The sequence below is a fragment of the Hyperolius riggenbachi genome, chromosome 6 (genome assembly GCF_040937935.1).
Source record: "Hyperolius riggenbachi isolate aHypRig1 chromosome 6, aHypRig1.pri, whole genome shotgun sequence".
Taxonomy (NCBI): Eukaryota; Metazoa; Chordata; class Amphibia; order Anura; family Hyperoliidae; genus Hyperolius; species Hyperolius riggenbachi.
In genome coordinates this window covers 1373894-1661340 of record NC_090651.1, presented here as the reverse complement: position 1 = coordinate 1661340, position 287447 = coordinate 1373894, and the positions used below count along the sequence as shown (strand labels likewise).

The 287447-nt window shown below is 51.3% G+C and overlaps 2 protein-coding genes across 6 annotated transcripts; both read left to right on the top strand.

The window, feature by feature from the left end:
• The first annotated feature begins 19024 nt into the window (after positions 1–19024).
• On the top strand, positions 19025–47178 carry AGTRAP (angiotensin II receptor associated protein). The gene is made up of 5 exons (XM_068238756.1): positions 19025–19128; positions 21239–21273; positions 24673–24784; positions 40962–41178; positions 44659–47178. Exons 1-5 carry the CDS (start codon positions 19102–19104, stop codon positions 44754–44756), a joined length of 489 nt encoding a protein of 162 aa, XP_068094857.1. The 5' UTR covers positions 19025–19101; the 3' UTR covers positions 44757–47178.
• A 48799-nt stretch (positions 47179–95977) lies between these two features.
• On the top strand, positions 95978–281806 carry C6H1orf167 (chromosome 6 C1orf167 homolog). Of its 5 annotated transcripts, none has more exons than XM_068238751.1 (14): positions 95978–96054; positions 100536–101806; positions 107622–107659; positions 117640–117847; positions 182466–182602; positions 200270–200478; positions 211621–211765; positions 222659–223081; positions 225080–225317; positions 242075–242183; positions 267645–267807; positions 272290–272422; positions 277060–277170; positions 280998–281806. In XM_068238751.1, exons 1-14 carry the CDS (start codon positions 96021–96023, stop codon positions 281061–281063), a joined length of 3285 nt encoding a protein of 1094 aa, XP_068094852.1. In that variant the 5' UTR covers positions 95978–96020; the 3' UTR covers positions 281064–281806. The 5 variants fall into 5 exon arrangements, with proteins under 5 accessions (XP_068094852.1, XP_068094854.1, XP_068094855.1 ...); XM_068238752.1 differs by having other exon boundaries at positions 96009–96054; positions 100593–101806; XM_068238753.1 differs by lacking the exon at positions 277060–277170.
• Positions 281807–287447: the final 5641 nt, after the last annotated feature.

The following is a 287447-nucleotide window of genomic DNA, read 5'->3' as shown; positions in this document are numbered from 1 at the left end:
ATACTCAAGCACGTCCTCACAATTTTGGGAAGTGATGGCACGTGCCTTCTTCTGAGCACTGTACTTTGGTCCAGGTCCGCACGAAATCACAGCAACACCACCTAGCACAGACCTGCCAGTGCCAGGTGGCCTTCCTCTGGGTCTACCTCTACCTCTTCCTCTATCTGGTTTGTCCATTTTGTCCATCTCGGGGGGAAGCTAGGTATATGCAGTAGGGTGAGTTCACTCAACAGAAAAGGTAGATATGCAGTGAGGTGAGTTCACTGAATGCAAAAGGTAGCTTTATGCAGTGAGGTGAGTTCACTGAACACAACAGGTAGTTAGATGCAGTGAGGTGAGTTCACTCAACACAAAAGGTAGCTATGTGCAGTGAGGTGAGTTCACTCAACCCAAAGGTAGTTATATATGCAGTGAGGTGAGTTCACTCAACACAAAAGGTAGCTATGTGCAGTGAGGTGAGTTCACTCAACCCAAAGGTAGTTATATATGCAGTGAGGTGAGTTCACTGAACACAACAGGTAGTTAGATGCAGTCAGCTGAGTTCACTCAACACAAACGTAGTTATATTGTAAGGTTTGTGGAACTTTCTCCGTGAGCAGCGCACAACGCGTGCGCTGATACGGCGGAAATCCTCCACAAGCGTATAGTTGCAGGCACCCAGCAAAAGGTGCTACGCACCCTTAGAGGGAAATTCCTGTCAGCAGATGGCGCTGGGGAGTGCAGAGGAACCAATCCTCTGTACCTCCACAAATGCCAGACAGGAATTGTACGAAGCGCAGAACGCAATCGCAAGAGAAGCGAATGAGAATGAGCAAAGGGACAGGTTGTATGTGTGTGCGCCAATCTAGTCGCCACCCCGCGACCGCGCACACACAACAGCAGATACGAAACAGAAACGCAACCGCAAGAAAAGCAATTGCCAGAAGTGACACAAGGCAGATCAGAACAGAATACGAGGATAGCAAATGAGGAGATGCGGAAAATAACAAACGCTAGCTAACCGCGAACACCGCACTCATTCGCAACAGTGCACGTGGTTATGCGCGGTCTCCACGTGATGAGCACAATAGAGACAAGCACGCCTAACTAACCATCGACAGACAAACATGAAACAGAGGACGCGAGCGCTTGCTCAACGGTTACCTCACCGAGCCTCCAGCAAGCGCTCGTAGCAGACAAGACAGACACACGAAAACAGGAACAGGCGGGAGATAGGATCCGCAGCACTAGCGAAAGTGACTAGTGCAATCCAGAGAGGCAGAACAGAAGGATCCACAGCACTAGCGCGAAGCGAGTGCAATCCAGGGACAGAGTAACAGAACAGAAGGATCCACAGCACTAGCGCAGGATGCTAGTGCGATCCAGAGAGGCAGAACAGAAGAGATAGCTGGTAGCAACTGCTGCACCAGCTATGCTCCAAGAACAGAGATCAGAACCATCTCCTATCGACCACCATTGGGACAGGACAATCGCAATAGACAAACAAAACAGATAAACAATCCTAACTGCACTAGGGAATCTGCCTAGCACAGTTTCCAGGAATTACTCTAAGCTGATCTTCAAACAAAGAGCATGGCTGACACTCTCCAGAGTGTTTCACAGGAAGACTCCTTATGACCAGCCAAGCATTGTGGGAAACACATAGTACTTATAGTACACGCCTCCAATGAATGTGGCCAGGCAATTTGCATGACAACGTATGCAAATTCCTCAGCAAGCACAAGCTGCAAAACTGACAGAAGCTCTTCTTTCCAGAGTCCTGCAGCATGCAAACCTAAACAATGGTCAAAAAGCTGCCTGCCTGCACAGGCAGCTGAGCAAATCATCACAGTACCCCCCCCCCTCCAGGGTCGAATTCCAGACGACCCTCAAAACTGCTATTAGCAAAAGACTCCAACCGAAGACTCATGAAGGTCGGGACAGCCCGACAAGGTCCAATTCCAGAGTCAGTCCACCCGAAACCGACCTCATCTAAAACAGAAGCCACCGAAACATGCCCATCAGCACTACAAGTCTCAGCGTAACACCCATCAGGACTGTGGATACCAGAGAAAAAGCCATCGACACCCTCCAGACAATACCCACCACCTTCCAAGGAGCGTCCGAAAATACCAAACCTGCCACAATACCTGTTCGAAGTGTCCCTTACAACACAAAAGCCACCGTTGATCTTATCCAGGGTACCAAGCAAAAACTCTCCCGGAATCTCCCAAAACCCTTTGGAGCTCTGCAGAGATCCCAAGAGGCCAGAACGCTCACCAGGCTCACATGGAGAACCGCCAAGAACCCCTATGGAACCAATGACAATTCCAGACTCAGAATTACGAGGACACCCATCCAGATCAAGACTTTCAGGGACCACTTCTGGGCATGCAAGCAGGCAGGCTAAATCAGAACATGTCTCCACCGAGGAAGCATCTGAGTACGCTGGTAACCCGAGGCACACTTGGGCTTTCTGGGTCACAGAGCACACTGGGGTACACCAGCACAGGAGAAACCTCAGGACATGTCGGGGAACTGCCAACCTCAGAGTCCGACACGAGGAAACCAAAACCAGGACCGGGCAGAGAATCATCACGAGCAGAGGTCACAGGTACTGGTATTTCAAAAGAAGACTCGGACTCAAATTCAGATATTTCTGTGACTGCAATATCATCATTGACTACATATGAATGAAGCTCCACCAGAGCTGCAAAGGTAGTCAGCACAACAGCAATGCCTACTGAAGTGGGCAACACCTCAGAAGGGCTTGGGGGGCAGGAGACATCTCCTACGAGTTCTGCTCCCTTTGGGAGAAACTCGGAGACCTCCAGAACATCAGACAAAACTTCAGGAACATCATTTTTCAAGTTTTCTGAGAAGGATTCTGAACTATCCAAGTTACAGGGCAAAACTGGAACTTTATTTTGTGGACAGGGCAAATGTCCCAGGGAAGGTTCCACCATAAACTGAGACTGAGTTTCATAATCATGAGGGGAATGTACAGGCATATTCACTGGACCACACACTGACTCCCTAACTTTAATCTCGCTGCACCCAGAATTCTGCGTAGCAGTCAAACTAGCTTGCAACTCCAAAACTGCAGAAAAACAGGTGAGTATAGTGGCAATACCTAGACAAGCCTCTAGGGACACTGCAGGAGACTCTAAACAAGGCCATCTTAACTCATCCAGAGTACAGGGTGCAGAATCAGCACTTTCCTCAGAACAAGAAAGGGACTCACAAATGTCAGTGTGATTGGACATCATATTGTTATTCATGGTACAGGGCAGGTTCAGATAAAGCGTCTCTGAACAAGGCAAAGAAGGTTCAGCATCAGATTCGCAAAACCGAAGCGCTGTCTCACTCTTAGATTCGGCTAACAATGTCGAATCCGAGGAATCAGAACGCAAAACCTGCGAATCAAAAATCACTTTAGGTTGTGAAACTGACGCTTCCATAGCGCAAACCTCCGCGATCTGCGGAGCAGACTGTAAGGTGTTCAGGACAGAAACACTGGAGCAAGTGTCACCAGGCAACGGACCCTTACAGGTGTGAACAGGGTGAGACAGAGACTCATTTGCAGAAGAAATAGCGACATCAACAGGATAAACTTTATTAGGCATAATAATTTTACTTTGATGCTGCATAGTCAAGAAATTTTCCCCATAGCAGGGTCACAGACGGAAGATCTCAAAGATCTGTTTCTAAATGAAAAAGGATCCCACACATCCTTGAGGAAACCGGCAGACTCATGCCGATCACAATCTGCAGGAACATCCGAGAAACAGGCATCAGATCGCACAGATTCAAACTGCACACTGTCAGGAGAGAATCCTTCAGGATTCGCACAGGAATCAACCACAGCGGCACACTCATTCATTTCAGATTGCACAAAGTCAAGACTCTCATGCTTTACCCCAGAAAGGCAGGAACAATCATCCGACAAAGATGTCTCTTTATTGGAATCAATTGGTTGGTGTGTGTGCAACTCATCCAAAATCGTCTGCCACACATAAATCACCAGATCCACATCATCCTTGTCACATTCATCGGAATCAATCAGAAGGTACATAGAATCGAGACAAGCATTCAAGACATCTTAGCTTTTTGCGATGTAAAAATCGCAAAAGGCTTTCCAATCAAAATCGAATTCCTCCAATAAGGCCCCGACATCCCATGAGGCAAATGGAGGTTCAAACAAGCCAGTATCTAGATAATCTCCATATGGGTGGAGTTCAGGAACAAGAACAGATTTTTTAACTGCTTTAATATAGTGTGCGATCCTACCTATAGCAGGATCCACATAAGCTTTGGATTGAGGCAAAAAACCTGGAGATTGAGCAACATCATCATACACATCATTAGGAAGTGTTTTATTCAGATGCTTGCGCTTTTTAGTTTTTCCCTTTTTTGCAACTTTGCATGTCTGCTGTTTAAAACCTGAAGTGGCAACAGACACATTGAACTGATTGTCATACTGAAAGGTTTTGCATGGAAGGGAAAGATCAGCTGACCTATCAGCAGCTACACACTCAATCAGAGCAGGTGGTAAGCCAGGCAGTTTAAACCAGTGAGAGAATATCACTGCAAGAAACTGATACAGATTATCATTCCAGGAATTGATTTTTAACAGATCATACGCCCAGGTGAACAAATCGTCTTTTAAGAGCACATAGGCAAACAGAAGAGCCGACGTGGACGGATCAGAAATCTGAAAGGTGGGATTCAGACAAAACCTCACACATTCAGAAAGAAATTCCGCCTTGGTCTCTGAATTTAGCCTTTTAAAGCTCTTAAAGACACAGGACCCAAACTCGACAAAATCGTACAAATCAGAAATTCCGTCTACACTGGAGTTTTGGGTTGGGCTGGTCATACTGTAACGATTGTGGAACTTTCTCCGTGAGCAGCGCACAACGCGTGCGCTGATACGGCGGAAATCCTCCACAAGCGTATAATTGCAGGCACCCAGCAAAAGGTGCTACGCACCCGTAGAGGGAAATTCCTGTCGGCAGATGGCACTGGGGAGTGTAGAGGAACCAATCCTCTGTACCTCCACAAATGCCAGACAGGAATTGTACGAAGCGCAGAACGCAATCGCAAGAGAAGCGATTGCGAATGAGAACGAGCAAAGGGACAGGTTGTATGTGTGTGCGCCAATCTAGTCGCCACCCCGCGACCACGCACACACAACAGCAGATACGAAACAGAAACGCAACCGCAAGAAAGGCGATTGCCAGAAGTGACACAAGGCAGATCAGAACAGAATACGAGGATAGCAAAGGCACAGCAAATCAAACAATGAGGAGATGCGGAAAATAACAAACGCTAGCTAACTGCGAACACCGCACTCATTCGCAACAGTGCACGCGGTTATGCGCGGTCTCCACGTGATAAGCACAATAGAGACAAGCACGCCTAACTAACCATCGACAGACAAACATGAAACAGAGGACGCGAGCGCTTGCTCAACGGTTACCTCACCGAGCCTCCAGCAAGCGCTCGTAGCAGACAAGACAGACACACGAAAACAGGAACAGGTGGGAGATAGGATCCACAGCACTAGCGAAAGTGACTAGCGCGATCCAGAGAGGCAGAACAGAAGGATCCACAGCACTAGCGCAAAGCGAGTGCGATCCAGGGACAGAGTAACAGAACAGAAGGATCCACAGCACTAGCGCAAGATGCTAGTGCGATCCAGAGAGGCAGAACAGAAGAGATAGCTGGTAGCAACTGCTGCACCAGCTATGCTCCAAGAACAGAGATCAGAACGATTTCCTGTCGACCACCGCTGGGACAGGACAATCGCAACAGACAAACAAAACAGATAAACAATCCTAACTGCACTAGGGAATCTGCCTAGCACAGTTTCCAGGAATTACTCTAAGCTGATCTTCAAACAAAGAGCATGGCTGACACTCTCCAGAGTGTTTCACAGGAAGACTCCTTATGAACAGCAAAGCATTGTGGGACACACATAGTACTTATAGTACACGCCTCCAATGAATGTGGCCAGGCAATTTGCATGACAACGTATGCAAATTCCTCAGCAAGCACAAGCTGCAAAACTGACAGAAGCTCTTCTTTCCAGAGTCCTGCAGCATGCAAACCTAAACAATGGTCAAAAAGCTGCCTGCCTGCACTGGCAGCTGAGCAAATCATCACAGTTATGCAGTGAGGTGAGTTCACTCAACAGAAAAGGTAGATATGCAGTGAGGTGAGTTCACTGAACACAACAGGTAGTTAGAAGCAGTTAGCTGAGTTCACTCAACACAAACGTAGTTATATATGCAGTGAGGTGAGTTCACTCAACTTAAAAGGTAGTTATGTGCAGCGAGGTGGGTTCACTCAACACAAACGTAGGTGTATGCAGTGATGAGGTGGGTTAACTAAACACAACAGGTACTAGTAGTAAGTAAATGCAGTACTGGGTAGGTAGTACAATGTGCAGCTCCCTGTCACACACACAGGTGTCACTGAATGTGCTGCTGAATGCTGGTGGGCTGCTGGCAGTGGTACACACACATTATGAATTAGCAATGCTGTCTAAGCAGCACAAGTGTATCACACACACAGGTAGTAGTCACTGAATGTGCTGCTGCTGCTGCTGCTGCTGGCAGTGGGACACACAGTATGAATTAGCAATGCTGTTGTAACGATTGTGGAATTCTCTCCGTGATCAGCGCACAGGATGTGCGCTGACACTGCGGAAATCCTCCACAAGCGTATAATTTGCAGGAACCCAGCAGAAGGTGCAACGCACCTGTAGAGGGAAATTCCTGTCGGCAGGTGGAGCTGTGGAGTGCAGAGGAACAGTTCCTCTGCCCTACCACACACGCCAGACAGGAATTGTACGAAGGGAAGAAACGCAATCGCAAGAGAAGCGATTGAGAGTGAGCACAGAGACAGATTGTATGTGTGTGCACCAAACTAGTCGCCAACTTGCGACGGTGCACACACAAGAGCAGATATGAAGTAGGAACGCAATTGCGAGAGAGGCGATTGCCAGAGGTGACACAAGGCTACAGCAAGGCAGAGAATGAGAGTAGCAAAGGCACAGCAAATCATACAATGAGGAGATAAGGAAAATAACAAACGCTAACTGAACACGAACACCGTACTCATTCGCAACAGTGCACGCGTTCATGCGCGGTCCCCGCGTGATAAGCACAACAGGGACAAGCACGCCTAACTAACCACCGACAGATAAACATAGAACAGAGGACGCGAGCGCTTGCTTAACGGTTACCTCACCGAGCCTCCAGCAAGCGTTCGTAGCAGACAAGACAGATACACGAAAACGGGATTACATGAGAGATACGATCCACTGCTCTTTCCGCCAGAGCAAGTGCGATCCAAGTAAAGCAACAGAGCGAGCTGGATCCACTGCTCTTACCGTCAGAGCAAGTGCGATCCAAGTAAGGCAACAATAGAACAGAAGGGCCTACCAGTAGCAACCGCTGCTCTGGTTAGCACCCCACAGACAGACAGAACAGGCAATACAAATAATAACAATAACAATAACAATAATATTTATATAGCGCTTTTCTCCCTGGGGACTCAAAGCGCTGTGACCCTGCATTATGCAGTCTCAAAGGCTCGGGAAAAGAGGTGAGTTTTTAGCCTTTTTTTAAAGCTGTCCAGAGAAGGAGCCTCTCGTACTGATTGTGGAAGTGAGTTCCATAGAGTAGGGGCTGCATAGGAAAAGGCCCGAGCACCAAATGTTAAGTGTATCCTGGGAATAACCAGCTTCATCTTGTTGGCAGAGCGGAGGGTGCGTGGAGGGGCATAAAGTTCCAATAGATCTGCTATGTATTTGGGTCCCATGTGGTTTAAAGCCTTGAATGTCAGCAGGCAGATCTTAAAATTGATTCTCCATTTTACTGGCAACCAGTGAAGAGTTTGCAGTACTGGGGTGATGTGTGAGCTGCGGGGGGCATTGGCTAGGAGTCTGGCTGCAGCATTCTGTACTAACTGTAAGGGGCGCAGAACCTTTTCTGTAGATCCGATGAACAGGGCATTGCAGTAGTCTAGGCGGGAGGATACAAATGCATGAACCAGGGCAGGTAGGTCTTCAGCTGGGATAAGGTGTTTGATTTTCGCTATATTTCTTAGATGGAAGAAGGAAGACTTGACGACAGCTGATATCTGCTGTTTGAGTTTTAGATTTCCATCCAGGATCACCCCAAGGTTTCGCACAGAGTCTTTATACTGTACAGTATCTCCCCCAATTGCTAGATTGCTAATACAATCCTAACTGGACTAGGGAATCTGCCTAGCGCAGTCCCACGAATTACTCTAAGCTAATCTTCAACAATGAGCAAGGCTGACACTCTCCAGAGTGTTTCACAGGAAGAATCCTTATGACCAGCAACGTACTGTGGGATCACATGGTATATATAGAGCAAGCCCACAATGGATGTGGCTAGGCAATTTGCATGATAAACGTATGCAAATTCCTCAGCAGCAGCAAGCTGCAGAACTGACAAAAGGTCTCTCTTAAAGAGACCTGCAGAATGCAGACCTGAACAATGGTCAAAAAGCTGCCTGCCTGCACAGGCAGCTGAGCAGATCATCACAGCTGTCTAAAAAACACAAGTGTCAGTTTCAAACACAGGAAAAAAAAATTGATCACACGAGCAGGATGAGCTCTGAAAAGAGCTGTTCTGGGGCACTATTATAGCAATAAGATTCAGCTAGGAGCAAGCTAAGAAGGCAAGAGCCTGACTAATCTGTCCCTAGGAGAACAAGTCTGCAGCAGCTGTCCCCAGTCTGTCTCTAGCAGGCACACGAGTGAGGCTAATGGCCATCGGAACCTGCCTTATATAAGGGGGGGTGGGGCTCCAGGGCTTAGTATAGCCGGATTGGCTACAATGCGCCTGCTGACTGTGATGCAGAGGGTCAAAGTTGACCCTCATAGAGCATTATGGGGCGAATCGAACTTCCGGGAAAGTTCGCTTGGTCCAGGCGAACGCGAACCCCCGAAGTTCGCCTGGAACCGTTCGCCGGCGAACCGTTCGGCCCATCTCTAGTCCCTGCGTCTACCTCCTGTCCCTGTGTCACCCTCCTTTCCCTGAGTCACCCTCCTGTCCCTGCGTCATCCTCCTGTCCCTGCGTCATCCTCCTGTCCCTGCGTCTTCCTCCTGTCCCTGCGTCATCCTCCTGCCCCTGCATCACCCTCCTGTCCCTGCGTTTACTCCTGTCCCTGTGTCATCCTCCTGTCCCTGAGTCACCCTCCTGTCCCTGTGTCATCCTCCTGTCCCTGCGTCATCCTCCTCCTGTCCCTGTGTCATCCTCCTGTCCCTGAGTCACCCTCCTGTCCCTGTGTCATCCTCCTGTTCCTGAGTCACCCTCTTATCCCTGTGTCATCCTCCTGTCCCTGCGTCATCCTCCTGTCCCTGAGTCACCCTCCTGTCCCTGCCTCACCCTCCTGTCCCTGAGTCACCCTCCTGTCCCTGTGTCATCCTCCTGTTCCTGAGTCACCCTCTTATCCCTGTGTCATCCTCCTGCCCCTGCGTCACCCTCCTGTCCCTGCGTTTACTCCTGTCCCTGTGTCATCCTCCTGTCCCTGAGTCACCCTCCTGTCCCTGTGTCATCCTCCTCCTGTCCCTGTGTCATCCTCCTGTCCCTGAGTCACCCTCCTGTCCCTGCCTCACCCTCCTGTCCCTGAGTCACCCTCCTGTCCCTGTGCCATCCTCCTGTCCCTGCGTCATCCTCCTGTCCCTGTGTCATCCTCCTGTTCCTGAGTCACCCTCTTATCCCTGTGTCATCCTCCTGTCCCTGTGTCATCCTCCTGCCCCTGCGTCACCCTCCTGTCCCTGTGTCATCCTCCTGTTCCTGAGTCACCCTCTTATCCCTGTGTCATCCTCCTGTCCCTGTGTCATCCTCCTGTCCCTGTCCCTGTGCATGTGTAGCTGTTGGGACAGGAGGAGGAAGGGGCCAGGGAGGCGGGCGGACGGGTGCACGTGCTGACATGCGGCGGTGAGATAAACCGCGAGATATCCTGTGAATAAAAACGGTTAAACACACTCTATTCTGTCTAGATATCAACAATAGTAGCGTCTCTCCAGAGATCTGGGATCAGTTCTGTGTATGCTGAATAATAGGGTAGCGGAACAGTGAATGACTTTGATAAAGTCTTTATTCACGGCAATATAAATAATTAATATATACAGAAAATTATTAAAATCAACAATTATTGAGACATGAGATAACACAGTATGAAAATAAAGGGGAGAAAAAACGGATACTTAGAGTTCATGGAGAGGTGTCCTTTTGTGGGAAAACTTGTAAAGTTCTTGGTTGCAATCAAAGTTCAGAGTTCAGACCAGGTGGATGCCAGCATATCCTTAAGCTGGCACAGATGTAATCAGGATGATGTTTCAGGGTGGAGGACACTGAGTTTGTCTCCTCTGCCATTCTTATGCCCCTGATCCAGTAGGAGGGAGTGAGGGCGGGAGCCACACACCCCCTTAGAACATGAGATGAGTCCTCCCCTTGTCCTGGGGACCAGAAATCATATCTAACCATATATGGGCTCTATCTCACAGAACCGTACAGGTCAGGGCAGATTTACTAACATTTTCAGGTCTGTCTCGATTTACCTAGCAGCCTGATACCAAACATGAGGGGTGGGACCCCTGTGGTATCATCAGGGCACTTTCGAACTGCCTAACTGGCAGTCTTTACCTCAGAATGTTCTGAAACTTCTTCAGAACCAGCGTCAGTTAGGGCCAAGCATGCTCTGTTAGTTTGGAGGGTCTGCCAGCCTGGCAACACAGAAAATATGACACATATAGCAGTTTATGGAATATGATCTACATTTGGGATTGATAGCAGGTCATTCCCAGGCAAAGGCTCTTTGAAGTTTGGGGCAGCTAGCTAGGTGTCAGCTCCCCTGCTGGGAGGGAGCCGGAGGGTCTGGCTTTTCCCCCAACTAGATTGCTTCTGTCATGGTCTATACCTGATGGATGGGCCATCAGCACAGCTTGAAGCCAGGGACACTCTGCAGCAGGCTAGTGCCCTTTTGGTGGAAGGAGGGAAAGAGAAAAAAAAAGAAAAAAACCCCAGTTCTGATTCCTGTATGGAGACAGGTAATCAACCTGGCAGCACATGGGATTGCCACCCCTGAAAGGGTTAATTTGTGCAAGTCTCCTGGCTGTCTCCTCTCTAATTACAGGTGCAGGTGTGGGCCCAGATAGCTGGGCAGAAAATCCAGAGCAGCAGTGGATTGGACAAGTGATTGACAAGCATTTCTCAGCAGCCAATCGAAGATGAAGAGAACAGATAAAAGCTGAGGAGTGATGTCAGCAGCAGCAGCTGAAATCAAGAGCATTTACAGCGTCCTACCAGTATCCACACAGCTATAGAGTCAGTCTTTGCAGCAGTTTTGAGAAGAGCCAGGGAGTCAGACGGTGAAGAATGGCTAAAGGACTTGTTAGAGGTTCCCGACAGAGAAACGGCAGCGGTAGCTGACCCGCCCAGGCTGACCGAGAAGCGTAGAGGAGTGAGAGACAGGAGCTCTCAGCATTCGCCACGTGGGGAGACCAGAAGGCGGAGTTCCAGCAGGGAAGAAAGGATGTTAGCGTCAGAGGCGACTGAGCTAATGAGAGAGAGCTGGGGGTGGAGCAGATCTTGCAGGAGGCGGTAGGAGACAACTCGGGCGGTAAAGGAAAAGGCAAATGCCCACGCAAAACACGCCGGGTGCTCTCCCCGCCTCCTCCTCAGCGTTCCAGCACAAGGAGCCGGTCTAAGGGCAGCAGAGGCCAGCCACCTATGCCTCAGGTGTCCCCTTCACAGAGGAATGGAGGGACAGCAGGGAGGGACAGCAGGGAGCCAGCTCTGCCTGGTAAGTTTAATGCACATAGTACTGCTATTGTTTCTATGAATGCATGTTTGTCTGAGCTGTTTGTAGTGCAAAACCTGGCTGAAACAGTGAAAGGTGGTCAGAGGAGTGCTAGTGGGTAGACAGGTGTTGGAGGGGAGCTTGTAGTTTTTCCTTTGCTGGCAGCTGCAGGCATTGATTCTTACTCAGCTCTGACTCTGCCCGATTCTGATCAGCAGAGGATTGAGCAGGTGCAGTCAGCGTTTCGCCTGGCTGTAGCTGTCTCTCACTGTAAAGAGGTATTACTGTGTACTGTTTCACCATTAAGTTTTCATTTACCTCAACTCAGAACGCCTCTCTGCTTTACAGTAATAATAAGCATTAAATCAAAAAGCATTTCTGTTACAGCTGATACAAATCCTAAAATATATTTGCACAGTTTCTGCTTCCTGATTCATGGAGGCAGACATATGTTTACAGCCTGAGCTTTCAAATTATCTACTGTAGGCAGTCATGTGACACAGTGATCAAATTACAATTTGTGATTAGACACAACTGAGAAGGAATTAAACAGACTAAACTCTAAGTACATTCAGAGTGTATTTCTCTATGTTTTCCTTCTGTCCTGTGCAAGAGTTCAGGTCCACTTTTAAGCGCAGCAATGAAGGATAGAATCTGGAAAGGTGAATATATGGATATCCTGTCATTGCTGCCTTGCTATAAAGAGTTTTTGGTAAAGGTTCCAGCTATCTGCACGTTTAGCAACTGGCTGCAAGCATTTTGCATTTACGCCAGCGTGCTAGAGGAAAAGAAACGTGTGCTGTGTTCAGGTCTCCTTTAACAAGGGAACTCGGCTGTGCATTTAATAATTATAAATTATAATTGTCATTATAAGCACGAGTGTAACTTTTGTGGATGTGTGCACTCTGCATCTCGTTTTTAAAAGCTGGGTATGCAGGTACATAGTACAACTAAGAAGCTTTTTCTTAAAAGCTCAGACTCCAGTGATCCTCCAAAACATGTTGTTGTAGATAAAGGTATATCCAAGGCAACAGATCAGCCTATTGCTCATTGAGGGTTTTTTGAGAGGCTTTGATATACCTCCATTTTGCTGTCAAGGTTGTCAGGTAGTTCCTAACATAAGGTTTGTGGATTGATATCCTCACATTGTATTTAAGAAAATTTACCAGGAAGTGAAAGCTGGCCGGGCAGCTGGTCAAAAAAAAAAAAATTGACCTGCCCCCATTTGATAATTTTTGGATTTTGCCTTTAGGGGTAGTTCCAGAAAAGACTCCAATTGAATTAGTTTAGTATAGTGTGGATAAGGATTTGATTTTGGTGTCTTATGGGTTCAAGCATACTTTACAGGTAATCTGGGGTTTTGGCTGCAACGCGTTGCTGGCCAAATAGATATTCAGTTAGCTTTCAGATTGCACCTAATTTGGCCAGAAGGTTTTAATTCATCTGGATTTTGTTTTGACTCTAAATTTTATTTTGATCGATGCCTTCCCATGGGTTGTGCTCTTTCATGATTTTAATTTGAGTCCTTTTATACATTTTTAAAATGGATGGTTTCTCAGAGGATAGATCAGATCGACTTTCTTTTAATTTGTCCAGAGGAGTCTCAGACATTGTTTGAAGTTCTTGTTGATACAATGAAGGAGTTTGGTGTTCCCTTAGCGGATTTAAAAAAAATAAATAAATAAATTTAAAAAAAGGCTCTTAAATTTTGGGTATTACTATTGACACAACCAATATGTAGTTTTGTTTACAAATTGATCTTTGTGAAATCCTTGCTGAATGGAATGCTAATTTAAAGAAAAGGCCACAGTGAAGGAGGTACAAACCTTGCTGGGGCATTTAGCTTTCGCATCTAGGATAAGGCCCATGGGGAAGGTATTCTCCATGAGGCTATCGAAGGTCATTGTTGGGTTTTTAAAAAAAACTTCTCCAATGCATGTGTGCTTAGGAAGAGATGTAAAAAGGGATTTTTATCTGGTATGAGTTCTTATCATGTTACAATGGTAGGTCAATATAGCTGAAGGATGGTGATTTGGGGTAAGGAATTTGCTAATAGGATGATACAACTCCAGACTGACATTAGGGAGTGATGTACACCTTTGTCTGTCAGCTAAATCAGAGTTAGTGGTAAAACTGTTGAGACATCTGGTGTTACTTTGCCTTAAGTTAAATATTTGGCTAAAAGAGTCATACTTGCCTGGTAAAAGAAATGTAATTGTTGATTCCCTTTCTCAGTAGTAGTGGGATCAATTCAGGTTGTTGGCCCTAAGGCGAACCTAGTGGGAAAAATCTGCATGGAGCACTTTTGGAACCTCATCTGGTCTTGATCATGAAAATGGTGAAGAGATCAGTAGCAGTACATTCTTGGAATAATTATGAGACGTCATGGAGCAAATGGTTCGGTTTGCTTTTATTTATGATTTACACCATGGCAGATTTGGCTGAGTTGTTCTTGTCTTTCATTTGCCAAGAACTGGAAGTCGGATCCTTGGCTAGTAGGGTTTTTAAAATGTTGTCTAGGATTTCATTTTTTAGACGATTGGCACAGGCCCGTGCAAGTAACTCCTATCCAGTTGTGAGGCAGTTTCCAAAGGGTTTGAACAGAGTCTCTCAGAAGACTGATGATCGCAGGCCTGTTTGTTTGCCAGGATGCTTATGAGTGCTTACTGTTTAGGGCAGCATTTGCATTAGCCTTCTTTAGTGCGTGGAGAATTTCAGAGCTTGTGGCTGTTAACAAAGGTGGTCCCTATCAATTCTGATGGTGTCAAAGTTTTGGATGATTATTTGGAGGTTTTATTAGGTCAAAAACAGCTTACTTGGGCAAAGGGGTTGTGGTTTATCGGGGTGCTGTGGACGGCACTAGCGGCTGCCCTGTTATACGGTAAAGGAATTTCTTCGGGTTAAGCCTTCCTTGGTATCTTTTTGGTTCATAAGGAGAGGGTTTTGATCTCAATGTTTCAGTTTACTTCTGTGTTTAAGAGGTGTCTGACTTATCTGGGACTTGAATCCTTTAAGTTCACTTTACACTCCTTCAGAAGTGGGGCAGCCACTGAGGCCATGAGAATGGGTCTCCCTGATAAAGTTTTGCAATGTATCAGACATTGGGATTCGCATAGATTCCACTTATATGTTAGGCCTAATTTGTGTGTATATTAATGTTCTGTTTCAGGTCGCAAATCAGTGGTTTGGATATTAGGTCATTCCTAAGCGTATTGGGCACAAAAAAAAAAAAAAAAAAAAAAAAAAGCCAGGAACAGACCTTAAAACTGAAAACCTTTTTTTTTTTTATTTGGATGAACACCAGAATTATGGCAAGGTACCTGGGGCCTCCGATGAGATCCACTTTGGTCTTTAATATATAAGCAATTACATTATTGGCCTGCACCATATAATTTGGGTGCTCCACACTGGTGGTATTGACATTGGGAAAATGAATACATTAGAAGTGATGGGTAAGATGAATTGTGATGTTCATCAGCTAGTGGTGCAGCTTTGTAATACTAAAATTATATTTTCTGAAATAATTCCAAGACTGATTTGGTTTAGAAATTGGTGGACTGTCTATCCGCCACATGGAACTGGAAGAGGTGGAAGTGGGCCTTTTTAGGAGGGAAAGGGTCCGCTTGTCCCCTGTAGGACTTGATAGTTTGAATGCTAACTTGCATTCGGTTATTGGAGAGGCCGCGGTTTTGGGGGGCCAGTCCAGTTAACTGGACTGGCTTTTGGGTAATGTCACCCTGTTGGGCGGACATTATGGTTCATTATGGTTATTATCATGTTTTCAGTTTACTTTATATGTGGTGTTAATAAACATTTTGGTGATTCTTTTTAAAAAAATAAAACAAAGTTCTGTTTAACTTGGTTACCCCAATAAATATGGCCGCGGCCTTTCTCCATTTGGTTGTTCTGTCTTTCTATTTAGTATCCTAAGTTGGTTGGTAAGTGGTTAATAAATGGGGTGTGCAATCCCATGTAATGGCTGCACAGATTTAGCCAGAAAGCGATCAGAAATTGGACTGCGCGGATCCTTCCAATTCGCCCACATTTCTCACGGCTGTTCCGTGACAGAGGGAAACTTACAATTGACTCCTTGAAGAGGAACTCCAGTGAAAATAATGTAATAAAAAAAGTGCTTCATTTTTACAATAATTATGTATACAGTACATGATTTAGTCAGTGTTTGCTCATTGTAAAATCTTTCCTCTCCCAGATTCACATTCTGACATGTATTACATGGTGACATTGTTACTGTGGGCAGATTATGTAGCTGTTTCTAGCTGTTCTGGCTTTAACAGACAGCTGTAAACAGCCATTTCCTGTCTGTGAACATTGTTACATTGTGGCAGTTTGCCCAGAGTACCGTAAGATACCAGAGCCTCTTGTGGGAGGGGTTTCAGCACAAAATCAGTCATACAGCGCCCCCTGATGGTCTGTTTGTGAAAATCATTATATTTCTCATGTAAAAGTGGGTATCAGGTACTGATTGGGATAAAGTTCAATTTTTGGTCGGAGTTTCTCTTTAAATACTCTCTCATAACTGGATTCACCTGTGTATGTAGGTCAGGGGTCACTGGGTTTACCAAGCCAATTTGAGCTCCAATAATTAGTTCTAAGGGCTCGTTTCCACTATTGCGGTGTGGAATCGCCTGGATTCCACCGCTGATGAAATCGCATGCGAATTCGCATAGGTGAGGGTATATGCGATTTTAACCATGTCACTGCCTGTGTGAATTTACATTGGTACCTATGTGAATTCGCATGCGAATTCGCGGCAAAAAAAGCATGGGGAAACCGCATGCGATTTCCCTATTAAATACATTGCATGCGATTCGCATGCATTCCACTCGCAGGCGAATTCTGCGGCTCTTTTGTGCGTTTTTTCGCCGCTGAAAAAAACGCACCTCAACAACGCTACAGTGGAAACAGGCCCATCCACTTGCATTACATGTGCGAATCCGCATGCGTTGGACGCATGCGGATTCGCGATAGTGGAAACGAGCCCTCAAGGTTTTGGAATCAATAAAATGACAACAGTGCCCACATTTATGCACCTGCCTAATTTTGTTTAAACAATTATTGCACACTTGCTGTAAATCCAATCAACTTCATTTCACTTCTCAAATATCACTGTGTGTGTCTCTTATATGATATATTTAACTGACATTTTTTATCGTAACAAACAATGATTTATACAGGAAAATCGTGACAATTAACAAGGTTGCCCAAACTTTCACTTCCCACCGTATCTGCCATTTTTGCGTTTGGACGTGTGTCTTGCGTTTTACTGCGTTTGGACGTGTGCCTTGCATTTTTCTGCGTTTGGACATGCGTCTTGCGTTTTACTGCGTTTGGACGTGCGTCTTGCGTTTTACTACGTTTGGACGTGCGTCTTGCGTTTTACTACGTTTGGACGTGCGTCTTGCGTTTTACTGTGTTTGGACGTGCGTCTTGCGTTTTACTGCTTTTGGATGCTCGTCTTGCGTTTTACTGCGTTTGGACGTGCGTCTTGCGTTTTACTGCGTTTGGACGTGCGTCTTGCGTTTTACTACGTTTGGACGTGCGTCTTGCGTTTTACTGCGTTTGGATGTACGTCTTGCGTTTTACTGCGTTTGGACGTGTGTCTTGCGTTTTACTACGTTTGGATGTACGTCTTGCGTTTTACTGCGCTTGGACACGTGTCTTGCGTTTTACTGCGTTTGGACATGTGTGTTGAGTTTTACTTCGTCTGGACGCTCGTCTTGCGTTTTACTGCGTTTGGATGTGCGTCTTGCGTTTTACTGCGTTTGGACGTGCGTCTTGCGTTTTACTGTTTGGACGTGTGTGTTGTGTTTTACTTCGTCTGGACGCTCGTCTTGCGTTTTACTGCGTTCGGACGTGCGTCTTGCGTTTTACTGCGTTTGGACGTGCGTCTTGCGTTTTACTGCGTTTGGACGTGCGCCTTGCGTTTTACTGCTTTTGGACGTGCGTCTTGCGTTTTACTGTGTTCGGACGTGCGTCTTGCGTTTTACTGCGTTTGGACGTGCGTCTTGCGTTTTACTGCGTTCGGACGTGCGTCTTGCGTTTTACTGCGTTCGGACGTGCGTCTTGCGTTTTACTGCATTTGGACGTGCGTCTTGCGTTTTACTGAGTTTGGACGTGCGTCTTGCGTTTTACTGCTTTTGGACGTGCGTCTTGCGTTTTACTGCGTTCGGACGTGCGTCTTGCGTTTTACTGCGTTTGGACGTGCGTCTTGCGTTTTACTGCGTTCGGACGTGCGTCTTGCGTTTTACTGCGTTCGGACGTGCGTCTTGCGTTTTACTGCGTTCGGACGTGCGTCTTGCGTTTTACTGCGTTTGGACGTGCGTCTTGCGTTTTACTGCGTTCGGACGTGCGTCTTGCGTTTTACTGCGTTCGGACGTGCGTCTTGCGTTTTACTGCGTTCGGACGTGTGTCTTGCGTTTTACTGCGTTCGGACGTGCGTCTTGCGTTTTACTGTGTTCGGACGTGCGTCTTGCGTTTTACTGTGTTTGGACGGAATATTGAGAAAATTCAAACACTGCATAAAATGTTCAGAAAAATGCAGAAATGCAGAGAAGTGAGCCCAGCGTCCTGACTGCCTCACGTGTGCGTCTGATAGTGTGCAGTTTGTGGTCACTGCATGCACTGCGTTACGCTGTCACATGCACAGGCCGTGTCCGTTATGTCGCACCGCACAGAGAAGCATTTCTGGCGAGGCCACAAAGGTCGGGCATTGGGCGGCTGAGAAAGGAAGGAGATAATACATGGAGGATGTGTGGCTGCTGTAATTGGTGGGAGGGGCAGTGGGTGTGGCCGCTAGAGCCGCACATGGAGGGAGGGTCAGTGGGTGTGGCCACTAGAGCCGCACATGGAGGGAGGGTTAGTGGGTGTGGCCGCTGTGTAATAACAAGGCGTAGGGATGATCAATGAGATGCACATTTATCCTAAATTATGCAAATTTTTATGCAAATTCATGCAGTTTGAAAACGGACCAATCAGTTTAAAGCCTGGTTCAAATTGATTGGTCCATTTTCATGCTACATTTATTTGTATAAAAATTTGCATACATTTGTATCTACTCGGCAAATATTTGCATATCTGTGATCATCCCCAATAAGGAGTCCTGTCAGTGACGCGGCCGGTGACGTCACCCGCCCCCGCCCATCACACTGCCTCCTGGAATCCGGCGTCTCCTAGCAACGCACGTGACCCGCTGAGCCCCGCCCCCCCCGCAGGTCGGGTCATGTGACTGTCCGGAGTCCGGGCTGAAGACAGACATGGAGCTGCCGACCGTCAACCTGAAGGTGCCGCCGCGCCGGGGGGGGGGGGAGAGGAGAGGAGGGGGGGTCATGTGATCCGGGGAGGTGCGGAGAGTTCAGAAAGTTTCATATTCCGCATACAGGAAACCCCGATGCGCGGAATCCGCGTCCCCCGATAGAGGGGATATGGGGGGTGCGCAGTGTATGGAGGGGAGGGTGTCAGGGACAGCATAGGGGGGAGGGGGGGGGCTGTACAGTCCATAGGGGGGGGGGGGGGTGCTCTGTCTATGGATATGTTACTGATTGTAAAATGTTACTATGAAGGGAAATGCACCAGCATAGAAAGGACCAGTGTGGTTTGTATTATAAAGCAACATATGTTTCTTATGAAATCTTTGTGGATTTTGTTGGATATTATTGGATTGGTACACAATCCATGGGGGGGGGGTATACAGTGCATAGTAGTGAGGCGGTATACAGGATATACAGGATATATGGGGGGGGGGGGTTATAGTAGAGGGTATATGACGGGTACACAGTCCATAGCGGTGCAGAGGATATATAAGTAAGACACAGTATAGGGGTGAGGGGGGGTATAGTGGACAGTATAGGGGGGGTACAGTGCATAGTAGTGAGGCGGTATACAGGATATACAGTCCATGGGGGGGGGGGGGGGGATTATAGGAGGGGATATGACGGGTACACAGTCCATAGGGGTGCAGAGGATATAAGTAAGGCACCGTATAGGGGGCTGGTATATGCAATCCATAGGGGTATAGACTATAGTGGGCAGCACAGAACTGTCTGCTTGCAAACACTACATGGGGAATGGTCACTTCCATCTTCACAAGCTTCCCCAATACTCAGCGCTGCGTAATATGTTCGCACTTTATAAATACAATAAATAAATAATACTGCGCAGACACTTCCCGGAGGCCGTGCGTACTTGGATCACATGCGCACAGCCGGGTGTGCTCTGCGTGATGTCATGCGCATGCTCAGAACGCTCCCGGGTACAGGTGGAGGACACACAGCCCCCAGGAAAGTGTCTGCGCAGTATTGCGGCAGCGTGGGAACACAGAAGTGACCATTCCCCGTGTAGTGCTCACAAGCGAACAGTTCGCGCCATCTCTAGTGGACAGTATATAGGGAATCGTGTTCCTCTCAGTTGGTGGCAGGCTGTGACATATCGGGCAGCTATTTGCACGGTTGTTTCCTCTCCTCATCTGTGGAGGTAAAATCTGGGATGTGGTCCGAAAGTTTATAGACTCTCTGAGGAGGAGGGTATAGAAACTGGGAGGAGGGTGGTATAGACTAGGGGGAGGAGGCATGTAGAGTGTGTAGACTTGGTGTGGGCAGATATAGAGTATATAGACTGGTGGGAGGGGGTCATAGAGTGTATAGACTTGGTAGAGGAAGATATAGCGTGTATAGAGTGGGGGGGGGGGGGGCATGCAGAGTGTATAGACCTGGTGGAGGCAGATATAGAGTGTATAGACTGGTGGGAGGGGGCATGTAGAGTATATAGACTGCGGGGAGGGGCATGTAGAGTGTATAGACTTGGTAGAGGCAGATATAGAGTATATAGACTGGTGGGAGGGGTGTGTAGAATATATAGACTGGGGGGAGGGGAGTGTACGGTGTATAGACTGGGGGGGAGGGGTGTGTAGGGTGTATAGACTGGGGGGAGGGCATTACAGAGTGTATGGACTGGTGGGAGGGGTGTGTAGAATATATAGACTGGGGGAGGGGTGTGTAGAATATATAGACTGGGGGAGGGGTGTATAGACTGGGGGGAGGGCATTACAGAGTGTATGGACTGGTGGGAGGGGCACTTAAATTGGTGAATATTGTCCCCTCATGGTGGATTGAATTGCCAGATATTTAGTGCCGTTGCTGAATGGCTTAGTGATAAGTTAATAATTTGGACTTGCGGCTGTGAATTGGGTCAGTCAGAATCCATAGCAAGTGCTGGTGATTGGCTCAGTGCCTGGCTGCATACAATTTACATGAAGTTGGCATACAATTGGTCTGGGATAGAAGTTGTGGAGGGCTCAGGGGAAGCTGCGATCTGTCCTCGTATTGCCACACATTCATGTGGTGACCGTGTTTCCTGTCAGTAAATGTAGTGACCATGTGTTTGCTTTCCCCGCAGGCGATAGTCTATGTGCACTGGCTGCTCACTATGTTGTAAGTATTGGAAATGTCAATTATTCATTCATCTGTAATATTTCATACAGTAAAGACACATGCAGGGAGGCACCGCCTGGCAAAATACTGTGCAAATACACTCCAAAATGCAAGACAGGTCAGCTTCCCAGCTATGGAGAGCCCCAGTCACTGAGATGACCATACACTGCCGACACATCATGCAGAGACAGTACATAGCCATAGTTCAACCACTTCCCAACCACATGCTTTTCCCCTTTAAAACCAGAACAAATTTCCCATGCTTCTCCCATTTAATTCGCCAATAACTTTATTGCTACTTATCACATTGAAATTATCTATATATTGTTTTGTTTTTTTTTGCCACAAATTAGACTATCTTTGTGTAGTATTGTTTGCTAGGAATTATTCTATTTTATATGCATTTAAAGGACACATCTGAGCAGAATAAAAACAATCCACTTACCTGGGTTTTCCTACAGCCTTGACTTGCCGTTCTGTGCCCTCGCCTCAGCTCCGCTCCCCGCTGGTGGTCTGGGGTCCTCTCCGGCGCAGGATTCCTGCTGTGCCTGCGGCTCTCAGTCGCGCTGACGTCATCTGGACTGTACAGCACAGGGGCAGAACTACTGCAGATGATGTCAGCGCGACCAGTGGACCACACGCTGGAGCGCAGAGGGAGCTGACACGGGAGCCGACCTGGCGAGGTCTGCTTCTGCAGCGGTGAAGACCGGGAGCTGCGGCGAGGGCACAGGACAGATGCCGGATGCTGGAGGAAGCCCCAGGTAAGTGGATTTTTTTTTTATTTTCCTCGGACCACTCCTTTTAAAGGGAATAATAAGAAAAAGAAAAAAGAATATCATTATTTCTCAGTTTTAAAGCCATTATAGTTTCAAAATAAAATGTGCTTCGATAGATAAAACCCACAAGTTTTATTTGCCCGTTTTTCCCGGATTATTACGTTTCAATTATGTTCCTACTACAATGTATGCCGACAATATTTTATCTGGAATCAAAGGTGTATTTTTTCTGTTCAGTGATTTTTTTTTTTTTTTTTTTAATATTTTTTTTTTTTTTTTTTAATACTATATCAATAATTATGGGCCTTTATTTGTGTAAGGTGTTAAAAATAAAAATGCATGTATTTCTATATATAAAAGTGTATGTTTTTAAGTCTTTGCCACAAGATGGCGCCACACTTAGTTTCTGTGTACTGTGAACAGCACACGGGAAGTAGTAAATGTATCTGTTTACTTCCACTTTGTGATTGAATGCTGGTGTCGCGCTGTTACCGGCTTTCATTCATCGCAAGCACCGTGATTGGGTTTGAGAACAGCTGTTCCCATTCATCGATCATGGAATGGCGGGATTTAGATGGAAAAGAACGGCAGTGGCGATTGGGAATGGTGAGGTAAATAAACAAATACGGATATCTACACCCCTGGTGCTGAAGTGAAGTCCACAAGGGCATAGATATGCGTAGCAGCAGTCAGTAATAGGTGAATGTCCTATATTATTATGTATTTATATAGCACTGATATCTTCTGCAGCACATTACAGAGTACATAGTCATGTCACTGACTGTCCTCAGAGGAGCTCACACTCTAATCCTACCATAGTCATAGTCTAATGTCCCACCATGTTATTATTATGTATTTATATAGCACTGACATCTCCTGCAGCACATTACAGAGTAGATAGTCATGTCACCGACTGTCCTCAGAGGAGCTCACACTCTAATCCTACCATAGTCATAGTCTAATGTCGTACCATATTATTATTATGTATTTATATAGCACTGACATCTCCTGCAGCACATTACAGAGTACATAGTCATGTCACTGACTGTCCTCAGAGGAGCTCACAATCTAATCCTACCATAGTCATAGTCTAATGTCCTACCATATTATTATTATTATTATGTATTTATATAGCACTGACATCTTCTGCAGCACATTACAGAGTACATAGTCATGTCACTGACTGTCCTCAGAGGAGCTCACACTCTAATCCTATCATAGCCATAGTCTAATGTCCTACCATATTATTATTATGTATTTATATAGCACTGACATCTCCTGCAGCACATTACAGAGTACATAGTCATGTCACTGACTGTCCTCAGAGGAGCTCACACTCTAATCCTATCATAGCCATAGTCTAATGTCCTACCATATTATTATTATGTATTTATATAGCACTGACATCTTCTGCAGCACATTACAGAGTACATAGTCATATCACAGACTGTCCTCAGAGGAGCTCACACTCTAATCCTACCATAGTCATAGTCTAATGTCCTACCATATTATTATTATGTATTTATATAGCACTGACATCTTCTGCAGCACATTGCAGAGTACATAGTCATGTCACTGACTGTCCTCAGAGGAGCTTGCACTCTAATCCTATCATAGCCATAGTCTAATGTCCTACCATATTATTATTATGTATTTATATAGCACTGACATCTCCTGCAGCACATTACAGAGTACATAGTCATGTCACTGACTGTCCTCAGAGGAGCTCACACTCTAATCCTATAATAGCCATAGTCTAATGTCCTACCATATTATTATTATGTATTTATATAGCACTGACATCTTCTGCAGCACATTACAGAGTACATAGTCATATCACAGACTGTCCTCAGAGGAGCTCACACTCTAATCCTATCATAGCCATAGTCTAATGTCCTACCATATTATTATTATGTATTTATATAGCACTGACATCTTCTGCAGCACATTGCAGAGTACATAGTCATGTCACTGACTGTCCTCAGAGGAGCTTGCACTCTAATCCTACCATAGTCTAATGTCCTACCATATTATTATGTATTTATATAGCACTGACATCTTCTGCAGCACATAACAGAGTACATAGTCATGTCACTGACTCTCCTCAGAGGAGCTCACAATCTAACCCTACCATAGTCATAGTCTAATGTCCTACCATACTATTATTATGTATTTATATAGCACTGACATCTCCTGCAGCACTGTACAGAGTACATAGTCATGTCACTGACTGCCCTCAGAGGAGCTCACAATCTAATCCTACCATAGCCATAGTCTAATGTTCTACCATATTATTATTATTATGTATTTATATAGCACTGACATCTTCTGCAGCCCATTACAGAGTACATAGCCATGTCACTAACTGTCCTCAGAGGAGCTCACAATCTAATCCTACCATAGTCAAATGTTGGGCAAGCATGTGATACTCCAATCAGGCAGAACATTAGACGCCAGGCTACATTTCTCAGCATCCCTGCATTGCTGTAGTATACATCCTGCAGGTTAGTATGTAGATTTGTAGCACGGGAGGAGGATGCCGTATGGAAAGCTACACTCAGAATGTGTTGAGCAGTTTGGGGTTTTCGTGTATATACGTAATAATGCGTCTCCCTCCTTGCAGCGCCGGAACCTTCTCATGGCTGCCGCAGACCTATTACATGGCGAATCTGACGGTGCTGGCCATGGGTGTGTGGGCCATTATCCAGCGCGACTCTGTCGATGCCATCTTCATGGTAAGTATTTCTCCCCGCTGCACACAAATGTAACATTACAGGTGGCTCCTCCTCCTGGTATTATCAAGTGATATTTCCCAACTCCTCCCCCTTCTGCTGGGGAGTCTCCATTCTCCTGCTGCATTCAAACTAATCTACAAAGAAGTACAGCAATATGGTTATTTAGTAATATAGGTCACTTTTATTATTTAGTATTTATATAGCGCCGACATATTATGCAGCGCTGTACAGTGTATATATGTGTATATATATATATATATATATATATATATATATATATATATATATATATATATATATATATATATATATATATATATATATATATATATATATATATATATATATATATATATATATATATATATATATATATACACTAGCTGATTGCCCGGCGTTGCCCAGGTAAGTATTTAGCTGGTGTTGGCTCCGCCTACTTTTTCTAACCCTAACACACAATTACTCACTGACCAAGTTTGTGAGCTTTGCGGTCTTTGGTATCAATAATCTGCATTGAAATGAAACAAATCTGATTGGCTGTGTGTGGCTCCACCCCCTTTTCTGAATTTGAACCCCAGTCACCCAATAACCAACTGTACCAGGTTTGAGGCCTGTGCCATTAACAGTTCAAGAATGGTAGCAATTAAATATTTCCCTTGAAAAGCAACAGGTGAAGTTTGATTCACTTTTGTAGGCTCCACCCACTTTTCTGAATATTAATTCCAGTCATCCATTGACCAACTGTGCAAAGTTTAAGAACCCTGCCATTAACAGTGTAAGAATGGCTGCAGTTTACATGTTCCCAGTGAAATTTGTATTTGTCTCCACCCACTGATGACCCGGCGTTGCCCGTGTATGTATTTGGCTGGTGTTAGGTCCGCTTACTTTCTAACCTTAACGCACAAACACTCAATGACCAAGTTTGTGAGCTTTGGGGTCCTTGGCATCAATAATTTGTGTATATTCCCATAGAAATTAAACAAATCAGATAGGCTGTTTGTGGCTCCGCCCCTCTCCAGCATTTGAACCCCAGTCACCCAATGACCAACTGTAGCAGGTTTGAGGCATCTGCTATTAACAGTGTAAAAATGGCAGCAATTTAAATATTCCACTTGAAAATCAACAGGTAAATTTTGATTGGCTATTATAAGCTCCACCCACTTCCCTGAATATTAATCTCAGTCACTCGGTGACCATCTGGGCAAAGTTTGGGAACCCTGAAATAAACAGTGTAAGAAGGGCTGCAGTTTACACTTTTCTAGTGAAATTTGTTTTTGCCTCCGCCCACTTTTTGTAACCTGGACACAAAGTCACTACTCAATGCCCAAGTTTGTGAGTTTTGGGGTCCTCGGCATCAATAATTTGTATTTTCCCATGAAATGAAACAAATCTGATTCACTGTTTGTGGCTCTGTCCCCTTTTCTGAATTTGAACCTCAGTGACCCAATGACCAACTGTACCAGGTTTGAGGCTTGTGCCATTAACAGTGCAAAAATGGCAGCAATTTTAATATTGTCCTTGAAAAGTGACATGTGATTTTTGATTGGCATTTTTAGGCTCCACCCACTTTTCTGAATATTAATCCCAGTCACCCAGTAACCAGCTATGCTAAGTTTGAGAACCCTGCCATTAACCGTGAAGAAGGGCTGCAGTTTACAATTTCCCAGAAAAATCTGTTTTTAACTCCACCCACTTTGTGTGACCTTGACACACAGTCACTACTCAATGACCAAGTTTGTGAGCTTTTGGGTTCCTGGCATCAAAATTGTGCTAATGGAATCAGTTTATCCAGCAAAGAAATCTGGCTGTTTTTGGCTCCACCCCTTTACTGAATTTGAACCCCAAACACTTAACGACCGACTGTAGCAGGTTTTAGGCCTCTGCTATTAACAGTGTGAGAATGGCTGCAGTTTCAATATTCCCCTTGAAAATCAATAAGGGAATTTTGATTGGCTCTTGTAGGCTCCACCTACTTTTCCGAATATTAATCCTAGTCACCCAGTGACCATCTGTGTGAAGTTTGAGAACCCTGCCATTAACAGTGTAAGAAAAGCTGCAGTTTACATTTCCCCATGTAAAAAGTTAGTTGTTTTTGGCTCCGACCACTATTTCTAATCTTGACATACAGTCACTTAACAACCAAGTTTATGAGCTTTGGGGTCTTTGGCATCAATAAGTTGCATTTTACCATTGAAATTGAACAAATCTGATTGGCTGTTTTTGGCCCGATCCCTTCAGAATTTAAACCCCAGTCTCCCAGTGACTGACTGTACCAGATTTATGGCCTCTGCCATTAAGAGTGTATGAATAGGAGCAATGTAAATATTTCCCTTGAAAATCAAAAGGTGAATTTTGATTGGCTGCTGTAGGCTCCACCCACTTTTCTGAATATTAGTCCCAGTCACCCAGTGGCCAACTGTGTCACATTTGAGAACCTTGCCAATAACAGAATGGCTGAAATCAATCTAACAAATCTGATTGGCTGTTTGTGGCTCCACCCCTTTAGTGAATTTGGACCCCAGTCACCCAATGACTGACTGTATCAGGTTTGAGGCCTCTGCCATTAACAGTGTAAGAATGGCAGCAATGTGAATATTCCCCTTGAAAATCAATAGGTACATTTTGATTGGCTGTTGTAGGCTGCACCCACATTTCTGAATATTCATCCCAGTCACCCAGTGGCCAATTGTGTAAAGTATGGGAACCCTGCAATGTAAAAAATGAAGTTGTTGGCACCACCCACTTTTTCTAACTTTGACATACAGTCACTCAATTATCAAGTTTATCAGCTTTGGGGTCCTTGGTATCAATACTTTGTATATTCCCATTGAAAAATAAACAAATCTGGCTGTTTGTGGCTCTGCCCCCTTCCTGAATTTGGACCCTAGTCACCCAGTGACAAACTGTACCAGGTTTGAGGCATCTGCTTTTAACAGTATGAGAATGGTAGCAGATGAAATATTCCCTTTGAAAATCAAAAGGTGAATTTTTATTGGCTGTTGTAGGCTCCACCCACCTTCCAAAATCTTAATCTGTCACCCAATTATCAACTGTGCAAAGTTTGAGAACCCTGCCATTAACGGTGTAAGAATGGCTGCAGTTTATATTTTCCCAGTAAAAGTTATTTTGGCTCCGCCCACTTTTTGTAACCTGGACACACAGACACTCAAAGACCAAGTTTGTGAGCTTTTGGGTTCCTGGCATCAAAAAATGTGTGAATGGAAGCAGTTTATCCACCAAAGAAATCTGATTGGCTGTTTGTGGCCCCGCCCCTTTAGTGAATTTGGACCCCAGTCACCCAATGACCGACTGTAGCAAGTTTGAAGCCTCTGCCATTAAAAGTGTAAGAATAGCAGCAGTTTAAATATTCCCCTTGAAAATCAATAGGTGAATTTTGATTGGCTGTTGTAGGCACCACCCACTTACCTGAATATTAATCCCAGTCACCCAGTGACCAAGTGTGGCAAGTTTGAGACCCCAGCGATTAACAATCTAAGAATGGCTGCAGTTTACATTTTCCCATTTAAAATGAACGGCTGAAATTTGATTGGCTGTTTTATGCTCCGCCCACTTTTCCTGGATTTGTAACCTCGGTCACCAAGTCACCAACTGTGCCAAGTGTGGGGACTCTGGCTTGATTACTGTGAGAATGGCAGCCTTTTACATTTTTTCCATTGACTTGAATGGGTGGAATCTCATTTGCTGTTTGTAGCTCCGCCCAGGTGTGCAGGGGGGCCGCGAGACCCCCAGAACATATCATCCCAGGTAGTAAGGCATCTGTGTACCAAGTTTCGTTCAAATCGGTCAAGCCGTTTTCGAGTGATTGCGACACACACACACACACACACACACACACACACACACACACACACACACACACACACACACACACACACACACACACACACACACACACACACACACACACACACACACACACACACACACACACACACACACACACACACACACACACACACACACACACACACACACACACACACTCTGTATACACACACACACACACACACACACACACACACACACACACACACTGTATACACACACACACACTGTATACACACACACACACACACTGTATACACACACACACTGTATACACACACACACACTGTATACACACACACACACTGTATACACACACACACACTGTATACACACACACACACACACACTGTATACACATACACACACACACACACACACACACTGTATACACACACACACACACACACACACACACACACACACACACACACACACACACACACACACACACACACACACACACACACACACACACACACACACACACACACACACACACACACACACACACACACACACACACACACACACACACACACACACACACACACACACACACACACACACACACACACTGTATACACACACACACACACACTGTATACACACACACTGTATACACACACACACACACACACACACACACACACACACACACACACACACACACACACACACACACACACACACACACACACACACACACACACACACACACACACACACACACACACACACACACACACACACACACACACTGTATACACACACACACACACACACTGTATACACACACACACACACACACACACACTGTATACACACACACACACACTGTATACACACACACACACACACACACACACACACACACACGATTTTATATATATATATATAGATATATATACAGGATCTTCTCAAAAAATTAGCATATTGTGATAAAGTTCATTATTTTCTGTAATGTACTGATAAACTTTAGACTTTCATATATTTTAGATTCATTACACACAACTGAAGTAGTTCAAAGCATTTTATTGTTTTAATATTGATGATTTTGGCATACAGCTCATGAAAACCCCAAATTCCTATCTCAAAAAATTAGCATATCATGTAAAGGTTCTCTAAACAAGCTATTAACCTAATCATCTGAATCAACTAATTAACTCTAAACACCTGCAAAAGATTCCTGAGGCTTTTAAAAACTCCCAGCCTGGTTCATTACTAAAAACCGCAATCATGGGTAAGACTGCCGACCTGACTGCTGTCCAGAAGGCCATCATTGACACCCTCAAGCAAGAGGGTAAGACACAGAAAAAAATTTCTGAACGAATATGCTGTTCCCAGAGTGCTGTATCAAGGCCCCTCAGTGGGAAGGAAAAAGTGTGGCAGAAAACGCTGCACAACGAGAAGAGGTGACCGGACCCTGAGGAAGATTGTAGAGAAGGACCGATTCCAGACCTTGGGGACCTGCGGAAGCAGTGGACTGAGTCTGGAGTAGAAACATCCAGAGCCACAGTGTACAGGCATGTACAGGAAATGGGCTACAGGTGCTGCATTCCCCAGATAAAGCCACTTTTGAACCAGAAACAGCGGCAGAAACGCCTGACCTGTACTTGACACTGGACTTCAGGCATTTTGGCATTTCCCTCTCCCCAGTCTTCCTCCAGACTCTGGCACCTTGATTTCCGAATGACGTGCAAATGTTGCTTTCATCTGAAAAAAGTACTTTGGACAACTGAGCAACAGTCCAGTGCTACTTCTCTGTAGCCCAGGTCAGGCGCTTCTGCCGCTGTTTCTGGTTCAAAAGTGGCTTGACCTGGGGAATGCGGCACCTGTAGCCCATTTCCTGCACACGCCTGTACACGGTGGCTCTGGATGTTTCTACTCCAGACTCAGTCCACTGCTTCCGCAGGTCCCCCAAGGTCTGGAATCGGTCCTTCTCCACAATCTTCCTCAGGGTCTGGTCACCTCTTCTTGTTGTGCAGCATTTTCTGCCACACTTTTTCCTTCCCACAGACTTCCCACTGAGGCGCCTTGATACAGCACTCTGGGAACAGCATATTCGTTCAGAAATTTCTTACTGTGTCTTACCCTCTTGCTTGAGGGTGTCAATGATGGCCTTCTGGACAGCAGTCAGGTCAGCAGTCTTACCCATGGTTACGGTTTTGAATAATGAACCAGGCTGGGAGTTTTAAAAGCCTCAGGAATCTTTTGCAGGTGTTTAGAGTTAATTAGTTGATTTAGATGATTAGGTTAATAGCTCGTTTAGAGAACCTTTTCGTGATATGCTAATTTTTTGAGATAGGAATTTTAGGTTTTCATAAGCTGTATGCCAAAATCATCAATATTAAAACAATAAAAGGCTTTGACCTACTTCACTTGTGTGTAATGAATCTAAAATATATGAAAGTCTAATGTTTATCAGTACATTACAAAAAATAATGAACTTTATCACAATATGCTAATTTTTTGAGAAGATCCTGTATATAGACAGACAGACAGACAGACAGACAGACAGACAGACAGACAGACAGACAGACAGACAGACAGACAGACAGACAGACAGACAGACAGACAGACAGACAGACAGACAGACAGACAGACAGACAGACAGACAGACAGACAGACAGACAGACACACACACACACACACACACACACACACACACACACACACACACACACACACACACACACACACACACACACACACACACACACACACACACACACACACACACACACACACACACACACACACACACATAGATAGATACAGTGGAGGAAATAATTATTTGACCCCTCACTGATTTTGTAAGTTTGTCCAATGACAAAGAAATGAAAAGTCTCAGAACAGTATCATTTCAATGGTAGGTTTATTTTAACAGTGGCAGATAGCACATCAAAAGGAAAATCGAAAAAATAACCTTAAATAAAAGAGAGCAACTGATTTGCATTTCATTGAGTGAAATAAGTTTTTGAACCCTCTAACAATAAAAGACTTAATACTTAGTGGAAAAACCCTTGTTTGCAAGCACAGAGGTCAAACGTTTCTTGTAATTGATGACCAAGTTTGCACACATTTTAGGAGGAATGTTGGTCCACTCCTCTTTGCAGATCATCTCTAAATCCCTAATGTTTCGAGGCTGTCTCTGTGCAACTCTGAGCTTGAGCTCCCTCCATAGGTTTTCTATTGGATTAAGGTCCGGAGACTGACTAGGCCACTCCATGACCTTAATGTGCTTCTTCTTGAGCCACTCCTTTGTTGCCTTTGCTGTATGTTTTGGGTCATTGTCGTGCTGGAACACCCATCCACGACCCATTTTCAGTTTCCTGGCAGAGGGAAGGAGGTTGTCGTTCAGGATTTCACGATACATGGCTCCGTCCATTTTCCCGTTAATGCGATTAAGTTGTCCTGTGCCCTTAGCAGAAAAACACCCCCAAAGCAAAATGTTTCCACCCCCATGCTTGACGGTGGACAACTTAATCGCATTAACGGGAAAATACAAGAAACGTTTGACAATTACAAGAAACGTTTGACCTCTGTGCTTGCAAACAAGGGTTTTTCCACTAAGTATTAAGTCTTTTATTGTTAGAGGGTTCAAAAACTTATTTCACTCAATGAAATGCAAATCAGTTGCTCTCTTTTATTTAAGGTTATTTTTTCGATTTTCCTTTTGATGTGCTATCTGCCACTGTTAAAATAAACCTACCATTGAAATGATACTGTTCTGAGACTTTTCATTTCTTTGTCATTGGAAAAACTTACAAAATCAGTGAGGGGTCAAATAATTATTTCCTCCACTGTAGATATATATATATATATAGAGATAGAGATAGAGATAGAGATAGATATATCTTGTCACTTTCTCCAAAACATCTGTGCAAATAACGAATTAAAATTGGGCTGTGTGAAGTCCGTAAATTATCGTCCGTATAACGTCTGTGGAACCACGGCTGTCCCGTCATTACTGGTAATATTACATCAGAGCCACGGCTGTCCCGGCATTACCAGTAATATAACATCAGAACTATGGCTGTCCCGGCATTACCAGTAATATAACATCAGAACCACGGCTGTCCCGGCATTACCAGTAATATAACATCAGAACCACGGCTGTCCCGGCATTACCAGTAATATAACATCAGAACTATGGCTGTCCCGGCATTACCAGTAATATAACATCAGAACCACGGCTGTCCCGGCATTACCAGTAATATAACATCAGAACCACGGCTGTCCCGTCATTACTGGTAATATTACATCAGAGCCACGGCTGTCCCGGCATTACCAGTAATATAACATCAGAACTATGGCTGTCCCGGCATTACCAGTAATATAACATCAGAACCACGGCTGTCCCGGCATTACCAGTAATATAACATCAGAACCACGGCTGTCCCGGCATTACCAGTAATATAACATCAGAACTATGGCTGTCCCGGCATTACCAGTAATATAACATCAGAACCACGGCTGTCCCGGCATTACCAGTAATATAACATCAGAACCACGGCTGTCCCGGCATTACCAGTAATATTACATCAGAACCACGGCTGTCCCGGCATTACCAGTAATATTAGATCAGAACCACGGCTGTCCCTGCATTACTGGTAATATTACATCAGAACATGGCTGTCCCGGCATTACCGGTAATATTACATCACAACCATGGCTGTCCGGGCATTACCAGTAATATGACAGAACCACAGCTTTTCCCGGCATTACCAAGTAATATTACATCAGAACCACGGCTGTCCCGGCATTACCAGTAATATTACATCAGAACCACGGCTGTCCTGGCATTACCAGTAATATTACATCAGAACCATGGCTGTCCCGGCATTACCAGTAATATTACATCAGAACCACGGCTGTCCTGCCATTACCAGTAATGTTAAATCAGAGCCATGGCTTTTCCCGGCATTACCAGTAATATTACATGAGAACCCCGGCTGTCCCGGCATTACCAGTAATATTACATCAGAACCACGGCTGTCCCGTCATTACCACTAATATTAGATCAGAACCACGGCTGTCCCGGCATTACCAGTAATATTACATCTGAACCACGGCTGTCCTGGCATTACCAGTAATATTACATCAGAACCACGGCTGTCCCAGCATTACCAGTAATATTAGATCAGATCCACGGCTGTCCCGGCATTACCAGTAATATAACATCAGAACCACGGTGGTCCCGGCATTACTGGTATTATTACATCACAACCATGGCTGTCCGGGCATTACCAGTAATATGACAGAACCACGGCTTTTCCCGGCATTACTAGTAATATAACATCAGAACCACGGCTGTCCCGGCATTACCAGTAATATTACATCAGAACCACGGCTGTCCCGGCATTACCAGTAATATTACATCAGAACCACGGCTGTCCCGGCATTACCAGTAATATTACATCAGAACCACGGCTGTCCCGGCATTACCAGTAATATTACATCAGAACCACGGCTGTCCTGGCATTACCAGTAATATTTCATCAGAACCAAGGCTCTCCCAGCATTACCAGTAATATTAGATCAGAACCACGGCTGTCCCTGCATTACTGGTAATATTAGATCAGAACCATGGCTGTCCTGGCATTACCGGTAATATTTCATCAGAACCATGGCTGTCCCGGCATTACCGGTAATATTACATCACAACCATGGCTGTCTGGGCATTACCAGTAATATTACATCAGAACCACGGCTGTCCCGTCATTACCACTAATATTAGATCAGAACCACGGCTGTCCCGGCATTACCAGTAATATTACATCTGAACCACGGCTGTCCTGGCATTACCAGTAATATTACATCAAAACCACGGCTGTCCGAGCATTACCAGTAATATTAGATCAGATCCACGGCTGTCCCAGCATTACCAGTAATATTACATCAAAACCACGGCTGTCCGAGCATTACCAGTAATATTAGATCAGATCCACGGCTGTCCCAGCATTACCAGTAATATTAGATCAGATCCACGGCTGTCCCAGCATTATCAGTAATGTTACATCATAGCCACGGTGGTCCCGGCATTACTGGTAATATTACATCACAACCATGGCTGTCCAGGCATTACCAGTAATATGACAGAACCACGGCTTTTCCCGGCATTACTAGTAATATAACATCAGAACCACGGCTGTCCCGGCATTACCAGTAATATTAGATCAGAACCACGGCTTTCCCGGCATTACCAGTAATATTACATCAGAGCCATGGCTGTCCCGGCATTACCAGTAATATTACATCAGAACCACGGCCGTCCCAGCATTACCAGTAATTACATCAGAACCACTGCCGTCCCAGCATTACCAGTAATACATCAGAACCACGGCTGTACCGTCATTACCACTAATATTACATCAGAGCCACGGCTGTCCCGGCATTACCAGTAATATTACATCAGAACCACGGCTGTCCCGTCATTACCAGTAATATAACATTAGAACCACTGCTGTCCCGACATTACCAGTAATATTACATCAGAACCACGGCTGTCCCAGGCTTACCAGTAATGTTACATCAGAACCACGGCTGTCCCGGCATTACATGTAATATTTCATCAGAACCATGGTTGTCCTAGCATTACCACTAATATTACATCAGAACCACGGCTGTCCCGGCATTACCAGTAATGTTACATCAAAGCCACGGCTGTCCCGGCATTACCAGTAATATAACATCAGAACCACGGCTGTCCCAGCATTACCAGTAATATTAGATCAGATCCACGGCTGTCCCAGCATTATCAGTAATGTTACATCAGAGCCACGGTGGTCCCTGCATTACTGGTATTATTACATCACAACCATGGCTGTCCGGGCATTACCAGTAATATGACAGAACCACGGCTTTTCCCGGCATTACTAGTAATATAACATCAGAACCACGGCTGTCCCGGCATTACCAGTAATATTACATCAGAACCACGGCTGTCCCGGCATTACCAGTAATATTACATCAGAACCACGGCTGTCCCGGCATTACCAGTAATATTACATCAGAACCACGGCTGTCCCGGCATTACCAGTAATATTACATCAGAACCACGGCTGTCCTGGCATTACCAGTAATATTTCATCAGAACCAAGGCTCTCCCAGCATTACCAGTAATATTAGATCAGAACCACGGCTGTCCCTGCATTACCGGTAATATTAGATCAGAACCATGGCTGTCCCTGCATTACCGGTAATATTTCATCAGAACCATGGCTGTCCCGGCATTACCGGTAATATTACATCACAACCATGGCTGTCTGGGCATTACCAGTAATATTACATCAGAACCACGGCTGTCCCGTCATTACCACTAATATTAGATCAGAACCACGGCTGTCCCGGCATTACCAGTAATATTACATCTGAACCACGGCTGTCCTGGCATTACCAGTAATATTACATCAAAACCACGGCTGTCCGAGCATTACCAGTAATATTAGATCAGATCCACGGCTGTCCCAGCATTACCAGTAATATTAGATCAGATCCACGGCTGTCCCAGCATTATCAGTAATGTTACATCATAGCCACGGTGGTCCCGGCATTACTGGTAATATTACATCACAACCATGGCTGTCCAGGCATTACCAGTAATATGACAGAACCACGGCTTTTCCCGGCATTACTAGTAATATAACATCAGAACCACGGCTGTCCCGGCATTACCAGTAATATTACATCAGAACCACAGCTGTCCCGTCATTACCAGTAATATTACATCAGAACCACGGCTGTCCCGGCATTACCAGTAATATTAGATCAGAACCACGGCTTTCCCGGCATTACCAGTAATATTACATCAGAGCCATGGCTGTCCCGGCATTACCAGTAATATTACATCAGAACCACGGCCGTCCCAGCATTACCAGTAATTACATCAGAACCACTGCCGTCCCAGCATTACCAGTAATACATCAGAACCACGGCTGTACCGTCATTACCACTAATATTACATCAGAGCCACGGCTGTCCCGGCATTACCAGTAATATTACATCAGAACCACGGCTGTCCCGTCATTACCAGTAATATAACATTAGAACCACTGCTGTCCCGACATTACCAGTAATATTACATCAGAACCACGGCTGTCCCAGGCTTACCAGTAATGTTACATCAGAACCACGGCTGTCCCGGCATTACATGTAATATTTCATCAGAACCATGGTTGTCCTAGCATTACCACTAATATTACATCAGAACCACGGCTGTCCCGGCATTACCAGTAATGTTACATCAAAGCCACGGCTGTCCCGGCATTACCAGTAATATAACATCAGAACCACGGCTGTCCCGGCATTACCAGTAATATTTCATCAGAACCATGGCTGTCCCAGCATTACCAGTAATATTAGATCAGAACCACGGCTGTCCCTGCATTACTGGTAATATTACATCAGAACATGGCTGTCCCGGCATTACCGGTAATATTACATCACAACCATGGCTGTCCGGGCATTACCAGTAATATTAGATCAGAACCACGGCTGTCTCGGCATTACCAGTAATATTAGATCAGAACCACGGCTGTCCCGACATTACCAGTAATATTACATCAGAACCACGTCTGTCCCGGCATTACCAGTAATATGACAGAACCACAGCTTTTCCCGGCATTACCAAGTAATATTACATCAGAACCACGGCTGTCCCGGCATTACCAGTAATTTTACATCAGAACCACGGCTGTCCTGGCATCACCAGTAATATTACATCAGAACCATGGCTGTCCCGGCATTACCAGTAATATTACATCAGAACCACGGCTGTCCCGTCATTACCAGTAATGTTAAATCAGAGCCATGGCTTTTTCCGGCATTACCAGTAATATTACATGAGAACCACGGCTGTCCTGGCATTACCAGTAATATTACATCAGAACCACGGCTGTCCCGTCATTACCACTAATATTAGATCAGAACCACGGCTTTCCCGGCATTACCAGTAATATTACATCAGAACCACGGCTGTCCTGGCATTACCAGTAATATTACATCAGAACCACGGCTGTCCTGGCATTACCAGTAATATTACATCAGAACCACGGCTGTCCTGGCATTACCAGTAATATTAGATCAGATCCACGGCTGTCCCGGCATTACCAGTAATATTACATCAGAACCACGGCTGTCCCGTCATTACCACTAATATTAGATCAGAACCACGGCTTTCCCGGCATTACCAGTAATATTACATCAGAACCACGGCTGTCCTGGCATTACCAGTAATATTACATCAGAACCACGGCTGTCCCAGCATTACCAGTAATATTAGATCAGAACCACGGCTGTCCCGGCATTACCAGTAATATTACATCAGAACCACGGCTGTCCCAGCATTACCAGTAATATTAGATCAGATCCACGGCTGTCCCAGCATTGCCAGTAATATTAGATCAGATCCACGGCTGTCCCAGCATTATCAGTAATGTTACATCAGAGCCACGGCGGTCCCGGCATTACTGGTAATATTACATCAGAGCCACGGTGGTCCCGGCATTACTGGTAATATTACATCAGAACCACGGCTGTCCCTGCATTACTGGTAATATTACATCACAACCATGGCTGTCCGGGCATTACCAGTAATATGACAAAACCACGGCTTTTCCCGGCATTACTAGTAATATAACATCAGAACCATGGCTGTCCCGGCATTACCAGTAATATTACATCAGAACCACGGCTGTCCCGGCATTACCGGTAATATTACATCAGAACCACGGCTGTCCCGGGATTACCAGTAATATTACGTCAGAACCACGGCTGTCCCGGCATTACCAGTAATATTACATCAGAACTGTATAAGGTAAGTTTCACTCACCTGGGGCTTCTACCAGCCCTTTGCAGCCGCTCTGTTCCTGCGCCGGTCCCCCGCAGTGAGTCAGTTTCGTTCTCGCCCACTAGCCTGTCGATGGCCACTGCGATTGGCGGCCCCGGCCACGTGCGTCCTTGATTACGCTTTTGTTGCCGGGAGCGTCCTGCGCCAAACAAGATATTCTCATTTTGCTCATGTACAGGATTCTCCCAGCGGCGGGAACGTAATCAAGGACACGTGTGGCCAGGGCTGCCCAGGCGCAGTGGCCATCCACATGGCTGAGCTGGCAAGAATGAAACTTAGTGGCAGTGGGGGACCGGAGGATCGATCTGTGACGTCGAGGGCACAGGGTGGCTGCAGGGGGCTGGTAGAAGAACCAGGTAAGTGAATTTTAATCGAATTTACATAGGCTAGTACTTCACACATTCAGCATACAGAACATAGACAAGATGGATTCGCCATAAGGTCACACAAGATGGCTTCCATGTCCTGTATACCATCACACTGCATATATCATTACGGGGGTGACATCCATCCACAGAGTGAAAAACGCTAGAGTATTGTCAAAATAGAGGTGCCAAACTGGTTGGTGGACTTACTTCCTCATTGGAGACTCAGTATGTTTCTTCCAACTCAAAATAAAAATGTATTAATCACTCCAACAATGCTGCAACATGTTTCACTGGCCTGCAGCCGCTTCATCAGGCAAGTGAAAAAGGGGAGCAACTGAAAAACCATGAAAACTACACGAAAAATGTGCAATAAAAAGTTCAACTGTGATTCAGAAAACATCAAACCTAACAGCGATTGTCTACTACCTGTATACCTCTAAGGTTAGAGACACAACACAGAGCATTTTTCCGGTCGATTTCATTTAAAAAAAAAAAACACTTCCACTGATTTGCATTAAAATAATGGAAAACGTGCTACGATGGTGATTTTTCTAAAAATTGCGGTCGCGGCTATTTTGCTGTGATTTGACCACTATTTTTTAACTAGTTCACACTTACCTTTACGGACCAGAGCAATTTTCAGCTGTCAGTGCTCCCTTCATTCACCAATAGCTTTATTATTACTTATCACGACAAAATGACCTATACCTTGTTTTTTTTTTTTTTTGCCACAAATTAGGCTTTTTCAGGGTGATTTTTTTTTTTCATTAAGTATTTTCTATGCATTTTATAGGTAAAAACCAAGAATTTTTTTTTTAAAGAAATACACCATTTCTCCTATTCCATCCCCTATAGTATTAAAATAGGCAATGCTACTATAAATTAAACCCACACATTTTATTTGCCCGTTTAGTCCCGGGTATAACAACCTTTAAATTATGTTCCTAGTACAATGTATGTTAATATTATATTCTTTGGAAATAAAGGTGTGGTTTTTTTTTCTGTCCAGTCAATAAATTAAAAGCCTTTATTTACTAAATGAACAGTAATAAACCCTCATGACATACATATAAAAAATGCTGAGTCCCTAACGTAACTATGATTTTTTTTAACTTTTTTTTTTTTTTTTTTTTTATGGTATCACATTTTTTTTAAACAAATGGTACGTTTTGGTAACTATAGTGGAGGGGGGAGTAAGGGGTTTAAAATTAATGGGGGATTTTTTTTTTTTAAAGCGGTATAAAACCCTGACCTAATATTCAATAAAAACCTGTTTTCCTACTGTTTATATGCCACTTTATTCATTATGTATTGGAGGCAGAAATGCTTTCAGTGTCTGTCTATGGCCTCCAGCTCCTGCACAGTCAGATAATGTCACATTCCTCACTTGATACAATTAAGTAAACACAAGATAACATTATCTAAACTTCGGATGCGTCCGGATTTCTCTGCACTGAATTTTCTAGTCCTGTGTGTAACCCTTTCAATGCTGTTCTAGTAAAACGAAAAAATGCTGGTTGTATATAATATGCTGTAAATAATTTTTTAGAGCAAAGAAATGCTGGGTTTCATTCCGCTTTAATTACTTTAATTTCACGTGTGTAATATTTTTTGGCCGCTAGATGTCACTGAACAGGACAGAGGAAGTAGTGTAAATCTGTGTATGTACTTTCTTTTGGGAATGACCATCAGCATCTCATTGATTCCGGTTGATTATTCGCTACGCATTCCCATTCCTGTGCACTGTGTGGGCATGGCATGTACTCTGGGGGTATGGTGTGGGTGTGGCATGCCTTGTGGGGGTGTGGCATGCCTGATGGGGATATGGTGTGGGTGTAGCATGCCTTGTGGGGTGTGTGGCATGCCTGATGGGGATATGGTGTGGGTGTGGCATGCATGGTGTGGATGTGGTGTGCCCTGTGGAGGCGTGGCATGCATGGTGTGGGTGTGACATGCCCTGTGGGGGTGTGGTATGCACAGTGTGGGCATTGAATTCACAGTGGTGGCGTGGAATGCATGGTATGGGCGTGGCATGCACCTGCAGAGGGGAGATTGGGCTGTCAGGGTACCTCTCTAGCAGATGCCCACTGACTGTTGGCTTAATTTGCAGTTCCTGGCCGGCCTGATAAGCACGGTGGTGTTGGACATCCTTATCCTCGCCTTGTACTTTGCTGCTTTTGAAGCAGTAACTGAAAAAGATTCTAGAAGAGATCTGTTCCGCTTCAGTGGAGGGATGGCCATCCTGAGTCTATTGCTGAAGCCGTTGTCAAGTTTCTTCACATACCACATGTATGTGGAGCGCGGAGGGGAGTGCAACCTCAGCCTGGGTGAGTGAACCTCATGTCATATCTACAACTCTGCTACTGGAGGACTCTGCTGATCACCACACCCCCTCTCCAACTCTGCTGATAACCACACCCCCTCTCCAACTCTGCTGATAACCACACCCCCTCTCCAACTCTGCTGATAACCACACACCCTCTCCAACTCTGCTGATAACCACACCCCCTCTCCAACTCTGCTGATAACCACACCCCCTCTCCAACTCTGCTACTGGGGATCGCCACACTTCCTCTCCAACTCTGCTACTGGAGATCTCTGGTAATCACCTGTGCTGGAGATCTGTCTCCTGATCCTCTCACCAGATTCCTGCATATCACCCCAACATCTGTCACCAGAGCCCGGCATATCACCCCAACATCTGTCACACACTACAGCCCGGCATATCACCCCAACATCTGTCACACCACAGCCCGGCATATCACCCCAACATCTGTCACACCAGAGCCCGGCATATCACCCCAACATCTGTCACACCAGAGCCCGGCATATCACCCCAACATCTCTCACACCACAGCCCGGCATATCACCCCAACATCTCACACCACAGCCCGGCATATCACCCCAACATCTCACACCAGAGCCCGGCATATCACCCCAACATCTGTCACACCACAGCCCGGCATATCACCCCAACATCTCACACCAGAGCCCGGCATATCACCCCAACATCTGTCACACCAGAGCCCCGCATATCACCATAACATCTCTCACACCAGAGCCCCACATATCACCCCAACATCTGTCACACCAGAGCCCGGCATATCACCCCCACATCTGTCACACCAGAGCCCGGCATATCACCCCCACATCTGTCACACCAGAGCCCGGCATATCACCCCCACATCTGTCACACCAGAGCCCGGCATATCACCCCCACATCTGTCACACCAGAGCCCGGCATATCACCCCAACATCTGTCACACCAGAGCCCGGCATATCACCCCAACATCTGTCACACCAGAGCCTGGCATATCACCCCAACATCTGTCACACCAGAGCCTGGCATATCACCCCAACATCTGTCACACCAGAGCCTGGCATATCACCCCAACATCTGTCACACCAGAGCCTGGCATATCACCCCAACATCTGTCACACCAGAGCCTGGCATATCACCCCAACATCTGTCACACCAGAGCCCGGCATATCACCCCAACATCTGTCACACCAGAGCCCGGCATATCACCCCAACATCTGTCACACCAGAGCCCGGCATATCACCCCAACATCTGTCACACCAGAGCCCGGCATATCACCCCAACATCTCACACCACAGCCCGGCATATCACCCCAACATCTCACACCAGAGCCCGGCATATCACCCCAACATCTGTCACACCAGAGCTCTGCATTTCACCCCAACATCAGGGATAGAGGATAGGAGTATGTGGTGAATTGGTGGGATTGCCGTGCGTGGCCTGGAGTGAATCATGGATGGAGGATAGGATTGGTGGGATTGGTGCATTAATAACCTGACCACTATTCCTCCTCCAGCAGAACTTGTGCTCTCCGGACCGGGTAAGGTGGAGCGTTTCTGCTGCTCCAGAAGCCCATTGAGGAGAGGGGGTTATACTTGGAACCTCTCCAGCAAACTTATTGTATTCAGCCCAGAAACCCAATTCATGGAAGTAATGCTGACTTATATGATCACTTATGTAAATAGTCTGGTTGTGCTGTGTTTCAAAATCCAATTTAATAAAGCGTTATTAGCAGGACCAGATACATTTAGCATTGGCAAAGCCTTAGCTTGGAACGGGTGGTTGTGGGATTCTAGGCATGGGCAGGGTATAGCATTAGCGTGGGACGGGTGGTTGTGGGATTCTAGGCATGGGCAGGGTATAGCATTAGCGTGGGAGGGGTGGTTGTAGGATTCTAGGCATGGGCGGGGTATAGTGTTAGCGTGGGAGGGGTGGTTGTAGGATTCTAGGCATGGGCAGGGTATAGCATTAGCGTGGGAGGGGTGGTTGTAGGATTCTAGACATGGGCAGGGTATAGCGTTAGCGTGGGAGGGGTGGTTGTAGGATTCTAGACATGGGCAGGGTATAGCGTTAGCGTGGGAGGGGTGGTTGTAGGATTCTAGGCATGGGCGGGGTATAGCATCAGCATGGGAGGGGGGGTTGTGGGATTCTAGGCATGGGCAGGGTATAGCATTAGCGTGGGAGGTGGGGTTGTGGGATTCTAGGCATGGGCAGGGTATAGCGTTAGCGTGGGAGGGGTGGTTGTAGGATTCTAGGCATGGGCGGGGTATAGCATTAGCATGGGAGGGGGGGTTGTGGGATTCTAGGCATGGGCAGGGTATAGCATTAGCATGGGAGGTGGGGTTGTGGGATTCTAGGCATGGGCAGGGTATAGCATTAGCATGGGAGGGGGGGTTGTGGGATTCTAGGCATGGGCAGGGTATAGCATTAGCGTGGGAGGGGGGGTTGTGGAATTCTAGGCATGGGCAGGGTATAGCGTTAGCGTGGGAGGGGTGGTTGTAGGATTCTAGGCATGGGCAGGGTATAGCATTAGCATGGGAGGGGTGGTTGTAGGATTCTAGGCATGGGCAGGGTATAGCATTAGCGTGGGAGGTGGGGTTGTGGGATTCTAGGCATGGGCAGGGTATAGCATTAGCGTGGGAGGGGGGGTTGTGGGATTCTAGGCATGGGCAGGGTATAGCGTTAGCGTGGGAGGGATGGTTGTAGGATTCTAGGCATGGGCAGGGTATAGCGTTAGCGTGGGAGGGTGGTTGTAGGATTCTAGGCATGGGCAGGGTATAGCATTAATCGCAAGACAGGTATAACAGAGGCGCCAAACAATAGTAAAATGGTTAAAATCCGTTTAAAAAGGTGGAAGTTGATGGACTCACCTCCCTCTGGTAGAAAAGAACCAGACAAAGAACACTAAAATAGCAATAACCAGTTATTAGGAAGCTCCAAGTATGCAACGCATTTCACGGGTCACTATCCCACTTCATCAGGCAACAGGTATGGAGAACACTAGGGGAAATAAAGAAAAACAATGCCAGGGGATGCTTGGTTCACGACCCCCCCCAAAACAAATACATCGATTAAAACCTGGATCAATATCCTATGATGGGCATGGGCAGGGTATAGCATTAGCGTGGGATTCCAGGCATGGGCAGGGTATAGCATTAGCATGGGAGGGGGGGTTGTGGGATTCTAGGCATGGGCAGGGTATAGCATTAGCATGGGAGGGGTGGTTGTAGGATTCTAGGCATGGGCAGGGTATAGCATTAGCGTGGGACGGGTGGTTGTGGGATTCTAGGCATGGGCAGGGTATAGGATCCAGATACCACAGGTGGTTGTAGATAAATGTATTTGGATCTGTCGTGTGTCAGAGTAGTGAAGTCACAATCAGATTCTTGTAGACTGTGTTGTCTTTTTCGGTCCTCCTGAGTCGCGCGGTAATGCCGCTTCCTCATAGGCTTGTTCTAATATTGATTATTTGTTTATGTTCCTCAGGATTTCTCAGTGCGCCGCGGGATCGCAGCACATACCAGACAATCGACCACGCAGAGGCTCCTCCCGATCCGGACAACAAGATGCCATCTCGGTACTGAGTGTTTGTCCAGCAGATGTGCATCGGCTGCTGAAGATGGCGGACGGCGGTGGATTGTAACGGCCGCGTCCTGCCGCTGGTGATGACTGGCAATTGTCAATGACCGAACTGCCTGTTTATAATAATCTGTGTATATATCTGATGAAATAAGTGCCGCAATAAGCCCTGAAATGTGATTTGTTTGTGGAATTCATTGCTCTGATCTGTTGGGTGTCTTTTATGTTGTTCGTTATTGAGGAGTAAAATGTATATAATATTCCGCCTTGCCTCCATGACACGCCACGTAATCTGTATATATTATGCCGCTCTGTCTGCCCTGTCCGTCAGAGCCAGCACTGAACCAGATGGATTGGGTGTGGCCTTGCCTGTCGGAGCAGTACTGAACCAGATGGATTGGGTGTGGCCTTGCACGTCAGAGCCAGCACAGAACCAGATGGATTGGGCGTGGCCTTGCCTGTCGGAGCAGTACTGAACCAGATGGATTGGGTGTGGCCTTGCACGTCAGAGCCAGCACAGAACCAGATGGATTGGGCGTGGCCTTGCCTGTCGGAGCAGTACTGAACCAGATGGATTGGGTGTGGCCTTGCACGTCAGAGCCTGCACAGAACCAGATGGATTGGGCGTGGCCTTGCCTGTCAGAGCCAGCACTGAACCAGATGGATTGGGTGTGGCCTTGCCTGTCAGAGCCAGCACTGAACCGGATGGATTGGGTGTGGCCTTGCCATCAGAGCCAGCACTGAAGCAGAGGGATTGGGCGTGGCCTTGCCCGTCAGAGCCAGCACGGAAACTGGATGGATTGGGTGTAGCCTTGCCATCAGAGCCACGTTATTTCGCCTTATTTAAATGAAGCACATTCAGCTTTATGATCGCCTCTGTCTTACACTGCTACCTGGTTCTCATGGACTCCATACTCTTCTCTAGAGGGTCTCGTTTCTGTCCTGAGGGGTCCTGGAGGCGGAGCAGTGCTTTTCAGCGCTGCTAGATTTGGGCGCAGCCGGCGCCTCCATAGACTACAATAGGAATCACTCCTATTGAAGCGCTCAGTGAGTAACGGCGGCGCCATCAGAAGACAGAGCCGAGGTTGCTTAAAAACATAATAATTCGGCCTCCAGCAATCGCTGGAAGCCGAATTATTTCATTCCCCCACTATCCATGTCGGCCTGGAGGGGGAATAGTAATTAAATCGGCCCGGACTTGTGCAGAAGCAGGATCAGCTATATACCGCTGTATCCTGCGCCCAAGTCTACCGGCGCCGATTTCAAATGTACTCATCTCTGGAGGATCTCCAATGAGCATACAGGAATAAGTCATATACTTTACCCAGAGACACAGTCTGCTTTCTGGGGCTGGTGGCTGTTAGAAGTCTTTACAAGACATAAGTGGTGGTCTGTCGGTAGAGGTGGACTTTCCATGGGGGGGCTGATTATTTAGCATCCAGCTGCTACACTCCATCTGTGGTGTAACCAGATTTTCTTGCGGTCTTAGGCTCTCTCCTGTCATTGGATGATGCTGCAGCAGGCCACTCCTTGGATGAACAGAGACAACCAACCAGCAAGATCCCGATCACTGCAAAACCTTTACTTGCACCTGTCCGAGGACTTCTATGCAAAGCGCAGCCTGGTCTGCAGGGTATACAGAGGGGTGATACGACCCTTTACCAAGCCATGGAAACGGACTGGCCATTCCCCACCTCCTACATAAGACCTAATATGCTGCTCATTCATTGTTTCCTGTTGCCTAATACGTCTTATGAAAGACCCGTACATCGCGAAATGCTTCTGAATTTCTTGTTAATGTGTTGTCACTGGTCTCTAGTGTTGGGATAGGCCGCCCCCTCAGTGATGTCACTGGTCTCTAGTGTTGGTATAGGCCGCTCCCCTCAGTGATGTCACTGGTCTCTAGGGTTCTGATAGGCCGCCCCCACATTGATGTCACTGGTCTCTAGTGTTTGGATAGGCCGCCCCCTCAGTGATGTCACTGGTCTCTAGTGTTGGTATAGGCCGCTCCCCTCAGTGATGTCACTGGTCTCTAGGGTTCTGATAGGCCGCCCCCACATTGATGTCACTGGTCTCTAGTGTTGGGGTAGGCCACCTCCTCAGTGATTTCACAGGTCTCTAGTGATGGGATAGGCCGCCCCGTCAGTGATGTCACTGGTCGCTAGTATTGGTATAGGCCACACCCTCATTGATGTCACTGGTAACTCTGGAATGGTAGTTAGCACTTGGCAGAAATTGCATTGCTTTGCTTTTGTAACTTCTTCCTCTTTGTGCCTTACTCAGGATTGTATGTAAAGTCCTTTTTCAGCTGCCTTTACATGTTTTGTGTTACTGTTTGTATTATAAAGAAGCATTCCTTGTTTGGTAAAGAAAAATATAATATATTTGGTGCCTTTTAAGGATAATAAATTCTGTTTACTGGAATAATGTTTAGTTGTGTGATAATTGGCATCATTCATTGTGAACCCGCATGTTCATCCCCTCCTAGACTCCCGTCCAATCAGATGCGATTACACTATGGACACGCCCAGAATGAAGATTCATGATTGCTTCAGGTGACAATGTACTGTGACATCAGAAGCCTCTGGGAAGATCTTACATCACCAGCCGTCCACAAGACGCCATCCATGCCAGAAAAACTCCTTTGTGTGAAACTTTAAAGGACAACTGAAGTGAGAGGGATATGGAAGCTGCCATATTTCCTGTTAAGCAATACCAGTTGCCTGGCTATTCTGCTGATCCTCTGCCTCTAATACTTCAGCCACAGCCCCTGAAAAAGCATGCAGCATATCAGGTGTTTCTGTACGTCTGCACCGCCTGCGTTACAGCCCTCATTAATTCACCCCACCTGCGTTACAGCCCTCGTACCTCCCCACCACCTGCGTTACAGCCCTTGTACCTCCCCACCACCTGCGTTACAGCCCTTGTACCTCCCCACCACCTGCGTTACAGCCCTCATACCTCCCCACCACCTGCGTTACAGCCCTCGTACTTCCGCACCGCCTGCGTTACAGCCCTCGTTCTTCCGCACCGCCTGCGTTACAGCCCTCGTACCTCCGCACCGCCTGCGTTACAGCCCTCGTACCTCCCCACCGCCTGCGTTACAGCCCTCATACCTCCGCACCGCCTGCGTTACAGCCCTCGTACCTCCGCACCGCCTGCGTTACAGCCCTCGTACCTCCGCACCGCCTGCGTTACAGCCCTCGTACCTCCGCACCGCCTGCGTTACAGCCCTCGTACCTCCGCACCGCCTGCGTTACAGCCCTCGTACCTCCGCACCGCCTGTGTTACAGCCCTCGTACCTCCGCACCGCCTGTGTTACAGCCCTCGTACCTCCGCACCGCCTGCGTTACAGCCCTCGTACCTCCGCACCACCGGTGTTACAGCCCTGGTAGTTCCACACCACTTTCGTTACAGCCCTCATTAATTCGCACCACCGGTGTTACAGCCCTCGTACCTCCCCACCACTTGCGTTACAGCCCTCATTAATTCGCACCACCTGCGTTACAGCCCTCGTACCCCCGCACCACCTGCGTTACACCCCTCGTACCTCCGCACCACCTGCGTTACAGCCCTCATACATCCCCACCACCTGTTACAGCCCTCGTACCTCCGCACCACCTGCGTTACAGCCCTCGTACCTCCGCACCACCTGCGTTACAGCCCTCGTACATCCGCACCACCGGTGTTACAGCCCTGGTAGTCGGGAGGTTTTTAAAGTGCGCATTTCTTTATCCAATTCTTTACTTCAACAAATGCTGATGTAATGGGGCTTCTCCTGCACATCCCGCTCCATAGCACACCCATACACACTGCCGGCTAAACAGTCACCTGACACCATCACTAAAGATAACTTGGGTGATATTTATCCCAGGTTTGTGTGGAGCTTTAGACACAATCTTACACGTTTGTATTTTGGAATGTTAATTTGAGGATGTAGAAATACAGCAATAAATTGAGACCTTTATTTGTGGAATGGGAGGCGTTAGAATAGCTGTCAGATGTGCACTTCTTTCTCCCCAGACCAGCAGTGTTCGCAGTAAAGCCTCAGATGTCTGAGAGGCAGGAAGTGAGGAAACCGAAGAGGCAGGAAGTGAGGAAACCGAAGAGGCAGGAAGTGAGGAAACCGAAGAGGCAGGAGGGGAGGAAACCGAAGAGGCAGGAAGTGAGGAAACCGAAGAGGCAGGAGGGGAGGAAACCAGAGAGGCAGGAGGGGAGGAAACCGAAGAGAAAGGAGGGAAGGAAACCGAAGAGAAAGGAGGGGAGGAAACCGAAGAGGCAGGAAGTGAGGAAACCGAAGAGGCAGGAGGGGAGGAAACCGAAGAGGCGGGAGGTGAGGAAACCGAAGAGGCGGGAGGTGAGGAAACCGAAGAGGCGGGAGGGGAGGAAACCGAAGAGGCGGGAGGGGAGGAAACCAGAGAGGCAGGAGGGGAGGAAACCAGAGAGGCAGGAGGCGAGGAAACAGGCCTGAGATTCTTACTGCTTTTCAGATTACCCAGTGACCTCTATCTTTCTCAGTCCTCCTGCAGTGATTCCTGTCAGTTCATCTACAAGATGAGTGACAAGAAGCCTTATGTCAGCCTACTCTGTGTATAGCAGAAACATCCATTCCAGAGTGTTCCCAGCAGAGTCTGCAGTCTCCTACTGAACATTGGAGAATAAGTAACAAGGGCTCAGACTCTGTGTGCATATAATTAGTCAGGAAGGCTCCTGCCGGCTGTATCCTGCACCCAAGTCTCACACACCGATATCTCTCGTACACACTAGCAGGGCCGGTTCTCTCATGAGGCAAGGTGAAACACTTGCATCAGGCGCAGAGATTACAGGGGCAGCATTTTTGTACTGTGTTTACACTAACAGCATGCAGTCAGATTAGGAGAACAAGACTCCCAGCCAGTGTGCTATTGTGCTGAGCTGCAGCATGTCATGTGAGAACATTAAATGAAGTAGAGTAAATTGTCAGGTGCTGTGCGGTCATCCAAATCGGGGGGGGGGGGGGGGGGGGAGCGGAGGGGGCATCCTCATAAGTCTGCCTCAGGCAGCAGAAAGTCTAGAACCGTTCCTGGTCACTAGTCAGGATCACCTGGTGCTCTGCAGCATCTATCCATTCTCCCTCATACTGCTGCATTGTGTGTAGTATATTTGCTGTAAGAGCTAAAATAATGGATTTATATAGCGCCAGCATATTCCGTAGTGCTGTACAGAGATCTTTGTCCTCCTGTCTGGTCATTCTGTCACACTGCCGGATTGTGCAGGATTTTGTGTGAATATTCAGTTTCTCGGGGTGTAAATATTTAATGAGGGTTTAACGTTTCACAGAATAAGCATTTCTTGGCGCTGTGAGGATCCTGCAGAATCGATCTGTCGCTTGAGGAGGGGCTGCTGGTGTCTGTGGTCCACCTTCGGCTGTCATGATGTCATTGCAGATAATGTGTGCTGACCACGCCCCTTCTTTCTGCGATGTGCGGAGTATGATAACCACGCCCCTTTCTGCTGGGATAATGTGCGGAGTATGATGACCACGCCTCTTCCTGCTGGGATAATGTGCAGAGTATGATGACCCAGCCTCTTCCTGCCAGGATGTGTGGAGTGTGATGACCACGCCTCTTCCTGCCAGGATAATGTGCGGAGTATGAGGACCACCCCTCTTGCTGCCGGGATAATGTGCGGAGAATGATGACCACACCTCTTCCTGCCAGGATAATGTGCGGAGTATGATGACCACGCCTCTTCCTGCTTGGATAATGTGCGGAGTATGATGACCACGCACCTTTCTGCTGGGATAATGTGCAGAGTATGATGACCACGCCTCTTCCTGCCAGGATAATGTGTGGAGTATGATGACTACGCCTCTTCCTGCCAGGATAATGTGCGGAGTATGAGGACCACCCCTCTTGCTGCCGGGATAATGTGCGGAGTATGATGACCACGCCTCTTCCTGCTGGGGTAATGTGTGGAGTATGATGACCACACCCCTTGCTGCCGGGATAATATGCGGAGTATGATGACCACGCCTCTTCCTGCTGGGATAATGTGCGGAGTATGATGACCACGCCTCTTCCTGCTGGGATAATGTGCGGAGTATGATGACCACGCCTCTTCCTGCCGGGGTAATATGCGGAGTATGATGACCACACCTCTTCCTGCCAGGATAATGTGTGGAGTATGATGACCACATCCCTTGCTGCCGGGATAATATGCGGAGTATGATGACCACGCCTCTTCCTGCCAGGATAATGTGTGGAGTATGATGACCACGCCTCTTCCTGCTGGGATAATGTGCGGAGTATGATGACCACGACCCTTTCTGCTGGGATAATGTGCGGAGTATGATGACCACGCCTCTTCTTGCTGGGATAATGTGCAGAGTATGATGACCACGCCTCTTCCTGCCAGGATAATGTGTGGAGTATGATGACCACACCTCTTCCTGCCAGGATAATGTGTGGAGTATGATGACCACATCCCTTGCTGCCGGGATAATATGCGGAGTATGATGACCACGCCTCTTCCTGCTGGGATAATGTGCGGAGTATGATGACCACGACCCTTTCTGCTGGGATAATGTGCGGAGTATGATGACCACGCCTCTTCTTGCTGGGATAATGTGCAGAGTATGATGACCACGCCTCTTCCTGCCAGGATAATGTGTGGAGTATGATGACCACGCCTCTTCCTGCCAGGATAATGTGCGGAGTATGAGGACCACCCCTCTTGCTGCCGGGATAATGTGCGGAGTATGATGACCACGCCTCTTCCTGCTGAGGTAATGTGTGGAGTATGATGACCACACCCCTTGCTGCCGGGATAATATGCGGAGTATGATGACCACACCCCTTGCTGCCGGGATAATATGCGGAGTATGATGACCACGCCTCTTCCTGCTGGGATAATGTGCGGAGTATGAGGACCACCCCTCTTGCTGCCGGGATAATGTGCGGAGTATGATGACCACGCCTCTTCCTGCCGGGGTAATATGCGGAGTATGATGACCACACCTCTTCCTGCCGGGATAATGTGTGGAGTATGATGACCACACCCCTTGCTGCCGGGATAATATGCGGAGTATGATGACCACATCCCTTGCTGCCGGGATAATATGCGGAGTATGATGACCACGCCTCTTCCTGCTGGGATAATGTGCGGAGTATGAGGACCACCCCTCTTGCTGCCGGGGTAATATGCGGAGTATGATGACCACACCTCTTCCTGCCAGGATAATGTGTGGAGTATGAGGACTACACCCCTTGCTGCCGGGATAATATGCGGAGTATGAGGACCACCCCTCTTGCTGCCGGGATAATATGCGGAGTATGATGACCACGCCTCTTCCTGCCGGGGTAATATGCGGAGTATGAGGACCACCCCTCTTGCTGCCGGGATAATGTGCGGATTGTGATGACCACACCTCTTCCTGCCAGGATAATGTGCAGAGTATGAGGACCACCCCTCTTGCTGCCGGGATAATGTGCAGAGTTGTTTTGCCTAAGCAAATAGGGTTTTTAAACCCGCTAACTTCACTCACCATTCAAAGATGGAAATAAACAAAATTGCTGCAAAACCTGTATATTCAATTCAAAGAAATAGTTTTAGTCCTACAATCCTGTTACAATATTATCTAAGCCTGCAGAATCATAGTTAGAGTAATTAGAAGCATGCATCAAGACGTTACCAGCTGTTGTAGCATCACCCAGGGAGAATCGGGGGACCTCAACGACCTCGAAGGGGAAACAACTGGAACATACACGAACAGCACGTCTGCTGATCATCTGGAAAGATCCCCAAATCAAAGTGTCTTCCCCCTGCCTTTGACAGAATCGTCATAACCGCGCAAGCGCATAAGCAGCTAGTCAGAACATGTTTCTATTCTGCGCAAGCGCAGAAAGAACAGGTTGCTGCTTCAGTGCGTGATCAAAACATGATCTCACTGCGTGCAAGTGCAGAAAGACCATATGTTGCCAATCCAGCGCCTGAACAGAACATGTTTTTCTTCTACACGAGGGCAAGAAGAACATGTTGCTTTGTGGACAAGGAATGTGAGCAAATGTAAGAAACTTATTGCACAGCAATTCCTTGTTCTTGTTCTGCACAAGGGCAGAAATTACAGCAACTTCTCCAGTTGTAGTGATGAACTATAATAATCCATCCAGTACCAGACAAGAATATAATGCACATTTAACATATATACCTGAACAGTAATCCCATACATTAAAGGATTTTCCATACATTGACAGTCATGTCACAAACGTATCACAGGAGTATGATGACTAGACCACGCCTCTTCCTGCCGGGATAATGTGCGGAGTATGATGACTCTGCCTCTTCCTGCCGGGATAATGTGCGGAGTGTGATTACCCGCCTCTTCCCGCCAGGGTAGTGGAGAGGGTGTGATGGGAGGAGCTGATCCTGTGGGCGGGTCTACAATGATGTCCTCGGCAGCTCTGTGCTCTTGGCCATGGTGGTGGAGAGGGTGTAATGGAAGGAGCTGATCCTGTGGGCGGGTCTACAATCATGTCCTCCAGCAGCTCTGTGCTCTTGGCCATGGTGGTGGAGAGGGTGTGATGGGAGGAGATGATCCTGGGGGCGGGTCTACAATCATGTCCAGTGTGTCCTCCAGCAGCTCTGTACTCTTGGCCATGGCAGTGGAGAGGGTGTGATGGGAGGAGCTGATCCTGGGGGCGGGTCTACAATCATGTCCAGTGTGTCCTCCAGCAGCTCTGTGCTCTTGGCCATGGCAGTGGAGAGGGTGTGATGGGAGGAGCTGATCCTGGGGGCGGGTCTACAATCATGTCCTGTGTGTCCTCCAGCAGCTCTGTGCTCTTGGCCATGGCAGTGGAGAGGGTGTGATGGGAGGAGCTGATCCTGGGGGCGGGTCTACAATCATGTTCTGTGTGTCCTCCAGCAGCTCTGTGCTCTTGGCCATGGCAGTAGAGAGGGTGTGATGGGAGGAGCTGATCCTGGGGGCGGGTCTACAATCATGTCCTGTGTGTCCTCCAGCAGCTCTGTGCTCTTGGCCATGGCAGTGGAGAGGGTGTGATGGGAGGAGCTGATCCTGGGGGCGGGTCTACAATCATGTCCAGTGTGTCCTCCAGCAGCTCTGTGCTCTTGGCCATGGCAGTGGAGAGGGTGTGATGGGAGGAGCTGATCCTGGGGGCGGGTCTACAATCATGTCCTGTGTGTCCTCCAGCAGCTCTGTCTCTTGGCCATGGCAGTGGAGAGGGTGTGATGGGAGGAGCTGATCCTGGGGGCGGGTCTACAATCATGTCCAGTGTGTCCTCCAGCAGCTCTGTGCTCTTGGCCATGGCAGTGGAGAGGGTGTGAGGGGAGGAGCTGATCCTGGGGGCGGGTCTACAATCATGTCCTGTGTGTCCTCCAGCAGCTCTGTGCTCTTGGCCATGGCAGTGGAGAGGGTGTGATGGGAGGAGCTGATCCTGGGGGCGGGTCTACAATCATGTCCAGTGTGTCCTCCAGCAGCTCTGTCTCTTGGCCATGGCAGTGGAGAGGGTGTGATGGGAGGAGCTGATCCTGTGGGCGGGTCTACAATCATGTCCTGTATGTCCTCCAGCAGCTCTGTGCTCTTGGCCATGGCAGTGGAGAGGGTGTGATGGGAGGAGCTGATCCTGTGGGCGGGTCTACAATCATGTCCAGTGTGTCCTCCAGCAGCTCTGTGCTCTTGGCCATGGCAGTGGAGAGGGTGTGATGGGAGGAGCTGATCCTGGGGGCGGGTCTACAATCATGTCCTGTATGTCCTCCAGCAGCTCTGTGCTCTTGGCCATGGCAGTGGAGAGGGTGTGATGGGAGGAGCTGATCCTGTGGGCGGGTCTACAATCATGTCCAGTGTGTCCTCCAGCAGCTCTGTGCTCTTGGCCATGGCAGTGGAGAGGGTGTGATGGGAGGAGCTGATCCTGGGGGCGGGTCTACAATCATGTCCAGTGTGTCCTCCAGCAGCTCTGTGCTCTTGGCCATGGCAGTGGAGAGGGTGTGATGGGAGGAGCTGATCCTGGGGGCGGGTGTGCTTTATGCACATAACAAGCTGAGATCAGGAGTATCTGACTGATTGATTGTAATGTGTGTGCCACGTGGGCTCATAACCAATCTGTGGCAGCCAGTATTCCGTCTGATTTGTAGGGGATCGAATGCTTATTTAACTCAATGACATGCAAACCCGTTTGTAACTTATTTAGTGGTTTCTGGATTTTGGTATTGTCTCTTTGTATTAAAGTTAAACCACCATAACAATTACAAACTGTTCATTTCTTTGCAGATGGGTGACTTTAGGAATTCATCAGGGATGAAATATTTCCCGCATTGCTTCCGTCCCTGGTGATGCCCTGTAAGGAACACTTGTCTGCTCTCCTGCAGGGATGATTGCTCCACAGATTCTGCATGCTTGGCTCGTGTCTGGATCAGATATTGCCTAGCTTGTAGTTTGGCTGCCAGGTTGGCGTAGTCAGCAGGTTTCTGGGGTCTGTACATCGGGGGGCTGCTTCTCATTTAATATACAGCAGAGATGAATTGTCTGCCAAGTCACCACATTATCCATGCTGCGGACGGCTACCCACCCCAGCGACACGTTCTGAGGCCGGGGACATTAATCACAGCAATGACAGCTGGTGAAAACAACTTGTTCAAAGGGCTGTCACCTGACACAGAAACTAAAATCTAAAGATCAGCGAATCCGGGGAGATTAATACGCCAGCTTTATAAACCGGACTGGCAAACGGCAAACTCAGAAGGCAAGATCTAAAGATCGGCGAATTAGGTGAGATTCATCCGCCAGCATTATAAACCGGACTGGCAAATGGCAGAATCCGGAGAGATTTGTCTGCCAGCTTTATAAACTAGACGGGAGAATGGCAAACTCAGAAACCCCTGCTCAAAGCAGATCAGAATCTCCATCAAAATTTACTGGCAAGCGGATAGACACACAACACAAGACAGAGGGGGCGCTCTATAGGCAGTAGCAGTGTTAGGCCAGAGCTGCAGCCGCTAGGGGGCGCTCTATAGGCAGTAGCAGTGTTAGGCCAGAGCTGCAGCCACTAGGGGGCGCTCTATAGGCAGTAGCAGTGTTGGGCCAGAGCTGCAGCCACTAGGAGAGCGCTCTATAGGCAGTAGCAGTGTTAGGCCAGAGCTGCAGCCACTAGGGGCGCTCTATAGGCAGTAGCAGGGTCAGGCCAGAGCTGCAGCCACTAGGGGGCGCTCTATAGGCAGTAGCAGTGTTAGGCCAGAGCTGCAGCCACTAGGGGGCGCTCTATAGGCAGTAGCAGTGTTGGGCCAGAGCTGCAGCCACTAGGGGAGCTCTCTATAGGCAGTAGCAGTGTTAGGCCAGAGCTGCAGCCACTAGGGAGTGCTCTATAGGCAGTAGCAGTGTTAGGCCAGAGCTGCAGCCACTAGGAGAGCGCTCTATAGGCAGTAGCAGTGTTAGGCCAGAGCTGCAGCCGCTAGGGGGCGCTCTATAGGCAGTAGCAGTGTTAGGCCAGAGCTGCAGCCACTAGGGGGCGCTCTATAGGCAGTAGCAGTGTTGGGCCAGAGCTGCAGCCACTAGGAGAGCGCTCTATAGGCAGTAGCAGTGTTAGGCCAGAGCTGCAGCCACTAGGGGCGCTCCATAGGCAGTAGCAGTGTTAGGCCAGAGCTGCAGCCACTAGGGGGCGCTCTATAGGCAGTAGCAGTGTTAGGCCAGAGCTGCAGCCACTAGGGGGCGCTCTATAGGCAGTAGCAGTGTTGGGCCAGAGCTGCAGCCACTAGGGGAGCTCTCTATAGGCAGTAGCAGTGTTAGGCCAGAGCTGCAGCCACTAGGGAGTGCTCTATAGGCAGTAGCAGTGTTAGGCAAGAGCTGCAGCCACTAGGGGGCGCTCTATAGGCAGTAGCAGTGTAAGGCCAGAGCTGCAGCCACTAGGGGACGCTTTATAAGCAGTAGCAGTGTTAGGCCAGAGCTGCAGCCACTAGGGGGCACTCTATAGGCAGTAGCAGTGTTAGGCCAGAGCTGCAGCCACTAGGGGGCGCTCTATAGGCAGTAGCAGTGTTAGGCCAAAGCTGCAGCCACTAGGGGGCACTCTATAGGCAGTAGCAGTGTTAGGCCAGAGCTGCAGCCACTAGGGGATGCTCTATAGGCAGTAGCAGTGTTAGGCCAGAGCTGCAGCCACAAGGGGGCGCTCTATAGGCAGTAGCAGTGTTAGGCCAGAGCTGCAGCCATTAGGGGGCGCTCTATAGGCAGTAGCAGTGTTAGGCCAGAGCTGCAGCCACTAGGGGGCGCTCTATAAGCAGTAGCAGTGTTAGGCCAGAGCTGCAGCCACTAGGGGGCGCTCTATAAGCAGTAGCAGTGTTAGGCCAGAGCTGCAGCCATTAGGGGTGCTCTATAGGCAGTAGTAGTGTTAGGCCAGAGCTGCAGCCACTAGGGGGCGCTCTATAGGCAGTAGCAGTGTTAGGCCAGAGCTGCAGCCACTAGGGGGGCTCTATAGGCAGTAGCAGTGTTATGCCAGAGCTGCAGCCACTAGGGGCGCTCTATAGGCAGTAGCAGTGTTAGGCCAGAGTTGCAGCCACTAGGGGGAGCTCTATAGGCAGTAGCAGTGTTAGGCCAGAGCTGCAGCAACTAGGGGGCGCTCTATAGGCAGTAGCAGTGTTAGGCCAAAGCTGCAGCCTCTAGGGAGCGCTCTATAGGCAGTAGCAGTGTTAGGCCAAAGCTGCAGCCACTAGGGGGCGCTCTATAGGCAGTAGCAGTGTTAGGCCAGAGCTGCAGCCACTAGGGGGCGCTCTATAGGCAGTAGCAGTGTTAGGCCAGAGCTGCAGCCACTAGGCGGAACTCTATAGGCAGTAGCAGTGTTAGGCCAGAACTGCAGCCACTAGGGGCTGCTCTATAGGCAGTAGCAGTGTTAGGCCGGAGCTGCAGCCACTAGGGGGCGCTCTATAGGCAGTTGCAGTGTTAGGCCAGAACTGCAGCCACTAGGGGGCGCTCTATAGGCAGTAGCTGTGTTAGGCCGGAGCTGCAGCCACTAGGGGGTGCTCTATAGGCAGTAGCAGTGTTAAGCCAGAGCTGCATCCACTAGGGGGCGCTCTATAGGCAGTAGCAGTGTTAGGCCAGAGCTGCAGCAACTAGGGGGCGCTCTATAGGCAGTAGCAGTGTTAGGCCAAAGCTGCAGCCTCTAGGGAGCGCTCTATAGGCAGTAGCAGTGTTAGGCCAAAGCTGCAGCCACTAGGGGGCGCTCTATAGGCAGTAGCAGTGTTAGGCCAGAGCTGCAGCCACTAGGGGGCGCTCTATAGGCAGTAGCAGTGTTAGGCCAGAGCTGCAGCCACTAGGCGGAACTCTATAGGCAGTAGCAGTGTTAGGCCAGAACTGCAGCCACTAGGGGCTGCTCTATAGGCAGTAGCAGTGTTAGGCCGGAGCTGCAGCCACTAGGGGGCGCTCTATAGGCAGTTGCAGTGTTAGGCCAAAGCTGCAGCCACTAGGGAGCGCTCTATAGGCAGTAGCAGTGTTAGGCCAGAGCTGCAGCCACTAGGGGGCGCTCTATAGGCAGTAGCAGTGTTAGGCCAGAGCTGCAGCCACTAGGTGGAACTCTATAGGCAGTAGCAGTGTTAGACCAGAGCTGCAGCCACTAGGGGGCACTCTATAGGCAGTAGCAGTGTTAGGCCAGAGCTGCAGCCACTAGGGGGCGCTCTATAGGCAGTAGCAGTGTTAGGCCGGAGCTGCAGCCACTAGGGGGTGCTCTATAGGCAGTAGCAGTGTTAGGCCAGAGCTGCATCCACTAGGGGGCGCTCTATAGGCAGTAGCAGTGTTAGGCCAGAGCTGCAGCCACTAGGGGTGCTCTATAGGCAGTAGCAGTGTTATGCCAGAGCTGAAGCCACTAGGGGGCGCTATATAGGCAGTAGCAGTGTTAGGCCAGAGATACAGCCACTAGGGGGCGCTCTATAGGCAGTAGCAGTGTTGGGCCAGAGCTGCAGCCACTAGGGGGCGCTCTATAGGCAGTAGCAGTGTTAGGCCAGAGCTGCAGCCACTAGTATGCGCTCTATAGGCAGTAGCAGTGTTAGGTCAGAGCTGCAGCCACTAGGGGGCGCTCTATAGGCAGTAGCAGTGTAAGGCCAGAGCTGCAGCCACTAGGGGGTGCTCTATAGGCAGTAGCAGTGTTAGGCCAGTGCTGCAGCCACTAGGGTGCGCTCTATAGGCAGTAGCAGTGTTAGGCGAGAGCTGCAGCCACTAGGGGGCGCTATATAGGCAGTAGCAGTGTTAGGCGAGAGCTGCAGCCACTGGGGGGAGCTCTATAGGCAGTAGCAGTGTTAGGCCAGTGCTGCAGCCACTAGGGGGCACTCTATAGGCAGTAGCAGTGTTAGGTCAGAGCTGCACCCACTAGGGGCGCTCTATAGGCAGTGGCAGTGTTAGGCTAGAGCTGCAGCCACTAGGGGGCGCTCTGTAGGCAGTAGCAGTGTTAGGCCAGAGCTGCAGCCACTAGGGGGCGCTCTATAGGCAGTAGAACTGTTAGGCCAAAGCTGCAGCCACTAGGGGGCGCTCAATAGGCAGTAGCAGTGTTAGGCCTGAGCTGCAGCCACTAGGGAGCGAGCTCAGTAGGCAGTAGCAGTGTTAGGCCAGAGCTGCAGCCACTAGGGAGCGCTCTATAGGCAGTAGCAGTGTTAGGCCAGAGCTGCAGCCACTAGGGGGCGCTCTATAGGCAGTAGCAGTGTTAGGCCAGAGCTGCAGCCACTAGGGGTGCTCTATAGGCAGTAGCAGTGTTATGCCAGAGCTGAAGCCACTAGGGGGCGCTCTATAGGCAGTAGCAGTGTTAGGCCAGAGATACAGCCACTAGGGGGCGCTCTATAGGCAGTAGCAGTGTTGGGCCAGAGCTGCAGCCACTAGGGGGCGCTCTATAGGCAGTAGCAGTGTTAGGCCAGAGCTGCAGCCACTAGTATGCGCTCTATAGGCAGTAGCAGTGTTAGGTCAGAGCTGCAGCCACTAGGGGGCGCTCTATAGGCAGTAGCAGTGTTAGGCCAGTGCTGCAGCCACTAGGGGGCGCTCTATAGGCAGTAGCAGTGTTAAGCCAGTGCTGCAGCCACTAGGGTGCGCTCTATAGGCAGTATCAGTGTTAGGCGAGAGCTGCAGCCACTAGGGGGGCGCTCTATAGGCAGTAGCAGTGTTGGGCCAGAGCTGCAGCCACTAGGAGAGCGCTCTATAGGCAGTAGCAGTGTTAGGCCAGAGCTGCAGCCACTAGGGGCGCTCTATAGGCAGTAGCAGTGTCAGGCCAGAGCTGCAGCCACTAGGGGGCGCTCTATAGGCAGTAGCAGTGTTAGGCCAGAGCTGCAGCCACTAGGGGGCGCTCTATAGGCAGTAGCAGTGTTGGGCCAGAGCTGCAGCCACTAGGGGAGCTCTCTATAGGCAGTAGCAGTGTTAGGCCAGAGCTGCAGCCACTAGGGAGTGCTCTATAGGCAGTAGCAGTGTTAGGCCAGAGCTGCAGCCACTAGGAGAGCGCTCTATAGGCAGTAGCAGTGTTAGGCCAGAGCTGCAGCCGCTAGGGGGCGCTCTATAGGCAGTAGCAGTGTTAGGCCAGAGCTGCAGCCACTAGGGGGCGCTCTATAGGCAGTAGCAGTGTTGGGCCAGAGCTGCAGCCACTAGGAGAGCGCTCTATAGGCAGTAGCAGTGTTAGGCCAGAGCTGCAGCCACTAGGGGCGCTCCATAGGCAGTAGCAGTGTTAGGCCAGAGCTGCAGCCACTAGGGGGTGCTCTATAGGCAGTAGCAGTGTTAGGCCAGAGCTGCAGCCACTAGGGGGCGCTCTATAGGCAGTAGCAGTGTTGGGCCAGAGCTGCAGCCACTAGGGGAGCTCTCTATAGGCAGTAGCAGTGTTAGGCCAGAGCTGCAGCCACTAGGGAGTGCTCTATAGGCAGTAGCAGTGTTAGGCCAAAGCTGCAGCCTCTAGGGAGCGCTCTATAGGCAGTAGCAGTGTTAGGCCAAAGCTGCAGCCACTAGGGGGCGCTCTATAGGCAGTAGCAGTGTTAGGCCAGAGCTGCAGCCACTAGGGGGCGCTCTATAGGCAGTAGCAGTGTTAGGCCAGAGCTGCAGCCACTAGGCGGAACTCTATAGGCAGTAGCAGTGTTAGGCCAGAACTGCAGCCACTAGGGGCTGCTCTATAGGCAGTAGCAGTGTTAGGCCGGAGCTGCAGCCACTAGGGGGCGCTCTATAGGCAGTTGCAGTGTTAGGCCAGAACTGCAGCCACTAGGGGGCGCTCTATAGGCAGTAGCTGTGTTAGGCCGGAGCTGCAGCCACTAGGGGGTGCTCTATAGGCAGTAGCAGTGTTAAGCCAGAGCTGCATCCACTAGGGGGCGCTCTATAGGCAGTAGCAGTGTTAGGCCAGAGCTGCAGCAACTAGGGGGCGCTCTATAGGCAGTAGCAGTGTTAGGCCAAAGCTGCAGCCTCTAGGGAGCGCTCTATAGGCAGTAGCAGTGTTAGGCCAAAGCTGCAGCCACTAGGGGGCGCTCTATAGGCAGTAGCAGTGTTAGGCCAGAGCTGCAGCCACTAGGGGGCGCTCTATAGGCAGTAGCAGTGTTAGGCCAGAGCTGCAGCCACTAGGCGGAACTCTATAGGCAGTAGCAGTGTTAGGCCAGAACTGCAGCCACTAGGGGCTGCTCTATAGGCAGTAGCAGTGTTAGGCCGGAGCTGCAGCCACTAGGGGGCGCTCTATAGGCAGTTGCAGTGTTAGGCCAAAGCTGCAGCCACTAGGGAGCGCTCTATAGGCAGTAGCAGTGTTAGGCCAGAGCTGCAGCCACTAGGGGGCGCTCTATAGGCAGTAGCAGTGTTAGGCCAGAGCTGCAGCCACTAGGTGGAACTCTATAGGCAGTAGCAGTGTTAGACCAGAGCTGCAGCCACTAGGGGGCACTCTATAGGCAGTAGCAGTGTTAGGCCAGAGCTGCAGCCACTAGGGGGCGCTCTATAGGCAGTAGCAGTGTTAGGCCGGAGCTGCAGCCACTAGGGGGTGCTCTATAGGCAGTAGCAGTGTTAGGCCAGAGCTGCATCCACTAGGGGGCGCTCTATAGGCAGTAGCAGTGTTAGGCCAGAGCTGCAGCCACTAGGGGTGCTCTATAGGCAGTAGCAGTGTTATGCCAGAGCTGAAGCCACTAGGGGGCGCTATATAGGCAGTAGCAGTGTTAGGCCAGAGATACAGCCACTAGGGGGCGCTCTATAGGCAGTAGCAGTGTTGGGCCAGAGCTGCAGCCACTAGGGGGCGCTCTATAGGCAGTAGCAGTGTTAGGCCAGAGCTGCAGCCACTAGTATGCGCTCTATAGGCAGTAGCAGTGTTAGGTCAGAGCTGCAGCCACTAGGGGGCGCTCTATAGGCAGTAGCAGTGTAAGGCCAGAGCTGCAGCCACTAGGGGGTGCTCTATAGGCAGTAGCAGTGTTAGGCCAGTGCTGCAGCCACTAGGGTGCGCTCTATAGGCAGTAGCAGTGTTAGGCGAGAGCTGCAGCCACTAGGGGGCGCTATATAGGCAGTAGCAGTGTTAGGCGAGAGCTGCAGCCACTGGGGGGAGCTCTATAGGCAGTAGCAGTGTTAGGCCAGTGCTGCAGCCACTAGGGGGCACTCTATAGGCAGTAGCAGTGTTAGGTCAGAGCTGCACCCACTAGGGGCGCTCTATAGGCAGTGGCAGTGTTAGGCTAGAGCTGCAGCCACTAGGGGGCGCTCTGTAGGCAGTAGCAGTGTTAGGCCAGAGCTGCAGCCACTAGGGGGCGCTCTATAGGCAGTAGAACTGTTAGGCCAAAGCTGCAGCCACTAGGGGGCGCTCAATAGGCAGTAGCAGTGTTAGGCCTGAGCTGCAGCCACTAGGGAGCGAGCTCAGTAGGCAGTAGCAGTGTTAGGCCAGAGCTGCAGCCACTAGGGAGCGCTCTATAGGCAGTAGCAGTGTTAGGCCAGAGCTGCAGCCACTAGGGGGCGCTCTATAGGCAGTAGCAGTGTTAGGCCAGAGCTGCAGCCACTAGGGGTGCTCTATAGGCAGTAGCAGTGTTATGCCAGAGCTGAAGCCACTAGGGGGCGCTCTATAGGCAGTAGCAGTGTTAGGCCAGAGATACAGCCACTAGGGGGCGCTCTATAGGCAGTAGCAGTGTTAGGCCAGTGCTGCAGCCACTAGGGGGCGCTCTATAGGCAGTAGCAGTGTTAAGCCAGTGCTGCAGCCACTAGGGTGCGCTCTATAGGCAGTATCAGTGTTAGGCGAGAGCTGCAGCCACTAGGGGGGCGCTCTATAGGCAGTAGCAGTGTTAGGCGAGAGCTGCAGCCACTAGGGGGCGCTCTATAGGCAGTAGCAGTGTTAGGCCAGTGCTGCAGCCACTAGGGGGCACTCTATAGGCAGTAGCAGTGTTAGGTCAGAGCTGCAGCCACTAGGGGCGCTCTATAGGCAGTGGCAGTGTTAGGCTAGAGCTGCAGCCACTAGGGGGCGCTCTGTAGGCAGTAGCAGTGTTAGGCCAGAGCTGCAGCCACTAGGGGGCGCTCTATAAGCAGTAGCAGTGTTAGGCCAAAGCTGCAGCCACTAGGGGGCGCTCAATAGGCAGTAGCAGTGTTAGGCCAGAGCTGCAGCCACTAGGGAGCGCTCTATAGGCAGTAGCAGTGTTAGGCCAGAGCTGCAGCCACTAGGGAGCGCTCTATAGGCAGTAGCAGTGTTAGGCCAGAGCTGCAGCCACTAGGGAGCGCTCTATAGGCATTAGCAGTGTTAGGCCAGAGCTGCAGCCACTAGGGGGTGCTCTATAGGCAGTAGCAGTGTTAGACCAGAGCTGCAGCCACTAGGGGGCGCTCTATAGGCAGTAGCAGTGTTAGGCCAGAGCTGCAGCCACTAGGGGGCGCTCTATAGGCAGTAGCAGTGTTAGGCCGGAGCTGCAGCCACTAGGGGGCGCTCTATAGGCAGTAGCAGTGTTAGGCCAGAGCTGCAGCCACTAGGGGGCGCTCTATAGGTAGAGCTGCAGCCACTTGGGAGCTCTCTATAGGCAGTAGCAGTGTTAGGCCAGAGCTGCAGCCACTAGGGGGCGCTTTATAGGCAGTAGCAGTGTTAGGCCAGAGCTGCAGCCACTAGGGGGTCCTCTATAGGCAGTAGCAATGTTAGTCCAGTGCTTCAGCCACTAGGGTGCGCTCTATAGGCAGTAGCAGTGTTAGGCGAGAGCTGCAGCCACTAGGGGGCGCTCTATAGGCAGTAGCAGTGTTAGGCGAGAGCTGCAGCCACTAGGGGGCGCTCTATAGGCAGTAGCAGTGTTAGGCCAGTGCTGCAGCCACTAGGGGGCACTCTATAGGCAGTAGCAGTGTTAGGCCAGAGCTGCAGCCACTAGGGGTGCTCTATAGGCAGTAGCAGTGTTAGGCCAGAGCTGCAGCCACTAGGTGGTGCTCTATAGGCAGTAGCAGTGTTAGGCCAGTGCTGCAGCCACTAGGGGGCACTCTATAGGCAGTAGCAGTGTTAGGCCAGTGCTGCAGCCACTAGGGGGCACTCTATAGGTAGTAGCAGTGTTAGGCCGGAGCTGCAGCCACTAGGGGGTGCTCTATAGGCAGTAGCAGTGTTAGGTCAGAGCTGCAGCCACTAGGGGCGCTCTATAGGAGGTGGCAGTGTTAGGCCAGAGCTGCAGCCACTAGCGGGCTGCTCTATAGGCAGTAGCAGTGTTAGGCCAGAGCTGCAGCCACTAGGGGGTGCTTTATAGGCAGTAGCAGTGTTAGGCCAGAGCTGTAGCCACTAGGGGGCGCTCTATAGGCAGTAGCAGTGTTATGCCAGAGTTGCAGCCACTAGGGGGCGCTCTATAGGCAGTAGCAGTGTTAGGCCAGAGCTGCAGACACTAGGGGGTGCTCCATAGGCAGTAGCAGTGTTAGGCCAGAGCTGTAGCCACGAGGGGTGCTCTATAGGCAGTAGCAGTGTTAGGCCAGAGCTGCAGCCACTAGGGGGCGCTCTATAGGCAGTAGCAGTGTTAGGCGAGAGCTGCAGCCACTAGGGGGCGCTCTATAGGCAGTAGCAGTGTTAGGCCAGTGCTGCAGCCACTAGGGGCGCTCTATAGGCAGTAGCAGTGTTAGGCCAGAGCTGCAGCTACTAGGGGAGCTGTATAGGCAGTAGCAGTGTTATGCCAGAGCTGCAGCCACTAGGGGCGCTCTATAGGCAGTAGCAGTGTTAGGCCAGAGCTGCAGCCACTAGGGGGAGCTGTATAGGCAGTAGCAGTGTTATGCCAGAGCTGCAGCCACTAGGGGCGCTCTATAGGCAGTAGCAGTGTTAGGCCAGAGCTGCAGCCACTAGGGGGCGCTCTATAGGCAGTAGCAGTGTTAGGCCAGAGCTGCAGCCACTAGGGGGCTATCTATAGGCAGTAGCAGTGTTAGGCGAGAGCTGCAGCCACTAGGGGGCGCTCTATAGGCAGTATCAGTGTTAGGCGAGAGCTGCAGCCACTAGGGGGCGCTCTATAGGCAGTAGCAGTGTTAGGCCAGTGTTGCAGCCACTAGGGGGCACTCTATAGGCAGTAGCAGTGTTAGGCCAGTGCTGCAGCCACTAGGGTGCGCTCTATAGGCAGTAGCAGTGTTAGGTCAGAGCTGCAGCCACTAGGGGCGCTCTATAGGAAGTGGCAGTGTTAGGCCAGAGCTGCAGCCACTAGGGGCTGCTCTATAGGCAGTAGCAGTGTTAGGCCAGAGCTGCAGCCACTAGGGGGCACTCTATAGGCAGTAGCAGTGTTAGGCCAGAGCTGCAGCCACTAGGGGGCGCTCTATAGGCAGTAGCAGTGTTATGCCAGAGCTGCAGCCACTAGGGGGTGCTCTATAGGCAGTAGCAGTGTTAGGCCAGAGCTGCAGCCACTAGGGGGTGCTGTATAGGCAGTAGCAGTGTTAGGCCAGAGCTGTAGCCAAAAGGGGTGCTCTATCGGCAGTAGCAGTGTTGGGCCAGAGCTACAGCCACTAGGGGGCGCTCTATAGGCAGTAGCAGTGTTAAGCGAGAGCTGCAGCCACTAGGGGGTGCTCTATAGGCAGTAGCAGTGTTAGGCCAGTGCTGCAGCCACTAGGGGCGCTCTATAGGCAGTAGCAGTGTTAGGCCAGAGCTGCAGCTACTGGGGGAGCTGTATAGGCAGTAGCAGTGTTATGCCAGAGCTGCAGCCACTAGGGGCGCTCTATAGGCAGTAGCAGTGTTAGACCAGACCTGCAGCCACTAGGGGTGCTCTATAGGCAATAACAGTGTTATGCCAGAGCTGCAGCCACTAGGGGGCACTCTATAGGCAGTAGCAGTGTTAGGCCAGAGATACAGCCACTAGGATGCGCTCTATAGGCAGTAGCAGCGTTAGGCCAGAGCTGCAGCCACTAGGGGGCACTCTATGGGCAGTAGCAGTGTTAGGCCAGAGCTGCAGCCACTAGGGGGCGCTCTATAGGCAGTAGCAGTGTTAGGCCAGTGCTGCAGCCACTAGGGGGCACTCTATAGGCAGTAGCAGTGTTAGGCCAGTGCTGCAGCCACTAGGGTGCGCTCTATAGGCAGTAGCAGTGTTATGCCAGAGCTGCAGCCACTAGGGGGCGCTCTATAGGCAGTAGCAGTGTTAGGCCAGAGCTGCAGCCACTAGGGGGTGCTCTATATGCAGTAGCAGTGTTAGGCCAGAGCTGTAGCCACAATTGGTTCTCTATAGGCAGTAGCAGTGTTAGGCCAGAGCTGCAGCCACTAGGGGGCGCTCTATAGGCAGTAGCAGTGTTAGGCGAGAGCTGCAGCCACTAGGGGGCGCGCTATAGGCAGTAGCAGTGTAAGGCCAGTGCTGCAGCCACTAGGGGCGCTCTATAGGCAGTAGCAGTGTTAGGCCAGAGCTGCAGCTACTAGGGGAGCTATATAGGCAGTAGCAGTGTTATGCCTGAGCTGCAGCCACTAGGGGCGCTCTATAGGCAGTAGCAGTGTTAGGCCAGACCTGCAGCCACTAGGGGTGCTCTATAGGCAGTAGCAGTGTTATGCCAGAGCTGCAGCCACTAGGGGGCACTCTATAGGCAGTAGCAGTGTTAGGCCAGAGATACAGCCACTACGGGGCTCTCTATAGGCAGTAGCAGTGTTAGGCCAGAGCTGCAGCCACTAGGGGGCGCTCAATAGGCAGTAGCAGTGTTAGGCCTGAGCTGCAGCCACTAGGGAGCGAGCTCAGTAGGCAGTAGCAGTGTTAGGCCAGAGCTGCAGCCACTAGGGAGCGCTCTATAGGCATTAGCAGTGTTAGGCCAGAGCTGCAGCCACTAGGGGGCGCTCTATAGGCAGTAGCAGTGTTAGGCCAGAGCTGCAGCCACTAGGGGCGCTCTATAGGCAGTAGCAGTGTTAGGCCAGAGCTGCAGCCACTAGGGGGCGCTCTATAGGCAGTAGCAGTGTTAGGCCAGAGCTGCAGCCACTAGGGGGCTCTCTATAGGCAGTAGCAGTGTTAGGCGAGAGCTGCAGCCACTAGGGGGCGCTCTATAGGCAGTATCAGTGTTAGGCGAGAGCTGCAGCCACTGGGGGGCGCTCTATAGGCAGTAGCAGTGTTAGGCCAGTGCTGCAGCCACTAGGGGGCACTCTATAGGCAGTAGCAGTGTTAGGCCAGTGCTGCAGCCACTAGGGTGCGCTCTATAGGCAGTAGCAGTGTTAGGTCAGAGCTGCAGCCACTAGGGGCGCTCTATAGGAAGTGGCAGTGTTAGGCCAGAGCTGCAGCCACTAGGGGCTGCTCTATAGGCAGTAGCAGTGTTAGGCCAGAGCTGCAGCCACTAGGGGGTGCTCTATAGGCAGTAGCAGTGTTAGGCCAGAGCTGCAGCCACTAGGGGGCGCTCTATAGGCAGTAGCAGTGTTAGGCCAGAGCTGCAGCCACTAGGGGGTGCTCTATAGGCAGTAGCAGTGTTAGGCCAGAGCTGCAGCCACTAGGGGGTGCTGTATAGGCAGTAGCAGTGTTAGGCCAGAGCTGTAGCCACAAGGGGTGCTCTATAGGCAGTAGCAGTGTTGGGCCAGAGCTACAGCCACTAGGGGGCGCTCTATAGGCAGTAGCAGTGTTAAGCGAGAGCTGCAGCCACTAGGGGGTGCTCTATAGGCAGTAGCAGTGTTAGGCCAGTGCTGCAGCCACTAGGGGCGCTCTATAGGCAGTAGCAGTGTTAGGCCAGAGCTGCAGCTACTAGGGGAGCTGTATAGGCAGTAGCAGTGTTATGCCAGAGCTGCAGCCACTAGGGGCGCTCTATAGGCAGTAGCAGTGTTAGACCAGACCTGCAGCCACTAGGGGTGCTCTATAGGCAATAACAGTGTTATGCCAGAGCTGCAGCCACTAGGGGGCGCTCTATAGGCAGTAGCAGTGTTAGGCCAGAGATACAGCCACTACGGGGCTCTCTATAGGCAGTAGCAGTGTTAGGCCAGAGCTGCAGCCACTAGGATGCGCTCTATAGGCAGTAGCAGTGTTAGGCCAGTGCTGCAGCCACTAGGGGCGCTCTATAGGCAGTAGCAGTGTTAGGCCAGAGCTGCAGCTACTAGGGGAGCTGTATAGGCAGTAGCAGTGTTATGCCAGAGCTGCAGCCACTAGGGGCGCTCTATAGGCAGTAGCAGTGTTAGGCCAGAGCTGCAGCCACTAGGGGGAGCTGTATAGGCAGTAGCAGTGTTATGCCAGAGCTGCAGCCACTAGGGGCGCTCTATAGGCAGTAGCAGTGTTAGGCCAGAGCTGCAGCCACTAGGGGGCGCTCTATAGGCAGTAGCAGTGTTAGGCCAGAGCTGCAGCCACTAGGGGGCTATCTATAGGCAGTAGCAGTGTTAGGCGAGAGCTGCAGCCACTAGGGGGCGCTCTATAGGCAGTATCAGTGTTAGGCGAGAGCTGCAGCCACTAGGGGGCGCTCTATAGGCAGTAGCAGTGTTAGGCCAGTGTTGCAGCCACTAGGGGGCACTCTATAGGCAGTAGCAGTGTTAGGCCAGTGCTGCAGCCACTAGGGTGCGCTCTATAGGCAGTAGCAGTGTTAGGTCAGAGCTGCAGCCACTAGGGGCGCTCTATAGGAAGTGGCAGTGTTAGGCCAGAGCTGCAGCCACTAGGGGCTGCTCTATAGGCAGTAGCAGTGTTAGGCCAGAGCTGCAGCCACTAGGGGGCACTCTATAGGCAGTAGCAGTGTTAGGCCAGAGCTGCAGCCACTAGGGGGCGCTCTATAGGCAGTAGCAGTGTTATGCCAGAGCTGCAGCCACTAGGGGGTGCTCTATAGGCAGTAGCAGTGTTAGGCCAGAGCTGCAGCCACTAGGGGGTGCTGTATAGGCAGTAGCAGTGTTAGGCCAGAGCTGTAGCCAAAAGGGGTGCTCTATCGGCAGTAGCAGTGTTGGGCCAGAGCTACAGCCACTAGGGGGCGCTCTATAGGCAGTAGCAGTGTTAAGCGAGAGCTGCAGCCACTAGGGGGTGCTCTATAGGCAGTAGCAGTGTTAGGCCAGTGCTGCAGCCACTAGGGGCGCTCTATAGGCAGTAGCAGTGTTAGGCCAGAGCTGCAGCTACTGGGGGAGCTGTATAGGCAGTAGCAGTGTTATGCCAGAGCTGCAGCCACTAGGGGCGCTCTATAGGCAGTAGCAGTGTTAGACCAGACCTGCAGCCACTAGGGGTGCTCTATAGGCAATAACAGTGTTATGCCAGAGCTGCAGCCACTAGGGGGCACTCTATAGGCAGTAGCAGTGTTAGGCCAGAGATACAGCCACTAGGATGCGCTCTATAGGCAGTAGCAGCGTTAGGCCAGAGCTGCAGCCACTAGGGGGCACTCTATGGGCAGTAGCAGTGTTAGGCCAGAGCTGCAGCCACTAGGGGGCGCTCTATAGGCAGTAGCAGTGTTAGGCCAGTGCTGCAGCCACTAGGGGGCACTCTATAGGCAGTAGCAGTGTTAGGCCAGTGCTGCAGCCACTAGGGTGCGCTCTATAGGCAGTAGCAGTGTTATGCCAGAGCTGCAGCCACTAGGGGGCGCTCTATAGGCAGTAGCAGTGTTAGGCCAGAGCTGCAGCCACTAGGGGGTGCTCTATATGCAGTAGCAGTGTTAGGCCAGAGCTGTAGCCACAATTGGTTCTCTATAGGCAGTAGCAGTGTTAGGCCAGAGCTGCAGCCACTAGGGGGCGCTCTATAGGCAGTAGCAGTGTTAGGCGAGAGCTGCAGCCACTAGGGGGCGCGCTATAGGCAGTAGCAGTGTAAGGCCAGTGCTGCAGCCACTAGGGGCGCTCTATAGGCAGTAGCAGTGTTAGGCCAGAGCTGCAGCTACTAGGGGAGCTATATAGGCAGTAGCAGTGTTATGCCTGAGCTGCAGCCACTAGGGGCGCTCTATAGGCAGTAGCAGTGTTAGGCCAGACCTGCAGCCACTAGGGGTGCTCTATAGGCAGTAGCAGTGTTATGCCAGAGCTGCAGCCACTAGGGGGCACTCTATAGGCAGTAGCAGTGTTAGGCCAGAGATACAGCCACTACGGGGCTCTCTATAGGCAGTAGCAGTGTTAGGCCAGAGCTGCAGCCACTAGGGGGCGCTCAATAGGCAGTAGCAGTGTTAGGCCTGAGCTGCAGCCACTAGGGAGCGAGCTCAGTAGGCAGTAGCAGTGTTAGGCCAGAGCTGCAGCCACTAGGGAGCGCTCTATAGGCATTAGCAGTGTTAGGCCAGAGCTGCAGCCACTAGGGGGCGCTCTATAGGCAGTAGCAGTGTTAGGCCAGAGCTGCAGCCACTAGGGGCGCTCTATAGGCAGTAGCAGTGTTAGGCCAGAGCTGCAGCCACTAGGGGGCGCTCTATAGGCAGTAGCAGTGTTAGGCCAGAGCTGCAGCCACTAGGGGGCTCTCTATAGGCAGTAGCAGTGTTAGGCGAGAGCTGCAGCCACTAGGGGGCGCTCTATAGGCAGTATCAGTGTTAGGCGAGAGCTGCAGCCACTGGGGGGCGCTCTATAGGCAGTAGCAGTGTTAGGCCAGTGCTGCAGCCACTAGGGGGCACTCTATAGGCAGTAGCAGTGTTAGGCCAGTGCTGCAGCCACTAGGGTGCGCTCTATAGGCAGTAGCAGTGTTAGGTCAGAGCTGCAGCCACTAGGGGCGCTCTATAGGAAGTGGCAGTGTTAGGCCAGAGCTGCAGCCACTAGGGGCTGCTCTATAGGCAGTAGCAGTGTTAGGCCAGAGCTGCAGCCACTAGGGGGTGCTCTATAGGCAGTAGCAGTGTTAGGCCAGAGCTGCAGCCACTAGGGGGCGCTCTATAGGCAGTAGCAGTGTTAGGCCAGAGCTGCAGCCACTAGGGGGTGCTCTATAGGCAGTAGCAGTGTTAGGCCAGAGCTGCAGCCACTAGGGGGTGCTGTATAGGCAGTAGCAGTGTTAGGCCAGAGCTGTAGCCACAAGGGGTGCTCTATAGGCAGTAGCAGTGTTGGGCCAGAGCTACAGCCACTAGGGGGCGCTCTATAGGCAGTAGCAGTGTTAAGCGAGAGCTGCAGCCACTAGGGGGTGCTCTATAGGCAGTAGCAGTGTTAGGCCAGTGCTGCAGCCACTAGGGGCGCTCTATAGGCAGTAGCAGTGTTAGGCCAGAGCTGCAGCTACTAGGGGAGCTGTATAGGCAGTAGCAGTGTTATGCCAGAGCTGCAGCCACTAGGGGCGCTCTATAGGCAGTAGCAGTGTTAGACCAGACCTGCAGCCACTAGGGGTGCTCTATAGGCAATAACAGTGTTATGCCAGAGCTGCAGCCACTAGGGGGCGCTCTATAGGCAGTAGCAGTGTTAGGCCAGAGATACAGCCACTACGGGGCTCTCTATAGGCAGTAGCAGTGTTAGGCCAGAGCTGCAGCCACTAGGATGCGCTCTATAGGCAGTAGCAGCGTTAGGCCAGAGCTGCAGCCACTAGGGGGCACTCTATGGGCAGTAGCAGTGTTAGGCCAGAGCTGCAGCCACTAGGGGGCGCTCTATAGGCAGTAGCAGTGTTAGGCCAGTGCTGCAGCCACTAGGGGGCACTCTATAGGCAGTAGCAGTGTTAGGCCAGTGCTGCAGCCACTAGGGTGCGCTCTATAGGCAGTAGCAGTGTTATGCCAGAGCTGCAGCCACTAGGGGGCGCTCTATAGGCAGTAGCAGTGTTAGGCCAGAGCTGCAGCCACTAGGGGGTGCTCTATATGCAGTAGCAGTGTTAGGCCAGAGCTGTAGCCACAAGGGGTTCTCTATAGGCAGTAGCAGTGTTAGGCCAGAGCTGCAGCCACTAGGGGGCGCTCTATAGGCAGTAGCAGTGTTAGGCGAGAGCTGCAGCCACTAGGGGGCGCGCTATAGGCAGTAGCAGTGTTAGGCCAGTGCTGCAGCCACTAGGGGCGCTCTATAGGCAGTAGCAGTGTTAGGCCAGAGCTGCAGCTACTAGGGGAGCTGTATAGGCAGTAGCAGTGTTATGCCTGAGCTGCAGCCACTAGGGGCGCTCTATAGGCAGTAGCAGTGTTAGGCCAGACCTGCAGCCACTAGGGGTGCTCTATAGGCAGTAGCAGTGTTATGCCAGAGCTGCAGCCACTAGGGGGCACTCTATAGGCAGTAGCAGTGTTAGGCCAGAGATACAGCCACTACGGGGCTCTCTATAGGCAGTAGCAGTGTTAGGCCAGAGCTGCAGCCACTAGGGGGCGCTCAATAGGCAGTAGCAGTGTTAGGCCTGAGCTGCAGCCACTAGGGAGCGAGCTCAGTAGGCAGTAGCAGTGTTAGGCCAGAGCTGCAGCCACTAGGGAGCGCTCTATAGGCAGTAGCAGTGTTAGGCCAGAGCTGCAGCCACTAGGGGGCGCTCTATAGGCAGTAGCAGTGTTAGACCAGAGCTGGAGCCACTAGGGGTGCTCTATAGGCAGTAGCAGTGTTATGCCAGAGCTGAAGCCACTAGGGGGCGCTCTATAGGCAGTAGCAGTGTTAGGCCAGAGATACAGCCACTAGGGGGCGCTCTATAGGCAGTAGCAGTGTTGGGCCAGAGCTGCAGCCACTAGGGGGCGCTCTATAGGCAATAGCAGTGTTAGGCCAGAGCTGCAGCCACTAGTATGCGCTCTATAGGCAGTAGCAGTGTTAGGTCAGAGCTGCAGCCACTAGGGGGCGCTCTATAGGCAGTAGCAGTGTTAGGCCAGAGCTGCAGCCACTAGGGGGCGCTCTATAGGCAGTAGCAGTGTTAAGCCAGTGCTGCAGCCACTAGGGTGCGCTCTATAGGCAGTATCAGTGTTAGGCGAGAGCTGCAGCCACTAGGGGGCGCTCTATAGGCAGTAGCAGTGTTAGGCCAGAGCTGCAGCCACTAGGGGGCGCTCTATAGGCAGTAGCAGTGTTAGGCCAGTGCTGCAGCCACTAGGGGGCACTCTATAGGCAGTAGCAGTGTTAGGTCAGAGCTGCAGCCACTAGGGGCGCTCTATAGGCAGTGGCAGTGTTAGGCTAGAGCTGCAGCCACTAGGGGGCGCTCTGTAGGCAGTAGCAGTGTTAGGCCAGAGCTGCAGCCACTAGGGGGCGCTCTATAAGCAGTAGCAGTGTTAGGCCAAAGCTGCAGCCACTAGGGGGCGCTCAATAGGCAGTAGCAGTGTTAGGCCAGGGCTGCAGCCACTAGGGAGCGCTCTATAGGCAGTAGCAGTGTTAGGCCAGAGCTGCAGCCACTAGGGAGCGCTCTATAGGCAGTAGCAGTGTTAGGCCAGAGCTGCAGCCACTAGGGAGCGCTCTATAGGCAGTAGCAGTGTTAGGCCAGAGCTGCAGCCACTAGGGGGTGCTCTATAGGCAGTAGCAGTGTTAGACCAGAGCTGCAGCCACTAGGGGGCGCTCTATAGGCAGTAGCAGTGTTAGGCCAGAGCTGCAGCCACTAGGGGGCGCTCTATAGGCAGTAGCAGTGTTAGGCCGGAGCTGCAGCCACTAGGGGGCGCTCTATAGGCAGTAGCAGTGTTAGGCCAGAGCTGCAGCCACTAGGGGGCGCTCTATAGGTAGAGCTGCAGCCACTTGGGAGCTCTCTATAGGCAGTAGCAGTGTTAGGCCAGAGCTGCAGCCACTAGGGGGCGCTCTATAGGCAGTAGCAGTGTTAGGCCAGAGCTGCAGCCACTAGGGGGTCCTCTATAGGCAGTAGCAATGTTTGTCCAGTGCTTCAGCCACTAGGGTGCGCTCTATGGGCAGTAGCAGTGTTAGGCGAGAGCTGCAGCCACTAGGGGGCGCTCTATAGGCAGTAGCAGTGTTAGGCGAGAGCTGCAGCCACTAGGGGGCGCTCTATAGGCAGTAGCAGTGTTAGGCCAGTGCTGCAGCCACTAGGGGGCACTCTATAGGCAGTAGCAGTGTTAGGCCAGAGCTGCAGCCACTAGGGGTGCGCTATAGGCAATAGCAGTGTTATGCCAGAGCTGCAGCCACTAGGGGGCGCTCTATAGGCGGTAGCAGTGTTAGGCTAGAGATACAGCCACTAGGGGGCGCTCTATAGGCAGTAGCAGTGTTAGGCCAGAGCTGCAGCCACTAGGTGGTGCTCTATAGGCAGTAGCAGTGTTAGGCCAGTGCTGCAGCCACTAGGGGGCACTCTATAGGCAGTAGCAGTGTTAGGCCAGTGCTGCAGCCACTAGGGGGCACTCTATAGGTAGTAGCAGTGTTAGGCCGGAGCTGCAGCCACTAGGGGGTGCTCTATAGGCAGTAGCAGTGTTAGGTCAGAGCTGCAGCCACTAGGGGCGCTCTATAGGAGGTGGCAGTGTTAGGCCAGAGCTGCAGCCACTAGGGGGATGCTCTATAGGCAGTAGCAGTGTTAGGCCAGAGCTGCAGCCACTAGGGGGTGCTTTATAGGCAGTAGCAGTGTTAGGCCAGAGCTGCAGCCACTAGGGGGCGCTCTATAGGCAGTAGCAGTGTTATGCCAGAGTTGCAGCCACTAGGGGGCGCTCTATAGGCAGTAGCAGTGTTAGGCCAGAGCTGCAGACACTAGGGGGTGCTCCATAGGCAGTAGCAGTGTTAGGCCAGAGCTGTAGCCACAAGGGGTGCTCTATAGGCAGTAGCAGTGTTAGGCCAGAGCTGCAGCCACTAGGGGGCGCTCTATAGGCAGTAGCAGTGTTAGGCGAGAGCTGCAGCCACTAGGGGGCGCTCTATAGGCAGTAGCAGTGTTAGGCCAGTGCTGCAGCCACTAGGGGCGCTCTATAGGCAGTAGCAGTGTTAGGCCAGAGCTGCAGCTACTAGGGGAGCTTATTAGGCAGTAGCAGTGTTATGCCAGAGCTGCAGCCACTAGGGGCGCTCTATAGGCAGTAGCAGTGTTAGGCCAGAGCTGCAGCCACTAGGGGGAGCTGTATAGGCAGTAGCAGTGTTATGCCAGAGCTGCAGCCACTAGGGGCGCTCTATAGGCAGTAGCAGTGTTAGGCCAGAGCTGCAACCACTAGGGGGCGCTCTATAGGCAGTAGCAGTGTTAGGCCAGAGCTGCAGCCACTAGGGGGCTCTCTATAGGCAGTAGCAGTGTTAGGCGAGAGCTGCAGCCACTAGGGGGCGCTCTATAGGCAGTATCAGTGTTAGGCGAGAGCTGCAGCCACTAGGGCGCGCTCTATAGGCAGTAGCAGTGTTAGGCCAGTGCTGCAGCCACTAGGGGGCACTCTATAGGCAGTAGCAGTGTTAGGCCAGTGCTGCAGCCACTAGGGTGCGCTCTATAGGCAGTAGCAGTGTTAGGTCAGAGCTGCAGCCACTAGGGGCGCTCTATAGGAAGTGGCAGTGTTAGGCCAGACCTGCAGCCACTAGGGGGCACTCTATAGGCAGTAGCAGTGTTAGGCCAGAGATACAGCCACTACGGGGCTCTCTATAGGCAGTAGCAGTGTTAGGCCAGAGCTGCAGCCACTAGGGGGCGCTCTATAGGCAGTAGTAGTGTTAGGCGAGAGCTGCAGCCACTAGGGGGCGCTCTACAGGCAGTAGCAGTGTTAGGCCAGAGCTGCAGCCACTAGGTCGCGCTCTATAGGCAGTAGCAGTGTTAGGCCAGAGCTGCAGCCACTAGGGGGTGCTCTATAGGCAGTAGCAGTGTTAGGTCAGAGCTGCAGCCACTAGGGGCGCTCTATAGGAGGTGGCAGTGTTAGGCCAGAGCTGCAGCCACTAGGGGGATGCTCTATAGGCAGTAGCAGTGTTAGGCCAAAGCTGCAGCCACTAGGGGGTGCTTTATAGGCAGTAGCAGTGTTAGGCCAGAGCTGCAGCCACTAGGGGGCGCTCTATAGGCAGTAGCAGTGTTATGCCAGAGTTGCAGCCACTAGGGGGCGCTCTATAGGCAGTAGCAGTGTTAGGCCAGAGCTGCAGACACTAGGGGGTGCTCCATAGGCAGTAGCAGTGTTAGGCCAGAGCTGTAGCCACAAGGGGTGCTCTATAGGCAGTAGCAGTGTTAGGCCAGAGCTGCAGCCACTAGGGGGCGCTCTATAGGCAGTAGCAGTGTTAGGCGAGAGCTGCAGCCACTAGGAGGCGCTCTATAGGCAGTAGCAGTGTTAGGCCAGTGCTGCAGCCACTAGGGGCGCTCTATAGGCAGTAGCAGTGTTAGGCCAGAGCTGCAGCTACTAGGGGAGCTTATTAGGCAGTAGCAGTGTTATGCCAGAGCTGCAGCCACTAGGGGCGCTCTATAGGCAGTAGCAGTGTTAGGCCAGAGCTGCAGCCACTAGGGGGAGCTGTATAGGCAGTAGCAGTGTTATGCCAGAGCTGCAGCCACTAGGGGCGCTCTATAGGCAGTAGCAGTGTTAGGCCAGAGCTGCAGCCACTAGGGGGCGCTCTATAGGCAGTAGCAGTGTTAGGCCAGAGCTGCAGCCACTAGGGGGCTCTCTATAGGCAGTAGCAGTGTTAGGCGAGAGCTGCAGCCACTAGGGGGCGCTCTATAGGCAGTATCAGTGTTAGGCGAGAGCTGCAGCCACTAGGGCGCGCTCTATAGGCAGTAGCAGTGTTAGGCCAGTGCTGCAGCCACTAGGGGGCACTCTATAGGCAGTAGCAGTGTTAGGCCAGTGCTGCAGCCACTAGGGTGCGCTCTATAGGCAGTAGCAGTGTTAGGCCAGAGCTGCAGCCACTAGGGGCGCTCTATAGGAAGTGGCAGTGTTAGGCCAGAGCTGCAGCCACTAGGGGCTGCTCTATAGGCAGTAGCAGTGTTAGGCCAGAGCTGCAGCCACTAGGGGGTGCTCTATAGGCAGTAGCAGTGTTAGGCCAAAGCTGCAGCCACTAGGGGGCGCTCTATAGGCAGTAGCAGTGTTATGCCAGAGCTGCAGCCACTAGGGGGTGCTCTATAGGCAGTAGCAGTGTTAGGCCAGAGCTGCAGCCACTAGGGGGTGCTGTATAGGCAGTAGCAGTGTTAGGCCAGAGCTGTAGCCACAAGGGGTGCTCTATAGGCAGTAGCAGTGTTGGGCCAGAGCTACAGCCACTAGGGGGCGCTCTATAGGCAGTAGCAGTGTTAAGCGAGAGCTGCAGCCACTAGGGGGTGCTCTATAGGCAGTAGCAGTGTTAGGCCAGTGCTGCAGCCACTAGGGGCGCTCTATAGGCAGTAGCAGTGTTAGGCCAGAGCTGCAGCTACTAGGGGAGCTGTATAGGCAGTAGCAGTGTTATGCCAGAGCTGCAGCCACTAGGGGCGCTCTATAGGCAGTAGCAGTGTTAGACCAGAGCTGCAGCTACTAGGGGAGCTGTATAGGCAGTAGCAGTGTTATGCCAGAGCTGCAGCCACTAGGGGCGCTCTATAGGCAGTAGCAGTGTTAGACCAGACCTGCAGCCACTAGGGGTGCTCTATAGGCAATAACAGTGTTATGCCAGAGCTGCAGCCACTAGGGGGCGCTCTATAGGCAGTAGCAGTGTTAGGCCAGAGATACAGCCACTACGGGGCTCTCTATAGGCAGTAGCAGTGTTAGGCCAGAGCTGCAGCCACTAGGATGCGCTCTATAGGCAGTAGCAGCGTTAGGCCAGAGCTGCAGCCACTAGGGGGCACTCTATGGGCAGTAGCAGTGTTAGGCCAGAGCTGCAGCCACTAGGGGGCGCTCTATAGGCAGTAGCAGTGTTAGGCCAGTGCTGCAGCCACTAGGGGGCACTCTATAGGCAGTAGGAGTGTTAGGCCAGTGCTGCAGCCACTAGGGGGCACTCTATAGGCAGTAGCAGTGTTATGCCAGAGCTGCAGCCACTAGGGGGCGCTCTATAGGCAGTAGCAGTGTTAGGCCAGAGCTGCAGCCACTAGGGGGTGCTCTATATGCAGTAGCAGTGTTAGGCCAGAGCTGTAGCCACAAGGGGTTCTCTATAGGCAGTAGCAGTGTTAGGCCAGAGCTGCAGCCACTAGGGGGCGCTCTATAGGCAGTAGCAGTGTTAGGCGAGAGCTGCAGCCACTAGGGGGCGCGCTATAGGCAGTAGCAGTGTTAGGCCAGTGCTGCAGCCACTAGGGGCGCTCTATAGGCAGTAGCAGTGTTAGGCCTGAGCTGCAGCCACTAGGGGCGCTCTATAGGCAGTAGCAGTGTTAGGCCAGACCTGCAGCCACTAGGGGTGCTCTATAGGCAGTAGCAGTGTTATGCCAGAGCTGCAGCCACTAGGGGGCACTCTATAGGCAGTAGCAGTGTTAGGCCAGAGATACAGCCACTACGGGGCTCTCTATAGGCAGTAGCAGTGTTAGGCCAGAGCTGCAGCCACTAGGGGGTGCTCTATAGGCAGTAGCAATGTTAGGCCAGTGCTGCAGCCACTAGGGTGCGCTCTATAGGCAGTAGCAGTGTTAGGCGAGAGCTGCAGCCACTAGGGGGCGCTCTATAGGCAGTAGCAGTGTTAGGCGAGAGCTGCAGCCACTAGGGGGCGCTCTATAGGCAGTAGCAGTGTTAGGCCAGAGCTGCAGCCACTAGGGCGCGCTCTATAGGCAGTAGCAGTGTTAGGCCAGAGCTGCAGCCACTAGGGGGTGCTCTATAGGTAGTAGCAGTGTTAGGCCGGAGCTGCAGCCACTAGGGGGTGCTCTATAGGCAGTAGCAGTGTTAGGCCGGAGCTGCAGCCACTAGGGGGTGCTCTATAGGCAGTAGCAGTGTTAGGCCGGAGCTGCAGCCACTAGGGAGCGCTCTATAGGCAGTAGCAGTGTTAGGCCAGAGCTGCAGCCACTAGGGGGAGCTCTATAGGTAGTAGCAGTGTTAGGCCGGAGCTGCAGCCACTAGGGGGCGCTCTATAGGCAGTAGCAGTGTTATACCAGAGCTGCAGCCACTAGGGGAGCTCTATAGGCAGTAGTAGTGTTAGGCCAGAGCTGCAGCCACTAGGGGGAACTCTATAGGCAGTAGCAGTGTTAGGCCAGAGCTGCAGCCACTAGGGGGCGCTCTATAGGCAGTAGCAGTGTTAGGCGAGAGCTGCAGCCACTAGGGGGCGCTCTATAGGCAGTAGCAGTGTTTGGCCAGTGCTGCAGCCACTAGGGGCGCTCTATAGGCAGTAGCAGTGTTAGGCCAGACCTGCAGCCACTAGGGGGCACTCTATAGGCAGTAGCAGTGTTAGGCCAGAGATACAGCCACTACGGGGCTCTCTATAGGCAGTAGCAGTGTTAGGCCAGAGCTGCAGCCACTAGGGGGCGCTCTATAGGCAGTAGCAGTGTTAGGCCAGAGCTGCAGCCACTAGGGGGCGCTCTATAGGCAGTAGCAGTGTTAGGCGAGAGCTGCAGCCACTAGGGGGCGCTCTACAGGCAGTAGCAGTGTTAGGCCAGAGCTGCAGCCACTAGGTCGCGCTCTATAGGCAGTAGCAGTGTTAGGCCAGAGCTGCAGCCACTAGGGGGTGCTCTATAGGTAGTAGCAGTGTTAGGCCGGAGCTGCAGCCACTAGGGGGTGCTCTATAGGCAGTAGCAGTGTTAGGCCGGAGCTGCAGCCACTAGGGAGCGCTCTATAGGCAGTAGCAGTGTTAGGCCAGAGCTGCAGCCACTAGGGGGTGCTCTATAGGTAGTAGCAGTGTTAGGCCGGAGCTGCAGCCACTAGGGGGCGCTCTATAGGCAGTAGCAGTGTTATACCAGAGCTGCAGCCACTAGGGGAGCTCTATAGGCAGTAGTAGTGTTAGGCCAGAGCTGCAGCCACCAGGGGGCGCTCTATAGGCAGTAGCAGTGTTAGGCCAGAGGTGCAGCCACTAGGGGGCGCTCTATAGGCAGTAGCAGTGTTAGGCCACAGCTGCAGCCACTAGGAGAGTGCTCTATAGGCAGTAGCAGTGTTAGGCCAGAGCTGCAGCCACTAGGGGGCGCAGTCTATTGACAGTAGCAGTGTTAGGCCAGAGCTGCAGCCACTAGGAGAGCGCTCTATAGGCAGTAGCAGTGTTAGGCCAGAGCTGCAGCCACTAGGGGGCGCTTTATAGGCAGTAGCAGTGTTAGGCTGGAGCTGCAGCCACTAGGAGAGTGCTCTATAGGCAGTAGCAGTGTTAGGCCAGAGCTTCAGCCACTAGGAGAGCGCTCTATAGGCAGTAGTAGTATTAGGCCAGAGCTGCAGCCACTAGGGGGCGCTCTATAGGCAGTAGTAGTGTTAGGCCAGAGCTGCAGCCACTGGGGAGCGCTCTACAGGCAGTAGTAGTGTTAGGCCAGTGCTGCAGCCACTAGGGGGCACTCTATAGGCAGTAGCAGTGTTAGGCCAGAGCTGCAGCCACTAGGGGGCGCAGTCTATTGACAGTAGCAGTGTTAGGCCAGAGCTGCAGCCACTAGGAGAGCGCTCTATAGGCAGTAGCAGTGTTAGGCCAGAGCTGCAGCCACTAGGGGGCGCTCTATAGGCAGTAGCAGTGTTAGGCCAGAGCTGCAGCCACTAGGGGGCACTCTATAGGCAGTAGCAGTGTTAGGCCAGAGCTGCAGCCTCTAGGGGGCACTCTATAGGCAGTAGCAGTGTTAGGCCAGAGCTGCAGCCACTAGGGGAGCTCTCTATAGGCAGTAGCAGTGTTAGGCCAGAGCTGCAGCCACTAGGGAGTGCTCTATAGGCAGTAGCAGTGTTAGGCCAGAGCTGCAGCCACTAGGGGGCGCTCTATAGGCAGTAGCAGTGTAAGGCCAGAGCTGCAGCCACTAGGGGACGCTTTATAAGCAGTAGCAGTGTTAGGCCAGAGCTGCAGCCACTAGGGGGCACTCTATAGGCAGTAGCAGTGTTAGGCCAGAGCTGCAGCCACTAGGGGGCGCTCTATAGGCAGTAGCAGTGTTAGGCCAGAACTGCAGCCACTAGGGTGCGCTCTATAGGCAGTAGCAGTGTTAGGCCAGAGCTGCAGCTACTAGGGGGCACTCTATAGGCTGTAGCAGTGTTAGGCCAGAGCTGCAGCCATTAGGGGGCACTCTAAAGGCAGTAGCAGTGTTAGGCCAGAGCTGCAGCCACTAGGGGGCGCTCTATAGGCAGTAGCAGTGTTAGGCCAAAGCTGCAGCCACTAGGGAGCGCTCTATAGGCAGTAGCAGTGTTAGGCCAGAGCTGCAGCCACTAGGGGGCGCTCTATAGGCAGTAGCAGTGTTAGGCCAGAGCTGCAGCCATTAGGGGGCGCTCTATAGGCAGTAGCAGTGTTAGGCCAGAGCTGCAGCCACTAGGGGGCGCTCTATAAGCAGTAGCAGTGTTAGGCCAGAGCTGCAGCCATTAGGGGTGCTCTATAGGCAGTAGCAGTGTTAGGCCAGAGCTGCAGCCACTAGGGGGGCTCTATAGGCAGTAGCAGTGTTATGCCAGAGCTGCAGCCACTAGGGGCGCTCTATAGGCAGTAGCAGTGTTAGGCCAGGGTTGCAGCCACTAGGGGGAGCTCTATAGGCAGTAGCAGTGTTAGGCCAGAGCTGCAGCAACTAGGGGGCGCTCTATAGGCAGTAGCAGTGTTAGGCCAGAGCTGCAGCCACTAGGGGGAGCTGTATAGGCAGTAGCAGTGTTAGGCCAAAGCTGCAGCCACTAGGGAGCGCTCTATAGGCAGTAGCAGTTTTAGGCCAAAGCTGCAGCCACTAGGGGGTGCTCTATAGGCAGTAGCAGTGTTAGGCCAGAGCTGCAGCCACTAGGGGGCGCTCTATAGGCAGTATCAGTGTTAGGCCAGAGCTGCAGCCACTAGGCGGAACTCTATAGGCAGTAGCAGTGTTAGGCCAGAACTGCAGCCACTAGGGGCTGCTCTATAGGCAGTAGCAGTGTTAGGCCGGAGCTGCAGCCACTAGGGGGCGCTCTATAGGCAGTAGCAGTGTTACGCCAAAGCTGCAGCCACTAGGGAGTGCTCTGTAGGCAGTAGCAGTGTTAGGCCAGAGCTGCAGCCACTAGGGGGCACTCTATAGGCAGTAGCAGTGTTAGGCCAGAGCTGCAGCCACTAGGTGGAACTCTATAGGCAGTAGCAGTGTTAGACCAGAGCTGCAGCCACTAGGGGGTACTCTATAGGCAGTAGCAGTGTTAGGCCAGAGCTGCAGCCACTAGGGGGCACTCTATAGGCAGTAGCAGCGTTAGGCCGGAGCGGCAGCCACTAGGGGGTGCTCTATAGGCAGTAGCAGTGTTAGGCCAGAGCTGCAGCCACTAGGGGGCGCTCTATAGGTAGTAGCAGTGTTAGGCCAGAGCTGCAGCCACTAGGGAGCTCTCTATAGGCAGTAGCAGTGTTAGGCCAGAGCTGCAGCCACTAGGGGGCGCTCTATAGGCAGTAGCAGTGTTAGGCCAGAGCTGCAGCCACTAGGGGGCGCTCTATAGGCAGTAGCAGTGTTAGGCCAGAGCTGCAGCACTAGGGGTGCTCTATAGGCAGTAGCAGTGTTATGCCAGAGCTGAAGCCACTAGGGGGCGCTCTATAGGCAGTAGCAGTGTTAGGCCAGAGATACAGCCACTACGGGGCTCTCTATAGGCAGTAGCAGTGTTAGGCCAGAGCTGCAGCCACTAGGGCGCGCTCTATAGGCAGTAGCAGTGTTAGGCCAGAGCTGCAGCCACTAGGGGGTGCTCTATAGGTAGTAGCAGTGTTTGGCCGGAGCTGCAGCCACTAGGGGGTGCTCTATAGGCAGTAGCAGTGGTAGGCCGGAGCTGCAGCCACTAGGGAGCGCTCTATAGGCAGTAGCAGTGTTAGGCCAGAGCTGCAGCCACTAGGGGGTGCTCTATAGGTAGTAGCAGTGTTAGGCCGGGGCTGCAGCCACTAGGGGGCGCTCTATAAGCAGTAGCAGTGTTATACCAGAGCTGCAGCCACTAGGGGAGCTCTATAGGCAGTAGTAGTGTTAGGCCAGAGCTGCAGCCACTAGGGGGCGCTCTATAGGCAGTAGCAGTGTTAGGCCAGAGCTGCAGCCACTAGGGGGCGCTCTATAGGCAGTAGCAGTGTTAGGCCACAGCTGCAGCCACTAGGAGAGTGCTCTATAGGCAGTAGCAGTGTTAGGCCAGTGCTGCAGCCACTAGGGGGCGCAGTCTATTGACAGTAGCAGTGTTAGGCCAGAGCTGCAGCCACTAGGAGAGCGCTCTATAGGCAGTAGCAGTGTTAGGCCAGAGCTGCAGCCACTAGGGGGCGCTCTATAGGCAGTAGCAGTGTTAGGCTGGAGCTGCAGCCACTAGGAGAGTGCTCTATAGGCAGTAGCAGTGTTAGGCCAGAGCTGCAGCCACTAGGAGAGCGCTCTATAGGCAGGAGTAGTATTAGGCCAGAGCTGCAGCCACTAGGGGGCGCTCTATAGGCAGTGTTAGGCCAGAGCTGCAGCCACTGGGGAGCGCTCTACAGGCAGTAGTAGTGTTAGGCCAGTGCTGCAGCCACTAGGGGGCACTCTATAGGCAGTAGCAGTGTTAGGCCAGAGCTGCAGCCACTAGGGGGCGCAGTCTATTGACAGTAGCAGTGTTAGGCCAGAGCTGCAGCCACTAGGAGAGCGCTCTATAGGCAGTAGCAGTGTTAGGCCAGAGCTGCAGCCACTAGGGGGCGCTCTATAGGCAGTAGCAGTGTTAGGCCAGAGCTGCAGCCACTAGGGGGCGCTCTATAGGCAGTAGCAGTGTTAGGCCAGAGCTGCAGCCTCTAGGGGGCACTCTATAGGCAGTAGCAGTGTTAGGCCAGAGCTGCAGCCACTAGGGGAGCTCTCTATAGGCAGTAGCAGTGTTAGGCCAGAGCTGCAGCCACTAGGAGGCGCTCTATAGGCAGTAGCAGTGTTAGGCCAGAGCTGCAGCTAATAGGAGGTGCTCTACAGGCAGTAGCAGTGTTAGATCAGAGCTGCAGCCACTAGGGGGTGCTCTATAGGCAGTAGCAGTGTTAGGCCAGAACTGCAGCCACTAGGGGTGCTCTATAGGCAGTAGCAGTGTTATGCCAGAGCTGCAGCCACTAGGGGGCGCTCTATAGGCAGTAGCAGTGTTAGGCCAGAGATTCAGCCACTACGGGGCTCTCTATAGGCAGTAGCAGTGTTAGGCCAGAGCTGCAGCCACTAGGGGGCGCTCTATAGGCAGTAGCAGTGTTAGGCCAGAGCTGCAGCCACTAGGATGCGCTCTATAGGCAGTAGCAGTGTTAGGCCAGAGCTGCAGCCACTAGGGGGTGCTCTATAGGCAGTAGCAGTGTTAGGCCAGAGCTGCAGCCACTAGGGGGTCCTCTATTGGCAGTAGCAATGTTAGTCCAGTGCTTCAGCCACTAGGGGGCGCTCTATAGGCAGTAGCAGTGTTAGGCGAGAGCTGCAGCCACTAGGGGGCGCTCTATAGGCAGTAGCAGTGTTAGGCCAGTGCTGCAGCCACTAGGGGGCACTCTATAGGCAGTAACAGTGTTAGGCCAGTGCTGCAGCCACTAGGGTGCGCTCTATAGGCAGTAGCAGTGTTAGGCCAGACCTGCAGCCACTAGGGGTGCTCTATAGGCAATAGCAGTGTTATGCCAGAGCTGCAGCCATTAGGGGCGCTCTATAGGCAGTAGCAGTGTTAGGCCAGAGCTGCAGCCACTAGGTGGTGCTCTATAGGCAGTAGCAGTGTTAGGCCAGTGCTGCAGCCACTAGGGGGCACTCTATAGGCAGTAGCAGTTTTAGGCCAGTGCTGCAGCCACTAGGGGGCACTCTATAGGCAGTAGCAGTGTTAGTCCAGTGCTGCAGCCACTAGGGTGCGCTCTATAGGCAGTAGCAGTGTTAGGTCAGAGCTGCAGCCACTAGGGGCGCTCTATAGGAAGTGGCAGTGTTAGGCCAGAGCTGCAGCCACTAGGGGCTGCTCTATAGGCAGTAGCAGTGTTAGGCCAGAGCTGCAGCCACTAGGGGGTGCTCTATAGGCAGTAGCAGTGTTAGGCCAGAGCTGCAGCCACTAGGGGGCGCTCTATAGGCAGTAGCAGTGTTAGGCCAGAGCTGCAGCCACTAGGGGGAGCTCTATAATCAGTAGCAGTGTTAGGCCAGAGCTGCAGGCACTAGGGGGCGCTCTATAGGCAGTAGCAGTGTTAGGCCAGAGCTGCAGCCACTAGGGGGTGCTCCATAGGCAGTAGCAGTGTAAGGCCAGAGCTGCAGCCACTAGGGGGAGCTCTATAGGCAGTAGCAGTGTTAGGCCAGAGCTGCAGCCACTAGGGGGTGCTCTATAGGCAGTAGCAGTGTTAGTCCAGAGCTGTAGCCACAAGGGGTGCTCTATAGGCAGTAGCAGTGTTAGGCCAGAGCTGCAGCCACTAGGGGGCGCTCTATAGGCAGTAGCAGTGTTAGGCGAGAGCTGCAGCCACTAGGGGGCGCTCTATAGGCAGTAGCAGTGTTAGGCCAGTGCTGCAGCCACTAGGGGGCGCTCTATAGGCAGTAGCAATGTTAGGCCAGAGCTGCAGCCACTAGGGGGCGCTCTATAGGCAGTAGCAGTGTTAGGCCAGAGCTGCAGCCACTAGGGGGAGCTCTATAGGCAGTAGCAGTGTTAGGCGAGAGCTGCAGCCACTAGGGGGCGCTCTATAGGCAGTAGCAGTGTTAGGCCAGTGCTGCAGCCACTAGGGGCGCTCTATAGGCAGTAGCAGTGTTAGGCCAGAGCTGCAGCCACTAGGGGGTGCTCTATAGGTAGTAGCAATGTTAGGCCAGTGCTGCAGCCACTAGGGTGCGCTCTATAGGCAGTAGCAGTGTTAGGCGAGAGCTGCAGCCACTAGGGGGCGCTCTATAGGCAGTAGCAGTGTTAGGCGAGAGCTACAGCCACTAGGGGGCGCTCTATAGGCAGTAGCAGTGTTAGGCCAGTGCTGCAGCCACTAGGGTGCGCTCTATAGGCAGTAGCAGTGTTAGGTCAGAGCTGCAGCCAGTAGGGGCGCTCTATAGGAAGTGGCAGTGTTAGGCCAGAGCTGCAGCCACTAGGGGGCGCTCTATAGGCAGTAGCAGTGTTAGGTCAGAGCTGCAGCCACTAGGGGGTGCTCTATAGGCAGTAGCAGTGTTAGGTCAGAGCTGCAGCCACTAGGGGGTGCTCTATAGGCAGTAGCAGTGTTAGGCCAGAGCTGCAGCCACTAGGGGGCGCTCTATAGGCAGTAGCAGTGTTATGCCAGAGCTGCAGCCACTAGGGGGTGCTCTATAGGCAGTAGCAGTGTAAGGCCAGAGCTGCAGCCACTAGGGGGTGCTGTATAGGCAGTAGCAGTGTTAGGCCAGAGCTGTAGCCACAAGGGGTGCTCTATAGGCAGTAGCAGTGTTGGGCCAGAGCTACAGCCACTAGGGGGCGCTATATAGGCAGTAGCAGTGTTAAGCGAGAGCTGCAGCCACTAGGGGGCGCTCTATAGGCAGTAGCAGTGTTAGGCCAGTGCTGCAGCCACTAGGGGCGCTCTATAGGCAGTAGCAGTGTTATGCCAGAGCTGCAGCCACTAGGGGTGCTCTATAGGCAGTAGCAGTGTTTGGCCAGACCTGCAGCCACTAGGGGTGCTCTATAGGCAATAGCAGTGTTATGCCAGAGCTGCTGCCACTAGGGGGCGCTCTATAGGCAGTAGCAGTGTTAGGCCAGAGATACAGCCACTACGGGGCTCTCTATAGGCAGTAGCAGTGTTAGGCCAGAGCTGCAGCCACTAGGATGCGCTCTATAGGCAGTAGCAGCGTTAGGCCAGAGCTGCAGCCACTAGGGGGCACTCTATGGGCAGTAGCAGTGTTAGGCCAGAGCTGCAGCCACTAGGGGGTGCTCTATAGTTAGTAGCAATGTTAGGCCAGTGCTGCAGCCACTAGGGTGCGCTCTATAGGCAGTAGCAGTGTTAGACGAGAGCTGCAGCCACTAGGGGGCGCTCTATAGGCAGTAGCAGTGTTAGGCCAGTGCTGCAGCCACTAGGGGGCACTCTATAGGCAGTAGCAGTGTTAGGCCAGTGCTGCAGCCACTAGGGTGCGCTCTATAGGCAGTAGCAGTGCTATGCCAGAGCTGCAGCCACTAGGGGGCGCTCTATAGGCAGTAGCAGTGTTAGGCCAGAGCTGCAGCCACTAGAGGGTGCTCTATATGCAGTAGCAGTGTTAGGCCAGAGCTGTAGCCACAAGGGGTTCTCTATAGGCAGTAGCAGTGTTAGGCCAGAGCTGCAGCCACTAGGGGGCGCTCTATAGGCAGTAGCAGTGTTTGGCGAGAGCTGCAGCCACTAGGGGGCGCTCTATAGGCAGTTGCAGTGTTAGGCCAGTGCTGCAGCCACTAGGGGCGCTCTATAGGCAGTAGCAGTGTTAGGCCAGTGCTGCAGCCACTAGGGGAGCTGTATAGGCAGTAGCAGTGTTATGCCAGAGCTGCAGCCACTAGGGGGCGCTCTATAGGCAGTAGCAGTGTTAGGCCAGTGCTGCAGCCACTAGGGGCGCTCTATAGGCAGTAGCAATGTTAGGCCAGAGCTGCAGCTACTAGGGGAGCTGTATAGGCAGTAGCAGTGTTATGCCAGAGCTGCAGCCACTAGGGGCGCTCTATAGGCAGTAGCAGTGTTAGGCCAGACCTGCAGCCACTAGGGGTGCTCTATAGGCAGTAGCAGTGTTATGCCAGAGCTGCAGCCACTAGGGGGCACTCTATAGGCAGTAGCAGTGTTAGGCCAGAGATACAGTCACTACGGGGCTCTCTATAGGCAGTAGCAGTGTTAGGCCAGAGCTGCAGCCACTAGGATGCGCTCTATAGGCAGTAGCAGTGTTAGGCCAGAGCTGCAGCCACTAGGGGGCGCTCTATGGGCAGTAGCAGTGTTAGGCCAGAGCTGCAGCCACTAGGGGGTGCTCTATAGGCAGTAGCAATGTTAGGCCAGTGCTGCAGCCACTAGGGGGCGCTCTATAGGCAGTAGCAGTGTTAGGCGAGAGCTGCAGCCACTAGGGGGCGCTCTATAGGCAGTAGCAGTGTTAGGCGAGAGCTGCAGCCACTAGGGGGCGCTCTATAGGCAGTAGCAGTGTTAGGCCAGAGCTGCAGCCACTAGGGCGCGCTCTATAGGCAGTAGCAGTGTTAGGCCAGAGCTGCAGCCACTAGGGGGTGCTCTATAGGTAGTAGCAGTGTTAGGCCGGAGCTGCAGCCACTAGGGGGTGCTCTATAGGCAGTAGCAGTGTTAGGCCGGAGCTGCAGCCACTAGGGAGCGCTCTATAGGCAGTAGCAGTGTTAGGCCAGAGCTGCAGCCACTAGGGGGTGCTCTATAGGTAGTAGCAGTGTTAGGCCGGAGCTGCAGCCACTAGGGGGCGCTCTATAGGCAGTAGCAGTGTTATGCCAGAGCTGCAGCCACTAGGGGAGCTCTATAGGCAGTAGTAGTGTTAGGCCAGAGCTGCAGCCACTAGGGGGCGCTCTATAGGCAGTAGCAGTGTTAGGCCAGAGCTGCAGCCACTAGGGGGCGCTCTATAGGCAGTAGCAGTGTTAGGCCACAGCTGCAGCCACTAGGAGAGTGCTCTATAGGCAGTAGCAGTGTTAGGCCAGAGCTGCAGCCACTAGGGGGCGCAGTCTATTGACAGTAGCAGTGTTAGGCCAGAGCTGCAGCCACTAGGAGAGCGCTCTATAGGCAGTAGCAGTGTTAGGCCAGAGCTGCAGCCACTAGGGGGCGCTCTATAGGCAGTAGCAGTGTTAGGCTGGAGCTGCAGCCACTAGGAGAGTGCTCTATAGGCAGTAGCAGTGTTAGGCCAGAGCTGCAGCCACTAGGAGAGCGCTCTATAGGCAGTAGTATTGTTAGGCCAGAGCTGCAGCCACTGGGGAGCACTCTACAGGCAGTAGTAGTGTTAGGCCAGTGCTGCAGCCACTAGGGGGCACTCTATAGGCAGTAGCAGTGTTAGGCCAGAGCTGCAGCCACTAGGGGGCGCAGTCTATTCACAGTAGCAGTGTTAGGCCAGAGCTGCAGCCACTAGGAGAGCGCTCTATAGGCAGTAGCAGTGTTAGGCCAGAGCTGCAGCCACTAGGAGAGCGCTCTATAGGCAGTAGCAGTGTTAGGCCAGAGCTGCAGCCACTAGGGGGTGCTCTATATGCAGTAGCAGTGTTAGGCCAGAGCTGTAGCCACAAGGGGTTCTCTATAGGCAGTAGCAGTGTTAGGCCAGAGCTGCAGCCACTAGGGGGCGCTCTATAGGCAGTAGCAGTGTTTGGCGAGAGCTGCAGCCACTAGGGGGCGCTCTATAGGCAGTAGCAGTGTTAGGCCAGTGCTGCAGCCACTAGGGGCGCTCTATAGGCAGTAGCAGTGTCAGGCCAGAGCTGCAGCCACTAGGGGGCGCTCTATGGGCAGTAGCAGTGTTAGGCCAGAGCTGCAGCCACTAGGGGGAGCTGTATAGGCAGTAGCAGTGTTATGCCAGAGCTGCAGCCACTAGGGGCACTCTATAGGCAGTAGCAGTGTTAGGCCAGACCTGCAGCCACTAGGGGGCGCTCTATAGGCAGTAGCAGTGTTTGGCGAGAGCTGCAGCCACTAGGGGGCGCTCTATAGGCAGTAGCAGTGTTAGGCCAGTGCTGCAGCCACTAGGGGCGCTCTATAGGCAGTAGCAGTGTCAGGCCAGAGCTGCAGCCACTAGGGGGCGCTCTATGGGCAGTAGCAGTGTTAGGCCAGAGCTGCAGCCACTAGGGGGAGCTGTATAGGCAGTAGCAGTGTTATGCCAGAGCTGCAGCCACTAGGGGCACTCTATAGGCAGTAGCAGTGTTAGGCCAGACCTGCAGCCACTAGGGGGCGCTCTATAGACAGTAGCAGTGTTAGGCCAGAGCTGCAGCCACTAGGGGGCACTCTATAGGCAGTAGCAGTGTTAGGCCAGAGCTGCAGCCACTAGGATGCGCTCTATAGGCAGTAGCAGTGTTTGGCCAGAGCTGCAGCCACTAGGGGGCGCTCTATAGGCAGTAGCAATGTTAGGCCAGAGCTGCAGCCACTAGGTGGTGCTCTATAGGCAGTAGCAGTGTTATGCCAGAGCTGCAGCCACTAGGGGGCACTCTATAGGCAGTAGCAGTGTTAGGCCAGAGCTGCAGCCACTAGGATGCGCTCTATAGGCAGTAGCAGTGTTTGGCCAGAGCTGCAGCCACTAGGGGGCGCTCTATAGGCAGTAGCAATGTTAGGCCAGAGCTGTAGCCACTAGGGGGTGCTCTATAAGCAGTAGCAGTGTTAGGCCAGAGCTGTAGCCACAAGGGGTTCTCTATAGGCAGTAGCAGTGTTAGGCCAGAGCTGCAGCCACTAGGGGGCGCTCTATAGGCAGTAGCAGTGTTTGGCGAGAGCTGCAGCCACTAGGGGGCGCTCTATAGGCAGTAGCAGTGTTAGGCCAGTGCTGCAGCCACTAGGGGCGCTCTATAGGCAGTAGCAGTGTCAGGCCAGAGCTGCAGCCACTAGGGGGGCGCTCTATGGGCAGTAGCAGTGTTAGGCCAGAGCTGCAGCCACTAGGGGGAGCTGTATAGGCAGTAGCAGTGTTATGCCAGAGCTGCAGCCACTAGGGGCACTCTATAGGCAGTAGCAGTGTTAGGCCAGACCTGCAGCTACTAGGGGGCGCTCTATAGACAGTAGCAGTGTTAGGCCAGAGCTGCAGCCACTAGGGGGCACTCTATAGGCAGTAGTAGTGTTAGGCCAGAGCTGCAGCCACTAGGATGCGCTCTATAGGCAGTAGCAGTGTTTGGCCAGAGCTGCAGCCACTAGGGGGCGCTCTATAGGCAGTAGCAATGTTAGGCCAGAGCTGCAGCCACTAGGTGGTGCTCTATAGGCAGTAGCAGTGTTATGCCAGAGCTGCAGCCACTAGGGGGCACTCTATAGGCAGTAGCAGTGTTAGGCCAGAGCTGCAGCCACTAGGATGCGCTCTATAGGCAGTAGCAGTGTTTGGCCAGAGCTGCAGCCACTAGGGGGCGCTCTATGGGCAGTAGCAGTGTTAGGCCAGAGCTGCAGCCACTAGGGGGTGCTCTATAGGCAGTAGCAATGTTAGGCCAGTGCTGCAGCCACTAGGGTGCGCTCTATAGGCAGTAGCAGTGTTAGGCCAGAGCTGCAGCCACTAGGGGGCGCAGTCTATTGACAGTAGCAGTGTTAGGCCAGAGCTGCAGCCACTAGGAGAGCGCTCTATAGGCAGTAGCAGTGTTAGGCCAGAGCTGCAGCCACTAGGGGGCGCTCTATAGGCAGTAGCAGTGTTAGGCTGGAGCTGCAGCCACTAGGAGAGTGCTCTATAGGCAGTAGTATTGTTAGGCCAGAGCTGCAGCCACTAGGGGGCGCTCTATAGGCAGTAGTAGTGTTAGGCCAGAGCTGCAGCCACTGGGGAGCGCTCTACAGGCAGTAGTAGTGTTAGGCCAGTGCTGCAGCCACTAGGGGGCACTCTATAGGCAGTAGCAGTGTTATGCCAGAGCTGCAGCCACTAGGGGAGCTCTATAGGCAGTAGTAGTGTTAGGCCAGAGCTGCAGCCACTAGGGGGCGCTCTATAGGCAGTAGCAGTGTTAGGCCAGAGCTGCAGCCACTAGGGGGCGCTCTATAGGCAGTAGCAGTGTTAGGCCACAGCTGCAGCCACTAGGAGAGTGCTCTATAGGCAGTAGCAGTGTTAGGCCAGAGCTGCAGCCACTAGGAGAGTGCTCTATAGGCAGTAGCAGTGTTAGGCCAGAGCTGCAGCCACTTGGAGAGCGCTCTATAGGCAGTAGCAGTGTTAGGCCAGAGCTGCAGCCACTAGGAGAGTGCTCTATAGGCAGTAGCAGTGTTAGGCCAGAGCTGCAGCCACTAGGAGAGCGCTCTATAGGCAGTAGTATTGTTAGGCCAGAGCTGCAGCCACTAGGGGGCGCTCTATAGGCAGTAGTAGTGTTAGGCCAGAGCTGCAGCCACTGGGGAGCGCTCTACAGGCAGTAGTAGTGTTAGGCCAGTGCTGCAGCCACTAGGGGGCACTCTATAGGCAGTAGCAGTGTTAGGCCAGAGCTGCAGCCACTAGGGGGCGCAGTCTATTGACAGAAGCAGTGTTAGGCCATAGCTGCAGCCACTAGGAGAGCGCTCTATAGGCAGTAGCAGTGTTAGGCCAGAGCTGCAGCCACTAGGGGGCGCTCTATAGGCAGTAGCAGTGTTAGGCCAGAGCTGAAGCCACTAGGGGCGCTCTATAGGCAGTAGCAGTGTTAGGCCAGAGCTGCAGCCACTAGAGGGTGCTCTATAGGTAGTAGCAGTGTTAGGCCAGAGCTGCAGCCACTAGGGGGCGCTCTATAGGCAGTAGCAGAGTTAGGCCAGAGCTGCAGCCACTAGGAGAGCGCTCTATAGGCAGTAGTAGTGTTAGGCCAGAGCTGCAGCCACTAGGGGGCGCTCTATAGGCAGTAGTAGTGTTAGGCCAGAGCTGCAGCCACTGGGGAGCACTCTACAGGCAGTAGTAGTGTTAGGCCAGTGCTGCAGCCACTAGGGGGCACTCTATAGGCAGTAGCAGTGTTAGGCCAGAGCTGCAGCCACTAGGGGGCGCAGTCTATTCACAGTAGCAGTGTTAGGCCAGAGCTGCAGCCACTAGGAGAGCGCTCTATAGGCAGTAGCAGTGTTAGGCCAGAGCTGCAGCCACTAGGGGGCGCTCTATAGGCAGTAGCAGTGTTAGGCCAGAGCTGAAGCTACTAGGGGCGCTCTATAGGCAGTAGCAGTGTTAGGCCAGAGCTGCAGCCACTAGAGGGCGCTCTATAGGTAGTAGCAGTGTTAGGCCAGAGCTGCAGCCACTTGGGGGCGCTCTATAGGCAGTAGCAGTGTTGGGCCAGAGCTACAGCCACTAGGGGGCGCACTATAGGCAGTAGTAGTATTAGGCCAGAGCAGCAGCCACTAGGGGGCGCTCTATAGGCAGTAGCAGTGTTATGCCAGAGCTGCAGCCACTAGGGGAGCTCTATAGGCAGTAGTAGTGTTAGGCCAGAGCTGCAGCCACTAGGGGGCGCTCTATAGGCAGTAGCAGTGTTAGGCCAGAGCTGCAGCCACTAGGGGGCGCTCTATAGGCAGTAGCAGTGTTAGGCCACAGCTGCAGCCACTAGGAGAGTGCTCTATAGGCAGTAGCAGTGTTAGGCCAGAGCTGCAGCCACTAGGAGAGTGCTCTATAGGCAGTAGCAGTGTTAGGCCAGAGCTGCAGCCACTTGGAGAGCGCTCTATAGGCAGTAGCAGTGTTAGGCCAGAGCTGCAGCCACTAGGAGAGTGCTCTATAGGCAGTAGCAGTGTTAGGCCAGAGCTGCAGCCACTAGGAGAGCGCTCTATAGGCAGTAGTATTGTTAGGCCAGAGCTGCAGCCACTAGGGGGCGCTCTATAGGCAGTAGTAGTGTTAGGCCAGAGCTGCAGCCACTGGGGAGCGCTCTACAGGCAGTAGTAGTGTTAGGCCAGTGCTGCAGCCACTAGGGGGCACTCTATAGGCAGTAGCAGTGTTAGGCCAGAGCTGCAGCCACTAGGGGGCGCAGTCTATTGACAGAAGCAGTGTTAGGCCATAGCTGCAGCCACTAGGAGAGCGCTCTATAGGCAGTAGCAGTGTTAGGCCAGAGCTGCAGCCACTAGGGGGCGCTCTATAGGCAGTAGCAGTGTTAGGCCAGAGCTGAAGCCACTAGGGGCGCTCTATAGGCAGTAGCAGTGTTAGGCCAGAGCTGCAGCCACTAGAGGGTGCTCTATAGGTAGTAGCAGTGTTAGGCCAGAGCTGCAGCCACTAGGGGGCGCTCTATAGGCAGTAGCAGTGTTAGGCCAGAGCTGCAGCCACTAGGAGAGCGCTCTATAGGCAGTAGCAGAGTTAGGCCAGAGCTGCAGCCACTAGGAGAGCGCTCTATAGGCAGTAGTAGTGTTAGGCCAGAGCTGCAGCCACTAGGGGGCGCTCTATAGGCAGTAGTAGTGTTAGGCCAGAGCTGCAGCCACTGGGGAGCACTCTACAGGCAGTAGTAGTGTTAGGCCAGTGCTGCAGCCACTAGGGGGCACTCTATAGGCAGTAGCAGTGTTAGGCCAGAGCTGCAGCCACTAGGGGGCGCAGTCTATTCACAGTAGCAGTGTTAGGCCAGAGCTGCAGCCACTAGGAGAGCGCTCTATAGGCAGTAGCAGTGTTAGGCCAGAGCTGCAGCCACTAGGGGGTGCTCTATATGCAGTAGCAGTGTTAGGCCAGAGCTGTAGCCACAAGGGGTTCTCTATAGGCAGTAGCAGTGTTAGGCCAGAGCTGCAGCCACTAGGGGGCGCTCTATAGGCAGTAGCAGTGTTTGGCGAGAGCTGCAGCCACTAGGGGGCGCTCTATAGGCAGTAGCAGTGTCAGGCCAGAGCTGCAGCCACTAGGGGGCGCTCTATGGGCAGTAGCAGTGTTAGGCCAGAGCTGCAGCCACTAGGGGGAGCTGTATAGGCAGTAGCAGTGTTATGCCAGAGCTGCAGCCACTAGGGGCACTCTATAGGCAGTAGCAGTGTTAGGCCAGACCTGCAGCCACTAGGGGGCGCTCTATAGGCAGTAGCAGTGTTTGGCGAGAGCTGCAGCCACTAGGGGGCGCTCTATAGGCAGTAGCAGTGTTAGGCCAGTGCTGCAGCCACTAGGGGCGCTCTATAGGCAGTAGCAGTGTCAGGCCAGAGCTGCAGCCACTAGGGGGCGCTCTATAGGCAGTAGCAGTGTTGGGCCAGAGCTACAGCCACTAGGGGGCGCACTATAGGCAGTAGTAGTATTAGGCCAGAGCAGCAGCCACTAGGGGGCGCTCTATAGGCAGTAGTAGTGTTAGGCCAGAGCTGCAGCCACTAGGGGGCGCTCTATAGGCAGTAGCAGTGTTAGGCCAGAGCTGCAGCCACTAGGGGGCGCTCTATAGGCAGTAGTAGTGTTAGGCCAGAGCTGCAGCCACTGGGGAGCGCTCTACAGGCAGTAGTAGTGTTAGGCCAGTGTGCATATATATGTAAAATAGAAAAAAAAATTTATTAGAACATACTCATCAACACTAAAACATAATTAAAATCTGTAAAAATCTCCAAACACTGAATATAATCAACAACCCCACAGTACTTCGATATAAGACTCAATCCTATATAATAACACACTAACTGTCCCTGCGTCATCCTCCTGTCCCTGTGTCCCGTGTGTTTTGGCTAATGGCTGCGCATGTGTGGCTGTTGGGACAGGAGGAGGGCGGGGACAGGGGGCGGACGGGCATGCGCGGCGTGTGCATTGACGTGCGGCCTAGAGTCCGTTTTTAAATAGGCTTAGGTTTACTGGTATGTAAATAAATGTTGTCAAGGGTATGCCATAAGAAATTATGTTGTGCGTGTTGGATGTGCTATATGCATTATATAATATGGTCAATTTATGTATGTACTGTATATACATGTGTATTATTTAATATGGAGAGAGGCTCATAAGGTGACTACAATTTTCCTTAATTTTGGGCACTCCATATATTTGCATAGAAGCACTTATTAACATGCGCCTAATTATTCAATCACATCAGTTTTGCAGTGTTTGAATATGCAGGTTCCCCCTGCAGATACACAAACATTTCTATTGATTTGTATTTTGATGTTTGAGGTTTTTGATTTTGTTACGCTTGTCTTGCACTTACCTTTCCCATAAGAATACAGTGTTCCCTCATATAGCAGCACATCCAACATACACAATAGAATAACATTTCTTATGGAATACCCTTGACAACATTTATTTATTTATTGTGTCTTATGTCAATGGACTGTGAGGTTGCTGATAATATTCAGTGTTTGGAGATTTTTACTGATTTTAATTATGTGCTAATGTTGATGAGTATGTTGTAATAAAGATTTATTCTATTTTACAAACCTATATGTGACTTGCCATTTATTACATTACCCAGGGGACTTCTCCTCTCCATTTATAGTTATACCCCATAATAGGTTTGCTTCCTGTCTGTCTCTTTTTCTTGTTGTATATGCAGTTAGTTCTAATCACAATATCTCTTGTGGGTTCACCGCCACTCACTTTTATTGGCCAAGTGTTTTTGCTGGCAATTGTTGGCAATCCAAGAACGTGGCCAAAAGTGCTGTAATGGCTCAGCCCTTAGACTGGACAAAGGCAAGACAAGCTGCAAACTTAGGGTTAGGGTATTATGTGTCGGGACATGCAGTAGATTGGGGAGGTTTCCTGTCTGGATTAGCTGTATCGGGTGGTTCTCATGTTATATATGTAAAAGCTGCACCTGCAGCGTTTCTCCACAATTCTAGCTGATTAGTGCAGCCCTTGTTTTGGCCGCCTTGTGTGTTGTTATCCTGCAGAGACCCTCATTAGCTGCATTGTCTTGTGTGGCGACAGATGCCAGGCTGGCCGGCAGACTAATCACCAGGAATAAGCAGCTTAGGCTCTCCTCAGAGACCTGCAGACAGGAGCCTCTCCTGGGGCAGAATATGGCAGAAGACAGAGGCCACAGGCACAACCATAGTAAGTAATTCTGAGGGTCCCCCATCACCGGGGTATGCTGCTGGGGTCAGCTGACCTCTGGACAGACACCGCTGCTGCCGCAGTGGCGTAGCTAAGAAGCTGTGGGCCCCGATGCAATTTTTACATGGGGCCCCCCAAGCACTCTATACATAACAATTTATACGGCGCACCAAAACCTGCCAATGGCAACTACAGTGTCAGAGTTGCAAGAAGGGGCTGGGGAGCAGCTTGTTACTGATTACCCCCAAGCACTCTATACATAGCAATCCCTGCCAATGGCAACTACAGTGTCAGAGGTGCAGGAAGGGGATGGGGAGCAGCTTGTTACTGATTACCCCCAAGCACTCTATACATAGCAATCCCTGCCAATGGCAACTACAGTGTCAGAGGTGCAAGAAGGGGATGGGGAGCAGCTTGTTACTGATTACCCCCAAGCACTCTATACATAGCAATCCCTGCCAATGGCAACTACAGTGTCAGAGGTGCAAGAAGGGGATGGGGAACAGCTTGTTACTGATTACCCCAAGCACTCTATACATAGCAATCCCTGCCAATGGCAACTACAGTGTCAGAGGTGCAAGAAGGGGATGGGGAACAGCTTGTTACTGATTACCCCCAAGCACTCTATACATAGCAATCCCTGCCAATGGCAACTACAGTGTCAGAGGAGCAAGAAGGGGATGGGGAGCAGCTTGTTACTGATTACCCCCAAGCACTCTATACATAGCAATCCCTGCCAATGGCAACTACAGTGTCAGAGGTGCAAGAAGGGGATGGGGAGCAGCTTGTTACTGATTACCCCCAAGCACTCTATACATAGCAATCCCTGCCAATGGCAACTACAGTGTCAGAGGTGCAAGAAGGGGATGGGGAGCAGCTTGTTACTGATTACCCCCAAGCACTCTATACATAGCAATCCCTGCCAATGGCAACTACAGTGTCAGAGGAGCAAGAAGGGGATGGGGAGCAGCTTGTTACTGATTACCCCCAAGCACTCTATACATAGCAATCCCTGCCAATGGCAACTACAGTGTCAGAGGTACAAGAAGGGGATGGGGAGCAGCTTGTTACTGATTACCCCCAAGCACTCTATACATAGCAATCCCTGTCAATGGCAACTACAGTGTCAGAGGTGCAAGAAGGGGATGGGGAACAGCTTGTTACTGATTACCCCCAAGCTCTCTATACATAGCAATCCCTGCCAATGGCAACTACAGTGTCAGAGGTACAAGAAGGGGATGGGGAACAGCTTGTTACTGATTACCCCCCAAGCACTCTATACATAGCAATCCCTGCCAATGGCAACTACAGTGTCAGAGGAGCAAGAAGGGGATGGGGAGCAGCTTGTTACTGATTACCCCCAAGCACTCTATACAGAGCAATCCCTGCCAATGGCAACTACAGTGTCAGAGGTGCAAGAAGGGGATGGGGAGCAGCTTGTTACTGATTACCCCCAAGCACTCTATACATAGCAATCCCTGCCAATGGCAACTACAGTGTCAGAGGTGCAAGAAGGGGATGGGGAACAGCTTGTTACTGATTACCCCCAAGCACTCTATACATAGCAATCCCTGCCAATGGCAACTACAGTGTCAGAGTTGCAAGAAGGGGCTGGGGAACAGCTTGTTACTGATTACCCCCAAGCACTCTATACATAGCAATCCCTGCCAATGGTAACTACAGTGTCAGAGCTGCAAGAAGGGGATGGGGAGCAGCTTGTTACTGATTACCCCCAAGCACTCTATACATAGCAATCCCTGCCAATGGCAACTACAGTGTCAGAGGTGCAAGAAGGGGATGGGGAACAGTTTGTTAATGATTACCCCCAAGCACTCTATACATAGCAATCCCTGCCAATGGCAACTACAGTGTCAGAGGTGCAAGAAGGGGATGGGGAACAGCTTGTTACTGATTACCCCCAAGCACTCTATACATAGCAATCCCTGCCAATGGCAACTACAGTGTCAGAGGAGCAAGAAGGGGATGGGAAATAGCTTGTTACTGATTACCCCCAAGTACTCTATACATAGCAATCCCTGCCAATGGCAACTACAGTGTCAGAGGTGCAAGAAGGGGATGGGGAACAGTTTGTTAATGATTACCACTATTCAAAGTATCTATAGAAGTGACTATTATGAGCACAGGACCAATAGAGCTGATACTGTAGTTGAGGGAGGACCCTTTGGGGCCCCTCTGGCCCAAGGGCCCCGATGCGGTCGCAACCTCTGCAACCCCTATTGCTACGCCCCTGGCTGCTGGGGTCAGCTGACCTCTCTGGACAGACACCGCTGCTGGGGTCAGCTGCCCTCTGTGGACAGACACCGCTGCTGGGGTCAGCTGACCTCTGTGGACAGACACCGCTGCTGGGGTCAGCTGACCTCTGTGGACAGACACCGCTGCTGGGGTCAGGTGACCTCTGTGGACAGACACCGCTGCTGGGGTCAGCTGACCTCTGTGGACAGACACCGCTGCTGGGGTCAGGTGACCTCTGTGGACAGACACTGCTGCTGGGGTCAGGTGACCTCTGTGGACAGACACCGCTGCTGGGGTCAGCTGCCCTCTGTGGACAGACACTGCTGCTGGGGTGGGGGTATCTTCCTGGGCAGACACCGCTGCTGGGGTCAGCTGACCTCTGTGGACAGACACCGCTGCTGGGGTCAGGTGACCTCTGTGGACAGACACTGCTGCTGGGGTCAGGTGACCTCTGTGGACAGACACCGCTGCTGCCGCAGTGGCGTGGCTAAGAAGCTGTGGGCCCCGATGCAATTTTTACATGGGGCCCCCCAAGCACTCTATACATAACCATTTATACGGCGCACCAAAACCTGCCAATGGCAACTACAGTGTCAGAGTTGCAAGAAGGGGCTGGGGAACAGTTTGTTAATGATTATGACCTCTGTGGACAGACACCGCTGCTGGGGTCAGGTGACCTCTGTGGACACACACCGCTGCTGGGGTCAGGTGACCTCTGTGGACAGACACCGCTGCTGGGGTCAGGTGACCTCTGTGGACAGACACCGCTGCTGGGGTCAGCTGACCTCTGTGGACAGACACTGCTGCTGGGGTCAGCTGACCTCTGTGGACAGACACTGCTGCTGGGGTCAGGTGACCTCTGTGGACAGACACTGCTGCTGGGGTCAGCTGACCTCTGTGGACAGACACTGCTGCTGGGGTTAGCTGACCTCTGTGGACAGACACTGCTGCTGGGGTTAGCTGACCTCTGTGGACAGACACTGCTGCTGGGGTCAGCTGACCTCTGTGGACAGACACTGCTGCTGGGGTCAGCTGACCTCTGTGGACAGACACTGCTGCTGGGGTCAGCTGACCTCTGTGGACAGACACTGCTGCTGGGGTCAGCTGACCTCTGTGGACAGACACTGCTGCTGGGGTCAGCTGACCTCTGTGGACAGACACTGCTGCTGGGGTCAGCTGACCTCAGAGATGAGTCTCACTACTGTTTTTTTTACTTACCCAGGGCTTCCTCCAGCCCCATAAGCATGGCTGTGTCCCTCGCCGCCCTCCTATGCCGCGGTGAACCCCGGTAAGCAGCTCAGTGACGTCAGTGGCAGACCTTCTGCTCATGTGCGGACCTTATGTGCAAGAGCAGAAGGCCGCCGGCTGACGTCACTCAGTCAGAATGAGCCGCTTAACGTGGGCTGACTGCGGGAGAACGGCGGCGCTGAGGAGGACAGCGAGGGACACATCCATGCTTATGTGGCTGGAGGAAGCCCCGGGTAAGTGAAAACTGCAGTGAGACTCCTCATCTCTGAGTCTCTTGATCATCTCTGCCTCTCTGCACACTGCCGTCCACAGACCAGTGGCATCTCTCCAGCTAATATGTCTTTGGTCAGTGGAAGGAATACAGCTCCAGTCAGGGAATTGAGGCCGGCTGCAAGCAGCGCAGCGCACCACACAAAGCAGCCTTATATGGTGCGGTGGCTGGAACATATGCATAGGCCCGCCCCTGGCTAGTGATGTAATCACTGGGATTCCTGTCAGTGCGCACCGCGCTCCCGTCGTGCACTCTGCCTGCGCCCCCCATTGACTTGCATTGCTGCATAATCTGTGCGGTAGGCGCGGATCATGCGGTAACACGCTGCAGCCTTTGCGTCGGCATTGTGGTAATTTGGTTACCTCCGGCGCACCGCATCACATGAAGTGTGTAAGTCTCCATAGACTCCCATGGCCCTTGTGGCTGGGAAGGGTAATGCGGTACGACGCAGCGTGTGTGTGTGTGTGCGCATGGGACTGGAGGTGTGTAGAGTTTGTAGCTGATATGGGAGGGGGGCTCTGCTGCCTGCTCCTTTCTCTCTCTGCTGCCTGCTCCTTTCTCCTGGGCATCTGTGGGGGAGGGTACACGCTAGCTCCTAGATACACACATAAGCAGCAAAGTCTCTTTCAATGCTTTGGTTAGACCCCCATGCCTCCTGATAATCCAGTGTAATTCCCTTTTCTTTATATCATGCTTGACTGGTTTCCAGAGACCATGAAACAAAAGACAAAGGTCCTCCTTGATGATCAGCCTCCTTCTCCTCCAGCCTCAGGCAGGACTTCTTCTGTGGTGTTATCAGGCCAACAGCTCAGAAGGAACTACTCACATGTTGGTGTGAAAGGTCAAACAACCAATAAAGGCCACCTGGTACAAGCCAATATCTCCAACTGCTCCCGACACCACCAGGGAATCCCGAGTCTCAGCAGAGCAATCAAAGCCCAACCACAACAAAGAGGCCCATCTCCTGTAAGGCAGCCTGTCGGATCCAGTAAATGTCCAAATGCTCAATGGAAACAATCAAATCTCTGGTATCAAAAGACTTCAAAGTCAAGATCTAACATTCATACAAGAGAAGAGTGCCGCCTGCAGTCCAGAGATGTGACTACCAATGGAGGTTTCCAAACTCCATCAAAAGAGAGAGGAAATGTCACAAAGTCTGAATCTCTAACGAATCAAATAAACCCCTATATCAATATTACAATCCATCCCACAACTGCTGCAGTGACCATGGGAAATGGCCCTGACTGTTACAATAAATCGGATCACTCATTTATGAACGTTTCTGGACCACCTTGTTCAGAATCCGTGGAAGATGAGTTTGCAAGTTTACCAGAAGCCCTGAAACATCAAAACTTTTCTTGTGAAAATAAATGTTGGCAGTCCCTCTACAAGGCCGCCTCTGTACACTTTGGGCCTAAGCCCGGCAGTAATCCCCATCTAGGAACTGAATGTTCTCAAGATTTACATTTTCTGAAAAACCCCACCAAAAGACCTTCTTATGGAGACATCCCATCCTCCTGCTCATCCTCCTGCTCGGAGGTCACCTCACAACTTCCTCACAACTCTCACCTCTTCTTTTTCAAAGCTCAGAATCCATCACGTTTTCTGTCTACCAGCATCCAAAAAGCTCCCCATGAATTTGTGGGCTGTAAACTGGTTGGGGAACCAACATTCCCCACGAATGTTCCTGCTCACTATCCCGGGAAGAATAATGACCTCAGTCCTGATAATGAAACACCAGGAAAAAAACATTTTCCACCAGAATATGGACAGGAATCTTCTGTAAACCTTCCTGGAGAAGCTGCCTTCATCGGGCAATATGGAAGGACAGCCTCCAGCTGTGTGGCCACCAGAGATGACCAGCTGCTGAGACCTCCAGAGGGTGGACACGGCTTCATGGAGGATTTCTGGAGCCCTGACGAAGGATGTTTTGGGTCAGTAAAGATATGCGATTATGAAGTCAAAGGATCTCACAGCCAGGTAGGTGTTATAAACAGTATAAAGTGCAGAGAGGCAGCTAAAAACGGCACTCTGTACTATATGCTTCTATTTATTAATGCTGTTCGCTTTTGAATGCCATTTTATGCCTCTCTTGATACATGCTATGCATAATTTTGCACTTTAGAATTGTAGACTGTATGCATCATCTTATACCATTTATAACGCTCATTTTGCACCTTTTGCTCATTTTGAGTTGCACTGATTATGCAATAATCTATAGATGTCATTCTGCACTTTATAAATGCCAACACCTTGCACCCTAGACGTTAGATATGCAGACTGCATACTGTTTATACAGCTGACTCTGCATAACAATTGCATTGCATCCATTATGCAGTAATTATGCAATTATCTACAATTATCACTGTGCACTTTTGACTAACTGTTTAAAGTAAATGAATGGAAAAGTTTTATACATACCTGGGGCTTCCTCCAGCCCCCTTCAGGCTGACCACTCTCTCACCATCCTTCTGCGCTGCCTGGATCCTCCGCTATGGGTCTCGGGACTTCAGCCTGTTGGGTCGTACTGAGCATACCCCGTGCAGTAATATTGTGCAGGCGCAGGACACTCCTGGACGCAGGACCGCGATGGGGGAGCGTGAGTGACTGGACTGTGCCTGCGCCGACTCAGAATTACCGGGACTCATAGCAGAAGATCCAGCCAGGCGGAGGAGGACAGCGAGGGATGGATCAGCCTGAAGGCAGTTGGAGAATCCTTTTTCCATTTGAAATTTTAAAATCGATTTTTAAAGTGACCAGCAGCACACACATATACAGGATCTTCTCAAAAAATTAGCATATTGTGATAAAGTTCATTATTTTCTGTAATGTACTGATAAACATTAGACTTTCATATATTTTAGATTCAAATACAAACAACTGAAGTAGTTCAAGCTTTTTATTGTTTTCCTTACTGATGATTTTGGCATACAGCTCATGAAAACCCAAATTTCCTATCTCAAAAAATTAGCATATTTCATCCGACCAATAAAAGAAAAGTGTTTTTAAAACAAAAAAAGTCAACCTTCAAATAATGATGTTCAGTTATGCACTCAATACTTGGTCGGGAATCCTTTTGCAGAAATGACTGCTTCAATGCGGCGTGGCATGGAGGCAATCAGCCTGTGGCACTGCTCAGGTGTTATGGAGGACCAGGATGCTTCGATAGCAGCCTTAAGCTCATCCAGAGTGTTGGGTCTTGCGTCTCTCAACTTTCTCTTCACAATATCCCACAGATTCTCTATGGGGTTCAGGTCAGGAGAGATGGCAGGCCAATTGAGCACAGTAATACCATGGTCAGTAAACCATATACCAGTGGTTTTGGCACTGTGAGCAGGTGCCAGGTCGTGCTGAAAAATGAAATCTTCATCTCCATAAAGCTTTTCAGCAGATGGAAGCATGAACCCACTTTTGAACCAGAAACAGCAGCAGAGGCGCCTGAACTGGGCTACAGAGAAGCAGCACTGGACTGTTGCTCAGTGGTCCAAAGTACTTTTTTCGGATGAAAGCAACTTTTACATGTCATTCGGAAATCAAGGTGCCAGAGTCTGGAGGAAGACTGGGGAGAGGGAAATGCCAAAATGCCTGAAGTCCAGTGCCAAGTACCCACAGTCAGTGATGGTCTGGGGTGCCATGTCAGCTGCTGGTGTTGGTCCACTGTGTTTTATCAAGGGCAGGGTCAATGCAGCTAGCTATCAGGAGATTTTGGAGCACGTCATGCTTCCATCTGCTGAAAAGCTTTATGGAGATGAAGATTTCATTTTTCAGCACGACCAGGCACCTGCTCACAGTGCCAAAACCACTGGTAAATGGTTTACTGACCATGGTATTACTGTGCTCAATTGGCCTGCCAACTCTCCTGACCTGAACCCCATAGAGAATCTGTGGGATATTGTGAAGAGAAAGTTGAGAGACGCAAGACCCAACACTCTGGATGAGCTTAAGGCCGCTATGGAAGCATCCTGGGCCTCCATAACACCTGAGCAGTGCCACAGGCTGATTGCCTCCATGCCACGCCGCATTGAAGCAGTCATTTCTGCAAAAGGATTCCCGACCAAGTATTGAGTGCATAACTGAACATCATTATTTGAAGGTTGACTTTTTTGTTTTAAAAACACTTTTCTTTTATTGGTCGGATGAAATATGCTAATTTTTTGAGATAGGAAATTTAGGTTTTCATGAGCTGTATGCCAAAATCATCAATATTAAAACAATAAAATGCTTGAACTACTTCAGTTGTGTGTATTTGAATCTAAAATATATGAAAGTCTAATGTTTATCAGTACATTACAGAAAATAATGAACTTTATCACAATATGCTAATTTTTTGAGAAGATCCTGTATATCACACTTCTATACAGCAGGGGGAGGTGGCAGCGCTTCCCAAGACAGGCTGCATCTGATTGTCCAGCAGCACACACATATATATCACACTTCTATACAGCAGGGAGAGGTGGCAGCGCTTCCCAAGACAGGCTGCATCTGACCAGCAGCACACACATATATATCACACTTCTATACAGCAGGGAGAGGTGGCAGCACTTCCCAAGACAGGCTGCATCTGACCAGCAGCACACACATATATATCACACTTCTATACAGCAGGGAGAGGTGGCAGCGCTTCCCAAGACAGGCTGCATCTGACCAGCAGCACACACACATATATCACACTTCTATACAGCAGGAGGAGGTGGCAGCACTTCCCAAGACAGGCTGCATCTGACTGACCAGCAGCACACACATATATATCACACTTCTATACAGCAGGAGGAGGTGGCAGCACTTCCCAAGACAGGCTGCATCTGACCAGCAGCACACACATATATATCACACTTCTATACAGCAGGGGGAGGTGGCAGCACTTCCCAAGACAGGCTGCATCTGATTGTCCAGCAGCAGCACACATATATATCACACTTCTATACAGCAGGGAGAGGTGGCAGCACTTCCCCAGACAGGCTGCATCTGACCAGCAGCACACACATATATATCACACTTCTATACAGCAGGGAGAGGTGGCAGCACTTCCCAAGACAGGCTGCATCTGACCAGCAGCACACACATATATATCACACTTCTATACAGCAGGAGGAGGTGGCAGCACTTCCCAAGACAGGCTGCATCTGACTGACCAGCAGCACACACATATATATCACACTTCTATACAGCAGGGGGAGGTGGCAGCACTTCCCAAGACAGGCTGCATCTGATTGTCCAGCAGCACACACGTATATATCACACTTCTATACAGCAAGGGGAGGTGGCAGCACTTCCCAAGACAGGCTGCATCTGACTGACCAGCAGCACACACATATATATATCACACTTCTATACAGCAGGGAGAGGTGGCAGCTCTTCCCAAGACAGGCTGCATCTGACCAGCAGCACACACATATATATCACACTTCTATACAGCAGGGGGAGGTGGCAGCTCTTCCCAAGACAGGCTGCATCTGACCAGCAGCACACACACATATATCACACTTCTATACAGCAGGAGGAGGTGGCAGCACTTCCCAAGACAGGCTGCATCTGACTGACCAGCAGCACACACATATATATCACACTTCTATACAGCAGGGGGAGGTGGCAGCACTTCCCAAGACAGGCTGCATCTGACCAGCAGCACACACATATATATCACACTTCTATACAGCAGGGGGAGGTGGCAGCTCTTCCCAAGACAGGCTGCATCTGACCAGCAGCACACACACATATATCACACTTCTATACAGCAGGAGGAGGTGGCAGCACTTCCCAAGACAGGCTGCATCTGACTGACCAGCAGCACACACATATATATCACACTTCTATACAGCAGGAGGAGGTGGCAGCACTTCCCAAGACAGGCTGCATCTGACCAGCAGCACACACATATATATCACACTTCTATACAGCAGGAGGAGGTGGTAGCACTTCCCAAGACAGGCTACATCTGACCAGCAGCACACACATATATATCACACTTCTATACAGCAGGGGGAGGTGGCAGCACTTCCCAAGACAGGCTGCATCTGACCAGCAGCACACACATATATATCACACTTCTATACAGCAGGGGGAGGTGGCAGCACTTCCCAAGACAGGCTGCATCTGACCAGCAGCACACACATATATATCACACTTCTATACAGCAGGGGGAGGTGGCAGCACTTCCCAAGACAGGCTGCATCTGACCAGCAGCACACACATATATATCACACTTCTATACAGCAGGGGGAGGTGGCAGCGCTTCCCAAGACAGGCTGCATCTGACCAGCAGCACACACATATATATCACACTTCTATACAGCAGGGAGAGGTGGCAGCGCTTCACAAGACAGGCTGCATCTGACCAGCAGCACACACATATATATCACACTTCTATACAGCAGGGAGAGGTGGCAGCGCTTCCCAAGACAGGCTGCATCTGACCAGCAGCACACACATATATCACACTTCTATACAGCAGGAGGAGGTGGCAGCACTTCCCAAGACAGGCTGCATCTGACTGACCAGCAGCACACACATATATATCACACTTCTATACAGCAGGGGGAGGTGGCAGCGCTTCCCAAGACAGGCTGCATCTGACTGACCAGCAGCACACACATATATATCACACTTCTATACAGCAGGGGGAGGTGGCAGCACTTCCCAAGACAGGCTGCATCTGACTGACCAGCAGCACACACATATATATCACACTTCTATACAGCAGGGGGAGGTGGCAGCGCTTCCCAAGACAGGCTGCATCTGACCAGCAGCACACACATATATATCACTTCTATACAGCAGGGGGAGGTGGCAGCACTTCCCAAGACAGGCTGCATCTGACTGACCAGCAGCACACACATATATATCACACTTCTATACAGCAGGAGGAGGTGGCAGCACTTCCCAAGACAGGCTGCATCTGACCAGCAGCACACACATATATATCACACTTCTATACAGCAGGAGGAGGTGGCAGCACTTCCCAAGACAGGCTGCATCTGATTGTCCAGCATGTAGAAGTGCAGAACCTAATCATAGGCTGAGTACACAACTTGCATTCAAAACAGATGCAGCAAATTAACATAATGGAGGATGTTGCATGCAGAGTGTTCCGTACTGGACCCTTCCATTGCGCTGCGGTCATCCTTCGTGGTGGAAGGGTCCAGGCAGTATGGAACACTTTGCATGCAAACTGTTTTTGGAAGCTAATATCCTCCATTATGTTCATTTTGGTGCATCTGTTTTGAATGCAAGTTGTGTACTCTGCCTATAATTAGGTTCTGCACACCTCTGCCGTTAGTCATTCAGATGTTGTCTAAAAAAATAAAAACATTTTGTGAGTATAGCTGCATGTACCATACTTTCACCTTCCCATTTATTAATCCACCACTGGGTTTTCCTCCAGAGACCCTCCTATAACCATTACTGTAGGGGTGACATTAGAAGATCAGAGGGAAACTTCGTACAGTTTTATTACACGGACCACAAATACCATTTATATCTCTGCTGCACTTGTTACTGACGTGGGCTGATTGCAATTACTGGTATTTCTCTACATGGTGTAAGTGCAAGCCCCCCTCCCCCCTTCTGGGGTGTACACCAGTCCGAACAATGGTCACTATTATTGTAATGCTGAGCATTTGTCTGCCATTGGTCAGTCCATATCACCGACATATGGACAGAACACTCTTCCGTGCTTGTAGCTATGAGAACAGTTTCCATGGAAACGTGGTCTGGTTTGGGCTAGACATTTGGTTTGTAGCATTTTCCTTAATGCTGAAGAATATGCACTAACCGCTCTTCTTTCTTCATTCATTAGGTATTTAAAGAAACAGGACCTCAAAATCAGCCTTCTGGGTAAATCTATCTGAACTTAATGTATAGATCTCCATATTCACAAGTAGTTTAGATTATTCAGAGATACAGTGGGACGTGAAAGTTTGGGCAACTTTGTTAATTGTCATGATTTTCCTGTATAAATCGTTGGTTGTTACAATAAAAAATGTCAGTTAAATATATCATATAGGAGACACACACAGTGATATTTGAGAAGTGAAATGAAGTTGATTGTCTTTACAGAAAGTGTGCAATAATTGTTTAAACAAAATTAGGCAGGTGCATAAATTTGGGCACCACAAACAAGAAATGAAATCAATATTTAGTAGATTCCCCTTTTGCAGAAATTACAGCCTCTAAGCGCTTCCTGTAGGTTCCAATGAGAGTCTGGATTCTGGTTGAAGGTATTTTGGACCATTCCGCTTTACAAACCATCTCTAGTTCATTCAGGTTTGATGGCTTCTGAGCATGGACAGCTCTCTTTAACTCACACCACAGATTTTCAATTCTATTCAGGTCTGGGGACTGAGATGGCCATTCCAGAACGCTGTACTTGTTCCTCTGCATGAATGCCTTAGTGGATTTTGAGCAGTGTTTAGGGTCGTTGTCTTGTTGAAAGATCCACCCCCGGCGCAGCTTCAGCTTTGTCACTGATTCCTGGATATTGGTCTCCAGAATCTGCTTATACTGAGTGGAGTCCATGCGTCCCTCAACTTTGACAAGATTCCCGGTCCCTGCACTGGCCACACAGCCCCACAGCATGATGGAACCACCACCATATTTTACTGTAGGTAGCAGGTGTTTTTCTTGGAATGCTGTGTTATTTTTCCTCCATGCATAACGTCCCTTGTTATGCCCAAATAACTCAATTATAATTTCCAAAATGAAGCTGGCTTGTCCAAATGTGCTTTAGCATACCTCAAGCGGCTCTTTTTGTGTTGTGGGCGGAGAAAAGGCTTCCTCTGCATCACTCTCGCATACAGCATCTCCTTGTGTAAAGTGCGCAGAATGGTTGAACGATGCACAGTGACTCCATCTGCAGCAAGATGATGTTGTAGGTCTTTGGTGCTGGTCTGTGGGTTGACTGACTGTTCTCACCATTCGTTGCTTCTGTCTGTCCGAGATTTTTCTTGGTCTGCCACTTCAAGCCTTAACTTGAGCTGAGCCTGTGGTCTTCCATTTCCTCAATATGTTCCTGTGGAAACAGCTGAAATCTCTGAGACCGCTTTCTGTATCCTTCCCCTAAACCATGATGGTGAAAAATCTTTGTCTTCAGGTCATTTGAGAGTTGTTTTGAGACCCCCAAGTTGCTACTCTTCAGAGAAAATTCAAAGAGGAGGGAAACTTACAATTGACCCCCTTAAATACTCTTTCTTTTATGTGGATTCACCTGTGTATGTACGTCAGGGGTCACTGAGCTTAGCAAGCCAATTTGAGCTCCAATAATTAGTTCTAAAGGTTTTGGAATCAATAAAGTGACAACGGTGTCCAAATTTATGCACCTGCCTAAATTTATTTAAACAATTATTGCACACTTTCTCTATAGCCAATAAACTTAATTTCACTTCTGAAATATCACTGTGTGTGTCTTCTATATGATATATTTAACTGACATTTTATTGTAACAACCAACGATTTATACAGGAAAATCATGACGATTAACAAGGTTGCCCAAACTTTCGCATCCCAGTGTATATAAGGGAATGCTCTGTATGTTGTCCTGAGACCTCTGCTTTACAGGCAGTACAAACTGACAGGCTTCCTATCCGGTCATAATGCTGCCAGCCAGTGGATTGTTCCATGTGAGGAAAAGGGCTAAGCTGGCCATACACTTAGACGGCCATCAGAACTGGCAGGGATGGAATCCTTCCACACACTAGCCACAGATCTGCAATCGATTTAAGCATGGCATCTATTGAATATATGTGGAGCTGCGCACTGCCTGCCGTTAACCCCCCCTCCGAGTCTCCCTTATCTATGTACCCCCCCTCCACCAGGACTTACAGTGCTGGCCACAGAGCTTACACTCATATACCTGCCGCCACGTGTCTTCTCTCCCAGCAGTGCCTGTGTCGCGTGAGGAGCACTAGAGGCCGAACGCTAGAGGCAGCGTGGCAAATACCTCATGTGACCACTAGGGGCCTCTAGTGTTCGGCCTGTAGCATTTGGCATGTGACAGAGGCACCCCGCAGAGAAGAGACAGTGAGGAGCGTCCTGCAGGGATGGAGAGAAGGCACGCTCCATCGGATAGGTGAGTGTAAGCTCTGCTGCCATCACTGCACATCGGTCATCCTGTAACTTAAAGCTGCTACCGCCTTGCCCGACCTTTTGCCACAATCAATGGATTAGATCCACTTTTACTGAAAATTGACTGGTCGGTCTTCGCTTGTGGCGTCGATTTCTAGCTGATTTGCCGGATTTGGACGGGAGTGATGGGTGGGCTCCTTCTCTCCAGTTGGGGGGCTGTCGGCGGTCCTTACTCTATACAAGGCAGTCCGTACTCCATACTCGGCAGTCCGTACTCCATACTCGGCGGTCCGTACTCCATACTTGGCGAACCATACTCCATATTTGGCGGTCCGTACTCCATATTTGGCGGTCCGTACTCCATATTTGGCGGTCCGTACTCCATACTCGGCGGTCCGTACTCCATACTCGGCGGTCCCCACTCCATACTCTGTTGGTCACATTGGGTGGTGCCCGCAGATTTTGTAGGATGGTCACATTGGGTGGTGCCTGCAGGGTTTGTAGGATGTTGGTCACATTGGGTGGTGCCTGTCAGGAACCGGCCCACGGCACACCTGCGTATACAGTTCCCGACTGCGGGTTTGACCAGATCAAGTGGGGAGCAGCCTTATTCGAGCTAAAACAAGGCTGGGACCCCTCAGAACACCTCTCACTGCCACCACTAGCGGTTTGCTAGACACTTCCACTCTGCTGTCGAGTCCTCAGCGCGCAATCCGCGTTTTCGTATTCGGGTCAGCTTTGCGCTTAGGCCGAATACGGGAACGCCACACACCCACACACACACACAGTTGCAATCTTACACTGTAGTGAAGCAAAACCACTAACAGTCGTTCCGAACGATACTGTTAGCCACTCAGCTGTTGAGCTACTCGCACTGGCGGTTTTGTACGTTGGGTCAGCTGTGCGCTTTAGGCCAACGTATGACAAACGCCCCACACACAATGCAATTACAATCTTATATGGTAGTGTCTCTCAATGATACAATCAGGCACGGACTTATACACACTTCAATCTCTTTTAGGCTATGAGTGTTAGTTTAGTACAGCAGAAGTCAAGCTTATTAAATAATAATTTAATATTCCAAGGAAAAAAGTGAAACAATGCAGAACAGAATATATACAAAAGATTACAAAAACAAAGTAAAAAGTTACAAAGATAAAAGTACAAAAATACACACAAAGCGATTTGCTTACCAAAATAAACGGGGAAATAAACGTACCAGCGTATCGATCTGGCGTTGTTGCGGGAGTACGCACTTTCTGGTCAGGAACCAGGTTAGTTCTAGCCGTGTGTGCTATCTCCAAGAACTACAAGTTGTGGCTATCCTAGCTGCGGTTTTATACTCTGAGCTACGCCTGGAGGCTGCAACTTCCTTGGGGAGGGGAGGAACTAGTTTTTAATTAAATCTCAGACATAATTCCATTTCCAGGTAAAAGTCTATACATCCAAAGATTGTGAAGTGAGGCTTTTCAACTCCAGGTGAAAACTTGATTAAGGCTTTTTCCTGTCTCCGTTTTTAAAGTCTGCAGAGATTTCCAACCCCTTCCCATAGATGTGATTTACAGGGTACAGTTTGCACCTCCACCAATAATTCAATTTCCTCACAATGAAATAGTGTTTAACACACATGTCAACTTTTGGTGAAGAGACTCTTCCTGACTAGTCTAGAGTTCTTCACAATGCTTTAACAGCCTTCATCAACAGAAGTGTAAATGTTTCAAATGTCAATGACTTCAACACTTCACTTCTGCCATTGTCTGATTACCCAAGCTCTATTCACTGAAGTCCTCTTTAGATGCAAATGTAGGTCTAGTGACCCACACACACAATCACATGAACAGTCCATGAATCTAGCCTGGCATAGCTACACCTTTGACATAACACAGCAGATATAAAAATGGGAAACTGAAAATATATTACTGTATTATCCTTAACAGCATCAGCACCCCAATATATCACCACACCTCCGCCGTTACATTAAATTCAAACAGACCTGAGGGGGTGATAAAGGCAGACCTCTCCCGTGCCTCAGCTGTTAGAGGGACCTGCCAGTATCCCCGACTCAAATCCACGATTGTTAGATATTGCGCGCCAGCTAGCTTATCTAACAATTCTTTGACCCTCGGCATTGGGTAAGCATCTGACGCAGTTATCAAATTTAGTTTTCGATAATCTACACAGAACCGAGTGGTCTGGTCCCGTTTGGGTACTAGCACTACAGGTGATGCCCATGCGCTGTGCGACCGTTGGATCACCCCTAGTGACAGCATTTCCTCAATCTCCTTGCTGATGTGGGCCTGAACCTCAGGGGAGACTCTATAGGCTGACTGTCTAACCGGCTTGTTATTTCCGGTGTCAACATGGTGTACAGCCAGGCTGGTCAGACCAGGGCGGGCTGTAAAGCTACCATGGTAAAGGGTCAGCACATCAGATGGCCCAGCCTGCTGCTCTGCTGTCAACTCCGGATTGATCTGCACCTCGGTAACAGAGTCGGTTTCCTGGGTGGATGCCAGGATGTCAACCAGGGTCTCTGCTTCACCGTCCGGTAGTAAACTGCAGACAGGGAGAGCGCACGCGGTTCTAGCATGATGTTCCTTTAACATATTGACATGGTACGTTTTCAGCTGCTTGCCTCGGTCATCCAGCGCGACCACATAGGTCACATCACTAATCTTCCTATGTATGGTATAGGGCCCATCCCAAGCGGCCTGCAGCTTATTCTGTCGCATCGGGTTTAGGACCCATACCTTGCGACCTACCTCATAAACTCTCTCCCTAGCCCTGTGGTTATACCACTGCTTCTGGGTGGCCTGGGCTTGAGTAAGATTCTCTCGCACTAACCCCACAAGGGTGTCCATCTTTTCTCGGAACTTTAGAACTTATTCCACTATGGAGACCCCGGGACCCATATCCTGCCCCTCCCAGACCTCTCGAATGAGATCGAGGGGTCCGCGTACCCTCCTCCCATATAATAGCTCAAAGGGCGAGAACCCGGTGGATGCCTGGGGCACCTCACGATAAGCAAACAATAAGTGGGGCAGGTATTGCCCCCAGTCTCTCCCTTGTGATTCAACAAACACCCTTAGCATCTGTTTCAGAGTACCATTGAACCGCTCACATAACCCATTTGTCTGGGGGTGGTAAGGGCTGGCCATGATGTGTTCTACCTGCATTTGCTTACAGAGGCATTCCATTAGGTGCGACATGAATTGCGGGACGTGATCAGTGAGCATTTCACGGGGAAAACCGACCCGTGAGAAAATGCGCACCAATGCGTCCGCAACCTTGTCTGCCCGTATGGAGCTCAGGGCTACAGCTTCAGGGTAGTGAGTGGCATAATCTACCACCGTAAGAATGAAACGTTTCCCTGTGCTGCTGGGTATTGCTAGAGGCCCAATTATGTCAACAGCAACCCTTTGGAAGGGCTCCTCTATGATGGGCAAGGGCCTCAGTGGGGCTTTGTCTGTGTCACCTGCTTTGCCGACACGCTGACATGCGACACAAGACCGGCAAAAATCAGCAATATCTGTCCCCATGTGGGGCCAATAAAAATTGTGGGCAAGACGGGATTTGGTCTTGTGGATCCCCAAGTGACCAGCCAGGGGCACCTCATGCGCTATTCTTAATAGCTGCTCCCTGTACCTGTGGGGAACAATCAACTGCCGGTCGGCCTCCTCCACTTCAGACGGCTCAGAGGGAAGAACCTCTCTGTACAGTCTGCCGTGCTCCCAGTACACCCTCACTCTGTCGCCCTCCACCGGTGCCCTGTCCGCCACACCCCTGAGCTCTTCCAGGCTGCTATCAAGTCGTACAGCCTCGGAGAACTCAGCGCTGTCGGCCACAGGCACCAGGGAGGTGGCAAACTGAGAGGCCTCTGGGTCCTCAGAGCCAGGCTCTGAAGTGGAAGAGCCCGACCCAGTGACATCAGCCCCTTCAGTGGACAATTCGTCTGCTGCAGCCCGGTGAGCACTGCAGGTCACCACTGCAGCTGGCGGAGCGTTCACTGTACACATGTCATTATGCAACACATCACATATTACATCAACATTATCTGCATTCATGGTAACAACATGTCCCCCTCCAGGCCTGGGCACTGGAGACTCACTAGGGCTGGCTCCTAGTACACAGTCCGTAGCCCCTGGGGCCTCACCAGCACTCCCCGCTTGCACAGCATTATCACACAGTACCTTGCAAGAGTCCTGAACTTCTGCTGGGGATGCAGGCTCCACAGGGTTTGGAGTAGGCTCATACCGGGCCACTAACCGTCCCAGGTCAGTACCCAACAAAACGTTAGTGGGGATGGCATCCGTTACCCCCACTTCTTTCATTCCACTGCCAGCCCCCCAATCCAGGTGGACCAAGGTGGTGGGTATGGCGGGGGTGACACCCCCAACTCCTTTGACAGCCATAGTCTTGCCAGGAATGTACTCCTCGGGGTTCACAAGCTGGGGGTGCACTAGAGTCACCTCTGCTCCAGTGTCTCTCAGACCGGTGGTAACTGTATCCCCAACTGTGACAGGTTGCAGATTCTCTGCATAGCTACCTGCATTCCTGGTGGCACACAACGCATTTCGGGCCCCGCCAGAGTTTGGGGCTTCCTTCTTCTTTTCTGGGCACGTAGCACTGATGTGACCCGGTTTGTTACAGGCAAAACATCTCCGAGTGTCAACGGTGGCTGTTCTACCTCCAGGCGGCTGCGGGACTTGGCTTCGCTGGGTGCTTAGAGGAGAAGGTCTCGCAGTCTTTTCTCCCTTCCAGCTGGGCGTCGTAGTCCTCCGAAAGTCAGATGCTCGATTGGACGTGTAGGCATCAGCAACTTTCGCGGCCTCATCCACGGTCTTCGGCTCTCGGTCCCGTACAAACTGCCGGACCTCAACAGGACAAGTGTGTAGGAACTGGTCTTTTATCATCAGCTCCTGCAGGGCATCAAAGGTTGTGACTGCTAGTCCTTTTAACCACTGCTGGAAGGCAGTGCGCAGGTTGCACGCATGATCCAGGTAACTGTCATTAGGACCTCGCTGCACTGTCCTGAAACGTTTTCGATACACCTCTGGCGTGAGGTGGTATCGCGCAATGATGGCTTTCTTAATGGCCTCAAAGTCTGTTTCTTCCTCCTGGGGGAGACTCACAAACGCCTCCAGGGCCTTGCCTCTCAGCCCTGGTGTGAGGTATCTTGCCCACTGCTCACGGGGCACCCCATACTGCCGACAAGTCCTTTCAAACCCCTGTAGGAAAGTGTCTATGTCAGAGTCCTTGTCCATAGCGGGGAACTTATACAGGGGGATTCTGTGGACTCGCTCACCTTCACGTTCTGCGGGTCCAGCAGACCGGTTCTGCTGCTGAAGTTTAGCCAGCTCCAGCTGGTGTCGCTGTGCAACTTGTTCCCTTTCGGCCTGGAGTCTTTCCCTCTCGGCCTGGAGTCTTTCCCTCTTGGCCTGGAGTCGCTGGGAAGCTTGTTCCCTCTGGGCTTGTCGTATTTCCCTCTCTGCTTGCCGATGTTCCAGAATCAGCTTTAGGAGCAGTTCGGGCTCAGCCGAACCTAGTAGCTGTAGGTCGGCTTCCAGAGATGTCATCTCCGTGTTCGGTGGATCATCCAGGACATCGTCTCCACTCGCATCCTGTGGCGGGAGCGATTCCTCCTCTGGCATGTCGTGAGCTGCATCCGCTGACGTTGAAGCACGGGCTTGCTCTGCCTCATCATACTCCTCGAGGGCACGAACTAACTGCTCCTTAGTCTGGCCGCTCACCGTCTCGATGCCTTCGTGCTCACACAGGTTGAGTAGTATCTCTTTGTTTTGTCTTGCATAGCTGGATGCTTTCTGAGCCATCGTGTTGCAAAAAATAAAAAGAAAAAAAAAAAGGGGGGGGGGAAGGGAAAGCAAAATACCAAGTGTGTATCTTTGAACAAAAAAAAAAACGTATATAGGTTCTGCACTGAGTAGACTTCTGTAGGCTAGTTGCTTCTAGCAAGCTTCCAGCCTTTAGTACTCAGAATAGCGAGCTAAACTGCGTACTAATGTACTAAACGTTCCCACCACTGCCAGCCAATTATGTCAGGAACCGGCCTGCGGCACGCCTGTGTATACGGTTCCCGACTGCGGGTTTGACCAGATCAAGCGGGGAGCAGCCTTATTTGAGCTAAAACAAGGCTGGGACCCCTCAGAACACCTCTCACTGCCACCACTAGCGGTTCGCTAGACACTTCCACTCTGCTGTCGAGTCCTCAGCGCGCAATCAGCGTTTTCGTATTCGGGTCAGCTTTGCGCTTAGGCCGAATACGGGAATGCCACGCACCCACACACACACACACAGTTGCAATCTTTCACTGCAGTGAAGCAAAACCACTAACAGTCGTTCCGAACGATACTGTTAGCCACTCAGCTGTTGAGCTACTCGCACTGGCGTTTTCGTACGTTGGGTCAGCTGCGCGCTTTAGGCCAACGTATGACAAACGCCCCACACACACATACAATCAGGCACGGACTTATACACACTTCAATCTCTTCTAGGCTATGAGTGTTAGTTTAGTACAGCAGAAGTCAAGCTTATTAAATAATAATTTAATATTCCAGGGAAAAAAGTGAAACAATGCAGAACAGAATATATACAAAAGATTACAAAAACAAAGTAAAAAGTTACAAAGATAAAAGTACAAAAATACACACAAAGCGATTTGCTTACCAAAATAAACGGGGAAATAAACGTACCAGCGTATCGATCTGGCGTTGTTGCGGGAGTACGCACTTTCTGGTCAGGAACCAGGTTAGATCTAGCCGTGTGTGCTATCTCCAAGAACTACAAGTTGTGGCTATCCTAGCTGCTGTTTTATACTGTGAGATACGCCTGGAGGCTGCAACTTCCTTGGGGAGGGGAGGAACTAGTTTTTAATTAAATCTCAGACATAATTCCATTTCCAGGTAAAAGTCTATACATCCAAAGATTGTGAAGTGAGGCTTTTCAACTCCAGGTGAAAACTTGATTAAGGCTTTTTCCTGTTTCCATTTTTAAAGTCTGCAGAGATTTCCAACCCCGTCCCATAGATATAATTTACAGGATATAGTTTGCACCTCCACCAATAATTCAATTTCCTCACAATGAAATAGTGTTTAACACACGTCAACTTTTGGTGAAGAGACTCTTCCTGACTAGTCTAGAGTTCTTCACAATGCATTAACAGCCTTCATCAACAGAAGTGTAAATGAATTCCATTGTCAATGACTTCAACACTTCACTTCTGCCATTGTCTGATTACCCCAGCTCTATTCACTGAAGTCCTCTTTAGATGCAAATGTAGGTCTATTGACCCACACACACAATCACATGAACAGTCCATGAATCTAGCCTGGCATATCTACTGTACACCTTTGACATAACACAGCAGATATAAAAATGGGAAACTGAAAATATATTACTGTATTATCCTTAACAGCATCAGCACCCCAATATATCACCACAGTGCCTGCAGGTTTTGTAGGATGGTCACATTGGGTGGTGCCCGCAGGTTTTGTAGGATGTTGGTCACATTGGGCGGTGCCCGCAGGTTTTGTAGGATGCTGTTTGGGTGGTGTCCGCAGGTTTTGTAGGATGGTCACATTGGGTGGTGCCCGCAGGTTTTGTAGGATGCTGTTTGGGTGGTGTCCGCAGGTTTTGTAGGATGGTCACATTGGGTGGTGTCCGCAGGTTTTTGTAGTGAGTAGTTATCACCTGCTGGTCGCACTCGGACATGACCGTGGCCCGTTCCTCTCTACATACAGATATGTGCGCCCCGTGGACAGACATCTTCTCCACTGCTGCTTCCAGGCCTGGCATCAGGAAGTCACCAGGAAATATGAGTCTGCCCACCGGCTGCATGAGCGCCACTTGCTGCAGAAAGGCCTGCGGGCTCTGGTATGGGCCGTCGTCCTGCAGGAGGGCAGAGAGGGGAATACAAGCAGGGAGGGCAGATGGGCAGAGGATATGTCGGTGAGTATGGATATGTGTGTATAGAATTATTATATTCTGTATATCTGCAATATTGGGCTCCAAACACATCCGAAACTGCCCAGCAGATCTTCCATCTTTCCTGCTAAGTTGGCATATACAGTATCTGCATCATTGTAGTTGTATTATTGGAGGTTCTCTTTACACTACAGTGTGTAGCCAGCTGTGGGGCATTTCCTACCTGCAAACAGCATTATTTAGCAATAAAATGATTCTCATTTTGAGCAGAAGGACTGACAGCAGGCTGGACACGCCCATCTGACGGATTGTTCAGATATTTTATGGAATGTTTCCAATGCACAGGAAACTGATTGGACATATTAGACACATAGGGGATGGCTGAGGGGAGGGTGCATGGCATTTTTTTTCCAGCCGGCTGGCATGAAAAAGTAGCTGGGTGGGGAAGGTCACGCTGGGTGCTACAAGGACAGTGTGTGGCTGGGAAATGGGCTGGGAGCTATTCGGAGAGGAGAAGGTGTGTGTGTCTGTGTGTGGTAGAGGTGATCATGCTGGGTACTGCTGGGGGGGAGGGGGAAGGAATCATGCTTGGTACTGCTGGGGGGGAGGGGAATCATGCTTGATACTGCTGGGGGGGGGGGAGGGGGAGGGAATCATTCTTGGTACTGCTGGGGGGGAGGGGAATCATGCTTGATACTGCTGGGGGGCTCTCCAACAGCATTGAATCTATAAGCAAACTTAGTTCATAGCAGCTGCATTTTCTTCCTCACAGGTTCCTGAGCCCTGTAAAGTGCAGTATAGTGCAGAGTGCAGCTCACACCTTCCTGAGCCCTGTATAGGGCAGTATAGTGCAGAGTGCACCTCACAGCTTCCTGAGCCCTGTATAGTGCAGTTCACAGCTTCCTGAGACCTGTATAGGGCAGTATAGTGCAGAGTGCAGCTCACACCTTCCTGAGCCCTGTATAGTGCAGAGTGCCGCTCACAGCTTCCTGAGCCCTGTATAGTGCAGAGTGCCGCTCACAGCTTCCTGAGCCCTGTATAGTGCAGAGTGCAGCTCACAGCTTCCTGAGCCCTGTATAGTGCAGAGTGCAGCTCACAGCTTCCTGAGCCCTGTATAGTGCAGTATAGTGCAGAGTGCAGCTCACAGGTTCCTGAGCCCTGTATAGTGCAGTATAGGTCAGAGTGCAGCTCACAGGTTCCTGAGCCGTGTATAGTGCAGTATAGTGCAGAGTGCAGCTCACAGCTTCCTGAGCCCTGTATAGTGCAGTATAGTGCAGAGTGCAGCTCACAGGTTCCTGAGCCCTGTATAGTGCAGTATAGTGCAGAGTGCAGCTCACAGGTTCCTGAGCCCTGTATAGTGCAGTATAGTGCAGAGTGCAGCTCACAGCTTCCTGAGCCCTGTATAGTGCAGTATAGTGCAGAGTACAGCTCACAGCTTCCTGAGCCCTGTATAGGGCAGTATAGTGCAGAGTGCAGCTCACACCTTCCTGAGCCCAGTATAGTGCAGAGTGCAGCTCACAGCTTCCTGAGCCCTGTATAGTGCAGAGTGCAGCTCACAGCTTCCTGAGCCCTGTATAGTGCAGTATAGTGCAGAGTGCAGCTCACAGGCTCCTGAGCCCTGTATAGTGCAGTATAGTGCAGAGTGCAGCTCACACCTTCCTGAGCCCTGTATAGTGCAGTATAGTGCAGAGTGCAGCTCACAGGTTCCTGAGCCCTGTATAGTGCAGAGTGCAGCTCGCAGGTTCCTGAGCCCTGTATAGTGCAGTATAGTGCAGAGTGCAGCTCACAGGTTCCTGAGCCCTGTATAGTGCAGTATAGTGCAGTATAGTGCAGCTCACAGGTTTCTGAGCCCTGTATAGTGCAGTATAGTGCAGAGTGCAGCTCACAGCTTCCTGAGCCCTGTATAGTGCAGTATAGTGCAGAGTGCAGCTCACAGCTTCCTGAGCCCTGTATAGTGCAGTATAGTGCAGGGTGCAGCTCACAGCTTCCTGAGCCGTGTATAGTGCAGTATAGTGCAGAGTGCAGCTCACAGGTTCCTGAGCCCTGTATAGTGCAGTATAGTGCAGAGTGCAGCTCACAGGCTCCTGAGCCCTGTATAGTGCAGTATAGTGCAGAGTGCAGCTCACAGCTTCCTGAGCCCTGTATAGTGCAGAGTGCAGCTCACAGGTTCCTGAGCCCTGTATAGTGCAGTATAGTGCAGAGTGCAGCTCACAGCTTCCTGAGCCCTGTATAGTGCAGTATAGTGAAGTATAGTGCAGCTCACAGGTTCCTGAGCCCTGTATAGTGCAGTATAGTGCAGAGTGCAGCTCACAGGTTCCTGAGCCCTGTATAGTGCAGTATAGTGCAGAGTGCAGCTCACAGGTTCCTGAGCCCTGTATAGTGCAGTATAGTGCAGCTCACAGGTTCCTGAGCCCTGTATAGTGCAGAGTGCAGCTCACAGCTTCCTAAGCCCTGTAAAGTGCAAAATAGTGCAGGGTGCAGCTCACAGCTTCCTGAGCCGTGTATAGTGCAGTATAGTGCAGAGTGCAGCTCACAGCTTCCTGAGCCCTGTATAGTGCAGTATAGTGCAGAGTGCAGCTCACAGCTTCCTGAGCCCTGTATAGTGCAGTATAGTGCAGAGTGCAGCTCACAGCTTCCTGAGCCCTGTATAGTGCAGTATAGTGCAGAGTGCAGCTCGCAGCTTCCTGAGCCCTGTATAGTGCAGTATAGTGTAGAGTACAGCTCACAGCTTCTTGAGCCCAGTATAGTGCAGTATAGTGCAGAGTGCAGCTCACAGCTTCCTGAGCCCTGTATAGTGCAGTATAGTGCAGCTCACAGCTTCCTGAGCCCTGTATAGTGCAGTATAGTGCAGAGTGCAGCTCACAGCTTCCTGAGCCCTGTATAGTGCAGTATAGTGCAGAGTGCAGCTCACAGCTTCCTGAGCCCTGTATAGTGCAGTATAGTGCAGAGTGCAGCTCACAGCTTCCTGAGCCCTGTATAGTGCAGTATAGTGCAGAGTGCAGCTCACAGGCTCCTGAGCCCTGTATAGTGCAGTATAGTGCAGAGTGCAGCTCACACCTTCCTGAGCCCTGTATAGTGCAGAGTGCAGCTCACAGCTTCCTGAGCCCTGTATAGTGCAGTATAGTGCAGAGTGCAGCTCACAGGCTCCTGAGCCCTGTATAGTGCAGAGTGCAGCTCACACCTTCCTGAGCCCTGTATAGTGCAGTATAGTGCAGAGTGCAGCTCACAGCTTCCTGAGCCCTGTATAGTGCAGTATAGTGCAGAGTGCAGACACACAATTGGAGAACCTCACTCCCAAACAGTTCTCTGCTGCTTTATAAAGCCTGCAGGCTGCTTATAAGCCAATGAGAAGTGCACACATAATACACTTAGCTTGCAGTGATAATCAAGCAAAAGCTGAGCAAGTCAGCCAATTAGTAGGAGAGGGCTTCAGTTGCATATATAGACAATGGCTATATGACCAGCAGGGGGCACCAGCGTGCAGGATATTCCCTCTCATTTGCCCCCCTCCTAACTAAACTGCATGGGATACTACAATAATTAAAAACAATGGTGCATGAGCCAGCCTGGGGCCCCGGGAACTCTCACTGCCCGGGGCCCCAGAACCAGCATCTAACACCATATGTGAGCGCAGCCAAAACCTTGGAGCTGCCACCTCCAAGGCCTGTCTCCTACTGCTCTAAAACTTACCAAACACACAATTGGAGAACCTCACTCCCAAACAGTTCTCTGCTGCTTTATAAAGCCTGCAGGCTGCTTATAAGCCAATGAGAAGTGCACACATAATACACCTAGCTTGCAGTGATAATCAAGCAAAAGCTGAGCAGCGTGCAGGATATTCCCTCTCATCTGCTCCCCTCCTAACTAAACTGTTTGGGAGTGAGGTTCTCCAATTGTGTGTTTGGTAAGTTTTAGAGCAGTAGGAGACAGGCCTTGGAGGTGGCAGCTCCAAGGTTTTGGCTGCGCTCACATATGGTGTTAGATGCTGGTTCTGGGGCCCCGGGCAGTGAGAGTTCCCGGGGCCCCAGGCTGGCTCATGCACCATTGTTTTTAATTATTGTAGTATCCCATGCAGTTTAGTTAGGAGGGGGGCAGATGAGAGGGAATATCCTGCACGCTGGTGCCCCCTGCTGGTCATATAGCCATTGTCTATATATGCAACTGAAGCCCTCTCCTACTAATTGGCTGACTTGCTCAGCTTTTGCTTGATTATCACTGCAAGCTAGGTGTATTATGTGTGCACTTCTCATTGGCTTATAAGCAGCCTGCAGGCTTTATAAAGCAGCAGAGAACTGTTTGGGAGTGAGGTTCTCCAATTGTGTGTTTGGTAAGTTTTAGAGCAGTAGGAGACAGGCCTTGGAGGTGGCAGCTCCACGGTTTTGGCTGCGCTCACATATGGTGTTAGATGCTGGTTCTGGGGCCCTGGGCAGTGAGAGTTTCCCGGGGCCCCAGGCTGGCTAATGCACCATTGTTTTTAATTAGTGCAGAGTGCAGCTCACAGCTTCCTGAGCCCTGTATAGTGCAGTATAGTGCAGAGTGCAGCTCACAGGTTCCTGAGCCCTGTATAGTGCAGAGTGCAGAGTGCAGCTCACAGCTTCCTGAGCCCTGTATAGTGCAGTATAGTGCAGAGTGCAGCTCACAGCTTCTTGAGCCCTGTATAGTGCAGTATAGTGCAGAGTGCAGCTCACAGGTTCCTGAGCCCTGTATAGTGCAGAGTGCAGCTCACAGCTTCCTGAGCCCTGTATAGTGCAGAGTGCAGCTCACACCTTCCTGAGCCCTGTATAGTGCAGCTCACAGGTTCCTGAGCCCTGTATAGTGCAGTATAGTGCAGCTCACACCTTCCTAAGCCCTGTACAGTGCAGTATAGTGCAGAGTGCAGCTCACACCTTCCTGAGCCCTGTATAGTGCAGAGTGCAGCTCACAGCTTCCTGAGCCCTGTATAGTGCAGTATAGAGCAGAGTGCAGCTCACACCTTCCTGAGCCCTGTATAGTGCAGTATAGTGCAGAGTGCAGCTCACAGCTTCCTGAGCCCTGTATAGTGCAGTATAGTGCAGAGTGCAGCTCACAGCTTCCTGAGCCCTGTGAAGTGCAGTATAGTGCAGAGTGCAGCTCACAGGTTCCTGAGCCCTGTATAGTGCAGTATAGTACAGAGTGCAGCTCACACCTTCCTGAGCCCTGTATAGTGCAGTATAGTGCAGAGTGCAGCTCACAGGCTCCTGAGCCCTGTATAGTGCAGTATAGTGCAGAGTGCAGCTCACAGCTTCCTGAGCCCTGTATAGTGCAGTATAGTGCAGAGTGCAGCTCACACCTTCCTGAGCCCTGTATAGTGCAGAGTGCAGCTCACAGGTTCCTGAGCCCTGTATAGTGCAGTATAGTGCAGCTCACAGGTTCCTGAGCCCTGTATAGTGCAGTATAGTGCAGCTCACAGGTTCCTGAGCCCTGTATAGTGCAGTATAGTGCAGAGTGCAGCTCACAGCTTCCTGAGCCCTGTATAGTGCAGTATAGTGCAGAGTGCAGCTCACACCTTCCTGAGCCCTGTATAGTGCAGTATAGTGCAGCTCACAGGTTCCTGAGCCCTGTATAGTGTAGTATAGTGCAGAGTGCAGCTCACAGCTTCCTGAGCCCTGTATAGTGCAGTATAGTGCAGAGTGCAGCTCACAGGTTCCTGAGCCCTGTATAGTGCAGTATAGTGCAGCTCACAGGTCCTGAGCCCTGTATAGTGCAGTATATTGCAGAGTGCAGCTCACAGCTTCCTGAGCCCTGTATAGTGTAGTATAGTGCAGAGTGCAGCTCACAGCTTCCTGAGCCCTGTATAGTGCAGAGTGCAGCTCACAGCTTCCTGAGCCCTGTATAGTGCAGTATAGTGCAGTATAGTGCAGCTCACAGGTTCCTGAGCCCTGTATAGTGCAGTATAGTGCAGAGTGCAGCTCACAGGTTCCTGAGCCCTGTATAGTGCAGTATAGTGCAGAGTGCAGCTCACAGCTTCCTGAGCCCTGTATAGTGCAGTATAGTGCAGAGTGCACCTCACAGCTTCCTGAGCCCTGTATAGTGCAGGGTTAGGGTTAGAGTGCAGCTCACAGCTTCCTGAGCCCTGTATAGTGCAGTATAGAGCAGAGTGCAGCTCACACCTTCCTGAGCCCTGTATAGTGCAGTATAGTGCAGAGTGCAGCTCACAGCTTCCTGAGCCCTGTATAGTGCAGAGTGCAGCTCACAGCTTCCTGAGCCCTGTATAGTGCAGAGTGCAGCTCACAGCTTCCTGAGCCCTGTATAGTGCAGTATAGAGCAGAGTGCAGCTCACACCTTCCTGAGCCCTGTATAGTGCAGTATAGTGCAAAGTGCAGCTCACAGGTTCCTGAGCCCTGTATAGTGCAGAGTGCAGCTCAAAGGGTTCTGAGCCCTGTATAGTGCAGTATAGTGCAGCTCACAGGTTCCTGAGCCCTGTATAGTGCAGTATAGTGCAGAGTGCAGCTCACAGGTTCCTGAGCCCTGTATAGTGCAGTATAGTGCAGAGTGCAGCTCACAGGTTCCTGAGCCCTGTATAGTGCAGTATAGTGCAGAGTGCAGCTCACACCTTCCAGAGCCCTGTATAGTGCAGTATAGTGCAGAGTGCAGCTCACAGTTTCCTGAGCCCAGTATAGTGCAGAGTGCAGCTCACTGCTTCCCGAGCCCTGTATAGTGCAGTATAGTGCAGAGTGCAGCTCACACCTTCCTGAGCCCTGTATAGTGCAGTATACTGCAGAGTGCAGCTCACACCTTCCTGAGCCCTGTATAGTGCAGAGTGCAGCTCACAGGCTCCTGAGCCCTGTATAGTGCAGTATAGTGCAGAGTGCAGCTCACAGGTTCCTGAGCCCTGTATAGTGCAGTATAGTGCAGAGTGCAGCTCACAGGTTCCTGAGCCCTGTATAGTGCAGTATAGTGCAGAGTGCAGCTCACACCTTCCTGAGCCCTGTATAGTGCAGTATAGTGCAGTATAGTGCAGTTCACAGGTTCCTGAGCCCTGTATAGTGCAGTATAGTGCAGCTCACAGGTTCCTGAGCCCTGTATAGTGCAGTATAGTGCAGAGTGCAGCTCACAGGTTCCTGAGCCCTGTATAGTGCAGTATAGTGCAGAGTGCAGCTCACAGCTTCCTGAGACCTGTATAGTGCAGTATAGTGCAGAGTGCAGCTCACACCTTCCTGAGCCCTGTATAGTGCAGTATAGTGCAGCTCACAGGTTCCTGAGCCCTGTATAGTGTAGTATAGTGCAGAGTGCAGCTCACAGCTTCCTGAGCCCTGTATAGTGCAGTATAGTGCAGAGTGCAGCTCACAGGTTCCTGAGCCCTGTATAGTGCAGTATAGTGCAGCTCACAGGTCCTGAGCCCTGTATAGTGCAGTATAGTGCAGAGTGCAGCTCACAGCTTCCTGAGCCCTGTATAGTGTAGTATAGTGCAGAGTGCAGCTCACAGCTTCCTGAGCCCTGTATAGTGCAGAGTGCAGCTCACAGCTTCCTGAGCCCTGTATAGTGCAGTATAGTGCAGTATAGTGCAGCTCACAGGTTCCTGAGCCCTGTATAGTGCAGTATAGTGCAGAGTGCAGCTCACAGGTTCCTGAGCCCTGTATAGTGCAGTATAGTGCAGAGTGCAGCTCACAGCTTCCTGAGCCCTGTATAGTGCAGTATAGTGCAGAGTGCACCTCACAGCTTCCTGAGCCCTGTATAGTGCAGGGTTAGGGTTAGAGTGAAGCTCACAGCTTCCTGAGCCCTGTATAGTGCAGTATAGAGCAGAGTGCAGCTCACACCTTCCTGAGCCCTGTATAGTGCAGTATAGTGCAGAGTGCAGCTCACAGCTTCCTGAGCCCTGTATAGTGCAGTATAGTGCAGAGTGCAGCTCACAGCTTCCTGAGCCCTGTATAGTGCAGTATAGTGCAGAGTGCAGCTCACAGCTTCCTGAGCCCTGTATAGTGCAGTATAGAGCAGAGTGCAGCTCACACCTTCCTGAGCCCTGTATAGTGCAGTATAGTGCAAAGTGCAGCTCACAGCTTCCTGAGCCCTGTATAGTGCAGTATAGTGCAGAGTGCAGCTCACAGCTTCCTGAGCCCTGTATAGTGCAGTATAGTGCAGAGTGCAGCTCACAGCTTCCTGAGCCCTGTATAGTGCAGTATAGTGCAGAGTGCAGCTCACAGCTTCCTGAGCCCTGTATAGTGCAGTATAGTGCAGAGTGCAGCTCACAGCTTCCTGAGCCCTGTATAGTGCAGAGTGCAGCTCACAGGTTCCTGAGCCCTGTATAGTGCAGTATAGTGCAGCTCACAGGTTCCTGAGCCCTGTATAGTGCAGTATAGTGCAGCTCACAGGTTCCTGAGCCCTGTATAGTGCAGTCTAGTGCAGTATAGTGCAGCTCACAGCTTCCTGAGCCTTGTATAGTGCAGTATAGTGCAGAGTGCAGCTCACAGCTTCCTGAGCCCTGTATAGTGCAGTATAGAGCAGAGTGCAGCTCACACCTTCCTGAGCCTTGTATAGTGCAGTATAGTGCAGAGTGCAGCTCACACCTTCCTGGGCCCTGTATAGTGCAGTATAGAGCAGTATAGTGCAGAGTGCAGCTCACAGGTTCCTGAGCCCTGTATAGTGCAGAGTGCAGAGTGCAGCTCACAGGTTCCTGAGCCCTGTATAGTGCAGTATAGTGCAGAGTGCAGCTCACAGGTTCCTGAGCCCTGTATAGTGCAGTATAGTGCAGAGTGCAGCTCACAGCTTCCTGAGCCCTGTATAGTGCAGTATAGTGCAGAGTGCAGCTCACAGCTTCCTGAGCCCTGTATAGTGCAGTATAGTGCAGCTCACAGGTTCCTGAGCCCTGTATAGTGCAGTATAGTGCAGCTCACAGGTTCCTGAGCCCTGTATAGTGCAGTATAGTGCAGAGTGCAGCTCACAGCTTCCTGAGCCCTGTATAGTGCAGTATAGTGCAGAGTGCAGCTCACAGGTTCCTGAGCCCTGTATGTTGCAGTATAGTGCAGCTCACAGGTTCCTGAGCCCTGTATGTTGCAGTATAGTGCAGCTCACAGGTTCCTGAGTCCTGTATAGTGCAGTATAGTGCAGCTCACAGGTTCCTGAGCCCTGTATAGTGCAGAGTGCAGCTCACAGCTTCCTGAGCCCTGTATAGTGCAGTATAGTGCAGCTCACAGCTTCCTGAGCCCTGTATAGTGCAGTATAGTGCAGAGTGCAGCTCACACCTTCCTGAGCCCTGTATAGTGCAGTATAGTGCAGAGTGCAGCTCACACCTTCCTGAGCCCTGTATAGTGCAGTATAGTGCAGAGTGCAGCTCACAGCTTCCTGAGCCCTGTATAGTGCAGAGTGCAGCTCACAGGTTCCTGAGCCCTGTATAGTGCAGTATAGTGCAGAGTGCAGCTCACACCTTCCTGAGCCCTGTATAGTGCAGTATAGTGCAGCTCACAGGTTCCTGAGCCCTGTATAGTGCAGAGTGCAGCTCACAGCTTCCTGAGCCCTGTATTGTGCAGTATAGTGCAGAGTGCAGCTCACACCTTCCTGAGCCCTGTATAGTGCAGTATAGTGCAGCTCACAGCTTCCTGAGCCCTGTATAGTGCAGAGTGCAGCTCACTGCTTCCTGAGCCCTGTATAGTGCAGTATAGTGCAGCTCACAGCTTCCTGAGCCCTGTATAGTGCAGTATAGTGCAGAGTGCAGCTCACAGCTTCCTGAGCCCTGTATAGTGCAGTATAGTGCAGAGTGCAGCTCACAGCTTCCTGAGCCCTGTATAGTGCAGTATAGTGCAGCTCACAGCTTCCTGAGCCCTGTATAGTGCAGAGTGCAGCTCACAGCTTCCTGAGCCCTGTATAGTGCAGTATAGTGCAGAGTGCAGCTCACACCTTCCTGAGCCCTGTATAGTGCAGTATAGTGCAGAGTGCAGCTCACAGGTTCCTGAGCCCTGTATAGTGCAGTATAGTGCAGAGTGCAGCTCACAGCTTCCTGACCCCTGTATAGTGCAGTATAGTGCATACTGCAGCTCACACCTTCCTGAGCCCTGTATAGTGCAGTATAGTGCAGAGTGCAGCTCACAGCTTCCTGAGCCCTGTATAGTGCAGTATAGTGCAGAGTGCAGCTCACAGGTTCCTGAGCCCTGTATAGTGCAGTATAGTGCAGAGTGCAGCTCACAGGTTCCTGAGCCCTGTATAGTGCAGTATAGTGCAGAGTGCAGCTCACAGGTTCCTGAGCCCTGTATAGTGCAGTATAGTGCAGAGTGCAGCTCACAGCTTCCTGAGCCCTGTATAGTGCAGTATAGTGCAGAGTGCAGCTCACACCTTCCTGAGCCCTGTATAGTGCAGTATAGTGCAGAGTGCAGCTCACAGGCTCCTGAGCCCTGTATAGTGCAGTATAGTGCAGAGTGCAGCTCACACCTTCCTGAGCCGTGTATAGTGCAGTATAGTGCAGAGTGCAGCTCACACCTTCCTGAGCCCTGTATAGTGCAGTATAGTGCAGAGTGCAGCTCACAGCTTCCTGAGCCCTGTATAGTGCAGCTCACAGGCTCCTGAGCCCTGTATAGTGCAGCTCACAAGTTCCTGAGCCCTGTATAGTGCAGTATAGTGCAGCTCACAGCTTCCTGAGCCCTGTATAGTGCAGAGTGCAGCTCACACCTTCCTGAGCCCTGTATAGTGCAGTATAGTGCAGCTCACAGGTTCCTGAGCCCTGTATAGTGCAGTATAGTGCAGAGTGCAGCTCACAGCTTCCTGGGCCCAGTATAGTGCAGAGTGCAGCTTACAGGTTCCTGAGCCCTGTATAGTGCAGTATAGTGCAGCTCGCAGGTTCCTGAGCCCTGTATAGTGCAGTATAGTGCAGAGTGCAGCTCACAGCTTCCTGAGCCCTGTATAGTGCAGTATAGTGCAGAGTGCAGCTCACAGCTTCCTGAGCCCTGTATAGTGCAGAGTGCAGAGTGCAGCTCACAGCTTCCTGAGCCCTGTATAGTGCAGTATAGTGCAGAGTGCAGCTCACAGCTTCCTGAGCCCTGTATAGTGCAGTATAGTGCAGAGTGCAGCTCACAGCTTCCTGAGCCCTGTATAGTGCAGAGTGCAGCTCACAGCTTCCTGAGCCCTGTATAGTGCAGTATAGTGCAGTATAGTGCAGCTCACAGGTTCCTGAGCCCTGTATAGTGCAGTATAGTGCAGTATAGTGCAGCTCACAGGTTCCTGAGCCCTGTATAGTGCAGTATAGTGCAGAGTGCAGCTCACAGGTTCCTGAGCCCTGTATAGTGCAGTATAGTGCAGAGTGCAGCTCACAGCTTCCTGAGCCCTGTATAGTGCAGTATAGTGCAGAGTGCAGCTCACAGCTTCCTGAGCCCTGTATAGTGCAGTATAGAGCAGAGTGCAGCTCACACCTTCCTGAGCCCTGTATAGTGCAGTATAGTGCAGAGTGCAGCTCACACCTTCCTGAGCCCTGTATAGTGCAGTATAGTGCAGAGTGCAGCTCACAGGTTCCTGAGCCCTGTATAGTGCAGAGTGCAGAGTGCAGCTCACAGGTTCCTGAGCCCTGTATAGTACAGTATAGTGCAGAGTGCAGCTCACACCTTCCTGAGCCCTGTATAGTGCAGTATAGTGCAGAGTGCAGCTCACAGGTTCCTGAGCCCTGTATAGTGCAGTATAGTGCAGAGTGCAGCTCACAGCTTCCTGAGCCCTGTATAGTGCAGTATAGTGCAGAGTGCAGCTCACAGCTTCCTGAGCCCTGTATAGTGCAGTATAGTGCAGCTCACAGCTTCCTGAGCCCTGTACAGTGCAGCCCACAGGTTCCTGAGCCCTGTATAGTGCAGTATAGTGCAGAGTGCAGCTCACAGCTTCCTGAGCCCTGTATAGTGCAGTATAGTGCACCTCACAGCTTCCTGAGCCCTGTATAGTGCAGTATAATGCAGAGTGCAGCTCACAGCTTCCTGAGCCCTGTATAGTGCAGTATAGTGCAGCTCACAGGTTCCTGAGCCCTGTATAGTGCAGTATAGTGCAGTATAGTGCAGCTCACAGGTTCCTGAGCCCTGTATAGTGCAGTATAGTGCAGCTCACAGGTTCCTGAGCCCTGTATAGTGCAGTATAGTGCAGAGTGCAGCTCACAGCTTCCTGAGCCCTGTATAGGGCAGTATAGTGCAGAGTGCAGCTCACAGGTTCCTGAGCCCTGTATAGTGCAGTATAGTGCAGCTCACAGGTTCCTGAGCCCTGTATAGTGCAGTATAGTGCAGAGTGCAGCTCACAGGTTCCTGAGCCCTGTATAGTGCAGTATAGTGCAGAGTGCAGCTCACAGTCTCCTGAGCCCTGTATAGTGCAGTATAGTGCAGAGTGCAGCTCACAGCTTCCTGAGCCCTGTATAGTGCAGTATAGTGCAGAGTGCAGCTCACAGGTTCCTGAGCCCTGTATAGTGCAGAGTGCAGCTCACACCTTCCTGAGCCCTGTATAGTGCAGTATAGTGCAGAGTGCAGCTCACAGGTTCCTGAGCCCTGTATAGTGCAGCTCACAGGTTCCTGAGCCCTGTATAGTGCAGTATAGTGCAGAGTGCAGCTCACAGGTTCCTGAGCCCTGTATAGTGCAGTATAGTGCAGAGTGCAGCTCACAGCTTCCTGAGCCCTGTATAGTGCAGTATAGTGCAGAGTGCAGCTCACACCTTCCTGAGCCCTGTATAGTGCAGTATAGTGCAGCTCACAGGTTCCTGAGCCCTGTATAGTGTAGTATAGTGCAGAGTGCAGCTCACAGCTTCCTGAGCCCTGTATAGTGCAGAGTGCAGCTCAAAGGTTCCTGAGCCCTGTATAGTGCAGTATAGTGCAGCTCACAGGTCCTGAGCCCTGTATAGTGCAGTATAGTGCAGAGTGCAGCTCACAGCTTCCTGAGCCCTGTATAGTGCAGAGTGCAGCTCACAGCTTCCTGAGCCCTGTATAGTGCAGAGTGCAGCTCACAGCTTCCTGAGCCCTGTATAGTGCAGTATAGTGCAGTATAGTGCAGCTCACAGGTTCCTGAGCCCTGTATAGTGCAGTATAGTGCAGAGTGCAGCTCACAGGTTCCTGAGCCCTGTATAGTGCAGTATAGTGCAGAGTGCAGCTCACAGCTTCCTGAGCCCTGTATAGTGCAGTATAGTGCAGAGTGCACCTCACAGCTTCCTGAGCCCTGTATAGTGCAGTATAGTGCAGAGTGCAGCTCACAGCTTCCTGAGCCCTGTATAGTGCAGTATAGTGCAGAGTGCAGCTCACAGCTTCCTGAGCCCTGTATAGTGCAGTATAGAGCAGAGTGCAGCTCACACCTTCCTGAGCCCTGTATAGTGCAGTATAGTGCAGAGTGCACCTCACAGCTTCCTGAGCCCTGTATAGTGCAGTATAGTGCAGAGTGCAGCTCACAGCTTCCTGAGCCCTGTATAGTGCAGTATAGTGCAGAGTGCAGCTCACAGCTTCCTGAGCCCTGTATAGTGCAGAGTGCAGCTCACAGGTTCCTGAGCCCTGTATAGTGCAGTATAGTGCAGCTCACAGGTTCCTGAGCCCTGTATAGTGCAGTCTAGTGCAGTATAGTGCAGCTCACAGCTTCCTGAGCCTTGTATAGTGCAGTATAGAGCAGAGTGCAGCTCACACCTTCCTGAGCCCTGTATAGTGCAGTATAGTGCAGAGTGCAGCTCACACCTTCCTGGGCCCTGTATAGTGCAGTATAGAGCAGTATAGTGCAGAGTGCAGCTCACAGGTTCCTGAGCCCTGTATAGTGCAGAGTGCAGCTCACTGCTTCCTGAGCCCTGTATAGTGCAGTATAGTGCAGCTCACAGCTTCCTGAGCCGTGTATAGTGCAGTATAGTGCAGAGTGCAGCTCACAGGTTCCTGAGCCCTGTATAGTGCAGTATAGTGCAGAGTGCAGCTCACAGGCTCCTGAGCCCTGTATAGTGCAGTATAGTGCAGAGTGCAGCTCACAGCTTCCTGAGCCCTGTATAGTGCAGAGTGCAGCTCACAGGTTCCTGAGCCCTGTATAGTGCAGTATAGTGCAGAGTGCAGCTCACAGCTTCCTGAGCCCTGTATAGTGCAGTATAGTGAAGTATAGTGCAGCTCACAAGTTCCTGAGCCCTGTATAGTGCAGAGTGCAGCTCACAGCTTCCTAAGCCCTGTAAAGTGCAAAATAGTGCAGGGTGCAGCTCACAGCTTCCTGAGCCCTGTATAGTGCAGTATAGTGCAGAGTGCAGCTCACAGCTTCCTGAGCCCTGTATAGTGCAGTATAGTGCAGGGTGCAGCTCACAGCTTCCTGAGCCGTGTATAGTGCAGTATAGTGCAGAGTGCAGCTCACAGGTTCCTGAGCCCTGTATAGTGCAGTATAGTGCAGAGTGCAGCTCACAGGCTCCTGAGCCCTGTATAGTGCAGAGTGCAGCTCACAGCTTCCTGAGCCCTGTATAGTGCAGAGTGCAGCTCACAGGTTCCTGAGCCCTGTATAGTGCAGTATAGTGCAGAGTGCAGCTCACAGCTTCCTGAGCCCTGTATAGTGCAGTATAGTGAAGTATAGTGCAGCTCACAGGTTCCTGAGCCCTGTATAGTGCAGTATAGTGCAGAGTGCAGCTCACAGGTTCCTGAGCCCTGTATAGTGCAGTATAGTGCAGTATAGTGCAGCTCACAGGTTCCTGAGCCCTGTATAGTGCAGAGTGCAGCTCACAGCTTCCTAAGCCCTGTAAAGTGCAAAATAGTGCAGGGTGCAGCTCACAGCTTCCTGAGCCGTGTATAGTGCAGTATAGTGCAGAGTGCAGCTCACAGCTTCCTGAGCCCTGTATAGTGCAGTATAGTGCAGAGTGCAGCTCACAGCTTCCTGAGCCCTGTATAGTGCAGTATAGTGCAGAGTGCAGCTCACAGCTTCCTGAGCCCTGTATAGTGCAGTATAGTGCAGAGTGCAGCTCGCAGCTTCCTGAGCCCTGTATAGTGCAGTATAGTGTAGAGTACAGCTCACAGCTTCCTGAGCCCAGTATAGTGCAGTATAGTGCAGAGTGCAGCTCACAGCTTCCTGAGCCCTGTATAGTGCAGTATAGTGCAGCTCACAGCTTCCTGAGCCCTGTATAGTGCAGTATAGTGCAGAGTGCAGCTCACAGCTTCCTGAGCCCTGTATAGTGCAGTATAGTGCAGAGTGCAGCTCACAGCTTCCTGAGCCCTGTATAGTGCAGTATAGTGCAGAGTGCAGCTCACAGCTTCCTGAGCCCTGTATAGTGCAGTATAGTGCAGAGTGCAGCTCACAGGCTCCTGAGCCCTGTATAGTGCAGTATAGTGCAGAGTGCAGCTCACAGGCTCCTGAGCCCTGTATAGTGCAGTATAGTGCAGAGTGCAGCTCACACCTTCCTGAGCCCTGTATAGTGCAGAGTGCAGCTCACAGCTTCCTGAGCCCTGTATAGTGCAGTATAGTGCAGAGTGCAGCTCACAGGCTCCTGAGCCCTGTATAGTGCAGAGTGCAGCTCACACCTTCCTGAGCCCTGTATAGTGCAGTATAGTGCAGAGTGCAGCTCACAGCTTCCTGAGCCCTGTATAGTGCAGTATAGTGCAGAGTGCAGACACACAATTGGAGAACCTCACTCCCAAACAGTTCTCTGCTGCTTTATAAAGCCTGCAGGCTGCTTATAAGCCAATGAGAAGTGCACACATAATACACTTAGCTTGCAGTGATAATCAAGCAAAAGCTGAGCAAGTCAGCCAATTAGTAGGAGAGGGCTTCAGTTGCATATATAGACAATGGCTATATGACCAGCAGGGGGCACCAGCGTGCAGGATATTCCCTCTCATTTGCCCCCCTCCTAACTAAACTGCATGGGATACTACAATAATTAAAAACAATGGTGCATGAGCCAGCCTGGGGCCCCGGGAACTCTCACTGCCCGGGGCCCCAGAACCAGCATCTAACACCATATGTGAGCGCAGCCAAAACCTTGGAGCTGCCACCTCCAAGGCCTGTCTCCTACTGCTCTAAAACTTACCAAACACACAATTGGAGAACCTCACTCCCAAACAGTTCTCTGCTGCTTTATAAAGCCTGCAGGCTGCTTATAAGCCAATGAGAAGTGCACACATAATACACCTAGCTTGCAGTGATAATCAAGCAAAAGCTGAGCAGCGTGCAGGATATTCCCTCTCATCTGCTCCCCTCCTAACTAAACTGTTTGGGAGTGAGGTTCTCCAATTGTGTGTTTGGTAAGTTTTAGAGCAGTAGGAGACAGGCCTTGGAGGTGGCAGCTCCAAGGTTTTGGCTGCGCTCACATATGGTGTTAGATGCTGGTTCTGGGGCCCCGGGCAGTGAGAGTTCCCGGGGCCCCAGGCTGGCTCATGCACCATTGTTTTTAATTATTGTAGTATCCCATGCAGTTTAGTTAGGAGGGGGGCAGATGAGAGGGAATATCCTGCACGCTGGTGCCCCCTGCTGGTCATATAGCCATTGTCTATATATGCAACTGAAGCCCTCTCCTACTAATTGGCTGACTTGCTCAGCTTTTGCTTGATTATCACTGCAAGCTAGGTGTATTATGTGTGCACTTCTCATTGGCTTATAAGCAGCCTGCAGGCTTTATAAAGCAGCAGAGAACTGTTTGGGAGTGAGGTTCTCCAATTGTGTGTTTGGTAAGTTTTAGAGCAGTAGGAGACAGGCCTTGGAGGTGGCAGCTCCACGGTTTTGGCTGCGCTCACATATGGTGTTAGATGCTGGTTCTGGGGCCCTGGGCAGTGAGAGTTTCCCGGGGCCCCAGGCTGGCTAATGCACCATTGTTTTTAATTAGTGCAGAGTGCAGCTCACAGCTTCCTGAGCCCTGTATAGTGCAGTATAGTGCAGAGTGCAGCTCACAGGTTCCTGAGCCCTGTATAGTGCAGAGTGCAGCTCACAGCTTCCTGAGCCCTGTATAGTGCAGTATAGTGCAGAGTGCAGCTCACAGCTTCTTGAGCCCTGTATAGTGCAGTATAGTGCAGAGTGCAGCTCACAGGTTCCTGAGCCCTGTAAAGTGCAGAGTGCAGCTCACAGCTTCCTGAGCCCTGTATAGTGCAGAGTGCAGCTCACACCTTCCTGAGCCCTGTATAGTGCAGCTCACAGGTTCCTGAGCCCTGTATAGTGCAGTATAGTGCAGCTCACACCTTCCTAAGCCCTGTACAGTGCAGTATAGTGCAGAGTGCAGCTCACACCTTCCTGAGCCCTGTATAGTGCAGAGTGCAGCTCACAGCTTCCTGAGCCCTGTATAGTGCAGTATAGAGCAGAGTGCAGCTCACACCTTCCTGAGCCCTGTATAGTGCAGTATAGTGCAGAGTGCAGCTCACAGCTTCCTGAGCCCTGTATAGTGCAGTATAGTGCAGAGTGCAGCTCACAGCTTCCTGAGCCCTGTGAAGTGCAGTATAGTGCAGAGTGCAGCTCACAGGTTCCTGAGCCCTGTATAGTGCAGTATAGTACAGAGTGCAGCTCACACCTTCCTGAGCCCTGTATAGTGCAGTATAGTGCAGAGTGCAGCTCACAGGCTCCTGAGCCCTGTATAGTGCAGTATAGTGCAGAGTGCAGCTCACAGCTTCCTGAGCCCTGTATAGTGCAGTATAGTGCAGAGTGCAGCTCACACCTTCCTGAGCCCTGTATAGTGCAGTATAGTGCAGAGTGCAGCTCACAGGTTCCTGAGCCCTGTATAGTGCAGTATAGTGCAGCTCACAGGTTCCTGAGCCCTGTATAGTGCAGTATAGTGCAGAGTGCAGCTCACAGGTTCCTGAGCCCTGTATAGTGCAGTATAGTGCAGAGTGCAGCTCACAGCTTCCTGAGCCCTGTATAGTGCAGTATAGTGCAGAGTGCAGCTCACACCTTCCTGAGCCCTGTATAGTGCAGTATAGTGCAGCTCACAGGTTCCTGAGCCCTGTATAGTGTAGTATAGTGCAGAGTGCAGCTCACAGCTTCCTGAGCCCTGTATAGTGCAGTATAGTGCAGAGTGCAGCTCACAGGTTCCTGAGCCCTGTATAGTGCAGTATAGTGCAGCTCACAGGTCCTGAGCCCTGTATAGTGCAGTATATTGCAGAGTGCAGCTCACAGCTTCCTGAGCCCTGTATAGTGTAGTATAGTGCAGAGTGCAGCTCACAGCTTCCTGAGCCCTGTATAGTGCAGAGTGCAGCTCACAGCTTCCTGAGCCCTGTATAGTGCAGTATAGTGCAGTATAGTGCAGCTCACAGGTTCCTGAGCCCTGTATAGTGCAGTATAGTGCAGAGTGCAGCTCACAGGTTCCTGAGCCCTGTATAGTGCAGTATAGTGCAGAGTGCAGCTCACAGCTTCCTGAGCCCTGTATAGTGCAGTATAGTGCAGAGTGCACCTCACAGCTTCCTGAGCCCTGTATAGTGCAGGGTTAGGGTTAGAGTGCAGCTCACAGCTTCCTGAGCCCTGTATAGTGCAGTATAGAGCAGAGTGCAGCTCACACCTTCCTGAGCCCTGTATAGTGCAGTATAGTGCAGAGTGCAGCTCACAGCTTCCTGAGCCCTGTATAGTGCAGTATAGTGCAGAGTGCAGCTCACAGCTTCCTGAGCCCTGTATAGTGCAGAGTGCAGCTCACAGCTTCCTGAGCCCTGTATAGTGCAGTATAGAGCAGAGTGCAGCTCACACCTTCCTGAGCCCTGTATAGTGCAGTATAGTGCAAAGTGCAGCTCACAGGTTCCTGAGCCCTGTATAGTGCAGAGTGCAGCTCAAAGGGTTCTGAGCCCTGTATAGTGCAGTATAGTGCAGCTCACAGGTTCCTGAGCCCTGTATAGTGCAGTATAGTGCAGAGTGCAGCTCACAGGTTCCTGAGCCCTGTATAGTGCAGTATAGTGCAGAGTGCAGCTCACAGGTTCCTGAGCCCTGTATAGTGCAGTATAGTGCAGAGTGCAGCTCACACCTTCCAGAGCCCTGTATAGTGCAGTATAGTGCAGAGTGCAGCTCACAGTTTCCTGAGCCCAGTATAGTGCAGAGTGCAGCTCACTGCTTCCCGAGCCCTGTATAGTGCAGTATAGTGCAGAGTGCAGCTCACACCTTCCTGAGCCCTGTATAGTGCAGTATACTGCAGAGTGCAGCTCACACCTTCCTGAGCCCTGTATAGTGCAGAGTGCAGCTCACAGGCTCCTGAGCCCTGTATAGTGCAGTATAGTGCAGAGTGCAGCTCACAGGTTCCTGAGCCCTGTATAGTGCAGTATAGTGCAGAGTGCAGCTCACAGGTTCCTGAGCCCTGTATAGTGCAGTATAGTGCAGAGTGCAGCTTACACCTTCCTGAGCCCTGTATAGTGCAGTATAGTGCAGTATAGTGCAGTTCACAGGTTCCTGAGCCCTGTATAGTGCAGTATAGTGCAGCTCACAGGTTCCTGAGCCCTGTATAGTGCAGTATAGTGCAGAGTGCAGCTCACAGGTTCCTGAGCCCTGTATAGTGCAGTATAGTGCAGAGTGCAGCTCACAGCTTCCTGAGACCTGTATAGTGCAGTATAGTGCAGAGTGCAGCTCACACCTTCCTGAGCCCTGTATAGTGCAGTATAGTGCAGCTCACAGGTTCCTGAGCCCTGTATAGTGTAGTATAGTGCAGAGTGCAGCTCACAGCTTCCTGAGCCCTGTATAGTGCAGTATAGTGCAGAGTGCAGCTCACAGGTTCCTGAGCCCTGTATAGTGCAGTATAGTGCAGCTCACAGGTCCTGAGCCCTGTATAGTGCAGTATAGTGCAGAGTGCAGCTCACAGCTTCCTGAGCCCTGTATAGTGTAGTATAGTGCAGAGTGCAGCTCACAGCTTCCTGAGCCCTGTATAGTGCAGAGTGCAGCTCACAGCTTCCTGAGCCCTGTATAGTGCAGTATAGTGCAGTATAGTGCAGCTCACAGGTTCCTGAGCCCTGTATAGTGCAGTATAGTGCAGAGTGCAGCTCACAGGTTCCTGAGCCCTGTATAGTGCAGTATAGTGCAGAGTGCAGCTCACAGCTTCCTGAGCCCTGTATAGTGCAGTATAGTGCAGAGTGCAGCTCACAGCTTCCTGAGCCCTGTATAGTGCAGTATAGTGCAGAGTGCAGCTCACAGCTTCCTGAGCCCTGTATAGTGCAGTATAGAGCAGAGTGCAGCTCACACCTTCCTGAGCCCTGTATAGTGCAGTATAGTGCAAAGTGCAGCTCACAGCTTCCTGAGCCCTGTATAGTGCAGTATAGTGCAGAGTGCAGCTCACAGCTTCCTGAGCCCTGTATAGTGCAGTATAGTGCAGAGTGCAGCTCACAGCTTCCTGAGCCCTGTATAGTGCAGTATAGTGCAGAGTGCAGCTCACAGCTTCCTGAGCCCTGTATAGTGCAGTATAGTGCAGAGTGCAGCTCACAGCTTCCTGAGCCCTGTATAGTGCAGAGTGCAGCTCACAGGTTCCTGAGCCCTGTATAGTGCAGTATAGTGCAGCTCACAGGTTCCTGAGCCCTGTATAGTGCAGTCTAGTGCAGTATAGTGCAGCTCACAGCTTCCTGAGCCTTGTATAGTGCAGTATAGTGCGGAGTGCAGCTCACAGCTTCCTGAGCCCTGTATAGTGCAGTATAGAGCAGAGTGCAGCTCACACCTTCCTGAGCCTTGTATAGTGCAGTATAGTGCAGAGTGCAGCTCACACCTTCCTGGGCCCTGTATAGTGCAGTATAGAGCAGTATAGTGCAGAGTGCAGCTCACAGGTTCCTGAGCCCTGTATAGTGCAGAGTGCAGAGTGCAGCTCACAGGTTCCTGAGCCCTGTATAGTGCAGTATAGTGCAGAGTGCAGCTCACAGGTTCCTGAGCCCTGTATAGTGCAGTATAGTGCAGAGTGCAGCTCACAGCTTCCTGAGCCCTGTATAGTGCAGTATAGTGCAGAGTGCAGCTCACAGCTTCCTGAGCCCTGTATAGTGCAGTATAGTGCAGCTCACAGGTTCCTGAGCCCTGTATAGTGCAGTATAGTGCAGCTCACAGGTTCCTGAGCCCTGTATAGTGCAGTATAGTGCAGAGTGCAGCTCACAGCTTCCTGAGCCCTGTATAGTGCAGTATAGTGCAGAGTGCAGCTCACAGGTTCCTGAGCCCTGTATGTTGCAGTATAGTGCAGCTCACAGGTTCCTGAGCCCTGTATGTTGCAGTATAGTGCAGCTCACAGGTTCCTGAGTCCTGTATAGTGCAGTATAGTGCAGCTCACAGGTTCCTGAGCCCTGTATAGTGCAGAGTGCAGCTCACAGCTTCCTGAGCCCTGTATAGTGCAGTATAGTGCAGCTCACAGCTTCCTGAGCCCTGTATAGTGCAGTATAGTGCAGAGTGCAGCTCACACCTTCCTGAGCCCTGTATAGTGCAGTATAGTGCAGAGTGCAGCTCACACCTTCCTGAGCCCTGTATAGTGCAGTATAGTGCAGAGTGCAGCTCACAGCTTCCTGAGCCCTGTATAGTGCAGAGTGCAGCTCACAGGTTCCTGAGCCCTGTATAGTGCAGTATAGTGCAGAGTGCAGCTCACACCTTCCTGAGCCCTGTATAGTGCAGTATAGTGCAGCTCACAGGTTCCTGAGCCCTGTATAGTGCAGAGTGCAGCTCACAGCTTCCTGAGCCCTGTATTGTGCAGTATAGTGCAGAGTGCAGCTCACACCTTCCTGAGCCCTGTATAGTGCAGTATAGTGCAGCTCACAGCTTCCTGAGCCCTGTATAGTGCAGAGTGCAGCTCACTGCTTCCTGAGCCCTGTATAGTGCAGTATAGTGCAGCTCACAGCTTCCTGAGCCCTGTATAGTGCAGTATAGTGCAGAGTGCAGCTCACAGCTTCCTGAGCCCTGTATAGTGCAGTATAGTGCAGAGTGCAGCTCACAGCTTCCTGAGCCCTGTATAGTGCAGTATAGTGCAGCTCACAGCTTCCTGAGCCCTGTATAGTGCAGAGTGCAGCTCACAGCTTCCTGAGCCCTGTATAGTGCAGTATAGTGCAGAGTGCAGCTCACACCTTCCTGAGCCCTGTATAGTGCAGTATAGTGCAGAGTGCAGCTCACAGGTTCCTGAGCCCTGTATAGTGCAGAGTGCAGCTCACAGCTTCCTGACCCCTGTATAGTGCAGTATAGTGCAGAGTGCAGCTCACACCTTCCTGAGCCCTGTATAGTGCAGTATAGTGCAGAGTGCAGCTCACAGCTTCCTGAGCCCTGTATAGTGCAGTATAGTGCAGAGTGCAGCTCACAGGTTCCTGAGCCCTGTATAGTGCAGTATAGTGCAGAGTGCAGCTCACAGGTTCCTGAGCCCTGTATAGTGCAGTATAGTGCAGAGTGCAGCTCACAGGTTCCTGAGCCCTGTATAGTGCAGTATAGTGCAGAGTGCAGCTCACAGCTTCCTGAGCCCTGTATAGTGCAGTATAGTGCAGAGTGCAGCTCACACCTTCCTGAGCCCTGTATAGTGCAGTATAGTGCAAAATGCAGCTCACAGGCTCCTGAGCCCTGTATAGTGCAGTATAGTGCAGAGTGCAGCTCACACCTTCCTGAGCCGTGTATAGTGCAGTATAGTGCAGAGTGCAGCTCACACCTTCCTGAGCCCTGTATAGTGCAGTATAGTGCAGAGTGCAGCTCACAGCTTCCTGAGCCCTGTATAGTGCAGCTCACAGGCTCCTGAGCCCTGTATAGTGCAGCTCACAAGTTCCTGAGCCCTGTATAGTGCAGTATAGTGCAGCTCACAGCTTCCTGAGCCCTGTATAGTGCAGAGTGCAGCTCACACCTTCCTGAGCCCTGTATAGTGCAGTATAGTGCAGCTCACAGGTTCCTGAGCCCTGTATAGTGCAGTATAGTGCAGAGTGCAGCTCACAGCTTCCTGGGCCCAGTATAGTGCAGAGTGCAGCTTACAGGTTCCTGAGCCCTGTATAGTGCAGTATAGTGCAGTATAGTGCAGCTCGCAGGTTCCTGAGCCCTGTATAGTGCAGTATAGTGCAGAGTGCAGCTCACAGCTTCCTGAGCCCTGTATAGTGCAGTATAGTGCAGAGTGCAGCTCACAGCTTCCTGAGCCCTGTATAGTGCAGAGTGCAGAGTGCAGCTCACAGCTTCCTGAGCCCTGTATAGTGCAGTATAGTGCAGAGTGCAGCTCACAGCTTCCTGAGCCCTGTATAGTGCAGTATAGTGCAGAGTGCAGCTCACAGCTTCCTGAGCCCTGTATAGTGCAGAGTGCAGCTCACAGCTTCCTGAGCCCTGTATAGTGCAGTATAGTGCAGTATAGTGCAGCTCACAGGTTCATGAGCCCTGTATAGTGCAGTATAGTGCAGTATAGTGCAGCTCACAGGTTCCTGAGCCCTGTATAGTGCAGTATAGTGCAGAGTGCAGCTCACAGGTTCCTGAGCCCTGTATAGTGCAGTATAGTGCAGAGTGCAGCTCACAGCTTCCTGAGCCCTGTATAGTGCAGTATAGTGCAGAGTGCAGCTCACAGCTTCCTGAGCCCTGTATAGTGCAGTATAGAGCAGAGTGCAGCTCACACCTTCCTGAGCCCTGTATAGTGCAGTATAGTGCAGAGTGCAGCTCACACCTTCCTGAGCCCTGTATAGTGCAGTATAGTGCAGAGTGCAGCTCACAGGTTCCTGAGCCCTGTATAGTGCAGAGTGCAGAGTGCAGCTCACAGGTTCCTGAGCCCTGTATAGTGCAGTATAGTGCAGAGTGCAGCTCACACCTTCCTGAGCCCTGTATAGTGCAGTATAGTGCAGAGTGCAGCTCACAGGTTCCTGAGCCCTGTATAGTGCAGTATAGTGCAGAGTGCAGCTCACAGCTTCCTGAGCCCTGTATAGTGCAGTATAGTGCAGAGTGCAGCTCACAGCTTCCTGAGCCCTGTATAGTGCAGTATAGTGCAGCTCACAGCTTCCTGAGCCCTGTACAGTGCAGCCCACAGGTTCCTGAGCCCTGTATAGTGCAGTATAGTGCAGAGTGCAGCTCACAGCTTCCTGAGCCCTGTATAGTGCAGTATAGTGCACCTCACAGCTTCCTGAGCCCTGTATAGTGCAGTATAATGCAGAGTGCAGCTCACAGCTTCCTGAGCCCTGTATAGTGCAGTATAGTGCAGCTCACAGGTTCCTGAGCCCTGTATAGTGCAGTATAGTGCAGTATAGTGCAGCTCACAGGTTCCTGAGCCCTGTATAGTGCAGTATAGTGCAGCTCACAGGTTCCTGAGCCCTGTATAGTGCAGTATAGTGCAGAGTGCAGCTCACAGCTTCCTGAGCCCTGTATAGGGCAGTATAGTGCAGAGTGCAGCTCACAGGTTCCTGAGCCCTGTATAGTGCAGTATAGTGCAGCTCACAGGTTCCTGAGCCCTGTATAGTGCAGTATAGTGCAGAGTGCAGCTCACAGGTTCCTGAGCCCTGTATAGTGCAGTATAGTGCAGAGTGCAGCTCACAGTCTCCTGAGCCCTGTATAGTGCAGTATAGTGCAGAGTGCAGCTCACAGCTTCCTGAGCCCTGTATAGTGCAGTATAGTGCAGAGTGCAGCTCACAGGTTCCTGAGCCCTGTATAGTGCAGAGTGCAGCTCACACCTTCCTGAGCCCTGTATAGTGCAGTATAGTGCAGAGTGCAGCTCACAGGTTCCTGAGCCCTGTATAGTGCAGCTCACAGGTTCCTGAGCCCTGTATAGTGCAGTATAGTGCAGAGTGCAGCTCACAGGTTCCTGAGCCCTGTATAGTGCAGTATAGTGCAGAGTGCAGCTCACAGCTTCCTGAGCCCTGTATAGTGCAGTATAGTGCAGAGTGCAGCTCACACCTTCCTGAGCCCTGTATAGTGCAGTATAGTGCAGCTCACAGGTTCCTGAGCCCTGTATAGTGTAGTATAGTGCAGAGTGCAGCTCACAGCTTCCTGAGCCCTGTATAGTGCAGAGTGCAGCTCAAAGGTTCCTGAGCCCTGTCTAGTGCAGTATAGTGCAGCTCACAGGTCCTGAGCCCTGTATAGTGCAGTATAGTGCAGAGTGCAGCTCACAGCTTCCTGAGCCCTGTATAGTGCAGAGTGCAGCTCACAGCTTCCTGAGCCCTGTATAGTGCAGAGTGCAGCTCACAGCTTCCTGAGCCCTGTATAGTGCAGTATAGTGCAGTATAGTGCAGCTCACAGGTTCCTGAGCCCTGTATAGTGCAGTATAGTGCAGAGTGCAGCTCACAGGTTCCTGAGCCCTGTATAGTGCAGTATAGTGCAGAGTGCAGCTCACAGCTTCCTGAGCCCTGTATAGTGCAGTATAGTGCAGAGTGCACCTCACAGCTTCCTGAGCCCTGTATAGTGCAGTATAGTGCAGAGTGCAGCTCACAGCTTCCTGAGCCCTGTATAGTGCAGTATAGTGCAGAGTGCAGCTCACAGCTTCCTGAGCCCTGTATAGTGTAGTATAGAGCAGAGTGCAGCTCACACCTTCCTGAGCCCTGTATAGTGCAGTATAGTGCAGAGTGCACCTCACAGCTTCCTGAGCCCTGTATAGTGCAGTATAGTGCAGAGTGCAGCTCACAGCTTCCTGAGCCCTGTATAGTGCAGTATAGTGCAGAGTGCAGCTCACAGCTTCCTGAGCCCTGTATAGTGCAGAGTGCAGCTCACAGGTTCCTGAGCCCTGTATAGTGCAGTATAGTGCAGCTCACAGGTTCCTGAGCCCTGTATAGTGCAGTCTAGTGCAGTATAGTGCAGCTCACAGCTTCCTGAGCCTTGTATAGTGCAGTATAGAGCAGAGTGCAGCTCACACCTTCCTGAGCCCTGTATAGTGCAGTATAGTGCAGAGTGCAGCTCACACCTTCCTGGGCCCTGTATAGTGCAGTATAGAGCAGTATAGTGCAGAGTGCAGCTCACAGGTTCCTGAGCCCTGTATAGTGCAGAGTGCAGCTCACTGCTTCCTGAGCCCTGTATAGTGCAGTATAGTGCAGCTCACAGCTTCCTGAGCCCTGTATAGTGCAGTATAGTGCAGAGTGCAGCTCACAGCTTCCTGAGCCCTGTATAGTGCAGTATGGTGCAGAGTGCAGCTTACAGCTTCCTGAGCCCTGTATAGTGCAGTATAGTGCAGCTCACAGCTTCCTGAGCCCTGTATAGTGCAGTATAGTGCAGAGTGCAGCTCACACCTTCCTGAGCCCTGTATAGTGCAGTATAGTGCAGAGTGCAGCTCACAGCTTCCTGAGCCCTGTATAGTGCAGTATAGTGCAGAGTGCAGCTCACAGGTTCCTGAGCCCTGTATAGTGCAGTATAGTGCAGAGTGCAGCTCACAGCTTCCTGAGCCCTGTATAGTGCAGTATAGTGCAGAGTGCAGCTCACAGGTTCCTGAGCCCTGTATAGTGCAGTATAGTGCAGAGTGCAGCTCACAGCTTCCTGAGCCCTGTATAGTGCAGTATAGTGCAGAGTGCAGCTCACACCTTCCTGAGCCCTGTATAGTGCAGTATAGTGCAGAGTGCAGCTCACAGGCTCCTGAGCCCTGTATAGTGCAGTATAGTGCAGAGTGCAGCTCACAGGTTCCTGAGCCCTGTATAGTGCAGTATAGTGCAGAGTGCAGCTCACACCTTCCTGAGCCCTGTATAGTGCAGTATAGTGCAGAGTGCAGCTCACACCTTCCTGAGCCCTGTATAGTGCAGTATAGTGCAGAGTGCAGCTCACACCTTCCTGAGCCCTGTATAGTGCAGTATAGTGCAGAGTGCAGCTCACAGCTTCCTGAGCCCTGTATAGTGCAGTATAGTGCAGAGTGCAGCTCACAGCTTCCTGAGCCCTGTATAGTGCAGAGTGCAGCTCACAGGTTCCTGAGCCCTGTATAGTGCAGTATAGTGCAGCTCACAGGTTCCTGAGCCCTGTATAGTGCAGCTCACAGGCTCCTGAGCCCTGTATAGTGCAGCTCACAAGTTCCTGAGCCCTGTATAGTGCAGTATAGTGCAGCTCACAGCTTCCTGAGCCCTGTATAGTGCAGAGTGCAGCTCACACCTTCCTGAGCCCTGTATAGTGCAGTATAGTGCAGCTCACAGGTTCCTGAGCCCTGTATAGTGCAGTATAGTGCAGAGTGCAGCTCACAGCTTCCTGGGCCCTGTATAGTGCAGTATAGTGCAGAGTGCAGCTTACAGGTTCCTGAGCCCTGTATAGTGCAGTATAGTGCAGTATAGTGCAGCTCGCAGGTTCCTGAGCCCTGTATAGTGCAGTATAGTGCAGAGTGCAGCTCACAGCTTCCTGAGCCCTGTATAGTGCAATATAGTGCAGAGTGCAGCTCACAGCTTCCTGAGCCCTGTATAGTGCAGAGTGCAGAGTGCAGCTCACAGCTTCCTGAGCCCTGTATAGTGCAGTATAGTGCAGAGTGCAGCTCACAGCTTCCTGAGCCCTGTATAGTGCAGTATAGTGCAGAGTGCAGCTCACAGCTTCCTGAGCCCTGTATAGTGCAGTATAGTGCAGAGTGCAGCTCACAGCTTCCTGAGCCCTGTATAGTGCAGTATAGTGCAGAGTGCAGCTCACAGCTTCCTGAGCCCTGTATAGTGCAGAGTGCAGCTCACAGCTTCCTGAGCCCTGTATAGTGCAGTATAGTGCAGTATAGTGCAGCTCACAGGTTCCTGAGCCCTGTATAGTGCAGTATAGTGCAGTATAGTGCAGCTCACAGGTTCCTGAGCCCTGTATAGTGCAGTATAGTGCAGAGTGCAGCTCACAGGTTACTGAGCCCTGTATAGTGCAGTATACACAGCTTCCTGAGCCCTGTATAGTGCAGTATAGTGCAGAGTGCAGCTCACAGCTTCCTGAGCCCTGTATAGTGCAGTATAGTGCAGAGTGCAGCTCACAGCTTCCTGAGCCCTGTATAGTGCAGTATAGAGCAGAGTGCAGCTCACACCTTCCTGAGCCCTGTATAGTGCAGTATAGTGCAGAGTGCAGCTCACACCTTCCTGAGCCCTGTATAGTGCAGTATAGAGCAGTATAGTGCAGAGTGCAGCTCACAGGTTCCTGAGCCCTGTATAGTGCAGAGTGCAGAGTGCAGCTCACAGGTTCCTGAGCCCTGTATAGTGCAGTATAGTGCAGAGTGCAGCTCACACCTTCCTGAGCCCTGTATAGTGCAGTACAGTGCAGAGTGCAGCTCACAGGTTCCTGAGCCCTGTATAGTGCAGTATAGTGCAGAGTGCAGCTCACAGCTTCCTGAGCCCTGTATAGTGCAGTATAGTGGAGAGTGCAGCTCACAGCTTCCTGAGCCCTGTATAGTGCAGTATAGTGCAGCTCACAGCTTCCTGAGCCCTGTACAGTGCAGCCCACAGGTTCCTGAGCCCTGTATAGTGCAGTATAGTGCAGAGTGCAGCTCACAGCTTCCTGAGCCCTGTATAGTGCAGTATAGTGCACCTCACAGCTTCCTGAGCCCTGTATAGTGCAGTATAATGCAGAGTGCAGCTCACAGCTTCCTGAGCCCTGTATAGTGCAGTATAGTGCAGCTCACAGGTTCCTGAGCCCTGTATAGTGCAGTATAGTGCAGTATAGTGCAGCTCACAGGTTCCTGAGCCCTGTATAGTGCAGTATAGTGCAGCTCACAGGTTCCTGAGCCCTGTATAGTGCAGTATAGTGCAGAGTGCAGCTCACAGCTTCCTGAGCCCTGTATAGGGCAGTATAGTGCAGAGTGCAGCTCACAGGTTCCTGAGCCCTGTATAGTGCAGTATAGTGCAGCTCACAGGTTCCTGAGCCCTGTATAGTGCAGTATAGTGCAGAGTGCAGCTCACAGGTTCCTGAGCCCTGTATAGTGCAGTATAGTGCAGAGTGCAGCTCACAGTCTCCTGAGCCCTGTATAGTGCAGTATAGTGCAGAGTGCAGCTCACAGCTTCCTGAGCCCTGTATAGTGCAGTATAGTGCAGAGTGCAGCTCACAGGTTCCTGAGCCCTGTATAGTGCAGTATAGTGCAGCTCACAGGTTCCTGAGCCCTGTATAGTGCAGTATAGTGCAGCTCACAGGTTCCTGAGCCCTGTATAGTGCAGTATAGTGCAGAGTGCAGCTCACAGCTTCCTGAGCCCTGTATAGTGCAGTATAGTGCAGAGTGCAGCTCACAGGTTCCTGAGCCCTGTATGTTGCAGTATAGTGCAGCTCACAGGTTCCTGAGCCCTGTATGTTGCAGTATAGTGCAGCTCACAGGTTCCTGAGTCCTGTATAGTGCAGTATAGTGCAGCTCACAGGTTCCTGAGCCCTGTATAGTGCAGAGTGCAGCTCACAGCTTCCTGAGCCCTGTATAGTGCAGTATAGTGCAGCTCACAGCTTCCTGAGCCCTGTATAGTGCAGTATAGTGCAGAGTGCAGCTCACACCTTCCTGAGCCCTGTATAGTGCAGTATAGTGCAGAGTGCAGCTCACACCTTCCTGAGCCCTGTATAGTGCAGTATAGTGCAGAGTGCAGCTCACAGCTTCCTGAGCCCTGTATAGTGCAGAGTGCAGCTCACAGGTTCCTGAGCCCTGTATAGTGCAGTATAGTGCAGAGTGCAGCTCACACCTTCCTGAGCCCTGTATAGTGCAGTATAGTGCAGCTCACAGGTTCCTGAGCCCTGTATAGTGCAGAGTGCAGCTCACAGCTTCCTGAGCCCTGTATTGTGCAGTATAGTGCAGAGTGCAGCTCACACCTTCCTGAGCCCTGTATAGTGCAGTATAGTGCAGCTCACAGCTTCCTGAGCCCTGTATAGTGCAGAGTGCAGCTCACTGCTTCCTGAGCCCTGTATAGTGCAGTATAGTGCAGCTCACAGCTTCCTGAGCCCTGTATAGTGCAGTATAGTGCAGAGTGCAGCTCACAGCTTCCTGAGCCCTGTATAGTGCAGTATAGTGCAGAGTGCAGCTCACAGCTTCCTGAGCCCTGTATAGTGCAGTATAGTGCAGCTCACAGCTTCCTGAGCCCTGTATAGTGCAGAGTGCAGCTCACAGCTTCCTGAGCCCTGTATAGTGCAGTATAGTGCAGAGTGCAGCTCACACCTTCCTGAGCCCTGTATAGTGCAGTATAGTGCAGAGTGCAGCTCACAGGTTCCTGAGCCCTGTATAGTGCAGTATAGTGCAGAGTGCAGCTCACAGCTTCCTGACCCCTGTATAGTGCAGTATAGTGCAGAGTGCAGCTCACACCTTCCTGAGCCCTGTATAGTGCAGTATAGTGCAGAGTGCAGCTCACAGCTTCCTGAGCCCTGTATAGTGCAGTATAGTGCAGAGTGCAGCTCACAGGTTCCTGAGCCCTGTATAGTGCAGTATAGTGCAGAGTGCAGCTCACAGGTTCCTGAGCCCTGTATAGTGCAGTATAGTGCAGAGTGCAGCTCACAGGTTCCTGAGCCCTGTATAGTGCAGTATAGTGCAGAGTGCAGCTCACAGCTTCCTGAGCCCTGTATAGTGCAGTATAGTGCAGAGTGCAGCTCACACCTTCCTGAGCCCTGTATAGTGCAGTATAGTGCAGAGTGCAGCTCACAGGCTCCTGAGCCCTGTATAGTGCAGTATAGTGCAGAGTGCAGCTCACACCTTCCTGAGCCGTGTATAGTGCAGTATAGTGCAGAGTGCAGCTCACACCTTCCTGAGCCCTGTATAGTGCAGTATAGTGCAGAGTGCAGCTCACAGCTTCCTGAGCCCTGTATAGTGCAGCTCACAGGCTCCTGAGCCCTGTATAGTGCAGCTCACAAGTTCCTGAGCCCTGTATAGTGCAGTATAGTGCAGCTCACAGCTTCCTGAGCCCTGTATAGTGCAGAGTGCAGCTCACACCTTCCTGAGCCCTGTATAGTGCAGTATAGTGCAGCTCACAGGTTCCTGAGCCCTGTATAGTGCAGTATAGTGCAGAGTGCAGCTCACAGCTTCCTGGGCCCAGTATAGTGCAGAGTGCAGCTTACAGGTTCCTGAGCCCTGTATAGTGCAGTATAGTGCAGTATAGTGCAGCTCGCAGGTTCCTGAGCCCTGTATAGTGCAGTATAGTGCAGAGTGCAGCTCACAGCTTCCTGAGCCCTGTATAGTGCAGTATAGTGCAGAGTGCAGCTCACAGCTTCCTGAGCCCTGTATAGTGCAGAGTGCAGAGTGCAGCTCACAGCTTCCTGAGCCCTGTATAGTGCAGTATAGTGCAGAGTGCAGCTCACAGCTTCCTGAGCCCTGTATAGTGCAGTATAGTGCAGAGTGCAGCTCACAGCTTCCTGAGCCCTGTATAGTGCAGAGTGCAGCTCACAGCTTCCTGAGCCCTGTATAGTGCAGTATAGTGCAGTATAGTGCAGCTCACAGGTTCATGAGCCCTGTATAGTGCAGTATAGTGCAGTATAGTGCAGCTCACAGGTTCCTGAGCCCTGTATAGTGCAGTATAGTGCAGAGTGCAGCTCACAGGTTCCTGAGCCCTGTATAGTGCAGTATAGTGCAGAGTGCAGCTCACAGCTTCCTGAGCCCTGTATAGTGCAGTATAGTGCAGAGTGCAGCTCACAGCTTCCTGAGCCCTGTATAGTGCAGTATAGAGCAGAGTGCAGCTCACACCTTCCTGAGCCCTGTATAGTGCAGTATAGTGCAGAGTGCAGCTCACACCTTCCTGAGCCCTGTATAGTGCAGTATAGTGCAGAGTGCAGCTCACAGGTTCCTGAGCCCTGTATAGTGCAGAGTGCAGAGTGCAGCTCACAGGTTCCTGAGCCCTGTATAGTGCAGTATAGTGCAGAGTGCAGCTCACACCTTCCTGAGCCCTGTATAGTGCAGTATAGTGCAGAGTGCAGCTCACAGGTTCCTGAGCCCTGTATAGTGCAGTATAGTGCAGAGTGCAGCTCACAGCTTCCTGAGCCCTGTATAGTGCAGTATAGTGCAGAGTGCAGCTCACAGCTTCCTGAGCCCTGTATAGTGCAGTATAGTGCAGCTCACAGCTTCCTGAGCCCTGTACAGTGCAGCCCACAGGTTCCTGAGCCCTGTATAGTGCAGTATAGTGCAGAGTGCAGCTCACAGCTTCCTGAGCCCTGTATAGTGCAGTATAGTGCACCTCACAGCTTCCTGAGCCCTGTATAGTGCAGTATAATGCAGAGTGCAGCTCACAGCTTCCTGAGCCCTGTATAGTGCAGTATAGTGCAGCTCACAGGTTCCTGAGCCCTGTATAGTGCAGTATAGTGCAGTATAGTGCAGCTCACAGGTTCCTGAGCCCTGTATAGTGCAGTATAGTGCAGCTCACAGGTTCCTGAGCCCTGTATAGTGCAGTATAGTGCAGAGTGCAGCTCACAGCTTCCTGAGCCCTGTATAGGGCAGTATAGTGCAGAGTGCAGCTCACAGGTTCCTGAGCCCTGTATAGTGCAGTATAGTGCAGCTCACAGGTTCCTGAGCCCTGTATAGTGCAGTATAGTGCAGAGTGCAGCTCACAGGTTCCTGAGCCCTGTATAGTGCAGTATAGTGCAGAGTGCAGCTCACAGTCTCCTGAGCCCTGTATAGTGCAGTATAGTGCAGAGTGCAGCTCACAGCTTCCTGAGCCCTGTATAGTGCAGTATAGTGCAGAGTGCAGCTCACAGGTTCCTGAGCCCTGTATAGTGCAGAGTGCAGCTCACACCTTCCTGAGCCCTGTATAGTGCAGTATAGTGCAGAGTGCAGCTCACAGGTTCCTGAGCCCTGTATAGTGCAGCTCACAGGTTCCTGAGCCCTGTATAGTGCAGTATAGTGCAGAGTGCAGCTCACAGGTTCCTGAGCCCTGTATAGTGCAGTATAGTGCAGAGTGCAGCTCACAGCTTCCTGAGCCCTGTATAGTGCAGTATAGTGCAGAGTGCAGCTCACACCTTCCTGAGCCCTGTATAGTGCAGTATAGTGCAGCTCACAGGTTCCTGAGCCCTGTATAGTGTAGTATAGTGCAGAGTGCAGCTCACAGCTTCCTGAGCCCTGTATAGTGCAGAGTGCAGCTCAAAGGTTCCTGAGCCCTGTCTAGTGCAGTATAGTGCAGCTCACAGGTCCTGAGCCCTGTATAGTGCAGTATAGTGCAGAGTGCAGCTCACAGCTTCCTGAGCCCTGTATAGTGCAGAGTGCAGCTCACAGCTTCCTGAGCCCTGTATAGTGCAGAGTGCAGCTCACAGCTTCCTGAGCCCTGTATAGTGCAGTATAGTGCAGTATAGTGCAGCTCACAGGTTCCTGAGCCCTGTATAGTGCAGTATAGTGCAGAGTGCAGCTCACAGGTTCCTGAGCCCTGTATAGTGCAGTATAGTGCAGAGTGCAGCTCACAGCTTCCTGAGCCCTGTATAGTGCAGTATAGTGCAGAGTGCACCTCACAGCTTCCTGAGCCCTGTATAGTGCAGTATAGTGCAGAGTGCAGCTCACAGCTTCCTGAGCCCTGTATAGTGCAGTATAGTGCAGAGTGCAGCTCACAGCTTCCTGAGCCCTGTATAGTGTAGTATAGAGCAGAGTGCAGCTCACACCTTCCTGAGCCCTGTATAGTGCAGTATAGTGCAGAGTGCACCTCACAGCTTCCTGAGCCCTGTATAGTGCAGTATAGTGCAGAGTGCAGCTCACAGCTTCCTGAGCCCTGTATAGTGCAGTATAGTGCAGAGTGCAGCTCACAGCTTCCTGAGCCCTGTATAGTGCAGAGTGCAGCTCACAGGTTCCTGAGCCCTGTATAGTGCAGTATAGTGCAGCTCACAGGTTCCTGAGCCCTGTATAGTGCAGTCTAGTGCAGTATAGTGCAGCTCACAGCTTCCTGAGCCTTGTATAGTGCAGTATAGAGCAGAGTGCAGCTCACACCTTCCTGAGCCCTGTATAGTGCAGTATAGTGCAGAGTGCAGCTCACACCTTCCTGGGCCCTGTATAGTGCAGTATAGAGCAGTATAGTGCAGAGTGCAGCTCACAGGTTCCTGAGCCCTGTATAGTGCAGAGTGCAGCTCACTGCTTCCTGAGCCCTGTATAGTGCAGTATAGTGCAGCTCACAGCTTCCTGAGCCCTGTATAGTGCAGTATAGTGCAGAGTGCAGCTCACAGCTTCCTGAGCCCTGTATAGTGCAGTATGGTGCAGAGTGCAGCTCACAGCTTCCTGAGCCCTGTATAGTGCAGTATAGTGCAGCTCACAGCTTCCTGAGCCCTGTATAGTGCAGTATAGTGCAGAGTGCAGCTCACACCTTCCTGAGCCCTGTATAGTGCAGTATAGTGCAGAGTGCAGCTCACAGCTTCCTGAGCCCTGTATAGTGCAGTATAGTGCAGAGTGCAGCTCACAGGTTCCTGAGCCCTGTATAGTGCAGTATAGTGCAGAGTGCAGCTCACAGCTTCCTGAGCCCTGTATAGTGCAGTATAGTGCAGAGTGCAGCTCACAGGTTCCTGAGCCCTGTATAGTGCAGTATAGTGCAGAGTGCAGCTCACAGCTTCCTGAGCCCTGTATAGTGCAGTATAGTGCAGAGTGCAGCTCACACCTTCCTGAGCCCTGTATAGTGCAGTATAGTGCAGAGTGCAGCTCACAGGCTCCTGAGCCCTGTATAGTGCAGTATAGTGCAGAGTGCAGCTCACAGGTTCCTGAGCCCTGTATAGTGCAGTATAGTGCAGAGTGCAGCTCACACCTTCCTGAGCCCTGTATAGTGCAGTATAGTGCAGAGTGCAGCTCACACCTTCCTGAGCCCTGTATAGTGCAGTATAGTGCAGAGTGCAGCTCACACCTTCCTGAGCCCTGTATAGTGCAGTATAGTGCAGAGTGCAGCTCACAGCTTCCTGAGCCCTGTATAGTGCAGTATAGTGCAGAGTGCAGCTCACAGCTTCCTGAGCCCTGTATAGTGCAGAGTGCAGCTCACAGGTTCCTGAGCCCTGTATAGTGCAGTATAGTGCAGCTCACAGGTTCCTGAGCCCTGTATAGTGCAGCTCACAGGCTCCTGAGCCCTGTATAGTGCAGCTCACAAGTTCCTGAGCCCTGTATAGTGCAGTATAGTGCAGCTCACAGCTTCCTGAGCCCTGTATAGTGCAGAGTGCAGCTCACACCTTCCTGAGCCCTGTATAGTGCAGTATAGTGCAGCTCACAGGTTCCTGAGCCCTGTATAGTGCAGTATAGTGCAGAGTGCAGCTCACAGCTTCCTGGGCCCTGTATAGTGCAGTATAGTGCAGAGTGCAGCTTACAGGTTCCTGAGCCCTGTATAGTGCAGTATAGTGCAGTATAGTGCAGCTCGCAGGTTCCTGAGCCCTGTATAGTGCAGTATAGTGCAGAGTGCAGCTCACAGCTTCCTGAGCCCTGTATAGTGCAATATAGTGCAGAGTGCAGCTCACAGCTTCCTGAGCCCTGTATAGTGCAGAGTGCAGAGTGCAGCTCACAGCTTCCTGAGCCCTGTATAGTGCAGTATAGTGCAGAGTGCAGCTCACAGCTTCCTGAGCCCTGTATAGTGCAGTATAGTGCAGAGTGCAGCTCACAGCTTCCTGAGCCCTGTATAGTGCAGTATAGTGCAGAGTGCAGCTCACAGCTTCCTGAGCCCTGTATAGTGCAGTATAGTGCAGAGTGCAGCTCACAGCTTCCTGAGCCCTGTATAGTGCAGAGTGCAGCTCACAGCTTCCTGAGCCCTGTATAGTGCAGTATAGTGCAGTATAGTGCAGCTCACAGGTTCCTGAGCCCTGTATAGTGCAGTATAGTGCAGTATAGTGCAGCTCACAGGTTCCTGAGCCCTGTATAGTGCAGTATAGTGCAGAGTGCAGCTCACAGGTTACTGAGCCCTGTATAGTGCAGTATACACAGCTTCCTGAGCCCTGTATAGTGCAGTATAGTGCAGAGTGCAGCTCACAGCTTCCTGAGCCCTGTATAGTGCAGTATAGTGCAGAGTGCAGCTCACAGCTTCCTGAGCCCTGTATAGTGCAGTATAGAGCAGAGTGCAGCTCACACCTTCCTGAGCCCTGTATAGTGCAGTATAGTGCAGAGTGCAGCTCACACCTTCCTGAGCCCTGTATAGTGCAGTATAGAGCAGTATAGTGCAGAGTGCAGCTCACAGGTTCCTGAGCCCTGTATAGTGCAGAGTGCAGAGTGCAGCTCACAGGTTCCTGAGCCCTGTATAGTGCAGTATAGTGCAGAGTGCAGCTCACACCTTCCTGAGCCCTGTATAGTGCAGTATAGTGCAGAGTGCAGCTCACAGGTTCCTGAGCCCTGTATAGTGCAGTATAGTGCAGAGTGCAGCTCACAGCTTCCTGAGCCCTGTATAGTGCAGTATAGTGGAGAGTGCAGCTCACAGCTTCCTGAGCCCTGTATAGTGCAGTATAGTGCAGCTCACAGCTTCCTGAGCCCTGTACAGTGCAGCCCACAGGTTCCTGAGCCCTGTATAGTGCAGTATAGTGCAGAGTGCAGCTCACAGCTTCCTGAGCCCTGTATAGTGCAGTATAGTGCACCTCACAGCTTCCTGAGCCCTGTATAGTGCAGTATAATGCAGAGTGCAGCTCACAGCTTCCTGAGCCCTGTATAGTGCAGTATAGTGCAGCTCACAGGTTCCTGAGCCCTGTATAGTGCAGTATAGTGCAGTATAGTGCAGCTCACAGGTTCCTGAGCCCTGTATAGTGCAGTATAGTGCAGCTCACAGGTTCCTGAGCCCTGTATAGTGCAGTATAGTGCAGAGTGCAGCTCACAGCTTCCTGAGCCCTGTATAGGGCAGTATAGTGCAGAGTGCAGCTCACAGGTTCCTGAGCCCTGTATAGTGCAGTATAGTGCAGCTCACAGGTTCCTGAGCCCTGTATAGTGCAGTATAGTGCAGAGTGCAGCTCACAGGTTCCTGAGCCCTGTATAGTGCAGTATAGTGCAGAGTGCAGCTCACAGTCTCCTGAGCCCTGTATAGTGCAGTATAGTGCAGAGTGCAGCTCACAGCTTCCTGAGCCCTGTATAGTGCAGTATAGTGCAGAGTGCAGCTCACAGGTTCCTGAGCCCTGTATAGTGCAGAGTGCAGCTCACACCTTCCTGAGCCCTGTATAGTGCAGTATAGTGCAGAGTGCAGCTCACAGGTTCCTGAGCCCTGTATAGTGCAGCTCACAGGTTCCTGAGCCCTGTATAGTGCAGTATAGTGCAGAGTGCAGCTCACAGGTTCCTGAGCCCTGTATAGTGCAGTATAGTGCAGAGTGCAGCTCACAGCTTCCTGAGCCCTGTATAGTGCAGTATAGTGCAGAGTGCAGCTCACACCTTCCTGAGCCCTGTATAGTGCAGTATAGTGCAGCTCACAGGTTCCTGAGCCCTGTATAGTGTAGTATAGTGCAGAGTGCAGCTCACAGCTTCCTGAGCCCTGTATAGTGCAGTATAGTGCAGAGTGCAGCTCAAAGGTTCCTGAGCCCTGTATAGTGCAGTATAGTGCAGCTCACAGGTCCTGAGCCCTGTATAGTGCAGTATAGTGCAGAGTGCAGCTCACAGCTTCCCGAGCCCTGTATAGTGCAGTATAGTGCAGAGTGCAGCTCACAGCTTCCTGAGCCCTGCATAGTGCAGAGTGCAGCTCACAGCTTCCTGAGCCCTGTATAGTGTAGTATAGTGCAGCTCACAGGTTCCTGAGCCCTGTATAGTGCAGTATAGTGCAGAGTGCAGCTCACAGGTTCCTGAGCCCTGTATAGTGTAGTATAGTGCAGAGTGCAGCTCACAGCTTCCTGAGCCCTGTATAGTGCAGTATAGTGCAGAGTGCAGCTTACAGCTTCCTGAGCCCTGTATAGTGCAGTATAGAGCAGAGTGCAGCTCACACCTTCCTGAGCCCTGTATAGTGCAGTATAGTGCAGAGTGCAGCTCAAAGGTTCCTAAGCCCTGTATAGTGCAGTATAGTGCAGCTCACAGGTCCTGAGCCCTGTATAGTGCAGTATAGTGCAGAGTGCAGCTCACAGCTTCCTGAGCCCTGTATAGTGCAGAGTGCAGCTCACAGCTTCCTGAGCCCTGTATAGTGCAGTATAGTGCAGCTCACAGGTTCCTGAGCCCTGTATAGTGCAGTATAGTGCAGAGTGCAGCTCACAGGTTCCTGAGCCCTGTATAGTGTAGTATAGTGCAGAGTGCAGCTCACAGCTTCCTGAGCCCTGTATAGTGCAGTATAGTGCAGAGTGCACCTCACAGCTTCCTGAGCCCTGTATAGTGCAGTATAGTGCAGCTCACAGCTTCCTGAGCCCTGTACAGTGCAGCCCACAGGTTCCTGAGCCCTGTATAGTGCAGAGTGCAGCTCACAGCTTCCTGAGCCCTGTATAGTGCAGTATAGTGCACCTCACAGCTTCCTGAGCCCTGTATAGTGCAGTATAGTGCAGCTCACAGGTTCCTGAGCCCTGTATAGTGCAGAGTGCAGCTCACAGCTTCCTGAGCCCTGTATAGTGCAGTATAGAGCAGAGTGCAGCTCACACCTTCCTGAGCCCTGTATAGTGCAGTATAGTGCAGAGTGCAGCTCACAGCTTCCTGAGCCCTGTATAGTGCAGTATAGTGCAGAGTGCAGCTCACAGCTTCCTGAGCCCTGTATAGTGCAGTATAGTGCAGAGTGCAGCTCACAGCTTCCTGAGCCCTGTATAGTGCAGTATAGAGCAGAGTGCAGCTCACACCTTCCTGAGCCCTGTATAGTGCAGTATAGTGCAAAGTGCAGCTCACAGCTTCCTGAGCCCTGTATAGTGCAGTATAGTGCAGAGTGCAGCTCACAGCTTCCTGAGCCCTGTATAGTGCAGTATAGTGCAGAGTGCAGCTCACAGCTTCCTGAGCCCTGTATAGTGCAGAGTGCAGCTCACAGGTTCCTGAGCCCTGTATAGTGCAGTATAGTGCAGCTCACAGGTTCCTGAGCCCTGTATAGTGCAGTCTAGTGCAGTATAGTGCAGCTCACAGCTTCCTGAGCCTTGTATAGTGCAGTATAGTGCAGAGTGCAGCTCACAGCTTCCTGAGCCCTGTATAGTGCAGTATAGTGCAGAGTGCAGCTCACACCTTCCTGAGCCCTGTATAGTGCAGTATAGTGCAGAGTGCAGCTCACACCTTCCTGGGCCCTGTATAGTGCAGTATAGAGCAGTATAGTGCAGAGTGCAGCTCACAGGTTCCTGAGCCCTGTATAGTGCAGAGTGCAGAGTGCAGCTCACAGGTTCCTGAGCCCTGTATAGTGCAGAGTGCAGCTCACAGGTTCCTGAGCCCTGTATAGTGCAGTATAGTGCAGAGTGCAGCTCACAGGTTCCTGAGCCCTGTATAGTGCAGTATAGTGCAGAGTGCAGCTCACAGCTTCCTGAGCCCTGTATAGTGCAGTATAGTGCAGAGTGCAGCTCACAGCTTCCTGAGCCCTGTATAGTGCAGTATAGTGCAGCTCACAGCTTCCTGAGCCCTGTATAGTGCAGTATAGTGCAGTATAGTGCAGCTCACAGGTTCCTGAGCCCTGTATAGTGCAGTATAGTGCAGCTCACAGGTTCCTGAGCCCTGTATAGTGCAGAGTGCAGCTCACAGCTTCCTGAGCCCTGTATAGTGCAGTATAGTGCAGAGTGCAGCTCACAGGTTCCTGAGCCCTGTATAGTGCAGTATAGTGCAGCTCACAGGTTCCTGAGCCCTGTATAGTGCAGTATAGTGCAGAGTGCAGCTCACAGCTTCCTGAGCCCTGTATAGGGCAGTATAGTGCAGAGTGCAGCTCACAGGTTCCTGAGCCCTGTATAGTGCAGTATAGTGCAGCTCACAGGTTCCTGAGCCCTGTATAGTGCAGTATAGTGCAGAGTGCAGCTCACAGCTTCCTGAGCCCTGTATAGTGCAGTATAGTGCAGAGTGCAGCTCACACCTTCCTGAGCCCTGTATAGTGCAGTATAGTGCAGAGTGCAGCTCACACCTTCCTGAGCCCTGTATAGTGCAGTATAGTGCAGAGTGCAGCTCACAGCTTCCTGAGCCCTGTATAGTGCAGAGTGCAGCTCACAGCTTCCTGAGCCCTGTATAGTGCAGTATAGTGCAGTATAGTGCAGCTCACAGGTTCCTGAGCCCTGTATAGTGCAGCTCACAGGTTCCTGAGCCCTGTATAGTGCAGTATAGTGCAGAGTGCAGCTCACAGCTTCCTGAGCCCTGTATAGTGCAGTATAGTGCAGAGTGCAGCTCAAAGGTTCCTGAGCCCTGTATAGTGCAGTATAGTGCAGAGTGCAGCTCACAGCTTCCTGAGCCCTGTATAGTGCAGTATAGTGCAGAGTGCAGCTCACAGGTTCCTGAGCCCTGTATGTTGCAGTATAGTGCAGCTCACAGGTTCCTGAGTCCTGTATAGTGCAGTATAGTGCAGTATAGTGCAGCTCACAGGTTCCTGAGCCCTGTATAGTGCAGTATAGTGCAGAGTGCAGCTCACAGGTTCCTAAGCCCTGTATAGTGCAGAGTGCAGCTCACAGCTTCCTGAGCCCTGTATAGTGCAGTATAGTGCAGCTCACAGCTTCCTGAGCCCTGTATAGTGCAGTATAGTGCAGAGTGCAGCTCACACCTTCCTGAGCCCTGTATAGTGCAGTATAGTGCAGAGTGCAGCTCACACCTTCCTGAGCCCTGTATAGTGCAGTATAGTGCAGAGGGCAGCTCACAGCTTCCTGAGCCCTGTATAGTGCAGAGTGCAGCTCACAGGTTCCTGAGCCCTGTATAGTGCAGTATAGTGCAGAATTATGGTAGAGAACAGAGGCGCCAAAAGGATAAAAACAATATTTAAAAGTTTTAAAATTATTGCTTAGGAGGCAGTGGTGGACTCACCTCCCACAAGCAGACACAACAACTGTGTATTCACAAAAGGGACATTTATTGGTATACTCCAAATAAGGTCGCAACGCGTTTCGCAGGTCAAACCCGCTTCATCAGGCAATTATAGGAAGGAGCACACAACTGGGGGTAAGAGGCAACACATTTGTACAAATCCTGAACAGACTGCATATCAATAAACAAATATTTGTATGATGGAATTCACTGGTGTGATTTAAATTAACGGGAAGAGGTGGCTAATTATTGTATTTTGGGGGTGGAGGGGGGGCGGGGAGAGGGGGGGGGGGGAAAGGACGGAGGGCCGGGGGGGGGGGGGATGGGGAAAGATTTGGAGATGGGAAATGGGAGGGGGGGGGAAGAAGGGTGGGGGGGGGGGGGTTGTTTTAGGGGGAAGAAAGATAGTGGTAATTTTAAGTATTACATCATAGCATTAATATTCATAAACATAATCATAAACATAATCAAACGTTAATCTCAAGCATGTGGCGAGATACTTTCATAACATACAGTAAACAGTATCATAATTCATATATATATATATTTTTTTTACCCATACATATGTGTATTGGGAGCGGTTAGCCTATATGAAATAGTGCAAAGGAGTTCAGGGCTGGCAATAGTACATTGGGTATTTAAGAAAGACATGCAGAGTAATTTCTAGAAGACACATAATGAACAAGCATCAAAACAGATTCACTTACCAGCAGTATGTCCAGATAGCACCTGGCGCCTCAGTGGCCAAGTAGTACTGAACTGCTGTTTATATAGTGTTGAACTCCTCCCCTTAGCTAATTGGAATGTGGGGAGGGCACTTAGTTACGTCATTACGCATGTGTACATGCGTATTTTGATGCGTAATGGCAGTGGCTGGATAGTGTACTGGCTAAGGGTGCTGCCTTTGACATGGGAGACCAGGGTTCAAATCCCGGCCAAGTCAAGTACCCATCCAATAAGGAATTCAAGGCAAGACTCCCTAACAATGCAGGGTGGCCTCTCGAGCGCGTCCCTGTGGCTGCAGCTTTTGAGTGCTTTGAGTCTGACAGGAAAAAAGCGCTATGCAAATGTTTGGATTATGGATTATTATTAATGGCGGTCAAGGATTACGTATGCGTACATGCGTATTTTGACGCGTAATGGCGTATATGGATTGCATATTGTCAATGCGCGATGAAAAAAGGGGCGCATGCGTACTAGCATGATGCCATGCGTACGGTGGCATGGAATGGGAATGTGGCGTATATTTGAACGTGTTGGAATGCGGAACCATTGCTCAAAATAAGAGAACCACTATTTAATATTAATACATTTCAGGTTACTTGATCTGACAGTATATACCATTGTGGCTGTACAATTATATGCAATTATTGTCATACGATTTGCTCTGCATTGCAACAGTACTCTCTATCAATGTAAACGCATATACATGTAAAAATGAGTAAAATTGATAATACAAATAAAAAAATATAAAAGGTTCCGACTAGCCAACTAAAACATAGAGTATGGATAAAAACATGATCACGTTGGAATACTAAGCATAACGTTCTTAACATAAATACGCTCAAAAACAATTATAAAAATGAGCTAAAAACCCAAGAGGAATATAATAGTAAATAAAATAAATAAAAGATTATAAAAACTCGAACTTATAACACAGACCGATAAAAGAGGCGACTAAGTTAAAATAATATTGGAATGTTATGATCAGTGAATTTTTTCTAGTTGTTCGTTGAGTCCCTCCGGAATGAGAGTCCTCAGTATTTGTATCCAGAACATTTCTCTCGCTTTCAGTATTTCAAAAGCATTGTGCTGTTGTGGGTTAATGGATTCTATAAGTGTTATACGGAATAAAGTGGGGTCATTGTGATGGTGAGTGCCGAAGTGTCTCGAGACGCTGTGAAAGGGAAAGTTTTTCAGTATGTTTCTTTTGTGTTGTCCAATTCGGCTGCGTGCTGGTTGTGTGGTACGGCCCACGTACTGGAGGTGACACGGGCAGGAGATCACATATATGATATATCTTGAAGTACAGGTAATCGGGTGTTTAATTGTATAGTTTGTTTTGGTGGCATTGGAGCAGAATGAGGTGGTGATATTGATAAATGGGCAAGCTTTGCATCTAGTATTATTGCATGGAAAACAGCCCGGGAAGTGTGCAACGTTTGGAATTGAGTTGGATATTTGTGTACGAAGTTTGCTGGGTGCTAGTAAGTTGCGCAAGTTGGGGGCTCTTCTAAAGGTGATTTGAGGTTTTTGTGGGATAGATTGTCGCAGATAAGGGTCTTGTAGTAGAATATCCCACCTATTCGTTAGAATTGACCGGATCTGTGGGTGTTGGGCATTGTATCGTGTGATGAATCGGGGGCAGTCCACGCTAAGTGGCTTAGTGAGGAGCTGAGTTGGGTTGTGCGATGGAGTTGTTTTGGCTTTAAATTTCGCATCCTTGATAAGCTTTTTGGGGTATTTTCGTGCCAGAAATTTGTTAGTGAGTAAACCTGATTGTGTGTTGTAGTCTGAGATGTCTGTACAATTTCTGTATATCCTTTAAAGCCAAAACAACTCCATCGCACAACCCAACTCAGCTCCTCACTAAGCCACTTAGCGTGGACTGCCCCCGATTCATCACACGATACAATGCCCAACACCCACAGATCCGGTCAATTCTAACGAATAGGTGGGATATTCTACTACAAGACCCTTATCTGCGACAATCTATCCCACAAAAACCTCAAATCACCTTTAGAAGAGCCCCCAACTTGCGCAACTTACTAGCACCCAGCAAACTTCGTACACAAATATCCAACTCAATTCCAAACGTTGCACACTCCCCGGGCTGTTTTCCATGCAATAATACTAGATGCAAAGCTTGCCCATTTATCAATATCACCACCTCATTCTGCTCCAATGCCACCAAAACAAACTATACAATTAAACACCCGATTACCTGTACTTCAAGATATATCATATATGTGATCTCCTGCCCGTGTCACCTCCAGTACGTGGGCCGTACCACACAACCAGCACGCAGCCGAATTGGACAACACAAAAGAAACATACTGAAAAACTTTCCCTTTCACAGCGTCTCGAGACACTTCGGCACTCACCATCACAATGACCCCACTTTATTCCGTATAACACTTATAGAATCCATTAACCCACAACAGCACAATGCTTTTGAAATACTGAAAGCGAGAGAAATGTTCTGGATACAAATACTGAGGACTCTCATTCCGGAGGGACTCAACGAACAACTAGAAAAAATTCACTGATCATAACATTCCAATATTATTTTAACTTAGTCGCCTCTTTTATCGGTCTGTGTTATAAGTTCGAGTTTTTATAATCTTTTATTTATTTTATTTACTATTATATTCCTCTTGGGTTTTTAGCTCATTTTTATAATTGTTTTTGAGCGTATTTATGTTAAGAACGTTATGCTTAGTATTCCAACGTGATCATGTTTTTATCCATACTCTATGTTTTAGTTGGCTAGTCGGAACCTTTTATATTTTTTTATTTGTATTATCAATTTTACTCATTTTTACATGTATATGCGTTTACATTGATAGAGAGTACTGTTGCAATGCAGAGCAAATCGTATGACAATAATTGCATATAATTGTACAGCCACAATGGTATATACTGTCAGATCAAGTAACCTGAAATGTATTAATATTAAATAGTGGTTCTCTTATTTTGAGCAATGGTTCCGCATTCCAACACGTTCAAATATACGCCACATTCCCATTCCATGCCACCGTACGCATGGCATCATGCTAGTACGCATGCGCCCCTTTTTTCATCGCGCATTGACAATATGCAATCCATATACGCCATTACGCGTCAAAATACGCATGTACGCATACGTAATCCTTGACCGCCATTAATAATAATCCATAATCCAAACATTTGCATAGCGCTTTTTTCCTGTCAGACTCAAAGCACTCAAAAGCTGCAGCCACAGGGACGCGCTCGAGAGGCCACCCTGCATTGTTAGGGAGTCTTGCCTTGAATTCCTTATTGGATGGGTACTTGACTTGGCCGGGATTTGAACCCTGGTCTCCCATGTCAAAGGCAGCACCCTTAGCCAGTACACTATCCAGCCACTGCCATTACGCATCAAAATACGCATGTACACATGCGTAATGACGTAACTAAGTGCCCTCCCCACATTCCAATTAGCTAAGGGGAGGAGTTCAACACTATATAAACAGCAGTTCAGTACTACTTGGCCACTGAGGCGCCAGGTGCTATCTGGACATACTGCTGGTAAGTGAATCTGTTTTGATGCTTGTTCATTATGTGTCTTCTAGAAATTACTCTGCATGTCTTTCTTAAATACCCAATGTACTATTGCCAGCCCTGAACTCCTTTGCACTATTTCATATAGGCTAACCGCTCCCAATACACATATGTATGGGTAAAAAAATATATATATATATGAATTATGATACTGTTTACTGTATGTTATGAAAGTATCTCGCCACATGCTTGAGATTAACGTTTGATTATGTTTATGATTATGTTTATGAATATTAATGCTATGATGTAATACTTAAAATTACCACTATCTTTCTTCCCCCTAAAACAACCCCCCCCCCCCCACCCTTCTTCCCCCCCCCTCCCATTTCCCATCTCCAAATCTTTCCCCATCCCCCCCCCCCCCCCCCCGGCCCTCCGTCCTTTCCCCCCCCCCCTCTCCCCGCCCCCCCTCCACCCCCAAAATACAATAATTAGCCACCTCTTCCCGTTAATTTAAATCACACCAGTGAATTCCATCATACAAATATTTGTTTATTGATATGCAGTCTGTTCAGGATTTGTACAAATGTGTTGCCTCTTACCCCCAGTTGTGTGCTCCTTCCTATAATTGCCTGATGAAGCGGGTTTGACCTGCGAAACGCGTTGCGACCTTATTTGGAGTATACCAATAAATGTCCCTTTTGTGAATACACAGTTGTTGTGTCTGCTTGTGGGAGGTGAGTCCACCACTGCCTCCTAAGCAATAATTTTAAAACTTTTAAATATTGTTTTTATCCTTTTGGCGCCTCTGTTCTCTACCATAATACTGATTGTATCCACCTTTGGTGGAGGGGGATACCCCTTCTTGTTTTTCAAGCCTACAGAGAGCGACTTCTTATTCCTGAGTGAGGACAGGCTAATCTCCTCACCTGCCTATACAGTGGTTGCCTGGAGGTAACCCTGGTTTGTGAGTATACAATTCATACTCTTTCTAATTATCCAATTACCTTGACATACTACACCATATCGGGCTCTCGGTTCTTCTCTTCTTCAGTATAGTGCAGAGTGCAGCTCACACCTTCCTGAGCCCTGTATAGTGCAGTATAGTGCAGAGTGCAGCTCAAAGGTTCCTGAGCCCTGTATAGTGCAGTATAGTGCAGCTCACAGGTCCTGAGCCCTGTATAGTGCAGTATAGTGCAGAGTGCAGCTCACAGCTTCCTGAGCCCTGTATAGTGCAGAGTGCAGCTCACAGCTTCCTGAGCCCTGTATAGTGCAGTATAGTGCAGTATAGTGCAGCTCACAGGTTCCTGAGCCCTGTATAGTGCAGTATAGTGCAGAGTGCAGCTCACAGGTTCCTGAGCCCTGTATAGTGTAGTATAGTGCAGAGTGCAGCTCACAGCTTCCTGAGCCCTGTATAGTGCAGTATAGTGCAGAGTGCACCTCACAGCTTCCTGAGCCCTGTATAGTGCAGTATAGTGCAGAGTGCAGCTCACAGCTTCCTGAGCCCTGTATAGTGCAGTATAGAGCAGAGTGCAGCTCACACCTTCCTGAGCCCTGTATAGTGCAGTATAGTGCAGAGTGCAGCTCACAGCTTCCTGAGCCCTGTATAGTGCAGTATAGTGCAGAGTGCAGCTCACAGCTTCCTGAGCCCTGTATAGTGCAGTATAGTGCACAGTGCAGCTCACAGCTTCCTGAGCCCTGTATAGTGCAGTACAGAGCAGAGTGCAGCTCACACCTTCCTGAGCCCTGTATAGTGCAGTATAGTGCAAAGTGCAGCTCACAGCTTCCTGAGCCCTGTATAGTGCAGTATAGTGCAGAGTGCAGCTCACAGCTTCCTGAGCCCTGTATAGTGCAGTATAGTGCAGAGTGCAGCTCACAGCTTCCTGAGCCCTGTATAGTGCAGAGTGCAGCTCACAGGTTCCTGAGCCCTGTATAGTGCAGTATAGTGCAGCTCACAGGTTCCTGAGCCCTGTATAGTGCAGTCTAGTGCAGTATAGTGCATCTCACAGCTTCCTGAGCCTTGTATAGTGCAGTATAGTGCAGAGTGCAGCTCACAGCTTCCTGAGCCCTGTATAGTGCAGTATAGTGCAGAGTGCAGCTCACACCTTCCTGAGCCCTGTATAGTGCAGTATAGTGCAGAGTGCAGCTCACACCTTCCTGGGCCCTGTATAGTGCAGTATAGAGCAGTATAGTGCAGAGTGCAGCTCACAGGTTCCTGAGCCCTGTATAGTGCAGAGTGCAGAGTGCAGCTCACAGGTTCCTGAGCCCTGTATAGTGCAGTATAGTGCAGAGTGCAGCTCACAGGTTCCTGAGCCCTGTATAGTGCAGTATAGTGCAGAGTGCAGCTCACAGGTTCCTGAGCCCTGTATAGTGCAGTATAGTGCAGAGTGCAGCTCACAGCTTCCTGAGCCCTGTATAGTGCAGTATAGTGCAGAGTGCAGCTCACAGCTTCCTGAGCCCTGTATAGTGCAGTATAGTGCACCTCACAGCTTCCTGAGCCCTGTATAGTGCAGTATAGTGCAGAGTGCAGCTCACAGCTTCCTGAGCCCTGTATAGTGCAGTATAGTGCAGCTCACAGCTTCCTGAGCCCTGTATAGTGCAGTATAGTGCAGTATAGTGCAGCTCACAGGTTCCTGAGCCCTGTATAGTGCAGTATAGTGCAGCTCACAGGTTCCTGAGCCCTGTATAGTGCAGTATAGTGCAGAGTGCAGCTCACAGCTTCCTGAGCCCTGTATAGTGCAGTATAGTGCAGAGTGCAGCTCACAGGTTCCTGAGCCCTGTATGTTGCAGTATAGTGCAGCTCACAGGTTCCTGAGTCCTGTATAGTGCAGTATAGTGCAGTATAGTGCAGCTCACAGGTTCCTGAGCCCTGTATAGTGCAGTATAGTGCAGAGTGCAGCTCACAGGTTCCTGAGCCCTGTATAGTGCAGAGTGCAGCTCACAGCTTCCTGAGCCCTGTATAGTGCAGTATAGTGCAGCTCACAGCTTCCTGAGCCCTGTATAGTGCAGTATAGTGCAGAGTGCAGCTCACACCTTCCTGAGCCCTGTATAGTGCAGTATAGTGCAGAGTGCAGCTCACACCTTCCTGAGCCCTGTATAGTGCAGTATAGTGCAGAGTGCAGCTCACAGCTTCCTGAGCCCTGTATAGTGCAGTATAGTGCAGAGTGCAGCTCACAGCTTCCTGAGCCCTGTATAGTGCAGAGTGCAGCTCACAGGTTCCTGAGCCCTGTATAGTGCAGTATAGTGCAGCTCACAGGTTCCTGAGCCCTGTATAGTGCAGTCTAGTGCAGTATAGTGCAGCTCACAGCTTCCTGAGCCTTGTATAGTGCAGTATAGTGCAGAGTGCAGCTCACAGCTTCCTGAGCCCTGTATAGTGCAGTATAGTGCAGAGTGCAGCTCACACCTTCCTGAGCCCTGTATAGTGCAGTATAGTGCAGAGTGCAGCTCACACCTTCCTGGGCCCTGTATAGTGCAGTATAGAGCAGTATAGTGCAGAGTGCAGCTCACAGGTTCCTGAGCCCTGTATAGTGCAGAGTGCAGAGTGCAGCTCACAGGTTCCTGAGCCCTGTATAGTGCAGTAAAGTGCAGAGTGCAGCTCACAGGTTCCTGAGCCCTGTATAGTGCAGTATAGTGCAGAGTGCAGCTCACAGGTTCCTGAGCCCTGTATAGTGCAGTATAGTGCAGAGTGCAGCTCACAGCTTCCTGAGCCCTGTATAGTGCAGTATAGTGCAGAGTGCAGCTCACAGCTTCCTGAGCCCTGTATAGTGCAGTATAGTGCACCTCACAGCTTCCTGAGCCCTGTATAGTGCAGTATAGTGCAGAGTGCAGCTCACAGCTTCCTGAGCCCTGTATAGTGCAGTATAGTGCAGCTCACAGCTTCCTGAGCCCTGTATAGTGCAGTATAGTGCAGCTCACAGGTTCCTGAGCCCTGTATAGTGCAGTATAGTGCAGAGTGCAGCTCACAGCTTCCTGAGCCCTGTATAGTGCAGTATAGTGCAGAGTGCAGCTCACAGGTTCCTGAGCCCTGTATGTTGCAGTATAGTGCAGCTCACAGGTTCCTGAGTCCTGTATAGTGCAGTATAGTGCAGCTCACAGGTTCCTGAGCCCTGTATAGTGCAGTATAGTGCAGAGTGCAGCTCACAGGTTCCTGAGCCCTGTATAGTGCAGAGTGCAGCTCACAGCTTCCTGAGCCCTGTATAGTGCAGTATAGTGCAGCTCACAGCTTCCTGAGCCCTGTATAGTGCAGTATAGTGCAGAGTGCAGCTCACACCTTCCTGAGCCCTGTATAGTGCAGTATAGTGCAGAGTGCAGCTCACACCTTCCTGAGCCCTGTATAGTGCAGTATAGTGCAGAGTGCAGCTCACAGCTTCCTGAGCCCTGTATAGTGCAGAGTGCAGCTCACAGGTTCCTGAGCCCTGTATAGTGCAGTATAGTGCAGAGTGCAGCTCACACCTTCCTGAGCCCTGTATAGTGCAGTATAGTGCAGCTCACAGGTTCCTGAGCCCTGTATAGTGCAGAGTGCAGCTCACAGCTTCCTGAGCCCTGTATAGTGCAGTATAGTGCAGAGTGCAGCTCACACCTTCCTGAGCCCTGTATAGTGCAGTATAGTGCAGCTCACAGCTTCCTGAGCCCTGTATAGTGCAGTATAGTGCAGTGTGCAGCTCACTGCTTCCTGAGCCCTGTATAGTGCAGTATAGTGCAGCTCACAGCTTCCTGAGCCCTGTATAGTGCACTATAGTGCAGAGTGCAGCTCACAGCTTCCTGAGCCCTGTATAGTGCAGTATAGTGCAGAGTGCAGCTCACAGCTTCCTGAGCCCTGTATAGTGCAGTATAGTGCAGCTCACAGCTTCCTGAGCCCTGTATAGTGCAGAGTGCAGCTCACAGCTTCCTGTGCCCTGTATAGTGCAGTATAGTGCAGAGTGCAGCTCACACCTTCCTGAGCCCTGTATAGTGCAGTATAGTGCAGAGTGCAGCTCACAGGTTCCTGAGCCCTGTATAGTGCAGTATAGTGCAGAGTGCAGCTCACAGCTTCCTGAGCCCTGTATAGTGCAGTATAGTGCAGAGTGCAGCTCACACCTTCCTGAGCCCTGTATAGTGCAGTATAGTGCAGAGTGCAGCTCACAGCTTCCTGAGCCCTGTATAGTGCAGTATAGTGCAGAGTGCAGCTCACAGCTTCCTGAGCCCTGTATAGTGCAGAGTGCAGCTCACAGGTTCCTGAGCCCTGTATAGTGCAGTATAGTGCAGCTCACAGGTTCCTGAGCCCTGTATAGTGCAGTCTAGTGCAGTATAGTGCAGCTCACAGCTTCCTGAGCCTTGTATAGTGCAGTATAGTGCAGAGTGCAGCTCACAGCTTCCTGAGCCCTGTATAGTGCAGTATAGTGCAGAGTGCAGCTCACACCTTCCTGAGCCCTGTATAGTGCAGTATAGTGCAGAGTGCAGCTCACACCTTCCTGGGCCCTGTATAGTGCAGTATAGAGCAGTATAGTGCAGAGTGCAGCTCACAGGTTCCTGAGCCCTGTATAGTGCAGAGTGCAGAGTGCAGCTCACAGGTTCCTGAGCCCTGTATAGTGCAGTATAGTGCAGAGTGCAGCTCACAGGTTCCTGAGCCCTGTATAGTGCAGTATAGTGCAGAGTGCAGCTCACAGGTTCCTGAGCCCTGTATAGTGCAGTATAGTGCAGAGTGCAGCTCACAGCTTCCTGAGCCCTGTATAGTGCAGTATAGTGCAGAGTGCACCTCACAGCTTCCTGAGCCCTGTATAGTGCAGTATAGTGCAGAGTGCAGCTCACAGCTTCCTGAGCCCTGTATAGTGCAGTATAGTGCAGCTCACAGCTTCCTGAGCCCTGTATAGTGCAGTATAGTGCAGTATAGTGCAGCTCACAGGTTAGTGAGCCCTGTATAGTGCAGTATAGTGCAGCTCACAGGTTCCTGAGCCCTGTATAGTGCAGTATAGTGTAGAGTGCAGCTCACAGCTTCCTGAGCCCTGTATAGTGCAGTATAGTGCACCTCACAGCTTCCTGAGCCCTGTATAGTGCAGTATAGTGCAGAGTGCAGCTCACAGCTTCCTGAGCCCTGTATAGTGCAGTATAGTGCAGCTCACAGCTTCCTGAGCCCTGTATAGTGCAGTATAGTGCAGTATAGTGCAGCTCACAGGTTCCTGAGCCCTGTATAGTGCAGTATAGTGCAGCTCACAGGTTCCTGAGCCCTGTATAGTGCAGTATAGTGCAGAGTGCAGCTCACAGCTTCCTGAGCCCTGTATAGTGCAGTATAGTGCAGAGTGCAGCTCACAGGTTCCTGAGCCCTGTATGTTGCAGTATAGTGCAGCTCACAGGTTCCTGTGTCCTGTATAGTGCAGTATAGTGCAGTATAGTGCAGCTCACAGGTTCCTGAGCCCTGTATAGTGCAGTATAGTGCAGAGTGCAGCTCACAGGTTCCTGAGCCCTGTATAGTGCAGAGTGCAGCTCACAGCTTCCTGAGCCCTGTATAGTGCAGTATAGTGCAGCTCACAGCTTCCTGAGCCCTGTATAGTGCAGTATAGTGCAGAGTGCAGCTCACACCTTCCTGAGCCCTGTATAGTGCAGTATAGTGCAGAGTGCAGCTCACACCTTCCTGAGCCCTGTATAGTGCAGTATAGTGCAGAGTGCAGCTCACAGCTTCCTGAGCCCTGTATAGTGCAGTATAGTGCAGAGTGCAGCTCACAGCTTCCTGAGCCCTGTATAGTGCAGAGTGCAGCTCACAGGTTCCTGAGCCCTGTATAGTGCAGTATAGTGCAGCTCACAGGTTCCTGAGCCCTGTATAGTGCAGTCTAGTGCAGTATAGTGCAGCTCACAGCTTCCTGAGCCTTGTATAGTGCAGTATAGTGCAGAGTGCAGCTCACAGCTTCCTGAGCCCTGTATAGTGCAGTATAGTGCAGAGTGCAGCTCACACCTTCCTGAGCCCTGTATAGTGCAGTATAGTGCAGAGTGCAGCTCACACCTTCCTGGGCCCTGTATAGTGCAGTATAGAGCAGTATAGTGCAGAGTGCAGCTCACAGGTTCCTGAGCCCTGTATAGTGCAGAGTGCAGAGTGCAGCTCACAGGTTCCTGAGCCCTGTATAGTGCAGTAAAGTGCAGAGTGCAGCTCACAGGTTCCTGAGCCCTGTATAGTGCAGTATAGTGCAGAGTGCAGCTCACAGGTTCCTGAGCCCTGTATAGTGCAGTATAGTGCAGAGTGCAGCTCACAGCTTCCTGAGCCCTGTATAGTGCAGTATAGTGCAGAGTGCAGCTCACAGCTTCCTGAGCCCTGTATAGTGCAGTATAGTGCACCTCACAGCTTCCTGAGCCCTGTATAGTGCAGTATAGTGCAGAGTGCAGCTCACAGCTTCCTGAGCCCTGTATAGTGCAGTATAGTGCAGCTCACAGGTTCCTGAGCCCTGTATAGTGCAGTATAGTGCAGCTCACAGGTTCCTGAGCCCTGTATAGTGCAGTATAGTGCAGAGTGCAGCTCACAGCTTCCTGAGCCCTGTATAGTGCAGTATAGTGCAGAGTGCAGCTCACAGGTTCCTGAGCCCTGTATGTTGCAGTATAGTGCAGCTCACAGGTTCCTGAGTCCTGTATAGTGCAGTATAGTGCAGCTCACAGGTTCCTGAGCCCTGTATAGTGCAGTATAGTGCAGAGTGCAGCTCACAGGTTCCTGAGCCCTGTATAGTGCAGAGTGCAGCTCACAGCTTCCTGAGCCCTGTATAGTGCAGAGTGCAGCTCACAGCTTCCTGAGCCCTGTATAGTGCAGTATAGTGCAGCTCACAGCTTCCTGAGCCCTGTATAGTGCAGTATAGTGCAGAGTGCAGCTCACACCTTCCTGAGCCCTGTATAGTGCAGTATAGTGCAGAGTGCAGCTCACACCTTCCTGAGCCCTGTATAGTGCAGTATAGTGCAGAGTGCAGCTCACAGCTTCCTGAGCCCTGTATAGTGCAGAGTGCAGCTCACAGGTTCCTGAGCCCTGTATAGTGCAGTATAGTGCAGAGTGCAGCTCACACCTTCCTGAGCCCTGTATAGTGCAGTATAGTGCAGTATAGTGCAGCTCACAGGTTCCTGAGCCCTGTATAGTGCAGAGTGCAGCTCACAGCTTCCTGAGCCCTGTATTGTGCAGTATAGTGCAGAGTGCAGCTCACAGCTTCCTGAGCCCTGTATAGTGCAGTATAGTGCAGAGTGCAGCTCACACCTTCCTGAGCCCTGTATAGTGCAGTATAGTGCAGCTCACAGCTTCCTGAGCCCTGTATAGTGCAGTATAGTGCAGTGTGCAGCTCACTGCTTCCTGAGCCCTGTATAGTGCAGTATAGTGCAGCTCACAGCTTCCTGAGCCCTGTATAGTGCACTATAGTGCAGAGTGCAGCTCACAGCTTCCTGAGCCCTGTATAGTGCAGTATAGTGCAGAGTGCAGCTCACAGCTTCCTGAGCCCTGTATAGTGCAGTATAGTGCAGCTCACAGCTTCCTGAGCCCTGTATAGTGCAGAGTGCAGCTCACAGCTTCCTGTGCCCTGTATAGTGCAGTATAGTGCAGAGTGCAGCTCACACCTTCCTGAGCCCTGTATAGTGCAGTATAGTGCAGAGTGCAGCTCACAGGTTCCTGAGCCCTGTATAGTGCAGTATAGTGCAGAGTGCAGCTCACAGCTTCCTGAGCCCTGTATAGTGCAGTATAGTGCAGAGTGCAGCTCACACCTTCCTGAGCCCTGTATAGTGCAGTATAGTGCAGAGTGCAGCTCACAGCTTCCTGAGCCCTGTATAGTGCAGTATAGTGCAGAGTGCAGCTCACAGCTTCCTGAGCCCTGTATAGTGCAGAGTGCAGCTCACAGCTTCCTGAGCCCTGTATAGTGCAGAGTGCAGCTCACAGGTTCCTGAGCCCTGTATAGTGCAGTATAGTGCAGCTCACAGGTTCCTGAGCCCTGTATAGTGCAGTCTAGTGCAGTATAGTGCAGCTCACAGCTTCCTGAGCCTTGTATAGTGCAGTATAGTGCAGAGTGCAGCTCACAGCTTCCTGAGCCCTGTATAGTGCAGTATAGTGCAGAGTGCAGCTCACACCTTCCTGAGCCCTGTATAGTGCAGTATAGTGCAGAGTGCAGCTCACACCTTCCTGGGCCCTGTATAGTGCAGTATAGAGCAGTATAGTGCAGAGTGCAGCTCACAGGTTCCTGAGCCCTGTATAGTGCAGAGTGCAGAGTGCAGCTCACAGGTTCCTGAGCCCTGTATAGTGCAGTATAGTGCAGAGTGCAGCTCACAGGTTCCTGAGCCCTGTATAGTGCAGTATAGTGCAGAGTGCAGCTCACAGGTTCCTGAGCCCTGTATAGTGCAGTATAGTGCAGAGTGCAGCTCACAGCTTCCTGAGCCCTGTATAGTGCAGTATAGTGCAGAGTGCACCTCACAGCTTCCTGAGCCCTGTATAGTGCAGTATAGTGCAGAGTGCAGCTCACAGCTTCCTGAGCCCTGTATAGTGCAGTATAGTGCAGCTCACAGCTTCCTGAGCCCTGTATAGTGCAGTATAGTGCAGTATAGTGCAGCTCACAGGTTAGTGAGCCCTGTATAGTGCAGTATAGTGCAGCTCACAGGTTCCTGAGCCCTGTATAGTGCAGTATAGTGTAGAGTGCAGCTCACAGCTTCCTGAGCCCTGTATAGTGCAGTATAGTGCAGAGTGCAGCTCACAGGTTCCTGAGCCCTGTATGTTGCAGTATAGTGCAGCTCACAGGTTCCTGAGTCCTGTATAGTGCAGTATAGTGCAGCTCACAGGTTCCTGAGCCCTGTATAGTGCAGTATAGTGCAGAGTGCAGCTCACAGGTTCCTGAGCCCTGTATAGTGCAGAGTGCAGCTCACAGCTTCCTGAGCCCTGTATAGTGCAGTATAGTGCAGCTCACAGCTTCCTGAGCCCTGTATAGTGCAGTATAGTGCAGAGTGCAGCTCACACCTTCCTGAGCCCTGTATAGTGCAGTATAGTGCAGAGTGCAGCTCACACCTTCCTGAGCCCTGTATAGTGCAGTATAGTGCAGAGTGCAGCTCACAGCTTCCTGAGCCCTGTATAGTGCAGAGTGCAGCTCACAGGTTCCTGAGCCCTGTATAGTGCAGTATAGTGCAGCTCACAGCTTCCTGAGCCCTGTATAGTGCAGTATAGTGCAGTATAGTGCAGCTCACAGGTTCCTGAGCCCTGTATAGTGCAGAGTGCAGCTCACAGCTTCCTGAGCCCTGTATTGTGCAGTATAGTGCAGAGTGCAGCTCACAGCTTCCTGAGCCCTGTATAGTGCAGTATAGTGCAGAGTGCAGCTCACACCTTCCTGAGCCGTGTATAGTGCAGTATAGTGCAGCTCACAGCTTCCTGAGCCCTGTATAGTGCAGTATAGTGCAGAGTGCAGCTCACTGCTTCCTGAGCCCTGTATAGTGCAGTATAGTGCAGCTCACAGCTTCCTGAGCCCTGTATAGTGCAGTATAGTGCAGAGTGCAGCTCACAGCTTCCTGAGCCCTGTATAGTGCAGTATAGTGCAGAGTGCAGCTCACAGCTTCCTGAGCCCTGTATAGTGCAGTATAGTGCAGCTCACAGCTTCCTGAGCCCTGTATAGTGCAGAGTGCAGCTCACAGCTTCCTGAGCCCTGTATAGTGCAGTATAGTGCAGAGTGCAGCTCACACCTTCCTGAGCCCTGTATAGTGCAGTATAGTGCAGAGTGCAGCTCACAGGTTCCTGAGCCCTGTATAGTGCAGTATAGTGCAGAGTGCAGCTCACAGCTTCCTGAGCCCTGTATAGTGCAGTATAGTGCAGAGTGCAGCTCACACCTTCCTGAGCCCTGTATAGTGCAGTATAGTGCAGAGTGCAGCTCACAGCTTCCTGAGCCCTGTATAGTGCAGTATAGTGCAGAGTGCAGCTCACAGGTTCCTGAGCCCTGTATAGTGCAGTATAGTGCAGAGTGCAGCTCACAGCTTCCTGAGCCCTGTATAGTGCAGTATAGTGCAGAGTGCAGCTCACAGGTTCCTGAGCCCTGTATAGTGCAGTATAGTGCAGAGTGCAGCTCACAGCTTCCTGAGCCCTGTATAGTGCAGTATAGTGCAGAGTGCAGCTCACACCTTCCTGAGCCCTGTATAGTGCAGTATAGTGCAGAGTGCAGCTCACAGGCTCCTGAGCCCTGTATAGTGCAGTATAGTGCAGAGTGCAGCTCACAGGTTCCTGAGCCCTGTATAGTGCAGTATAATGCAGAGTGCAGCTCACACCTTCCTGAGCCCTGTATAGTGCAGTATAGTGCAGAGTGCAGCTCACACCTTCCTGAGCCCTGTATAGTGCAGTATAGTGCAGAGTGCAGCTCACACCTTCCTGAGCCCTGTATAGTGCAGCTCACAGGCTCCTGAGCCCTGTATAGTGCAGCTCACAAGTTCCTGAGCCCTGTATAGTGCAGTATAGTGCAGCTCACAGGTTCCTGAGCCCTGTATAGTGCAGAGTGCAGCTCACAGCTTCCTGAGCCCTGTATAGTGCAGTATAGTGCAGAGTGCAGCTCACAGCTTCCTGAGCCCTGTATAGTGCAGAGTGCAGCTCACACCTTCCTGACCCCTGTATAGTGCAGCTCACAGGTTCCTGAGCCCTGTATAGTGCAGTATAGTGCAGAGTGCAGCTCACAGCTTCCTGGGCCCTGTATAGTGCAGTATAGTGCAGAGTGCAGCTTACAGGTTCCTGAGCCCTGTATAGTGCAGTATAGTGCAGCTCGCAGGTTCCTGAGCCCTGTATAGTGCAGTATAGTGCAGAGTGCAGCTCACAGCTTCCTGAGCCCTGTATAGTGCAGTATAGTGCAGAGTGCAGCTCACAGCTTCCTGAGCCCTGTATAGTGCAGAGTGCAGCTCACAGCTTCCTGAGCCCTGTATAGTGCAGTATAGTGCAGAGTGCAGCTCACAGGTTCCTGAGCCCTGTATAGTGCAGTATAGTGCAGAGTGCAGCTCACAGCTTCCTGAGCCCTGTATAGTGCAGTATAGTGCAGAGTGCAGCTCACAGCTTCCTGAGCCCTGTATAGTGCAGTATAGTGCAGAGTGCAGCTCACAGCTTCCTGAGCCCTGTATAGTGCAGTATAGAGCAGAGTGCAGCTCACACCTTCCTGAGCCCTGTATAGTGCAGTATAGTGCAGAGTGCAGCTCACACCTTCCTGAGCCCTGTATAGTGCAGTATAGTGCAGAGTGCAGCTCACAGCTTCCTGAGCCCTGTATAGTGCAGAGTGCAGCTCACAGGTTCCTGAGCCCAGTATAGTGCAGAGTGCAGCTCACACCTTCCTGAGCCCTGTATAGTGCAGTATAGTGCAGAGTGCAGCTCACAGCTTCCTGAGCCCTGTATAGTGCAGTATAGTGCAGAGTGCAGCTCACAGGTTCCTGAGCCGTGTATAGTGCAGTATAGTGCAGAGTGCAGCTCACAGCTTCCTGAGCCCTGTATAGTGCAGTATAGTGCAGAGTGCAGCTCACAGCTTCCTGAGCCCTGTACAGTGCAGCCCACAGGTTCCTGAGCCCTGTATAGTGCAGTATAGTGCAGAGTGCAGCTCACAGCTTCCTGAGCCCTGTATAGTGCAGTATAGTGCACCTCACAGCTTCCTGAGCCCTGTATAGTGCAGTATAATGCAGAGTGCAGCTCACAGCTTCCTGAGCCCTGTATAGTGCAGTATAGTGCAGAGTGCAGCTCACAGCTTCCTGAGCCCTGTATAGTGCAGTATAGTGCACCTCACAGCTTCCTGAGCCCTGTATAGTGCAGTATAATGCAGAGTGCAGCTCACAGCTTCCTGAGCCCTGTATAGTGCAGTATAATGCAGAGTGCAGCTCACAGCTTCCTGAGCCCTGTATAGTGCAGTATAGTGCAGCTCACAGGTTCCTGAGCCCTGTATAGTGCAGTATAGTGCAGTATAGTGCAGCTCACAGGTTCCTGAGCCCTGTATAGTGCAGTATAGTGCAGCTCACAGGTTCCTGAGCCCTGTATAGTGCAGTATAGTGCAGAGTGCAGCTCACAGCTTCCTGAGCCCTGTATAGGGCAGTATAGTGCAGAGTGCAGCTCACAGGTTCCTGAGCCCTGTATAGTGCAGTATAGTGCAGCTCACAGGTTCCTGAGCCCTGTATAGTGCAGTATAGTGCAGAGTGCAGCTCACAGGTTCCTGAGCCCTGTATAGTGCAGTATAGTGCAGAGTGCAGCTCACAGTCTCCTGAGCCCTGTATAGTGCAGTATAGTGCAGAGTGCAGCTCACAGCTTCCTGAGCCCTGTATAGTGCAGTATAGTGCAGAGTGCAGCTCACAGGTTCCTGAGCCCTGTATAGTGCAGAGTGCAGCTCACAGCTTCCTGAGCCCTGTATAGTGCAGTATAGTGCAGTATAGTGCAGCTCATAGCTTCCTGAGCCCTGTATAGTGCAGTATAGTGCAGCTCACAGCTTCCTGAGCCCTGTATAGTGCAGTATAGTGCAGAGTGCAGCTCACACCTTCCTGAACCCTGTATAGTGCAGAGTGCAGCTCACACCTTCCTGAGCCCTGTATAGTGCAGTATAGTGCAGAGTGCAGCTCACAGCTTCCTGAGCCCTGTATAGTGCAGAGTGCAGCTCACAGGTTCCTGAGCCCTGTATAGTGCAGTATAGTGCAGAGTGCAGCTCACACCTTCCTGAGCCCTGTATAGTGCAGTATAGTGCAGCTCACAGGTTCCTGAGCCCTGTATAGTGCAGAGTGCAGCTCACAGCTTCCTGAGCCCTGTATTGTGCAGTATAGTGCAGAGTGCAGCTCACAGGTTCCTGAGCCCTGTATAGTGCAGTATAGTGCAGAGTGCAGCTCACAGCTTCCTGAGCCCTGTATAGTGCAGTATAGTGCAGCTCACAGCTTCCTGAGCCCTGTATAGTGCAGAGTGCAGCTCACAGCTTCCTGGGCCCTGTATAGTGCAGTATAGTGCAGAGTGCAGCTTACAGGTTCCTGAGCCCTGTATAGTGCAGTATAGTGCAGCTCGCAGGTTCCTGAGCCCTGTATAGTGCAGTATAGTGCAGAGTGCAGCTCACAGCTTCCTGAGCCCTGTATAGTGCAGTATAGTGCAGAGTGCAGCTCACAGCTTCCTGAGCCCTGTATAGTGCAGAGTGCAGCTCACAGCTTCCTGAGCCCTGTATAGTGCAGTATAGTGCAGAGTGCAGCTCACAGGTTCCTGAGCCCTGTATAGTGCAGTATAGTGCAGAGTGCAGCTCACAGCTTCCTGAGCCCTGTATAGTGCAGTATAGTGCAGAGTGCAGCTCACAGCTTCCTGAGCCCTGTATAGTGCAGTATAGTGCAGAGTGCAGCTCACAGCTTCCTGAGCCCTGTATAGTGCAGTATAGAGCAGAGTGCAGCTCACACCTTCCTGAGCCCTGTATAGTGCAGTATAGTGCAGAGTGCAGCTCACACCTTCCTGAGCCCTGTATAGTGCAGTATAGTGCAGAGTGCAGCTCACAGCTTCCTGAGCCCTGTATAGTGCAGAGTGCAGCTCACAGGTTCCTGAGCCCAGTATAGTGCAGAGTGCAGCTCACACCTTCCTGAGCCCTGTATAGTGCAGTATAGTGCAGAGTGCAGCTCACAGCTTCCTGAGCCCTGTATAGTGCAGTATAGTGCAGAGTGCAGCTCACAGGTTCCTGAGCCGTGTATAGTGCAGTATAGTGCAGAGTGCAGCTCACAGCTTCCTGAGCCCTGTATAGTGCAGTATAGTGCAGAGTGCAGCTCACAGCTTCCTGAGCCCTGTACAGTGCAGCCCACAGGTTCCTGAGCCCTGTATAGTGCAGTATAGTGCAGAGTGCAGCTCACAGCTTCCTGAGCCCTGTATAGTGCAGTATAGTGCACCTCACAGCTTCCTGAGCCCTGTATAGTGCAGTATAATGCAGAGTGCAGCTCACAGCTTCCTGAGCCCTGTATAGTGCAGTATAGTGCAGCTCACAGGTTCCTGAGCCCTGTATAGTGCAGTATAGTGCAGTATAGTGCAGCTCACAGGTTCCTGAGCCCTGTATAGTGCAGTATAGTGCAGCTCACAGGTTCCTGAGCCCTGTATAGTGCAGTATAGTGCAGAGTGCAGCTCACAGCTTCCTGAGCCCTGTATAGGGCAGTATAGTGCAGAGTGCAGCTCACAGGTTCCTGAGCCCTGTATAGTGCAGTATAGTGCAGCTCACAGGTTCCTGAGCCCTGTATAGTGCAGTATAGTGCAGAGTGCAGCTCACAGGTTCCTGAGCCCTGTATAGTGCAGTATAGTGCAGAGTGCAGCTCACAGTCTCCTGAGCCCTGTATAGTGCAGTATAGTGCAGAGTGCAGCTCACAGCTTCCTGAGCCCTGTATAGTGCAGTATAGTGCAGAGTGCAGCTCACAGGTTCCTGAGCCCTGTATAGTGCAGAGTGCAGCTCACAGCTTCCTGAGCCCTGTATAGTGCAGTATAGTGCAGTATAGTGCAGCTCATAGCTTCCTGAGCCCTGTATAGTGCAGTATAGTGCAGCTCACAGCTTCCTGAGCCCTGTATAGTGCAGTATAGTGCAGAGTGCAGCTCACACCTTCCTGAACCCTGTATAGTGCAGAGTGCAGCTCACACCTTCCTGAGCCCTGTATAGTGCAGTATAGTGCAGAGTGCAGCTCACAGCTTCCTGAGCCCTGTATAGTGCAGAGTGCAGCTCACAGGTTCCTGAGCCCTGTATAGTGCAGTATAGTGCAGAGTGCAGCTCACACCTTCCTGAGCCCTGTATAGTGCAGTATAGTGCAGCTCACAGGTTCCTGAGCCCTGTATAGTGCAGAGTGCAGCTCACAGCTTCCTGAGCCCTGTATTGTGCAGTATAGTGCAGAGTGCAGCTCACAGGTTCCTGAGCCCTGTATAGTGCAGTATAGTGCAGAGTGCAGCTCACAGCTTCCTGAGCCCTGTATAGTGCAGTATAGTGCAGAGTGCAGCTCACAGCTTCCTGAGCCCTGTATATTGCAGTATAGTGCAGAGTGCAGCTCACAGCTTCCTGAGCCCTGTATAGTGCAGTATAGTGCAGAGTGCAGCTTCCTGAGCCCTGTATAGTGCAGTATAGTGCAGCCCACAGCTTCCTGAGCCCTGTATATTGCAGTATAGTGCAGAGTGCAGCTCACAGCTTCCTGAGCCCTGTATAGTGCAGTATAGTGCAGAGTGCAGCTCACAGGTTCCTGAGCCCTGTATAGTGCAGTATAGTGCAGAGTGCAGCTCACAGGCTCCTGAGCCCTGTATAGTGCAGTATAGTGCAGAGTGCAGCTCACAGGTTCCTGAGCCCTGTATAGTGCAGTATAGTGCAGAGTGCAGCTCACACCTTCCTGAGCCCTGTATAGTGCAGTATAGTGCAGAGTGCAGCTCACAGCTTCCTGAGCCCTGTATAGTGCAGAGTGCAGCTCACAGCTTCCTGAGCCCTGTATAGTGCAGAGTGCAGCTCACAGGTTCCTGAGCCCTGTATAGTGCAGTATAGTGCAGAGTGCAGCTTACAGGTTCCTGAGCCCTGTATAGTGCAGTATAGTGCAGAGTGCAGCTCACACCTTCCTGTGCCCTGTATAGTGCAGTATAGTGCAGAGTGCAGCTCACAGCTTCCTGAGCCCTGTATAGTGCAGAGTGCAGCTCACAGCTTCCTGAGCCCTGTATAGTGCAGAGTGCAGCTCACAGCTTCCTGAGCCCTGTATAGTGCAGAGTGCAGCTCACAGCTTCCTGAGCCCTGTATAGTGCAGAGTGCAGCTCACAGCTTCCTGAGCCCTGTATAGTGCAGAGTGCAGCTCACAGCTTCCTGAGCCCTGTATAGTGCAGTATAGTGCAGAGTGCAGCTCACACCTTCCTGAGCCCTGTATAGTGCAGTATAGTGCAGAGTGCAGCTCACACCTTCCTGAGCCCTGTATAGTGCAGTATAGTGCAGTATAGTGCAGCTCACAGGTTCCTGAGCCCTGTATAGTGCAGAGTGCAGCTCACAGCTTCCTGAGCCCTGTATTGTGCAGTATAGTGCAGAGTGCAGCTCACTGCTTCCTGAGCCCTGTATAGTGCAGTATAGTGCAGCTCACAGCTTTCTGAGCCCTGTATAGTGCAGTATAGTGCATAGTGCAGCTCACAGCTTCCTGAGCCCTGTATAGTGCAGTATAGTGCAGAGTGCAGCTCACTGCTTCCTGAGCCCTGTATAGTGCAGTATAGTGCAGCTCACAGCTTCCTGAGCCCTGTATAGTGCAGTATAGTGCAGAGTGCAGCTCACAGCTTCCTGAGCCCTGTATAGTGCAGTATAGTGCAGAGTGCAGCTCACAGCTTCCTGAGCCCTGTATAGTGCAGTATAGTGCAGAGTGCAGCTCACAGCTTCCTGAGCCCTGTATAGTGCAGTATAGTGCAGAGTGCAGCTCACAGGTTCCTGAGCCCTGTATAGTGCAGTATAGTGCAGAGTGCAGCTCACAGGCTCCTGAGCCCTGTATAGTGCAGTATAGTGCAGAGTGCAGCTCACAGGTTCCTGAGCCCTGTATAGTGCAGAGTGCAGCTCACACCTTCCTGAGCCCTGTATAGTGCAGTATAGTGCAGAGTGCAGCTCACACCTTCCTGAGCCCTGTATAGTGCAGTATAGTGCAGTATAGTGCAGAGTGCAGCTCACAGCTTCCTGAGCCCTGTATAGTGCAGTATAGTGCAGAGTGCAGCTCACACCTTCCTGAGCCCTGTATAGTGCAGTATAGTGCAGAGTGCAGCTCACACCTTCCTGAGCCCTGTATAGTGCAGTATAGTGCAGTATAGTGCAGAGTGCAGCTCACAGCTTCCTGAGCCCTGTATAGTGCAGTATAGTGCAGTATAGTGCAGCTCACAGGTTCCTGAGCCCTGTATAGTGCAGAGTGCAGCTCACAGCTTCCTGAGCCCTGTATAGTGCAGTATAGAGCAGAGTGCAGCTCACAGCTTCCTGAGCCCTGTATTGTGCAGTATAGTGCAGAGTGCAGCTCACAGGTTCCTGAGCCCTATATAGTGCAGTATAGTGCAGAGTGCAGCTCACTGCTTCCTGAGCCCTGTATAGTGCAGTATAGTGCAGCTCACAGCTTCCTGAGCCCTGTATAGTGCAGTATAGTGCAGAGTGCAGCTCACAGCTTCCTGAGCCCTGTATAGTGCAGTATAGTGCAGAGTGCAGCTCACTGCTTCCTGAGCCCTGTATAGTGCAGTATAGTGCAGAGTGCACCTCACAGCTTCCTGAGCCCTGTATAGTGCAGTATAGTGCAGAGTGCAGCTCACAGGTTCCTGAGCCTTGTATAGTGCAGTATAGTGTAGAGTGCAGCTCACAGCTTCCTGAGCCCTGTATAGTGCAGTATAGTGCAGAGTGCAGCTCACAGGTTCCTGAGCCCTGTATAGTGCAGTATAGAGCAGAGTGCAGCTCACAGCTTCCTGAGCCCTGTATAGTGCAGTATAGAGCAGAGTGCAGCTCACACCTTCCTAAACCCTGTATAGTGCAGAGTGCAGCTCACAGCTTCCTGAGCCCTGTATAGTGCAGTATAGTGCAGAGTGCAGCTCACAGCTTCCTGAGCCCTGTATAGTGCAGTATAGAGCAGAGTGCAGCTCACACCTTCCTGAGCCCTGTATAGTGCAGTATAGTGCAGAGTGCAGCTCACAGCTTCCTGAGCCCTGTATAGTGCAGTATAGTGCAGAGTGCAGCTCACAGCTTCCTGAGCCCTGTATAGTGCAGTATAGTGCAGAGTGCAGCTCACAGCTTCCTGAGCCCTGTATAGTGCAGTATAGTGCAGAGTGCAGCTCACAGCTTCCTGAGCCCTGTATAGTGCAGAGTGCAACTCACAGCTTCCTGAGCCCTGTATAGTGCAGTATAGTGCAGAGTGCAGCTCACAGCTTCCTGAGCCCTGTATAGTGCAGTATAGTGCAGAGTGCAGCTCACAGCTTCCTGAGCCCTGTATAGTGCAGTATAGTGCAGAGTGCAGCTCACAGGTTCCTGAGCCCTGTATAGTGCAGTATAGTGCAGAGTGCAGCTCACAGCTTCCTGAGTCCTGTATAGTGCAGTATAGTGCAGAGTGCAGCTCACAGGTTCCTGAGCCCTGTATAGTGCAGTATAGTGCAGAGTGCAGCTCACAGGCTCCTGAGCCCTGTATAGTGCAGTATAGTGCAGAGTGCAGCTCACAGGTTCCTGAGCCCTGTATAGTGCAGAGTGCAGCTCACACCTTCCTGAGCCCTGTATAGTGCAGTATAGTGCAGAGTGCAGCTCACACCTTCCTTAGCCCTGTATAGTGCAGTATAGTGCAGAGTGCAGCTCACAGCTTCCTGAGCCCTGTATAGTGCAGAGTGCAGCTCACAGAGTCACAGGCATGGAAGCTGAACACTTCTGCAGCTGCTATTAGACACCTCATCTAGCAGAGGGATTTCTAAGAGGAGCAAAGGTGGGAGCCAGCAAGTGCCTCTGTAGCCTTGTGGGATATCCGGCCCTAGTCATACCTGACCTCGGAGCAGGAGACATCAGAGGCTAACATCTCCACCCATCTAGAGGGACATGAGTGCAGATAGATACACAGCAGCCAGGCAGCAAGCCCAGTTCATTGTCCTAAGTTAGCCGTACCATTCTCCTGACACCAGTGTGCAAATCAGGTGATCCCCTCCCCAGCCGTACCATTCTCCTGACACCAGTGTGCAGATTAGGTGTTCCGCCTTTCCTGTGACTCCCCTGATCTGCATGCTGGTCCCGGGGAGAGAGTCACCCCATGTTACACCGTATCCTCTGGTGACGGACAGTGTGGGGTTCCCCCTCCCCAGCCGTACCATTCTCCTGACACCAGTGTGCAGATCAGGTGTTCTGCATTCCTGTGACTCCCCTGATCTGCATGTTGGTCCCGGGGAGAGAGTCACCCCATGTTACAGCGGATCCCCTGGTGACGGACAGTGTGGGGTTCCCCCTCCCCAGCCATACCATTCTCCTGACACCAGTGTGTGACACCAGATCAGGTGTTCTGCGTTACTGTGACTCCCCTGATCTGCATGCTGGTCCCGGGGAGAGAGTCTCCCCATGTTACAGCGGATCCTCTGGTGACGGGTGACCCTAATGTGTGTGGTGGATTATTTTGCAGAGATTGGAGGATTTGGGAGATCAGTTTTGGGCTGATATGAAGAAGAACATTCTGAAGAGGCATTTTATGACGTGGAGACGACATTCAGAAAACTGCCGGACCGCGGAAACCCTGCAGAGAGCCGGCCTGGAGAGACGGTAATTCATGTACTTTACTGAGGTGGATAGTGATCCGCAGAATCGTAATCAACAGAATCGTGATCCATAGAATCATGATCCACAGAATTTTGATCCACAGAATTGTAATCCATAGAATCATGATCCATAGAATCGTAATCCACAGAAATATAATCTGCAGAACTGTAATCCGCAGAACTGTAATCCACAGAATTGTAATCCACAGAACTGTAATCCACAAAATCATGATCCACAGAATCGTGATCCACAGAATCGTGATCCACAGAATTGTAATTGTAACATGCTCCACTTTTATCAGCAAAAAGTTGAAACGCACAAAACCCAATCACTGTATTTACTTATTACAGCCATATTAAGTAATGTGTGAGCAACAGTATAGCCATGACTATGTACTCTGTAATGGGCTGCAGAAGATATCAGTGCTATATAAATACATAATAATAATATGGTAGGACATTAGACTATGACTATGGTAGGATTAGAGTGTGAGCTCCTCTGAGGACAGTCAGTGACAGGACTATGTACTCTGTAATGTGCTGCAGAAGATGTCAGTGCTATATAAATACATAATAATAATATGGTAGGACATTAGACTATGACTATGGTAGGATTAGAGTGTGAGCTCCTCTGAGGACAGTCAGTGACATGACTATGTACTCTGTAATGGGCTGCAGAAGATATCAGTGCTATATAAATACATAATAATAATATGGTAGGACATTAGACTATGACTATGGTAGGATTAGAGTGTGAGCTCCTCTGAGGGCAGCCAGTGACATGGCTATGTACTCTGTAATGTGCTGCAGAAGATGTCAGTGCTATATAGATACATAATAATAATATGGTAGGACATTAGACTATGACTATGGTAGGATTAGAGTGTAAGCTCCTCTGAGGACAGTCAGTGACATGACTATGTACTCTGTACAGTGCTGCAGAAGATGTCAGTGCTATATAAATACATAATAATAATATGGTAGGACATTACACTATGACTATGGTAGGATTAGAGTGTGAGCTCCTCTGAGGACAGTCAGTGACATGATTATGTACTCTGTAATGTGCTGCAGAAGATGTCAGTGCTATATAGATACATAATAATAATATGGTAGGACATTAGACTATGACTATGGTAGGATTAGAGTGTGAGCTCCTCTGAGGACAGTCAGTGACATGACTATGTACTCTGTAATGTGCTGCAGGAGATGTCAGTGCTATATAAATACATAATAATAATAATATGGTAGGACATTAGACTATGACTATGGTAGGATTAGACTGTGAGCTCCTCTGAGGACAGTCAGTGACATGACTATGTACTCTGTAATGTGCTGCAGAGGATGTCAGTGCTATATAAATACATAATAATATATGGTAGGACATTAGACTATGACTATGGTAGGATTAGAGTGTGAGCTCCTCTGAGGACAGTCAGTGACATGACTATGTATTCTGTAATGTGCTGCAGAAGATGTCAGTGCTATATAAATACATAATAATAATATGGTAGGACATTAGACTATGACTATGGTAGGATTAGAGTGTGAGCTCCTCTGAGGACAGTCAGTGACATGACTATGTACTCTGTAATGTGCTGCAGGAGATGTCAGTGCTATATAAATACATAATAATAATATGGTAGGGCATTATACTATGACTATGGTAGGATTAGAGTGTGAGCTCCCTGAGGGCAGTCAGTGACATGACTATGTACTCTGTAATGTGCTGCAGAAGATGTCAGTGCTATATAAATACATAATAATAATATGGTAGGACATTAGACTATGACTATGGTAGGATTAGAGTGTGAGCTCCTCTGAGGACAGTCAGTGACATAACTATATACTCTGTAATGTGCTGCAGAAGATGTCAGTGCTATATAAATACATAATAATAATATGGTAGGACATTAGACTATGACTATGGTAGGATTAGAGTGTGAGCTCCTCTGAGGACAGTCAGTGACATGACTATGTACTCTGTAATGTGCTGCAGGAGAAGTCAGTGCTATATAAATGCATAATAATAATATGGTAGGACATTAGACTAGGACTATGGTAGGATTAGAGTGTGAGCTCCTCTGAGGACAGTCAGTGACATGACTATGTACTCTGTAATGTGCTGCAGAAGAGGTCAGTGCTATATAAATACATAATAATAATATGGTAGGACATTAGACTATGACTATGGTAGGATTAGAGTGTGAGCTCCTCTGAGGACAGTCAGTGACATGACTATGTACTCTGCAATGTGCTGCAGGAGATGTCAGTGCTATATGAATACATAATAATAATATGGCAGGACATTAGACTATGAATATGGTAGGGATTAGAGTGTGAGCTCCTCTGAGGACAGTCAGTGACATGACTCTGTACTCTGTAAGGTGCTGCAGAAGATGTCAGTGCTATATAAATACATAATAATAATATCGTAGGACATTACACTATGACTATGGTAGGATTAGAGTGTGAGCTCCTCTGAGGACAGTCAGTGACATGACTATGTACTCTGTAAGGTGCTGCAGAAGATGTCAGTGCTATATAAATACATAATAATAATAATATGGTAGGACATTACACTATGACTATGGTAGGATTAGAGTGTGAGCTCCTCTGAGGACAGTCAGTGACATGACTATGTACTCTGTAACGTGCTGCAGAAGATGTCAGTGCTATATAAATACATAATAATAATATGGTAGGACATTAGACTATGACTATGGTAGGATTAGAGTGTGAGCTCCTCTGAGGACAGTCAGTGACATGACTATGTACTCTGTAATGTGCTGCAGAAGATATCAGTGCTATATAAATACATAATAATAATATGGTAGGACATTAGACTATGACTATGGTAGGATTAGAGTGTGAGCTCCTCTGAGGACAGTCAGTGACATGACTATGTACTCTGTAATGTTCTGCAGAAGATGTCAGTGCTATATAAATACATAATAATAATATAATAGGGCATTAGACTATGACTATGGTAGGATTAGAGTGTGATCTCCTCTGAGGACAGTCAGTAACATGACTATGTACTCTGTAATGTGCTGCAGAAGATGTCAGTGCTATATGAATACATAATAATAATATGGTAGGACATTAGACTATGACTATGGTAGGATTAGAGTGTGAGCTCCTCTGAGGACAGTCAGTGACATGACTATGTACTCTGTAATGTGCTGCAGAAGATGTCAGTGCTATATGAATACATAATAATAATATGGTAGGACATTAGACTAGGACTATGGTAGGATTAGAGTGTGAGCTCCTCTGAGGACAGTCAGTGACATGACTATGTACTCTGTAAAGTGCTGCAGGAGATGTCAGTGCTATATAAATACATAATAATAATATGGTAGGACATTGTACTATGACTATGGTAGGATTAGACTGTAAGCTCCTCTGAGGACAGTCAGTGACATGACTATATACTCTGTAATGTGCTGCAGAAGATGTCAATGCTATATAAATACATAATAATAATATGGTAGGACATTACACTATGACTATGGTAGGATTAGAGTGTGAGCTCCTCTGAGGACAGTCAGTGACATGACTATGTACTCTGTAATGTGCTGCAGAAGATGTCAGTGCTATATAAATACATAATAATAATATAGTAGGACATTAGACTATGACTATGGTAGGATTAGAGTGTGAGCTCCTCTGAGGGCAGTCAGTGACATGACTATGTACTCTGTAAAATGCTGCAGGAGATGTCAGTGCTATATAAATACATAATAATAATATGGTAGGACATTAGACTATGACTATGGTAGGATTAGAGTGTGAGCTCCTCTGAGGACAGTCAGTGACAGGACTATGTACTCTGTAATGTGCTGCAGAAGATGTCAGTGCTATATGAATACATAATAATAATATGGTAGGACTTTAGACTAGGACTATGGTAGGATTAGAGTGTGAGCTCGTCTGAGGACAGTCAGTGACATGACGATGTACTCTGTAAAGTGCTGCAGGAGATGTCAGTGCTATATAAATACATAATAATAATATGGTAGGACATTGTACTATGACTATGGTAGGATTAGACTGTGAGCTCCTCTGAGGACAGTCAGTGACATGACTATATACTCTGTAATGTGCTGCAGAAGATGTCAATGCTATATAAATACATAATAATAATATGGTAGGACATTACACTATGACTATGGTAGGATTAGAGTGTGAGCTCCTCTGAGGACAGTCAGTGACATGACTATGTACTCTGTAATGTGCTGCAGAAGATGTCAGTGCTATATAAATACATAATAATAATATAGTAGGACATTAGACTATGACTATGGTAGGATTAGAGTGTGAGCTCCTCTGAGGGCAGTCAGTGACATGACTATGTACTCTGTAAAATGCTGCAGGAGATGTCAGTGCTATATAAATACATAATAATAATATGGTAGGACATTAGACTATGACTATGGTAGGATTAGAGTGTGAGCTCCTCTGAGGACAGTCAGTGACAGGACTATGTACTCTGTAATGTGCTGCAGAAGATGTCAGTGCTATATAAATACATAATAATAATATGGTAGGACATTAGACTATGACTATGGTAGGATTAGAGTGTGAGCTCCTCTGAGGACAGTCAGTGACATGACTATGTACTCTGTAATGTGCTGCAGGAGATGTCAGTGCTATATAAATACATAATAATATTAATATGGTAGGACATTAGACTATGACTATGGCAGGATTAGAGTGTGAGCTGAGCTCCTCTGAGGACAGTCAGTGACATGACTATGTACTCTGTAATGTGCTGCAGAAGATATCAGTGCTATATAAATACATAATGATTATATGGTAGGACATTAGACTATGACTATGGTAGGATTAGAGTGTCAGCTCCTCTGAGGACAGTCAGTGACATGACTATGTACCCTGTAAAGTGCTGCAGAAGATGTCAGTGCTATATAAATACATAATAATAATATGGTAGGACATTAGACTATGACTATGGTAGGATTAGAGTGTGAGCTCCTCTGAGGACAGTCAGTGACAGGACTATGTACTCTGCAGTTTTTCCAGCTCATAATGTGAATTATATGCGTATTACTGCAGCTCAGTCACAGAGAAAACATAATTGTTCTGTGAAAATCATATTACCATGAAAACTTTCGACCATTCACCAGATCTGAATTCTACTGAGTTTAGCTGAGCCTTGTAATTGGCGTAACATTTCCATGATAATCTGATGACCGCGGTAACATTCTGCATTCTCTGATAAGCCCAATACTTTTTGAGTCACCTCAGAAGTAGAGATGTTGCGAACGGCTCTGGGCCCTATACTACTTCCAGGTCGCTTTCTGCGCATGTGTGTGACGTCATGAGTGACGTCACGCTCATGCGCAGAGAGTGCCCGGCAACAGGAGCGCGATCTAGGACGCGCTCCGCCGGGCCAGCGCAGGCGTACTACTCCGGGAGGCGTACTACTCCGGGTCATAGCGACCCGGAAGTAGTACAAGGCCTAGAGAGATTCGCCCAGCGAACGGTTCGGGCCATCTCTACTCAGAAGCTTTTGGCCAATCAGAGGATGCAAAAAATTACAAATAAAGGACCCCTTGGAAATCTCAATCTGTGGAATGATAAATCTGCGTCTCCCATCATCCCGGATATGTCTGTGGGATCGTCTGTCTGTGGAATGGTAAATCTGCGTTTCCCACCATTAGAGATGGCCCGAATGGTTCACTGGCGATTGGTTCGATTCGCCCACATAGTGTATTATGAGGGTTAACTTTGACCCTCTACATCATAGTTCCTTAACCCTGTCGTCGAGGCCCACCAACAGTACATGTTTTGCAGTAAACCACAAACATCCACAGGTGAGGTAATTAGTGTCTCAGCACTAGGGATGGTCGGAAATGCCAATTTCCGAATCCGCGGTGAATCCGCATTCCACCATTGCCAATTATCGCTACCGATTCCGCTTTCCGCTACCAATTTCTGCATTCCGATGCGGATTTGCACCGGAAATCGCGGAAATTTCCCCCCGACTTTAACATCAATTTTCTCAAAAACTATAAGGTCTTTTTAAAAACCTTTTTTTGCATAGATATCAGGCAGCAATTATTTCTCTAAAAAGGCGATACCCAAACTGTACCGTGAAGTTGAGAGGCAAGTGGTGTCATCTCTGGCACACAGCGTTGGGTCAAGGGTCCATCTGACCACGGATGCCTGGTCTGCAAAGCACGGTCAGGGCCGCTACATTACTTACACAGCCCATTGGGTCAACCTGGTGACCGCTGGCAAGCAGTGAGTACATGGCTGTGCAGTGGACCTAGTGACACCTCCACGGCTTGCAGGCAGGCTCCTGCCACCTCCTCTCCTCCTGCTACATCCTCTTCGCTGTCGTTATCCTCCTCCTCCTTGGCTGAGTGGCAGTTCAACTCTACTGGTTCTGCGATCTCCTCTCCAGCTACACAGCCCCAGCTCCCCAGGGCCTATGCTGCATGCCAGGTAAGACGGTGTCACGTCATCTTAGACATGTCTTGCCTCAAAGCGGAGAGTCACACTGGAGCAGCTCTCCTGGCTGCTCTTAACAAACAGGTGGATCATTGGCTGACCCCGCACCAGCTGGAGATCGGCAACGTGGTGTGTGACAACGGCAGCAATCTCCTTTCCACTTTGAATTTGGGAAAGCTGACACATGTACCTAGAGATGAGCGTAATGACCTAATTACGATTTTGCGAAATTTCGCGTAATTAGTGTAATTACGATTATGACCGTAAGTACATAATCGTAATGAAGAAGGATTTCGCGAAATTTCGCATAAGCATAATTTTCGCGTAATTTTCGCATTACAGTCGTATCATGCCGTAATTTCGCATTAAACGCTACCGTAATTTCGCGTTAAACTTAAACCGTAACGCTCCGTATAATATAAAAAAGCCGCCGACTTTAAGGGTTAATAGCAAAGCCCCCTTAAATGCTAAGAGCCTCAAATTTGGAGAATATATTAAGGAGATCAGGAGGAATAAGAGGAAAAATTTTTTTTTCAAAAAGACCTTATAGTTTTTGAGAAAATCGATGTTAAAGTTTCAAAGGAAAAATGTAAACATTTAAAAACCCGCCGACTTTAACGGTTAATAGCAAAGCCTGCTTAAAGTTTAGGAACACCAAATTCCCAGGGTATATTAAGGGGATCAGTGGGAATAAGAGGAAAATTTTTTTTTTTCAAAAAGACCTTATAGTTTTTGAGAAAATCGATTTTTAAGTTTCAAGGGCGAAAATGTCTTTTAAATGCGGAAAATGTCAGTTTTTTTTGCACAGGTAACAATAGTGTATTATTTTCATAGATTCCCCCAAGTGGGAAGAGTTTTACTTACTTCGTTCTGAGTGTGGGAAATATAAAAAAAAAAACGACGTGGGGTCCCCCCTCCCAGACCTCTTTAACCCCTTGTCCCCCATGCAGGCTGGGATAGCCAGAATGCGGAGCACCGGCCGCGTGGGGCTCCGCACCCTGACTATACCAGCCCGCATGGTCCATGGATTGGGGGGTCTCGGAAGGGGAGGGGCAGCCAAGCTTTCCCCTCCCCCTCCGAGCCCTTGTCCAATCCAAGGACAAGGGGCTCTTCTCCACCTCCGATGGGCGGTGGAGGTGGAGGCCGCGATTTCCTGGGGGGGAGGTTCATGGTGGAATCTGGGAGTCCCCTTTAAAAAGGGGTCCCCCAGATGCCCACCCCCCCTCCCAGGAGAAATGAGTATAGAGGTACTTGTACCCCTTACCCATTTCCTTTAAGAGTTAAAGTAAATAAACACACAGACACTTAGAAAAAGTATTTTAATTGAACAAAAAACATAACCACGAAAAAAGTCCTTTAATATTCTTAATTAACCATTAATACTTACCTGTCCCTTTAAATAAATGATCCCTCGCAATATCCTCGGAAATGTTCTATCAGTTACAATGTAACAAAGTTATTACAATGTAACAACTTTGTTACATTGTAACTACGCCGCACCCGACGCCACTCGCCGCTCAGCCGCCGCATACGCGTCCGTGCAGGACGCTAAGTCCCCGCAGCTCCCGCTGTCCACCCCGCCCACATCTGTCACCCACATGTCACCCACATGTGGGTGACATGTGGGTGACATGTGGGAGAGGCGGGGAGGGCAGCGGAGCCGGCGGGGACTTAGCGTCCTGCACGGACCCGACAGAGCTCTGAGCTATATAGCTCAGAGCTCTCTAAAGCATCTTTGTATTTGGGCTCCAAGGAGCCCCATTGGTCCTTAGCAGACCAATGGGGTTCCTTCAAATCAGAAGGAACCCCATTGGTCTGCTAAGGACCAATGGGGCTCCTTGGAGCCCAAATACAAAGATGCTTAGAGAGCTCTGAGCTATATAGCTCAGAGCTCTGTCGGGTCCTGCAGCACAGACGCGGCGGCGGCGGCGGTGAGTGACGTCGGGTGCGGCGTAGTTACAATGTAACAAAGTTGTTACATTGCAATAACTTTGTTACATTGTAACTGATAGAACATTTCCGAGGATATTGCGTGGGATCATTTATTTAAAGGGACAGGTAAGTATTAATGGTTAATTAAGAATATTAAAGGACTTTTTTCGTGGTTATGTTTTTTGTTCAATTAAAATACTTTTTCTATGTGTTTGTGTGTTTATTTACTTTTAACTCTTAAAGGAAATGGGTAAGGGGTACAAGTACCTCTATACTCATTTCTCCTGGGAGGGGGGGTGGGCATCTGGGGGACCCCTTTTTAAAGGGGACTCCCAGATTCCACCATGAACCCCCCACCCAGGAAATCGCGGCCTCCACCTCCACCGCCCATCGGAGGTGGAGAAGAGCCCCTTGTCCTTGGATTGGACAAGGGCTCGGAGGGGGAGGGGAAAGCTTGGCTGCCCCTCCCCTTCCGAGACCCCCCAATCCATGGACCATGCGGGCTGGTATAGTCAGGGTGCGGAGCCCCACGCGGCCGGTGCTCCGCATTCTGGCTATCCCAGCCTGCATGGGGGACAAGGGGTTAAAGAGGTCTGGGAGGGGGGACCCCACGTCGTTTTTTTTTTATATTTCCCACACTCAGAACGAAGTAAGTAAAACTCTTCCCACTTGGGGGAATCTATGAAAATAATACACTATTGTTACCTGTGCAAAAAAAACTGACATTTTCCGCATTTAAAAGACATTTTTGCCCTTGAAACTTAAAAATCGATTTTCTCAAAAACTATAAGGTCTTTTTGAAAAAAAAATTTTTCCTCTTATTCCCACTGATCCCCTTAATATACCCTAGGAATTTGGTGTTCCTAAACTTTAAGCAGGCTTTGCTATTAACCGTTAAAGTCGGCGGGTTTTTAAATGTATACATTTTTACTTTGAAACTTTAACATCGATTTTCTCAAAAACTATAAGGTCTTTTTGAAAAAAAAATTTTTCCTCTTATTCCTCCTGATCTCCTTAATATATTCTCCAAATTTGAGGCTCTTAGCATTTAAGGGGGCTTTGCTATTAACCCTTAAAGTCGGCGGCTTTTTTATATTATACGGAGCGTTACGGTTTAACGCGAAATTACGGTAGCGTTTAATGCGAAATTACGGCATGAACGAAACGCGAAATTTCGCGTTGAAAATTACGCTTACGGTATTTTCAATTACGATTTTAATGGCAATTTCGCTACGCTAATTTCGCATCGTAATCGCAAATTTCGCATGCGTAATTATAGTAATGCGAAATTACGAAAATTTCAGCTCAACTCTACATGTACCCTGCATGGCACAGGTGCTGAATCTGGTCGTGCAAAGATTTGTGTCAAAGTACCCAGGCTTAGAGGACGTCCAGAAGCAGACCAGGAAGTTGTGTGGGCATTTCAGGCGGTCTTACATGGCCATGGCACGCTTTGCCGAGATTCAGCGGAGAAACAAGTTGCCGGTGAGACGTCTGATTTGCGATAGCCCGACTCGCTGGAATTAGACCCTCCTTCTGTTCTCTCGCCTGCTAGACCAGGAGAAAGCCGTCACCCAGTACCTCTACAATTACAGTAGAACACACTGGGGAGATGGTAATGTTCTGGCCCAACAACTGGACACTCATAAGAAATGCATGCAGGCTCATGCAGCCGTTTGAGGAGGTGACCAACCTGGTGAGGCGCGCTGAAGGCACCATCAGCGACTTGTTCCCATACGCTTACTTCCTGGAGCATGCCGTGCGTAGAGTGGTGGATCAAGCTGTGGAGGAGCCTGAACAGGAACAGTTACAGGAGGAAGCGTTGTGGGATCAATTCTCATCAGAACCAGATGTTTCCTCAACACCTGCGGCAGCACAGAGGGGGGAGGAGGAGGAAGAGTCATGTGGGGAAGAGGAGTCAGACTTGGATGATGAGGAAGGTGTTTCTTTGGAGGAGGAGGCGGCAGAAGAAGAACTTCAGCAGGCATTGCAGGGGGCTTGTGCTGCTCAATGTTCCTGTGGTATTGTTCGTGGCTGGGGGGAGGAGGAGGACTTAGCTGACGTCACTGAGGAAGAGCAAGAGGAGATAGATAGTACGTCTGGATCCAACTTTGTGCAGATGGCCTCTTTCATGCTGTCCAGCCTGTTGAGGAACCCCCCGTATAAACAAAAATTAAGGGGAATGAGCTGTACTGGGTGGTCACGCTACTAGACCCTCGGTACAGGCACAAAGTGGCGGAGGTGTTTCCAACTCACCAGAAGGCAGAAAGGATGCAGCACGTGCACAACAAGCTGGCAATGATGCTTTACAATGCGTTTAAGGGTGATGTCACAGCACAACTAGGGATGAGCGTAATGACCTAATTACGAATTTCCGAAATTTCGCGAAATTACTACAATTACGATTTTAGCAGTAATCGAAATTTCGTAATTTTCGCAAATTACGCAAATTTTCGTAATTACGATTACGAAATTTAGTATTTTAAAGTTTGCAAAGGTTTCTATCCCTCTAGATGCCTAAAATGAACAACCAACCTCCTCCTCCTCCTCCTCCTCCTCCTCCTCCTCCCTCTCTCTCTCTCTCTCCAGAGATCTGTAGTATTTCAAAACCATACTCACATTCATGACATGTCCAGGGATCAAACCCAGGCCAACCACATGGAAGACAACTATGCTCACCACCATACCACCAAACACACACTAAATAGACTGCTAACCTAAATCTTACTTGTAGACAGTCATATGAGACACATGCTGGGTGCAGGGCTTTGTGATTGGACCATGCGATAGAGTGAGGTGCAAAAATGAAATCATGCCTTTGGTTCAATTCCATCCAGGCATGTCTTTTCCTTTTGCGTTCAACAGTTGTCCAAACAGAGCCAACAGAGCCCCAGATAGCCATGTAGAGTTAGGTCACAGCTAGCCTGGCTGTGGTGCAATTGGTTAGTGTGTCTGGCTGGTAACAGCAAGGTTACAGGTTCGATTCCATCCAGGCATGTCTTTTCCTTTTGCGTTCAACAGTTGTCCAAACAGAGCCAACAGAGCCCCAGATAGCCATGTAGAGTTAGGTCACAGCTAGCCTGGCTGTGGTGCAATTGGTTAGTGTGTCTGGCTGGTAACAGCAAGGTTACAGGTTCGATTCCATCCAGGCATGTCTTTTCCTTTTGCGTTCAACAGTTGTCCAAACAGAGCCAACAGAGCCCCAGATAGCCATGTAGAGTTAGGTCACAGCTAGCCTGGCTGTGGTGCAATTGGTTAGTGTGTCTGGCTGGTAACAGCAAGGTTACAGGTTCGATTCCATCCAGGCATGTCTTTTCCTTTTGCGTTCAACAGTTGTCCAAACAGAGCCAACAGAGCCCCAGATAGCCATGTAGAGTTAGGTCACAGCTAGCCTGGCTGTGGTGCAATTGGTTAGTGTGTCTGGCTGGTAACAGCAAGGTTACAGTTTTGAAGGAGGAGGAGGAGGAGGAGGAGGAGGAGGAGGAGGAGGAGGAGGAGGAGGAGGAGGAGGAGGAGGAGGAGGACTGGCTGTGCTATTCATTTTAGGCATCTAGAGGGATAGAAACCCTTACAAACCTGAAAAAGTAAAATTTCAGTTGCAGACACGAAATTCGTAATTACGGGAGTGAAATTTCGATTACGATTTGAAAATTAATTACGAAATTACGAATTTGGGTCGTAATGTTAAATTTCGCATTCGTAATAAAAGCAGTTCGAAATTTCGAAAATTTCGGCTCATCTCTAAGCACAACGCAATAAAGGTACCACTGCCAGTAATCCTCCTCCTCCCATGTCCACACAGGCAAGGACAGGATGCTCCAGCGATCTCATGGTGATGTCAGACATGCGGACATTCTTTAGTCCAACACCTCACCTTAGCCCTTCCAGATCCACCCTCCACCAACACCTGGACCGACAGGTAGCCAATTACCTGGCCTTAAGTGTGGATGTAGACACTGTGAGCAGTGATGATGAACCCTTGGACTACTGGGTGTGCAGGCTTGACCTGTGGCCAGAGGTGTCACAACTTCTGTCTTGCCCTGCCTCAAGCGTCCTGTCAGAAAGGACCTTCAGCGCAGCTGGAGGCATTGTCACTGAGAAGAGAAGTCGCCTAAGTCACAAGTGTTCAGTACCTCACCTTTATCAAAATTAATGAGGCATGGATCCCGGAGGGCTGCTGCACGACCGAAGACTAAGTCAGTCCCCACACACAGCATGTCTGCCTGCAGGCCGCTTGCCTTCTCCACCACCACCAACAGGGTCCGGGACTCCAGGCGGATTCCTGAATTTTTAAGGCCGCTGCTAGCAGCGGCCGCTATACTAATTTTTCTGGGGCGTGCCTAATATTTCTGGCTGCACTGCAGCTTCAACAACAAAACAAAAGGCATGTACATGTGCCCATTCCCCTTCGTGATCATTACCTTGCCGCGGTGAAGGGGCTTGCGTATCGCAATGAAGCAATGACCGCCGGCTATTTGAGTGTCTCGGGTGGGGGTGGCACACCCAAGATAATAAGGTCGTTGCTTCATTGTGGACAGACCAAATTTGATCATCTGGACAGTCACTGTTGTTCTATCATTGAGCTACCACAGCCCGGCGACCATATGGGCTTGAACACCGCCACAGCCTGCACTCTCGCCATGGTGCGCACCAGTCCAGCACGGCCGTCACTACACAATCAGCTGTTTGCGGTGCGTTACACAGTGAGTTTGGTGTGTCAGTGTGAAGCAGTACTCTAATTACACTCCCTAATTGATGTATACCCATGCAAGATGTTTGAAAGCACTTTAGGCCTGCAATTTAGCATTCAATGGGCCTGATTCACAAAGCGGTGATAACTCAGTTATCACGCCTAAATAACTTTAGGCGTGATAAGCTTTGCACCACTGAGTTAGCACCGTTTTGTGCTCTTTATCGCGCGCAAAGTGTTGCACACGCAATCGCGCAACTTCGCGCGCAGCGCCCATAGGGTTTAATGGCCGCATCGCGCACACTGCACCGAGCGCCGCGCGATTGCGCGCGAGTTTCATTTTATCACACCTAAACTGAGTTTAGGCGTGATAAAGGGCTTTTCACAGGCGTGCAAACACTTTGCACCGCTTTGTGAATCAGGCCCAATGTGATTTCTGCCCTTAAAACGCTGCTTTGCGGCAAATCCAGATTTTTCCCTGGGACTTTGGGCATGTATCCCACTCCGCCATGCCCCCCTCCAGGTGTTAGACCCCTTGAAACATCTTTTCCATCACTTTTGTGGCCAGCATAAGTGTTTTTTAGTTTTCAAAGTCCACCTCCCCATTGAAGTCTATTGCGGTTCGCGAAAGTTCGCACGCAGGGGCGCCTCTGGCCATTTTGTCACTCCAGGTGAGGAAATCTGTGCCGCCGCCCCCCCCCCCTCCCCCATTAAAATAATCACAATGCTGCAGCATTTCACCAGAAAATAATGCACTAAACCAGCGGTGGTTTAGTGCAATTGAAAAATGTACTGTTTGATCGTAAATTTGATACATTTGTGCAACGGATTCATTGATGGAAAGTATAATCGATCTGGGTGGTTGGTGATCACCAGATTCAATCCTAGTGAAAGAATCTGTCAGTAACAATGAATGCATGTATTGGCAGCTATAGGTTGGGGTTACTAATAACAAGATCGGGGTGATTAAATTGTGAGGGTAAGAGGTGGTGGGGGGCAAAGTAGAGATTGACAAGGAACATTTATATTGCATTTTTCTCCTGGCGGACTCAGGAGCTGCAGCCACTAGGGCGCGCTCTATAGGCAGTAGCAGTGTTAGGGAGTCTTGCCCAAGGTCTCCTACTGAATAGGTGCTGGCTTACTGAGCAGGAATAGCTGAGATATGCTGAGGTTTGAACCCAGGTTGCCTGTGCCAGAGGCAGAGCCCTTAACCATTACACTATCCAGAGAGAGGGGAGAAAATAACTTTTGTTTAGCTTTCCTGTATGACAAGACAGCCAGCACTAGGGGAGGGGGGGAAAGAAAGGTTAATAAGGGAGAGAAGAGGAGAGATACTGAGAGGGAGCAGAGAGCTTAGATAGTATTGCAGTCCCACATCACACAGAGGCTACTTGCCTGTAATCGGACTCCTGTCCCTGTCAGTCTCTCACACAAGTCAGAAAGTAGCCATCCTGGAGTCTAGGAACAGTCAAAAACTTTTCACCCTGTGTAATTCCTTATCAAGCTGCCCACATGCAGTCTTTACAATGGTGAGAGAGCAGGCAGAGTTTTTTCTATGGATTCTGCATAAGGCAAGCCTCCTCAGCCAGCCTAGTGCTTCACATTGCCTTATACAAGAAAAACCTCAATGCACCAGGCACTGTACCAGCAGCCTGGAGGAAATCTCCCCCCTCTGCCCCTGGCTAGTGTTGGGCGAACAGTGTTCGCCACTGTTCGGGTTCTGCAGAACATCACCCTGTTCGGGTGATGTTCGAGTTCGGCCGAACACCTAGTGGTGTTCGGCCAAACTGTTCGGGGTTCGCCGAACTACTGAATGCATGGCCGAACAGGGCCCCTGTTCGGCCGAACAGGGCCCTGTTCGGCCGAATACTGCCCCCCATGGGGTCGCAGGCATAAGGGGGGAGCATGCCCCGATCGCGGGGGGGTCGGAAATTCCCCCCACCCCCTCCGCTAGCGCTCCCCCCTCTGCCCGCTTCCCCATACAAAAAGTTTGAAACAAGTTCAATAGTACCTGGGCTGGTGGCACTGGCTGGCAGTGGAGTGAGGAGGAGGAGGAGTCCGAGTAGCAGAGTGACGTTGAGGCCGGGCAGCGGGCGGTTCAGCGCTAGTACCCTTGTGGTACTTCCGCCCTTTCTCTGACCTCACGTCCTCTGCATACGAGGGTACGCATCACGCGTACCCTCGTATGCGTCATCACGCAGAGGACGTGAGGTCAGAGAAAGGGCGGAAGTACCACAAGGTACTAGCGCTGAACCGCCCGCTGCCCGGCCTCAACGTCACTCTGCTACTCGGACTCCTCCTCCTCCTCACTCCACTGCCAGCCAGTGCCACCAGCCCAGGTACTATTGAACTTGTTTCAAACTTTTTGTATGGGGAAGCGGGCAGAGGGGGGAGCGCTAGCGGAGGGGGTGGGGGGAATTTCCGACCCCCCCCCGCGACCGGGGCATGCTCCCCCCTTATGCCTGCGACCCCATGGGGCCCCCAAAATGGGCATGTTCGGGGGTCCCATTGACTCCCATTGAGTTCGGCGTTCGGGCCGAACATGCCGAACATCTGGCCCATGTTCGGCCTGTTCGGCCCGAACCCGAACATCCAGGTGTTCGCCCAACACTACCCCTGGCCAGTCCGTTCTGGAATGCCTTGTACCTGCTTCCCCGAAAGACAGCATCCTCCTCTGCTGATTTGTTTTCTTGGTCATAAGTAGGGGTGGGACAGGAGTGAACAGACACACTCCTAGATCCCGAGATAACAACTAATTAGGGAACGTCATACAAAGTGTTATAGACAAAAGTTTTGTAGACTCCTTATGAGAGGCTGAGCAGCAGATGCTTTCATTAGAACTTTTTATCTCCGCCAGTGTTGCCAACCTTTCACGTTATTTTTTACTGACAAATACCTAAAAATGTACTGACAAAAGATTTTTTTTTACTGGTAAAATCGGCGCGCCGAAAAAATGGGCGTGGCCACGCAACAGAATGTGGGTGTGGTCATGGGTGGGGCCAAATATACATGATTTTAATATTGCTGTGAAAGGTCTGCCAGGGAAGTTTGAGCTCTGCCATAGTGTTTCCCCCCCTTCCCCCAAAATACATGTACCGGTAATCTTACAGCATTTCACCAAAAATCCACGGAATCTGGCAGAGGTTCTTCCAAAATACAGATAATATGGCAGCAGTTCCCCAAAATACATTTAATCTGACAGCAGTGGTTCCCCAAAAATAGGTAGCCCCAGGTCTATAGCTGTCCCCAGAATAGGTGGCCAGGGGTATAGATGTCCCCAGAACAGGTAGCCAGGGGGAGAGATGTCCCCTGAACAGGTAGCCAGGGGTATATGTGCCCAGTATATGTAGGCAGGGGTACAGGGCCGGTTCTAGACTGGCACATATGAGGGGGCAGTCAAATGGGTAGGGGGCAACATGTTCGAGGAAATTTGCGGCGACTAAAGTGGGCATGGCAAGTAAATGCACATAATGAGAGATAGCGTTTCACCAGTAAATGCACGTAATGACAGACAGCTTTTCACCAGTAAATGCACATAAGAGACCGCCTTTCACCAGTAAATGCTCGTAATGACAGACAGCTTTTCACCAGTGAATGCACGTAATGAGAGACAGCTTTTCACCAGTAAATGCACGTAATGAGAGACAGCTTTTCACCAGTAAATGCACGTAATGAGAGACAGCTTTTCACCAGTAAATGCACATAAGAGACAGCTTTTCACCAGTAAATGCACATAATAAGAGACAGCTTTTCACCAGTAGATGCACATAAGAGACAGCTTTCACCAGTAAATGCACATAAGAGACAGCTTTTCACCAGTAAATGCACATAATGGCAAACAGCCAGTGTCCTCAGTATATGTAGTCAGCAGATATATGTGCCCAGTATATGTAGCCAGAGGTATATGCCCCCAGTATATGTAGGCAGGGGTATATATGCCCAGTATATGTAGGCAGGGTTATATGTGCCCAGTATATGTAGGCAGGGTTATATGTTCCCAGTATATGTAGCCAGGGTTATATGTGCCCAGTATATGTAGCCAGGGTTATATGTGCCCAGTATATGTAGCCAGGGGTATATGTGCCCAGTATATGTAGCCAGGGTTATATGTGCCCAGTATATGTAGCCAGGGTTATATGTGCCCAGTATATGTAGCCAGAGGTATATGTGCCCAGTAAATGTAGCCAGGGTTATATGTGCTCAGTAGATGTAGCCAGGGTTATATGTCCCCAGTATATGTAGCCAGGGTTATATGTGCCCAGTATATGTAGCCAGGGTTATATGTCCCCAGTATATGTAGCCAGGGTTATATGTCCCCAGTAGATGTAGCCAGGGTTATATGTCCCCAGTATATGTAGCCAGGGTTATATGTGCCCAGTATATGTAGCCAGAGGTATATGTGCCCAGTAGATGTAGCCAGAGGTATATGTGCCCAGTAGATGTAGCCAGGGGTTATATGTCCCCAGTATATGTAGCCAGGGTTATATGTGCCCAGTAGATGTAGCCAGAGTTATATGTGCCCAGTATATCTCTGTGGAGATGACGTTGTGTCCTTTGTGTTCCTCACAGAACGTTCTCCTTCTGGATGTCCCGCACAAGGCAAGCTATAGACGTGGCCCGAGCAGCAGAGGGGCGGGGCCTCAGGAAGAAGGGCCAATGGCTGTTTGCGATTTGGAAGAGGCGGCTTTTTCAGAGGAGAGAAGTGGACATGAGGGTCAGGCGCAGGAAGCTCGCCATTATACACGTCATCCTCATTAACTGGGATGCCTACTGCCAGAGTAAGCCAACTGATCATACTGCCACCTACTGATCATACTGCCACCTACTGATCGTACTGCCACATACTGATCATACTGCCAGAGTAAGCCGCCTACTGATCATACTACTACCTGCTGATCATACTGCCACCTACTGATCATACTGCCAGACTGAGACACCTACTGGTCATACTGCCATTTATCGTACTGCCAGAGTAAGACACCTACTGATCATACTGCTACCTACTGATCATACTTCTACCTACTGATCATACTGCCAGACTGAGACACCTACTGTTTATACTGCCACCTACTTATCATACTGCCAGCGTAAGACACCTACTGATCATCTACAGAAGAACCTTTCCATGTTTAGAATTTACTGATGTCTGCATCATTGCTGGAAAGATTTCCCCCTATTTCCTGTCTCCGAGACACTACAGAAAGTGGGAGGAGCTCTCTCCTAGAAACAGGAAGTTACACTTATCACCATAGCTTTATCACCACTTCCTGTTTCTGAGATATAAAATGTGGTCAGTCTGTGTCTTGTTGGTAGGTATCCCCGGGACAGGAAGTCAGGAGTAATCCATGCCTTCAGAAGCCTTCAATATCTCTGGACACCTCTAGAAGCCTCCAGTATCTTCAGACAGCTCTAGAATAGCGATGTCACGAAATTTTCAGTTCACAAATGCGAATTTGCCACAAATGTTCGTGAACCGGGTGAACCGCCTTAGACTTCAGTGGGCAGGTGAATTCTAAGACCTAGAGGAACTGTTTCTGGCCACAAAAGTGATATAAAAGTTGTTTTAAGGGGTCTAACACCTGGAGGGGGGCACGCCGGAGGGGGGTCCATGGCAAAAGTTCCACCAAAAATTACGTAGTTGATGCAGAGTCATGCTTTAATCTCTAAAGGGCAGAAATCACATTACATTCTTACATTTGTGGAATAAAGTACTTTAAAATGCCCAGCGTGCGTCCATCAGGTAGTGTAAGGGTTAAGCCCAATTTACATTGACAGACGAAACGCCACATTTACCGCCCCGCAAACAGCTACAAAGAGCTTTAGTGATAATGTCAGGTGAGTGAATTATTGTTTTTACTAGTTGACACCTCCAGGACGTAAATGTTAGTCCTCTCGGCAGCAATCTTTGTGTAGTGGTGACGGTCGGCATGCTTGTGCGCACGTTCGCAGGAGAGCCGGTGATCACAGTATTTTAGCCCCAATGATCGGGTTGAGGTAGTTCAGTGATGTTGTGCACTGCCCATATCAGCGGAGGATGAGGATGAGGATGGGGAGCACTGCCCATATCAGCGGAGGATGAGGATGAGGATGGTGCGGTAAGGTTCCTAGCAGAAGCGGTAGAGGATGGGGAGCGCTGCCCATATCAGCGGAGGATGAGGATGAGGATGGGGAGCACTGCCCATATCAGCGGAGGATGAGGATGAGGATGGGGAGCACTGCCCATATCAGCGGAGGATGAGGATGAGGATGGGGAGCACTGCCCATATCAGCGGAGGATGAGGATGAGGATGGTGCGGTAAGGTTCCTAGCAGAAGCGGTAGAGGATGGGGAGCGCTGCCCATATCAGCGGAGGATGAGGATGGTGCGGCAAGGTTCCTAGCAGAAGCGGTAGAGGATGGGGAGCGCTGCCCATATCAGCGGAGGATGAGGATGGTGCGGCAAGGTTCCTAGCAGAAGCGGTAGAGGATGGGGAGCACTGCCCATATCAGCGGAGGATGAGGATGAGGATGGGGAGCACTGCCCATATCAGCGGAGGATGAGGATGAGGATGGGGAGCGCTGCCCATATCAGCGGAGGATGAGGATGAGGATGGTGCGGCAAGGTTCCTAGCAGAAGCGGTAGAGGATGGGGAGCTCTGCCCATATCAGCGGAGGATGAGGATGAGGATGGGGAGCACTGCCCATATCAGCGGAGGATGAGGATGAGGATGGTGCTGTAAGGTTCCTAGCAGAAGCGGTAGAGGATGGGGAGCGCTGCCCATATCAGCGGAGGATGAGGATGGTGCGGTAAGGTTCCTAGCAGAAGCGGTAGAGGATGGGGAGCGCTGCCCATATCAGCGGAGGATGAGGATGAGGATGGGGAGCGCTGCCCATATCAGCGGAGGATGAGGATGGTGCGGCAAGGTTCCTAGCAGAAGCGGTAGAGGATGGGGAGCGCTGCCCATATCAGCGGAGGATGAGGATGAGGATGGGGAGCACTGCCCATATCAGCGGAGGATGAGGATGAGGATGGGGAGCGCTGCCCATATCAGCGGAGGATGAGGATGAGGATGGTGCGGCAAGGTTCCTAGCAGAAGCGGTAGAGGATGGGGAGCTCTGCCCATATCAGCGGAGGATGAGGATGAGGATGGTGCGGTAAGGTTCCTAGCAGAAGCGGTAGAGGATGGGGAGCGCTGCCCATATCAGCGGAGGATGAGGATGAGGATGGGGAGCACTGCCCATATCAGCGGAGGATGAGGATGAGGATGGTGCAGCAAGGTTCCTAGCAGAAGCGGTAGAGGATGGGGAGCGCTGCCCATATCAGCGGAGGATGAGGATGAGGATGGGGAGCACTGCCCATATCAGCGGAGGATGAGGATAAGGATGGTGCGGCAAGGTTCCTAGCAGAAGCGGTAGAGGATGGGGAGCACTGCCCATATCAGCGGAGGATGAGGATGAGGATGGGGAGCACTGCCCATATCAGCGGAGGATGAGGATGAGGATGGGGAGCACTGCCCATATCAGCGGAGGATGAGGATGGTGCAAGGTTCCTAGCAGAAGCGGTAGAGGATGGGGAGCGCTGCCCATATCAGCGGAGGATGAGGATGAGGATGGGGAGCGCTGCCCATATCAGCGGAGGATGAGGATGGTGCGGCAAGGTTCCTAGCAGAAGCGGTAGAGGATGGGGAGCGCTGCCCATATCAGCGGAGGATGAGGATGAGGATGGGGAGCGCTGCCCATAGCAGCGGAGGATGAGGATGAGGATGGGGAGCGCTGCCCATAGCAGCGGAGGATGAGGATGGTGCGGCAAGGTTCCTAGCAGAAGCGGTAGAGGATGGGGAGCGCTGCCCATATCAGCGGAGGATGAGGATGAGGATGGGGAGCACTGCCCATATCAGCGGAGGATGAGGATGGTGCGGTAAGGTTCCTAGCAGAAGCGGTAGAGGATGGGGAGCGCTGCCCATATCAGCGGAGGATGAGGATGAGGATGGTGCAGCAAGGTTCCTAGCAGAAGCGGTAGAGGATGGGGAGCGCTGCCCATATCAGCGGAGGATGAGGATGAGGATGGGGAGCGCTGCCCATATCAGCGGAGGATGAGGATGAGGATGGTGCGGTAAGGTTCCTAGCAGAAGCGGTAGAGGATGGGGAGCGCTGCCCATATCAGCGGAGGATGAGGATGAGGATGGTGCGGTAAGGTTCCTAGCAGAAGCGGTAGAGGATGGGGAGCGCTGCCCATATCAGCGGAGGATGAGGATGAGGATGGGGAGCACTGCCCATATCAGCGGAGGATGAGGATGAGGATGGTGCAGCAAGGTTCCTAGCAGAAGCGGTAGAGGATGGGGAGCGCTGCCCATATCAGCGGAGGATGAGGATGAGGATGGGGAGCACTGCCCATATCAGCGGAGGATGAGGATAAGGATGGTGCGGCAAGGTTCCTAGCAGAAGCGGTAGAGGATGGGGAGCACTGCCCATATCAGCGGAGGATGAGGATGAGGATGGGGAGCACTGCCCATATCAGCGGAGGATGAGGATGAGGATGGGGAGCACTGCCCATATCAGCGGAGGATGAGGATGGTGCAAGGTTCCTAGCAGAAGCGGTAGAGGATGGGGAGCGCTGCCCATATCAGCGGAGGATGAGGATGAGGATGGGGAGCGCTGCCCATATCAGCGGAGGATGAGGATGGTGCGGCAAGGTTCCTAGCAGAAGCGGTAGAGGATGGGGAGCACTGCCCATATCAGCAGAGGATGAGGATGAGGATGGGGAGCGCTGCCCATATCAGCGGAGGATGAGGATGAGGATGGGGAGCGCTGCCCATATCAGCGGAGGATGAGGATGGTGCAGCAAGGTTCCTAGCAGAAGCGGTAGAAGATGGGGAGCGCTGCCCATATCAGCGGAGGATGAGGATGGGGAGCACTGCCCATATCAGCAGAGGATGAGGATGAGGATGGGGAGCGCTGCCCATATCAGCGGAGGATGAGGATGGTGCAAGGTTCCTAGCAGAAGCGGTAGAGGATGGGGAGCGCTGCCCATATCAGCGGAGGATGAGGATGAGGATGGGGAGCGCTGCCCATATCAGCGGAGGATGAGGATGGTGCGGCAAGGTTCCTAGCAGAAGCGGTAGAGGATGGGGAGCGCTGCCCATATCAGCGGAGGATGAGGATGAGGATGGTGCGGTAAGGTTCCTAGCAGAAGCGGTAGAAGATGGGGAGCGCTGCCCATATCAGCGGAGGATGAGGATGAGGATGGGGAGCGCTGCCCATATCAGCGGAGGATGAGGATAAGGATGGTGCGGCAAGGTTCCTAGCAGAAGCGGTAGAGGATGGGGAGCGCTGCCCATAGCAGCGGAGGATGAGGATGAGGATGGGGAGCGCTGCCCATAGCAGCGGAGGATGAGGATGGTGCGGCAAGGTTCCTAGCAGAAGCGGTAGAGGATGGGGAGCACTGCCCATATCAGCGGAGGATGAGGATGAGGATGGGGAGCACTGCCCATATCAGCGGAGGATGAGGATGAGGATGGGGAGCACTGCCCATATCAGCGGAGGATGAGGATGGTGCAAGGTTCCTAGCAGAAGCGGTAGAGGATGGGGAGCGCTGCCCATATCAGCGGAGGATGAGGATGAGGATGGTGCGGTAAGGTTCCTAGCAGAAGCGGTAGAGGATGGGGAGCGCTGCCCATATCAGCGGAGGATAAGGATGGTGCGGCAAGGTTCCTAGCAGAAGCGGTAGAAGATGGGGAGCTCTGCTGTGTAAGCAAGTCAACTACTTCTGTGGCCTCTGACCACTGGGCAATATACTAGGGCCACAGGAAATCACAACAGCACGACCCCTATGACCCCTGTAGTGTGGCCTGCCCCTCCCTGTCATGTTTCTTTTTTTACAATATTACAATATAAAAAAAAACTCTGCCAGGGAGGAACTGATTGTCACTTCACAGAGGTCAGGGGACAGGTTTATACTATGCGCAACCATCACCTCAAAGTATAGTCCCTGCCAGTGAGACCTTATGCAGGGCAGTAGTGGATATTCGGTGCCAGTAGTGGTGGTGAAGGATTGTTGGGTTATGGTCAGTGCACTACTGGGACCAGCAGACCTGTCTCCAACAGTTAACTTGTGCACTGGACACCAAGAACAGCAATACAATAGCAAGAAAAACAATGTATCAGCCCTAAAAAGGGCTAGCAGCTGTTCAGAACAATGGTGGAAGCAGCAATAATCTGCACTGATTACACAGAACCCAGGCCTATCTAACACCCTGTCAGCAGCACAATCTCCCTGATCTGCCTAGCACAGAAGCCAAACACAGACTGCAGAATGGCTTCTGTTCTGGCTTTCTGATAGGTGGGGGGTGGTCCAGTTGGGAGGGATAGCTGATTGGCTGCCATGTGTCTGCTGACTCTGAGGTGGGGGGTCAAAGTTTGGATCCTTTATAATGTATGGGGGGTGGATTCAACACGCCATAGGTTCGCGAACAGACACAAATGTGAACAGCTGATGTTCGCCAGGAATTGCATGCTGACGAACAGTTCGGACCATTTCTACTCTAGAAGCCTTCAATATCTCAAGACAGTAAGACACCTCTAAAAGGCTCCAATATCTCCAGACACCTCTAGAAGCCTCCAGTACCTCCAGAAACTTCTAGGAGCCTTCAGTATAGTCTGACACCTCTAGAAGCCTCCAATATCTCCAGACAGCTTTAGAAGCCTCCAGTATCTTCAAACACCTCTAGAAGCTTCCAGTATCTCCAGACACCTCTAGAAGCTTCCAGTATCTCCAGACACCTCTAAAAGCTTCCAGTATCTCCAGACACATCTAGAAGCTTCCAGTATCTCCAGACACATCTAGAAGCTCCCAGTATCTCCAGACACCTCTAGAAGCTTCCAGTATCTCCAGACACATCTAGAAGCTTCCAGTATCTCCAGACACATCTAGAAGCTTCCAGTATCTCCAGACACATCTAGAAGCTTCCAGTTTCTCCAGACACATCTAGAAGCTTCCAGTATCTCCAGACACATCTAAGCTTCCAGTATCTCCAGACACATCTAGAAGCTTCCAGTATCTCCAGACACATCTAGAAGCTTCCAGTATCTCCAGACACATCTAGAAGCTTCCAGTATCTCCAGACACCTCTAGAAGACTCCAGTATCTTCAGACAGTTCTAGAGGCCTTTAATATCTCCAGCCACCCTTTAGAAGCCTCCAGTATCTTCAGACACCTCTAGAAACTTCCAGTATCTCCAGACACCTCTAGAAGCTTCCAGTATCTCCAGACACCTCTAGAAGACTCCAGTATCTGCAGTTCTAGAGCCCTCATTCAGCTCACCCTGCACCCAACTCACTGGCCGCAGTATAACACATACGCCTCTAGAGGCCTCCAATATCTCCAGAGAGCTCTAGAAGCCTCCAAGATCTCCGGAGAGCTCTAAAAGCCTCCAATATCTCCAGAGAGCTCTAGAGGCCTCAAAAATCTTCTGTCGCTCTAAAAAGCCTCCAATATCTCCAGAGAGCTCCAGAGGCCTTCAATATCTCCAGAGAGCTCTAGAAGCCTCCAATATCTTCAGAGACCTCTACAGGCCTCTAATATCTTCAGTCAGCCCTAAAAAGCCTTCAATATCTCCAGCCAGCTCTAGAGGCCTCCATTATCTCCAGTGAGCTCTAGAGGCCTTCAATATCTCCAGTCACCTCTAGAAGTCCTCAATATCTTCAGACACTTCTAGAAGCCTCCAATATCTTCAGACACCACTAGAAGCCTCCAATATCTTCAGACACCTCTAGAAGTCCTCAATATCTTCAGACACTTCTAGAAGCCTCCAATATCTTCAGACACCACTAGAAGCCTCCAATATCTTCAGACACCACTAGAAGCCTCCAATATCTTCAGACACTTCTAGAAGCCAAGGGTCCAGCCCAGCAACGCTTTAATGTCCACATGCCGGTTTGGATAGATTAAATGAACAGTATGTAGCATATGGAGACCTCTGGGTAATTGCAAGGAAATGTGCATTAGTCTGTTTACTGACTTAGAAGAGTTTTTAGACCTCACTTCATGGACTGGGATTTTAAATTGAGGTTCTCCAAGACAAAATATAATCCTGAGCCTGGCCTATATTAAAGGAATACTATTAAACTATAGCAATTTGTGGCAACAGTCTAAGGCCTCGTTCACATCTGCTGCGCTGAAAAACGTGTTAAAGCGCATGGTAAAAAACGCATGCGCTTGTGCGCGCTTTAGTCCGCGTTTCTGTGCGTTGCGCTGCGCTTCTTTAAAGCACGTTTTGCTTACTGTAGCAGCAGCAGTTGTCAATAAAACTTTGTTTTTGTATGTAAATGTATTTTTTTCTCCAATTAGGGGTAAAAAACGCATGCGCTTCTATGCGCTAAAAAAGCGGACCCATTCACTTGCATTGCTGTGCGCTTTCCAGCTCAACGCACAGAAATGCATGCAACACTACGTTTCTGTAACGCTGCTCAGCGCAGCGCATAGATGTGAACCAGCTACATTTAGTTACGTGGAAAAATCAATACCTTGCTGAACGCACAGGGCAGTGTGCTGTGAAAAGCGCACAGAAACGGCCCTGATGTGAACGAGGCCTTAATGATTGTATTAGCATGTGTAAGGATGGGCAGGGTAAATATTATTGCTGTGTGTAGTGATTTTATTTTTAATGACCCTATAGGCAGCGTCCCCTTATCAAGCTGATGGCGACAGAGAAGTGGATTATCTCATTATGAGAGGGGGGTTCCGCGTTCCTACTGACATGCTGTAGTACTACCTGCTTCCTCACATCACAGCGGCCGGGGAGCACATGACCTGCCGCAATTAGTTACTCTGAGGAGCGAGAGACTACCGCTCTCCCTCCTATTCTGCCCCGCAATAACCTTTATTCTTCCCAATCTTCAAATGATCTCTAATGCCGGCAGCCTCTGTGGAAAGCTCTCTACAGAGACTGCCAGCGGCTGCGCCCGTCCCCATCTTCGTGATTACTGCCCTCCTCTGGCTCTCTTGTTTGTTTGTTTGCATAGCAACAGCAAACATTCAGTGTCGCAGCGGCTCTTCTGAGCCGAAGGTGGGGACTGGCGCAGCCGCTGGCAGTCTCTGTGGAGCAGAGGCGTATCTAGGGAAACCAGCACCTAGGGCAAATGCTGAAATACACCCCTGGGGAAGGTGGCGCGCCCTCCAAATATTTAGTTTTGGTTGAGTTGCTTGTGTCCAAGTTGAGGTGAAGCATGGATTGTAAGAATGGAGTATTGCAATAGGTTAGCCTATACATAGCCCACAAATAACAGGCAGCTTGTCTGCCCAAAAGATGTAACCAGGCAGCAGAATGTCCCCCAGATAAAAACTAGAATCTGTATGGAGAACATCAAGGATGCTAGAGAGCAGCGCCCCCAGTAAGTGGCGCCCATGGAACATGCCATGTCTGCACCCCTGTAGATACGCCTCTGCTGTGGAGAGCTTTCCACAGAAGGCTGCCGGCATTAGAGATCATTTGAAGATTGGGAATAATAAAGGTTATTGCGGGGCAGAATAGGAGGGAGAGCGGTAGTCTCTCGCTCCTCAGAGTAACTAATTGCGGCAGGTCATGTGCTCCCCGGCCGCTGTGATGTGAGGAAGCAGGTAGTACTACAGCATGTCAGTAGGAACGCGGAACCCCCCTCTCATAATGAGATAATCCACTTCTCTGTCGCCATCAGCTTGATAAGGGGACGCTGCCTATAGGGTCATTAAAAATAAATGACTACACACAGCAATAATATTTACCCTGCCCATCCTTACACATGCTAATACAATCATTTAGACTGTTGCCACAAATTGCTATAGTTTAAAGAGAATCTGTACTGTAAAATTCTTACAGTAAAAAGCATACCATTCTATTCATTATGTTCTGGGCCCCTCTGTGCTGTTTCTGCCACTCCCTGCTGCAATCCTGGCTTGTAATTGCTAGTTTTAGGCAGTGTTTACAAACAAAAGACATGGCTGCTAACCAGCCTGTGATAGGCTGAGAGAAGTTCAGTCTGTGACTCACACAGAGCTTGCAGGGGGCGTGGAGAGGGTGTGTATAACTTCTATCCTATCACAAGCAGACCAGCACATTTCAGCCTGAGTGCCTGAGCCCGACAGATGACAGAGGAAAGAAGATTAGATCATATAACAGAGATAATACAGCCACTGTGCAACTAGGAAAGGCTGCAGTAAGACAGAGCACATTAGAACAGGTATAGGAACTTATAGGATAGAAGAAATAAGGCTTACATTTTGTTACAGAGTCTCTTTAATAGTATTCCTTTCATAGAATTGCTCTCTGACTAAATTAGTCAGAGAGTTCAGAGCAGCTCTTTTGCATAGATAAATGAAGTTTCTTAACTCTTCCTTTACTGGAAACAATATGAGACTCTTTTCTATGCTACTAATGTTGTATTTCTTAGCTGTACTGCACACACAACGCATTATTTCATACGTTTATTTTCACTTCATATTCCCCTAAAAACCCCTCAGTGGTCGAGTGGTTAATGCTTGTGATGCCTGTACATATTGTACTTTATAGGAAGAGGTTCTGGGGGGTGTAAAAATAAACAAAAAGTGTCACTTACCTTTGGCTTCTACCGGCCCCCAGCAGCTAGTAAGTCCCACGCCGTCACTGAAGCGTTCGCCGCCGCCGGTGACCTGCTAATTATTTGTCTAACTAGATGAATAGTACTGCGGCTCCGCGGGCGTGGCCACGCACTTCCTCCTCGCTCCTGCTCGCGTCATTGGGAGCGTACTGCGCAGCCACAGTATAATTACACTTCATACCGCGCCTGCGCAGTAAGCTCCCGATGATGCACGTGGGAGCGAGGACGCTATTCATCAGATGAATAATTAGCAGGGCGGCGGTGAATGGCGGAGGCTTCAGTGACGTCGTGGGACTTAATAACTGCAGGGGGCCGGCAGAAGCCCCAGGTAAGTGATGCTTTTTGTTTATTTTTACACCCCACAGAACTCCTGTAAACCAATCTCCTTGGACGTTACTAAAGAGCCTTTCAGCATTCAAGTTTGCATGCAAATGCAGCATCCCCCTCCCCCCCACCGTGTCACATGACCAGTATGTCCTACTGGCAGGGGCAACAACCTGGCCTGCTCAGCCCTAGAAACCATTGGCTGCTCTCTCCACTGCTGGGACTGTCCCTATAAATGAATGAAGATCAAGTGTGCCCCCCAGCAGCCATCCCTGAGATTACGCACTGCTAGCACTACAATCCTATTGTCCTCATCATCAGATTTCTAGAGGCATTTCAGGTTTATAGTCAGGTGCTTCAGATCTTGTAGGGATGGGGTTACTGAGGGGCTCTGTGGGGGTTTATGTTGGGTTGCGGGGGAAGGGGGGTGCTGAGGGGCTATATGGGGGTTCTGCTGGGTTTGGGGGGGATGGGGTTACTGAGGGGCTCTATGGGGGTTATGCTGGGTTGGGGGGTTACTGAGGGGCTCTGTGGGGGTTATACTGGGTGGGGGGGTTACTGAGGGGCTCTATGGGGTAATGCTGTGTTGCGGGGGGGGGGATTATTGAGGGGGTCTGTGGGGGTTATACTGGGTGGGGGGGTGCTGAGGGGCTATATGGGGGTTCTGCTGGGTTTGGGGGGATGAGATTACTGAGGGGCTCTATGGGGGTTATGCTGGGTGGGGAGGTTACTGAGGGGCTCTATGGGGTAATGCTGGGTTGCGGGGGGGGGGATTATTGAGGGGGTCTGTGGGGGTTATACTGGGTGGGGGGGTTACTGAGGGGCTCTATGGGCGTTATGATGGGTTTAGAGGGAGGAGGCGGAGTTTCGAGGGCGGTTGAGGTTCTATCTTCATCCACTTTTAGCACTTGCTTGAAGGCCTGGTAGTATTTTAGGTCGCACAATATGTCATGAAGCCCCCTGCATTCATGGAAGGAGCTCACCCAGGTTATTCTCTCTGTTTGTCAGGGAAGAGGCGTCTGTGCAGCGAGCTGTCTCTCTGGAATCTGAATCATGCTGAGCAGCTGAAGCAACAATCGGTGAAGATCTGGAGGGGTCACGTCTGGAGAAGACAGCAGGCCAGACTCTTCTGGAGGAATCTTGTCCTTGGCAGGTACAATGCCGCCGCCTTCTGTTTGGGCTAAATCCTCCTTCTCTCCTGCTCATTGCATAACATGCTTTATTCTATAAACAGCTAAACATACAAACAATTCAGCATAACTACACATAACTATAATCTTAACATCACCAAATAGAACAAAACCTAACAAAGAACAGCAAAGCACAACTGACTGCACCTGCCCCACAACATCCAGGAAGGATTCAGTCCAGATCCTCTGTCTTTTATCCCCTCAGCTCCTGCTTTACCTGACCACTTAGAAGCAGGTCCTTCCTCCACCCAGCTGTTATAGTTGCATGGACCCCTGAGGTTCCAGCGTGGCGTCTGCACTAGCCGCTGGAGGCGGAGCCCTCATGTCACCCGGAAAGCCTGATCAACACAACTTAACCTGAGAGGGGCGTGGCACTTGCTTCACCTGTCCAATCCCCTCTTCACTGGTTGGAGGGTAGGCATGGCCATTACAACTTCTGATAACCCTCACACATTGGTTGGCACGGAACAGTACAGTATTGAGAGGGAGTTCTAAGGTGTGGCAGGGGGCATTGTGGGAAAGGTTGGGAGTTCTGGGGTGTGGCAGGGGGCATTGTGGGAAAGGTTGGGAGTTCTGGGGTGTGGCAGGGGGCATTGTGGGAAAGGGTGGGAGTTCTGGGGTGTGGCAGGGGGCATTGTGGGAAAGGGTGGGAGTTCTGGGGTGTGGCAGGGGGCATTGTAAGAAAGGTTGGGAGTTCTGGGGTGTGGCAGGGGGCATTTTGGGAAAGAGTGGTTGTTGTGAGGCACCAAGTACTCAGTACCCTCCAAAAATGTTTGCCTGATGAAGCAGGATTTTGACCCGTGAAACGTGTTGCAACTTTGGAGCTTTTAATAAAAAGTTACTTTATACTGTGACGTCCCATTGTCCATTCTTTCTTTCTACGAGGGAGGTGAGTCCACCAACTTCCCCCTTTTACACAGTTTTTAATCGATTTTACTTTACTTGGCGCCTCTGTGTTACTGCTTTACACATTTGTAATACAAGTCACTGCATACCTGTTCAGGGTACCTGTGTGTGTGTGTGTGACAGGCAGCTGCACATTTGTAATACCAGTCACTGCATACCTGTTCACTGCACCTGTGTGACCGCACACTGTTATATATACCAGTCTGTGCATATCTGTTCACTGCACCTGTGTAACCGCACATTGTTGTACCAGCAGTCACTGCATACCTGTTCATGGACCTGTGTAATCACACATTGTTGTACCAGCAGTCACTGCATACCTGTTCACTGCACCTGTTTAACCGTACATTGTATTAATCAAGTCAGTGCATACCTTTCACTTCATCCCCCCCAATATGGACAAAACAAGAGGCAGAGCCAGAGGCAGGCCACCTGGCAGGTCTGTTCGAGGTTGCGCTGTCGTGATTTTTTGTGGCCCTTGACCAAAGTACAGTGTTCAGAAGAAGGCACGTGCCATCAACCCCCAATATTGTCAGGACGTAGTTGACTATTTAACAAGGAACACCTCATCTTTCTTAGCTTCCGCACGGAAGTGTGACATATCTTCCTCCTCCTGCTCCGATTCTGGCACCCCACTTAACACTCCGTTGGCAGCCATCACCAAAGTGCCATCACCCCAGGGCTCAGCGGTGTGAAGATTTTTTTGTGTGTCTGCCTCAGATGAGAGCAATGCCATCTGTACTCTCTGCCACCGAAAATTGAGCCGTGGAATGACCAAGACCCACGTAGGGACAACTACCTTAAGAAGGCACATGATTACAAAGCACAAACTGCAATGGGATGACCACCTGAGGAAAAGCAGCACACAAAAGCAAAGCCACACACCGCAGTGGAAGATACCAGGACGCAATTATTTCTCAAAAAAGGCGATACCCAAACTGTACCATGATGTTGAAAGGCAAGTGGTGACATCTCTGGCACACAGCATTGGGTCAAGGGTCCATCTGACCACGGATGTCTGGTCTGCAAAGTACGGTCAGGCCTGCCCAAAGACTAAGTCAGTCCCCACACACAGCATCTCTGCCTGCAGGCCGCTTGACTGCCTTCTCCGCCACCACCAACAGGGTCCAGGACTCCAGGCAGATTCCTGAATTTTTCTATAATAATTTTTCTGGTGCGTGTACATGCCTGCCTAATTTTTCTGGCTGCACTGCAGCTGCAACAATAAAACAAAAGGCATGTACATGTGTCAATTCCCCTTCGTGATCGTTACCTTGCCGCAGTGAAGGGGCTTGCGTATCACAATGAAGCAATGACCGCCAGCTATATGAGTGTGTCGGGGGGGGGGGGAACACACCAAAGATAAGGTCGTTGCTTCATTGTGGTCAGACCAAATTTGATCAGCTGGACAGTCACTGTTGTTCTGTCATTCAGCTACCACAGCCCGGCGACCATATGGGCTAGAAATCCGCCATGGCCTGCACTCTCGCCACGGTGCGCACCAGTCCAGCACGGCCATCACTACACAGACAGCTGTGTGCGGTGCGTTACACAGTGAGTTTGGTGTGTCAGTGTGAAGCAGAACTCTAATTACACTCCCTGATTGATGTATACACATGCAAGATGTTTGAAAGCACGTTAGGCCTGCAATTTAGCATTCAATGTGATTTCTGCCCTTAAAACGCTGCTTTGCGTCAGAGATCGGAGCCACGCTGCCTGCATATTCAGTATGCCTGGTGCCGGCAGCGTGGCTGAAGACAGAGACCGGAGCCACGCTGCCCGCATCTTCTGTATGCCTGGTCCTGGCAGCATGGCTGAAGACGGAGACCGGAGCCACGCTGCCTGCATCTTCTGTATGCCTGGTGCCGGCAGCACAGGCAGCGTGGCTGAAGACGGAGACCAGAGCCACGCTGCCTGCATCTTCTATATGCCTGGTCCTGGCAGCATGGCTGAAGACGGAGACCGGAGCCACGCTGCCCGCATCTTCTGTATGCCTGGTCCTGGCAGCATGGCTGAAGACGGAGACCGGAGCCACGCTGCCTGCATCTTCTGTATGCCTGGTGCCGGCAGCACAGGCAGCGTGGCTGAAGACGGAGACCAGAGCCACGCTGCCTGCATCTTCTGTATGCCTGGTCCTGGCAGCATGGCTGAAGACGGAGACCGGAGCCACGCTGCCCGCATCTTCTGTATGCCTGGTCCTGGCAGCATGGCTGAAGACGGAGACCGGAGCCACGCTGCCTGCATCTTCTGTATGCCTGGTGCCGGCAGCACAGGCAGCGTGGCTGAAGACGGAGACCAGAGCCACGCTGCCTGCATCTTCTGTATGCCTGGTCCTGGCAGCATGGCTGAAGACGGAGACCGGAGCCACGCTGCCTGCATCTTCTGTATGCCTGGTCCTGGCAGCGTGGCTGAAGACGGAGACCGGAGCCACGCTGCCTGCATCTTCTGTATGCCTGGTGCCGGCAGCACAGGCAGCGTGGCTGAAGACGGAGACCAGAGCCACGCTGCCTGCATCTTCTGTATGCCTGGTCCTGGCAGCGTGGCTGAAGACAGAGACCGGAGCCACGCTGCCTGCATCTTCTGTGTGCCTGGTCCCGGCAGCGTGGCTGAAGACGGACACCGGAGCCACGCTGCCTGCATCTTCTGTATGCCTGGTGCCGGCAGCACAGGCAGCGTGGCTGAAGACGGAGACCAGAGCCACGCTGCCTGCATCTTCTGTATGCCTGGTGCCGGCAGCACAGGCAGCGTGGCTGAAGACGGAGACCAGAGCCACGCTGCCTGCATCTTCTGTATGCCTGGTGCCGGCAGCACAGGCAGCGTGGCTGAAGACGGAGACCAGAGCCACGCTGCCTGCATCTTCTGTATGCCTGGTCCTGGCAGCATGGCTGAAGATGGAGACCAGAGCCACGCTGCCCCCATCTTCTGTATGCCTGGTCCTGGCAGCATGGCTGAAGACGGAGACCGGAGCCACGCTGCCTGCATCTTCTGTATGCCTGGTGCCGGCAGCACAGGCAGCGTGGCTGAAGACGGAGACCAGAGCCACGCTGCCTGCATCTTCTGTATGCCTGGTCCTGGCAGCGTGGCTGAAGACGGAGACCGGAGCCACGCTGCCTGCATCTTCTGTATGCCTGGTCCTGGCAGCGTGGCTGAAGACGGAGACCGGAGCCACGCTGCCTGCATCTTCTGTATGCCTGGTGCCGGCAGCGTGGCTGAAGACGGAGACCGGAGCCACGCTGCCTGCATCTTCTGTATGCCTGGTCCTGGCAGCGTGGCTGAAGACGGAGACCGGAGCCACGCTGCCTGCATCTTCTGTATGCCTGGCCCTGGCAGCGTGGCTGAAGACGGAGACCGGAGCCACGCTGCCTGCATCTTCTGTATGCCTGGTCCTGGCAGCGTGGCTGAAGACGGAGACCGGAGCCACGCTGCCTGCATCTTCTGTATGCCTGGCCCTGGCAGCGTGGCTGAAGACGGAGACCGGAGCCACGCTGCCTGCATCTTCTGTATGCCTGGTCCTGGCAGCGTGGCTGAAGACGGAGACCAGAGCCACGCTGCCTGCATCTTCTGTATGCCTGGTCCTAGCAGCGTGGCTGAAGACGGACACCGGAGCCACACTGCCTGCATCTTCTGTATGCCTGGTGCTGGCAGCGTGTCTGAAGACGGACACCGGAGCCACGCTGCCTGCATCTTCTGTATGCCTGGTCCTAGCAGCGTGGCTGAAGACGGACACCGGAGCCACACTGCCTGCATCTTCTGTATGCCTGGTCCTGGCAGCGTGGCTGAAGACGGAGACCGGAGCCACGCTGCCTGCATCTTCTGTATGCCTGGCCCTGGCAGCGTGGCTGAAGACGGAGACTGGAGCCACGCTGCCTGCATCTTCTGTATGCCTGGTCCTGGCAGCATGGCTGAAGACGGAGACCGGAGCCACGCTGCCTGCATCTTCTGTATGCCTGGCCCTGGCAGCGTGGCTGAAGACGGAGACCGGAGCCACACTGCCTGCATCTTCTGTATGCCTGGTCCTGGCAGCGTGGCTGAAGACGGAGACTGGAGCCACGCTGCCTGCATCTTCTGTATGCCTGGTCCTGGCAGCGTGGCTGAAGACGGAGACCGGAGCCACGCTGCCTGCATCTTCTGTGTGCCTGGTCCCGGCAGCGTGGCTGAAGACGGACACCGGAGCCACGCTGCCTGCATCTTCTGTATGCCTGGTGCCGGCAGCACAGGCAGCGTGGCTGAAGACGGAGACCAGAGCCACGCTGCCTGCATCTTCTGTATGCCTGGTGCCGGCAGCACAGGCAGCGTGGCTGAAGACGGAGACCAGAGCCACGCTGCCTGCATCTTCTGTATGCCTGGTGCCGGCAGCACAGGCAGCGTGGCTGAAGACGGAGACCAGAGCCACGCTGCCTGCATCTTCTGTATGCCTGGTCCTGGCAGCATGGCTGAAGACGGAGACCGGAGCCACGCTGCCTGCATCTTCTGTATGCCTGGTGCCGGCAGCACAGGCAGCGTGGCTGAAGACGGAGACCAGAGCCACGCTGCCTGCATCTTCTGTATGCCTGGTCCTGGCAGCGTGGCTGAAGACGGAGACCGGAGCCACGCTGCCTGCATCTTCTGTATGCCTGGTCCTGGCAGCGTGGCTGAAGACGGAGACCGGAGCCACGCTGCCTGCATCTTCTGTATGCCTGGTGCCGGCAGCGTGGCTGAAGACGGAGACCGGAGCCACGCTGCCTGCATCTTCTGTATGCCTGGTCCTGGCAGCGTGGCTGAAGACGGAGACCGGAGCCACGCTGCCTGCATCTTCTGTATGCCTGGCCCTGGCAGCGTGGCTGAAGACGGAGACCGGAGCCACGCTGCCTGCATCTTCTGTATGCCTGGTCCTGGCAGCGTGGCTGAAGACGGAGACCGGAGCCACGCTGCCTGCATCTTCTGTATGCCTGGCCCTGGCAGCGTGGCTGAAGACGGAGACCGGAGCCACGCTGCCTGCATCTTCTGTATGCCTGGTCCTGGCAGCGTGGCTGAAGACGGAGACCAGAGCCACGCTGCCTGCATCTTCTGTATGCCTGGTCCTAGCAGCGTGGCTGAAGACGGACACCGGAGCCACACTGCCTGCATCTTCTGTATGCCTGGTGCTGGCAGCGTGTCTGAAGACGGACACCGGAGCCACGCTGCCTGCATCTTCTGTATGCCTGGTCCTAGCAGCGTGGCTGAAGACGGAGACCAGAGCCACGCTGCCTGCATCTTCTGTATGCCTGGTCCTAGCAGCGTGGCTGAAGACGGACACCGGAGCCACACTGCCTGCATCTTCTGTATGCCTGGTCCTGGCAGCGTGGCTGAAGACGGAGACCGGAGCCACGCTGCCTGCATCTTCTGTATGCCTGGCCCTGGCAGCATGGCTGAAGACGGAGACCGGAGCCACGCTGCCTGCATCTTCTGTATGCCTGGCCCTGGCAGCGTGGCTGAAGACGGACACCGGAGCCACACTGCCTGCATCTTCTGTATGCCTGGTCCTGGCAGCGTGGCTGAAGACGGAGACCGGAGCCACGCTGCCTGCATCTTCTGTATGCCTGGCCCTGGCAGCGTGGCTGAAGACGGAGACTGGAGCCACGCTGCCTGCATCTTCTGTATGCCTGGTGCCGGCAGCGTGGCTGAAGACGGAGACCAGAGCCACGCTGCCTGCATCTTCTGTATGCCTGGTGCCGGCAGCACAGGCAGCGTGGCTGAAGACGGAGACCAGAGCCACGCTGCCTGCATCTTCTGTATGCCTGGTCCTGGCAGCATGGCTGAAGACGGAGACCGGAGCCACGCTGCCCGCATCTTCTGTATGCCAGGCGCCGGCAGCGTGGCTGAAGACGGAGACCGGAGCCACACTGCCTGCATCTTCTGTATGCCTGGCCCTGGCAGCGTGGCTGAAGACGGAGACCGGAGCCACGCTGCCTGCATCTTCTGTATGCCTGGCCCTGGCAGCGTGGCTGAAGACGGAGACCGGAGCCACGCTGCCTGCATCTTCTGTATGCCTGGTGCCGGCAGCGTGGGGTTGGGGCCACCAAGCTACTTTTTGCCCTAGGGCTCCCATGTGGCTTACACCGGCCCTGGGAGGCCAAACTGCTATGTACTTACTGTGACACTGAAATGCATTGCAGTGCGTAGGACCCTGTGCTCCTCATATGGCACATTTTTTTGCTCCTAGCCTAGCTTAAAGTGTAAAAGCAAAAAGGCCGGCACCATCCGATGTAATTATCATGCTCTTTTATTTCCAATTCATCACAGCAGATACAAAGCGGCGTTTCGAGGAGAACCTCTTTCTCAAGCTCCTGCTGCGAGTAAAGTACAAACAACAAATAAACATCCTTCTATACTCTCCATAGAGTGCACCCAACCAATAAACTCCAAGTTTCATTACCACCAATCATAATGGTCCTTGTATACAGCGGACCTGATGGGGAACTACATTCTCCTTTAATCATTGGTGCATTTGAATGTGGGACCCTCCTACTCCCACACACCCACCTTGGATAACGGCCGTATCTCGTTGGTGTCAGTCTACGCCGCCGCCCCTGCCTGGCCGCACTTGCGGACCTGACAGAGAACTGACGTGTAGACGCATTCCTGGCCGCACGCATGTGCAGCCGCGTCAGGCCGACACTCCATGACGAGTGCTGCGGGATACATTTGCATAAATCCATGTATCCACTTACAATATTGTGGAGAGAGGCATTTTGGATAAAAACTCTGGATACAATGGAGCCGAGGGGTCTTAACAGAGAATTAGATCTAATACCGTTTATATAAGTAGATAATCTTATATGATGGCCCCACAGCATGAGATACCACCAGGCACATGTGGTAGTAGTTGGACAAAATCATGGAAACACCTAACATTTTGGCATCATAATCTTTGAACATATTTTAAGCAATAAAAACTTGACATGTTAATTTTTTTGTTTATTAATTTTGTTATTTGATATGTTTAATTAAAATAATTGTTTTTTACAGATATTTAAACAAAAGTTGGTTATAATTCATAAAAATGGCAGATCTCTCAGACTTTCAAAGAGGCCAAATTGTTGGTGCTTGTATGGCAGGCGCTACTGTAACAGAAGCTGCCCGAATGCTTGGCATTCAAGAGGTACTGTCTCAAAAGTAATGACTGCCTTTGCAAGAGAAGGAAAAACGTCCTCCGCAAAGCACAGTTGTGGCCGAAAGCCAAAGTTGTCTGAGAGAGTCCGTCGGACTCTAAATCGAATTGTTAGAAAAGCTCACAAGACCACGGCTCCTAAAATCACTGCAGAGCTGAATGAACACCTACAGAACCCAGTTTCCACAAATACTGTCCGTCGGGAGCTGCACAAATCTGGATTCCATGGAAGAATTGCAATTAGAAAACCTTTGCTCTCAAAGATAAATGTTTCAAAGCGTTTAGAGTGGTGTAGAAACCACCAGAATTGGTCCCTCGAGCAGTGGAAAAATGTGATTTTCTCTGACGAATCATCGTTTACCTTATTTCCGACCCCCGGCCGAGTGTACGTTTGGAGACAGCCGAAAGAAGCATTTCATCCAGACTGCCTTCTCCCAACCGTAAAACATGGCGGGTTCTGTGATGATCTGGGATGCTATTTCTTGGAAATCTGCCAGGCTAATGATTTCCCTTCGTGGAAGAATTAACAGCCAAGACTATTTAGGAATTTTGGGCGACCAAGTTCATCCTATGGTTCAAGAACTGTTTCCGGAGGGGAATGCCATCGTTCAAGATGATAATGCCCCAATCCATACAGCTGGAATTGTTAAAGAATGGCACGAGGAACATTCTAATGAAGCTGAGCATCTCATCTGGCCACCACAATCCCCAGACCTCAACATTATTCAGCATTTATGGTCGTTATTAGACATTCAAGTAAGAAGACGATTTCTGCCGCCATCGTCTCTAAAAGAACTGGAGGGTGATTTAACTGAAGAATGGGCTAAAATTCACAATTTGTATGAATCAATACCTCGGAGAATTGAGGCTGTAATTGCCGCAAAAGGTGGACCTACACTATATTAAAATATATATAGCTATCTCGCTTTCTATCTTTTTATCTGCTGTCTCTCTATCTCTCTATATCTATCCACTCAAGGGCGTCTCTAGCCATTTTGTCACTCCAGGCAAGCAATCCTGTGGCGACCCCTCCCCCCCCCCCCCAGTGATTGCCCACAGCCCCCTTGTGGTGACCCCCGAAAATCATAATGCAGCAGCATTTCACCAGAACATACACTTATTGCAGCATGGGTTCACCAGAAAACAAGCACGCACACACGCACCCACTTACACACGCGCACACGCACACACACACACACACACACACACACACACAATGCTGCTACCAGGGGAGGACTGGGACCTTTTGGCCTGGGGGGAAACACAGACTAGAGGCCCGTTATCATGGCAGCCTCAGCCCAAATTATGTCACACACTCACCCCATGTCGTATATGCCAGTAATCACGTGGAGCGCCAATGCGGAAATACAGCAAGGACACTCTGTGAACAGTGTGACAGGAAAAGTACAGGCATCAGGGGGGCACAATACAACGGGAGGGACAATGGCCGGGGTTTCCGTCTTGTCTATAATCCGTGGTTATCGCACGCCATGATTATCGCACCTGACAACCACATTGGCCCAAGATTTCCCAACATCTCAGATTGATACATTCAACCAATTTCCACCCAAATTTTTTTATCCGATTTGCTAATATCAAAACGGTTGGTCAATCGGCTGTCCAGACAACAGAAGTATGGCCACTGTAATTCCCTCAAGGCCAATCCCCCCACATACACCTACCTATGTCCTCCCCTTCACCACCATCTCTACTAATCCCGGTTTTCACTACCTTATAGTGTGTCTGATCCCTCATGCAGAGAAATAATGAGGAGAGAAAAGCTGAAAGAGAGGAAAGAAGATATTTGCCTCACCAGGATTGCACTTTTATTTAGCTTTCCTGTATGACAAGAAGACACAGCCAGCACTAGGGGAAGAGGGAAACAAAGGTGAATGAGGGAGGGCTGGTGCGCACCAAGAGGGCTTCTGAGCGTTTTTCAAATTTACAGCGATTTGAAAAGCGCTGGGCTAATGTTACCCTATGAGGGTGTTCCCACAGCAGTGTTGTGATCTTTTAAAATCGCAAACATGCTGCAGGTAGCATTTATTGGAGCGATTCTTTCAAAAATCACTTCACAAAGTCGCCTTCGCAAATTGCTAGTGATTGTTATTGCGATTTTGTTGTGCAGTAGCCGAGAGAGAGGAGGAGTGGAGAAACTGAGAATAACCTGAGATGGAGCAGAGAGCTAATCTGTATTGCAGTCCCACATCACACAGAGGCTAGTTGCCGGTGTAGTGAAAATTTTTGCTACCCATCATATTTTGCAACTTGCCATAGAGGACAGTGTATGACTGTGTAGGCGTGGCTCCTCTCTGTTAACATGCCTGTAATTTTTTGAAACCACAGATCCCATTGAGCTAGAAGGGGGATTGTTCCCACCAGGGGGGGTTATTTGTTGAGCAAGAGGGGGGGGGGGATTGTTCCCTCCAGGGGGGGTTATTAGTTGAGCAAGAGGGGGGATTGTTCCCTCCAGGGGGGGTTATTAGTTGAGCAAGAGGGGAGGGTTCTGTGTGAGAATAGGGTTTGGTTGGGTTGCATTTTCTGATACAGATAGGTTACAGTCAATGGTTAGGTTGCACTTTCTGATAGCTATACCTATAAGTGCAACCGGTTGCAAAAGTGTTTTACATTGCCTTACAACAACAATCCTGAACACAGCAGACACAGGACCAGCCCTAAATCACTGAATGAAAGGCGGCCTGGGGGGCAGTCAATGCCTGGCTGCTACACAGTCTCTACATCCAAGGCTCACAAGTATAATGTATATCTGGACAGAGCTGGCTTTGGTCACATTTGTGTGGCTTTCTTGTTTTCCCCTCAGATCTCTTCAGCTTTGGAGAGAGAAGTCCGTTGCCTGTTCCTTTGGAGAGAAGGTTTTGGCCTGGAGGAAGATTTGGAGACATCAGACATTGAGGAGAGTATTTGTAGAGTGGCGACGTCGGGCAATTGTCCTCAGCGATTGTATGATTGTCCAGCAGAGGAGGGCGCGCAGGCTGTACACTGAGGCTGTGCAGAGATGGAGAAGATATGTGCTGGAAATGAGGGCAGAGAGGAGTCTGAGGAGAAGGACATGTCTCTGGGCTCTGACAAAATGGAGGCTCACCTTCCACCTGCAGCAAGAGCTCCAGAGATACAGACAGGTGAAGCTGCTGCACAGGAGGGACATCTACTGGCAGGTGTGGGTACTGCAGCTGCAGCTGACTCTGGAGTGTAAGCGCCATCATTACAGAAGTCTGACCAGGAGGTGAGGGAATGTTCCCAGACTGGATCTGTTTCTGTAGAGCGTTGTTGTATTATATGTGTGATCATTTTACTATCATTAATATTACATATCTATGCTGCCATGGCCAGAAGGTTTGAGAATGGCGCAAATACCGATTTTCACCAAGTTTGTTGCTTCCATTTCTATGATTAACGTAGAGATAGGTGGACACCACTCAAGTGTAATAATTAAGCTCATTTATTGCATATGGTCAGGCAGCAATGACAGACTCATCCAGAGTGGGCTCACTTACAATGTTGCCTAAGAACTCCGCCATGAATAAAGAATGGTACCAAAACATCCTCGGAGAGCAACTTCTTCTAACCATCTCAGAACAGTTTGGTGAAGAACAATGGCTAATTCCAGCATGATGGAGCACCGTGCCATAAGGCCAAAGGGATAACTAAGTGGCTTCAGGAAGAAAACACTGACATTTTAGGTCCGTAGCCAGGAAACTCCCCAGAACGTAGTCCAATTGATAATTTGTGGTCAATCCTCAAGAGCTGGATGTACAAACAAAAACCCACAAATTCTGACAAACTCCAAGCATTGATGATTATGGAAGAACGGGCTGCCATCAGTCAGCAGTTGGACCAGGAGTAGATTGACAACATGCCAGGAGGGATTGCAGAGGTCTTGGGAAAGAAGGTCTAATGCTGGGCATACACGGTTAGATTTATGTGCCGGATCGAGCCGCTGGCTCGATCCGGCGCATCCCCGCCGGCACCAGGATCGATCCACCCTCTCGTCCCCGCGGGCGCTCCTTATCTTCCGCTCGTTTTCTTCCCATTGTCCGCCCGCGGGTATCAAGCGGGGAATTGAGCGCCTCGCTGATCGGACCTGTCGGAAATGATCAATCGAACCATCAGCGGCTCGATTGATAAGAAAAAAAATGGCGTGTGTGCCCAGCATTACACTGCAAATCTTGTCATTGTCATTGTCAATAAAAGTCTTTGAAACGTATGAGATGCTATAATTATATAATTATACTTCAACACACCACAGGAAAAAAACATCAAAAACACAGAAGCAGAAAACTTTGTGAAAACCAGTATTTGTGCCATTCTCATAACTTTTGGCAAGGACTGTTCACTAGCACTCCTTATTGTTATAATACTTCCCTAAGGGAACTTCAGTTTTCTGTCTGGGGAACTTAGAGGGAGGGAGGCAGCTGTGACATCAGAGGGAGGTAGCTGTGACATCAGAGGGGCGTAGCTGTGACATCAGAGGGACGTAGCTGTGACATCAGAGGGACGTAGCTGTGACATCAGAGGGATGTAGCTGTGACATCAGAGGGACGTAGCTGTGACATCAGAGGGATGTAGCTGTGACATCAGTGGGACATAGCTGTGACATCAGAGGGAGATAGCTGTGACATCAGAGGGAGATAGCTGTGACATCAGAGGGAGGTAGCTGTTACCTAGGAGGGAGGTAGCTATGACATCAGAGGGAGATAGCTGTGACATCAGAGGGAGGTAGCTGTTACCTAGGAGGGAGGTAGCTGTGACATCAGAGGGAGATAGCTGTGACATCAGAGGGAGATAGCTGTGACATCAGAGGGAGGTAGCTGTTACCTAGGAGGGAGGTAGCTATGACATCAGAGGGAGATAGCTGTGACATCAGAGGGAGGTAGCTGTGACATCAGAGGGATGTAGCTGTGACATCAGAGAGAGGTAGCTGTGACGTCGGAGGGATGTAGCTGTGACATCAGTGGGACCTAGCTGTGACATCAAAGGGATGAAGCTGTGACATCAGAGGGAGGTAGCTGTTACCTAGGAGAGAGGTAGCTATGACATTGGAGGGAGGTAGCTGTGACATCAGAGGGATGTAGCTGTGAAATTGGAGGGAGGTAGCTGTTACCTAGGAGAGAGGTAGCTATGACATTGGAGGGAGGTAGCTATGACATCGGAGGGAGGTAACTGTGACATCAGGGGGATTTCGCTGTAGAGGAGAAGGTGATTTTCCTCTGATACTCTGCAGGACATTTTCGTCTTGGATCAGCGCTGTCAGGCTCCACAGAACATACAGGGAGTTGACTGTCCACTCCCATCTCCGGATCCTTCACTGCTATTTTCAGCAATGGCGTATGGAACTGAGAAGGAAAAGGCGTGGCCACAAGCCCCCCACTGTACCGGCAATGCATTCCCTGCAGTTATGGAGAGCAGCCACCAGGGGGCACCAAGCTCTGAAACTCGGAACACAGCATGCTGTGAAGAAGGCAAGTAGACTGACTATAATATCTGCAGGCGACCAATAACACGACATTTACAAAAATGATAGAAACATTGCTGCAAATTGTTTACGTCTTGGAACGGATCCAGTCCAGCTCAGCAGCAACTGAAAGCTGTCAGTCCGTTCCCAAGCGGAAGGCAATCTGCAACCGCTCACACAATGAGCATTGCCTTGTTCATCTCATAGCCCATAGCCTGGGCTCGCTAACACTAACCTGCGCTGCATGAGCACAATATCTATGTATACAGTGGTGTGAAAAACTATTTGCCCCCTTCTTGATTTCTTATTCTTTTGCATGTTTGTCACACTTAAATGTTTCTGCTCATCAAAAACCATTAACTATTAGTCAAAGATAACATCATTGAACATAAAATGCAGGTTTAAATAATGTTTTTTATTATTTAGTGAGAAAAAAAACTCAAAACCTACATGGCCCTGTGTGAAAAAGAAATTGCCCCCTGAACCTAATAACTGGTTGGGCCACCCTTAGCAGCAATAACTGCAATCAAGCGTTTGCGATAACTTGCAACGAGTCTTTTACAACGCTCTGGAGGAATTTTGGCCCACTCATCTTTGCAGAATTGTTGTAATTCAGCTTTATTTGAGGGTTTTCTAGCATGAACTGTCTTTTTAAGGTCATGCCACAACATCTCAATAGGATTCAGGTCAGGACTTTGACTAGGCCACTCCAAAGTCTTCATTTTGTTTTTCTTCAGCCATTCAGAGGTGGATTTGCTGGTGTGTTTTGTGTCATTGTCCTGCTCCAGCACCCAAGATTGCTTCAGCTTGAGTTGACAAACAGATGACCGGACATTCTCCTGCAGGATTTTTTGGTAGACAGTAGAATTCATGGTTCCATCTATCACAGCAAGCCTTCCAGGTCCTGAAGCAGTAAAACAACCCCAGACCATCACACTACCACCACCATATTTTACTGTTGGTATGATGTTCTTTTGCTGAAATGCTGTGTTACTTCTACGCCAGATGTAACGGGACACGCACCTTCCAAAAAGTTCCACTTTTGTCTCCTCGGTCCACAAGGTATTCTCCCAAAAGTCTTGGCAATCATTGAGATGTTTTTTAGCAAAATTGAGACGAGCCTTAATGTTCTTTTTGCTTAAAAGTGGTTTGCGCATTGGATATCTGCCATGCAGGCCGTTTTTGCCAAGTCTCTTTCTTATGGTGGAGTCGTGAACACTGACCTTAATTGAGGCAAGTGAGGCCTGCAGTTCTTTAGATGTTGTCCTGGGGCCTTTTGTGGCCTCTCGGATGAGTTTTCTCTGCGCTCTTGGGGTAATTTTGGTCGGCCGGCCACTCCTGGGAAGGTTCATCACTGTTCCATGTTTTTGCCATTTGTGGATAATGGCTCTCACTGTGGTTCGCTGGAGTCCCAAAGCTTTAGAAATGGCTTTATAACCTTTACCAGACTGATAGATCTCAATTTCTTTGGATCTTGGCATGATGTCTAGCTTTTGAGGTGCTTTTGGTCTACTTCTCTGTGTCAGATAGCTTCTATTTAAGTGATTTCTTGATTGAAACAGGTGTGGCAGTAATCAGGCCTGGGGGTGACTACAGAAATTGAACTCAGGTGTGATAAACCACAGTTATTTTTTAACAAGGGGGGCAATTACTTTTTCACACAGGGCCATGTAGGTTTTGAGTTTTTTTTCTCACTAAATAATAAAAACCATCATTTAAAACTGCATTTTGTGTTCAATTATGTTATCTTTGACTAATAGTTAATGTTTTTTGATGAGCAGAAACATTTAAGTGTGACAAACATGCAAAAGAATAAGAAATCAGGAAGGGGGCAAAAAGTTTTTCACACCACTGTATATATATATATATATATATATATATATATATATATATATATATATATATATATATATATATATATTCTCCCCAGAAGCTGCAAAGTGCTTGTGGGTGGAGAGGCGCTGAAAACCTTCAACTCTAGGTTAGCTGCAAAAGTGCAAATCACTATCTGTCACATAGGAGCTGACAATCTACTCCAAAACCCTCTTATGTATTTACAGTGAGGTCCATACATATTTGGACAGAGACCTCTTATTTCTAGTTTTGGTTCTGTACATCACCACCATGCATTATAAATGAAACAACTCGGATGCAGTTGCAGTGCAGACTTTCAGCTTTCATTCAGTGCGGTGAACAAAACAATTGCTTAAAATGTGAGGCAACTAACGCATTCTATTACCACAATCCCTTCATTCCAGGGGCACAAAAGTAATTGGACAATTGACTCAAAGGCTATTTCATGGCCAAGTCCGTCATTATATCATGATCAATTAGGCAGATAAATAGAGATGGCCCGAACGGTGCGACCTTCAGTGGTTTGCGATTGAACGCAAACTTTATGGCGGTTCGACCCGCCCCTATACTACATCATTAGGGTCAACTTTGACCCTTTACATCACAGTCAGCAGACACAGGGTAGCCAATTAGGATGCACTCCCTCCTGGAGCCACTCCCCCCCCCTTATTAAAGGCTGGCACTGCCGGTCATTATACTCACTCGTGTGCCTGCATTAATTAGAGAAGGGACAGCTGCTGCAGACTCTCATAGGGAAATATAGCTGTATATTCAGGGCCCATCTTCAAGCTAGGTTCACATTAACCTCCTGGGGGATACAATTATATCGCCCAGGAGGTGGCGCAGCACTATTTTTAATTTTTTTTTATTTTTTAAATCATGTAGCGAGCCCAGGGCTCGCTACATGATAGCCGCTGTGCAGCGGCATCCCCCCACCCCCTCCGATCGCCTCCGGCATACAAAGCAAACAGGAAATCCCGTTCAGAACGGGATTTCCTGTTTGGCTTCCCCCGTCGCCATGGCGACGATCGGGATGATGTCATCGACGTCGTGACGTCAGAGGGAGTCTCGATCCACCCCTCAGCGCTGCCTGGCACTGATTGGCCAGGCTGCGCAGGGGGTCTTGGGGGGGGGGAGCGGCACGGCACGGCGAGTAGCGGCGAATCAGCGCGGAGCGGCGGCGATCGGTATATACACGCAGCTAGCAAAGTGCTAGCTGCGTGCAACAAAAAAAAAATTATGCAAATCGGCCCACCAGGGCCTGAGAAAACCTCTGTGGCGGCTTACCCCGAGCTCAGCTCGGGATTATCCCCCAGAGGGTTAAGCACGCATCTGCTCCTGCGCTGCGTTCCGCTCCGTGAAGTGGAGAGGAGCAGAAGGATCGTGCAGATCGGGAACGTCCGCTCCAATGAGAGGAACGCAGGGAGCGGAACTGAGTGGAACGTAGCAATGTGAACTTTCCCATCGGGAAAGCATTGCTTCCGCTGCTGCGTTCTGCTCATCGGAGCGGAACGTAAGCTATTTTAGGTTCAATCTGAACCGAGCCTTACCCTGAGTGGTCAGTCAGGTGCCACAATAATTCTCTTCAAAAGGGTCGCTGGGACTGCTGTGAGGTCCTACCATAGTCATAGTCTAATGTCCTACCATATTATTATTATGTATTTATATAGCACTAACCTCTCCTGCAGCACATTACAGAGTACATAGTCATGTCACTGACTGTCCTCAGAGGAGCTCACACTCTAACCCTACCATAGTCATAGTCTAATGTCCTACCATATTATTATTATGTATTTATATAGCACTGACATCTTCTGCAGCACATTACAGAGTACATAGTCATGTCACTGACTGTCCTCAGAGGAGCTCACACTCTAATCCTACCATAGTCATAGTCTAATGTCCTACCATATTATTATTATGTATTTATATAGCACTGACATCTTCTACAGCACATTACAGGGTACATAGTCATGTCAGTGACTGTCCTCAGAGGAGCTCACACTCTAATCCTACCATAGTCATAGTCTAATGCAGTGGTGCTCAGCAGAGCTCGAATATTCGAGTAGCTCGAATATTCGAGCTCTTTTTCAGCTATTCGAGCTCGGTATTCGAGCTCCGAATAGCTGGAGCTATTCGAATGGGCTATCCGAGTACACTCGAATAGCCCATTCACTATTCGAGCTATTCGAGCAAACGGCGCTATTCGAACTCGGTACCGAGCTCGAATAGCGTCATAGCCCAGATTGATGTCCTTAGAGCCAATCAGAGGGCTCCCAGGCCCTCTGACGGCAGCCAATCACAGAGGGGGACCCTGGCCAGCCCCTACCCTATAAATAGCGGCCGCCATGTTCCGTTTCTCCGTGCTTGCCTGAGACTTGTACAGAGAGAGAGTTGCTCCTTTGTGCTTTGGCTTAGCAAGAGCTCTATTGTGGTCATTTACCTAGCGTTTTTGCTCACATACACCTCCTATACACACCTATATTGTTGTTAGTTATTTAGACATTGTATTTTAGTTAGTAGCTTGTGTGTTACATTAGAGACAGGCAGCTGCTGCAAGCTTACAGGTTTAGGCCTCAGGGGGGCCTTGCCTCTGTGGGCAGCTGTCCTCTGTTTATTTCTCTCATCTATACCAGTATTTCTGCTGTCCTTTACTAATAGTATTGTAGTTATACTGTACTAGGAGTAGGACACTCACTGACTGTCACTGTTTATAGGCTACTAGCTAGCTCCTGCGTGTGTGCACTCACTCACTGTCTGTGTGTACACACACTCTATTTCCTTCTGATTACTGATAGATTATTGTTAGTTAGTTGTACTTACTTACTACTTACTCTTACTGTACCCGTAGGGACACTCACTGTCACTGTTCATATAGGCTACTAGCTCCTGCGTGTGCGCACTGCACTCACTGTCTGAGTGTACACACACAACACACACTCTATTTCCTTCTGATCGCTGATTGATTATCGTAATTAGTTAGTTGTACTTACTGTTACTACTTACTCTTACTGTACTAGGAGTCTAGGACACTCAGTCACTGTCCATAGGCTACTAGCTCCTGCGTGCGTGCACTCACTGTCTGAGTGTACACACACCACCCACACTCCATTTCCTTCTGATCGCTGATTGATTATTGTAATTAGTTAGTTCTACTTACTGTTACTACTTACTCTTACTGTACTAGGAGTCTAGGACACTCAGTCACTGTGTTCATAGGCTACTAGCTCCTGCGTGCGTGCACTCACTGTCTGAGTGTACACACACCCACACTCCATTTCCTTCTGATCGCTGATTGATTATTGTAATTAGTTAGTTCTACTTACTGTTACTACTTACTCTTACTGTACTAGGAGTCTAGGACACTCAGTCACTGTGTTCATAGGCTACTAGCTCCTGCGTGCGTGCACTCACTGTCTGAGTGTACACACACCCACACTCCATTTCCTTCTGATCGCTGATTGATTATCGTAATTAGTTAGTTGTACTTACTGTTACTACTTACTCTTACTGTACTAGGAGTCTAGGACACTCAGTCACTGTCCATAGGCTACTAGCTCCTGCGTGCGTGCACTCACTGTCTGAGTGTACACACACCACCCACACTCCATTTCCTTCTGATCGCTGATTGATTATTGTAATTAGTTAGTTCTACTTACTGTTACTACTTACTCTTACTGTACTAGGAGTCTAGGACACTCAGTCACTGTGTTCATAGGCTACTAGCTCCTGCGTGCGTGCACTCACTGTCTGAGTGTACACACACCACCCACACTCCATTTCCTTCTGATCGCTGATTGATTATTGTAATTAGTTAGTTCTACTTACTGTTACTACTTACTCTTACTGTACTAGGAGTCTAGGACACTCAGTCACTGTGTTCATAGGCTACTAGCTCCTGCGTGCGTGCACTCACTGTCTGAGTGTACACACACCCACACTCCATTTCCTTCTGATCGCTGATTGATTATTGTAATTAGTTAGTTCTACTTACTGTTACTACTTACTCTTACTGTACTAGGAGTCTAGGACACTCAGTCACTGTGTTCATAGGCTACTAGCTCCTGCGTGCGTGCACTCACTGTCTGAGTGTACACACACTAAATTTACTTGTGATTACTACTGATTATTGTAACTGCTAGTTGTACTTCCTGACTGTTACTACTTACTTACTGTACTAGGGGACACTCACTTAGTCACCTCACCAACCAACCCACTCCATTAAAGTACCCCACTTTTCACCCGCCCTTTTAAAAAACTTTTGTCTATACGCCCAAAACATTGAAGATGTCTGGAAGTGGCAGCCAGCGCGGTTTGGGCAAGGGGAAGGGCAGCAAGGGAATCAGGAGGAGAGGGAGCAGCATTGTGGCAAGCCGCGGGCGCGGGCGCGCCACCATGCACAGTTCCGCAGCAGCAGCAGCAGCGTCAGTGGCTAACATTCCTCCTATAGCCACTGGCCGTGGACGCCTTGGGCGCCGCCCAGCAGGAGCATCTGCAACTCACGCTGCAGAGACACAGCAGCAGCAGCGTGTAGCACCTGCTCCCATTTTCCTCCAGCCGGGTCGGAAACGTCCCATTGAGGAAAAGGATGCAGACACTGTGGTGCAACTCATGACGGAGGATGAGCAGCCCGCCATCAGCTCTGCATCCGAGGCCTCCACCCTCACCACCACCACCACCACCACCACCACCCCTGTTCGCAGCAGCCGCCCAGCAGGGCCTGGGGAGGAGGCCAGTTCACCATCAGTCGCCGACCTGTCACTCAGCAGTCTTTTTACCCCAGGCACCATCAGGGTATTGTCTGCTGTTGTTGGCGATTTTGAGGAGGAGATGCTGATGGGCACTTTGGGGGAGGAGGGATTGGACAGCAAGACTGTGGCGACAGTCAAGCGTCCCATCCATGCATCAGGAGAGGAGTTTGGGGGGTCATCATCCCAGCAGGACATGTTTCAGGAGGGGCATGATGATGATGACCCGGTGACAGACAGAGACTGGGTGCCACCACCTCCAGGGGATGTCGTCCTCAGCAGCTCTGAGGAGGAGGAGGAGGATGCGCTTGTGGGCCTTGCAAGGAGGCGCATCATTGCAAGCATTGGCAGCGTCCCACAGCCTGCTGGTGTCTCAGGCTCAGCAGCAGCAGCAGCAGCATCAGCCAGTACCACCACCAGCCGCACCCAAGCCCCCCCCCCAACCACCACAGGGAGACAGGCAGCAGCGCTTCCATGCCGTAGGGGGATGTTTCTGTCACCAATCTGGCGGTTTTTCACCATGCCCACTGTGTACAGCAAGTACGCCACTTGCAACCACTGTCAGCGGAAGTTGAGCAGAGGTGCAGACCCCTTAAAGTTCAGCACCAGCTCGCTCATCAACCACCTTGCGGCTAAACATTTCCACCAGCATGAGGAGTTCCAGAGGCTGAAGGCATCTGGTGCTGGCAGTGGCACCACACCCATCACTGCACAGCCTTCAGCAGCAGCAGCAGCAACAGCAGCCACCCGCCCTCCTGCTCCTCCAGCAGCACCAGCAGGAGTGCGGAAACGCACTGCTCCTCCCCCCTCTGCAACTCCTGCCGCCGACACTGAGGCCTGTTCTGGCAGCCAGTCCTCAGTGGCCTCCTCTGCTGTGTCTGCTGATTCCCGTGTCAGCAAAAGGCCACGCCAGAGCCTTTTGAGCGAGTCCTTCCAGGGGGTGGTTAGGGCTCTGCCTCCCAGCAGCCGTCGCGTGCGGCAGCTGAACGGCTTGCTGGCACGGGCCATGTGCTCCCAACTCCTGCCGTACACGCTCGTGCAGGAGGGGAGCGACATTCGTGCGCTGCTTGCTTGCGCAGCCCCAGACTGGCAGCTCCCCAGCAGACACTTCTTTGCCCGCAAGGCCATTCCTGCACTGCACCGCTTTGTGATGGCCAATGTGGAGCGAGGGCTGGAGCACGCGGTTGGTGAAAGGGTCCACGTCACCATGGACTCCTGGAGCAGCCGCTTCGGGACAGGCCGCTACCTGTCCTTCACTGTCCACTGGGTCAGCTTGGTGGAAGGGGGTGAGGATGGGAGAGCAGCAGCGGGCACAGCAGCAGCAGCAACACAGTGGGTGGTGCCACCCCGCAGGGTCAGGGGAACTGCAGCAGGTTCCTCCGATCCTCTGCCATCCTCCGGCACACCTGGCCAAACCCCCCGCCTCAGCAGCAGCGTGAAGGCCCGCCACTGCCAAGCGCTGCTGCACTTGGTCAGCCTTGGGAAGACCAAGCTGACGGCAACCCATGTGTTGGCCAAACTCCAGGAGCAGGAGAGGATTTGGCTGACCCCCAGAGGCCTCAGAGTCGGAGAGGTGGTGGCCGACAATGGGGCCAATCTGGTTGCCGCAATAGACAGGGGAAACCTGACCCACATCCCCTGTCTTCCCCACGTGCTGAACCTGGTGGTGCAGAAGTTCCTGCGCACCTACCAGGGGATGGGCGAACTGCTGGAAACGTCAAGGAATGTTGTGCGTCACTTCCGGCGCTCGGCTGCAGCCTGTGCGAGCCTGGAAGACGTGCAAAAGGAGCTGGATCTGCCACGCCATCGGCTGATCCTTGACGTTCCGACTCGCTGGAACTCCACCCTGGCGATGTTGGAGCATCTGGTTGAACAGAGGCACGCTGTCAAACAGTACCTTGCCCTGGCCACTGTTTCCGCAGCTCAGAGAAGGGACAAGACCAGCAACATCCCGTCCATCGTCCCCGATGATGACTGGAGGCACATGCAGCAGGTGTGCTTAGTGCTGGCTCCCTTCCTGCAGGCCACAAACATGGTGAGCAGGGACCATGCTATGGTCTGCGAGTGGGTGCCCCTGGTTTCTCTGCTGAACAGGGCCCTCGATGCTTTGCTGGAACAGGGAGCGGCAGCCTTGGACCAGCAGGAGCGGCAAGCAGCTGCACAGTCCACCTCTGAGGGGGAGGAGGAGGAGGACTTGGTGGAGGTCCCTGACCTGGCTGCTGATGAGGGGGATCAGCACAGCGCAGCTGAGTTGGTGCGGGGGTGGAGAGAGGATGAGGCGGCAGAGGAGGAGGATGAGGACAGCACTGACGTCGATGTGCCAGCAGACGTGGCCCGCCTCTTCCCAATGGCAGCGCACATGCTGACGTGCCTGCGCAGGGACCCCAGGGTGATCCAGATGAAGCAGAGGGAGGACATCTGGATCAGCATGATGTTGGACCCACGCCTCAAGGGGAAGTTGAGCCAGTTCCTGCCGCCTGCAGGAGGAGACCCAGCGCAACAAATAAGGAGCTTGCAGCAGGCCCTTGTTGAGCGCTTGGAGGAAGCCTTCCCCCAGCCTTCCACCCCCACTGTCCAGCAGCCAGCACAGAGGCAGCAGCAGGTGCCTGCATCCAGCAGCAGCAAGCGCCCCACAGACCTGCTGTCTCTCAGCCACGAGCTCTACAGGACTGTAGAGGCTCCGGCAGCAGTGACTAGAGAGGAGATGCATGCAGCAGCATCCTCCTCCGGTCACAGCCAGCGCCTGACCCGCATGGTGGCTGACTACATGGGGTCGTACAGCGGGCTTGACAGCGATGCCCCTGTTGATCCCATGGAGTATTGGGTCAAGCGCATGGAGATCTGGAGCGAGCTGGCGCAGTACGCCCTGGAAGTGCTGTCCTGCCCCCCTTCCAGCGTGCTGTCCGAGCGCTGCTTCAGTGCAGCTGGTGGCGTGGTCACCGAGAAACGCTCACGTCTGTCTCACAAGTCTGTGGACAGACTGACGTTTCTCAAGATGAACCAGGCGTGGGTGGAAGGCGAGTTCCTGGCCCCTGTTGTCGGCGAGAGGGGGACATGAACTGGCTGCCGGAACCATCGTTAATGTGCCTTACCACCCTTTACCACCTCCTGGCTCCTGCTCACTAAGCCAGCCTGGTTCACTTTGACTATTACGTCGCCTGCAGCCACACATTTTACACCTACAGTGGGCTGCTGTGTACTGCCCTTCTGCTGTCTGTCTGTGTTTCCCACTGCCAGGGTACACAGAATTACCTTCTTCTGCTGCCACTCTGCCACCAGCTATTACGTCAAACAATAGCTATATTGGTTGCAAAACCAAAACCAAACAAACCATTAAAAAAAAAAAAGGTTTAATTTTTCTGAGGTGCCCGGGTTGAAAACTGTGTTGTTCCAGTTGTGTATTGGACACAATGTGGGCTGCACGACCGCTGTCTGGGACCTCCTGTTGTGTTTATTTACAGCCCTGGTATCACCGCTAGGTACCAGGGCTATTATGTCACGCTGCCTACCTGCTGCCACACTCACACTGCTCCTCCATACCTCCTCCTGCTGCTGCTGCTGCTGTCTGTCTGTGTTTCCCACTGCCAGGGTACACAGATGATTTACCTTCTGCTGCCACTCTGCCACCAGCTATTACGTCAAACAATAGCTGCTCGCCTACTCCTCCATTCCTCCTCCTGCTGCTGCTGTCTGTCTGTGTTTCCCACTGCCAGGGTACACAGATGATTTACCTTCTGCTGCCACTCTGCCACCAGCTATTACGTCAAACAATAGCTGCTCGCCTACTCCTCCATTCCTCCTCCTGCTGCTGCTGTCTGTCTGTGTTTCCCACTGCCAGGGTACACAGAATTACCTTCTTCTGCTGCCACTCTGCCACCAGCTATTACGTCAAACAATAGCTATATTGGTTGCAAAACCAAAACCAAACAAACCATTAAAAAAAAAAAAAAGGTTTAATTTTTCTGAGGTGCCCGGGTTGAAAACTGTGTTGTCCCAGTTGTGTATTGGACACAATGTGGGCTGCACGACCGCTGTCTGGGACCTCCTGTTGTGTTTATTTACAGCCCTGGTATCACCGCTAGGTACCAGGGCTATTATGTCACGCTGCCTACCTGCTGCCACACTCACACTGCTCCTCCATACCTCCTCCTGCTGCTGCTGCTGCTGTCTGTCTGTGTTTCCCACTGCCAGGGTACACAGATGATTTACCTTCTGCTGCCACTCTGCCACCAGCTATTACGTCAAACAATAGCTGCTCACATTACTCCTCCATTCCTCCTGCTGCTGTTGCTGTCTGTCTGTGTTTCCCACTGCCAGGGTACACAGAATTACCTTCTGCTGCCACTCTGCCACCAGCTATTACGTCAAACAATAGCTATATTGGTTGCAAAACCAAAACCAAACAAACCATTAAAAAAAAAAGGTTTAATTTTTCTGAGGTGCCCGGGTTGAAAACTGTGTTGTCCCAGTTGTGTATTGGACACAATGTGGGCTGCACGACCGCTGTCTGGGACCTCCTGTTGTGTTTATTTACAGCCCTGGTATCACCGCTAGGTACCAGGGCTATTATGTCACGGCGAGCTGCCTGCCTCATTGACTGACTGCTGCCACACACTCATCCTCCTCCTCCTGCTGCTGAATTTACCTCCTGCTGTCTTTGTGTTTCCACTGCCAGGGAGCACATACAATGGCGCTTCCAACATGCGTGCGCCCACCAGCTATTTGTTACGCTCAAAAATAGCTGCATTTCTTTAAAAAAAAAATTGAAAAGAGAAATACGTGAAGAAGAAGAAGACGATATTGAAAAAGAAGGAGAAGGAGAAGATGAAGATGAAGAAGAAGATGAAGAAGATGATGAAGAAGAAGATGAAAAAGAAGAAGAAGATGAAGAAGATGAAGAAGATGAAGAAGAAGAAGAAGATGAAGAAGAAGAAGAAGAAGAAGAAGATGAAGAAGATGATGAAGAAGAAGAAGAAGATGAAGAAGATGATGAAGAAGAAGAAGAAGAAGAAGAAGATGATGAAGAAGAAGAAGAAGAAGAAGATGAAGAAGAAGAAGATGAAGAAGAAGAAGATGAAGATGAAGATGAAGAAGAAGAAGAAGAAGATGAAGAAGAAGAAGAAGAAGAAGATGATGAAGAAGAAGAAGAAGAAGATGATGAAGAAGAAGAAGAAGAAGAAGAAGACAATATAGAAGAAGAAGAAGAAGATATAGAAGAAGAAGATCTAGAAGAAGAAGAAGAAAGATAAAGAAGAAGAAGAACAAGTATATACAGTAACACTACTGAACAAAATTAAGGACACAACTTCTCTTTCCACATTTTTTTTAAAGGAACATCCCCACATAATCACTTGCTGTTGTTACTTGGAAAAAAAGATGTTTCTTGCATCATTCACCCTCAAAACAAGTGTTGGAAGCTATTTAAGGCCAATTCGAATAGTCAGCTCGAATAGTTAGCTCGAATACCGACTCGAATAGTGAGCTCGAAGTCCGAGGTCGAATCGAATAGTAAAAATTATTCGACTCGAATATTCGACTGACCTCGAATAATTTACTATTCGAATTCGACCAAACTCGAATTTTAAAAAGGGGTATTTGAGCATCACTAGTCTAATGTCCTACCATATTATTATTATGTATTTATATAGCACTTACCTCTCCTGCAGCACATTACAGAGTGCATAGTCATGTCACTGACTGTCCTCAGAGGAGCTCACACTCTAACCCTACCATAGTCATAGTCTAATGTCCTACCATATTATTATGTAATTATATAGCACTGACATCTTCTGCAGCACATTACAGAGTACATAGTCATGTCACTGACTGTCCTCAGAGGAGCTCACACTCTAACCCTACCATAGTCATAGTCTAATGTCCTACCATATTATTATGTAATTATATAGCACTGACATCTTCTGCAGCACATTACAGAGTACATAGTCATGTCACTGACTGTCCTCAGAGGAGCTCACACTCTAATCCTACCATAGTCATAGTCTAATGTCCTACCATATTATTATGTAATTATATAGCACTGACATCTTCTGCAGCACATTACAGAGTACATAGTCATGTCACTGACAGTCCTCAGAGGAGCTCACACTCTAATCCTACCATAGTCATAGTCTAATGTCCTACCATATTACTATTATGTATTTATATAGCACTGACATCTTCTGCAGCACATTACAGAGTACATAGGCATGTCACTGATTGTCCACAGAGGAGCTCACAATCTAATCCTACCATAGTCATAGTCTAATGTCCTACCATATTATTATTATGTATTTATATAGCACTCACATCTTCTGCAGCACATTACAGAGTACATAGTCATGTCACTGACTGTCCTCAGAGGAGCTCACACTCTAATCCTACCATAATCATAGTCTAATGTCCTACCATATTATTATTATGTATTTATATAGCACTGACATCTTCTGCAGCACATTACAGAGTACATAGTCATGTCACTGACTGTCCTCAGAGGAGCTCACACTCTAATCCTACTATAATCATAGTCTAATGTCCTACCATATTATTATTATGTATTTATATAGCACTGACATCTTCTGTAGCACTATACAGAGTACATAGCCATGTCACTGACTGTCCTCAGAGGAGCTCACACTCTAATCCTACCATAGTCATAGTCTAATGTCCTACCATATTATTATTATGTATTTATATAGCACTGACATCTCCTGCAGCACATTACAGAGTACATAGTCATGTCACTGACTGTCCTCAGAGGAGCTCACACTCTAATCCTACCATAGTCATATTCTAATGTCCTACCATATTATTATTATGTACTTATATAGCACTGATATCTTCTGCAGCTCATTACAGAGTACATAGTCATGTCACTGACTGTCCACAGAGGAGCTCACACTCTAATCCTACCATAGTCATAGGCTAATGTCCAACCATATTATTATTATTATGTATTTATATAACACTGACATCGTCTGCAGCACATTACAGAGCACATAGTCATGTCACTGACTGTCCTCAGAGGAGCTCACACTCTAATCCTACCATAGTCATATGTCCTACCATATTAATTATTATGTATTTATACAGCACTGACATCTTCTGCAGCACATTACAGAGTACATAGTCATGTCACTGACTGTCCTCAGAGGAGCTCACACTCTAATCCCTGCCATAGTCATAGTCTAATGTCCTACCATATTATTATGTATTTATACAGCACTGACATCTTCAGCAGCACATTACAGAGTACATAGTCATGTCACTGACTGTCCTCAGAGGAGTTCACACTGTAATCCTACCATAGTCATAGTCTAATGTCCTACCATATTAATTATTATGTATTTATACAGCACTGACATCTTCAGCAGCACATTACAGAGTACATAGTCATGTCACTGGCTGTCCTCGGAGGAGCTCACACTCTAATCCTACCATAGTCATAGTCTAATGTCCTTCCATATTATTATTATGTATTTATATAGCACTGACATCTCCTGCAGCACATTACTGAGTACATAGTCATGTCACTGACTGTCCTCAGAGGAGCTCACAATCTAATCCTACCATAGTCATAGTCTAATGTCCTACCATATTATTATTATGTATTTATATAGCACTGACATCTCCTGCAGCACATTACTGAGTACATAGCCATGTCACTGACTGTCCTCAGAGGAGCTCACAATCTAATCCTACCATAGTCATAGTCTAATGTCCTACCATATTATTATTATGTATTTATATAGCACTGACATCTCCGCAGCACATTACAGAATACATAGTCATGTCAGTGACTGTCCTCAGAGGAGCTCACACTCTAATCCTACCATAGTCATAGTCTGATGTACTACTATATTATTATGTATTTATATAGCACTGACATCTTCTGCAGCACATTACAGAGTACATAGCCATGTCACTGACTGTCCTCAGAGGAGCTCACACTCTAATCCTACCATAGTCATAGTGTAATAATGTCCTACCATATTATTATTATAATGTATTTATATAGCACTGACATCTCCTGCAGCACATTACAGAGTACATAGTCATGTCACTGACTCTCCTCAGAGGAGCTCACACTCTAATCCTACCATAGTCATAGTCTAATATCCTACCATATTATTATTATGTATTTATATAGCACTGCCATCTTCTGCAACACATTGCAGAGTACATAGCTATGTCACCGACTGTCCTCAGAGGAGCTCACAGTCTAATCCTACCATAGTCATAGTCTAATGTCCTACTATATTATTATTATGTATTTATATAGCACTGCCATCTTCTGCAACACATTGCAGAGTACATAGCCATGTCACTGACTGTCCTCAGAGGAGCTCACACTCTAATCCTACCATAGTCATAGTCTAATGTCCTACCATATTATTATTATGTATTTATATAGCACTGACATGTCCTGCAGCACATTACAGAGTACATAGTCATGTCACTGACTGTCCTCAGAGGAGCTCACACTCTAATCCAACCATAGTCATAGTCTAATGTCCTACCATATTATTATTATGTATTTATATAGCACTGACATCTCCTGCAGCACATTACAGAGTACATAGTCATGTCACTGACTGTCCTCAGGGGAGCTCACACTCTAATCCTACCATAGTCATAGTCTAATGTCCTACCATATTATTATTATGTATTTATATATAGCACTGACATCTCCTGCAGCACATTACAGAGTACATAGTCATGTCACTGACTGTCCTCAGAGGAGCTCACAGTCTAATCCTACCATAGTCATAGTCTAATGTCCTACCATATTATTATTATGTATTTATATAGCACTGACATCTTCTGCAGCACATTACAGAGTACATAGTCATGTCACTGGCTGTCCTCAGAGGAGCTCACAGTTTAATCCTACCATAGTCATAGTCTAATGTCCTCCCATATTATCATTATGTATTTATATAGCACTGACATCTCCTGCAGCACATTACAGAGTACATAGTCATGTCACTGACTGTCCTCAGAGGAGCTCACACTCTAATCCTACCATAGTCATAGTCTAATGTCCTACCATATTATTATTATGTATTTATATAGCACTGACATCTCCTGCAGCACATTACAGAGTACATAGTCATGTCACTGGCTGTCCTCAGAGGAGCTCACAATCTAATCCTACCATAGTCATAGTCTAATGTCCTACCATATTATTATGATGTATTTATATAGCACTGACATCTCCTGCAGCACATTACAGAGTACATAGTCATGTCACTGACTGTCCCCAGAGGAGCTCACAATCTAATCCTACCACAGTCATAGTGTAATGTCCTACCATATTAATATGATGTATTTATATAGCACTGGCATCTTCTGCAGCACATTACATAGTACATAGGCATGTCACTGATTGTCCACAGAGGGGCTCACAATCTAATCCTACCATAGTCCTAGTCTAATGTCCTACCATATTATTATTATGTATTTATATAGCACTGACATCTTTTGCAGCACATTACAGAGTACATAGTCATGTCACTGACTGTCCTCCGAGAAGCTCACACTCTAATCCTACCATAGTCATAGTGTAATGTCCTACCACATTATTATTATGTAATTATATAGCACTCACATCTTCTGCAGCACATTACAGAGCACATAATCATGTCACTGACTGTCCTCAGAGGAGCTCACACTCTAATCCTACCATAGTCATAGTCTAATGTCCTACCATATTATTATTATGATGTATTTATATAGCACTGACATCTTCTGCAGCTGGCAGTTATGTACATTTGTGTCGCCGGTGAGTTGGGCGCAGTGTGAGTGAAGTGACGCCTCCCACTGCTGCCGCTAATCTTCCCGGCGGTGTTGAATACTATTCTTGGAGGGAGATGTAGTTTGGGGTCCGGCAGCCACCAGAGCCCTGAATCACCCTCACGCTCCCCACACAGGATGACATTACTGCTATAGGCACCACCTGCTTCTTATTGCCCTCATTGGCTGGGGTTGTCTGAGGTGCTGTTACCATATAAGGCGAAGCACAGCAGCGTCACAGCGGCCAATCAGAAAGCTTCTTATTGAGGTGCCAGCCTCATGAGCTCTGATTGGATCTTCTGTGTATATATGATATGAGCACACGATGCTGTACTGCTCTGAGTTTCTCCTGATGCTCCTCTGCTTGCAGGCCTGCCATTACTGGACCCGGGCCTCCTCCGTGTCTCTCTGCAGCCGCTGCCACCATGTGCCCATCGGGAGGAGGAAGCTGAGGAAGGTGCGCCTGTCGGTGATGAGGGGTGAGCTGAGACCTCCTAGACGGGTACTGAGGGGAGGAGATAAATCCAATAAATCAGCCACACCCTGCTCTGTATGGGCCGCTTCCTGACCTGTGCGGGGCCCAGAGCCACTGAGATCATCCAGCCACACACTGCCCTGTATGGACCAATTCCTGACCTGTGCGGGGCCCAGAGCCACTGAGATCATCCAGCCACACCCTGCTCTGTATGGGCCGCTTCCTGACCTGTGCGGGGCCCAGAGCCACTGAGATCAGCCACACCCTGCCCTGTATGGGCCGCTTCCTGACCTGTGCGGGGCCCAGAGCCACTGAGATCAGCCACACCCTGCTCTGTATGGGCCGCTTCCTGACCTGTGCGGGGCCCAGAGCCACTGAGATCATCCAGCCACACCCTGCCCTGTATGGGCCACTTCCTGACCTGTGCGGGGCCCAGAGCCACTGAGATCAGCCACACCCTGCTCTGTATGGGCCGATTCCTGACCTGTGCAGGGCCCATAGCCACTGAGATCAGCCACACCCTGCCCTGTATGGGCCACTTCCTGACCTGTGCGGGGCCCAGAGCCACTGAGATCAGCCACACCCTGCTCTGTATGGGCCGCTTCCTGACCTGTGCGGGGCCCAGAGCCACTGAGATCATCCAGCCACACCCTGCCCTGTATGGGCCACTTCCTGACCTGTGCGGGGCCCAGAGCCACTGAGATCAGCCACACCCTGCCCTGTATGGGCCGATTCCTGACCTGTGCGGGGCCCAGAGCCACTGAGATCATCCACACCCTGCTCTGTATGGGCCGCTTCCTGACCTGTGCGGGGCCCAGAGCCACTGAGATCAGCCACACCCTGCCCTGTATGGGCCGCTTCCTGACCTGTGCGGGGCCCAGAGCCACAGAGATCAGCCAGCCACACCCTGCTCTGTATGGGCCGCTTCCTGACCTGTGCGGGGCCCAGAGCCACTGAGATCAGCCACACCCTGCTCTGTATGGGCCAATTCCTGACCTGTGCGGGGCCCAGAGCCACTGAGATCAGCCACACCCTGCTCTGTATGGGCCGCTTCCTGACCTGTGCGGGGCCCAGAGCCACTGAGATCATCCAGCCACACCCTGCCCTGTATGGGCCACTTCCTGACCTGTGCGGGGCCCAGAGCCACTGAGATCAGCCACACCCTGCCCTGTATGGGCCGATTCCTGACCTGTGCGGGGCCCAGAGCCACTGAGATCATCCACACCCTGCTCTGTATGGGCCGCTTCCTGACCTGTGCGGGGCCCAGAGCCACTGAGATCAGCCACACCCTGCCCTGTATGGGCCGCTTCCTGACCTGTGCGGGGCCCAGAGCCACAGAGATCAGCCAGCCACACCCTGCTCTGTATGGGCCGCTTCCTGACCTGTGCGGGGCCCAGAGCCACTGAGATCAGCCACACCCTGCTCTGTATGGGCCAATTCCTGACCTGTGCGGGGCCCAGAGCCACTGAGATCAGCCACACCCTGCCCTGTATGGGCCGCTTCCTGACCTGTGCGGGGCCCAGAGCCACAGAGATCAGCCAGCCACACCCTGCCCTGTATGGGCCGATTCCAGACCTGTGCGGGGCCCAGAGCCACTGAGATCAGCCACACCCTGCCCTGTATGGGCCGATTCCTGACCTGTGCGGGGCCCAGAGCCACTGAGATCAGCCACATCCTGCCCTGTATGGGCCGCTTCCTGACCTGTGCGGGGCCCAGAGCCACTGAGATCAGCCACACCCTGCTCTGTATGGGCCGATTCCTGACCTGTGCGGGGCCCAGAGCCACAGAGATCAGCCAGCCACACCCTGCCCTGTATGGGCCGATTCCTGACCTGTGCGGGGCCCAGAGCCACTGAGACCAGCCACACCCTGCCCTGTATGGGCCGCTTCCTGACCTGTGCGGGGCCCAGAGCCACTGAGACCAGCCACACCCTGCCCTGTATGGGCCGATTCCTGACCTGTGCGGTGCCCAGAGCCACTGAGATCAGCCACACCCTGCCCTGTATGGGCCGATTCCTGACCTGTGCGGGGCCCAGAGCCACTGAGATCATCCAGCCACACCCTGCCCTGTATGGGCCGATTCCTGACCTGTGCGGGGCCCAGAGCCACAGAGATCAGCCACACCCTGCTCTGTATGGGTCCGATTCCTGACCTGTGTGGGGCCCAGAGCCACTGAGATCAGCCACACCCTGCTCTGTATGGGCCGCTTCCAGACCTGTGCGGGGCCCAGAGCCACTGAGATCAGCCACACTCTGCTCTGTATGGGCCGCTTCCTGACCTGTGCGGGGCCCAGAGCCACTGAGATCAGCCACACCCTGCCCTGTATGGGCCGATTCCAGACCTTTGCGGGGCCCAGAGCCACTGAGATCAGCCACACCCTGCCCTGTATGGGCTGATTCCTGACATGTGCGGGGCCCAGAGCCACTGAGATCAGCCACACCCTGCCCTGTATGGGCCGATTCCTGACCTGTGTGGGGCCCAGAGCCACTGAGATCATCCAGCCACACCCTGCCCTGTATGGGCCGATTCCTGACCTGTGCGGGGCCCAGAGCCACTGAGATCATCCAGCCACACCCTGCCCTGTATGGGCCGATTCCTGACCTGTGCGGGGCCCAGAGCCACTGAGATCAGCCACACCCTGCCCTGTATGGGCCGATTCCTGACCTGTGCGGGGCCCAGACCCACTGAGATCATCCACACCCTGCTCTGTATGGGCCGCTTCCTGACCTGTGCGGGGCCCAGAGCCACTGAGATCAGCCACACCCTGCCCTGTATGGGCCGCTTCCTGACCTGTGCGGGGCCCAGAGCCACAGAGATCAGCCAGCCACACCCTGCTCTGTATGGGCCGCTTCCTGACCTGTGCGGGGCCCAGAGCCACTGAGATCAGCCACACCCTGCTCTGTATGGGCCAATTCCTGACCTGTGCGGGGCCCAGAGCCACTGAGATCAGCCACACCCTGCTCTGTATGGGCCGCTTCCTGACCTGTGCGGGGCCCAGAGCCACTGAGATCATCCAGCCACACCCTGCCCTGTATGGGCCACTTCCTGACCTGTGCGGGGCCCAGAGCCACTGAGATCAGCCACACCCTGCCCTGTATGGGCCGATTCCTGACCTGTGCGGGGCCCAGAGCCACTGAGATCATCCACACCCTGCTCTGTATGGGCCGCTTCCTGACCTGTGCGGGGCCCAGAGCCACTGAGATCAGCCACACCCTGCCCTGTATGGGCCGCTTCCTGACCTGTGCGGGGCCCAGAGCCACAGAGATCAGCCAGCCACACCCTGCTCTGTATGGGCCGCTTCCTGACCTGTGCGGGGCCCAGAGCCACTGAGATCAGCCACACCCTGCTCTGTATGGGCCAATTCCTGACCTGTGCGGGGCCCAGAGCCACTGAGATCAGCCACACCCTGCCCTGTATGGGCCGCTTCCTGACCTGTGCGGGGCCCAGAGCCACAGAGATCAGCCAGCCACACCCTGCCCTGTATGGGCCGATTCCAGACCTGTGCGGGGCCCAGAGCCACTGAGATCAGCCACACCCTGCCCTGTATGGGCCGATTCCTGACCTGTGCGGGGCCCAGAGCCACTGAGATCAGCCACATCCTGCCCTGTATGGGCCGCTTCCTGACCTGTGCGGGGCCCAGAGCCACTGAGATCAGCCACACCCTGCTCTGTATGGGCCGATTCCTGACCTGTGCGGGGCCCAGAGCCACAGAGATCAGCCAGCCACACCCTGCCCTGTATGGGCCGATTCCTGACCTGTGCGGGGCCCAGAGCCACTGAGACCAGCCACACCCTGCCCTGTATGGGCCGCTTCCTGACCTGTGCGGGGCCCAGAGCCACTGAGACCAGCCACACCCTGCCCTGTATGGGCCGATTCCTGACCTGTGCGGGGCCCAGAGCCACTGAGATCAGCCACACCCTGCCCTGTATGGGCCGATTCCTGACCTGTGCGGGGCCCAGAGCCACTGAGATCATCCAGCCACACCCTGCCCTGTATGGGCCGATTCCTGACCTGTGCGGGGCCCAGAGCCACAGAGATCAGCCACACCCTGCTCTGTATGGGTCCGATTCCTGACCTGTGTGGGGCCCAGAGCCACTGAGATCAGCCACACCCTGCTCTGTATGGGCCGCTTCCAGACCTGTGCGGGGCCCAGAGCCACTGAGATCAGCCACACTCTGCTCTGTATGGGCCGCTTCCTGACCTGTGCGGGGGCCCAGAGCCACTGAGATCAGCCACACCCTGCCCTGTATGGGCCGATTCCAGACCTGTGCGGGGCCCAGAGCCACTGAGATCAGCCACACCCTGCCCTGTATGGGCTGATTCCTGACATGTGCGGGGCCCAGAGCCACTGAGATCAGCCACACCCTGCCCTGTATGGGCCGATTCCTGACCTGTGTGGGGCCCAGAGCCACTGAGATCATCCAGCCACACCCTGCCCTGTATGGGCCGATTCCTGACCTGTGCGGGGCCCAGAGCCACTGAGATCATCCAGCCACACCCTGCCCTGTATGGGCCGATTCCTGACCTGTGCGGGGCCCAGAGCCACTGAGATCAGCCACACCCTGCCCTGTATGGGCCGCTTCCTGACCTGTGCGGGGCCCAGAGCCACTGAGATCAGCCACACCCTGCCCTGTATGGGCCGATTCCAGACCTGTGCGGGGCCCAGAGCCACTGAGATCAGCCACACTCTGCTCTGTATGGGCCGCTTCCTGACCTGTGCGGGGCCCAGAGCCACTGAGATCAGCCACACCCTGCCCTGTATGGGCCGATTCCAGACCTGTGCGGGGCCCAGAGCCACTGAGATCATCCAGCCACACCCTGCCCTGTATGGGCTGATTCCTGACATGTGCAGGGCCTAGAGCCACTGAGATCAGCCACACCCTGCCCTGTATCGGCCGATTCCTGACCTGTGCGGGGCCCAGAGCCACTGAGATCATCCAGCCACACCCTGCCCTGTATGGGCCGATTCCTGACCTGTGCGGGGCCCAGAGCCACTGAGATCATCCAGCCACACCCTGCCCTGTATGGGCCGATTCCTGACCTGTGCGGGGCCCAGAGCCACTGAGATCAGCCACACCCTGCTCTGTATGGGCCGCTTCCTGACCTGTGCGGGGCCCAGAGCCACTGAGATCATCCAGCCACACCCTGCCCTGTATGGGCCAATTCCTGACCTGTGCGGGGCCCAGAGCCACTGAGATCATCCAGCCACACCCTGCCCTGTATGGGCCGCTTCCTGACCTGTGCGGGGCCCAGAGCCACTGAGATCAGCCACACCCTGCCCTGTATGGGCCGATTCCAGACCTGTGCGGGGCCCAGAGCCACTGAGATCATCCAGCCACACCCTGCCCTGTATGGGCCGATTCCTGACCTGTGCGGGGCCCAGAGCCACTGAGATCAGCCACACCCTGCCCTGTATGGGCCGCTTCCTGACCTGTGCGGGGCCCAGAGCCACTGAGATCAGCCACACCCTGCCCTGTATGGGCCGCTTCCTGACCTGTGCGGGGCCCAGAGCCACTGACATCAGCCACACCCTGCTCTGTATGGGCCAATTCCTGACATGTGCAGGGCCCAGAGCCACTGAGATCAGCCACACCCTGCTCTGTATGGGCCGATTCCTGAGCTGTGCGGGGCCCAGAGCCACTGAGATCAGCCACACCCTGCCCTGTATGGGCCGCTTCCTGACCTGTGCGGGGCCCAGAGCCACTGACATCAGCCACACCCTGCTCTGTATGGGCCGCTTCTTGACCTGTGCGGGGCCCAGAGCCATTGACATCAGCCACACCCTGCCCTGTATGGGCCACTTCCTGACATGTGCGGGGCCCAGAGCCACAGAGATCAGCCACACCCTGCTCTGTATGGGCCGCTTCTTGACCTGTGCGGGGCCCAGAGCCACTGAGATCAGCCACACCCTGCCCTGTATGGGCCGCTTCCTGACCTGTGCGGGGCCCAGAGCCACTGACATCAGCCACACCCTGCTCTGTATGGGCCGCTTCTTGACCTGTGCGGGGCCCAGAGCCACTGAGATCAGCCACACCCTGCCCTGTATGGGCCGCTTCCTGACCTGTGCGGGGCCCAGAGCCACTGAGATCAGCCACACCCTGCCCTGTATGGGCCGCTTCCTGACCTGTGTGGGGGCCCAGAGCCACTGAGATCAGCCACATCCTGCCCTGTATGGGCCGATTCCTGACCTGTGTGGGGCCCAGAGCCACTGAGATCAGCCACATCCTGCCCTGTATGGGCCGATTCCTGACCTGTGTGGGGCCCAGAGCCACTGAGATCAGCCACACCCTGCCCTGTATGGGCCGATTCCTGACCTGTGCGGGGCCCAGAGCCACTGAGATCAGCCACACCCTGCCCTGTATGGGCCGATTCCTGACCTGTGCTGGGCCCAGAGCCACTGAGATCAGCCACACCCTGCCCTGTATGGACCGATTCCTGACCTGTGCGGGGCCCAGAGCCACTGAGATTAGCCACACCCTGCCCTGTATGGACCGATTCCTGACCTGTGCGGGGCCCAGAGCCACTGAGATCAGCCAGCCACATCCTGCCCTGTATGGGCCGATTCCTGACCTGTGCGGGGCCCAGTGCCACTGAGATCAGCCACACCATGCTCTGTATGGGCCGCTTCCTGACCTGTGCAGGGCCCAGAGCCACTGAGATCAGACACACCCTGCCCTGTATGGGCCCATTCCTGACCTGTGCGGGCCCAGAGCCACTGAGATCAGCCACACCCTGCCCTGTATGGGCCGATTTCTGACCTCTGCGGGGCCCATAGCCACTGAGATCAGCCACACCCTGCCTGTATGGGCCGATTCCTGACCTGTGCAGGGCCCATAGCCACTGAGATCAGCCACACCCTGCCCTGTATGGGCCGATTCCTAACCTGTGCGGGGCCCAGAGCCACTGAGATCAGCCACACCCTGCCCTGTATGGGCCGATTCCTAACCTGTGCGGGGCCCAGAGCCACTGAGATCAGCCACACCCTGCCCTGTATGGGCCGATTCCTGACCTGTGCGGGGCCCATAGCCACTGAGATCAGCCACACCCTGCCCTGTATGGGCCAATTCCTGACCTGTGTGGGGCCCAGAGCCACTGAGATCAGCCAGCCACTCCCTGCCCTGTATGGGCCGATTCCTGACATGTGCGGGGCCCAGAGCCACTGAGATCAGCCACACCCTGCTCTGTATGGGCCGCTTCCTGCCCTGTACGGGGCCCAGAGCCACTGAGATCATCCACACCCTGCTCTGTATGGGCCGATTCCTGACCTGTGCGGGGCCCAGAGCCATTGAGATCATCCACACCCTGCTCTGTATGGGCCGATTCCTGACCTGTGCGGGGCCCAGAGCCACTGAGATCAGCCAGCCACACCCTGCTCTGTATGGGCCGATTTCTGAGCTGTGCGGGGCCCAGAGCCACTGAGATCATCCACACCCTGCCCTATATGGGCCGCTTCCTGACCTGTGCGGGGCCCAGAGCCACTGAGATCATCCACACCCTGCCCTGTATGGGCCGATTCCTGACCTGTGCGGGGCCCAGAGCCACTGAGATCATCCACACCCTGCCCTGTATGGGCTGATTCCTGACCTGTGCGGGGCCCAGAGCCACTGAGATCAGCCACACCCTGCCCTGTATGGGCCGCTTCCTGCCCTGTACGGGGCCCAGAGCCACTGAGATCATCCACACCCTGCTCTGTATGGGCCGATTCCTGACCTGTGCAGGGCCCAGAGCCATTGAGATCATCCACACCCTGCTCTGTATGGGCCGATTCCTGACCTGTGCGGGGCCCAGAGCCACTGAGATCAGCCAGCCACACCCTGCTCTGTATGGGCCGATTTCTGACCTGTGCGGGGCCCAGAGCCACTGAGATCAGCCACACCCTGCCCTGTATGGGCCGATTCCTGACCTGTGCGGGGCCCAGAGCCACTGAGATCAGCCACACCCTGCCCTGTATGGGCCGCTTCCTGCGCTCTACGGGGCCCAGAGCCACTGAGATCATCCACACCCTGCTCTGTATGGGCCGATTCCTGACCTGTGCGGGGCCCAGAGCCATTGAGATCATCCACACCCTGCTCTGTATGGGCCGATTCCTGACCTGTGCGGGGCCCATAGCCACTGAGATCAGCCACACCCTGCCTGTATGGGCCGATTCCTGACCTGTGCGGGGCCCATAGCCACTGAGATCAGCCACACCCTGCCCTGTATGGGCCGATTCCTAACCTGTGCGGGGCCCAGAGCCACTGAGATCAGCCACACCCTGCCCTGTATGGGCCGATTCCTGACCTGTGCGGGGCCCAGAGCCACAGAGATCAGCCAGCCACACCCTGCCCTGTATGGGCCGATTCCTGACCTGTGCGGGGCCTAGAGCCACTGAGATCAGCCAGCCACACCCTGCCCTGTATGGGCCGATTCCTGACCTGTGCGAGGCCCATAGCCACTGAGATCAGCCACACCCTGCCCTGTATGGGCCGATTCCTAACCTGTGCGGGGCCCAGAGCCACTGAGATCAGCCACACCCTGCCCTGTATGGGCCGATTCCTGACCTGTGCGGGGCCCAGAGCCACAAAGATCAGCCAGCCACACCCTGCCCTGTATGGGCCGATTCCTGACATGTGCGGGGCCCAGAGCCACAGAGATCAGCCACACCCTGCCATGTATGGGCCGCTTTCAGACCTGTGCGGGGCCCAGAGCCACAGAGATCAGCCACACCCTGCTCTGTATGGGCCGATTCCTGAGCTGTGCGGGGCCCAGAGCCACTGAGATCAGCCACACCCTGCCCTGTATGGGCCGCTTCCTGACCTGTGCGGGGCCCAGAGCCACTGACATCAGCCACACCCTGCCCTGTATGGGCCACTTCCTGACATGTGCGGGGCCCAGAGCCACAGAGATCAGCCACACCCTGCTCTGTATGGGCCGCTTCTTGACCTGTGCGGGGCCCAGAGCCACTGACATCAGCCACACCCTGCCCTGTATGGGCCGCTTCCTGACCTGTGCGGGGCCCAGAGCCACTGAGATCAGCCACACCCTGCTCTGTATGGGCCGCTTCTTGACCTGTGCGGGGCCCAGAGCCACTGAGATCAGCCACACCCTGCCCTGTATGGGCCGCTTCCTGACCTGTGCGGGGCCCAGAGCCACTGAGATCAGCCACACCCTGCCCTGTATGGGCCGCTTCCTGACCTGTGTGGGGGCCCAGAGCCACTGAGATCAGCCACGTCCTGCCCTGTATGGGCCGATTCCTGACCTGTGTGGGGCCCAGAGCCACTGAGATCAGCCACATCCTGCCCTGTATGGGCCGATTCCTGACCTGTGTGGGGCCCAGAGCCACTGAGATCAGCCACACCCTGCCCTGTATGGGCCGATTCCTGACCTGTGCGGGGCCCAGAGCCACTGAGATCAGCCACAGCCTGCCCTGTATGGGCCGATTCCTGACCTGTGCGGGGCCCAGAGCCACTGAGATCAGCCACACCCTGCCCTGTATGGACCGATTCCTGACCTGTGCGGGGCCCAGAGCCACTGAGATCAGCCACACCCTGCCCTGTATGGACCGATTCCTGACCTGTGCGGGGCCCAGAGCCACTGAGATCAGCCAGCCACATCCTGCCCTGTATGGGCCGATTCCTGACCTGTGCGGGGCCCAGTGCCACTGAGATCAGCCACACCATGCTCTGTATGGGCCGCTTCCTGACCTGTGCAGGGCCCAGAGCCACTGAGATCAGCCACACCCTGCCCTGTATGGGCCCATTCCTGACCTGTGCGGGGCCCAGAGCCACTGAGATCAGCCACACCCTGCCCTGTATGGGCCGATTTCTGACCTGTGCGGGGCCCATAGCCACTGAGATCAGCCACACCCTGCCTGTATGGGCCGATTCCTGACCTGTGCGGGGCCCATAGCCACTGAGATCAGCCACACCCTGCCCTGTATGGGCCGATTCCTAACCTGTGCAGGGCCCAGAGCCACTGAGATCAGCCACACCCTGCCCTGTATGGGCCGATTCCTAACCTGTGCGGGGCCCAGAGCCACTGAGATCAGCCACACCCTGCCCTGTATGGGCCGATTCCTGACCTGTGCGGGGCCCATAGCCACTGAGATCAGCCACACCCTGCCCTGTATGGGCCGATTCCTGACCTGTGTGGGGCCCAGAGCCACTGAGATCAGCCAGCCACTCCCTGCCCTGTATGGGCCGATTCCTGACATGTGCGGGGCCCAGAGCCACTGAGATCAGCCACACCCTGCTCTGTATGGGCCGCTTCCTGCCCTGTACGGGGCCCAGAGCCACTGAGATCATCCACACCCTGCTCTGTATGGGCCGATTCCTGACCTGTGCGGGGCCCAGAGCCATTGAGATCATCCACACCCTGCTCTGTATGGGCCGATTCCTGACCTGTGCGGGGCCCAGAGCCACTGAGATCATCCACACCCTGCCCTGTATGGGCCGCTTCCTGACCTGTGCGGGGCCCAGAGCCACTGAGATCATCCACACCCTGCCCTGTATGGGCTGATTCCTGACCTGTGCGGGGCCCAGAGCCACTGAGATCAGCCACACCCTGCCCTGTATGGGCCGCTTCCTGCCCTGTACGGGGCCCAGAGCCACTGAGATCATCCACACCCTGCTCTGTATGGGCCGATTCCTGACCTGTGCGGGGCCCAGAGCCATTGAGATCATCCACACCCTGCTCTGTATGGGCCGATTCCTGACCTGTGCGGGGCCCAGAGCCACTGAGATCAGCCAGCCACACCCTGCTCTGTATGGGCCGATTTCTGACCTGTGCGGGGCCCAGAGCCACTGAGATCAGCCACACCCTGCCCTGTATGGGCCGCTTCCTGACCTGTGCGGGGCCCAGAGCCACTGAGATCATCCACACCCTGCCCTGTATGGGCCGATTCCTGACCTGTGCGGGGCCCAGAGCCACTGAGATCAGCCACACCCTGCCCTGTATGGGCCGCTTCCTGCGCTCTACGGGGCCCAGAGCCACTGAGATCATCCACACCCTGCTCTGTATGGGCCGATTCCTGACCTGTGCGGGGCCCAGAGCCATTGAGATCATCCACACCCTGCTCTGTATGGGCCGATTCCTGACCTGTGCGGGGCCCATAGCCACTGAGATCAGCCACACCCTGCCTGTATGGGCCGATTCCTGACCTGTGCGGGGCCCATAGCCACTGAGATCAGCCACACCCTGCCCTGTATGGGCCGATTCCTAACCTGTGCGGGGCCCAGAGCCACTGAGATCAGCCACACCCTGCCCTGTATGGGCCGATTCCTGACCTGTGCGGGGCCCAGAGCCACAGAGATCAGCCAGCCACACCCTGCCCTGTATGGGCCGATTCCTGACCTGTGCGGGGCCTAGAGCCACTGAGATCAGCCAGCCACTTCCTGCCCTGTATGGGCCGCTTCCTGACATGTGCGGGGCCCAGAGCCACAGAGATCAGCCACACCCTGCCATGTATGGGCCGCTTCCAGACCTGTGCGGGGCCCAGAGCCACAGAGATCAGCCACACCCTGCTCTGTATGGGCCGATTCCTGAGCTGTGCGGGGCCCAGAGCCACTGAGATCAGCCACACCCTGCCCTGTATGGGCCGCTTCCTGACCTGTGCGGGGCCCAGAGCCACTGACATCAGCCACACCCTGCCCTGTATGGGCCACTTCCTGACATGTGCGGGGCCCAGAGCCACAGAGATCAGCCACACCCTGCTCTGTATGGGCCAATTCCTGACCTGTGCGGGGCCCATAGCCACTGAGATCAGCAACACCCTGCTATGTATGGGCCTCTTCCTGTCATGTGCGGGGCCCAGAGCCACTGAGATCAGCCACACCCTGCCCTGTATGGGCCGCTTCCTGACCTGTGCGGGGCCCAGAGCCACTGAGATCATCCACACCCTGCCCTGTATGGGCTGATTCCTGACCTGTGCGGGGCCCAGAGCCACTGAGATCATCCACACCCTGCCCTGTATGGGCTGATTCCTGACCTGTGCGGGGCCCAGAGCCACTGAGATCAGCCACACCCTGCCCTGTATGGGCCGCTTCCTGCGCTCTACGGGGCCCAGAGCCACTGAGATCATCCACACCCTGCTCTGTATGGGCCGATTCCTGACCTGTGCGGGGCCCAGAGCCATTGAGATCATCCACACCCTGCTCTGTATGGGCCGATTCCTGACCTGTGCGGGGCCCATAGCCACTGAGATCAGCCACACCCTGCCTGTATGGGCCGATTCCTGACCTGTGCGGGGCCCATAGCCACTGAGATCAGCCACACCCTGCCCTGTATGGGCCGATTCCTAACCTGTGCGGGGCCCAGAGCCACTGAGATCAGCCACACCCTGCCCTGTATGGGCCGATTCCTGACCTGTGCGGGGCCCAGAGCCACAGAGATCAGCCAGCCACACCCTGCCCTGTATGGGCCGATTCCTGACCTGTGCGGGGCCTAGAGCCACTGAGATCAGCCAGCCACTTCCTGCCCTGTATGGGCCGCTTCCTGACATGTGCGGGGCCCAGAGCCACAGAGATCAGCCACACCCTGCCATGTATGGGCCGCTTCCAGACCTGTGCGGGGCCCAGAGCCACAGAGATCAGCCACACCCTGCTCTGTATGGGCCGATTCCTGAGCTGTGCGGGGCCCAGAGCCACTGAGATCAGCCACACCCTGCCCTGTATGGGCCGCTTCCTGACCTGTGCGGGGCCCAGAGCCACTGACATCAGCCACACCCTGCCCTGTATGGGCCACTTCCTGACATGTGCGGGGCCCAGAGCCACAGAGATCAGCCACACCCTGCTCTGTATGGGCCAATTCCTGACCTGTGCGGGGCCCATAGCCACTGAGATCAGCAACACCCTGCTATGTATGGGCCGCTTCCTGTCATGTGCGGGGCCCAGAGCCACTGAGATCAGCCACACCCTGCCCTGTATGGGCCGCTTCCTGACCTGTGCGGGGCCCAGAGCCACTGAGATCATCCACACCCTGCCCTGTATGGGCTGATTCCTGACCTGTGCGGGGCCCAGAGCCACTGAGATCATCCACACCCTGCCCTGTATGGGCTGATTCCTGACCTGTGCGGGGCCCAGAGCCACTGAGATCAGCCACACCCTGCCCTGTATGGGCCGCTTACTGCGCTCTACGGGGCCCAGAGCCACTGAGATCATCCACACCCTGCTCTGTATGGGCCGATTCCTGACCTGTGCGGGGCCCAGAGCCACTGAGATCATCCTGCCACCCTGTATGGGCCGATTCCTGACCAGTGCGGGGCCCTGAGACACTGAGATCAGCCACAACCTGCCCTGTATGGGCCGCTTCCTGACCTGTGCGGGGCCCTGAGCCAGTGAGATCATCCACACCCTGCCCTATATGGGCGATTCCTAACCAGTGCGGGCCCAGAGCCACTGAGATCAGCAACACCCTGCTCTGTATGGGCCGCTTCCTGACCTGTGTGGGGCCCAGAGCCACTGAGATCAGCCACACCCTGCCCTGTATGGGCCGCTTCCTGACCTGTGCGGGGCCCAGAGCCACAGAGATCAGCTAGCCACACCCTGCCCTGTATGGGCCGATTCCTGACCTGTGCGGGGCCCAGAGCCACTGAGATCAGCCAAACCCTGCCCTGTATGGGCCGATTCCTGACCTGTGCGGGGCCCAGAGCCACTGAGATCAGCCACACCCTGCTATGTATGGGCCGATTCCTGACCTGTGGGGGGCCCAGAGCCACTGAGATCAGCCACACCCTGCCATGTATGGGCCGATTCCTGACCTGTGCGGGGCCCAGAGCCACTGAGATCAGCCACACCCTGCCCTGTATGGGCCCATTCCTGACCAGTGCGGGGCCCAGAGACACTGAGATCAGCCACACCCTGCCCTGTATGGGCCGATTCCTGACCTGTGCGGGGCCCAGAGCCACTGAGATCAGCCACACCCTGCCCTGTATGGGCCGCTTCCTGACCTGTGCGGGGCCCAGAGCCACAGAGATCAGCCAGCCACACCCTGCCCTGTATGGGCCGATTCCTGACCTGTGTGGGGCCCAGAGCCACAGAGATCAGCCACACCCTGCCCTGTATGGGCCGATTCCTGACCAGTGCGGGGCCCAGAGCCACAGAGATCAGCCACACCCTGCCATGTATGGGCCGATTCCTGACCTGTGCGGGGCCCAGAGCCACTGAGATCATCCACACCCTGCCCTGTATGGGCCGATTCCTGACCAGTGCGGGGCCCAGAGCCACAGAGATCATCCACACCCTGCCCTGTATGGGCCGATTCCTGACCAGTGCGGGGCCCAGAGCCACAGAGATCAGCCAGCCACACCCTGCCCTGTATGGGCCGATTCCTGACCTGTGCGGGGCCCAGAGCCACTGAGATCAGCCACACCCTGCCCTGTATGGGCCGATTCCTGACCTGTGCGGGGCCCAGAGCAACTGAGATCAGCCACACCCTGCCCTGTATGGGCCGATTCCTGACCTGTGTGGGGCCCAGAGCCACAGAGATCAGCCACATCCTGCCCTGTATGGGCCGCTTCCTGACCTGTGCGGGGCCCAGAACCACTAAGATCAGCCACACCCTGCTCTGTATGGGCCACTTCCTGACCTGTGCGGGGCCCAGAGCCACTGAGATCAGCCACACCCTGCCCTGTATGGGCTGATTCCTGACCTGTGCGGGGCCCAGAGCCACTGAGATCAGCCATACCCTGCTCTGTATGGGCCGATTCCTGACCTGTGCGGGGCCCAGAGCCACTGAGATCAGCCACACCCTGTATGGGCCAATTCCTGACATGTGCGGGGCCCAGAGCCACTGAGATCATCCACACCCTGCTCTGTATGGGCGAATTCCTGACCTGTGCGGGGCCCAGAGCCACTGAGATCAGCCAGCCACACCCTGCTCTGTATGGGCCGATTCCTGACCTGTGCGGGGCCCAGAGCCACTGAGATCAGCCACACCCTGCCCTGTATGGGCCGATTCCTGACCTGTGCGGGGCCCAGAGCCACTGAGATCATCCACACCCTGCTCTGTATGGGCCGATTCCTGACCTGTGCGGGGCCCAGAGCCACTGAGATCAGCCACACCCTGTATGGGCCAATTCCTGACATGTGCGGGGCCCAGAGCCACTGAGATCATCCACACCCTGCTCTGTATGGGCCGATTCCTGACCTGTGCGGGGCCCAGAGCCACTGAGATCAGCCAGCCACACCCTGCCCTGTATGGGCCGATTCCTGACCTGTGCGGGGCCCAGAGCCACTGAGATCAGCCACACCCTGCCCTGTATGGGCCGCTTCCTGACCTGTGCGGGGCCCAGAGCCACTGAGATCAGCCACACTCTGCCCTGTATGGGCCGCTTCCTGACCTGTGCGGGGCCCAGAGCCACAGAGATCAGCCATCCACACCCTGCCCTGTATGGGCCGATTCCTGACCTGTGTGGGGCCCAGAGCCACAGAGATCAGCCACACCCTGCCCTGTATGGGCCGATTCCTGACCAGTGCGGGGCCCAGAGCCACAGAGATCAGCCACACCCTGCCATGTATGGGCCGATTCCTGACCTGTGCGGGGCCCAGAGCCACTGAGATCATCCACACCCTGCCCTGTATGGGCCGATTCCTGACCAGTGCGGGGCCCAGAGCCACAGAGATCAGCCACACCCTGCCCTGTATGGGCCGATTCCTGACCAGTGCGGGGCCCAGAGCCACAGAGATCAGCCAGCCACACCCTGCCCTGTATGGGCCGATTACTGACCTGTGCGGGGCCCAGAGCCACTGAGATCAGCCACACCCTGCCCTGTATGGGCCGATTCCTGACCTGTGCGGGGCCCAGAGCCACTGAGATCAGCCACACCCTGCCCTGTATGGGCCGATTCCTGACCTGTGTGAGGCCCAGAGCCACAGAGATCAGCCACATCCTGCCCTGTATGGTCCGCTTCCTGACCTGTGCGGGGCCCAGAACCACAAAGATCAGCCACACCCTGCTCTGTATGGGCCGCTTCCTGACATGTGCGGGGCCCAGAGCCACTGAGATCAGCCACACCCTGCCCTGTATGGGCTGATTCCTGACATGTGCGGGGCCCAGAGCCACTGAGATCAGCCAAACCCTGCCCTGTATGGGCCGATTCCTGACCTGTGCGGGGCCCAGAGCCACTGAGATCAGCCACACCCTGCTATGTATGGGCCGATTCCTGACCTGTGGGGGGCCCAGAGCCACAGAGATCAGCCACATCCTGCCCTGTATGGGCCGCTTCCTGACCTGTGCGGGGCCCAGAACCACAAAGATCAGCCACACTCTGCTCTGTATGGGCCGCTTCCTGACATGTGCGGGGCCCAGAGCCACTGAGATCAGCCACACCCTGCCCTGTATGGGCTGATTCCTGACATGTGCGGGGCCCAGAGCCACTGAGATCAGCCACACCCTGCCCTGTATGGGCCGATTCCTGACCAGTGCGGGGCCCAGAGCCACTGAGATCAGCCACACCCTGCTCTGTATGGGCCGATTCCTGACCTGTGCGGGGCCCAGAGCCACTGAGATCAGCCACACCCTGCTCTGTATGGGCTGATTCCTGACCTGTGCGGGGCCCAGAGCCACTGAGATCAGCCACACCCTGTATGGGCCAATTCCTGACATGTGCGGGGCCCATAGCCACTGAGATCAGCCACACCCTGCCCTGTATGGGCCGATTCCTGACTTGTGTGGGGGCCCAGAGCCACTGAGATCATTCACACCCTGCTCTGTATGGGCCGATTCCTGACCTGTGCGGGGCCCAGAGCCACTGAGATCAGCCAGCCACACCCTGCTCTGTATGGGCCGATTCCTGACCTGTGCGGGGCCCAGAGCCACTGAGATCATCCACACCCTGCCCTGTATGGGCCGATTCCTGACCTGTGCGGGGCCCATAGCCACTGAGATCACCCACACCCTGCCCTGTATGGGCCGCTTCCTGACCTGTGTGGGGCCCAGAGCCACTGAGATCATCCTGCCACCCTGTATGGGCCGATTCCTGACCTGTGCGGGGCCCATAGCCACTGAGATCATCCACACCCTGCTCTGTATGGGCCGATTCCTGACCTGTGCGGGGCCCAGAGCCACTGAGATCAGCCACACCCTGCCCTGTATGGACCGATTCCTGACCTGTGCGGGGCCCAGAGCCACTGAGATCAGCCACACCCTGCCCTGTATGGGCCGATTCCTGACCTGTGCGGGGCCCAGAGCCACTGAGATCATCCACACCCTGCTCTGTATGGGCCGATTCCTGACCTGTGCGGGGCCCAGAGCCACTGAGATCAGCCAGCCACACCCTGCTCTGTATGGGCCGATTCCTGACCTGTGCGGGGCCCAGAGCCACTGAGATCAGCCACACCCTGCCCTGTATGGGCCGATTCCTGACCTGTGCGGGGCCCATAGCCACTGAGATCAGCCAGCCACACCCTGCCCTGTATGGGCCGATTCCTGACCTGTGCGGGGCCCAGAGCCACTGAGATCAGCCACATCCTGCCCTGTATGGGCCGATTCCTGACCTGTGCGGGGCCCATAGCCACTGAGATCAGCCAAACCCTGCCCTGTATGGGCCGATTCCTGACCTGTGCGGGGCCCAGAGCCACTGAGATCAGCCAGCCACACCCTGCTCTGTATTGGCATTTCCTGACCTGTGTGGGGCCCAGAGCCACTGAGATCATCCACACCCTGCTCTGTATGGGCCAATTCCTGACCTGTGCGGGGCCCAGAGCCACTGAGATCAGCCAGCCACACCCTGCCCTGTATGGGCCGATTCCTGACCTGTGCGGGGCCCAGAGCCACTGAGATCATCCTGCCACCCTGTATGGGCCGATTCCTGACCTGTGCGGGGCCCAGAGCCACTGAGATCAGCCACATCCTGCCCTGTATGGGCCGATTCCTGACCTGTGCGGGGCCCAGAGCCACTGAGATCATCCACCCCCTGCCCAGTATGGGCCGATTCCTGACCTGTGTGGGGCCCAGAGCCACTGAGATCAGCCAGCCACACCCTGCCCTGTATGGGCCGATTCCTGACCTGTGCGGGGCCCAGAGCCACTGAGATCATCCTGCCACCCTGTATGGGCCGATTCCTGACCTGTGCGGGGCCCAGAGCCACTGAGATCAGCCAGCCACACCCTGCTCTGTATGGGCCGATTCCTGACCTGTGCGGGGCCCAGAGCCACTGAGATCATCCACCCCCTGCCCTGTATGGGCCGATTCCTGACCTGTGTGGGGCCCAGAGCCACAGAGATCAGCCACACCCTGCTCTGTATGGGCCGCTTCCTGCCCTGTACGGGGCCCAGAGCCACTGAGATCATCCACACCCTGCTCTGTATGGGCCGATTCCTGACCTGTGCGGGGCCCAGAGCCACTGAGATCAGCCAGCCACACCCTGCTCTGTATGGGCCGATTCCTGACCTGTGCGGGGCCCAGAGCCACTGAGATCAGCCACACCCTGCCCTGTATGGGCCGATTCCTGACCTGTGCGGGGCCCAGAGCCACTGAGATCATCCACCCCCCTGCCCTGTATGGGCCAATTCCTGACCTGTGCGGGGCCCAGAGCCACTGAGATCATCCTGCCACCCTGTATGGTCCGATTCCTGACCAGTGCGGGGCCCAGAGCCACTGAGATCAGCCACACCCTGCCCTGTATGGGCCGATTCCTGACCTGTGCGGGGCCCAGAGCCACTGAGATCAGCCACACCCTGCCCTGTATGGGCCGATTCCTGACCTGTGCGGGGCCCAGAGCCACTGAGATTATCCAGCCACCCTGCCCTATATGGGCGATTCCTAACCAGTGCGGGCCCAGAGCCACTGAGATCAGCCAGCCTGTATGGGCCGATTCCTGACCTGTGAGGGGCCCAGAGCCACAGAGATCAGCCACACCCTGCCCTGTATGGGCCGATTCCTGACCTGTGTGGGGCCCAGAGTTACAGAGATCAGCCACACCCTGCCCTGTATGGGCCGATTCCTGACCTGTGCGGGGCCCAGAGCCACTGAGATCAGCCACACCCTGCCATGTATGGGCCGATTCCTGACCTGTGCGGGGCCCAGAGCCACTGAGATCAGCCACATCCTGCCCTGTATGGGCCGATTTCTGACCTGTGCGGGGCCCAGAGCCACTGAGATCAGCCACACCCTGCTCTGTATGGGCCACTTCCTGACCTGTGTGGGGCCCAGAGCCACTGAGATCAGCCACACCCTGCTATGTATGGGCCGATTCCTGAGCTGTGCGGGGCCCAGAGCCACTGAGATCAGCCAGCCACACCCTTCCCTGTATGGGCCGATTCCTGACCTGTGTGGGGCCCAGAGCCACAGAGATCAGCCACACCCTGCCCTGTATGGGATGCTTCCTGACCTGTGCGGGGCCCAGAACCACTAAGATCAGCCACACCCTGCTCTGTATGGGCCACTTCCTGACATGTGCGGGGCCCAGAGCCACTGAGATCAGCCACACCCTGCCCTGCATGGGCCGATTCCTGACCTGTGTGGGGCCCAGAGCCACTGAGATCAGCCACACCCTGCCCTGTATGGGCCGATTCCTGAGCTGTGCGTGGCCCAGAGCCACTGAGATCAGCCAGCCACACCCTGCCCTGTATGGGCCGATTCCTGACCTGTGTGGGGCCCAGAGCCACTGAGATCAGCCACACCCTGCCCTGTATGGGCCGCTTCCTGACCTGTGCGGGGCCCAGAGCCACAGAGACCAGCCACACCCTGCTCTGTATGGGCCGATTCCTGACCTGTGCGGGGCCCAGAGCCACTGAGATCAGCCACACCCTGCCCTGCATGGGCCGCTTCCTGACCTGTGCGGGGCCCAGAGCCACTGAGATCAGCCACACTCTGCTCTGTATGGGCCGATTCCTGACCTGTGCGGGGCCCATAGCCACTGAGATCAGAGCCACATCCTGCCCTGACCAGTGCAGGCAGGGGTGTTTCTAGCCTTTCTGTCACTCCAGGCAAGAAGTGCTGTCCCCCCAACAAACACCCACACCCTGAATAATATAAACCATGTGCCGTATAGGGTGGATGCATAATACAGGGAGTCTCTGAGATAAATCACCCGTTGATCCTGTAGCATTGCGTTGCACATCCCCCTCCTGCACTCCCCCAGCTTAGTGTGTAAATGCAGAGTATAGTGCAGCAGAAGCTGTGCTCTCACCTCTCCGCTGGAGTCCAGTGCTGTGCCTGTGCGACCATCCCGTCTGTCCCCATCCCCCTCCTGCACTCCCCCAGCTTAGTGTGTAAATGCAGAGTATAGTGCAGCAGAAGCTGTGCTCTCACCTCTCTGCCGGAGTCCAGTGCTGTGCCTGTGTGACCATCCTGTCTGTCCCCATCCCCCTCCTGCACTCCCCCAGCTTAGTGTGTAAATGCAGAGTATAGTGCAGCAGAAGCTGTGCTCTCACCTCTCTGCTGGAGTCCAGTGCTGTGCCTGTGCGACCATCACGTCTGTCCCCATCCCCCTCCTGCACTCCCACAGCTTAGTGTGTAAATGCAGAGTATAGTGCAGCTGAAGCTGTGCTCTCACCTCTCCGCTGGAGTCCAGTGCTGTGCCTGTGTGACCATCCTGTCTGTCCCCATCCCCCTCCTGCACTACCCCAGCTCAGTGTGTAATGCAGAGTATAGTGCAGCAGAAGCTGTGTTCTCATCTCTCTGCTGGAGTCCAGTGCTGTGCCTGCACGACCATGCTGTCTGTCCCCACCCCCCTCCTGCACTACCCTAGCTTAGTGTTTAAATGCAGAGTATAGTGCAGCAGAAGCTGTGCTCTCACCTCTCTGCTGGAGTCCAGTGCTGTGCCTGTGCAACGATCCTGTCTGTCCCCTTCCCCCTCCTGCACTACCCTAGCTTAGTGTGTAAATGCAGAGTATAGTGCAGCAGAAGCTGTGCTCTCACCTCTCTGCTAGAGTCCAGTGCTGTGCCTGTGTGACCATCCTGTCTGTCCCCATCCCCTTCCTGCACTCCTGCAGCTTAGTGTGTAAATGCAGAGTATAGTTCAGCAGAAGCTGTGCTCTCACCTCTCCGCTGGAGTACAGTGCTGTGCAACCATCCTATCTGTCCCCATCCCCTCCTGCACTCCCCCAGCTTAGTGTGTAAATGCAGAGTATAGTGCAGCAGAAGCTGTGCTCTCACCTCTTTGCTGGAGTCCAGTGCTGTGCCTGTGTGACCATCCTGTCTGTCCCCATCCCCCTCATGCACTCCCCCAGCTTAGGGTGTAATGCAGAGTATAGTGCAGCAGAAGCTGTGCTCTCACCTCTCCGCTGGAATCCAGTGCTGTGCCTGTGTGACCATCCTGTCTGTCCCCATCCCCCTCCTGCACTCCCCCAGCTTAGTGTGTAAATGCAGAGTATAGTGCAGCAGAAGCTGTGTTCCCACCTCTCCGCTGGAGTCCAGTGCTGTGCCTGTGTGACCATCCTGTCTGTCCCCATCCCCCTCCTGCACTCCCCCAGCTTAGTGTGTAAATGCAGAGTATAGTGCAGCAGAAGCTGTGCTCTCACCTCTCCGCTGGAATCCAGTACTGTGCCTGTGTGACCATCCTGTCTGTCCTCATCCCCCTCCTGCACTCCCCCAGCTTAGTGTGTAATGCAGAGTATAGTGCAGTAGAAGCTGTGCTCTCACCTCTCCGCTGAAATCCAGTGCTGTGCCTGTGTGACTATCCTGTCTGTCCCCATCCCCTTCCTGCACTCCCTGAGCTTAGTGTGTAAATGCAGAGTATAGTGCAGTAGAAGCTGTGCTCTCACCTCTCCGCTGAAATCCAGTGCTGTGCCTGTGTGACTATCCTGTCTGTCCCCATCCCCTTCCTGCACTCCCTGAGCTTAGTGTGTAAATGCAGAGTATAGTGCAGCAGAAGCTGTGCTCTCACCTCTCCGCTGGAGTCCAGTGCTGTGCCTGTGTGACCATCCTGTCTGTCCCCATCCCCCTCCTGCACTCCCCCAGCTTAGTGTGTAATGCAGAGTATAGTGCAGCAGAAGCTGTGCTCTCACCTCTCCGCTGGAGTCCAGCACTGTGCCTGTGTGACCATCCTACCTGTCCCCATCCCCCTCCTGCACTACCCTAGCTTAGTGTGTAAATGCAGAGTATAGTGCAGCAGGAGGGTGGCCTGACAGTGATCGGGTATTTCCGCCTATCTCCAAGGCTGAGAGCCGATACTGCATCTGCGCTGGAGCCGGGAAGGTAAATATTTACATCCCCGCTGTTCGGAGGGGCACAGCGAGACCGACGTGGGACTAAGGAGGATGGTGGAAGTCTCAATAGGATCCGGAGGCTTCAACCTACTGAGGTGAGTACCCACCAGCGGAATTTTTTGTAGTTACAGTTTTCTTTAAAGAGAAACCGTAACCTAGAATTGAACTTCATCCCAATCAGTAGGTGATACCCCCTTTCCTAGGAGAAATCTTTTCCTTTTCTCAAACGGATCATCAGGGGGCGCTGTATGACTGATATTGTGGTGAAACCCCTCCCACAGGGTGATGTCAGGCCCTAGGTCCTGGCAGTTTCCTGTCTGTGAAGCTCATTGCATTGTGGGAAATAGCAGCTGTTTACAGCTGGGTCCAACTGCCTACTTTCACTGACATCACCTGCTAGCAGGAAAAAATGTCACCATGTGATAAATGTCAGAATGTAAATCAGGGAGAGGAAAGATTTTACACTGGGCAAACACTGACTAAATCATTATACATAATAATTGTAAAAATGAAGAACTTTTTCATGAAATTATTTTCACTAGAGTTCCTCTTTATGTGAACCTAAAAAAAAGGGTTTCACTTACCTGAGGGTTCTGCCAACTCCCTACAGCCACCCTGTGCCCGCACCATCTCTGAACGATCCTCCGGTCCCCTGCAGCCGCCCTGTGCCCGTGCCGTCTCTGAACACTCCTGCACCCGCCCTGTGCCCGCGCCATCTCTGAACACTCCTGCACCCGCCCTGTGCCCGCGCCATCTCTGAACAATCCTCCGGCCCCCTGCAACCTCCGTGTGCCCGCGCCGTCTCTGAACGATCCTCCGGTCCCCTGCAGCCGCCCTGTGCCCGCGCCGTCTCTGAACACTCCTGCAGCCGCTCTGTGCCCAGGCCGTCTCTGAACACTCCTGCAGCCGCCCTGTGCCCACGCCATCTCTGAACACTCCTGCAGCCGCCCTGTGCCCGTGCCGTCTCTGAACACTCCTGCAGCCGCCCTGTGCCCGCGCCGTCTCTGAACACTCCTGCACCCGCCCTGTGCCCGCGCTATCTCTGAACACTCCTGCAGCCGCCCTGTGCCTGCGCCGTCTCTGAACACTCCTGCACCCGCCCTGTGCCCGCGCCGTCTCTGAACACTCCTGCACCCGCCCTGTGCCCATGCCATCTCTGAACACTCCTGCAGCCGCCTTGTGCCCGCGCCGTCTCTGAACACTCCTGCACCCGCCCTGTGCCCGCGCCGTCTCTGAATACTCCTGCAGCCGCCCTGTGCCCATGCCATCTCTGAACACTCCTGCAGCCGCCTTGTGCCCGCGCCGTCTCTGAACACTCCTGCACCCGCCCTGTCCCCGCGCTGTCTCTGAACACTCCTGCAGCCGCCATGTGCCCGCACCATCTCTGAACACTCCTGCAGCCTCCCTGTGCCCGCGCCGTCTCTGAACACTCCTGCAGCCGCTCTGTGCCCACGCCGTCTCTGAACACTCCTGCAGCCGCCCTGTGCCCACGCCATCTCTGAACACTCCTGCAGCCGCCCTGTGCCCGCGCCGTCTCTGAACACTCCTGCACCCGCCCTGTGCCCGCGCTATCTCTGAACACTCCTGCAGCCGCCCTGTGCCTGCGCCGTCTCTGAACACTCCTGCACCCGCCCTGTGCCCGCGCCGTCTCTGAACACTCCTGCACCCGCCCTTTGTATGCGCCGTCTCTGAACACTCCTGCAGCCGCCTTGTGCCCGCGCCGTCTCTGAACACTCCTGCAGCCGCCATGTGCCCGCACCATCTCTGAACACTCCTGCAGCCTCCCTGTGCCCGCGCCGTCTCTGAACACTCCTGCAGCCGCTCTGTGCCCACGCCGTCTCTGAACACTTCTGCAGCCGCCCTGTGCCCACGCCATCTCTGAACACTCCTGCAGCTGCCCTGTGCCCGCGCCGTCTCTGAACACTCCTGCTACCGCCCTGTGCCCGCGCTATCTCTGAACACTCCTGCAGCCGCCCTGTGCCTGCGCCGTCTCTGAACACTCCTGCACCCGCCCTGTGCCCGCGCCGTCTCTGAACACTCCTGCACCCGCCCTGTGTATGCGCCGTCTCTGAACACTCCTGCAGCCGCCTTGTGCCCGCGCCGTCTCTGAACACTCCTGCACCCGCCCTGTGCCCGCGCCGTCTCTGAACACTCCTGCAGCCGCCCTGTGCCCGCCGTCTCTGAACACTCCTGCAGCCACCCTGTGCCCGCGCCGTCTCTGAACACTACTGCAGCCGCCCTGTGCCCGCGCCGTCTCTGAACACTCTTGCAGCTGCCCTGTTCCCGCACCGTCTCTGAACGATCCCCTGGCCCCCTGCAGCCTCCCTGTGCATGCGCCGTCTCTGAACACTCCTGCAGCCGCCCTGTGCCCGCGCCGTTTTTGAACGATCCTACAGTGGCCGAGTTTTGATATTGGGGAGTTTTAACTTGCGCTGCGAGTGTCCTGCGCATGCAAAGTACGAGGAAATCTCATACTGCGAATGCGGAAGCGTGATTGAGGGGACACACAGCCAGGGCTGCACAGGCGACTGGCTCTGTCACCCAAATAGAAAATCAGCCATGGTGGGGGACCGGAGGGTCGTTCTGTGATGGCGCGGGTAGAAGGCCCAGGTTAGTGAAACCCTTTTTATTTAGGTTCACCTAAGTTTCACTTTAATTACCTTATATACTCGAATACAAGTCAACCTTGTGTATAAGCCAACTCCAATATTTAAGCCTCTTGAGCTGGAATTTTTTTTTATTGACTCAAGTATAAGTCTACCCAGCGAAGTTAATGGCTGCACTTGGGGCCCAGGAAGGGTTAATGACTGCACGGCATACAGTATTGCAGCCATTAACCCCTCCTGTCCCTTAAATGCAGCCAATACCTCCTCCAGACCCCCAAGTGCTGCAATTATTCACCCCTTTCCTGCAGCCCAGTATTTCCCTCCTGCCTCCTTTCCTTGGTAATTGTTGTGGCCAGGACTTTCACACCTGTGTTGTCTTGGCATTTCCTTTCCTTTAAAGTATTACTTACCGCTGGGTACATTGCTGCAAACGGGAATGTCACTATTAGTACACACACTACTCATACTAATCACACCTACATTTCTCGACTTATATGCTTTTTTTTTATTTGAAAGATTCCATCAGTCTTTCCCAAGATTGTCACAGAGGCACCCTTCAGCCTTGCTCCCAGCAGCGAGTGTGTGTGTGTGTGTGTGGGGGGGACAGATGCAATCAGGTTGTATTGTTTGCACAATTGTGGGCTAATCACTGTTATCACGATCCATTCATTAACTATTATTATTGAGCAGATTATTGGAGGAGTTACATTCTTCCTCTCCTGATTGTCTGCAGGAAGCTCAGGGCTGGCGAATCACTGCCGGGATGGAGGGCTTGTACAGAGTGCGTTCCACCACTGGTTGCTGCTCTACAGAAGGCATGGAAGGATGGACGAGGCTGGTCAGGGTGACAGCGGATCTCCAGAGCCATTGTCCAGTCCAGAGGATGCACGGTGCAGGTAGCATGTTTATGGATGACTCCAGCTAGTCCAGAGGGGGGCAGTGATGAGGCGTCCTCTCAGTCCTCTGCTCTAGCTAGTCCAGAGGGGGGCAGTGATGAGGCGTCCTCTCAGTCCTCTGCTCTAGCTAGTCCAGAGGGGGGCAGTGATGAGGCGTCCTCTCAGTCCCCTGCTTTACCTAGTCCTGGAGTAACTCTCTCTTATTCTCTCCGGAGTAACTCTCTCTTATTCTCTCCAGTGTAACTCTTATTCTCTCGGGAGTAACTCTCTTATTCTCTTGGGAGTAACTCTCTTATTCTCTCCGGAGTAACGCTCTTATTCTCTCCAGTGTAACTCTTATTCTCTCGGGAGTAACTCTCTTATTCTCTCCGGAGTAACTCTCTTATTCTCTCCAGTGTAACTCTTATTCTCTCGTGAGTAACTCTCTTATTCTCTCGGGAGTAACTCTCTTATTCTCTCCGGAGTAACTCTCTTATTCTCTCGGGAGTAACTCTCTTATTCTCTCGGGAGTAACTCTCTTATTCTCTCCGGAGTAACGCTCTTATTCTCTCCGGAGTAACTCTCTTATTCTCTCCAGTGTAACTCTTATTCTCTCGGGAGTAACTCTCTTATTCTCTCGGGAGTAACTCTCTTATTCTCTCCGGAGTAACTCTCTTATTCTCTCGGGGGTGTAACTCTTATTCTCCCCGGAGTAACTCTCCCTATTCTCTCCGGAGTAACTCTCCTATTCTCTCCGGAGTAACTCTCCCTATTCTCTCCGGAGTAACTCTCTTATTCTCTCTGGAGTAACTCTCTTATTCTCTCGGGGGTGTAACTCTTATTCTCCCCGGAGTAACTCTCCCTATTCTCTCCGGAGTAACTCTCCTATTCTCTCCGGAGTAACTCTCCCTATTCTCTCCGGAGTAACTCTCTTATTCTCTCTGGAGTAACTCTCTCTGATTCTCTCTGGAGTAATTCTCTTATTCTCTCTGGAGTAACTCTCTCTGATTCTCTCTGGAGTAACTCTTATTCTCTCTGGAGTAACTCTCTTATTCTCTCTGGAGTAACTCTACTATTCTCTCGGGAGTAACTCTCCTATTCTCTCCGGAGTAACTCTCTTATTCTCCCCGGAGTAACTCTCCCTATTCTCTCCGGAGTAACTCTCCTATTCTCTCCGGAGTAACTCTCCCTATTCTCTCTGGAGTAACTCTCCCTATTCTCTCCGGAGTAACTCTCCCTATTCTCTCTGGAGTAACTCTCTTATTCTCTCCGGAGTAACTCTCCCTATTCTCTCCGGAGTAACTCTCCCTATTCTCTCCGGAGTAACTCTCCCTATTCTCTCCGGAGTAACTCTCCCTATTCTCTCTGGAGTAACTCTCCCTATTCTCTCTGGAGTAACTCTCTGATTCTCTCTGGAGTAACTCTCTGATTCTCTCTGGAGTATTCTCTTATTCTCTCGGGAGTAACTCTCTTATTCTCTCTGGAGTAACTCTTATTCTCTCCGGAGTAACTCTCTTATTCTCTCCGGAGTAACTATTATTCTCTCCGGAGTAACTCTATTATTCTCTCCGGAGTAACTATTATTCTCCCCGGAGTAACTCTCTGATTCTCTCCGGAGTAACTCTTATTCTCTCCGGAGTAACTCTCTTATTCTCCCCGGAGTAATTCTCTTATTCTCTCGGGAGTAACTCTCTTATTCTCTCTGGAGTAACTCTCTTATTCTCCCCGGAGTAATTCTCTTATTCTCTCGGGAGTAACTCTCTTATTCTCTCCGGAGTAACTCTCTTATTCTCTCCGGAGTAACTATTATTCTCTCCGGAGTAACTCTTATTCTCTCCGGAGTAACTCTATTATTCTCTCCGGAGTAACTCTTATTCTCTCTGGAGTAACTCTCTTATTCTCCCCGGAGTATTCTCTTATTCTCTCCGGAGTAACTCTCTTATTCTCTCCGGAGTAACTCTTATTCTCTCTGGAGTAACTCTCTTATTCTCCCTGGAGTAATTCTCTTATTCTCTCTGGAGTAACTCTCTTATTCTCTCCGGAGTAACTCTCTTATTCTCTCTGGAGTAACTCTCCCTATTCTCTCCGGAGTAACTCTCCCTATTCTCTCGGGAGTAACTCTCCCTATTCTCTCCGGAGTAACTCTCCTATTCTCTCCGGAGTAACTCTCCCTATTCTCTCTGGAGTAACTCTCTTATTCTCTCCGGAGTAACTCTCCCTATTCTCTCCGGAGTAACTCTCCTATTCTCTCCGGAGTAACTCTCCCTATTCTCTCTGGAGTAACTCTCCCTATTCTCTCCGGAGTAACTCTCCCTATTCTCTCTGGAGTAACTCTCTTATTCTCCCCGGAGTAATTCTCTTATTCTCCCCGGAGTAACTCTCTTATTCTCTCTGGAGTAACTCTCTTATTCTCCCCGGAGTAATTCTCTTATTCTCTCGGGAGTAACTCTCTTATTCTCTCCGGAGTAACTCTCTTATTCTCTCCGGAGTAACTCTCTTATTCTCTCTGGAGTAACTCTCCCTATTCTCTCCGGAGTAACTCTCCCTATTCTCTCGGGAGTAACTCTCTTATTCTCTCCGGAGTAACTCTCCCTATTCTCTCCGGAGTAACTCTCCCTATTCTCTCGGGAGTAACTCTCTTATTCTCTCCGGAGTAACTCTCCCTATTCTCTCCAGAGTAACTCTCCCTATTCTCTCTGGAGTAACTCTACCTATTCTCTCCGGAGTAACTCTCTTATTCTCTCTGGAGTAACTCTCTTATTCTCCCCGGAGTAATTCTCTTATTCTCCCCGGAGTAATTCTCTTATTCTCTCCGGAGTAACTCTCTTATTCTCTCCGGAGTAACTCTCTTATTCTCCCCGGAGTAATTCTCTTATTCTCCCCGGAGTAATTCTCTTATTCTCCCCGGAGTAATTCTCTTATTCTCTCGGGAGTAACTCTCTTATTCTCTCCGGAGTAACTCTCTTATTCTCTCTGGAGTAACTCTCCCTATTCTCTCCGGAGTAACTCTCCCTATTCTCTCGGGAGTAACTCTCTTATTCTCTCCGGAGTAACTCTCCCTATTCTCTCGGGAGTAACTCTCTTATTCTCTCCGGAGTAACTCTCCCTATTCTCTCCGGAGTAACTCTACCTATTCTCTCCGGAGTAACTCTCTTATTCTCTCTGGAGTAACTCTCTTATTCTCCCCGGAGTAATTCTCTTATTCTCCCCGGAGTAATTCTCTTATTCTCTCCGGAGTAACTCTCTTATTCTCTCTGGAGTAACTCTCTTATTCTCCCCGGAGTAATTCTCTTATTCTCCCCGGAGTAATTCTCTTATTCTCCCCGGAGTAATTCTCTTATTCTCTCTGGAGTAACTCTCTTATTCTCCCCGGAGTAATTCTCTTATTCTCTCTGGAGTAACTCTCTTATTCTCTCCGGAGTAACTCTCTTATTCTCCCCAGAGTAACTCTCTTATTCTCTCCGGAGTAACTCTCTTATTCTCTCCGGAGTAACTCTCTTATTCTCTCCGGAGTAACTCTCTTATTCTCTCCGGAGTAACTCTCTTATTCTCTCTGGAGTAACTCTCTTATTCTCCCCAGAGTAACTCTCTTATTCTCCCCAGAGTAACTCTTATTCTCTCCGGAGTAACTCTCTTATTCTCTCCGGAGTAACTCTCCTATTCTCTCCGGAGTAACTCTCCCTATTCTCTCCGGAGTAACTCTCCCTATTCTCTCCGGAGTAACTCTCCCTATTCTCTCTGGAGTAACCCTCTCTTATTCTCTCTGGAGTAACTCTCCCTATTCTCTCTGTAGTAACTCTCCTATTCTCTCTGTAGTAACTCTCTCTTATTCTCTCTGGAGTAACTCTCCCTATTCTCTCTGTAGTAACTCTCCTATTCTCTCTGTAGTAACTCTCCTATTCTCTCTGTAGTAACTCTCCTATTCTCTCCACAGTAACTCTTATTCTCTCCGGAGTAACTCTCCTATTCTCTCTGGAGTAACTCTCCCTATTCTCTCTGGAGTAACTCTCCTATTCTCTCTGTAGTAACTCTCCTATTCTCTCCACAGTAACTCTTATTCTCTCTGGAGTAACTCTCTTATTCTCTCTGGAGTAACTCTCCCTATTCTCTCTGGAGTAACTCTCCCTATTCTCTCTGTAGTAACTCTCCTATTCTCTCTGTAGTAACTCTCCTATTCTCTCCACAGTAACTCTTATTCTCTCTGGAGTAACTCTCCCTATTCTCTCTGTAGTAACTCTCCTATTCTCTCTGTAGTAACTCTCCTATTCTCTCCACAGTAACTCTTATTCTCTCTGGAGTAACTCTCTTATTCTCTCTGGAGTAACTCTCCCTATTCTCTCCACAGTAACTCTTATTCTCTCTGGAGTAACTCTCTTATTCTCCCCGGAGTAATTCTCTTATTCTCTCGGGAGTAACTCTCTTATTCTCTCCTGAGGAACTCTCCTCTTCTCTATCCGGAGTAATTCTCTTATTTTTTCAGAAGTAACTCTTATTTGCCTGCAGGAATCAGGAGAATGAAGCTGACCTGTCACAGATGCTGCAGCAGTTTTGGCATGAGATGGAGCGGAGGAGGCGGTGGTTGGTGTGGCTGCATTGGTCGGGGCTGCACAGGGGCCTGCAAGCTGCACAGGAGCTGGTGAGTATCCGGCAATGTGCTGCAGCCCCCAACCTACACCCCCAACTCTGATAACTTGATTTATTATTCTGCTACAAACTAATACTTGAAACGCATCCAATAACATTACAATAGTGATGTCACCCCTTTAAGGTATACCTTATTAGGGGCAGTAATGTCACTGCTGTACTGTATACTTCACTGGGGGGGCAGTGATGTCACTGCTGTACTGTATACCTAACTGGGGGGCAGTGATGTCACTCCTGTACTGTATACCTAACTGGGGGGCAGTGATGTCACTGCTGTACTGTATACCTTATTAGGGGCAGTGATGTCACTGCTGTACTGTATAGTTCACTGGGGTGCAGTGATGTCAGTGCTGTACTGTATACCTCACTGGCGGGCAGTGATGTCACTGCTGTACTGTATACCTCACTGGGGGCAGTGATGTCACTGCTGTACTGTATACATCACTGGTGGGCATGTGATCATTGGCAGGGTTGGGAATCAATGCTGTACAGACATGTCTCCAGCCTGCAGGCTAGCGACATGTACTGTTGCTTAGGGGGGGGGGTGACGGGAGGGGTAAGGAGAGGAAATGAGTGGTACACAATGGAGTAGGCGGGGTAAGGCGGGACAATGAGTGGAACACAATGGAGTAGGCGGGGTAAGGCGGGAGAATGAGTGGAGCACAATGGAGTAGGCGGGGTAAGGCGGGACAATGAGTGGAGCACAATGGAGTGGGAGGGGTATGGAGGGAGTACACAGTACGACGCCGCAGCAGTTTTAAGATATTCCACAGTTTTATTTTATTTTTAAATTTACTTTTTAACTTTCAACTGTTTTTTTGTTTTTACTCAATGACACATCAATTGAAGTATGCCAGAGCTAAAATGTATGAACTTACAACCATTTTTATCTCTTTCCTGCTCTCAGAAGCCATTTTCTGCTAGGAAAGTGTTTTGTAGTTGGAATTTCTTATCAGTGAGGGTCACACTGTAGTCACTTCCTATCTGAGTCAGCCACTTGCATCCCTGATATTTAACTCTTTCAGGCAGAGAAAGAAAAAAAAGGAACACAGCCTAGTTATTTGTGTGCTAGGCACTGTACATACACATGACTATCTCTTGATGTCACCTCGGGTATCCTTTAAGTGCCTAACCCTAACCCCTCCTATAGCTGCCTATCTCTAACCCTTCCTGCATACTTCCAAAACATACCCCCCATGAGTGCCTAAGGAGAACACCCCCTACCTAACCCTAATCTCATCCGCCCCCCTCTTCCCCCAGTAACCCTACTTCCAAAACCTACGCACATAAGTGCCTAAGGAGAAGACCCCTCCCTAATGCCTAACCTAATCTGCCCCCCCCCCCCCCACTAACCTTACCCCCCATACTGCCAAACCTTACCCCCCATACAGTTGTGTTCAACATTATTCAACCCCCACTGAAATTGAGTGCTTTGGCCAGTTTGACATTGATTCTGATCATTTCAGTCATCTTGTTTACAATTAAATCAAAGAGGCACTTGTAAGTCAGACAAATATAACATAACATTTATAATGAAATAACCACAAATGTCTTTTCTGTGCTCACATCATTATCAGTTTTATTCAACCCCCAAGTGACATTCATTCTTAGTACTTAGTACAACATCCTTTTCCAGTTATAACCACTTTTAAACATGAAGCATAGCTTGCCACAAGTGTCCTGCAGCGATCTACGGGATATCTTAGCCCATTGATCATGGACAAAAGCCTCCAGTTCAGTCACATTCTTAGGATTGTGCGCTGCAGCTGCTTTCTCTAAGTCCCACCAGAGGTCCTCAATGGGATTTAAGTCTGGTGACTGCGATGGCCACTCCAGAATGTTCCAGCCTTTAATCTGCAACCATGCTCTAGTGGACTTGGAGGTGTGCTTGGGATCATTGTCCTGTTGAAAGGTGCAACGTCTCCCAAGCCTCAGGTTTGTGACGGACTGCATCACATTTTCATCCAATATCTCCTGGTACTGAAGAGAATTCATGGTACCTTACACATGCTGAAGCTTCCCTGTACCTGCAGAAGCAAAACAGCCCCAAAGCATGATTGACCCCCCACCATGCTTCACAGTAGGCAAGGTGTTCTTTTCTTCATAGGTCTTGTTCTTCCTCCAAACATACCATTGATCCATGGGCCCAAACAGTTCTAATTTTGTTTCATCACTCCACAGAACACTATCCCAAAACTTTTGTGGTTTGTCCACATGACTTTTGGCATACTGCAGTCAACTCTTCTTATTCTATGGAGACAGCAAGGGGGTGCGCCTCGGAGTTCTGGCATGGAGGCCTTCATTACGCAGTGTGCGCCTTATTGTCTGAGCCGAAACTTCAGTACCCGCATCTGACAAATCTTTTTTCAGTTTCTCAGCAGTCACACTTTGCGCTTCAGGTAGCGCACAACAGTCGAAGTCAGCATCTTCTTTCTGCCACGACCAGAGGCAGGACAAGGTCCTCCAGCACCCAAGGCTGAGACACCAAAGTGCGCCCCTCCATCCCCCCCACCACTGCCGTCACACACTGATTGCTATTAGACTAAGAGACGCCACAGGGCCCACAACCTCCCCAACACCTTAATATCTAGTTATCTGGCTTGCAGTCACTGCTATGTATCCCCTTTTCTTATTTATTTCTGCTTCAAACACAATTAGGAATGACAGCTGAATGAATTCTGTGCCCCCTCCTACACTGCGCCCTGAGGCTGGAGCCTCTCCAGCCTATGCCTCGGCCCGGCCCTGGCCACGACCAGGTAGCATTTCAACAGTGTCCTTTGCCTTGAATTTGTGAATGTCTGATGCTTCCTATGGTGTCTCTTGGTATGTTTAACATCTTTGCAATCTTCTTATAGCCATTGCCCTTCTTGTGAAGAGAAATCACCTCTTCTCTTGTCTTCCCGGACCATTCTCTTGACTTCACCATGTTTGTAAACACACCTGTAAATGTCTAGAAGGAGCTGAGTATCATAGTCATTTTAAATCTGCCCAATCGGTGCTTATTATGCTTGATTGCTGCTCGTTAACATCCACAGGTGTTTTCAATACCTGATTGAAAACACTTGAATGAACCTCTGTTCTTAAGAGTGGTAGTTTTTAATGGGTTGAATAATTTTGTCACTGAAGAAATCACAAAAAAAAAACAACAAAAACCATTTAATACTGTATTACAAAAACAATTGAGGTAATTTTAGTTGCTAGAACAACAGAAGGTGCGCCTACACAACTGATAACGAGTGTAAATATGCAAGGACAGCTCAGAGAAAGTCCCAGTCTAGTTGTCCTATGGCTTTGTAGCGATATGCCGTCTGTGGTATCTTCAATCAATAATCCACCACCACACCATAAGGAAACAGACTCACCAGATAAGAAGACCTATATAAGGCCTAGTAGCGCATCAGGACACTTAGGGCCGTCCCCCACCTCCTCTGGATCCTCCACTTGACCAAGGATTAATCTCTTATATAATACCACCAAGCATCAAGATATAATAATAATAATAATTGCAGTATTGCAGTATTTGTATAGCGCCTTTCTCCTGTCGGACTCAAAGCGCTTGCGAGGCAGCCATTAGAGCGCACTCAGTAGGCAGTAGCAGTGTTAGGGAGTCTTGCCCAATGAACTCCTTACTGAATTACTGGCTTACTGAACAGGCAGAGCCGAGATTCGAACTCTGGTCTCCCATGTCAGAGGCAGAGCCCTTAACCAGTACACCATCCAGCCACTGCTGGATGGTGTACTGGTTAAGGGCTCAAATGAAAAACCTCACATAGTGTAAAACCATCCAAATGTAATAAGTATAAAAAGCTGTTACACTCACAATATGATGACTTGTTATCTGGGCATAGAGTTTTTATCACGGTCTCTCCCCCGTTAGGCTGGGCTCCGGCTGCCGTACAGATCCCCTGCGAGTGGTGTCCGTGCGCACTGCGGTCACCTCTCCGGGTCAGGTCGCCGTTCCGTACACCCACGCCTGCTGACTTCAATGGAGACTCGCACTTCCGTGCCTAGGCCCCGCCCGACATGTTTCGTCATTAAGACTCATCAGGAGCACTTTTCATTTTAGTTGCATTTGGTTCTTTAACAAGTCCTTGTAAGATTTAATTCTGAACACAATTACAAATGTACACTAAATTCCCTAAAACCCTTTACAGCTTTGGGGGTTGAATAATTTTGAACACAACTGTAATTATCTAAGGAGAAGACCCCCTACATATATGCCTAACCCCCTAACCCCCCCCCCCCCAAAAAAAATATAACTGCCTTAACTTACCTAGAAACCGGCACCCAAACGACCAGTAGTTGTAGCCAAGCAACCATAATTGGCTACAACCATTAAGTACTATGTAGCAGCCTATTGGGTACTGGCCACATCAGGCACCAAAATTACTGCTTGAACGGCTAGTGACTAAAGCTAGTAACACAGACAGCTGCTAGTCGCTGCCAATCGCAGGGCCCCATTGACCCGATCCAGCCAGATCTCTTGCTCACACATCGGGGTAGGCGGAGGAGGGGGGGCTGTACACACAGAAGATTCTTACCAGAAGGATCTTTACAGACCGCCTTAGCTGTGTAATGTGTACACGTTAGGAGATGGATGGCCGGTATAACCGAATCTTATCGTTGTAGGATAGGAAGCGTCTGCTGGAGAATAGCTGGATGAAGTGGAGGCGGAGCCACCTGCAGAGCCGAACGCTGTCCCTCCTCCTGGCCCGCGAAGAGCGACGTCTGTGCCTCAACGTAAAGTATTACATATATATATTATTTATTACTGGATAAAAGGCTTTACCAGGGGTGGAAAATGATGTACGGTAAGAACACCTCATCAACATGCAAAATACAAGAACAATACAAATCCAATCAATATCTGGTGTGACGAGCCTTTCGCCTTCACAACAGCATCAATTCTCATCGTTACACACAGGCAGGGATTATGTAAGATCATTGTCAGGTGTATGAATAATCTGTTATACCAAACAGGTGCTAATGGTTATCAAAGTCATTAACGGAGACCAAAAATGTCAAGTAGGAGGTTTAAAATTGTGTGAGGAACAACCCAACTCTGGATTGGAAGACCGTTTGAGGTCACCAGTAATACATTATGGCAAGACTGAAGTCACCGGTCATACGTTATGGCAAGACTGAAGTCACCGGTCATACATTATGGCAAGACTGAGGTCACCGGTCATACGTTATGGCAAGACTGAGGTCACCGGTCATGTTATGGCAAGACTGAGGTCACCGGTCATGTTATGGCAAGACTGAGGTCACCGGTCATACATTATGGCAAGACTGAGGTCACCGGTCATACGTTATGGCAAGACTGAAGTCACCGGTCATACATTATGGCAAGACTGAGGTCACCGGTCATACGTTATGGCAAGACTGAGGTCACCGGTCATGTTATGGCAAGACTGAGGTGACCGGTCATACATTATGGCAAGACTGAGGTCACCGGTCATACATTATGGCAAGACTGAGGTCACCGGTCATACGTTATGGCAAGACTGAGGTCACCGGTCATACGTTATGTCAAGACTGAGGTCACCGGTCATACGTTATGGCAAGACTGAGGTCACCGGTCATACGTTATGGCAAGACTGAAGTCACTGGTCATACGTTATGGCGAAACTGAAGTCACCGGTCATACGTTATGGCAAGACTGAGGTCACCGGTCATACGTTATGGCAAGGCTGAGGTCACCGGTCATACGTTATGGCAAGGCTGAGGTCACCGGTCATACGTTATGGCAAGACTGAGGTCACCGGTCATACATTATGGCAAGGCTGAAATCACCGGTCATACGTTATGGCAAGACTGAGGTCACCGGTCATACGTTATCGCAAGACTGAGGTCACCGGTCATACGTTATGGCAAGGCTGAGGTCACCGGTCATACGTTATCGCAAGACTGAGGTCACCGGTCATACGTTATGACAAGACTGAAGTCACCGATCATACGTTATGGCAAGACAGAGGGGGTATAAAACTGCTTTGAAGGAGACACGGGCAACGCTGAGGACCACAGACCTATCATGGTCACTTTCCATTGCTGAGATCTGGCAGAAGCCTGTGTGACCAAGGTGCTGTCTGGCTAAGAGAGGTTGTGATGGAAGAATTGTGGCCTAAAAGCCACGCTACACAACCACACAATGGTGCTCCAGGCATGACGCTTTTATTTTATACTGCTGGTCTCCATGGTGATGGCCATAAGCTCAGTGGCCAGTGTCAGTAGATGGACAGCAGAGGTCTGTGGTGCCCGGGTCACATTTGTTTTAGAAAACGCACATACTAGTCTATGGGCTGCACAAAGAGTGCATCCTGTGTGCAGAGCGCATGCGTTCTGCAAGCAATGCTTTCATTTCATGCATTTTGCCTAAATAAGGTAAAAAGTAATCTGAGAATGGTTTATTTTTACTTGTTATATAAGAATTAATGGAAACGCAAAAACACACATGGAAAAACCGCCCATAGCAGAAGACTCATGCGTTGCGCATGCGTTTTACACTATGTGCTATGGGGAAAGCGTGTGCCATCCTGCTAAGGGCTTGATTCACAAAGCGGTGCTAACCTACTTAGCACGTCTAAAGTCTTTAGACACGCTAACCAGGGTGCTAAGTAGGTTAGCACCGGATTTCTCAATCAGATCGCGCGCTAACTTTGCACGTGCAAAGTTTTATGCGCGCAAAGTTTTACGCGCGCTAAGTCCCATAGGCTTTAATGGGCACTTCGCGCGGAGCGCCCTGCGCTCTGTGCAGTACGCACATAAAGTTTTATGCGCGAAAAGCTTGTTTAGACGTGCTAAGGGGGTTTTCACAGGCGTGCTAACAGTTAGCACCGCTTTGTGAATCAAGCCCTAAGTGTGTTCCCTGCCTGATAGTTTCTTGCAATATTTTAATATTTGGCCACTAGATGTCCTCCACACACTTTATTCCTCCTGTGTACTGTGTAATACATACAAGGGTTACAGGAGATCAAGTCCTGCGGGGCGAGATATTCTGCTACTGGGATAGTAAGTAGTTGAACCATAAAGTATTACTGAGAACCTTTATTCCTCAGTAGCTGGATGTGCGGTCTGCCTGGAAACCCCTCAGTATGTGAGCAATAGTTTGTAGAATATTTCCTGTCCAAGCGATTCATTCAGCGGTGTATGCCAGTTCAGCTGTCCTGCTTGTAGAGCAGCTGTGTGAGGGAAACTGATGGCATCAGTGTCAGACTTTACTACATACAGAGGTGCAAATATTGCTGGCGTCACCTAGTCTGGGATGAGAGATCGATTATTAGGGGCCAATGCCAGATCCATGGGGTATTAAAGCCCAGGAAGGCTTTTGATAAGATGTAATCTAATTATAGGGGCCCATACACCTAACGATTTTCCCGCCGATCTACAGCAGATTCGATCACTGTGATAGAATCTGATGTGAAATCGTTGCGCAAACACTGACCAAACGATCAATTTCCATCCGAAATCGATTGTTCCTGTCGACCCGTCCGTGCAGAAGATTTCGCTCAATCGCCGGCGGGTCAGGAGTGCATCGATTGTGGCAATACATTCACTGATCCGGCCGGCGCGCATCCCCGCTGTCACTGCTGCTCCTCCTCCGCTGGGTTCCGGCAGGCTTCACTTCTTCCTGTCCGGACAGGAAGTTTAAACAGTAGAGGGCGCTCTACTATTTATACTTCCCTGGACAGAAAGAAGTGAAGCCTGCCGGAGCTCAGCAGAGAAGCAGCAGCGACGCGCTGACGGAGCAGGTAATGTATGGGGGGGGGGGGGGGGGGGGGGGGGCGCCGGCAGCTTCACAGATGGTGAATCGATTTTATGCCGAGATCGATTCACAATGTTTGCAGTAAAGGCAGCCATACGATCCTTCTCTAATCAGATTGGATCAGAGAGGGATCTGTCAGCTGGTCGATCTGATGGCAAATCGACCAGTGTATGGCCACCTTATCTGTGTCCTGCCTGTGATAGTTGGAAAGTTAACCCCTTGCCGTCACACTGTAAATGAGATACGACGTATTTGATATGGAAAATGGCGAATGCATCACACAGGGCACCATTTTATAAGCTACTGACCCCCGAGTTGCTGATGGGCAAAAAATATCTGAGTTTGATGAAGGACTGAAAATGGACCAATCAAATCTCAACAAGGTGGAATGCGATTGGTTCATTTTCAAGCTACGTACATTTGTATTTTCGTTTTTAATCCATTTTATCTGCATCTGAGTTTTGTGTCTCTTATGCCGGCACACACCATACAATTTCCTGTTAGATTTAGCTGCCAGATCAATTGTTTTCCACTATGTCCGATCATAATTTTGATTGATTTTCCGAATGATTTCCGTTCCCTTCTATGGAAATCGATCAAAATTCAGATCGGACATGATGGAAATAATCGATCCGGCTGGTAAATCTGACAGAAAATTGTATGGTGTGTGCCGGCATAAGACGGACACAAAACTCAGATGCAGATAAAATGGATTAAAAACAAGATAATACAAATGTACGTAACATGAGACACAATTTGTGATTGCAGCCTAGTCACACAATGATTCTCTTATTTGTCCCAGGTCCTGACAAGATGGCGGCAGCGGACAGCCTGTAGGAAGCTGCTGGGAGGTGTCTCGGGAAATTGATGAGTCCATATGACCTTGATTATGTGGGAGGAGCATTCTGAGTCTGCAGCATTCTAGGAAAAAAAATTCCCGCCTCTCTGCCAGAGGAATTCCCAACCTCCCACCTCTCTGCCAGAATTCCCAGCCTCCCGCCTCTCTGCCAGAATTCCCAGCCTCCCGCCTGCCTCTCTGCCAGAATTCCAGCCTCCCGCCTCTCTGCCAGAATTCCAGCCTCCCGCCTCTCTGCCAGAATTTCAGCCTCCCGCCTCTCTGCCAGAATTTCAGCCTCCCGCCTCTCTGCCAGAATTCCCAGCCTCCCGCCTCTCTGCCAGAATTCCCAGCCTCCCGCCTCTCTGCCAGAATTCCCAGCCTCCCGCCTCTCTGCCAGAATTCCCAGCCTCCCATCTCTCTGCCAGAATTCCCAGCCTCCTGCCTCTCTGCCAGAATTCCAGCCTCCCATCTCTCTGCCAGAATTCCCAGCCTCCCGCCTCTCTGCCAGAATTCCCAGCCTCCCATCTCTCTGCCAGAATTCCAGCCTCCTGCCTCTCTGCCAGAATTCCCAGCCTCCCGCCTCTCTGCCAGAATTCCCAGCCTCCCGCCTCTCTGCCAGAATTTCAGCCTCCCATCTCTCTGCCAGAATTCCAGCCTCCATCGAAGAGGATATTTCACCATGTATAACACTGGACTCAAACTTCCTCCCGAAACACAAACTGATTTTATATTTTATGCATTCTCATACTGTAATTAAATAACATGGAATTTTTTGGATTTGACAATTATGAACTTACCTTAGACAAGTCAACACTCTTTTTAAAGTGGATGTGAGATATACTTTTACTCGTTGCATAATTGTGTTCCTTTTATATAGTTTATAGGGCATGCCTCAAGCCAAATACTTTAAATACTCTGATTCCCTATAAACTAAACAAGCCTCGCCCACAGTTTCTCCAGAGTGCCTTGGCACCGTAGCAAGGGCTTATGGGAGCTGTCTGGGCAGGAGGAGGTTACTAGCCAGAGATTTCAGAGGCAGAGGGGAGGAGTGACATTTTCCACAGGCTGAGGGTTGGAGATGCTATCAGCTTGCCTGTTGAACTTGGTTGCAGCTGGATTTGCTGTGTAAACGTTAGATAAGATATATAGACAAGTTACTTGTTATAGTTAGTTTTTCATCTTGGATCTGCTTTAACCTTCCTGGCGGTAACCCTGACCGTAGTTCGGGGTAAGCCGCGCAGGAGGTTTTCTCAGGCCCTGCTCGGCCGATTTTCTTAATTTTTTTTTTTGCTGGACGCAGCTAGCACTTTGCTAGCTGCGCCAGCACACTGATCGCCGCCACCCCGCGCCCGATCGCTGCTATCCGTTGCGGCGCGCCCCCCCCCCCCCAGACCCCGTGCGCTGCCTGTCCAATCAGTGCCAGGCAGCGCCGAGGGGTGGATCGGGACTCCCAACGACGTCGCTGACGTCATCCCGCCCCGTCGCCATAGCGATGGGGGAAGCCCTCCAGGAAATCCCGTTCTTTGAACGGGATTTCCTGATCGGAAATCGCCGAAGGCGATCGAAGCGGGCGGGGGGATGCCGCCGAGCAGCGGCTATCATGTAGCGAGCCCTGGGCTCGCTACGATTTAAAAAAAAAAAAAAACTGCCGCGCTGCCTCCTGGCGGAATTTTTCATACCGCCAGGAGGGTTAAAGGGACTCTAATCAGAGCTTTAAAAATGAAAATCTGCACTTACCTGGAGCTTCCTCCTGTGCCCCCCATAACCCGCGAGGAGCACGGAGGGGACTCAGGACGCCGGGGGACCTGTGGGCTGCAGGAAGCCCCAGAGGGGACTCGGGACGCCGGGGGACCTGTGGGCTGCAGGAAGCCCCAGAGGGGACTCGGGATGCCAGGGGACCTGTGGGCTGTAGGAAGCCCCAGAGGGGACTCGGGACGCCGGGGGGACCTGTGGGCTGCAGGAAGCCCCAGAGGGGACTCGGGACGCCGGGGGACCTGTGGGCTGCAGGAAGCCCCAGAGGGGACTCGGGATGCAGGGGGACCTGTGGGCTGCAGGAAGCCCCAGAGGGGACTCGGGATGCAGGGGGACCTGTGGGCTGCAGGAAGCCCCAGAGGGGACTCGGGACGCCGAGGGACCTGTGGGCTGCAGGAAGCCCCAGAGGGGACTTGGGACGCAGGGGACCTGTGGGCTGCAGGAAGCCCCAGAGGGGACTCGGGACGCCGGGGGGACCTGTGGGCTGCAGGAAGCCCCAGAGGGGACTCGAGGGGACTCGGGATGCAGGGGGACCTGTGGGCTGCAGGAAGCCCCAGAGGGGACTCGGGACGCCGAGGGACCTGTGGGCTGCAGGAAGCCCCAGAGGGGACTTGGGACGCAGGGGACCTGTGGGCTGCAGGAAGCCCCAGAGGGGACTCGGGACGCCGGGGGGACCTGTGGGCTGTAGGAAGCCCCAGAGGGGACTCGGGACGCCGGGGGACCTGTGGGCTGCAGGAAGCCCCAGAGGGGACTTGGGACGCAGGGGACCTGTGGGCTGCAGGAAGCCCCAGAGGGGACTCGGGACGCCGGGGGGACCTGTGGGCTGTAGGAAGCCCCAGAGGGGACTCGGGACGCCGGGGGACCTGTGGGCTGCAGGAAGCCCCAGAGGGGACTCGGGACGCAGGGGACCTGTGGGCTGCAGGAAGCCCCAGAGGGGACTCAGGATGCCAGGGGACCTGTGGGCTGCAGGAAGCCCCAGAGGGGACTTGGGACGCAGGGGACCTGTGGGCTGCAGGAAGCCCCAGAGGGGACTCGGGACGCCGGGGGACCTGTGGGCTGCAGGAAGCCCCAGAGGGGACTCGGGACGCCGGGGGACCTGTGGGCTGCAGGAAGCCCCAGAGGGGACTCGGGACGCCGGGGGACCTGTGGGCTGCAGGAAGCCCCAGTTAGCTGCAGATTTTCATGTTAAAGCTTTGATCAGGGTCCATGTGCAGGAAATTTTGAAAACTTATCAAATGAACCTCCCAGTTCATAAACAGTTTGCAGGAAGCATTCACTTACCTGTGGGAGACGGCTCCATATCACCCCCCCCCCCCCCTTTATACGGAATCCTCCATCTTGTCTCTTCCGGTGCCTCAGAACCGTAGGTTGAAAATGATATAGTGCGGAGTTACTGAACGGGAATCAAAAGTGAGAGAGGTATGGAGGCTGCCCTACTTATTTCCTGTTAAACAATATCAGTTGCCTGTCAGACACTACTGCAGCCAAAGAGATCAGCAGGACTGATTCACACCAGAAACAAGCATGCAGCTAATCCAGTCTGACTTTAGTCAGAGCACCTGATCTGCATGCTTGTTCAGGGGCTAGGGCTAAGTATTAGAGACACAGGATCAGCAGGAGAGTCAGGCAACTGGTATAGCTTAAAAGGAAATTTATATGGAAGCTTCCATATTCCTCTGGCTTTAGTTCTTTAGGAGGAGGAGCTGTGAGAACATGTTGGTCTCCCATCTGCAGAGTCCATAGGAGGAAGGCTATGCTGGACTCCTAAATCCAAAGGCTGGAAACAGGCCCACCTGATACCCGAGGACTTCCTGCTGTACCCCCATGTCAGCTGCTGCTACATCAGGTTCATTTGTTAGTTATCCTGTAATGCGCTCTTTTTTCCTCTTGTAAATAAATCATGTGAAGGCTGATCCTCCTGCTCCTGAGTACACACAGAAAGCCAACCCTCACCTCTGAGCCCATACCATAGAGATTATATGGTTGCCTAGGAACCAGCTTGTCTGCATAACTTTTGCAGGATGTAGCATAGGCATTTGCAACTAAATCTCTCATCAGCACAATTTCTGTTTACCATGTAACCATCACAGTGATTGTATGTACAGTGATTGTACGTGTATGTACACCTTCCGCATCTTCTTTCACCAAATCTCAGCTGGCTGGTATATACTCGAATATAAGTCTAGCCCATGCATAAGTCGACCACAATATGTGACCCTGATAAGGTGGATTTTTTTAAATGACTCAGGTATAAGACTACCCAGCAAAGTTAATGGCTGCACTTGTGGACTGGGAGGGGTTAATGACCACAGTGCATGAAGTATTGCAGCCATTAACCCCCTCCTGGTCCCCAAAGTGCAGCTAATAACTGCTCCAGGGGCCCACATGCACCATTAAAGCTAATGGGAACCCGTTTTACAATAAAAAAAAGTCAGATACTCACCTAAGGAGAGGGAGGCTCTGGGTCCCATAGAGAACTCCCTCTCCTGGTCCCCGCTGTTGTCCTGGCACCCCCGTAGCGGTATTCAAACGTTTCGGTCAAGTACCGCTGTCTCCCAGCCGAAGGGAGGCTTCGGATATGCTTCGGGAGCCTGAGTGCTCCCGAAGATGGGCCGCTCTACACTGCGCACGCGCGCGCCCTCGCATGTGCGCAGCCTGTCTTCAGGAGGACTTGGCTCCCGAAGACCCCTCAGCGGGGGATGTGAATGGGGGAGCCAGAAGAGAAGAGAGGACGCTGCCTCTGGTGGTGGATTGTGGCAGCTTCTGCTGTGGCACTCAGCATTTTACTTGTGGGGGGAGGGGAATAGAGAGATGTGGCCCCACTTTGGGTCATGGGGGGGTGAGATTTGCTGGTAATTTGGTGCTGCGCGCAGGGGCGGAGCGGGGGCAGGAGAGAGAGGCCACTACCCCACAGGCTATAAGTGGAGAGATTCAAGACTGACTCGTGTATAAGCCGATCCCCACACTTTATACTAGGAGCCAGTCCTACATTTCTTGCCTCATGGTTGAGTATATACGGTGGATCGTGGCCCCCGGGGGCTGGGACATGGATGTGCGGTCAGAGAGACAGGCGGCGGGGGTGGGGGGGGGGGCAACGTGACACCCCCTCTTGTTTCTGCCATCTCAAGGACTTAATAGAAATAAAGAAACAACATAAAATCAAACCTTCTGCTGTATTTCACACCCTCTTACAAATACAAAATATTTCAGACTACATTCCCTGTACAATTCCAAGCTTCAGAAGGGAACCAGTCATGTCACAAAGTAATAATACTGCGGTGGCAGCAGCAGGAGGGTCAGGCTTCCTGTGCGAGTGTCAGCTGCAGATGTCCAAACTCCTCCCCCACAAAACCGGCCAATGACATGCTGATATCTATAGCTTGCATGCAGCTTGGATATGTATGGGCCCAGTTCCAAAATACATGGAATTCAGAACTTAGCATTTCACTAAACGGCTCAAATCACCTACATGAGAGGCAGGGGGCGCTGCGAGGAGAGGCCATGTGCAGGAAGACAACCCCACCCACTTCCTTTGTGTGTAGATATGACCCCGCCCACTTCATATGAGTGCACAGAATAGCCCCACCCACTTTCCAGTAGTGAGCTGATTCCTCCCACTTCCATGACCCCGCCCATTTCCTCTGAGTGTGCAGAAAGACACCCCCACCCACTTTATAATATTCTGTATAATCTAGGGGGACATGGAAAGTGAGGGGCAGTCTGTATAGACAGTGGATGAGCCTCTCTCAGGGCTGTAAGGCATGACTTCCCCAGTATGTTCTGTAACATGGCAGGCTCACCTCAAAGTATCCTATGCTAAAGCTTGTCTCCAGGCAACCAAAAATCAGCAGCAGCCTGAGAACCCCGCCTCCAGCAGCAACTTCTGTGGTGGGAGGGGCATACCCACCTCCAGCAGCAGCTCCTGTGGTGGGAGGGGCATTTCCTGCCTCCAGCAGCTCCTGTGGTGGGAGAGGCATTTCCTGCCTCCAGCAGCAGCTGTAGTGGGATGAGCATCCCCACCTCCAGCAGCAGCTCCTGTGGTGGGTGGGGCATTTCCTGCCTCCAGCAGCAGCTGTAGTGGGAGGAGGATCCCCACCTCCAGAAGCAGCTCCTGTGGTGGGTGGGGCATTTCCTGCCTCCAGCAGCAGCTGTAGTGGGAGGAGGATCCCCACCTCCAGCAGCAGCTCCTGTGGTGGGAGGGGCATTTCCTGCCTCCAGCAGCAGCTGTAGTGGGAGGAGGATCCCCACCTCCAGCAGCAGCTCCTGTGGTGGGTGGGGCATTTCCTGCCTCCAGCAGCAGCTGTAGTGGGAGGAGGATCCCCACCTCCAGCAGCAGCTCCTGTGGTGGGAGGGGCATTTCCTGCCTCCAGCAGCAGCTGTAGTGGGAGGAGGATCCCCACCTCCAGCAGCAGCTCCTGTGGTGGGTGGGGCATTTCCTGCCTCCAGCAGCAGCTGTAGTGGGAGGAGCATTCCCGCCTCCAGCAGCAGCTCCTGTGGTGGGCAGGGAGGACACAGCCTTCCTCCAAATCCTCACACAAGGAAGAGCGCAGTCATGACGCCTCACACAAGCATATCCTGATCTTCCTCCGTCGTCCACAGAAAAAACGTTGGTTCAGGTTGCTGGCTGTGCTGTCTGGCTGGCCAAGGTTGAAGAGCTGGCTG

What these genes read in the sequence shown, in the direction of transcription:
- AGTRAP (XM_068238756.1), top strand. Translation starts at nt 19,102, where the DNA reads ATGGAGCTGCCGACCGTCAACCTGAAG. An exon ending in TGCCGACCGTCAACCTGAAG is followed by an intron (nt 19,129 to 21,238) that starts GTGCCGCCGCGC and finishes CTTTCCCCGCAG; the next exon opens with GCGATAGTCTATGTGCACTG. An exon ending in CTGTCGATGCCATCTTCATG is followed by an intron (nt 24,785 to 40,961) that starts GTAAGTATTTCT and finishes CTTAATTTGCAG; the next exon opens with TTCCTGGCCGGCCTGATAAG.
- C6H1orf167 (XM_068238751.1), top strand. Translation starts at nt 96,021, where the DNA reads ATGGCAGAAGACAGAGGCCACAGGCACAACCATA. An exon ending in AGAGCCGGCCTGGAGAGACG is followed by an intron (nt 182,603 to 200,269) that starts GTAATTCATGTA and finishes TGTTCCTCACAG; the next exon opens with AACGTTCTCCTTCTGGATGT. An exon ending in CACAGCATGCTGTGAAGAAG is followed by an intron (nt 225,318 to 242,074) that starts GCAAGTAGACTG and finishes CTCTGCTTGCAG; the next exon opens with GCCTGCCATTACTGGACCCG.